This window comes from Xiphias gladius, chromosome 21, assembly GCF_016859285.1.
Source record: "Xiphias gladius isolate SHS-SW01 ecotype Sanya breed wild chromosome 21, ASM1685928v1, whole genome shotgun sequence".
Lineage (NCBI taxonomy): Eukaryota > Metazoa > Chordata > Actinopteri > Istiophoriformes > Xiphiidae > Xiphias > Xiphias gladius.
In genome coordinates, this window is record NC_053420.1 from 16,128,338 (window position 1) to 16,414,594 (window position 286,257).

At 40.3% G+C, this 286,257-nt stretch overlaps 15 protein-coding genes across 49 annotated transcripts in view; 4 read left to right on the top strand and 11 right to left on the bottom strand.

Annotated features, from left to right (window-relative positions):
* Positions 1 to 3,724: 3,724 nt before the first annotated feature.
* LOC120807540 (voltage-dependent calcium channel subunit alpha-2/delta-2-like) lies at positions 3,725 to 42,531 on the bottom strand. 8 transcript variants are annotated; one of them, XR_005709841.1, is made up of 40 exons: positions 42,203 to 42,531; positions 33,036 to 33,117; positions 28,862 to 28,978; positions 28,139 to 28,198; positions 24,235 to 24,279; positions 23,905 to 24,040; positions 23,646 to 23,777; positions 23,489 to 23,546; positions 23,348 to 23,398; positions 21,170 to 21,269; positions 20,872 to 21,033; positions 20,663 to 20,773; positions 20,461 to 20,539; positions 18,180 to 18,229; positions 17,905 to 17,994; positions 17,714 to 17,779; positions 17,190 to 17,264; positions 17,001 to 17,075; positions 16,721 to 16,792; positions 16,419 to 16,490; positions 15,125 to 15,186; positions 14,905 to 14,981; positions 14,754 to 14,814; positions 14,561 to 14,658; positions 14,377 to 14,467; positions 14,175 to 14,237; positions 13,952 to 14,055; positions 12,863 to 12,961; positions 12,580 to 12,671; positions 12,425 to 12,472; positions 11,835 to 11,906; positions 11,283 to 11,435; positions 11,150 to 11,202; positions 10,833 to 10,888; positions 10,231 to 10,354; positions 10,013 to 10,122; positions 9,798 to 9,880; positions 8,562 to 8,716; positions 4,443 to 4,492; positions 3,725 to 3,862 (listed from the first exon to the last, which is right to left on the bottom strand). XR_005709841.1 is itself a non-coding variant. In XM_040159716.1 (38 exons), the coding sequence occupies exons 1-38, from the start codon at positions 42,316 to 42,318 to the stop codon at positions 8,621 to 8,623; spliced, it is 3,291 nt and encodes a 1,096-aa protein (XP_040015650.1). In that variant the 5' UTR covers positions 42,319 to 42,531; the 3' UTR covers positions 7,424 to 8,620. The 8 variants fall into 8 exon arrangements, 2 of the variants coding, with proteins under 2 accessions (XP_040015650.1, XP_040015651.1); XR_005709840.1 differs by having other exon boundaries at positions 4,443 to 5,330; XR_005709843.1 differs by lacking the exon at positions 4,443 to 4,492.
* A 6,375-nt stretch (positions 42,532 to 48,906) lies between these two features.
* LOC120783183 (aminoacylase-1-like) lies at positions 48,907 to 60,689 on the bottom strand. 3 transcript variants are annotated; one of them, XM_040115975.1, is made up of 15 exons: positions 60,632 to 60,689; positions 59,991 to 60,138; positions 58,956 to 59,020; positions 58,483 to 58,587; positions 58,295 to 58,389; positions 58,020 to 58,096; positions 56,742 to 56,831; positions 55,352 to 55,408; positions 55,155 to 55,228; positions 54,992 to 55,041; positions 51,019 to 51,163; positions 50,678 to 50,746; positions 50,506 to 50,585; positions 49,660 to 49,720; positions 48,907 to 49,522 (listed from the first exon to the last, which is right to left on the bottom strand). In XM_040115975.1, the coding sequence occupies exons 2-15, from the start codon at positions 60,115 to 60,117 to the stop codon at positions 49,358 to 49,360; spliced, it is 1,260 nt and encodes a 419-aa protein (XP_039971909.1). In that variant the 5' UTR covers positions 60,118 to 60,138; positions 60,632 to 60,689; the 3' UTR covers positions 48,907 to 49,357. The 3 variants fall into 3 exon arrangements, with proteins under 3 accessions (XP_039971909.1, XP_039971910.1, XP_039971907.1); XM_040115976.1 differs by lacking the exon at positions 60,632 to 60,689 and adding an exon at positions 60,375 to 60,616; XM_040115973.1 differs by lacking the exon at positions 60,632 to 60,689 and adding an exon at positions 60,263 to 60,616.
* Positions 60,690 to 61,705: 1,016 nt separating this feature from the next.
* abhd14a (abhydrolase domain containing 14A) lies at positions 61,706 to 67,040 on the bottom strand. 7 transcript variants are annotated; one of them, XM_040158491.1, is made up of 6 exons: positions 66,210 to 66,542; positions 65,412 to 65,692; positions 65,031 to 65,146; positions 64,065 to 64,300; positions 62,442 to 62,651; positions 61,706 to 62,194 (listed from the first exon to the last, which is right to left on the bottom strand). In XM_040158491.1, exons 1-5 carry the CDS (start codon positions 66,504 to 66,506, stop codon positions 62,469 to 62,471), a joined length of 1,113 nt encoding a protein of 370 aa, XP_040014425.1. In that variant the 5' UTR covers positions 66,507 to 66,542; the 3' UTR covers positions 61,706 to 62,194; positions 62,442 to 62,468. The 7 variants fall into 7 exon arrangements, with proteins under 7 accessions (XP_040014425.1, XP_040014427.1, XP_040014431.1 ...); XM_040158493.1 differs by lacking the exon at positions 66,210 to 66,542 and adding an exon at positions 66,935 to 67,040 and having other exon boundaries at positions 61,706 to 62,651; XM_040158497.1 differs by lacking the exon at positions 66,210 to 66,542 and adding an exon at positions 66,939 to 67,015 and having other exon boundaries at positions 61,706 to 62,651.
* A 794-nt stretch (positions 67,041 to 67,834) lies between these two features.
* On the bottom strand, positions 67,835 to 74,993 carry hyal2b (hyaluronidase 2b). 5 transcript variants are annotated; one of them, XM_040115880.1, is made up of 6 exons: positions 73,722 to 73,893; positions 73,257 to 73,313; positions 73,061 to 73,076; positions 72,097 to 72,965; positions 71,579 to 71,668; positions 67,835 to 71,461 (listed from the first exon to the last, which is right to left on the bottom strand). In XM_040115880.1, the coding sequence occupies exons 2-6, from the start codon at positions 73,278 to 73,280 to the stop codon at positions 71,072 to 71,074; spliced, it is 1,389 nt and encodes a 462-aa protein (XP_039971814.1). In that variant the 5' UTR covers positions 73,281 to 73,313; positions 73,722 to 73,893; the 3' UTR covers positions 67,835 to 71,071. The 5 variants fall into 5 exon arrangements, with proteins under 5 accessions (XP_039971814.1, XP_039971810.1, XP_039971813.1 ...); XM_040115876.1 differs by having other exon boundaries at positions 73,257 to 73,893; XM_040115879.1 differs by lacking the exons at positions 73,257 to 73,313; positions 73,722 to 73,893 and adding an exon at positions 74,864 to 74,993 and having other exon boundaries at positions 72,097 to 73,076.
* A 1,411-nt stretch (positions 74,994 to 76,404) lies between these two features.
* tusc2b (tumor suppressor 2, mitochondrial calcium regulator b) lies at positions 76,405 to 81,070 on the bottom strand. 2 transcript variants are annotated; one of them, XM_040116302.1, is made up of 4 exons: positions 80,794 to 81,070; positions 79,694 to 79,939; positions 78,342 to 78,462; positions 76,405 to 78,242 (listed from the first exon to the last, which is right to left on the bottom strand). In XM_040116302.1, exons 2-4 carry the CDS (start codon positions 79,840 to 79,842, stop codon positions 78,177 to 78,179), a joined length of 336 nt encoding a protein of 111 aa, XP_039972236.1. In that variant the 5' UTR covers positions 79,843 to 79,939; positions 80,794 to 81,070; the 3' UTR covers positions 76,405 to 78,176. The 2 variants fall into 2 exon arrangements, with proteins under 2 accessions (XP_039972236.1, XP_039972237.1); XM_040116303.1 differs by lacking the exon at positions 80,794 to 81,070 and adding an exon at positions 80,587 to 80,767.
* An 852-nt stretch (positions 81,071 to 81,922) lies between these two features.
* rassf1 (Ras association domain family member 1) lies at positions 81,923 to 86,495 on the bottom strand. 3 transcript variants are annotated; one of them, XM_040116299.1, is made up of 6 exons: positions 86,204 to 86,495; positions 84,540 to 84,664; positions 83,069 to 83,173; positions 82,623 to 82,911; positions 82,424 to 82,539; positions 81,923 to 82,308 (listed from the first exon to the last, which is right to left on the bottom strand). In XM_040116299.1, the coding sequence occupies exons 1-6, from the start codon at positions 86,493 to 86,495 to the stop codon at positions 82,159 to 82,161; spliced, it is 1,077 nt and encodes a 358-aa protein (XP_039972233.1). In that variant the 3' UTR covers positions 81,923 to 82,158. The 3 variants fall into 3 exon arrangements, with proteins under 3 accessions (XP_039972233.1, XP_039972232.1, XP_039972234.1); XM_040116298.1 differs by having other exon boundaries at positions 84,498 to 84,664; XM_040116300.1 differs by lacking the exons at positions 84,540 to 84,664; positions 86,204 to 86,495 and adding an exon at positions 83,337 to 83,444.
* A 5,405-nt stretch (positions 86,496 to 91,900) lies between these two features.
* LOC120783483 (cytochrome b561 domain-containing protein 2) lies at positions 91,901 to 94,621 on the top strand. Its single transcript, XM_040116542.1, has 3 exons — positions 91,901 to 92,323; positions 92,420 to 92,457; positions 93,059 to 94,621. Exons 1-3 carry the CDS (start codon positions 92,188 to 92,190, stop codon positions 93,560 to 93,562), a joined length of 678 nt encoding a protein of 225 aa, XP_039972476.1. The 5' UTR covers positions 91,901 to 92,187; the 3' UTR covers positions 93,563 to 94,621.
* Positions 94,622 to 95,901: 1,280 nt separating this feature from the next.
* rad54l2 (RAD54 like 2) lies at positions 95,902 to 109,435 on the bottom strand. 4 transcript variants are annotated; one of them, XM_040158876.1, is made up of 22 exons: positions 109,338 to 109,435; positions 106,874 to 107,072; positions 106,259 to 106,568; positions 106,012 to 106,148; positions 105,733 to 105,873; positions 105,387 to 105,619; positions 105,103 to 105,285; positions 104,840 to 104,973; positions 104,542 to 104,738; positions 104,026 to 104,368; positions 103,742 to 103,919; positions 103,340 to 103,570; positions 102,720 to 102,838; positions 102,209 to 102,327; positions 101,670 to 101,769; positions 101,370 to 101,575; positions 100,892 to 101,067; positions 100,086 to 100,282; positions 99,430 to 99,614; positions 99,169 to 99,258; positions 98,992 to 99,084; positions 95,902 to 98,821 (listed from the first exon to the last, which is right to left on the bottom strand). In XM_040158876.1, exons 2-22 carry the CDS (start codon positions 107,019 to 107,021, stop codon positions 97,803 to 97,805), a joined length of 4,539 nt encoding a protein of 1,512 aa, XP_040014810.1. In that variant the 5' UTR covers positions 107,022 to 107,072; positions 109,338 to 109,435; the 3' UTR covers positions 95,902 to 97,802. The 4 variants fall into 4 exon arrangements, with proteins under 4 accessions (XP_040014810.1, XP_040014809.1, XP_040014811.1 ...); XM_040158875.1 differs by lacking the exon at positions 109,338 to 109,435 and adding an exon at positions 108,849 to 109,043; XM_040158877.1 differs by lacking the exon at positions 109,338 to 109,435 and adding an exon at positions 108,584 to 108,725.
* On the top strand, positions 109,298 to 118,754 carry bap1 (BRCA1 associated protein-1 (ubiquitin carboxy-terminal hydrolase)). 4 transcript variants are annotated; one of them, XM_040158879.1, is made up of 18 exons: positions 109,298 to 109,398; positions 110,319 to 110,552; positions 110,856 to 110,885; positions 111,015 to 111,069; positions 111,255 to 111,387; positions 112,264 to 112,383; positions 113,465 to 113,526; positions 113,679 to 113,821; positions 114,040 to 114,118; positions 114,215 to 114,338; positions 114,787 to 114,928; positions 115,046 to 115,230; positions 115,524 to 115,657; positions 115,810 to 116,273; positions 116,518 to 116,759; positions 116,967 to 117,059; positions 117,154 to 117,226; positions 117,799 to 118,754. In XM_040158879.1, the coding sequence occupies exons 2-18, from the start codon at positions 110,516 to 110,518 to the stop codon at positions 117,930 to 117,932; spliced, it is 2,250 nt and encodes a 749-aa protein (XP_040014813.1). In that variant the 5' UTR covers positions 109,298 to 109,398; positions 110,319 to 110,515; the 3' UTR covers positions 117,933 to 118,754. The 4 variants fall into 4 exon arrangements, with proteins under 4 accessions (XP_040014813.1, XP_040014815.1, XP_040014814.1 ...); XM_040158881.1 differs by having other exon boundaries at positions 116,521 to 116,759; XM_040158880.1 differs by lacking the exon at positions 109,298 to 109,398 and adding an exon at positions 109,436 to 109,653.
* Positions 118,755 to 121,382: 2,628 nt separating this feature from the next.
* bsnb (bassoon (presynaptic cytomatrix protein) b) lies at positions 121,383 to 180,142 on the top strand. The gene is made up of 10 exons (XM_040116362.1): positions 121,383 to 121,561; positions 129,775 to 130,165; positions 143,869 to 144,657; positions 165,005 to 165,817; positions 167,199 to 173,552; positions 175,591 to 177,685; positions 178,076 to 178,914; positions 179,332 to 179,443; positions 179,536 to 179,682; positions 179,881 to 180,142. The coding sequence occupies exons 1-10, from the start codon at positions 121,383 to 121,385 to the stop codon at positions 179,919 to 179,921; spliced, it is 11,760 nt and encodes a 3,919-aa protein (XP_039972296.1). The 3' UTR covers positions 179,922 to 180,142.
* A 19,708-nt stretch (positions 180,143 to 199,850) lies between these two features.
* erc2 (ELKS/RAB6-interacting/CAST family member 2) lies at positions 199,851 to 229,689 on the top strand. The gene is made up of 16 exons (XM_040116364.1): positions 199,851 to 200,522; positions 210,016 to 210,450; positions 210,750 to 210,824; positions 214,029 to 214,184; positions 215,156 to 215,323; positions 215,909 to 216,076; positions 217,007 to 217,144; positions 217,800 to 217,940; positions 218,234 to 218,374; positions 221,975 to 222,174; positions 225,749 to 225,872; positions 226,004 to 226,164; positions 226,817 to 226,964; positions 228,187 to 228,245; positions 228,693 to 228,798; positions 229,663 to 229,689. Exons 1-16 carry the CDS (start codon positions 199,851 to 199,853, stop codon positions 229,687 to 229,689), a joined length of 2,919 nt encoding a protein of 972 aa, XP_039972298.1.
* Positions 229,690 to 234,383: 4,694 nt separating this feature from the next.
* Positions 234,384 to 237,617, bottom strand: LOC120782964 (protein disulfide isomerase CRELD1). Of its 3 annotated transcripts, none has more exons than XM_040115567.1 (6): positions 237,515 to 237,617; positions 236,740 to 236,920; positions 236,553 to 236,636; positions 235,856 to 235,951; positions 235,584 to 235,724; positions 234,384 to 235,486 (listed from the first exon to the last, which is right to left on the bottom strand). In XM_040115567.1, the coding sequence occupies exons 2-6, from the start codon at positions 236,918 to 236,920 to the stop codon at positions 235,266 to 235,268; spliced, it is 723 nt and encodes a 240-aa protein (XP_039971501.1). In that variant the 5' UTR covers positions 237,515 to 237,617; the 3' UTR covers positions 234,384 to 235,265. The 3 variants fall into 3 exon arrangements, with proteins under 3 accessions (XP_039971501.1, XP_039971504.1, XP_039971503.1); XM_040115570.1 differs by having other exon boundaries at positions 236,740 to 236,949; positions 237,515 to 237,607; XM_040115569.1 differs by having other exon boundaries at positions 236,740 to 236,984; positions 237,515 to 237,607.
* Positions 237,618 to 237,837: 220 nt separating this feature from the next.
* On the bottom strand, positions 237,838 to 245,480 carry il17rc (interleukin 17 receptor C). 5 transcript variants are annotated; one of them, XM_040159480.1, is made up of 15 exons: positions 243,875 to 245,480; positions 243,273 to 243,512; positions 242,693 to 242,924; positions 241,992 to 242,098; positions 241,759 to 241,873; positions 241,623 to 241,664; positions 241,400 to 241,515; positions 240,756 to 240,812; positions 240,608 to 240,662; positions 240,287 to 240,501; positions 239,873 to 239,926; positions 239,735 to 239,786; positions 239,517 to 239,612; positions 239,130 to 239,168; positions 237,838 to 239,030 (listed from the first exon to the last, which is right to left on the bottom strand). In XM_040159480.1, exons 2-15 carry the CDS (start codon positions 243,378 to 243,380, stop codon positions 238,423 to 238,425), a joined length of 1,896 nt encoding a protein of 631 aa, XP_040015414.1. In that variant the 5' UTR covers positions 243,381 to 243,512; positions 243,875 to 245,480; the 3' UTR covers positions 237,838 to 238,422. The 5 variants fall into 5 exon arrangements, with proteins under 5 accessions (XP_040015414.1, XP_040015417.1, XP_040015415.1 ...); XM_040159483.1 differs by having other exon boundaries at positions 241,759 to 241,870; positions 241,992 to 242,095; positions 243,273 to 243,604; XM_040159481.1 differs by having other exon boundaries at positions 241,992 to 242,095; positions 243,273 to 243,604.
* A 168-nt stretch (positions 245,481 to 245,648) lies between these two features.
* On the bottom strand, positions 245,649 to 260,718 carry LOC120807437 (inter-alpha-trypsin inhibitor heavy chain H4-like). The gene is made up of 21 exons (XM_040159485.1): positions 260,536 to 260,718; positions 259,668 to 259,828; positions 259,432 to 259,536; positions 258,958 to 259,120; positions 258,734 to 258,844; positions 258,312 to 258,440; positions 258,036 to 258,152; positions 257,662 to 257,830; positions 257,462 to 257,572; positions 257,047 to 257,228; positions 256,724 to 256,903; positions 256,508 to 256,629; positions 255,727 to 255,959; positions 255,389 to 255,433; positions 251,059 to 251,139; positions 250,123 to 250,227; positions 248,652 to 248,759; positions 248,257 to 248,425; positions 246,251 to 246,399; positions 245,947 to 246,031; positions 245,649 to 245,827 (listed from the first exon to the last, which is right to left on the bottom strand). Exons 1-21 carry the CDS (start codon positions 260,605 to 260,607, stop codon positions 245,713 to 245,715), a joined length of 2,712 nt encoding a protein of 903 aa, XP_040015419.1. The 5' UTR covers positions 260,608 to 260,718; the 3' UTR covers positions 245,649 to 245,712.
* An 8,097-nt stretch (positions 260,719 to 268,815) lies between these two features.
* The window catches only part of wnk2 (WNK lysine deficient protein kinase 2), a 24,054-nt gene continuing 6,612 nt past the window's right edge, over positions 268,816 to 286,257 (bottom strand). The window contains exons 4-27 of the mRNA XM_040115583.1: positions 285,621 to 285,778; positions 284,828 to 284,916; positions 284,373 to 284,592; positions 283,136 to 283,388; positions 282,499 to 282,806; positions 280,864 to 280,986; positions 280,175 to 280,207; positions 277,931 to 277,980; positions 277,666 to 277,828; positions 277,458 to 277,574; positions 277,195 to 277,365; positions 276,956 to 276,998; positions 276,674 to 276,835; positions 275,614 to 276,485; positions 274,897 to 274,954; positions 274,707 to 274,771; positions 274,330 to 274,574; positions 273,985 to 274,245; positions 273,643 to 273,875; positions 273,319 to 273,549; positions 273,045 to 273,143; positions 272,152 to 272,196; positions 271,641 to 271,963; positions 268,816 to 270,665 (exon numbers count right to left, since the gene is read on the bottom strand). Coding sequence (XP_039971517.1) covers positions 270,396 to 270,665; positions 271,641 to 271,963; positions 272,152 to 272,196; positions 273,045 to 273,143; positions 273,319 to 273,549; positions 273,643 to 273,875; positions 273,985 to 274,245; positions 274,330 to 274,574; positions 274,707 to 274,771; positions 274,897 to 274,954; positions 275,614 to 276,485; positions 276,674 to 276,835; positions 276,956 to 276,998; positions 277,195 to 277,365; positions 277,458 to 277,574; positions 277,666 to 277,828; positions 277,931 to 277,980; positions 280,175 to 280,207; positions 280,864 to 280,986; positions 282,499 to 282,806; positions 283,136 to 283,388; positions 284,373 to 284,592; positions 284,828 to 284,916; positions 285,621 to 285,778 — 4,592 coding nt within the window. The 3' untranslated portion in view covers positions 268,816 to 270,395. The remainder of the gene's footprint in view (positions 270,666 to 271,640; positions 271,964 to 272,151; positions 272,197 to 273,044; positions 273,144 to 273,318; positions 273,550 to 273,642; positions 273,876 to 273,984; positions 274,246 to 274,329; positions 274,575 to 274,706; positions 274,772 to 274,896; positions 274,955 to 275,613; positions 276,486 to 276,673; positions 276,836 to 276,955; positions 276,999 to 277,194; positions 277,366 to 277,457; positions 277,575 to 277,665; positions 277,829 to 277,930; positions 277,981 to 280,174; positions 280,208 to 280,863; positions 280,987 to 282,498; positions 282,807 to 283,135; positions 283,389 to 284,372; positions 284,593 to 284,827; positions 284,917 to 285,620; positions 285,779 to 286,257) is intronic.

Sequence of the window (286,257 nt, forward strand, 5' to 3'; positions counted from 1 at the left end):
CTGCAGGAAATAAAAAACATAAACTCACTCACTTTAATAGAATTTGCAGTTAATTTCCATGTTTCGACAAAAGCCACATTCTCACATTATTTTGCCACATCCTAATAATTCATAGGAAACTTAGTTAGTGAGAGACAGCATTGATGCCACTGTTGCAGAAACATTCACATGGGAACAATTCCAGTATGTGTGACAGTCTTTGTCCAAAACCCTTTTCAAGTGTGGACTCTCATCAGGTTTTCACAACAAAATGTTGAATTTCAGTAATGAGACAGAACCAAAAACTAGAGTACAAGTAACTACACATCTGAGTTCCCAGACTGCTGTGGAGCAAAAGCTGCAGCATACAGAAAGTTTTACTTATATTAGCATAAATACCTACATTGATGGTGTACAGTTTTGGAGTGAATGATGTAAAATGTGTTCAGAAGTGGTTCATTAATTATGAACCCCCCCACCAGAATGAGACCTTAAAGGAACAGCTTGAGGAATGCCAAATGTTAGATATAATTTAGATTTAGATATTGTCTCTTTTATTTTATCTTTATTACAAAACTAGTCGTTTGATTGTATTAAATGTACGCACACATCTTCATCATTGTTTGACACATACCTGTGGCCTACAGGGCTTCTCTCACCTGGAACACTGGGCGGGTCTACCTGTGATGAAGTCTTCATCCTAATCAGCAGTGAAAAGTCAAAACCTGCTGTTACACAGCACAGTCAGAGCTCTCATTATGTCAGCTCTCGGCAGGGGCAATATTCTTTTTCAATACATCAGTCATATAATCAGTAGTGCGAAGTGGCAAGTGAGAGTAAAGATGAAGCTGTTGTGTTTTGCTTGTTAAATCACTGCCCTTTCTTACATCGGAAATAAAAATAAATTGCTAAATAAATTCCACAATCCTCTGGGGCAGAGCAACAATTCAGTACTACGCATTTCCTCTGTGTGGAGCGATTTCATCAACACTGTGACAAATGACAGCTGCAGTTCTCCCGCCACTAATCTTATCGCACCTGTTTGCTCCTGAATCTTTGGCACCATGTGAGTCAGACACAACTTTATGCTAGTGCAGTTATTGTTCGAAGACTCTCTGTACTGAACACACAGGAGACAGTCGTACATTTTATGATTATTTGTCTACTTAAACTGTGTGTTTTGGTCCTTTTTACATCTTGTGCATGAATATCAACAGGCAACCAAAGATGGTACTTTGCCTGTAGTCTGTATAGTGAATAACTATCTGCTCAAAGCCCCTCCCTAGTAATTATACACAGTAAGTGTCAAAGAAGCTTTGAATGCACAACAAGAAACACATGAACATTTATGTCCACTGCATGTGAGTATCCTGATTTAAGCACTGGTCCCATTAGTCATTAGCCCGTTTAACATCTCAGTATCTCAGACTTTGACAATAAACAATTCATAAAAAGTTTCAGAGCTAATTGATCATAGATTTCAAACACATCCTACTGAACATTATTTCACAACTATGCACAAATGCCTTCAGAAAAATAATTTGAAATGCGATCAACACATATATTAATGAAGAAATACAGTATGTCATCATATTTGTAAGACAAAAAAAACACATACAAATACAAAATGAAGGTTTTAGACACAACATCTGAATCTGACACTAGTTCTCCATCTGCCTGGTAGTTACACTTGCCTATCCTTGTTAAAAATGTAATTAGAAGCAGTTTTACCCAAAGGGAGCTCATATTCTGCAGCATCAAACCTGGTCTCTCCTGAAAGCTTCATATCTTCACTGACTCTTATGTTAAACTTATGGGAGACGAGGCTCTGAGCTCTGTTGGTTACACCTCATATGATACATTAAAATGAAAATAAGATTTAAACTGCTTTGCCAAACACTGATGCTCTGATATCATTGCTAAATCAGACAGTGTATTTCTCTTTAAGCCAAATAACGAGGCACTATGCCTGCTGGATAGAAGGTATCACTTATCCAAACAAGGCTATTGGGAGCAGCTGGCCTGCAGGACTGTTGGTCTACTGACTCAGAGAAGCCAGAACATCCCACAACCCCCTCTCCAATGCTGTAAGTGTCTGTGGAAGTAGCCAGCGACCTATCGTCTTTCCTCTGAAGACCCCATCCTACCGTTATATATCTTCAGTGAGTGACACTGGGAGCAAATGCACATGGTGCGTAAGCTTGACTCTTGGATTTCTTTCCTGGTACTCACCGAGCCGCCCAAAATTCACATTTTAATCCTCAACAGCTGACACAGCAGAAGTCTCTCTGCATTAGATAATGGAAGGACCGCCCACTGGAGTATACTGGAGGAATGAGAACTGCAGGAGCTTCACTTGCCTTCAGAGCAATGCTTTGTAAACCTAGAGAATCCTTCTGAGAATTTGACCAACCACACCTGTGCTTAAGATCCCTGCTTTTATTAAGATCATAAAAACCTAATATTTTTGCCACGTAACCAAAATCATTTATGGGCCCGCAAGGAATATTTGGAAATATAGTTATTTGTGATGTGTTAAGCCTTAGAGAAGTAGGAACTAAGCAAAGAGCAGCAGCACACTTTCGTTGAGAAGTAAAATGTCCGCTAATTGATGAGTCAAGTTACAGAAAATCATTAAGCAACAATTTTAGTAATCAATTAATCGTTAAATTCATTTATCAGACAAAAACTGTCCAACATTTTCTGATTCCAGCTTCTCAAACATCAGATATCTTGCTTTTCTTTGACTTATCTAATAGTAAATTGAATATCTTTGGACTGTTGATTGGACAAAACAAGACATCACCTTCAACTCTTTGAACTTATGATGGTTATTTTTCACTATTTTCTGGGATTTCATAGGATAAACAGTTAATCAAAAAAAAAATAATCAAAAGATTAATAAGTGATCACTAGTTCCGGCTCTGGAACTAAGGGCTGGAAGTAATATCATGTTTCTGACAGTTGTGAATTTCTTAACGTAGTTTTTTGCTTTGTTGATGCCCGAAGAGAACTGTAATCACTACATGTGATGGTTCCTATTTTCCTTTGGTGAGTAAATCTCAGTTTCATGTTTTAATACACTGACGGGGTTCATAACCTGTTAATCAGCTTTTTTACCCGCTTAGGTGTTGGCTTTATCTGCTTACAAGCCAACACTTGTCACTGTGTACTTTTGTTTTTATACTATAAAATCATGTCAGTAACTCAGCATAGACTAAGTCAATGTTTTGGGCTCCTCTAAAGGCTCCTTTTACCATAAATGCTGCCACAACCCTGAGTTTCTTCCCTCTTTACTTTTCATGTACAAATCATGTGGAGAAAAGAGCAGAAGACTTTCTTCTCTCTTTCTTTGTGCTGAATCACTTTTCACTTCTTCATATTCTCGTCCTTCCTGTTTCATTTGGATTTAGAGGCACCTTTTACGATGAGAAGCGCAATGAGATTACTCTGAAATAATACAAATGGAAAATATATGTCTAATTAATGTAAAAGTAAAGGCCAAAACCTTTTAAAATGTGGAGGTGTTTTTGGCTTGAAATCAGATTAAGTGTTTTTTAGTAGATTGGACTGAAGAGCTCTCTAGTGTATGAAATGTAAAGGTGGTGTGAGCATGTGTGAAATCATCCGTACAGGGCCGCTTTATGTCGCTTTAAATTATTAACATGACTGGTGTGAAAATCATAAATCAGTGATGAAAGATTCAGAGCTGAAGTGAAAAATATCAATAGCATTTAATCACCAAAGATATAAACATTTAAATATCCATTTTGTAATGTGACTCACAAAGTCTTTACAAAGTTAACCTTCATCCTCTGCTGACTGCTTCACATCGTCTGTACAAAAATGAGGTGGCGTTGGAGACTGGCACAAAGAGAGGAAACTGTCCCGAGTAAAACAACAACGTCAGCAAAATTAAAAGCAAAGTTACAGCAAAAACATTAACATTCTTATCTTTTGATACTCAGTAAATAAAAGGACAGAGACATACAGTAAATATATCTGTTTTTGTCTGTTTTGCAGATTTTCTTGTAAACTGCTTATTGTGCTCACGCAAGCTTCAATCACATTCAGCTCCTTTCTGTTTGACACAGATATTATTTACAATACCCAAATAAATCAACAAATAAATTAAAGAGTACACAAATAAATTAAAAAAGCAACACTTAAACCTATTTCATAAAGAGTTCATTAATAAAGGGGCATCCCCACACATGCCATGGCCTTGTTTGGTTGTTATAAAGCCTTTCAATGCATAAATCATTATCAGACATTTCTCATAAATAAATGACAAAGGTTTGATCAGGCAGTATGTTGCTCATAACTCTAAACTTCTCTGTGCTTTTACTTGCAGCAAAACACCTAAATTGCAAACACTGACGGTTACTGTAGGCTTCACTGAAGTCAAACTTTCATCTTTATTCATTTACACACTGCAAAGAGCTCTGGGGCCTCCACGTCACCTGAAATATCCACAGAGGGCGCCGTCGCTTCTCCCCACTGTGCTGGAGAGCTGGACGTGGACAGGAATGTAAAATATCCATCAGGCTATGTACACTAATCTGTAAATTGTTCAAAAATACCATGCAAATAAATACTGGTAATTTAAAACAAAACTACAACACTGACCTCAACAATAGTAATACATGGTAGGCTATAAAGAGTTCCACAAAATATCTTTCCTTCGACGTACAACAGTGTTGTTTGAATAATGCAGTATGACCTAACGTCAATACTGCAGGTCTCAGAGTAAAAGCTTTTGTTGTTGTTGCTGTTGTTAGTTTTTTGTAAGCAGTGTTTTTGCTGAGGTCTCCATACAGTGTTGAGCTTTAGTCTGCTTCTCCAGATCCCCACCATGCTTGGGTACAGCGGAGATGCGCAACAGTAGGTATACTGTACATAAACATTCACTCGTTTCAGTCAGTCCTAATGGAAAAGTACATGTTTCCAACATTTCAGGTAAAGAATATAGAGTGTGCAGATGGGACGCCGTAGAAATCTATGAAAATGGACAGTGTCTGTGCTTTGATTCAAGGCTAAACCACAGTGTAGATATAAACGACACGTAGCAGAAGGGCAGCAGGGTTTGTTCTCATCGCATCGACTAACATCTGTCCATGAGAAGGCAGGAGGGGAGGCCAGCTGCTCAACATATGTATGTTGTGCTCTTCAAAAAGGCTTCCTAAGTTCATGAAGAGCATCTTTTTTATATTTGCTGACCGAGAAGTCCATTTAGAGTTGAGCCATTGCAACCCTTGAAATTCAAGTGTGTCTTTCACAAGGCCCGCGGGATGAACTTCCACAGGTAAGATCCAAATGTTCCTGCCGTCCAAAACGAGTGCAACAAGGCACTGCAGGGTGGAACACCAGGCAGACGGGGGGAAAAAAAAGAAAAAAAAAAAAAGAAAAAAAAAAGGTATTTTACAAATATTTTGTCAAAAAAGCTTTTTAAAAATATCCCACACTAAGTCTACATCCAGAGTCAAGGGCTGATAAGTCACTGTGGGAGAATGTTTTCAGGATTTTATCATGCATAAATCCTTCTGAATCAAACGCTGATACACTGTGAGGTTACAAAGTCGTCTTCTTTTTTGTTGCTTCACAGTTACATTAAGTCTCCCTCCACGCAGGAATATATTTTGCTTGTTGTTATTTTGCTTATTACAGAGTGATGTATGTGCATTTTTCGGACACTTTTATAGTCACAAACGTCTTTTGAGGAGCGAAAATTTCTTTCTTCTTAAATTGGACTTTGACACTTGTATATACTAGCATGATTTGTGACATCACAACTAGTTTGGAGCTGGACGTTGTCTAATATTCAAGTAGGATGTGGAAACTTGAAGCCTTCCAGTGCAAACACACACAGAGAATGGACCTCACGGTAAAGTAGGAAACATCTTGTGTCCTGTCGTTAAATTTTTTTAAACAAAAAATATTTGCATATTCATAGATTCTGGATTTTTTGATGAGGAAGGAGAAGATGTAATTTTAAGAAATTTAAATTTTTTGAGGAAAAATCATATCAAACACAAGTCATTATTCCACGCAGAGTATGTCTATGTCTTTTTTGTGTTTTTAAACATTACCTATGCTGTATCCTTGTTTGTCAAATTAAGCAATAATGGAGTTTGGTAAAAACAGCCTGTCAGGTTACTGAACACCCTACTCATTCTTTGAACTTCAAATACAGCTGCAGAGCTTTATACATAAAATATATTTAAGAGCTGAAACGATTTATCAATGAATATAATCAATTATGCCAAACATACTCCTGGTCCAGCTTGTCCAGAGTGAGGACTTGATGCTTTTTCTCTTGTTTATATCACTTGAAACTGAATAGTTTTGCGTTTTGTACTGTTGGGCAGACAAAAAAAAATCTTTTAAATTCATCAGCTTGAGCTCTGGGAAATAGTCAAGTGCATTTTTTGTTATTTTGTTGACATTTTACTGACGAAAAGACTAATTGTTGATTAATTGAGAATAAATAATGGGCAATGAGTAACTAATAATTAAAATATTCATAAGTTGCAGCCTGAATATATGTTGTATTATTTTTGTTTTATAGGGTCAATATTAAAACTGTCATACATAAACACATCAGATCACACAGAAAAAAAGGGTTTTAACCCTGAAATAAATAAAATGAATTGTACACTAGTACGTGGGGCAACACTTCTAGCTCAAGTAGCAATAAACCCATAATTTCAGTACGGGGCAGACAGATCGCTGTGACTAAACCACTACGTCTTACAGCTTCGTAATTTTGTAAAAGGTTGAATCAGATTCACTGTCGTGACGAGGTATGCATGATAAAATGAAGATATTCTGCCACAGAGAATCATCACTTTCAATGAGACATCAGGGGAATCTCAACAGAGGGTCGAAAGCATCACATACTAATAATATATTGATAACACCAAAAGCTGTTCAAAAGCTACATTCCCCATACAGAAGCATACATAAGTGCATAAATTCAGGTTTAACAAATAGTGATCATACAAGATACAAAAACAGGGACAAAGAGTTTCCCATCAACCAAACAACGAATGTAATACATTTAAAAACATGTCGGCCACACAAAGACATCTGCACGTTTTGTGCTATAAGACTACATAGATGACACTGCACGTAAATTACTCTTTATTTGATCATAAACCGAATATCAGTGCTAGAAGAAAGTATCTAATTATAACAGCATTATTGCACTAAACACTGTGCAGTGTTACATGTTCCTAAATATTATTGTCATTTGAGGATGCACTACTACTTTACAAAATCAATTAATGTTTGATGATTTTGGTCTTACATCTTTTAGCAACTTGACTGGAAGCACTTCAAGATCATACCGAGTATCTGCGGAAGCATTTCAACAAAACAAACCTTGACTTGAACAATCCTTGTATCACAATGAAACTACACAGATGTTTCATCACTGACAGCTGTAAGAGCAGCAGCTCCTTTATGTGCAAAGATGTTTACCAGGACTGCACATGCAAAAGAAAACAGGTCCAGATAATTTATTTGAAGCCGACAGAAGCAGAAGCAGCATCTGAGCAAACTACAGGTGGGAGTTTGAACCATGAAGCTCAACCGGCAGCCGATTCTGTCTCTTATCGTCTATTTGTTTAATTTTTCATTTTATAACAGTTGGCTTAATGTGTGATGCGCACAATGCAAAATTGTCAGTTGTGTAAATGCCTAGGATAGCCTAACCCAGCAGTTGTACTGTATGGAAAACTGTAAATCCGTACCAACAAAAATTCATATAAAGTGTATTCAGAGTTGTTCGACAATACTATACGATGAAAGATCTAAAAACTCAGAAAAATGTCTCATCAAAATTGTTGTATCACTCAACTGTGTTCGGCCAATCACAGATGTCCTCTGAGTTAAAGCCAGGGCGTGAGCAGTGCTGTATTTAGATGTAGACCATTACCCCAAGTACTGTATTTGGGTCCAGCGATGCAGTTTCCTGTACTTACCTTAAGTATTTCCATTTGATGCTAATGAATAATCTGTTGATATAATGCATGATAAGATAATATAACAGTGACAGGGACTTTTTTGCTGTCATATCATACATAATTTTGATAATGGTAGTTCATTTTGTTGCTACTTTTTTCTTTAGTAAAATTTTCACTTTTACTTGTAACAGAATATTTCTACACTATGGTATTGCAACCTCATTTAAGTAAAAGATCTGGACATTTACAAATGAATCCAACTGAGTTTTTAGGCCTTTTGCTATGTCACAACCACATTCAAAATAAAAAACTGATTGACATCTGTTGGTTATTTATTGGTCCGTTAAAAGACAATTTCAGCTGCCTCCCTGACTTTTTGGGTGATTGTTTATGTGACTGAGCCCGTGTGAAAAAAATTTCAAACATGCTTGTCATAGTGTAAGTAGCATGCACGCTTAACACATTCTTTGCCTATATTTTGCACTCAATCGCCGAAACACTAACAAATGCATAAGCAATAAGGCAGGTATTTTTTTTTTTACCCCTAGCACAATGTGCTGTGTGCTGTTTGTAGATCAAAAAAAGAAAAATTTTGCAGTTGCTGTTTGATCTGACCTTCAGTAGATCCGAGCCTTAACCCAAAGAGACGAAAGGTGTCGGAGCGTTTGCACGTGTCAGAGATGAAAGAGCGGCAGAATAAGCTGAATAAAGAGAAGGACTCCTATGGAGGACTGCAGAGAATGACCCCGTCCACACTCTGATGTGTTTTCCTGCAGAGAGAGTTCACAATAAATCCTCTTTTTCCAGAGCAAATGGCACATCACTTATACATCAAGAATACACTCGTGGTTGTTTGCACTTATTTTTGTAATTTGTGCCTCAGTCCTCAGCATGCAATGGAACATTGTGAGGACAGAAACGATTATTTTCGATAGAAATTTAATTTTGTAGAGATTTATTATCATACAAAGAATAATTTAGCACAGAGAGAATAGTAAGGATTAGGACACAGCAAAGCCACCGCAAAGTAGTTAAATACACTTTTGGTTACACAGAGAGTTTTAGGAACTTTATGAAATTCTGCACTTTCTTAGCTGGCAGACAAGCTAAGCTGGTAGTTAACTAACTTCTACAACATAAGCATTAGCTAACTAAGCTAAGCTCATTAATGTAGTTCCTTTAAAAAAACTAATGACTGCATGTTAACCACTGTATAAAAATTAGATGTAGCACACTCATATTTTAGATCTATTTAAATATCGGGGAACAGATAAAGTTCAGTTGTTTTTTGTTTTTTTTAAAGAAACTATATTAATGATTTTCCAGGTAGCCAACTAGCTTAGTTAACTATTGTATATTTGGTTTGCTAGCTAAAAAAAGATAGCTAAGTAGAAAGTAACTTTACAGAACTAGGGTTTTGAGAGAGGGCGAATGTGGAAAACTGAGTGACATATGTGCTTACACGGACAATAGTAAACACACAAACAATTTTGTTAAGCAAAAAATAGATTTTTGTTTGTTAAAATTAAGTTACTCTCTGTGAGAATAATTTTCTCTACAAATTATTAATTATAGGCTTGCAAAAATATGTTTTTACAGACAGTTGTTTCCATCATTTTGTCCAAACCATTTATATCAGCAAGTGTAGACTAAACAACAGAAACAACTCTCTGTATAATGCAATATAGTTCAACAGCACCACAAACTACATCCTCCAAAATCATCATGCAGTTGAATTAACACAACTCTAGAACAGTTTCAATAATATTCAATCATTCAATTTAGCTAGGTGTTCCTAATAAACTGGAAACTGACAGTATAATGCCTTACACTTAAAGTCTATCTACTTACTAAGGCACTGTAGTCAAAGCAGGAAGTCGGGCCTTTACGATATCGTGCATTGCTCAGTACTTCACATGGATTCTCCTCTTGAACTGTGTGTTTTTAGTTAAGGGAGATAACAGGAGCAGTAACAGTGAACTCAACCTGCCACACAAGATGGATGAGCTTTCCAACTTCGGCATAAAATTAAAGCACCGCAGACTGTGCGAGCGCTGAAAGGATACACTCTGTCCTGACCTGGGTCAATCTCTCTATCTCACAGGAGCTGCAGGGCAGTGTCTCAGCAACAACAAAGAGCAGGTTGGTGTTTTCTATCCGCTTTGCGTGGAACAGCCTGTAAGAGACAGTGATGGATATTTTGCTGACTCCATATGTACAGTACAGGTCTGAGAGCACAAGCACGCTGCAAACCTATTTTGCTGACGCTCCAGAAAAAACACACCGTGAGCAGTTTCCACAGTCCTGCAGCACGTTGTAGGAATTGGTGGTGTTTGTAAAGTAGAACTGGCTTTGGATGGTCACACAGCTGCTTTCTTTTGTCTCAAAACCTTCAACTAGGACATCATCTAAAAGAAAACACATAAATTCAGCATTATATGCAGCATTTGTAAAATATTCCTAAAGCTCGTCATTTTAGTTGTAAAAGTAGTTGTACTTTGGTTTAAATTAATTTTCACCCAGATTTTATGTACATATTTATCCAAAAGTTTATTTTTGTCTGGCGCAAGGACACCCTTTTGTTGTTAAGTCCTCTTTTAATGAGGATAGATCAGGACATGTCTCTGGTAACGGAAGTTTGAAGGGAAAAATAAGGCCAAAATGCAAATAAGCTTTGGTTATACTGTGAGTCCCCGAAAGTAAATATGAAGTACAAATACTAAAACAATTTTCACACAGATTTCTGTAGAATTTACTTTAAAAAAAAAAAAAAAAAAAAAAAAAAAAATCAATTTTATATCCTTTTTTTAAAATCAAAACAGAAAGTAATTAATCGATCGGTTCATGCAGAAATTTCAAGACACACAAACTGAGTTGTTGCTTAACCTTGGTAGAGCCAGCTGTTGTAGGCCAGTCCATACAGTAGCTGCTGGACCACAGACCTGAAAAAGTGATTACATTGCGACTAGTTGAAAAGGAAGTACATTCTGGAAACATCAATAAATAACAGTGAACACATGTCACGGCTACAGTAATAATGAGCTTAAAATAGTTGAGCACAGCGGGGCAAATGCCAAGCATGAAAAAAAAAAAAAAAATCCCTCCATGGTTTCACGTGCAGAATTCTGGACACAGTTAAGATTGTTTTAAAGGGCACCTCGAATGCTCCTGGTGTCATTTGATTTGCAGTAAACAAGTCTTACCATGCCACTGTAGATGTCCACCAAGCCAAGCTGAGGATGTCAGCAATGGACGGCTGCAGAAACAGAGTACAGTAAGAAATGAAAGCAAATGTTAAACTGTCCCATAATATAAAATCTGCAGGTCGTCTCTTACCACAAAGATGCCTCTTGGTGCTGCACCGGTGTGGCTGCTGCTGACCGGTTCACATGCAGACTGGTAGTGAAAAGACTGACGGCGGCTGAAAATTGAGTTGTTGTAGAGTGCGTGCATCAGGTAAGGGTCCACATCGCCGAAGAAAAGACCAACCTGTGATGGAATGAAAGAAAGGAAAGAAAGTAACGCCTGGGAAACAGCGTCACATGGTGGTTTAACATAAAGTTTACTACTCTTTTCCATTTGTTTCCTTCGTCTCCTGGTTCTTGGGTTCAGTTGAGTTGAATATTTTATTGATCCAGTGAGAGACATGATACAAACATACAATACTAATGGCTGCCAAGAAACCAAAAATCCGTCCGGGTTGATCAAAACCCCAAAAACTAATTCACTGTAAAATCTGAAAAGATATCCAACATGTCGCTAACAAAAGACCCTGAAAGCATGAGTTTGAACACTGATACCTCTGCTTGGCATCAAAAAATGAAATAAGGCGTACTGTGTATATTTTACTATGTACAACAGTAAGCACATTACTGCACACAGACGTACCTTTTTCCAGTGATCTCTCTGATTGGACATCACCAGGAACCCACCATCATCAATGAGATAGCAGAGGAGGTCCTACAGACAACAGAGTAGTACAGCTTACATCAAGAGAGCTGCACACATAGCAGCAGTTTTTTATGTTTACTGTAATATCTTAATACATGCTGAAAGATATTTTTTAACAGTAGAGTATATGAATATTTCATACCGGAAAAAAACTACTTTCTTATTTGTAACTTTAACCATTCATGACTCCTTTGTCAAAACTGGACTTTTTATAAAAAGTGATCATTTCTGTTCAGGTTTTTCACAGTGTAATATTGTACAAGGTACGAGTTGAGGGCACAGCCAGAAACATCCTCACCCTCCTTATCTTCCATACATACGGGCAGCACTGTGGATTTTTTTAACTACACTGGACATGTGAGCTTTTCCAAGTGTTCCTTTTATCTGTGAGTTGACTGACTGAATCAGACATGTAGGAGGAACAGCTGATGACACTGTCTGGCTGTGGTTGCTGGTCTGCTACAGTCTAGCAGTTGTGTTAATTTGAGGCTACAATTTAAAAAAAAAAAAAAAAAAAAGGTTCTTACATCAGTGTTCACTTCACAGTCCATCTCACAACTTCTGGATGGTCCACACTGTTTAACAAAATGTGTAATGAGACAATATGTCATTTTTGTTAAAGTAAATTCAGTTCTATTTGGGCGATTAATGATTATTAGTAAATAATGACATTGTGCTGAACCTTGTGCGAGCCCTGTCGACTGTCTGACACGTTGCTGGCCAGGATCTTAAACTTGTCGACCCATGCTTCCAAGTCCAGCTTCACTCCAACCACTGAGTGATGAGATGCACAGGAGCAGACCAAATACAGTAACAAGGGGGCATGAAGCAGCATTTTAAACAGAATAAGCCAAAGCAGAGGTCACTGAAATATCTGAAATACATCTTTGATACTTCTGGGAATCTCACATCGCACAATATGCCACATCAAGTTGGGCTTTTCCACAGGGAAGTAATTTTCTCACCTGCGGGTTTGAGCAGTTTGCCGCCTAAATTGACCTCTACAGCTGAACTAACCAGAATTCCAAGAGTGCCGTTTTCCGCACCTACGGGGTCGTCCAAGGCTGTTCATAAACAAAACACACAATTAAGGAGATGGATGAAGCTCACAGTCAGATGTCACACACGCATGAATACTGCATTTATCATTTTGAGTTCACGTTTAACTTAAATTAACCATCAGCTGTCTGACAATTCCTTGAATGTGGATGTTACTCGTTGACCTTGGGATGAGTTTGTAGGACAAAATAATCTCAACCCGAGGTCCACTAACTACCTTTATCTGAGCTTTCAACCACATCTCACGGTCTTCATCAGCAAATGGAACTGGCTCAGGTAACCTCATTGATTATGTGTGGGTAGAGATTGTAACCTCTGATCTCAGTTCAAAAATGGAAAAAGACATTCCACACTTAGGTCACTTATGTAGTTCCATTTACTAATGAAGACTGTGAGATGTGGTTGAAAGCTCTGAAAAAGCTAGTGAGTGGACCTTGATTCAAGATTATTTTGTCACATATACTCATCCCAAGGCCACGAATACACTTCACTGTTAAAATATTTTGCAATTGTTTAAAAACAGATCGTCCATATGAACATTTACACATTTTTTTAAATATTTTGATTTTTTTACTTTCTTGTCGAGAGTTAGATGAGATGCCTGATACCACTCTCACACTTGTCTATCAAGTATGATGCTGCAACCAGCAGCTAGTTAGCTTATCTTAGCTTAAAGGCTGGAAACAGGGGAAAACAGCTAGGCTAGCTTGCTCTATAAAAACCTCTCTCTTGGGTTATGTGCTGGACTATTTCTCAGCCAGGTGCGGTAACTTCTCTGCTGGCCGCCTGGTAACCTCATGGTGACAACAAGCCCCAACTTCATATTTGCACACTAATTTTAAGAGTGGTATTGATCTTCTCATCCATCTCTTAACAGGAAAGAGAATGAAAGTATTTTACAAAATGTCTAACTATTCCTTTAAGCAACATTTGGAGTAGTCTCACTTGATAAACCGAAGTCTGGTACAATAAAGTGCATTTGCTCAGTTACTCACAGGATCTCGATGGAGCTCTGAACATGTAACCTCTGTTGTCGAGGCTCCGTCTGTAGTAATTTGAATTAAAGGGTTCAGGATCTTCCTCCCATAACTCAGCGGCTCTATACAAACATAACACAATTCATTAAATGTTTTATGAAAAAAAAAAAAAAATAGACAGAATATCTGTGAGATTACTGTCATATTTCTCTGCTTGAGTAAGTATATCAATCTTACTCACATGTTGGGGAAAACCCGTGTTATTCCTCCATCTGTGGACGCAAACACAGCCAGGAAGCCGTACCTGTAAGAATTAGTTTTAATTGAGCAAATTCTATTTGCATGATATGTCTCTTTCTAAAATACAAGATGTTTTTGTTTTTTTTTTGCTACAGTAGATAGTGTGTAAGGACACTGCACTGAGCAACAACAAACTGACTCACGAATTCAGGTCCTTGTTCTTCCATACACGAGAGGCCAGCTGCCCAATGATCCTAGAATCCAAAATCAGGTTGTGGATGAGGCCTTGGTCACCTGAGACAAAAAGACAAGCAAGTAAAATCATTGGTGTATCTGCAGCATATCTCCAGCATGGCAGATAAATTACTACTAAGCCCAGTAACTCACACTCATCAGATTCTGGAGAAATATCCAGCATGAGCGAAAGGAAGTTCTGCAAAAACTGGGTGTTGTTGTCAGAAAGGTGCAGTCGCTGGCAGTATTCCCTGCGAGGAGAGACCACAAATAAATAATAACTTTCCCTCTGCTAACAGACAGAGAAAGCGTGAAATGAAGAGAGGGAGGGAGAGATCGCAGTCACCTTGGAGCCAGAAACACATGTCCCGATGATTCAAAGGAGCTGGGCAGCAGCGACTGCATATCTGTGACAGAGAGAGAGGCGGTGATGTTGTTTATTTCATATTTCATATATAATAACGGAAACCTGAAAGCTCTGCCTCCCTGGTACTCACACTGGAGCTGCAGCATCACATCGCTCAGGTCTGCCTGGATGTAGTACTCATTGTAGAGGGGTAGTACCAAACCAAGACTGCAGGTGGCGGCATCCCAACAGGAAAACACATGAATAAGGAGACACAGATAGAGGGGTCTTAAGGAGTGAATCCATCCCTGTGTGCAGTGCTCACAGCTGGTTGCTTATTATTTGTAATTCATAACACTGTGACCACTCACCTGTAATCTGTACCGTTGATAGGAGTCCAGGTGTAGCCCCTGTACACCTCATCAATGTATTGCTACAGTAAAGGAGATATTTCAATACTCTTCAGTCAAAGCAACCAAAGTAAATGGGCTACAGTTTACCCATTTTTACTTTAACGTGTGTAATATAGTTTGGTGGAGGTTGTGACTAGGATTTTTTGCCGCCTGGATTTTAATATTGCAGTTTTTCCCATCTTTCATATCCACAATGATCAACATTGCACTAACCAGCGTCATTCTAATTTTGGATACGTCTGCTGAGTCAACAGAACACGATCCTGAGAGATTCAATTAATTTCAAGGCCTAATCTGTGACCAAAATGTTGAGACCAAAATTCAAAGCATAGGACCGGAACTTGTTATGACACATTCAATATACTGTAGGGGCCAACACCAGACAACACCTAAAACAAAGAACCTACATTTATTCCTGTTTTCTGACACAGATGCAGCTTTTTCTTTACGCCAAAAAAACTTGTAAACTCAGCAAATGGAAGAGCAATGGGTTTATATTTTCAACTTTGAGCTGTAGAAAGAAAACCCAAGATGATGATTACAATATGCTTTTAAGCCGACATTGACAAGAGAACAGATACAAAATGTGGTGAGATTATTTTTCTTGACAAGAGGATTGATTCTTCAGATTAACTCTGAAAACTGCATGAGAAATGTACTCATAAATTGTCAAAAAATTATGAATTGGGCCATTAACACAGTTATCTAAACTACTTATTTGGAAATAAATGCATAATGAAAGTTGAAAATGATTACCTCAAATGTCCATCATAGAATAGAGTAGAGTAGAGTAGGACAAAGTTGACCTAGAAAGTAGCTCTGCAATGATTAATATTTCGGCTTTTAAACTTTTTGAATTTTACCGCTCATTTCCAGATGGGTAGTTTGGATAATAACGTTAAATAGGACTTGTTTTAACTGACTGAGAAGCTTGTGTCATGGACCCATTAAACAGGATTGTAAATCTATATATGGTATGTATGAGTACGTGCTTTCATCAGGTCTACAATCTGTAAAATGAAGCAGATGAGTAAAATGTAACGGTAACCAACTGTATTGAAACTGAGATATTAAGGCCAGTACTACAAAAAAACTAGATTGTCAACAACTGTTATTTTAACATATCCACCATACCCATGATAAGACCTGATAAATGAACATTGGTAGTTATGTTGGTCAACTCTACATGATAGTTACAGTCAGACTAAAGAGGTGAAATGTGCGAAGCACTTCAGAAAGAGAATTTACTTGCCTCGTCAATCGACTTGATCAGAGTTTTGACCTGCATTTCACCTGGTCTTCCATCAATCATTTGTCGGCGGATCTACAGCATGATAACACAGTGTTATCAGTCAGAAACGTGTTACATAAACATGTTGCATGGCCCTCAGTTACCTGCACACGACACTGCAGACTGGTAGGCAGATTGTCCTGAGGCAGATAATGTTGTTCACTGGACCAGTAATAACTTTGAACACGAGCTTAACGACATCAAGGAACAGAAAATGCCTGAAACCAGGAACTTTCCAGTTCCACTTGGCACTAGGTGCTCACCTCCTCTTTATTGTTGTCCTCCACCTCTGCATCTAGGAAGTCCAGCGTCACAGGTTCAGGGAGGTTCACAAGCTGAGAGGAGTCGAGTGGGAAAAAGACATTTATATTACACTAACATCAAATGTAAAGCAGGTATAATAGATTATCAACGAACTGTGGTCCATCTGTGCTTGAAACCCAAAGTTATAATGGACCTGTAATGCTTCTCCCTTCCCTGCTTCTCAAAACAACTACCCACTGTGTAAATATAATGCTTTATGTCAGGTTCAATATAGATCACCTTTGGCTGGAGATTAGGATGTAGGAGAAGATATCCATTTGGATCAATGGCAAAAATGTATCCATTGGCTCCAAGCTGTTTAGGACACAGAAAGTGAGAAGTGCCGATAATGTGTCTGTCCGTGTTGTCCTTTACAAGTGCAACTGAAGAAAACAATGACTAATAGTGGTGCTAATGTGATGTACATACATTGTACCGTGGTGTCAATCGCTTTATCTCGTCCAGATGAACGTCAACTCCCATGACACCTAATATCAGCTGATTCTGGTAAGACAACCATTTAAATAGATAATGGAATAGTCCAACATTTAGGAAACACACTGATACCACTCTCATATCTCTATGGTAAATATGAAGCAAAGTTGGTTATCTTAGCTTCGCTTAGCTAATAGTCCCCGTGTAATTATTACACTTAAGGTGTAATACCATGCTACATGAGCTTTAGATGAGCTGGTATTTTTGTTACCTTCGGACAGAGCCAGGCTAGCTAAGCTAGCTAAGTTAGCTAAGCTAAGCGGCTGCTGGCAGTAGCTTAATATTTATTGTGCAGACAGGAATACTATCAATCTTTTGATTCAGTTTTTCGCAAACATTTAAATATTGATTTAAAGGTAGTCACGTGGTATTCTGTGATATTACACAACAGTGAGCGTAACCTGCAATACATTAACATAAAAACACTCAACCTGACATGTTGTTGCCAATTTTGTTACCTGTGAGTTTCCATCCATGGTGAGATTAAATACAGGCAAAGTCCCAGTAACTACCATGCCAAGACCCTACAGATTCCAAAGACATACCCCCAATAATGTAAATTATGAGCTTTTCAGTTTTTATATAGAGAATCTTTAAAGCATTTACTATGATTGATAAAATCCAACCAATGGGGGTCATGCAGTCTCACCAAAGCATCCTGATACACATTGGTCCACTGAACCTGCTTGGCATCGCTGCCTGCCAGGACCATGGGGCGTCCCAGCACGTCGAGGTACTCCTGACAAAACAAAAGCGATACGTGACCAGCTTCATCTTCGAAACAACCAGCAACATCAGGCCGCAGGGTGAATGGGTGCGTAAATAAATGCAAGTAGATTCTTTTACAGATTGTGTGAACACTACAAGGAGAACTAGAAACAATGGAAAGGTATCAGCTGTGTCAGAAGCACTAGACAAACCCACCTGGGTGTTAATCCTTATAGCACAGATGGAACGGATCTCAAAATAGTAACCTGGCAAGCAACAGAGAAAAAAGACAAACAGGGAGAGAAAAAGGGAGAGAGAGAGAGAAAAGGAGCATGTGTGAGTGATGCTATTTGAGAAAAGGAGTGGTGCTCATAAATATTCTAGATTTTACTAGATGTTACTAGACCAGTGGTTCAGCCACTTAAATCCCACAAATAGGCAGCTAAAAGAGGAATAACACCGAGCTTTAAAACTGAGGTATCTGCATTTGTACAGTTCAGTCAAGACCATTAGATCAGCTGATCCCTAATCTGGTTCTTCTTCATAGAAACAATGTGTGTGTGAGGTTTTTATGTGTGAAGCATGTGTAAAGCTGCTCAGATTAACATTTTGGCATTAAAAGCATCAAAATATTATAATTAAGAAGTGCCTCGCATAAATGCTCCCAAGTGTTAAACACTGGGCTCAATTCCCAAATAATTTAAGAGAGGTCCAGAGGTCTCCTACTAGAAATGACAAATTAAACAGATTATTAATATATAAACTTGCCATCATTTTTTTTAAGGAAAGTTTTTTTTTTCATTTTTAGGTTGAGCCTCTTGTTCTCTCTTTAGAAAAATCAGCAACAATTAAGCATCTTTCATATCCTATGCAAACATTTACTATTCCCTGCACAGATGATGATCACTTAACTGTATCATTCTTTAACTCATTTAAGATTTTTATGAATAATATCCCAAATACCACATCTGATATTATCAACATACCTATAGGGGGGAATACCTTACATACTGTAAACTTTCTTTTTGAATGTTTCAATATATTGAAGCATATATAGTGATGGACACAAGAATGATGGGTAGACTTAATCATGACAAAGTTTGCATGAACCTGAGATGATGTGATTCAGCAGTCACACGTCACCTTTGGAGGCCTTCTATTGGCTGTTTCAGGACTTGATGGACGGCATTTTGGGTAGTCATGATTGTAGTTCTTAATTTACAGCACTGCAACTCTGCAGTCAGCACTGAAGAATCATACTTAGACTAAGCTAAATTTAACTTCACACCTCTTTATACAAAGCGTCTATGTCCGATGTTTTACTACAAATTTTTTGACTCATAAATCAAAGTTTAGGACCATTTTTAAGACAATTTCTCAGGGGTTTTATACATAGCAATCAAATTCTTGTTAATATTTACAGTAGAATTTATATATATGGTTTTCTAAGGTGCTCAAATGATCTGGGCCATAATCTTCACGAAAACGAGGTCTTTGAGTTCTTCGGGAAAGATCTCTCGGTTGACAGCAAATCTGATGTACACGAGGCAAAACTGACCCCTGCCTGAGCACACAGAGCCTTTTGAGCACCAATACTGGACTACTCATGGATCTGAAAACCAGGCCCATTAGTAGGATCAGCATATTGCACTGTATGTACATTAGGCAAAGATTATCTGCTAAGCTAAAAATACATGTGCTCAATTTTCTGTTGATACTTTACATGTGGCCCATGTAATGGAAAGCACAGCCATTATGTGCCACTGTTTTAAAGTCCAACTTCTAACAATGATCCAGTTTGGACTAAGCACAAAAAGCAAGGACTTTTATTAGCTTTATTATTTTTTTGGTTTAGCAAATGAATTGCAGATTGCAGTCTTACCTTCTGAAAACCTTATTTTTTTGATATACAAGGAGCTCTTTTACCCCAGGGGACCATTCTGCAGTTGCCAGGGAGTACATGGGAAGCTCAACTAATTAACTAAACTCAACTAAAAATAAATAATATATCCACATTTTATAATAGGATTTAGTAAATACAGTAACCATTAAGATGCCAATCAACCTGAGTGCATGAAAACTGGTTGGCAAGCGAGCAGAGAAATTGAAATAGTTTGCTTAAAGTAATGAGTAAATGGTTGAAATGCTAATACTACTTAGAGTGGTAGTAGCTGCTACAACCACTCTAAGTAGCACAAGTACAAATGCAAAATTGGCCAAAGCAACATTTAAATTTTACGAAAAAAAAAACAAAATAGAGTAACAAATATCCAGTTTTATATAACTAATGCTGTAAAATAACATCCAGAATATACTCCATCGATATGAACATATTAGGAACATGACAGGTGGTGTTGATTGCAGGGTAATTGAGCTCATGTGACAGGGCTGTGGGGGAACATCAGACAGAATAGGTTGGGAACCACTGCTCTACAGTTCGGTATGTGATATAGGGAATAAATAAAATTGAATGAATTACACAGAACACCCAGCTGACCTTTATTGGTACATGCAATCCATTGTAAGGGTGTGACATCATAGTTGTGTTGACCCACAGAAAAGGTGAATACTCGAACCTTAGGGGCGACAAGTGGAGAAAATAAAACAAAAAGTTTTTTAGAGGATGATTAAGACAACACAATGCATCCTGTTCAAACACTGGATGTAACTGAGAGGTGAAATAATCGGAAGAAACCAACCGTTTTGTTGGGCCAGTTGTATTGCATGAAGACATCCTGAGCTCTGTCCTCTCCTCCATCAGTAAACAGCATGATTATTTTATTGCAGTTAGCCCGGGGGACATTTGTCTTCTGGAAAAAAACAAATCGAAAAAGGAGTTTGGAGAATATAGTGAAACAGTGTGTACGGACGTTGGTATTGACATAATCTATCTAATATGTTCATTTACATTCAACAGCTGGTTGAAGGCAAAATGAAATCCAGACTTGTAGTCAGTGGTGCCTTTTGCCTGCATCTGCTGCACTGCATCCTTGAAGATCTTTTTGTTGCGCACATTTGCCTGGACTAGATGTCTGAAGCATGGAACCACGGCCTCGGCCTTCTCGTTGAACTGAAACACAGCAGGAGACACAGACGAGGCTCAGATATGGAGAGACTTAAAAATGAAGAAAACAAGTGCAAACAAAGTGAAGACAGAGAGATGTAAAATGACAGAGAATCAGTGATTAAGTGTAGCAGATGCTAACCCTGGCCACGTTGACATAGTCATCATCAGACAAAGTGTCCAGCATTTCCATCACTGACGCTTTGATCAGTTTTAGGGTGAGTCCGCTGACACTGCCGCTCCTGAGGAAACACACAAGTATCATCCTAATCACGTGCTCAAATACATGCACAGGGATATAGGCAAGCAGCAGAAAAAAGAAACCATTTTACATATATGCTGGTCTGCAAAATTATGCCGCAGCACATGTTTCAAAGTATGTACTAACATTGAGGTGTAGAGTATATGAGCCCAGCTGCAACTGAGAAATAAAGTGCTGCTACACAGGACCAAATTTTGTGCTGTTTGAGACTCATTCTTGTGCAAATTAGTGCAGAACCTGATAACAATGGAGGAAATGTGAGGAAATATTAACTCGACAAAAAGATTTAAAAAAGGTTAAATTTTAAAATTCTCTCAAAATTATGAAAAAAAAAAGTCAATATAGAAATAGTTTTGGTAAACTTTGGTAAACTCTTGTGTTATTGCTTAAAGAGATTTTTATAAATCCAATAAGCTTACCTACAGGCTGTACCTTTTTAAAAAAGTACAGTATAATTAACTGCTTGAGTTACAATACACACTCTCTCTTCCTGACTAAAATCTTCAGTAGTGCTTAAAACTTTACACAAGCGACCTCCAGATGTTCCATCACAGACAGTTTCCCCTGCAGCAGTGATTAATCTGCATTGTTACATCCTTTTCAGCGACTATTTGTTTGTAATTCTGTTCCCTCCTCCCGTATTTTGCAGTCCACAGAGAAACGCACTAATGTACATTTTGCATAAACCCACACACAATTTTCAGCAGTGCTGCTAAAATTGCAAGCACGAAACCTTGGTGTAACCCCAGTGAAAACATGGACAAACACTATTTAATATTTATATCCTGATGAATTAATATAGAGCCTTTGATTTTCAGGTTTTTGGCCTGCAGCTTATTCAACACACTGTTTCTTCACTATGGGTAAAAAATGATGCGGAGAAACAAGAAAAATAAAAACAACAACCTATTTTTACTTGAATACTTGGCTGCCTCAGCACATGAAAAACATTTAGAGCACATGTGATGAGCTAACAAACACGTTTCATGTTGATGAAAGTTCATTTGTAAGGGCTACTTCTCCTGCTTTTTTTTTCATTCCACTCAATAATAGGATTAGCTGCAAAGAGTGCCAATGAATGAGCCTTTATCACCACAATGAATGCCAGCCATGGGGACAGTACTGTGACAGTAACAGACTGCTGTAGTCGACCATGACCATGAATCTGAATACAGTTAGCAAAGCACTTTCTGCTCTCTGATCTACTGTAGGAACAGGAGAGAAAACTTGGTCTGATCATGTTTAAGCTTAAAGCAATAGTTAGATGAGACCATTGAAACCACTATCATACCTGTCTGTTAAATATGAAGCTACAGCCAGCTGCCAGTTAGCTTAGCATAAAGACAGGAAACAGGGGAAAACAGCCACCTACCAGCATCTCTAAACTCTCACTAATTAAGATGTTATATTTTCTTTTTTTTAATCTGTAAATAAATGTAATTGCAAAAATCTCCACCAGAAAGCAAATAGGCACATTTCCCAAAATGTCATAAAATAGTGGAGGGTCTTCATGTCTCATTAAATTGTATCTATTACATGCCGTGCTGTTACTCCAGTTTAAACTACAAAACACCCTTTAGTAAAACTCATTTAGATTTCGTTCTAGTTTCTGAATCATCCTCTAACTTAACCCTTTAGGCTGTCTGCACATGATAAACAGTATGAGCTGCACTCTCTGCTCATTTTGGCGTAGAGTCAGTGCCAGGTGCACTGTTTTCCCACTACAAGACAACCTAAGTCTGGCTCTGTCTCTTTCTCCAGTATTGCAGGCCAATAGGAGCAGGAGCCCGAAAACACTGCTCACTTGCATGAAACGACACCATAAATAGTTTGTTCACTTGTGAGTGAGAAGGAAATGCTGGGAAGATGAAGAGAGAGAGAGAGAAGAGAGATAAAGTGTTGAATGTTCTTTGGTTCACAAGGATGCAAGCAGTAATAGAAGCTTCACACAAATACAGCACTTTTGCCAGTAGATCCATTTTACACTCAAATGTAGGCTAATTAATAAACCCAGGAGAATACCCAACCAAACTTTATGAAACATTATCAATGACTTACACATCGACGAGAATGACCATATCTTTAGGGGATGAGGCGCCCTGGATGTACCTGTGACAAAAGGGAAAGAAAGGACACAAAATGTCAACCTTCTAAATCTACTGCACATATGAAAGGCCAGAGTGAAAAAGCCTACTGTACCAGGGCCTCCTCCTGACGTCATACAGGTCGATTTTATCAGGGGCTTTCCAAGGCGTAGCTGTAAAAGTGAAAAGAAATTGCTTCCTGTATGCTGTTTATGTAAATTTGAATAAGGCTTTGTCCATTCCTTTTACAATGACACACAAATTCACTCTACCTGGATAGTAGCGGGTGACTCCCGTCGCACTCCCGAATGCTTGCCACAGCAGTGACGGATCCTCCCGACTGTTCTCCATGAAGACTTTCTCCAGCGCCTGCGTCCAGTTCAACTCATTCAGAATGACTGGAGCTGATGCGAAAAGAGTAACACATTATAGACATAAAAAAAAAAAAAAATGTAAAATTAAACCACAAGGGCCTGACATTATTACAGGTTTCAGTGGAAAAGAAAAAAAAAACATAAGATATCCACTTGCCTCCTTTATAAATATCTGTGGGAATCTGAACAGCTGTGTAGGAATAGTTTACATTGTTTTTGAAGTTTGGATCATAAACAAACTCCAGCTTGATATGGGAAGGATTTTCCACCTCTCCTTCTCCATCCATTGAATACTATGACAACAAGAGAAAACATTTTTATTCGTATCTTACTGCCTTAAATTGCCTTTGAAAACAAATTTCGATGAAAAAATTTTAATTTATATCACATCAAAAAAAAAAAAAACTCAACTAAAAACTTCCCTCTGTTGAAAAGCCTCAATAAGTATAAAAGAGCAGAGGAATCAGTTTATTTTTCCCTTACTCACATAATCCAGCTCAGCCTTAGAGTCATAATAAGCCATGTCCAACTCCTAGAGGAAAACAGACGCAGATATGAGAACCACGACACAATATGAGGACAGGTAATCACTTGTATGTAGGTCAATTCACCTTCTACACACAGAAGGTAAGAAATCAGGGTTGCGCCAAAAATTATTTTGATTATTCATTGATTAATAGTCTTCATTATTGATTAACCGTATCAATCCCCAAAACTGCATTTTTTTTTTAACTTCTTTTATTTATCTGCCTCTCTTATTAGCTTTAAGTAAGGACATAATTCACATTTTCATTCAGGATAACCAGGGATGTAGAAGTTGGTGTCGCCTAGAAACATTCACTCACAAAATGCATTTTATTATAACTTTAAATATGATAACTCATTACAGAACAGTAGTCCGGTCAGTCAAATCTGTCAGGTTTTTGCTGAAACTGATAAAACAGCATCAAACCCAATAATTAACAAAGGAGAAAATGGATAAACAAACCTAATGGATAACAAGCTCTTTACCTGTTCTGCCATTTCAGAAGAGTGGAACATGAACAAACACATGTTGCTTGGACCACATCACACAAAGAAGAGTTACAACCATGCATTGTGGCTCATTTTTTTTCACAAGAACCAAGTCTAGTGAAGTGCTGATTGACAGCAAGATACTGTAGACCAATGCGTTCATGCATAGACCCAATTAATTAATTAACCAATTAATCATTCAATCTAAAAAATGTTAATAAGTTAATTTGTTTTAAATGCTGAAAAGACCAAGTACATGGATGCCGGTCCTTGACTATGGAGATATTCTGTACTGTTGTGCTGCCCCATCAGCACCCCAGCTCTTAAACTCTGTGTATCCTAGTGCACTACGCTTTATCACAAATGACAAATAGCATACTCATGATTGCTCTCTGTACCACACGGTACAGTCGAGAAAAACTAGCCATCTCATGTTATTCATATGTAAAGCTCGACTGCTGAAGCCTTTTAAACTACCTCACGTCTATTCTCTCATTTAAATCTAGTATTTACAGCAAATGATCCAGTAACTCCTCAACATTAGATATCTCTCATATACACACTAATGTTGGCAGATCTGGTTTCGGGTACTATGCACCGTTTAAATGGAATAAACTGCAAACTGCCCTCAAACTAGACTAACATTTCCCTTGGAGATTTTAAAGCTTTATTACCTGATGTTTTTTTTGTTTTTTTTTAAATGATTCTTTTAAATGTTTTTCTTATTTTCCTGTTTCTTAGTTCCTTGTATTGTATAGTTGTATTGTTTCTGTCTTGCTGACTGTGTTCTTGTGAATGTGTCTGGTTCTCAGGTCTCTAATGGAAAAGAGATTTTAATCTCAATGAGACTGCCTGATTAAATAAAGACTAAACAAAAGACAAATGAACATCAAAAGTTACCATGCCCCAAAGTTATGTCTGAAAAACAAAATCTGTTATCATTATTAACCTGTAGGCTTACAGTGTGAAAGAGTTACAGCAATTCCTGGGAAATCTGTGTCACCTCCTTAATATGCGGATTTAATAAAAGGTGCTCCAAAATTTAATCAGATCATCTGCTCCAGACCTGTGGTGTAGGTATGAGGTTTCTACAATGAAGAGTAACAGAGTCACAGGGTAGGAGTTGCCAGCATGACGACATAACGTCCCGCACACCGTGTAGCATCGTGGCAGGGCATAAAAACACAATGATACAAAATAGAGAAAAGCAGCAAATCTTCCCATTTGCGAAGCTGTAACCACCAAATGTATGCCAATTGTTTTCTGCTCAGCACTGTCACATAATGAATCAGTAGACAGGCTTTGAGGCCCGGGTAGAGCATCGCCATCTGTTAGTCTTAGTTTTTGCCGAGACTCAACATACATCAGAAAAAGCGTGACATCTATCCAAAGGCTGATAGGCTTCTATTTTTGGCCTGTTCTGATTACCAAATCTTATCTCCAAAGAGCGCTTTAGCCTATATTCAACTATTCAACTAAACATTACAACTTTCCCTCTGTCTGCTATTCATCTTTTTGCTGTTACTTATACGGATCTCCTGTTCTCAGCAGAGTACAGCTCTGAAATACCCAGTGCTCTATATCAGTCAGTCCAAAGAAGTGACATTTCTCATCCTCCGTGTTAACTTCTCCTGAGAGCTCTGTGAGCAGTGCTTCAGTCCTCTGCCAAATATTCCACCTCTTTAATATGATAAGATACACTGAGTTATTCTGCGAGAAATGTTTGGATTGAAAGTTAATTCTTGGAAACAGCACAATCTGTCCATTTAGTAGCCGTTGTGGGGCTTTTGATCATATCACACAATCTTCCTCAGCAGATGGGACTATGCCCTGTTTTCATAGAATTGTAGATGTTTTACTTTCCATTTTGCTCGTTTTTCTTTCCTCCATTTTTTTCAAACTCCACCTCATAACCATCGCAACTGGGCAACTCCATCTGTTGAGGGAGATCATGTCAAATGATCAAAAGCTCCAGAATAGCTACTGAGTGGACTGTCACGGTTGTCACAACAGTTTGAAATATTCAGTCTCTGGTCATCTCTTGAATCATTCATAATACTGTATCCTTACTCTTGAAACAAATTCGAGTCAAAGTTTTTTGAAAAGAACACGAAAGAGTAACAAATTAGCAGCAACCCTGTCTATAGTTGAGATGGAATTACACACACACACACACACACAAAAACACACAAACACACACTCACACAAATAAAGACATCTTGAAACAGTTTTGGGATGTAAGATGTGATTGAAAGCTCTAGACTATTTTATTTAGGAATTTGGCTTCCTTGGAACTTTTATTTAAATTTTCATACAGAAAAGAATGGAAAACAGCAGATCACTGGAAGGTGGGAAATCAATCTAAAAGCTTATGACATGCAAATATTTAATCACATGTAAGTATGCACAGCTTTCAATGAATGGGATAAACAATGCAAAATCGCCAGTGTGGTCTTTTAGAATGACAGGGGGATTCAGTGCCTCAGAGAAGGATGCGAGGGGCCATGTGAGAGGATGAGGTTAACCCCGTCTCATTTTGTTGGGCATATGAAGCAGACCGTGTGGAAAAGTGGAATGCCAATGTGTGTAGGACTCAACAGAATAGCACGGCTGAGTGCACTCAGTTTCATCCGTTTCACCCAGCCGAGTGCTGAGAGATCTGCTCAGCTGACTGGTGTAAATGTTCTTTCTTTCTCAGGTCGTCCCATTTAGAGTCACATCGCTCAGAGATATATCCCATCTGGGTTGAGTTTACATCATGGTTAAATTTGACTGCGTAAAAAATTTCCACTCTGTGAGGGAATATGTTCACCTTTATTCTTTTGTCTGACAAAAGTATAATGATGTACACATTCTAAATCTGTATTCAAAAAAGTATTCTAAAATACAATTTGGTAAGGAAATACAGATGAAATACTGTAAAAATTATCGTACCTGCAAAAATAAAAAAAAATATTGCTGTAAAGGGTACTGTTGTATATTTACAGTAGATGTACCAGTGACTATAGTACTGTCTTCATTAAATCATGATGGTGAGACAACAATGCATAAAAGATTACCAAACAATGTCATTCTACGTCCTTGACACTTTCCCACTGACTTCACCCCAAGTTCTAATCCACTGAAGACATGAAAAGACAGCAAAATGTGTCGAAGAAACCTCTTTACAAGAAACTCAAAATAGCGCTACAGATAGGACCGGTCAGCAATTAAACACTGTACTGACAGAAAAATGTTCCAACAAAAAACCCTTAAATTGTCTAGGCTTTATAATACATGAAAACATAACACAGACAAATGGAGGTTTTTGGGTTCATCAGGTAACAGACTGCACTGCATCTCAGAGCACGGTTCTAAATATAGTTTTCAGGTCTTACCTTGATTCCATCCTGCCACAGATGCTCTCGCTGGAGCCGCTCTGCTTCACTGGCTAACCTCTAAATATTGACAACAGAGGAACATTAGAGGAGCATGTTTAACGCAATGTCTTGTCTCAAAACACATAGTCCTGCAGTTTGCACCACACCAGAGCTGTTCTGACATGATTTACTGGAGATACAGTATATTATCTGCAGCTGAGCTGTTGCTGTGTGGATTCAACCAACAATAAAAGGCAGCATGAATTACTGTAAGCGAGTAATGTTCTCAGGCTAGGTCTTTACTAAACTTTAACGCAAGAGTTGCAAGAAAGTTTTGCTTTGTCAGTGAACTCATCCAGAGCTTTACCAATGAAGAAAAAACTCAAAATTCTCATTTTCACTGGCTGGATCTGCCACAGAACTATCAATTCGTGTCTCTTACAATAATTTTGAAATGTACTTTACATTAAGACATACAAATAAAATGCATAAATGTAATTCTGCATTATTATTACATAGAAATGTATTAAACTCACTCTGTAGACATGAAATTAGTAATAAGCTACTACTCTGCTTTATCACTCAACACTGAACAATTTAGTTCTAAGAGAGATCACTGCACCTTCAGAAAAGAAACATTTACAGTTATTAACAAAAGATTAAATAGGCAGCACATACGTTGGTATAGTCAGTGGTTTCAATAAACTGTTTCATATTTGTCGGGAAAAGATATATACTGACATCAAGGGCTTTGCGCTTCTTAGCCAAGAGTTTCTCAATGTCTGAGGCCACCCTCTCCACAATCTTCCGAGGCTGATTCTTCACCAGACTAAATCGTCGTCTTTCTTCATTGTATATCTGTAAATTTTTAATGGACAATAAATAATAAATGTAAGAGCAAAAAAAGCTGCGCAGTCATTCTGTAAAGTCTCTTTCTGCTGACCTAATGTCTTTCTATTGACAATTTTTAACCCTTGACTTTCATTGTCTAAGGTGACTTGGCACAAATCTGCTTTACCATAAATGCAATTGATTGTACTGGGCAGCATCTGTGTGGTGTTATTTGATATTTGAAAATAAATATATAAAAATCATTTTCAAGTCTGTATTTTGCGAAGCTAAAGAAACAAACATTTAAGAAAACAGATGCAAAACTGGAAAATTTGAATCTCAACATCTCAGAGCATTCCTGAAAGAAGACACAGCCTTAGAATTCAAAGCCCATGAATTTCCAAAAGCAAATCCTTTTTATGTTTAAATACTGACACGGGTGTTTAATGCAAATCTAAATATGGCTCCTTTCATGTAATCTATTCACACACAATGTCTGTTGTCTTTGGAATAATTTTCACTGAAGAAACACAGTGTTTTATTCCTGAATTACGCTGACACCATGTGGCAGATATTCTTTTAGCCATAAAGTAATGTTAAGGTTATTTACTTCAACATACAAGGTCAAGATGGTTACTGAAAGATCGAAACATGAAATCTCTCTAAAAAGAGCATTTTGAAATCCAGGACAATACATTAACTTGTGTGACTGCTGCGTTACATTAAGTCAGTGAAAAAAAACATGTTCATTATATTATTTAAAATTGTCTTCTGTGGTCTATAATAATACAACAACACAGAGCCATACTGTGACTTTGTGCAATAAAGTCAGTGTGAGATTTACAAGATGATTATGAAGTTTGGACCACGAGGTGGCTGGTTGCATGTTAGACATTCAGCTTTATTTCCTCTGCTAATAACGTTGTCCCATGAAGTGCAGCAGCCTGTGATATAGTATCATATATGAGGCTGATTGTACCTTAGATTGAGGTTTATTTTATTTTCCAATGAAAATAAAAAGTACTGAAGAGATGACATTTTTTTTGTCTATTTACAAACCCATTAGAATCTATATGGCTGACTTCATGATACACTCCATGGCTAGCAAAAATGACTGTCTGTCCTTTTCATTCGATGAAAACTTGGGTCTAAAGCTCACTGCAGACTCAAAGAACCAGATTCTCCCTAGATGATGTTCTTAATGCTCTTCTCCAGAGGACCCGGAGTTAAATCAGACCACACGTGGAAACACATCACAGTTAACTTCAGAGGACCTGAAATATGTACTTTCAACACCCTCACTAAGTATCCCTCATGATTTCTTACACCAGAGAGCTTTATGGGTAGTCAGGAGACATCTGGGAATGACACTAGAGTGAAGGCAGATAAAGCAGCATGGAGTAATCCTCTGCAATAATTGGTTACAGACATATTTCTTCAGTTTTGTTTCCAACGCATTTCTACTTTAAAAACCTAGAACAAATAACATTATGGCTGAATAACCCAACTGACTTTTGCCAAGAATTATTTTAAAAATATTTGGCAGTGATCTTCAGGATTAAAAAAAAAAAAAAAAGAAAAAAACACTGGAAAAATTCATTAAGTACTAAAAGAATCTGCACAGTATCCTTCATTTGGAGCATTAAATACATACAGAAGTTGCATTGATGTGAAGAAAAAGACATTGAATAGACCGTTTCCTTCTTTTACTTACCATATAATGGGAATTTCATTTTACTACACCATTTTTATATAACACCGTATATTAAACAGCTCTGTTGTATTCTCGCACTTGATATCTAAGATTAACAGTCCAAATTTTTACATCTAATTAATATGCGTTTACAGTCAAAATCTTGGCCCTAATTTTCTGCAGGTGCAAAGCCAGAGGAAGTTAACATCTACAGTATAGGAACTGTTTGCTAATGGCTCCGAATAAACCAGACCAGGTAGTTGAAAGGTCCTTTTTACTAAACAAATTCCAAATTCAAATTCAATTCCAAATAAGTGCAAAACTAAGCATCCTAGCATGATAGCATTGCAGCTGTGAGCATGTTAGCATGCTAAACTTAGCATTTAGCTTTAAGCAACACTGTGCATGAGAACAGCTGCACAGAGCAACTAGCATGGCTTCAGACTCTTAGTCCTGTTATTTTGACAACTAGTTAAGGGGGTCTTGAATGGTTTTTACTAGCCCCAGCATTAGCAGTCTAAGTGGTAAAGGATCGAATCTCGAGTGGGGCAGTTTCACAGAAAGCATCAAAATTATCGTGGCTTTTTATTGGCTGAAGAATTGAAAAAGACGTTTCATTTAAATTACAGGCGTGTCCTCGACAAGAGGACATTGCACAGATTGTCCCGGGCAGAGTAGAACAATTTCTTAACAGAGCCAGAGTGTTTCAGGAACATGGACGGATTAATGAGGATTGAATGAACAAATGAGTCTCACATCAAGGCATTACTGCAGGCTGCAGGCGCGCCATCTGCTCTGCTGTGACACAAACAGAGAGGACACGTGCTGCCGCTCTCTGCTGAGGGAACGCCCCCACACATCTTCCCAGAGCAGGGCTCTCTTGCCCCCTGCAGATGATCTTTGGTCCCGTTTCTTGGCATTTGCCTTTTCAGGGACAACCCCTTACTCCCAGCCACCTGTTACAGCGAGGATGTGAAATAACCTTGACTAGCTACATAAAATAAAATGAATCAATTTTTGAAAACTGGATATTTACATTCAGCATTTATTTACATCTTGCAATTTTAATTTGTTCCTTAAATTTATGTTTCATGGTTATTTGTTTATTTATTAATTTTCATAGTTGTATTTTATTTTTGAATGACAGACCCTATTAAAAACACATACAGAGACGCATTGTTGCAATGGGTAACAAGTTCTTTCATCACAATGAACACTGGCACTGTAGTTTATTTTGACTCAATTCCACATACACAGTGTGTAAATTTTTGCTAGCCTCCCAAATCTTTGGTTGAAAATAGTTCCGAACAACTGCATTATTTCCTGCCTTTTGAGTAATGTTTGCTGGACACAACCATATCCAGCTGTTTGAATAATATTCATCTTTTTTTTTTTTAAATGAAAGTATTGTTTTGTGACGCTTTTTAAAATATTTATGTCCTCAGCTGGAACCAATGGACCTGGATCTCAGAGCCGCAGCTAAGCTGGGGATGTGGTGAAACACTGAGACACAGACTAACGCAGTGTTGGTTTTTGTATTTTCAAGAGATTTGTCAACAGTATGAAAAATATAGAATATCACCAGCCTTATCCTTTAAAATTTTTCAACAGAGGCATTGCTTTCTAGAAACAATGTCCTGTTAGAAATCCAATGACTATTTCAAATTGAGACCAGTTAACCTTAATAAAGATACCAGGCTTCTCATTTCCAGGATATGACAGAGCATATGGTTACTGCAGAGCATCAGGACTCAAACTACCTTACTGTATGTAATGTAAAATGTAATATAAAAATGCACCAGAGGTGAATATGTAATCACTGAGAGCTTGATAACGGATACCTGTCATGTGCCTGAAAACAGTGACATATCGCCTGTTCCACTATTGACACATAACAAAGGCATTACACAATCAGCTTGTGAAAGGTATAGGTAGGTATTCTAAATCTAACCACTGTAGGCGTGTGTTCAGGTATTTCTTTCGCTCCATGGGAATCGTTCAATGTGTGCAAGATTAATAATTATTGCAAACAATAGTGCCAGCAACATTTGGCTACAACATCTAAAAACAAGCACACGTTCTGAAAACTGCTGAATATAAAAGCTATTAGACAATGTTTTATGTCTGTCCTGGGAAAACAAACACATTGTGTTATTGGGTATTCATTGCTCTGCAAGGTGTCCCAGAAAATCATGAAAGAAGAAACAAAGGAGGAGGCAGACTGTAACTGTTTGCTTGTTTTATGCCCCTATTTAGCTTTAGCTCTTAAACTTAATGGATTTACAGATTTTTTGCACATTGACCTCTCTGCTCGGTGCATTTCTTATTGAGTTTATGCAGCACTATGATGAGTAAGACCTGTGTAGTATAAAAAGAGAGCTACACACTCACCCCTTTCAACTGCTGAGCTCCAGTGATTTGCTGAAAGACTCTGTCAATCTCCTGCTCGATACGCCTGGCCCAGTGCATTATCCTGTGGATAAACATCACAGGTGGACTGTCACACAGCATAAACAAATGAAAAACATATATGTGTGTGAAAGTGTGTCTGTATGTGTGTGTATTTCACAGAAGTACGCAATGATGTGAAAATAGAGCTTTTACCAGTGCATGGATCACAACACAACCTATGAAAATGTATTTTATTTAACGAAAAACTAAAAACACATTAATGGCTTCAAAAGGACATATTACACTGCACAAAACACAATAGAAAGGCACCAGTGATCCAGACATTTCCTGTGGAGCAGAGTGAACAGGAAAACTTGACTAGTAACCGATTTACCTTATCAGAAATATCCTATCGAGACAAAAATATTTCGATTTTGTCCTATTACCATCGCTTACACAGGTTCAGTGTTGTCTGAAATACAACAGGAACAGAAAAGGAGCTTATACGACAGTTGCATCCACCCCTGAAGTTGAGAGTAAGCCCCGAAATTTTAGTAACCTAATCAGCTTTGTAGACTCATCATCGTAATTCTGTGAGAGGATACTTCCAAAGCAAAGAAAAATATATAACTTGCTCTATTATTATTACATTCGTAAATAGCTTTTAAAATCTACTGTGACAGCCAGGATCACTTGACGCAATTTCAATTTTTCACGTTGCCTCCAAAATTGAGCAAATAAATAAGACAGAATAAACAAGATGTCCACTGTGATGGAGAGGTTTAGTATAAATGTGGTTCTAGAGCAGACTAACTTAACAATCTCTGGGAACTGCAATTTAAAGCTGACAACGTTTAATATTAAGACAAATGAAAAGCAGAAACTGCCTCTCTCATAGTAAGAAACATGAGGAACATGGCTTGGAGCTGGGATGATCTTGTGTTGTGAACCTGCTCTATAGACAATGAACTGCAGTATAATGAAGGTTGTTTTCTGTTTTTGTTGGAGTCCATCTTATCCTACACTGTGTTATCAGTTCTGAACCAGAACTGTGAGAAAAATATTACCATAATATTGTTAAACTATTGTTTAAGTCACTACTTTCCATTTGAGCTCAAAATAGATATTCTTCACCCAGTTACTGTGGGGTGCATAATGGACGATCATCCTCTACATGGGAATGGAGGTCCGCCAGCTTCACCCATCATTCCCCACTTGTCATCCTACTGATTGTGTTTATGTTGTGCAAATTCCTTTGTAATGTAGCAACATCCACCAATGGACACGGTAACGCTCACAACAGGAGTTGGATTTGTTAGAGAAAGGGGCCAAACTGGGGTAGTGCTGCAAATGCATCAAAGTCAGCAGCAGAAACAGCGCTGAAAGCGACAACAGCAAACACTGTACCTGATGATGGAGGACTGCCAGCACCAGCACAGAAACTTTTTTGACCCATAAAAGGTTTTTGCACCTGGCTATTTAACGAAAAAGGTTCCAACAGCACCAGCTCTCTGACCAACCTCTCTGTTAAATGTTAACTGCAACACATACGAACACCCACCAGAAACTCAGGAGCCACTGTATTAGCACATGTGGTTCCAGTAGCCAGCTCCCTCACAGCCCACACAAACATCCTCCTAGATGTTGAAGCAGCTTTAACAACAAACTGAGGATGCAAAGACCAATAAAAGGCCTCTGATTTACCAAATTAAAAATAAGATTTCTACTTTGAATCTGGATGGGCTGTAAATATATATTGTTTTGGGACACATTTCCATCCCAACCTGCAAAGAAACATCTCTAGAAAACTATACAGGTCTTGTTTAAAGCACTTGGATGTAGTATCTCCTTCAGGAACACCATCTCCTCCTCTATCCTTCATGAGCAATTTCATTATTTTTAGAACATAAAGTAACAGAGCAGAAAGCATCAAGCAGAAAAGTGGCATAGAAGGAAACTCAAAATGAATCTAACCGACTGCTTTTTTGCCAATGTTTCAGGAGAACAGAAATTTACAATTTTAGTTTTTTCTCTTCTTTCAATAAAACTGCAAATATGAATCTTTTCTGTAAATAACATCTCAACGAGTAAAATCTGTGGCTACTTAGAGAGTCATGCTGCAACTGACTAACAAGCTGTTGGGATTTACTTGACTTTGACAGTGACCAGAGCCTCAGGTGAGGACTTTTTCTCTAAAGGATCACTGGTTAAACAAAGGCTGAGCTCAGATGGAAGTGGGACAAAGCAAACAACAGACGGGAGGCTTGTATAAAGGTTCAAAGAATATGGCCAGGTCATAGAAATTGTTTCTCTGCATTGAATTATTTAAAGAGAAAAACAAGTATGTTGTTTTAAGTTCCCTGTAAACACTTTTCATGTCAACACCCTGTTTGCAGAATAGCTGGAAATGCACCACCACTAGCAGTGATCTGCTACAAGTAAGTGACACAGCAAAAGACGCTTATTTCGGCTGTTTATCTGGTGTGACTACAAGGTTAGCACTACAACTAACCACCTTGGATTCTTGAGGGAACACTCCAAAGTTACGTGCACCGCTAATTGCAGGCAGAAGCTAAAGATTTTACTGTTGAGAAAACGGATTTTACAGTTTGCAGCTTAAATCAATTCACTTTTGGATGCTGTGCTATGGTGTCTTTCCAACTGCAACAATGAAGCATTTTTAATTTGCTAACGCTCTGATTTCACACCTCTACTGGATTCTTCTCAAGGTACAATGTAGATTTTAATTGTCATTCTCTCCATATACAATATTCAGCATTTGGGGGAACAAAGTGCAAATAAAACGAGTACAAAGACTCATGGCTCAAGGCTCAAGGGTCTTGTAGTAGTTGGAGTCATCCTCCATACCAAAATGAGAGACAAAATATAATTTCTCATGAACCAAGATGAAATTAACATTAACCTACATGGTTGTTACACCGTCCAGGAGAGTCCTGTCTTTCTATGCTCACAAACATTGACGGTATCATTTAAAGAAAAATATGAAATGGGAATACAGAATGGAACCAGCGGCGCTGCCCACTTCACAACTCTATTGAACCACACTTTTTCCAGTAATCTCATTGATTCCAACGTCTCTGTGGAACAGCTTTTGATAAATGCCATTCCCTGATGATTTTGAATCACAATGCTTTCACTTATCCCGTCATTTGATAAAGAATCTTTTGTGTTAACCAACCATATACAAACAGTACAGTATGTGCTCTGTCTGTCTTCTTCCAAAATGTGCTCTCAGTGATCAATACTGTGGCATAATCACCGCCGCAGTCTGCATTTTCAAAGCAGCACACAAAATCCTACATAACCAGTCAGAACACAGGCAGCATACTGCAGTATAAGAACTAGTGTCTTTCGCACTCAGTGCATCAATGCCTCGTTGAAGCCACAGGGAATGGAACTGCTTAGGATGCAAAATATGCTCTAAAGATTATAGTAAATACCATAGTCCTTATGTTACAGACTCCCTGCATGCCCAGACTTTGACACCCTGTCCTCAAGATACCCTGAGGATCACTGAGTGGCCGTAGCCCCGATGAAGATTCACAACTCCCTCCGTTCACCTGCCTCCCTTCACTATTTCAACCTTCAATCACTGGCTGGACAGGTGACCCTGCCGTTCAGTCTGGCCAAATGGATTAAAGACGACTTTGGGGAGGCGAAATATTTATTTGAGCATTTTACCTAGATTAGTTTGAACCAGGAAATAAATCTTAATACCCAGAAAATCGCCCTGGATCCTGTGTGCCCTGAGAGTCGATCCATTATCAGTCAGACAGCTCCCAGCAGAGTTACATGACAACATCACAGATTAAAGTCTTGTCGGGCTTGTTTCTAGTGTCAGATGAGCCGCAAATCTCGACTCAATTGTCCAGAAAGAGACAACTTTTCTGGATGCTGCCAAGCTTTCCTCTTCTCTTTCGATGCTAGTATGAGCTGAAACGGATGACCTGAAATACTTTCAGACCTGATGATGAATAGACAGCCCTTAGAACAGTGCTAGACCTTTCACACTCCTTTTATACAAGTAGAGATTTACTTCTGAGTTTCTGGAAAGTGCCAAGTTAAGGGAACAGTCTGCACAACTAACTAAGTTATTTGTTTTTGTTTTTTTAACGCAACATCAAGGCTTAGTTTTCTATTAAGATATCATAAGCTAATACGTTCATGAGATTACTGTGACCCTGAAACCAAGGCCTCCTGGCTGATCTAATGAATATATTTATAAAATGTTAATGCAGTTCTCGCTACAAACTTTTTCAAATATAAAACTTTGCATGGAACAATGGTGATTCAGCATCTTGGGATTTTCACACAAATCTTATTTGTTTCGCACAAATAAAATATCTAAAATAAAAAAATCCCTACTAAAAAAAAGAACGGACTTTCACATGCAATCTTGAGATTATTCTCGGAATTTAAATCAGTCTGTCTTCTCTCATCAAGTTAAGTTTTCCCATGTACTGTATATTTAGGGATAACATTAGTGATCCTCACATAGAAGCAAATCTATCAAGTGTAAGAGATGAGTACATACAGTACACAAGTTCCTAAATACAGACACTTTTCTTTCTTTTTTAAAGACCCCTATGTACCGTACGATAACAGCAATCTTGCAGGTTCATTACATGTCACACTGCGCACTATGGGTCTAATAAAATCTCAATCGCAACCTGTGCCTGACTCTGCGCTATCAATTGTGAAGGATGTCGGATGCGACAAGCGCCTCATTAACTTACACCGCTCATCTGCACCTCATATGTTTTGGAACTGCCGCTGCAAAAAAAAAAATGTTCGGCAAACTGCGCTCTTCAGGCTTCGGCTGAATAAAGCACTGTGCATAACATTGATCTTTACTCACTGAAATAAATTCATGAGCGTTATGAGCATGCGGCCTTCCCGTTCTTTTTTTGACGGCCACCTGCGTGCCAACACCTCTCTAGGAAAGGCGCGTGTTTTCCCACAGTTTTTTTTATTGGAAGTGCAGCTTACTCTGTTATATTGACCAGTCTATTCTGTGTCATTTCATAGCATACTCATTATCAGAATTTAGACACAGGCTTTGTCTGGCTGATAAAAATCCGTTAAGAGTGAACTTGTCTCACAGTGTGATCTAGGACTACCGTTTTGGATTGATGACCAAAGATTTCACCATGTTTCTCTCATTTTTAGTCCGGGACAGCACAGTGTATAAGCGCCTTAAGGTGATCAATTACTGAACTCACTTCTTGTTGGTCCAACTAGACCACTGAAATGAACTCAGTGTCTTTCTTTACATTCAGAGAAACTTAATCCTCCAAATTTTAGTGTTATCTCTTATCCTTGAAACAGGTCAAATAGGCTTTTTAACATAAACTATTACATGAGAATGTCGTATGATTTTTGCCATTAACTTAATGACAATGTTTCAATCAATCAATCAAATCTATCAACTTATTAAAAGGACCATATCCAACAAGCTTGTTTAATCCTAAATTAATTCAAAACCCCTGTGCAGGATGTAAAATTCTCCTGTATGTGTAAATCAGTTGGGTTTTTTTTTTTTTACATGACTGTAGCCCACAGAACTGCAGAGCAGCTTTAACTGTGTGAGTCAGTGCAGCTGAAGCACAGTCCTGAGTTTTTTTTTTTTAACTGTGTGCTCCATTTGCTCTCCTTTCGAGGCCCGTGGGATATCGGAAAACTCTGCATCACAGTGCTGCGATAAGGCGGCTGAATAGCACAGCGCACTAGTGCTTCTACTCTGTTACCTGCTATGCTCACACACCGCTGGGATGTGAGCGAGAGAAGCTCTGCGTGACGTGTCCCATTTTCACTTACAGTGGAGAGAGCGAGAGGTCGAGAGGGTGGAGCAGAAGAACGATAGGTGTCGGATGAAAGGCAGATAGAGGAGACATTTACAGCTTTATGTATATGTATATGTGCTATGTCTATCTAGCTAGTCTACAGTGCCTAGTAAATATCCATCCATCCATCTAGAACCATAGCCTCCTAAAAATTCCATTTCATATACAACTAATTTGCATTAGCAAATATGTTTAGTAGGAAGCATGACGCTGTTCCAATTACATTTTTAGCCATGTAGGTGGCGTGGCCCTCGGGATGTCCATTTGTCGGTGAGTCCTCTGGTGAGGTTCACATTTTGTGGTTTCAGTTGAAAAGTTTCCACAACATCTGGATGAATTGTCAAGAATTTGTTTCATACATTTATGTCCTTCCCAGGGTGAAGTGTTTTGACTTTGGTGATCCTCATAATTTCTTTTAGTCCCGTACTTTTACTACTAGTACTTGTTGTACTTGTTGTGCAAATGTTAGCATGCCAACTCACTAAGCTAACATGGTGAGCATGGTAAACATTATACCCGCTTAACATCAGGATGTTAGCAGTGTCACTGTTAGGACGTTAGCATGCTGACATTAGTATTTAACTCAAGGCACCGCTGTAGAGTATAACAGAGCTGCTGTAGGCACGGCTGTATTTGCTTAGTCTTGTTACTAAATCACTGGCAACAGTCCACTACACAAACATGTTTTGGGCTCTGCCTCCCTCAGCATGTGTGTGTGTTAACCAGATGCCTGGACATTTCATTTATTTCCCCACTACTGAACTGTAAACGACATTTTCATGATTATTTTTAGGCGACTAAAAGCACATAGCTTAGGTTGGGGAAAGACCATGCGTTGGATAAATGTCGAAAAAGTCGGCGCTGGCTTGAACCACATTACTTTTCGAAATTTAACCAAAAACAAGCAGTGCTGCAACAATTATTAGATTAACAGTCTTCTTAAATCAACAGAAAACTAATCGATAACAGAAAAACAGAAAAAAACAAATTACCTGTTCAGGTCTGTTATGAAGCAAAAATGCCCAAATGTGAGGATTTGCTGCTCCTCTCTATTTTAGATCACTGTAAATTGATCACATTTGAAGAGTTTCCTTTGGGCTCTAGGGCTTAAGATGGCCTTTTTTTTCTCGACTCAACGATTGATCCAGTGGTTCTCTAACTTCATCTTTCTTGCCTCCCTTTGGAAGCCAAAAGTAACCTATTTAAACAAATTGAGTTTAAATGAACATTATCTAGAACCTGAACTGTTTGATTCTTTTCACGTGTTTCTCATGGGTTACTTAAAGGGTCTCCCGCTACACTGACAATGAACTTGAGAGCATGACAGGCTCTCTCATATTTAAGATTTGACTGATGCATTTTGCTTGATGGTGAGGATCACCAGTTTTTCTTTCTTCCTCTGTTCAATCTCCACACATGTTGCACTTTACGAATAGTTTCTGTAGAATAACTGGAATACTAATGACAGCCTTGCCGGCATCAGAACACTCTTGTCTGTTTATTGCTCCCATATCAGTCCAATGCATCCAGCTTTAGGTCCAGTCCACATTTTTCTACTGATGGTCATGCATTTCCTGCACTTTGAGAACCACTAAATTAATTGATTAGCTGAAAAATTTGAATAAAACCCATAATTTGTTGCATCCCTAAAACCATGATTTTCCCTAAACTTAACCAAGTCTTTTAGTAGCCTTAACCAGAAAACATGAGGAAAGCACGATGCAAACCCCAGTCCTGTTCTGTGCAGCATGAGGATGCCATACTTCGTAGACTAGAAAAAATATTGCCAATAAATCTATCTATGTATCTATCTCTCTATCTATCTATCTATAAGCAGAGACAGAAAGCAAGAGACCGAGTCAAGACTGAAGGGGCGGGAGTGAAAAGGCGAAGTGAGAGAGGGAGAAGAGGAATAAATCCTCACTGCTGCAGTATTAATTCTTAATTGGAATGAGATGCTGTTCTTCAGCGTAGCGATTCTGCTTCATTTAGTTTACATGAAGAGACCCGGGGCAGAGGGATATGTAGCTGTTTCAGAGCACTCAGCAGAAAAATAAAGGAAAGGAGGAGGAGGAGGAGTAGGAGGAGGAGGAGGAGGAGGACAAAGCAGCAGCTATACACTCCTTGAAATAACCCAATTCATCATAAAATGCACACATACACATACACACACCTCCCAGATTTATAGACCTCTTTCCTAATTGGTAAATACATCTCGTTTCTCCAGTTGTGATTGGCCAGAAACCCCTCACCGTGTGCCCCGAAGATGAGCGGACCATCTGGCCTGTTCCTCCTGCCAGAGCGGCCTGATTGCAGAGCCTGGAGGTGGGCTCAGATAACTCTAGTCTCAAGTTAAGTGCCAGCTGTACTCAACAGTGTGGGGGTTAAAAGGTTAATAATGAAGAGCTAAGCACAAAATGGATTTTAAAAAAAAAAGAGGAAATGTTCATTCTAATGCAGGAATTCACCGTAAATAAACCCCACACCTTTCTTACTCTATGCAATGTAGTAGACCTACTACTGAGCATGCAGTACTACTAGTACCTACAGTATTGCTGGTTGAGTCAAGAGGATAGTAGGAAAAAAAAATGTTTTGCTCTTTACTTCAAATCCCGCATGAAAAAAATCTAGTAGCGGTGCGCAAGAACAGCAGGAGGAACACTGAAAAGAAAAAGAAAAAAAAAAAGCCCTTTTCAGTTTTACAACAACTGCACAGACTAATGGTGCCTGCCACGTACAATGAGTCTCTGACTACTAGAACTGATTAAGAGCAACCTCATGTACAACTTCACTGACACTCATTTACTCAGAGTAAGGAAAAATCATCAGGGTTAATGAGTCTAATGTTAAATCATACAAACACATAGTAGCTCCACAGCTTTTACTGTTGAGGGGATTAAAATGAAGGCTAGAACTCATCCTATAGTGTTGGCGAGGATGAATTGGTGTCCAAAGCCTACTCATTTGATCTGATATTAAGGCAAACTTGATAAATAGACGTTAATGAGGTCTTGTGCTAGACCCGGGCAACAAAATGTGATTTCTCGCGTATCGCCGTAAATGACCTGAACACCTTTCTCACGCCTGCCCAGTCACAGTGTGGACTACACCTTACAGAGCACCGAGCCCGTAAATACCCAGCGTTTACACTGATGTAACCGCCGACGCTGGCAAATTACATAACAACAGAAAACAAAACAGGGTGACTGAAGTATCTCTTGACACCAGGGCTGAGTGGACGAGCCCAAAGTTGTCTCCCGTCAGAGCCCCGCTATGTTTTCAACCGGGGCGACTGTCACTTACGTGTATTGCTGGGGGAACGTGAGAGCCGCCGCTCCAGGCCACGACGCGCTGAAAATCAAGATAATCTGGACAGATACCAAGCAGACGATGCCGCAAGACCTTTTGCCTATCGCCATTTTCCATTAATAAATTCCCGTGACGGGGTTTCGGTGCGGAGCTGTAGCGTGAACCTCCGGCTCAGTTTCCCGACGAGCTCATGTCGGTTTCTGTCGTCGAGCGGACGCGGATGAGGCGGGCATCGGCCGCGGAGGCATCGCGGACGGTGGGAGATGCACTAATGCAGCTGCCAAGACACTGCAGCGTCTCTCCTCCTGCTCCCACATACACAGCCGCCGCCGCCGCCGCCGCCGCCGAAATCTCACAGGCCGGCGCGTCCACAACAGCGCGCGCTCTGTCGCTCTATCTCTTCCTCTCCCTCTCGCTATCTCTCTCTCTCCCTCTCTCTCCCTCTGTCTCTTTCTAACTCTCTCTTCCTCTCTCCCTCTCTCTCTCTCTCTCTCTCCCTCTTTCTTTCTCTTCCTCTCTCTCTCTTCCTCTCTCTCTCCCTCTGTCTCTCTCTAACTCCCCCCCCTCTCTCTATCTTCCTCTCTCTCTTCCTCTGTCTCCCTCTATCTCTCTTCCTCTCCCCCTCTCTCTCTCCCTCTGTCCCTCTCTTCCTCTCCTTCTCTCTTCCCCTCCCTCCCTCTCTCCCTCTGTCTCTCTCTAACTCCCCCCCTCTCTCTATCTTCCTCTCTCTCTTCCTCTGTCTCCCTCTATCTCTCTTCCTCTCCCCCTCTCTCTCTCCCTCTGTCCCTCTCTTCCTCTCCTTCTCTCTTCCCCTCCCTCTCTCTCTCCCTCTCTCTTCCTCTCCCTCTCCCCCTCTCTCCCTCTTCCTCTGTCTCCCTCTCTCTCTCTTTCTCTCCCTCTCTCTCTCCCTCTCTCTCCTTCTCTTCCTCTCTCTCTCTCTCCCTCTCTCTCTCTCTCTCTCTCCCTCTCTCTTCCTCTCCCTCTCCGCCTCTCTCTCTCTCTTCCTCTCCCTCCCTCTCTCTTTCTCTTCCTCTCTCTCCCTCTCTCTCCCTCACCGGAGGCCCGCGCATCCAAGCGCGTTCCCGCTCACCAGGCAACAGAGGAGCAGTGCAAGTATCTAGCTGGGCTTTATTTATCTCCGCAGAGCCACGTGGGATTTGTCATCGGTATAATTTTAGTTTTTATTTATTATATTAAGAGCGACCGCGAGCTCGCCTGTGTGGGGAACTGTGGGCCAGCAGGATGCAACGGGGAAAACACTAACGAGTCCTTGAATGCAACTAAATTAAGAAACTGTTTAACTACTGCTTCACTCCCCAAATGCGGCATCACTAACCGGGCCCCAACCCCCAGCCAGGGGCCCCAGAAGTCCCATGTTTACAACAAGTCACCTGGTCATAGACATTTAATTAAAATGGCTACTCGTTAGTTATGATTGACTTTTAAAAAATCATACCATAAGCTTATAAAATACCATGTATTGTTGAAGATTAAACCTACCTTTTTCAGCTTCTCACCTACTTTACAAAAAGCTTTGACCAGAGGGGCCGAAGGGACCAACAGGCCGCTTGGACACAGACCTTGTTTGAAGTGACCGTTAATATTTCTTAAGGGAAAGTCCAAGAAGTCAAATAACAATAAGGACTTCCTGAGCACTTTTTTTGTGCCCACTGATTCTGATCATAATCTTTACTTTTGAATATTTGTCAAACAAATCCAGTCCAATATTTATTTTTGTTCATTTTTTCTTCATACTACAGTTGCACAGCATTCTGGTGCTGCAGTAACACTTCATTAAAATACGGTAAATTAGCAAACCTGTTTCAGTTTCACAGCAGGATCGCTCTGCTTTAAGAAAACATAACACGAATCTCAGGCTTTCTGTGATGATTTCCTGAAATGCTTTGTATAGGGGGCTGCAGTATTTTGTATAACATCTGTGCAGAGAAGTGTCAGTGTGGATCTTTTGTTGCAGGAGTTTTTGGTTGCTTTTGTTCATTTGATTAATTTTGATTTGCACCACTAAAGTGCGATTGTCACACAAATCTGTACTGCACATTCATTATATTAATTAATGAGTATGTAATGTGTTCACACTGGTCAAGTATACTCGAAGAAGACAGCATGCACTCTAAATACATTAAATTTTTGAGTTAGCTGTTGATGGAAACCATTGTCCCAAAACACGGTGCACAAAAGTAAGTAACTGGGAAAACTTAAAATAACTTGAGTGGTGGTGAGACAGTGCCAAAAAGGAAAACAGAGATTCCAAGTGTTGCAGTCTAGGTTGACACCTGATGTCAGACACAAATTGTATAGTCTCCTGTTAGTTTAAACATTAAAGTATATAGATTTTTGTATAGTAACTGCTAGAACAGTATATACTGTATAGAATTAGTGGATTAGTGACACTGTATGGGCCAATTTCGTGGCAAACATTTTGACTTGTCATTGCCGGAAAGCAATGACAAGTCAAAATTGGAGGCGACAGGTACACACGCTATGTGCTTGGTGGGGTGTTAACAGGGGCCCAACAGCAAATTTTCCCCCAGGAGCAATCCCACCATGCACTCACCAGAGGTGAACGCATAAAGCACTAAACTGTAGAGACCCACGTGTGAAAAATGACAACATATGCTATTTAAGGTGAAAAGTATAAGTGAATACATAAGTGCATATACATTGCTTTGAAGTCCAGTATGGTTTTGGGAGCGTGTGGATACTCTCTACTTTTTCCTTTACTGAATCTGTCACCTTGTACTGTATCTAAATATATGACGGGATGTGCACATAACTGCCTTTCTGCATTATTACATTAATATTAATATTAATAGATTGGGTTATATATAGGATTTAAAATAGAAAAATACATAGTCAAGTTGGTTTTATCTATACCAAAACTGCCTAAAGAAATTTTTTTTTAGCCCTAAACAGATAGTCCTGATTTTAAAAAAGGACCGATGAATGACATAAACATATCAAATGAATAAATAACAGTACATTTCTTCTGTTACTTTCTATCACTTAGAAATGACTTTATTTTACTCTCTCATTTACCTGTTAGTGTTTTTTTCTCTTTAATCAATAGGCCTTTCTCACAGCAGACATTTTGACTTGTTAAACAAAGGTGTAACTATTAAGATTAATAATGGCTGCATCCTGTTACGTGTGACAGTGCCTCTGTGCTGGTGTTGTGCAGGTTGGCTTCACATCTACATGGAACAGAGGCATCGTGAATGTTATTTGTCACACCTGTTTAAAAAAAAAAAAGTCTGTTATCTATTTCCCATTTCGCCAGCACACTATTTCTTATTTTCCTTGTTGGTTATGTTCAGTATCTTTTTCATGTGCAGTCTGAGTACATCAAACATCAACCGTGGACACAGATTAGAGCAACTGCAGGAGTGATATAGGAGGCGGACAACATTCAGATACATATTTATATCACATTATCATAATATCCCTGAAATCTATAGGTTGATACCATAATATTATGTACTACACAGTGGCTCTAATGGACATACACAATGATCTCTCTGCTGTGCAGGAACTGTGCAAATGCAAGATCTCACAAAAACATAAAACATACTGTATTAGTTACGCATTTTAGACATGCTCTATATAAGCATAAAGGGTTTAGAAATGATGAGTAAATTATAAATCATAAAATGTGTAGTACAACAGAAAATATATGAAAACCAAGGAGCTGAAAAGTAAAAACCAAGTGAGAAGCAAGTGTGTAGACATGAGACTTAAATTTATTTTATCATTTGACTGAAGGTAAAGGAAAAATATAAATATGTTTTGTTTCCTTCACAACCCATTTAAGTATAGAAATCACTTTATTTATTTATTAATTTATTTTATTTTATTTTTAAATAGTTCAAGGATGGAAACTTACAAACAGCTTTGCAATCGTGCATCCTGACAAGTCATATCCTGTATAACAACAGACATTTTCCCAGATGGGATTCCTAAAGATAAAAGTATTTACAAATGGGGATCAATAGTGTTTCAGATATTAAAATATAAGAAACCTCCAGCCCCAAAACCCTCTTTAACCTACAGGGACTGTGTAGACTGTGGGTTTATCACAAACATTGTGCTTTTACTGCTTTGGTTTTTCACATTATTTGTAGATACTCATGATAAATTTCCTACGCTACGTGAAATACCATCAAGACAAACGGTGTAAGAGGAGAACAAAAAGTATTGACCATGGTATAGTGATCACTGAACTACGAGCTTGGATAGACTAAAATTAATTCCCACTTAGAGGAGAATCATGTGGCCATTACAAGAGGGTTAGGTTGTAATTACCACCAGCAGTGCAACTGTGGAGCACAGTACAAAGAGAGATGCCGTTCACCTGCAAGATTTACACTATGTGCTGTATGTTCCTTCATACACTGCAGCATCTATGAATATTAACAGCTCTCCCCAGACGCAGGAAAACCAGAGAACTGAGACTCTGCACTGGGATGATGTACAACAAAGCTACTTCAGTGACAGTGATATGGCAAGTGATTTTGTGGATTTGTAGATTGTTTTTCGTCCACACACACACCACACACACACACACACACACACACACACGTGTATATTATATATATATATATATATATATATATATATATATATATATATATATATATATATATATATATATATATATATATATATATATATATATATATATATATATATATATATATATATATATATATAAATAAAAAGGTGATCTTTTTCATTTCATAGCTCACAAGCCTGAAAGACATAATTCAGTCCCCGAATTGCAATATGTCCTTGTTTATTTGTTTGTGTATTATAATAATAATCCCGGTAAGACCACGGCAGAGTGAGGTAGGGATACTTCCGGATTCGGTTTCAATGTCCCCACGGGGATAAACCCCCCGCTCAGGCGTCCTCAATTGAGACCTGAATCCCCACCTCCACCCGCCTAAGAGTCGCTGTCATTGAATCTGATCCTGACCTCTGACCATGGGAGAGAGTAAGAGAGAGCAACTGTCCAGGGATTTTTACATCCCAGAAGATAATATGTATATAAATGACTGACTTTGGCTTCAATACAGTAAGACCTGGCTGCAATGCAACAGCGGAAATGGTTAAGCTGTGTCGAATTCATGAAAAGCTCTCGTGAAACAGTGGAACAGGAAAATTTCCATGATAAACTGTTAACAGCACCCATGTGTTTCCGCAGCCAGGCATTAAGATGCTGACAGCTGACCCAACAGGGTGACTGCACCAATTCCTGCCCCTTCCAGGAGGAAGGATGTGGGTTCAGCTTTTAGTCGTCTCCCTGACGGCCCTATGTGTTAATACTGCTGTCATGTCCTGGGGAGAGAGAAGACTAATTACTGACTGCTCAGTCTTCCTGCCAGTCCCCCTTGGAGAGCCATGCACCATTAATTGGACGAAAAATCCAAAGGGAGTTGAACTGTAGACGAGACCGACCTTTACCGCATGTAAACATCATTATAAATCAAAAGAATTTTCTTGTTTCCCTTATTGCACCTCCATTTCACAACATACTTGTTTATGAATATTTTCTATTTTATTTTCATAATTTAAGTTAAGTTCTCTTGAATAAACTTAACAACACTTTATATAGATATGGCAACAAGACAGAGCCATGTTACCAGCTCTGTGAAACTGCTCTTAGGCAAAGAGGTGCTTCGAGTTAAATATATGCCAATGTCATCAGCTCACACTGAAAATGCTAACATGCTCATGTTTAGCAGAGCGATACGGTTTTCCAAAATCACCACATTATTTTATTGTCTTAGCATGCGAACATTTGCTCATAAACACTATTACAATGTACAGCTGAGGCGGATATCATTAGTTTTGATGGGATTTGGTCATAAATCAAAGTATTAGGCAAACTAAAATGTTGGCCTGATGATAGATGAAAGGTCAGAGGATTACCAAAGTTATTACAATTCAAGGTAAATGTCTGCACCGAATATGATGGTAGGCCTTTCAATAGTTGACAATGACATTTTACTTAAAAGCGCAAGTATCAGCCTCATGGTAGCGCTAGAGAAAAAGTCAGAGGATCATCAAAGTCAATAGGATTCATCCTCTGGGGAACATATACGCCTGTACAAAATGTGATAGCAATCCCATTGCTGTTGAGATATTTCAGTCACGACCAATGTGGTGGACTGACTGACTGACTGACTGACACTGACATCCCTAAAGCCATGCTGCCAAAAATGTGTTTTATATAGTATTTAGCCTCTTTGTGTCCTTCAGGGCACTTTATGTAATACTAGCTTTAATGCCATCTAGCTCATTGATAACACCTGAGACAGAGTGCATTCAGTACACTGTAATGAAACTCACTGTGGTGTGGAGGCTGGACTCTGTCCCAAATGGTAACCAAATGAGGTGCACTTTGTGATTAATTGAAGGCTGCACTGATGGGTTAAATGTTTTAACTGATAATTGGAAAATTTTAATTATGTAGTTATGATAAAAGTTATCGCCTGTCCTTGAAGCAGACGGTTGGTCGGAGGTTAAATGCCTTTGCCGTTGGCAGTAAGAAAACGTTCCTCCACAGCTCTGATCCTGCCTCTCAGTCATAGGTCTTTTTGATTGGACGTCAGTGTGGCATCATAAACATCACTAACTCATGTAAAAGAGAATATGACCATGAAAGTAATGAACAAATATAGTTATTCAATTCTAGTTTATTAAATAAAATTCTATCTCTAAAATCATAATTTTAAAATTAAGGTAAATTTAAAAAGTGGCAATTGACATTTCATGTCAGAGTTTATCAATCAAAGTCATCTTCACATTTTAGTCAGCTGATGCTTTCTAATGGAAAATATGCTTTACAGAACAGGTGATATTTCTTTAAGACTGCAAACACATAGGCACACCCAATCAACTATGTTGACATATTATGATGTTAAAAAACTGCTGCAATACTGTGTAATGCCAAGCTTACTGCGCCTATATCCTGAGAATCTTAAAAAAAAAAAAAAAGAACCAACTGTAACAAAGGCTAAGTGCTCAGTTTGGCTTAATGATATTATTATTCTTTGGTAATCTCTGCAAAACTTTCAAGTTAAATATTCAGATCATATGTTTTACAGAGGATTAAAAATGAGGGCTTGTCTAAGCCTCTTCAGGAAAGGCAGGAACGCTGGCAAGAGCTGGGATGAGCCTCTCGTACATGCTGATGCCTTTCAGGAAGACCTGCTCATTAAGATACTCGTTGTGATCGTGCAGCAGGATTGGTGTCCGGTTCATTGGGGAAAAGCCAATAGCAGGGATACCCACCTAGATTCATCAAACATAAATAGTCCAACAATATCAAATGTCATGATAAACAGATGAATGAAAGGCAAGTAAATGAACACTAATTGAGATGCTTTCTTATTGCTCCTGCTGTGAACTCATCCGGTACTTATACTCACCGCTCGGATAAAACGGCTATCTGTGGCAGCTGGAAATATCTCTTTTTCCAGAGTCATGTTCCTAAAGTGGAGATACTGACATGAGACTTGGCTTACACAATACAAGGACAGAATCAATACAGAACTCTAGTAACTTTATGGTTTTGTCAGCTGCAGCTATCTGAATAAACACTTCCAAAAAATATCCTTGAACTGCTACAACCTATGTCAGATGTGACCAGAGAGTCCTATAAATTTATAGCAGAAAAAATAGTGGATGAAAAAGGAAAAATCTGCTTTTTCTCAGATGCTGAGATAAGTAATTGTAGCCAGAGTAGACAAAACAGTTCTTTCTGAACAAGAGAAGTGGATTGTGGGAGCTGTGTGAACATTTGCAGCTAAGGTGTGAAGACTCATGGAGTGAATATAGTAAAAGGGTTGTGTAAGCAAAAGTAGGGTACAAACGTATTATAAAATATTTAATGATCCACTAATACAGTGGACAAATTATATTCTTGAGAAATCTTGAGCAGTTTATTGCTCATCTACTGTAAACAGATTTAGTTTCTGTTGGTCAGAGAGTAAAATTACTCAGCAAAGCTAAACTGATCCAATGAATTTCTCCTGTGTGGAATTAGATACAATGGTAGATGGAAACAGGGCCAAGATTGAGGTTAAAGTTGTCACAATATACTCCAGCTTTTAATTCCTTTTTTAGTGGATTGCATTAATAGAAAATGATATTTGTAAATTCTTTATACAGTATCTGTACAGTTTTGCATTTGCCTCTGGATCTGCACTCTAACATGAAAAAGAAAAGGTGAAAGCAACAAGCGGCTTATGTTTTAGTGAGCACAGTGTACTCACATTGTCTTGCAGGCTGCACTGAAGGCGCTCCACCAAGGATCATTCTCCTCTGTCGATGTAACATTTTGGTTCATATGTTTCTGCAAAGAATGGCAGCTAATTTAGTCTATTTGACAACAGGAACAAACCAATAGCAGTTATAAAACAGTGTGCTAAGTTTAAGTGCACCAACCTGAGCAAACTCATAAGTGACATCTTCTCCTGCTTCCTTACACCACTGTTTGATCTCTCTTTCAAACTCCTGGCAGGATTATAATAATTTAGAAGTTAATGTAGAGTTACCATTGAACTGTAGAGTGACCATTTAATGATGACACATTTACCTGTAAATCAGATGTCTGCATGACTATACATTGCTCCAACACAACATTAAATCAAGTTACCAATTTTTGTATATATGTGTGTGTGTGTGTGTGTGTGTGTGTGTGTGTGTGTGTGTACTGTATGAGTATACTGTAACAAAAGGTCAATCTGCAGACACAAATTCACGTACAGACATCCACACTTACACACCTGTAGATTTACAGTGGGTGGTATTCTTAGGTCAAAGCTGACGTCCATTTCAGCTGGAATGACGTTGTAGGCCACGCCTCCTTTGACCATGGTCATATTCACTGTGGTGACGTCACCGAGTGTGAAACACTCGCTGGTATTTAGCCTGAAATTCACACACACAAGGTAAGAATGAAATTACTGCAATTACCATGCAGTTACACTGCACAGCTAAAGCAGAATTATATTTTTGCAAGACCAACACTGAAAGTTAATTTCACTATTAATTCATGTCTATGTGAACACACACAACACATAATGGCTGATTAGCCATCTGACATTTCTTTTAAATACCCAGGGGGAGAATTTCTTACAATTTCTTTACACATTAATAATTTCCCAATAATTTCCTTGCAAGTTTCCTGCAGATAATAATGTAATTTAGCACTAAATATAGGGAATATAGAGGCAAAGTACTAAAACTGTTATTTCAGTTAGAATTTAGTGAGCTGTGTTGAGATTCTAATTTCTGTGGAAGTTTATTGAAAAGACTCTGTAAATTATCTATCTATTTCCATAGTTACATTTTAAATCATCCTATTTATGAAGTCAGTTTTACCCGAAAATCCTAAACATATTATACATCATTGACCAAGATACACATTCCAAAAATGTTTCTATATTGTTGAAATACAGTTTTTGGAATTATGTTTTGACACAATGAATACGAATTTCCTTTGACATTAAGGGAGTAGTTCTTAGACTAAAATGGACATTTCCAAACTGAAATGGAGAAGATAACTTTAAACAAATTAATTTGACCAATTATTATTCTGGACAGGGTATCCTGGAAGTTTTGTACAGACTTTGTACACCAGATGTGCTAAAATATGTTTAACATTTAGAAAAACAATTGTAGTGTTCTTTTGCGTTTGCCATTTTATTCTTTAGCCAAGAGAAATAACAGACCCATTATTAGTGAGTTTAGGTTTACTTTAATTTAATTTAGTGAATTTAAAGTAATAAATGTAATGAGTATTTACTTAATGGAGCTAGTAAAATTTAGTTTAATTAATTTAAATCAATTTAATTTAATTTAGTTAAGTTGAGTAAATTAATTTTTTTTTTTGGTTTGATTTGATTTGATTTGATTTGATTTGATTTGATTTGATTTGATTTGATTTGATTTGGACAGTGGAGACAGAAAGGAAGTGCATTTAATTACATTTAATTTAATCAACTTTACTCAATTTAATTCGATTGATTGCTTATAATTTAATTTTATTAATTTAATTTAATAAATATAACTTCAATTGAGTTCAACGATTTAAATAAATTTAACTGCGTAATTTTAATTTAGCTTAATCAATTTCAATTAATTAATGAATTAATTCAAAGTAGTCCAAGCAGCTGGGAATCGCACCCGGGACTTGCTCAGGGTGTTTACTCCCATTTCGTATTCACCCCTACCTCTTGGCAATCAGATCACCCAAAATCATTTTAACGAATTTCACTCAGTTTAAATTTAGTTGAATAAATTTAATGAATTTAGCTCAATTTAATTTAATTGTTTACATCTAATGTAATTCAATTTAGTAAACATAATTTAATTTATTTAAAATCAATGTATTTTAATTGAGTAAATTCAATGAAATTAAATTTTTATGTATAATTTAATTTAAAAATGTCACTCAGTTTTAGTAAATTAAATTTTTTTAATGTTAAATTAATTAATTAATTACTTATTTAAATTGAATTTGATTGAAGTAAATTTAATTTAATTTAGTTGAGTAAATATAATTTAATTAATTTAACTCAATTTAATCTAAATTTGGGAATATTTTTGCCATTTGGGTTGCCGGGAGTCGAACCAGAGACTTTAACAGGAACTCGCTGCTCAGAGTATTTACGGCCATGTGGTATGCACCTCAACCACCCTTCGTGTAATTTAGTTGAGTAAATTTAATTTTTTATGGTGTAATAGGGAAAGTGAAGACAGACAGGAAATTGGAAAAGAGGTGAAGTCGTATTTACGATATTGGTTTTCAGTGGGTTCTACCTTAAAGCCCAGTTTTAAAGTTGTCAACAGACTTGTCTCTTCCGGTTCTTCTTGGATTTTCCTCTTATACAGTATATAAATAACTTAATTAGCTGGATAGTTTTGTTAACTAACTTGCACTTGCCACCAATGAGGACACTAGGGACATGTCCTTGACAATAGATCTGGGAGTCCTGGGGGGTTCAGTGGCATGAAGAAAATTTAAGAGGAGTTTAAATTCTTTGATTACACATATATTATGCACGTCTTTTCAAGGCAGACTTTGGTTTTTTCAAATCAAATATCTTAAAAATTACAGTTTTTATGGAAAATAAATAAATTAAATTAAATTAAAATAGAAGGGATTTAGTATTCTTCCCCAGAGTTAAATATGTCAACAAGTTTTGAAATAATTTTGTTTTTTTCGTCTAAATCTTCTTAAATACCTTGAACATTTTTCAGGGTTTGGTTGGTTGCTCTATATACATTTTTTAGGTAGGTAGGGTCTGTTTAGGAAAATTTAGACTCATGGCTTCTGAACTACTAAAATGTTATTGTTTGTAATGTTAATACTAATGTGAATTTCCTTTGGTACACATGTCCAAAACTAAGAAAAACATGAAAAATATGTATGAATCGGTATAGCTTCCTATCCCATTGTTTGCATACATTACAACACAGATAGATAGATAATAGATAATCGATGGGTAGATAGTAAAAATATTACAACTAATTTATAATACTGCCATACATTAATTTCCACACATACTTGTATCAATTACTTACTTGTTCAGGAGTGAGGTTTGAGTTAAAATGAGAGAAGACTACTTTCTTGAAAGTATTACCATATATCCCACAGTATATGAGCAAGGAAAATAGAACAGAACAACCGAACAGACTTAATTAACTTTCGAGAGAAGTGTTCGCATCAATGGCCGTGCGACGTCTGAGATGGACCTTTGTTTATAACTATAACCGTTAGGCTCACGCCTAAGTGAATTTTATAGGAATCAATGCACAGAACGACTCACTTCTTCACAGTATTACTGTAAATCACACAGTATATGTGCAAGGGAAAAAAGAACAGAAGGACTGAACCGGAACCTGGAACAACCGAACCGGACAAACTTGGTTTTTTTTTGAAAGGCCTCATTAAGAATTAGGTTCATTCAAAATTTCATGCCCCCTAGCTGCTATCGAGATGGAGCAGTAACACGGAGAGACCCACAGAAAAAGACACGGACACAAAAAAAGGCTCTCCAATTATAGTATTAGGATAAACACCATGTCCCTGTACTGTAAGAGACTAAGTAGTTGAAATCCCAGATCTTACGAGATTTTTCAAAACAACAAGCTTAGTTTTTCAGGTATTTGTGAGACTTTGTTTAACACACAACCTGCATGATAACAACTGTTTCATGAGTGTCACTTCTTTCTTAGTGCTTAGCACAGCGGCAAGTTACTGCTGTCCATAAATCAGGGCTGCTTATGTTCTTCAGCTTTGAACACGAATGTGGCATTTTTACTGTAAAATCGGTTAATGAAAGCATGTTAGTAGCATTAGTCTTGGAGGAAAGAGCCATAAACAGACTCACAACCCCCTGACATCATCTCTTGCTCTGTAAGAAAAGTCAAAATTCATAATGTACAGCCCTTGTGAGCTGCTTTCAGCATATTATTCATATCCACCGTATGAATAAAAGCATAGAAGGGGTACTTTCATACTGGGAGTTCATATAGGGAATCAAATGTTAAAGCTTGTCTATTTGTAAAGAAGCGAATGCAAAAAGCAGATCATCAAGTGTAGTGTCATAGATACGTTGTCTTTACAACATATCACCCCAAACTAAGTCCAAAGCAACATACTGGTGAGGAAATCTACCATACCACATACAATATATAATATTGTCTATATTACAATACATAATATTATATGTGGCATGTATTTATACTCACCTATGTTTCTCCTTCTCTCTGAAGCCCAGGAATGAATTTATGACTTGGCGCTACAAAGGAAAAGACAGTGTGGTCATTGACACAGTAATCCAAATACTTTGTAACAACAGGTTTTTATGACTGAAGCAGTTTTATTAACTGGTAAGATGACACTGACGCTTACCAGCTTCTCAGCAGCTGTGTTCTCCACAAACCTAGACCCATGGCCTGGACTACCTGGGCAGTGGACTGTGATCCCTGAAAAGGACGACTGATTTAAATCATCCTTCACAGTTTAAAGCAGAACTAAGATGAAATCTGACAGTCCCTGAATCTGATCAGATGTTTGGATATCCTGCATTGTGTGTATTTTATACTCACACCAGGGGTTCCGCTCTCCATAAAACACAGTGAACGCCTCACCAGGGTTAGCCAGGCCTACAGAACACATGCAGACAAATAAAACACATTTAAAGATCATCATTAAAAAGGACAAACTGTGGGGTAAAGGAGAGAAGTTCGAGATGTATGAAAAAACCAGATCAGTGCTCCTTAACATACACAACCGCAGATTGAAAATCAGCACACATTTGCCTTTGTCTTAAAAATCAATACGGGTTATTTGGCACAGTGAGTAATATAACATTTGAATATTTGGTCTTCAGACTTTAACCCCAGTGACCACATACTCTCTCTGACTGTGTGCACAGATTAAATCAAGTACAGGCTCTGTATCAAACACCAATATTGCTGGCAGGTTCGCTGTGGACACAGCAAACATTAGCCGAGGCATGGTGAACAAAATCGATCAAGTTACTGACATTATGGATTTCTTACAGCACTAAATTCACTTCTATGGCAAATTTCAATAAATTGTCTCAATGAAATTCAACCAAAACTTTTAATCATCCAATCATCCACAGTGAACTCCAAAAGTTCAGAAACTTTAACTGGTAATAGTGAGATTAATTAGGACAAACATCACAAGTGATGCAATACAACAAAGCCAATATAAACACTGCTGTGTTAAAGAGCATCAATGGGACGCCATTGGGTTAAGATGCTGACCGTGAAAAGCACCGTCTGTGATTCCAGTTCAGCTAAAGATCTCTGTGGCAACTCTCTTACCCTTATTTCCTGTCGTCTATCCACTATCTGTAATAAAGGCTTAAAATTCCCAAATAAAATACTTTTAAAAAGGGGTCGTTATTATATTTATCATCATAAAAGCAAATGTGAAAAATTATCATCATATAGAGTTGAAGTCAAATCATTAGTCTGTATTAATAACCAAGAAGAAAATGATTATGCCCGACAGATTGTCTTGATATGAAAATAAAAAGGAGGCAAAGATGCCACAACATGAGTGAAGTGATGTTTCCTTCTCTGAATCCTGAAGTGCAATGTACCAGTGTAACTTACCAAAACCAAAAAAGGGATCATTTAAATCGGTTTTTTGAAAAGTTTATTAGTAGTCAGTTAGCTTAGTTTCATCGTGGACTTACTGTAACTGGTTATGTAGCATAAAACACAAGTGTTTTTGCTGTGGTTAAATCCTGTTCCTGGCACAATGATTTAGAGAAGCAATTATCCTTCTGACTGTTTGAAGTGTCAAGATGAGATTTAGGATTCAGTAAGAGGATTTTCTGTTGGCATGGTTTACACTTAATAACTTATCCCAGTTTCAAATTAATAAGTGACTGAGTGACCGTCAGTGTTCGGTTTTTATTAAGTAACTTTTAAAAAATGTTACAAACAGTTATTTATTTACCTTCATCGAGGGCAAAGCCAATGTTTAATTTTTGGAACTCTGGATGCTTCACAAATGTTTCCATTCCCTTGTGACCTCCAACTTCTTCATCTAAAAAGGAAAAAAAATATGCATATTTTATTTGTCAAAGTAAAATTTTTATTTGCCAAATTTCTAGCAAGCAAGTTTAACTTCTGCTAAACAAACGCGTAGTTTTGAAGAACAGATTACGTTCTAATTAAAAGCTGCGGAGCTGCACCGCGGAGGGATGCTGGCAATAATGTAAAATCACCAAAGTCCATGTAACAATGGTTAACATTCAAAACTCAACTGGCAGTGCTGGTTTGTGCTGGGGTGTTGTTTCCAGGCCATTTCAGTTCGACAGGAAAAAACGGCACATGCTGGCTGTGCAAACTTGAATCAATGGCTTTGTGCAGAAAAGAAACAAAATACCATGTGTACCAACAGCATTTTAAAACAACACAGACTAACGAAGACATTTAACATGGCTTGTATTGGCTTAATCTAAACGGAAAAAAGGTTCTGTACGGTCCTTACCAACACTTGCAAGTTGTAAAGAGATTAATAGGAAAGTTCATGTTCCATGTGCACTGCCTGCCGCTGTTTGACTATCAGCTGAAAGAGAATCAGTGTCATACCTGCTGCCTCACAGGTTGCTTTCACCACACTTTAAGCTGGTTTGCCCACCCATGCCACTACATAACTAACAAGGGGCACACAAACAGCGCATCCTCTGATAAAGATCTAAATTATCCAACCCTAACGAATATTTGCTTTATCTCCCCTTCACGTCCATTTAAGCCTGAACGACAGACGAATGAATTCAAGCACGCGTGTCCTGTTTCAACGTGATCTCCATCTGGCTCTGGCAGACTTAAAGGTCAGAATTCACCATTGTTCAACGTCAGGGAAACACTGACGCACTTTGTTACGAAAAGGATATGTTGTTATTTTTAGCGTTTTTCATCACGTTTAATATACGTTTTAATGGTGTAGCGTCACTCTCACGCACTGTTTGCGATTCGTCTGACCAATATTTATTCATCACCTGTAACAGCACACCGTTTCGTAACGTGACTGTATCTTAACAAGTGTAAAAAAGCGAACTGGAAAATGAGGAAGGTGTCAATCAAGCCCAGTCTCTACATGCCTACGCGGGTTTGAGAAGAGGTTTGCCGAGGCAAAATAAGAGAAAACACCTGTGCAGGTGCAACAACAGTGTGTAGAGGCTGTCAGAACAAATTAGGAATGGAGGAGGGAAGCAATCAAACATCTTACCAGGAACAAACATTAAGTGGACAGTGCGCATCAGTTTCCGTCCCTCTGCCTTCAGTCTTTTGACAGCCTGGATGTACCTACAGAGAACAACAGCAGGTACAGCAGAGTTGTGACAGAAATAAGAGACGGAATCTGAACTGACAATATACAAGTTGGATGAGTGGGTATTAAAGGCAGGTGTTTCTCATTGAGCAAAATTAAAAGTGAAGATCAAAACAACACAAGAGCACAAATCCTGTTCAATAAAGCAAGTTATCAAGGCAGTTTATACCCACTGTATAGTTACACATTTCATGTCCTGTGATCCACGGGCATAAATGTTGCCCTCTGCATCTTTGAAAGCACTGAAAGCATCGTATTTCCAATGTTCCTGGAGAAGAGATTGATATCAAATCTATTTTTTTCATGTCTATTACAGGTAATAACAGGATTTTAACGCTGTCAACAGAGCCAGATGCCATACCTGGAAAACAGGCACGACATCTGTGTGGGAATTCAGTAAGACGGATTTCAAGCTCGGGTTCATCCCTTCCCATGTCATGATCGAAACAACTCTGCCTGGACAAACCTAAAAGATAGAAAACCTTGAAGTCAACACAGTACAAATATCTACTCATGAAATAATACCACTGAATGTAATATTACATGCAGTGAAAAGTATAAAATTATTAAATGATGGAGTAATTTGACATCTTTACATTTTTTAGATATCTGCAATGAATATTAACACTTTCCCATAAAAAAAGATTAAAAGAATTTGAAATAATCCAAGTGGGTTTTTCAGCACTGAAGCTACAGACGGGTGACAAATTAAAGGAAAAACCTGAATTTTTCCAGAAAAAATCCATTATGTGAACTGGGAGGCCCTAGGTGAGTTGGTAAGGATGTAAACAAGTTACAAGCTACATGTAATAAATTACCATCGGTGACACACACCTCAATCTTTTTCATGGGGAGCCCAAGCTCCTCCGCTACTCTGTCCAGGAACCGAAGAGCAGCATCTATAAATGAACAAACAGATAGCAGAACAGTCTCTTTAAATACTGATAACGGAGTAAAATTTCTCAAAATATTAGACAGCCATAATTCCTGCCGTTGTTAGTTGTGGTGGTACTGTTGGACTTTGGTCAGATCACCAAACTAGGCCAGAAAATCAAGGAATCTAACGGTCTCTATCCACTTCTCAGCCTCTTAATTCAGGTCAGTGCGTGGAGGCCAGCAGGGGCGCCCAAACTTCCGTTTACCCAGTTACTCCCCCAATCACACTAACTGGGAGATGTTGTCCCTCCAGAATTCCCATGGGTCTACTACAAAGTGCCTCCCGAGTTGGCCATGCCTGGTTAATCTCCAAATAAAAGGGGCCTCCTAAACGGAAACCTTAACAAATTGCCAAGGCCGGCTTCCTCTGAGGTACCATATCATTAAGAGTGAGGTCTGCAACTGCCACCATCTGAGGACTAGTTGCTTTGGTCAGGAACCAAAGCATCTGACCACAGGTGAGGGTCAAAAACAAGGTTTGAAGTGACAGCCTTGCTCAGCAGCTTCACTTTCTTTGCGAAGACCACAGACTTCAGACATAACCAGAAGCACTTAATATCTAACTGATTGCAGATAAGAATTGGACTTCGGTAAATCTTAACACCTAAAATGATACAATTGATACAGGCAAATAAATGCCATACTGGGCATTTTTTCTCCTCCACAGATTTCGGGATTAGTTTTAAACTTATCTACAGTATTATTTGATTTTATGTGTGTAAAGTTATATGATCTGACAATTATAATTTTTGAAGTAAAATAACAGCAACAGCAAAATACTTTGCATCGTGCAATCTAAACTCATCAAGGTGAATATTCCAACAACCCACACAAAAAAATTGGATCAGATAAATGACAAAAAAAAACAAACAACTGTGACATTTCCAAAGGGCGTCTCTTGAACCCCACTTTATTGTAAGAAATGTGTCTCACCATAGTCAGGCTCTGGGTGCACAGTCTTGAGACGCAGGTAGTCCCTGAACAGACTCACAGAGGGGTCCTCTCCCTCAGGAGAGCTCTGTCCGCCTCCAACACCTGGACCATCTTTGTCAGGCAACATGGTGGGATTTATTTTTCTCCTCTGAGGACGCAGGGAAAATGCCATTAAACAACACAGCCATTAAAAATAATACAGTAAAAATAAAAAATAAAATAAAAATAATACAGTCAAGCATAAGAAGCAACATGGATAATATGAGCGATACCTGATCGCCGTGTCTTGTAATTGGCACATTCGTTGTATTTAACATTATTGCCCCTTTTATAGCTTTGTTGTCTCAAAGACCGTTGTGTAACACTAACACCAGCTGCCCGCACCTGTTTAAAGCACCTCTGCCGGACGGACAATTTTATGCTAAAATAGCCGGCTAGCCTGTGACTTATCGCATTATTCTCTCTTTAGCTGTGGTACAAGCTACGGCTTGGTCCAACCCGCCGGCGAGCAGCTACGAATGGTGTTAGTAAACAGCCGTTAACAGGACGACGAACGACGCTGATTTAATTTGATGAGTTTCCTCTTTCTTTTTCTTTTTTTTTTTTTTTTGTAAGCTGGAGTTACACCTCACAGTACTCACCCTGCGCCAGTCAGGTATCTGTGTCAGCTGACTGCCGCTGATGGAGCCTGTTCCTGCCCTTCAGAATAAAAGTCCTGTCGCTGGAATGATTTTTTTTTTTTTTCCTGCACAAGAAAGGTCTCAAAGAGTGCTGATCCATTAATGTAAAAATATATTATTTCAGCAAAAAATGTGCATGAGCTTGGGATCTTTACATGTGCGTAGCCCGACCAAGCAAGCTACAAGAACGGTCACCAGTGAAAATGAAAAGATTTAATTTCATCACGTGCTATGTCATGGTGCCAAAAAGCATTCATCTCTAAAACTGTCAAATGTTAATTGCTCATTTTCAATAGTCAGCCACCAATCAATGTTTATGTGCAATATTAACGGCCTCCATAGTGTAATTCTTGGACTCATTAGAAATTATACACAACCACTGATATGGACACTGTAGGCACATCCCGTAACCCTTCCTCTGTTTCTCTGCACTAAACACAAGAGTCAAAACTGCTGTGAGAAAAACGTGAAGTGCAACTTATTCTGTACAACAGCCAATATCAGTAGTGCAACAGCTGTACTTTTGCACTTGATCTCCTACTTAATCTTATAGTTATTTAACAACCACTGTACCAGTGGTGGAGGGAATGTTCAGATCCTTTACTGAAGTAAATGTAGCAATAGCAAAATGTAAAAAGCACCCCATTAAAAGTAAAGGTCCTGCATTAGTCTAAGCACTACTGCAGATTGGTTGTTAATGTTAATATATGGTTTAATATTATTTATAATTTAATAAAATTATTCATACACTAACATGTAAGCAGCATTTTAACGTATCTCTCAAGGTGTAGCTCATTTTAACTACTACTAGTAGTTTTTGTATGAAATTTTTTTTTAGCTAATTTCCAAAATTTCCAAGATTTGCAAGCAAAAAAAAAAAAAAAGCAAATGGTGTGTGAGTGTCAGTAACTCTCATACTGAACAATTTTCAGAAAAAAAAAAAAAAAGGTATGAGCCGGCACTATGATAACGTTCCAAACAGAAAATTACAAAATACATTCAAACATGGCATTTTATCAACCGAAACATACAAAACACATAATTTCGGTTTTTATTTTAAGCTACGCACATATCTTATTTAGGCTTGTTTTTTGCATGATTGTCCAAACTTTTTGCAAATATATTACATTAAACTTTATCGTCATTATACAAATAAATGTGACCTCTTTTTAAAAATCATTTCATATTCTTTCACACATTTTTTTTATTACACTGTATCAGTTCTGTTTGCTTTTGTTGAGAACATCATGGGTTTGCCTGGAAGCTGGAATGGTTACCAGATCTTAATATACAAATCTGTCAAATGTAAAGCAAACAAAAGCTATTTTAACACAGGCATATTTACAGTAACCTACATGTCACCTACAAAAATGGTAACTGTGAAGCAAACACATTCCATGTTTTTACATGCAAAAAGAGACATGAAACACATGAAACAAAACTTACCACTATACAACTCTGATTCCATTTTTAAAACAAGATGAGCTGAACTAGTCTCGTGTTTTTGGGTGACACTATGGAAAACTGAAAAAAACAAAACAAAACAACCTTTTATAATGGTAACAACTGAAATATTGTATTGTTAACAGTCACTACACAATTTTACATGCCATTTTCCAAGTAATAAAACCTACTCCCATGCCAATGATCTTCATGTGATAATATGTGAATGATGCTGATCTTAGTACTTTAAAGCAAAACTGTCACCACACTAACCCCCTGATTAGAGGACTAGTATTTCCTCGTCTTTCCTTTGATTCCATTTTTCTACCTTTCTCGTCTTCCTCTGCTACGCATCTCAATTCAGTTTGCTGAGGAAGTCGATCAGTCCCTGGTGAAATTCTCTGGGTTTGTCCATGTAGCAGGCGTGGCGAGCTCCTTCTAACTTGAGCACGAAGTGATGTGGAAGTTGTATGAGGTTCTTGTGGGACTGGGCACCCAGATTTGTGTCCAGGGCTCCAAAGACAATGAGAGTGGGAGTCTGGAGTGAGAAGCACGCAGGAGGAAGTCAAAGAGGGAGACTATCCAGCGTAAAAAAAAAAGTTTTCACACATGTATTAACCTATATCACCATACAACTTTGTAAAGATACGCACCCTTTTCACGAGTTTTGAAATTGGCTAAATTGTTGTTGGCTCTTGTATGTGTATTGCATAAAAGCCCACTAATACTGACATCAGACACAGATCTATGGCAAAATGTCCAATGGGCAACATGATGATGCAACAAAATTACAAAACAAAAGTGTTTCAAATAGAGCAGCAACTAATGTTTCTTTCCGCTTTCAGTTAATCTATTAATGTTTTTTTGGTTTGTCAATCATGTAGGCTATGAAATATCGAGTAATACAAAAATGACACAGTACCATCATCAGTTACAACAGGCCAAAGTAATGTATTATAGGGTGCTTACTCTGTCCGACCAGCACTCTGCAGCAATAATTGATATTTATTAAGTTATAACAGCAAAGGTTTGGTATTTTAACTTGATAAACGAGTAAACGATTTATCCCTTATTAACTTAAATGATTTAGAACTGAAACAATTAAATGCTTAATCGATTAGTCAACGGACAGAAAATTAATCAGCAACTATGGTGATGATCAATTAATAATTGAAGTAACTTGTTCTAGCAAAAATGCTAAACATTTCCTTAATTCAGCTTCTCATTTGTGAGGATTTGCTGCTTTCTGGCTGTCATATGTGATAGTAAACTCAAAAGATCTTTGCGCTTTAGACTGGTAGTTTGACAAAACAAGCAAATTCAAAATGTTGCCTTTGACTTTAAGGGAAAATTTTAACACATTTTTAATGTATTTTTTGGACCTTAATTAATCAAGAAAATAAATGGCTGATTAATTGATAATGAAAATAATCGTTAGTTGCAGCCCTACTGTTTCAGCAACACTTAAAAGCCATAAACACATGCGCTGATTGTGCCTCACTGCAGCAGTGTTATACTGATGGACAAAATGGACGACTGCCTCAGCACCCCAAAGATGATCACTATGTGTCAAATGCTTTGTGGTAATTTGATTTACCACAAACAAGATCTGATTTTGATTTGATTGCACTTTATGGGTATTTGAATGCTACATGTTAAATACACAAATTAGAAGATTAGTAAATCCAGTGGTTCAACGAGGCCTCACAGATCATTTATGTCCTAGGGCCCCCTAGTGGGTAAATCTGGTCATGCCTCAGTGGTATGGATTTACCATTAAAGCCACAGTTCACCCAAAAATGAAAACTGAGCCCTGAAGTCAAGAGAAAACCAGTGAATTTTTTTTTACTCACATAACCCACAGCTATTGGGACCGTTTCCTTATATTTGTTGTTTCTTTTTCGTATATTAATTACCGCTGTCACACCACCATAATCTATACTTCCCTCACCTGAATACTTTGGTACTGCTGTGGAGTGTAACTTCGGGTACCGACTGGTGCTATGGGAATGAAGCCATGTAGCTGAGCGCTGTTCTTCATGAAGAAGGGGATGGAGTAATGTCCACTCATGGAGGGGCTCAAAAGCACAGCTGCCCTGACACCCAAAGACTCCATGAACCTTGAAAGGAGGTCCACTCGATTCTGGTCAGTCTTCAGAGCCTCTGAGTCCGGGGATTTTCCATACCCTCCATGAAGAGGAAGAATTTGTCAAGACAAAAAAATAAATTAAAAAAAAAAAAGAGAGATGGTTATTTTTAAGTAACTATGATTACAAAATGTGTTTGCTCAGGTTCTAAGATATCACACACAACAACCATTCACACCTGTGTGTGTATGCAGTGGGATTATATACTATATACTAATCGTGCTGATTATGTCGACCTGAATCTCTGAGTTGTGCAACAACTAAACGAAATGTCACGATTCAGTTTAGACAGTCATCATCTCTCAAAAAAACAAAAAAAAACAAAAAAAATACTGCATTCAGATTTTTACTAGTATACATTTTTTTTGTTTTCAATCACAAGAGTGCACCATCAGCTGATGAAACATCAGACACCGGTTTAAAAACTAAAAGATACCTGCAACGTGTGAATGCTAATAAACTCATCTTTTACTTTTAGACTAATTAATTTTCAGGTATATGATTATTTCTTTTTCTGAATGTGTTTGAATACAGAAATTGTGCCATTTCCTTTGTACAACATCAGAGTTTCTATTTGTTTGAACTTTGATTAACTTTAGACTAATCCTCTTCTATAAAATTAATGTTATCTAATTTATTCAACACCCTTGTGTATCAAACATATTCATATTAATACAGATTAATAAGAAATTAACAACCCAGTTTTATAATCATATGATTGCAGTCACTAAGATTAGAGTTGATTACGTGCAATAAGACTTCAGTTCTACCTGGCAGGTCCATCGCTAAGGCCTGATATCCATTAGTTGCCAGCAGGGCCATTGTCCCGAGCTCTTCCCAGGTTTTGGATGTGAAGGCCTGGCCGTGCAGAAGGACCACTTGCAGTCTGCACAAAGAATAATTTGGTTTTCTCATGACTTCTTAGCAGTACATTTCTCAAGATTTTGTAACAAGCACAAACCAGGCAAACATGGCATGTTAGAGCTGTAAGTAATCAGCACTGCCCGTATTTATTACACTTATGTCAAAACGTTAAGAGATTATCCCTTCTGCTGTGTTCACTGTCTTAGGCAATTGGTTTAATAGTTAAGAGGTAAAAGCACATTAACACCCACAATGTTCTAAGCAGGTCTCTGCTTTTGTCAGCTCACCTTGGCAGTATCTGTCGTCCAGCCCCATCAACAGGTAGAGCCTCTCTGAAGAACAGTGGCGGGTCCCCGGGCAGCTGTCCGGTGCGAACGGACACGTTGATGGTCGGAAGCGGAGGAGGAGGGGTGGCCATCAGCCCCATTCTTTGAGCCTCAAGAGACGGCTCCATGCTGCCCTGGCGAATGGAGGGCAGCAGCAGGTACAGCAGTAACGTGGCCAGCAACACCAGGCCCAGAACAACAAGACGATTGCGCAAGAAATTCATTTCGTCGAGAAGAACGACCTAGGAAAAGGGGTAGACAGTGCATAGTCTGAGATCCTATCATAGAGATTCTATTCATACCGTATCTCTATTTGTTTGACAGTGAGTGTATGTAAAAGCTGACATCCCCATCCAGTAAGACCAATATGGTTCAGCTTATGAAACTGTCTCTACAAGATTGGCTTTTGTCGAGGAACATTTCAGTTTTTAAAACCAGTCTCTTTCTTTCTTGGCGTTAACCATCATTCCATATCGGCAAACTCACCAACTCACACTTGCTGAGATACAAGGAACAGGAAGACAAGCTTTGTGTAAAAACTGATGTTGCCACGTCTCCACATGTCAGCGATGGATTTGATGGGTAACATTTTGTCATAACACATAAGAATGATGGCCAAGACTACAAAAACAAGACCTGGCTTGTCCTGCTGGGCAGGCAGGTGGCTAGTTGGGTGGACAGCTTGGAAAGAAATATCTGCAGGTGAAGGCTCCACTAGACAGTTTGGCCCTTGGTACACGGGATACTGGAGTGCCTCACCCCGTCTAAATCCCAACAGCTGCAACGATTCCTGCTCACAATGCTTGAGAAAGTGCACGATAACGTCAGACGGATGATCACGTTAGCCACGTTTAGACAGTTTAGGACTTGAGGTGGCTGTGCTGGGAAGCTGAATGGATCCAAGAAATACAACCAGTTAGGGGAAAGTTCACCCGGCAGGATGAAAAATCTGTAATATTGCGGCGCACAAGAACAGCAAGCTGATGGATGCAATTTGGTCCAAACATGCATGAGACCTGACACTAGCTCGACGTTCCGCTCTTGCACCGGCTGCATCCCTGCACAATGGGACGCTGTGGCAGACGTGATGCGTTAGGGATGAAGCACCAGAGGGAAAACATACCGACACAAAGGAGATAGCTAAGCACGATCACTGACAGGAGGACGAGGCTGTTTGCTTTATCGTCATGTCGTCTGCATCGCTGGTTGCCAGTGACGGGAAATGTTGCTGGAAGGGTCGACGCCGATGGTAGCTAGCTTTCCAAACTGAGACAGAGCAATTTATGCCTAACGCTAACCATAAATTTTATTTTCTGGTTTAAAAAAAACAAAACAAAACAAAACAAAAAAAAACAAAAAAACTACCTGTACATTCGGTGTCCCTTGAATGGCAGGACTGCCGGTCAACCGAAAGTAAAGACTAGATATCCACTGTGACACGAGAAAGTCGGAAAATGCAAAGGAAAAATCTGTTGAATACGAACCTACTCTGTATTCAGCCTAGCACGGTCTAAACAGCATGTTCCCCGTCGGAGCGAATTACGACGAGCACATAACCACGGTTTAAGCACCATGCGTCATTTCCTCCTGAAGCTGTAAGAAAATACATGTCAACAAAGAAGATAAAACTTTTCTTTTAAAGTGATGCGAATGCTATCCGGTGTTTTCCTTGTCTCGGTATAAACTGGACTTTGCATACTCGGTGTGCTTTTTGTAAAAACGTGGTAAAACTTGCGATGCAGCTCGATCAACTTTTGATCTGTTTATTTTAAAGATATATTTTGTGCTGTCTGGTGTAGGGAAGGATGTGCAAATTTTATATAATGCCAACAAGCTTTCTATTTTGGAAAAGTACCACATCCACAGAACAAAATGCTTGAACCGAAAACCAACTTTCAGTCTATTTAATTCCACTTTAGCATCTATCAGTGTACCCGGAAACCTCAGACTTCACAACAGCGATGACATTAAAACCCCGGAGACACTGTCTCACATACAAATTCAATCCTCAAACATCGTAACATTATTTGTTTTTTTTTTTTTGCTTTCTTCCCTCTCTTTAATATTCACTTGCTTTGGTATCCACCAAGAATATCTTATATCCCGTTTATTCCTGTATCTTTGTTGTAAAATATTGCATACATTAGTCAACAGTATATTTGATACAGATTCATCACTTAATTTTTTTCCAATTTTAAAATATTTTTGCACAGAGTAAAACGGGTGCAATTAAGTGGATGGAACACCAAAATTTAAGGACCCTGGCCGTGGGTGTACAAACTGAAGAAGCAGAGTATATTTTCTGCTTATGGTTAAAAAAAAAAAAAAAAAAAAAATGTTCCCAGTAGACTACAGTATGCAGGAAAAAAGAGAAACATTCAAAATCCTTTTTTAATATTGAAATTCTTTGATGTAAAAGGTGAATATGAACTGTTTTTAAATACAAAACACTTTGATTTTTCTCCAGTTCGGTTTCAAAACAAAAACATCAAAACACTTTGGTAGAACAAGGCTTCTAAATGAAGGTGATTTCCTCATTGACACTAAAACAAAGCTGCTACTACAAAGGAGAGGTGGAATGGCACAAAAGTAAAGTGATGTTCAGTCTGAACAAAGTTGTGGAATGAACAAGAAGACACTGTTTTAAATTCAAAAACACCCACATGCACAATGTAACCAAACCATAGCATTAGTATTATCCATCAACTTTAGGCAATTCTGTTCTTAAACTTAAATATTTCAGAATGAATGTTATTCTGAAAGGCTCCATCATTTCAAAATAATAGAAACCACGTAGAAGAATTACATGTTATTATCATTTTATTCTTACGATATTTTTAAATATGTCCTACATGGGGCTGATCGGTTTTTGCATGTTTTACTACAGTTACTCAGCAGATGTTATATTATTCCTGACTACCTTTTAAGGTTTTCTATGCATTATTATCTGTAGTAGGTATCAGAGAAGATTGTTAGTGCAAATTCAAAGTTCAAAACACTATCCAAGTGAAAATGGTTGGCAGTATATGTCTACTGTACTTGTAGTAAAAAGCCTAAAATAGGGAAAAACAACAGCATGGCTCCTTAAAGCATCTTCCTTTACCTTTACATGTAGTTTTATAGGCTGTTATTGAAATGTAAAGAGACATCCTTGGCATTAACTTGTCGGTCTAGTACTGTGGGGCAAATTCATCAACATTATACATGAGTGATATCTTTCGTCCACCTTTATACCACAGAAACCAGTTTCACTGTGTTAAATCTGCCTCATTTGCTAAGCACATTGTGTTTAAAGATAATGACAAATGAAACATTAGATCATTTCCACAATGTAACTGAGTTAAAGGCCAAGGATGGTATAACAATCGTACAAGCACACATTTTTGTTCGGATTCACAGTAAACACATTTTTAAAATGACACATTAAATGGAAAAACAACATAATATACTGTAATGTACTGACTGTATACTACTTATATGCCTCTGTTTCAAGCAAAATAACAATTTCCCCCCTTAAAAAAAAATAGGGGAAATTATTTTACTGGCTCTAACTCATGTAAATGCAAATGTACATGAATCAAAGCCAGATCAACCTCGACAGAAAATTTGTTAAAGTGCAGAATTAAAAAAGTTCAGCATATATAAAATGTTCAATTGCAATATTAATTCTGTGATTCTCCATTTTCGAGTTTGTGAAAAACAGCAAAACCTATTCCACTCTTCACTAATTTGACGTGACTAAATATGTTTCTGAGCACTGCCATACAGAAACTACCGTATAAATATGAAATCGATCAACTAGATTTGGTGTAGCAAATATACAGACTATACAAGTCTGAAGATATATTGTACCTACAGCAGTTGCTATCAACACAGTGTCACTGGCAGGAACCTGACACAAACTGCAATGCAAGCAAGTCAAACTACACACTAAAAAAAAATAAAACTAGTTATTGTGTATAGAGCCCAGACCTTTTTATGATTCATTTCTTGTTACTTATCAGCCAAAATAAACATCAATACCAGTATATCTGGAACAAGCTTAAGTTGGCCATGATCAGTTGGACAATAATTATGTATTTGTACATTTGTACTGCTAGTATCTGATAATCCTCATGTCTCTCTTCGAGAAAAATCAACAAAAATTTGGCAAAAGTTACATTACCTGGATGCTGAAATGATATTAAACATGATCTATATTCACAGTGACATCCATGTAAATTTGAGAATATAATTTGTATCAAATAGTAATGTTTGTCTTTACTGATCTGTCCAGCCTTTCCTTTTTATACACATTTTCCATATTAATAAAAAAAAAAAAAAAAACAACTGGTAGGCATTATGGAGTTAATATCGGCAAAAAGCACCATGCCCAGAAGAGGGCTGAGATGAACAATACTTAAAAAACTTCAATAATCACATCCTGTAAACACAAGCAACTGCAAAAAAGAGCACTTTTTAGGCCAGTTAAGGCACACATCTAAACTGAAACAGGCAGGTCCAGCAGTGTTGTTTTTATAAGCCAAAGATAACCAAAGAGATTTAGGAGATTTAAGACTGCATTTGTCATAATTTATCACCTTCTGGCTAAATGCACTATTTATGTGTCATTCATAAGGCTATATGACATATCACTTAACAGCTTGATTCATCAACAGATGACAATGCAAAGTACCTAAAAGTACCATTTTGTTGTAATGCACTGTTATGAGCCTGAGTCATTATTTGTATTTGAGTGTGTTTCTGTTTATGCTGCTTTCCCTCCCTGACTGAGGGTGGTGCCAATCACCGTTTCTGTGTTTTCTCCTGGTATGCTGAGTTGTAGGTAGCAGCTGCCGATTGGACTGAGACTGATGGCGCCCTCTTTGAAACGGTACGCGACGATGCCGGCTTCAGTTCGCCTTTTTTCCTGACTCCCAACCAGACTGTGCCGTGTCGTTCTGCCAAGTGATCCTGGATTTAGTGTTAGCTGTGGCACTGGTTGTCCTTGGGCGTGGGGAAAGAGGGGAGTCATTTTTGGGCTATGCTAAGGTTTCCCTAAGGTTTCCAGGCCGGGCATAACACGCACCAACAACTTCTCAATACTTTATGTCGACAGGCATAAAATGTATCTTTCTTCCACATCTTCGCTTAAGCATCATGTTGTTCGATTGTTGTGTCTATCGTTGAAAAAAACAGATTAAAAAAAAAAAAAGGTTAAGCAGTACTTTTTTCATAAGGCATTTCTCTGAGGGGATAGTCCAATGTGGAGGTCAGGGCCAGCATGGAGCATGGCAAAGGCCTCTAAGAGATAGTTCAAATGATTTTGGAAATCATTTGTTATAAGTTAATAATCAGTTGCAGTATTGATGGATGGACATTAGTTCAAGGAGGCGGTCCTGAGGTTGGAGATATCCCATTGCAGCTTCTCAGACAAAAATATTCCTTTTAGATGACTGTGTGCTGGGATAAAAAATGTCCTGTCATACTGGGAGATGTCTGATGACAGGACTGACTCACTGCTGCTGTGAATGCATCACTATCACTAGTATGCAGTAACCTACCACCTTTGAGTCGAAAAGTTTGAACTGTCCTTTTCGAGGCTGGTAGAAGCAGTGAATAGGTTGGGTTACTCAGTTTCCTCAGTGCAGCAGAGTGAGGAGTCCTAGTGGGAGTAAAAGGCAAAGAGGCCAGGTCCCTAAGACAGAGGAGGCTCTATTCTGCCCTTTTTCTTTCTGAGCACAAGCCTCACCCTTGTACCCATGGTAGCACTGGCACTGGAAGTTTGCATGGAAAAGAGCCAGCTCGCCTTGGCCAGGTGCTCCTGTAACCTTCAGGTGGCCACCGTGACTGGTGATGCTGTGTGTTAAGGGGCTGAGGTGAAGGTACACATCACTGTCTGGTGCTCTGCGAAGACAGCGGCCGTGGGATTTGCATACCACCTGACTGCACAGCTCTGCTGCCGTAGACACATTGAGCAGGTACCGGCCCAGTGGTCCCTGAAGATACTCATTTAGGGCGGAGCAGCTTTTCTGGAGGGTATAAAAAAATAAAAAATTTAAAAAAAGATAAAAGAAATGATGTTAACCCCAGACCAATGAACACTGGGCTGTTCAGCATAAAACGAGCAGAGAAGGGGTAGTACTTACACTGCTGTTTGCATAGGAGGTGTCCCCCCACAAGATTACACCTGCAGCTCCAAGTGCAACACTCTCCCCAATGGTGGAGACCAGATCTGTCTACAAAATGTTTACACACACAGTTCAGTAGTGTACCATACAATGAGCACAAAAGAAAACTGAAGCAGTGAAAGGATGAATTTATTGAATCAATTGATGAATTTGATGACATTTTTTATAATTGTTTCAGTCAATAAAAAGGTAAAAATACCCAACATTTTCTGGCTGCATTCCATCAAATGTTGGGTTTTACCACTCCTCTAAATTTCAAATCACTGTAAATTGATTTTGACATTTTAGGGTGTTTGTTAAACAAAACATTGGAGTGCTATTTTTTGAGATTTTAAAATATTAAATGATTCACCAATTAAGCAAAAATGTATCGATAAATTAATCGAATGTTGAACATAGTATCTAAACTCCTAGATAACTGATAATGAATGTATAAGCCTACTGTGCTAGACGAATTGTTGTTTCAGGCAACTAACCTCAGTTAGGAGGGTCATCTGATTGATGTAAGTAGGTCGGGTATAAACAAAAACAGGACGTGCTAATCCATCGCCAACAGATGCCAGGCGCATCGCCTCCTTCACCCTGTTTCGGACAAAGAGACGCCCATAATTTGTGGACTGTAGTAAAGAACCCATGTATATAGACGGGAAGAGGGCTGTAGATTCCATCCACAACCAGTTTAGTTGATCATTGCGGGCCATCTCCAACATAGGGCAGCGGCCTGTGTAATTCTTCAGGCCATTCCTGTAATCATGGTTGTAACAATCTGGAAACAAGTAGAAGCCCCAAAGTTGATTGGGCCTCAGACTCTTGGCAAGTTTTAAAGTTTCCAGCATAAATTTGCGAGCTGATAGCTCAAATTCCTGCTGTGCAACTCTTCCCACTTGTTCTGGGGTCCAATTGGGATTCTTTTTGCTCACCATTTCACGGGATTTTTTTCGATAGATATCTTTAATATCCCAATTTCGGATCCACAGTGGGCGCCACTCCTCCCAGTCAATAACAGCCAAACCTTTTGCCTCTGGCTCACGTATATATTTCTGCACTCCTTCAGGCATCTTTTTATAGTGCTGAGTGAGACTGGCAAGCTGTGGAAGACCTCCATTCACTGCAGTTCCACCATGCTCATAATAAGGATACAGTCCGAGGCGCTCCTCATAGAATATTGTGAGATTCTGCCGGACAAAGCCCTTGTTGGGGGATGCCACAATGTCAAACTGATCCAGAGATAAAGTAACACGATGTCGTGGAGTACACTCCTGTGTTGGGGCATTCCAGGCAAGAAGAACTGGCTTCTGGGAATATAATGGCCATCTTGTCTGCTTTACATCTGCTGAACACAAGGCTGTCCAAGATGTAAACAGAGTCAGAAGCAACCAAGGCAGTTTGCCAGGGGTGGTGAGGAGGGAGTGAAATACAGCATCCATGGTCACTGCTCACCTTCTCTCTTGTTTCTCTGTAAAAGAACCACAAAGCAGTTTTGTTAAGTTCAGTCAAAAATAAAAAGCAACATTTTTCCACATATCTCCACAGATGATCCAGGAAATTAAGCACTTTTCTAATGATGTCAACAAATTTTTTAATTTTGTGAAAAACAGAAAATTTTTACGTCGACTTTGAGGTAATATTTACTGACTTTCAGGCGTAGTAAACGCAACATGATCTCATGGGTAGACTGAGTTTTAATGAGCACCTCGAAAATATGGGAATAAATCATTATTGTTAGGATAACGTTACTGTGTAAAGGGGCCCCTATGACATGTCTTCAATATATTATAAGAGCGGCTGGTTTGTTACCAGTATTACCGCATATGGTTTGATTGTCAGCTTCCTGTTTGACTGACGTTAAATATATCATTTTGATCTTAAGATCAGTTCTAGGAAGTAAATGTTGGTTAGAGCGAAATATAGAGCAAAGGAAATAAAAACCCAATAACAACTACTTTTGACAGTTAGCTCATTTTCCCTCAGACTACTTTAAATTTCTTCCGTCCTTGAACTAAACTAACGCAACTTCGCCAAATTAGCTCAGAATTTCATTGAAACTGACAAACGTGCTAAGTTAGCTAACGGGTTGTTTCTTCTTCCTGTCCAGTCTGACCTGTTCCAATGAAGCCGACGACACGGGTTTATTCCAATCATGTAACCGTCAGATAAATTACTTTTCCACAGCCCTGCCATGTGAAAAATAACAGTCATAGTCCTTTCAATCCATGTTAGTGATCTAGAATTGCACCAGCCAAGGCTAACAGAGAAATTATGGCCGCAGCTACGATGACGGTCAATAGGACGAGCTACAACAGCTCAGTCCATTGAGTTACTGACTGGGGGTGGGTTATGAATTTATGAATGACTTGTGTTGTCTAATTTTGCCTTTTGTATTAACATAACTTAAGGTTTTAGTATAACAAGGACATTTGTTAACACTTTACCAGGATCATAAACCCATTTGGCAGTAATGTGAGGGTAAATTACATTCCAGTGTCGTTCACCCCCCCACAAGTAAAGCCCAAAGTAGACTGTTCTCCAGGCGCAGTAGAGGACGTTTTAGTGATAAGACCAAATACCAAACTGAGTCCCCACACACTTCTTAAACATCACTTTTTTACGCAAAGTTTAAATTGCTGCATTATTAAAAGTTACATACTAAATAGTAACAGTGTAAGAACTAAATAGTAACAGTGTAAGAAGTTTCAATCTAACGTGAATGGATGAATGGAGCACTAGACTCTCGGGCATGGGGGGAGAAAAATGTACTCAAAGTATCAAAACTAAAAGTACTCATTATGTAGAAAAAAGGATCCTTCAATAGTGTTGCATAATACTTACATATATATTATATTATAGGATTATTATTTGGGATGCATTAATATGTAAGCAGCATTTTACTGTTGTAGCTGGTCAAAGTCGTGCAAAATTTGAACTATTCTATACACTGTTGGTCAGTTCAATCTGTAAAATCCCCTATCTCAAGAAGACATTTCTTAAAGAAATACAAAACCTCCAGGCCACTTGCATCTTTCACAGGATAAGCATCATTTTAGTATTTAAACAGAGGAGAGTCACTTCTTCTTAAAAGTTGTCAGGCTATTCTTCTGTTCATTTGAGCGTGAATATGAGCTATCACTAGTAATGGTGGCAAATGTTTAGTGGTGATGATATTTCTAATGTTAACGAAGCAAACAGCATTATTCTTGATAACATGATGATTCGTTTTTAAATCTGCCTTATAATGTCTCTTACCAGGAACCTCTTCCTCCCTCCTCTCCGGATGAAAGTAGATCAGTCAAGCTGTTCTGGTTGTTCAAGATCAGGATGCATACAGGCCAAGCATGTTATTCTGCTCCATTATCCTAGTCTCAGTTCCCTGAGGAGACAAAAGCAGTTCTTCATTCCATGTTGAAATCCACCACTGACTTGTATTTAAATATCCAGAAGACTCCACCTCTGTTTGACCTCAATTTTGCAAACACGTGTGTTAAACACCCGACCATACTGCTGAGCTTTCTTTTTGAATAGAGGAAGTTTCAAAGAGTGGCTCTTTTGCCTGCTTCTCTGAGATAGTCAGAAATATTTAAAACATATACTGTTTAAAGTACATTGCTCTAATGTCATTGAAAGGGCACGGGAAAACAAGCATTATAGCTGTCTCACTAGCATTGACTTCAAATCAAGACTTTGAAAGCATCAAAGCAGTTGACCGCACGGTAAAAAGACTTGACCACACCATGACTTAACTAAAAGCATTTGAAACAAATTCATACAGGACACAGGATTTCTGCCAGATGCCTTACTCATGATCCTCCAGTTCTGGCTGGTGGAAAGTTTGCTTGGCTAAACCACACACACACACACACTTTCCTTATAGGCTCTGAGTATCAACAAAATGAACTAAATTTTGTTTGATATTTTAGTTACAAGCTTGCTGTGAACATCATGGTGAGTAATATCACAATAACAGTTTTACTGGGACAGCAGTGGACGATAAAAAATCCCGAGCCACTTGGTGACTTGAATATACTGTATAGGGACTTACTGTAGATGCTAAAACTTGTGCTGCTTGTAAGTAAAGGATGTATAAAAGCTACCTGCAGTGTTGGGGTGTGCATTGTTAGGTCGACTCGTTCATGCTAGCTGGATGGTTAGGACTCATGCAATCGCAAAAATATAATTTTTGAAGAGCTGAGAAGGTAGGCTGAGCTTATTGATAGCCTTTAGTCAAACTAAATGGGGTCATCAAGCTTCTGAGAGTTAATGACTTTGAAAAGATCTTTTGTGAGACCTCTGTTTGACCCTATGACAAACTAAACACATTAAGTTGCTTATGTTGACTCCTGACTCATGAAGACACTTCCTCCAGAGTATGCTTGCAGATCGGCTAAGTTACCTTTGATTTCTTTGCCGTTGTTTAGATATGACAGGCTAGTGAGAATGTGAAATTATACGTATGTTCTTGTTAATAATGAGGTAAAAGATTGTAACGGTCCTTGTGAATAATGTCGTACTTTGGAATTTCCCATCATAAAATTTGTCAGCAAAGCCCAGTCATGGGTGGTTTGCTGAGTCAAATATTTTCTTTTAACCCCAATACTGCAATTCACCCCATGGCCTTACATACTATTTCAGCTTTGTGAAAGTAAACAACAGAAAGTAATTGTACCGCCATGTCTCCCCCAGACTTAGCTGAAAAAAGTTCTTGCCCAGAGGACTTCTGTAGCGTAAAATCATTTCATGGAGGCAATAACATGGAGTGGATTTTGGCAAAGTCCTCTTTATTTTTTAAGGAGAACAATATCACAGACAGCTTTACAGAAACCCCTTTCCCATGGAGACAGCATTGATGGCCTTGACTCCTCTCTTAACTTCATCCATGCCTCATTAGCAGACACACATACACACAAGTGGCCTCCAAAGAACGGTTTACCTCGCAATTTCCTCTGCAGGTGGAGGTCAGGAGCATTATTTCCACTACATGGGCAAACAGGTCCTGTAAATTCATTTTAATTTTTACAACCTTTGACAAAAATCTGAATTATCTGCTTTTACAAAAGACTATTTGGCAGGTAGCTCTCATAACCTTCCCAAATAATTGTTATATAACCACATCTGATGCTGATAAAAAGAGATTTCCTACAGAAACTTCCTTCACTCTCCCCACATTTCAGTTTGGATTACATGTTACTGCCTTTCACATAAAAACCATTAATACAGCCTACAGAAAAAAAGAATTTCGTTTGAAACATTAGTCCATCGCCTTTTAAAAAAAAAAAAAACAATCAAAATCAAACACCTAAATATGGTATCTATGAGGGTCAAAGGCAGAACTTTACAAATACAGAGGTCATGAGTCCCCCAGAAGTAACTGATTAGTTTCAGGCCTAAATCCCTAGACCTATGTATGGAGCTTCAGTCCTGTGGTAACATGTGGTCATGCAGTATACGGTAAGGAGACACCTTAAAACAAAAAAAACAACAAACAAAAAAAAACACCCACACTCCTGAAAGAAGACAAAACAACTGGTCAAACAATCGAGTATTTTTACTGGGATCAGCCAACTGAATGTGTATTTTTTCAGTTGTGGTATGTGAACTCTCTCCATGGTGTCAGCAGGCAGCTACAGCCTGGTGTACATCAAGGCTATAATCTTCACCTGCAACATAAAATCCAAAAAAATTTCACTGGAATTATTGTAGGCAATAATTCTTTAGTATATCCATAGATTTTCTTCCTCCATGGACCTTGAAGACTTGTGAAGTAAGTGCACTTTAATATGCTGTTCGATGACATGAATGTATGAATATAAAAAAAGGACCATGACACAGTTCAGCATTTCAAATTGTAATTAAAAAACAGTTATAATAAATTAAAAGTGAAACATAGTATGCCAAAGCAGCAAAGAAAACAACAGGATCTCCTATTAGACTCACTGCTGCTGTGTAGATCTGTGGCTCTGAGGTCACTGAAGCCAGTCCATCCAACATTATAATATGACATTTATCCACTTTAGATTTTGTGGGCCACTGATTGTCAACCCCCTTGGCTGTTACCGATAAGCAGATCCTGTTCCATGCATAATAAAGCAAGTCAAGATGGTGTCAAAAAACTAAAGTGTGCACTTAAACTTTCCTGCTCTCCAATACGTTAGACTGTGACAGGAGAAAGAACTGGTTACATTTTCCCTGAACTCCTAGAGTTCAGTCAATCGTACCAGAAAACTATCTGCAGCAACAAATTCAGGACTGTCACATTTCATCTCATGTCTGCACACACATTCATACATACATGCACACAAACCATGATCTGTAAACTGAGTAGGTTTTGCCAACTTGGCACCCTTCTAGATCCCCACTGGTGACCTATTCTGTGGCTGCACACAAGCCAAAAACAGATCGAATGCAGAGGCTCAGCACACATTGCATCGGACTTTCCACATAAGGGCATCAAATATATCAAGAGATCGTGTTATTTTAAAAGGTGGTTCAGGCTTCCAGTTGTAGGGGAAACCACAGGACGGAGTTGACACAGTGGCTAGTCTGAGACACTCCTCAGACATCGTCAGGCTTCACAGAGGACAACTGGGAAATCTACATGGATGCATGGGTGGTCCAGCTTTAAAATTCCCTGGAAGAACAAAAAAAGAGATTATAATCATCTGAACGAATAATACAGAGAAGTGGTGTTGGTGAGTAAAGACCTAGTTTAAATTTGTAATTTCCTCACCTGAGGTGTTAGGTTTTTGTGAATTCTCTTCAGTTTGGCTTTTTTACGTCCATTTTTTGTCACAATTGTCTCTTCATAGAACTCATGGGCCAAGTCACCATCTTCATCAAAGAACATAGAGCTGCAGCAGGGAGAAAATCTTAATTATCCATACATACATAATATGCATGAGTGTATCCAAACCTTCAGTAAATGCATAAATTACAAGTTTTTAAATAAAACCGAGTCATGACTTGGCAATATTACGAGATTGGGTCATTTTATAAAATATCAAAAAAAAAATTGGGCACATACTGTATTTGGTGTTACACAAAAACAGAGTTGGTCAATGTGAAAGCTACTAAAATATATACAACTACAACAAAATAAAAATGTGGTTTTCAGGTGTCAAGCCAACAAGCCTGAGAACAATTTGAAAAAAACTGTCTTCCAGTGGGTAAAATGCCCTGTTTTTGAAAGGTTAGGTTGTACGGTAAGCTAACAGGTCAGCCATGAGTATGGAAATAACAACTGTGAACAATAGAGGTGTACAGGACGACAGCTAAGACCAGTACAGATCAGCTAGAGCAGCAGAAGACCACAGTATGCTTGTGCCCATTCCTGTCAAATATAAATTAAGAGAATGAAGACAGAGTGGACATTATCATGGAAATTTGCTAAACGGACAGACATCAACTGATGTGAGAAATTCTGGTTTATGCTATAATATGCCAGTGGATGGGTGAGAATTGTTGTGCAAATGTTATAAATTTGTAGCTCCCTGTTGCCAATGTCAACAGCACCGGCTGAATGTGAATATATAACTCTGTGAGAATATGTTCTGTGACAACATAGGTACATATTGCCTGCAGGTAATATTTTTTTTAATATGTTTTTATGTGTTATATGTTTTATATATTTCTAATGAGCAGATAACACACCATGTCATACAACTTTCTCGAGCTCTTTCCAAGAATATCAGTCACACAGGTTTACTCCAACAGCCCATAATTCAGCCCAATAGTGCACCTTTTTAGATGAGATTGGATGTTTTAATGTACTGTATGTAAATATGCTACGCCATATCTACAGAAACTGAGCAATACCATCACATCAGAACGGAGCCATTTTTCTGAGGAACATTTTGGACACAAAGAGGACAGCGAGCTCAAACTAATCTCAATACGATAAACTCCAAATTAGTAACTGAATACAGTAAACAAAAAATGCCTACTTTAACTTAAGAGGGAATGTCAATATTAGTAATAATGCTGTAAGGCAATATGAATACAAGAAAATCACATCATATCAGTCTGCTACAATAGTTGAAAAAATTTAATACCGAGGTAACATGATGCTGAGGCTATATTTACCTTCGTCTAGTAAACACAAAAGGAGTTGCACCTGGGAAACTTCGAACTCTTGCCAGTGACTGCTCATTTCCATCTTTGGTTGAATCATCCACACTACCTGAGCCAGAAAAAGGCCAAAATCCTTTGGATTTGGAGCCGCTACCACCCATCTTCAGCTGCAGCACATTATTTTCCTGGGTCACAGGACTGCCAGTGGTGCTACAGTGTTACTGTACCAGATGAGATGTGACCTTCAGGATATAACACCTAGGAAAAGTGACACACCGAAGGGAGGAGTGAGGTCTTTTTTTTTTAGTATAACAGAGCAAAAATGATTTTTACAAGTAACTTGATATTTTGGGTTAAGGTAGAATAAAAGGAGAAGTAAGGTACATATTTATTTCTGAATCGGAGACCCCAGTTTTTTTGTGGACAACAGAAGTGGTACAACCAGAAATCAAATGGGCTATAAAATACTACAGCACCTGTGCATCTGTATTTATTGCCAGTGCGAAAAGCTTTGTAGATGTAGTGATTCTATAGCCATTTTTCTCTAATCATACCTTGATTATGGCTAACATAATAGAAGACAAATAGAGGAAAAATCCCAGACTGATGTCGTGTCCAGGTTAAGATTTATGTGTCAACCTGTAGCAGGCCAGTGCCATGACACTGCAACCAGGCAAAACAACTTAATATTAACACAGCCCTGCCAACGTCTCATACCTGACCATCCTACTGTGTCATGCCGTTCAATCAGGATAAGCTGACATTTGAAATTTAGAAAATCCCGGAAAACATTTGTCAGCCCCACTTAGCGTCCAAGGGCTCGGTAACATTAGGTTATCTGGAGAGGCACAGCTAACTTGGTTAGCTAACCTTGACCGACAAGACCATTAAGAAATTGCCCTTACATGTGTGTTGGCCGCGGTTCTGTCACTTTATGCCCTGGCCGCTAACATCACAATTGGATAAAGACAATTAGCACGCTGTTCCTAGCATTAGCCAGGTCAACATGTTTCTATATGGTATACAAAATAACGTATACTGACGTTGCCAAGGGCTAACGTTAGTTGGTTTAATAAACAGCGTTAATCGCTTCCGCTTAGTTGAAAACGTACCTCAAGGAGTCTGTTCGCAGGTGAGAATTCTTCTTTGATGAATTTTTCTCGGTGGGTGTCTAGATCTGCACAGGCTCGGACCCCATAACACACACACACACACACGGCTACGCTAGCTGTTTATGCTAACTAACGTTACAGGCTACTCGCCTGTATTCCTCTGTCGGCTGGTAAAGAAACGCTTCGGTGAGCTCCCGCCACCGCATGGACGGGAGTGTAAAACGGGACAACTGTACAAGAGCAAGGTAGCAGCCACAAGAGCAGCAAAAACTTAGCGTGAGTTTACTGCCTGCCCCATTTCCTAGACATAGACAGTACAGTCAGTATATCAGTGTGCTATACTATATAGCCAAAAGTATGTGGGTTATTTTTCATGGTTTGAGTTCGGCCCCTTAGTTGCAAATAAAGGAAATCTTAATGCTGCAACATACAATGGTATTCTAGACAATAAGGTGCTTCCAGCTGCATAGCAACAGCTTGCACAAAGTAAAGTCCATAAAGAAAATTATTGTTGAGTTTGGCGTGGCCTGCACAGAGCCCTTACTTTAGTTCCAAAACCTTTAGGATGAATTTCAGCACAGACTGCAAGCCAGGCCTTTAAATCCAATAAAAGAACCTGACCTCACTAATCTTCTGGCCGACTTAGAGCAAATTGCTGCAGCCAGGTTTCAAAATCTTGTGGAAAGCCTTCCCAGAAGAGTGGACACTGTTATCACAGCATATAAATGACCGTGGATGTGGAATGAGATGTTCAATAATCACATGTGGGTGTTAAGGTACCTGGTGCCATATAATTTTGGCCATGAAAACTGTTTACCACAAAATACTTTGTCAAACCTTGTACTTAATGTAAATTTTGAAATCACCACAACAGCCAGATCAAATGACCCGTGATTTATTATCATCATTTTATTAGATAATTACAGTATAAACACATTGTTTTCACATTTTAACTTGTCTTGTCATTTCAGGTGTTCATTAAAGTGCCGGATTTAAAAACAGTCTCTACATGTCAAACAAAATGACCAGAAGATAAACCAGAAAAAATTACCAGAAAAACACAAATGTATCTTTTATACCACTATAAATAATCTAATCAAGCAGCGTAGTTTTTCGAGAAAGAACTGCAATGAATTAAGTCCATGGTCATTTTTGTTGTATTTTTTTGCCAATCCAGTTCACAACAGTGGCTTAACTTGGACAAAAAGTGGCAGCGCCTTTACGTGGTTCACACTAGATGTAACAACAGTATCCCTACTTCTTAAACAACCTTTTTTCAAAACAATGTCATTGTCTGAGCTCTTCCGCCCTTTTTACATCGCTGTGGATTTTCTCATCGAGCCATCATACTTGCATCACTCCGAGTCAACCAGGAGTAGTAATCCTCGTGATGGCCTGCTTGATCTTTTCTCTAGCAAGAGCGTAGCGCTTCACAATCTGCCGGACACGCTCTTCTTCCTCACGCTGCAGGATTCGCAGAAAGTTGCACAACTCAGGAAAGCTAAATGCATCCCACTGTGGAGGAGGGCAATTTCACATTAAAATCAGCTGTATATATCGAACATACAACATCAGAATAGATTAAAGGCTTACCATATGACTTAATTCTCAGAGCCAATTGGACACTTACATTGACATCTCCCGTTTCATTTTCTTTCAAAACCAGACTCAGGACTTTTTCACTGGGGCCAGCACACAAGCGTAAGTAGAGTGGATATTCATCATCAGACAGTTTACGCATGTACACTGAATAGAGGGGGGGAATAAGAATTTAATACTAGATGGAACTGTTTTGTTTTACTGTGCACATACAATATTAAGAATGCTACCTTGGCTTTGTTTCTCAGTGCGTTCAAACAGGGCAAACTTGGCTGGGTTGTCCACCATGGTGAACTTGTTGAGCAATGCCTCGATGACTTCCCGTACCCGTGTCTGGGAGCTTATATGCAGGTGTTTTGCAGTATCTTTAGGGAGGTAGAAAGATGTCCGCCGTCTCATCCGTCTTCCCTGCTGATCTTCCTCTAGTGTCGAGCACAGGCTCTGAGGAGGAGGGAGGGAGATCGGTCGAAGTAACTGAAAGTGGACCTTGATGAAACCAGTGTAGAACCCCTCTTTATTCTGCAAGTTAGATGGATTTATAGCATTAGATGGGGAGTCACATAGTTTTATGCAATAGCAACGTAGTTTGTAAACTATAATTTAGTATTATAATTAAAATAATATAATTTTTTGCATGCCTGAATGTTAAGAGAGAAAAGATTTATCAGTCACTCACAACCATCATGTACAGATTGCTGTTGGTCTGAGCATTATACTCCTTGACCTTCTGCTGAATCTCACCAACACTTAACTCCTGTTTACCCAAATCGATCTGTTCATCCTGAAAAGTAAAAAGGGACAGAGCAGAAATAAAAGTAAAATAAAGTCAAGCTCTTAATTCTCTCATTTCAAAATGAAGCCATGCATGATTCAATATCACCAAACAGAAAGGGAAAACTGCTTTGTGCCTCCGGGTGTGATTATCTATTCCACAGCCTGACCACTGACCCCCTGACCTGGAAAGATGTATACGCAGTAAAATACAGTTCCAGCTGTGAGCCACTGTCCTCCTGACTGCAGAATGAGTCACTTGCTGTGCTTCCCCAGGTCATCTCCACGGTTCAGGTGAGCAGCAACTTTGGATTTCTGTCATCCCCAATATCTTAAAATGATCTCCAGATTTGTATGTCCATAATTCCTCAGCTTTCCTCTGCCTGTCTGGAGGAAACTGATTCTACTAACAGCTCTTTGGCCTCAGCATTCCCGTTTGTTCCACCCTGACCATAAAACTTCACAACTCCGATATCTAAAGGGCCAGCCAACTCCCAGCAAGATCTGCTTAAACTACCCTGGGAGAAAAATGTCCCCCCCCCCCCCCGGGTACAGTTAAACTGGAAAAAATATTTCTTTTTTTTATTAAATTAATTAATATTTTTAAAATATTAAATTAAAAATAAAATCAGTAAAAAGCTAACAAAAAGTACGAGTTGTAACCTTGTTTTTTGGTAGACATACCTGACCATCTGACTGGCTTTCCAATTTCGAAACTGAGATTGTGAAAGCATTTACAATCAGTGAGAGGCTGCAGCAGAATAGTTAGTTTATCAAAATTAAAGCAGCAAGATTGGGCTGTGCATCCTGAAGATAAAAAACATATTATGTTAATATGAAAAAATAATCACAACTCAAGCCGAAGCATATTAATAACATTTTGGTTGACACACGGTAAAGCAAACTTTTAATTATTTGATAAATTGTGGTAGTCCGTGGACCTCAGTGGTGTCAGTTTATTGAGGCTCTGTAATAAGGACAGCTGTTTTATTGTGAAGTTGTTAAGTTGTCCTCTCCCCTCAGCTCTCTCCTAAATTACTTTCTGTATAGATGCCTTGACAATGAGAGGTAATAAAGCCGGTATCTTTGAGGACATATGGCACACTGTGGACAGCAGAGGACAATCTTGTAATCTCCATCTGCTTTGACTTGCCTTCCTACGCAATATGAAAAGAGGCAGAATTGGGTTTGAATTATATTTTTTGAAACAATAATTTTTGCTTGGTCGGATAGTTCAATCTTTGGATCACAATTTAAGTAATTTTCCTTTTGTAAATGATCTGTAAAATATGTTTTGTTTTTTTTTAAAATAAAAAATCCCTGGAAGACAACACAGCTTTCTGTACAAAATTTGTGATTGGAGCTTTGTTCCTCACCACGTTTGTGTCTGTCTCAATGGAGTCGTCAGAGAAATCTGCCTGGTCTGTTAACAAACTTCCATCTGTGCTGCAGTTCAGCTGGATGAATGGTCGGCAGCGGTAGTGACAGGTGTAACTGCAGTCTGAGAGAGAGAGAGACCATTAGAGGGTGTAAATTTTGCATTCTCATTTATGCTTTGGCTAGTGGTCAGTGCTTGTGGTGTACATCCCTCTGCTCTGGATTTTGTTCAGTAATCTGCCTTTGTGCTGAAAAGTATCACCACTATCAAACTAACCTAGATATATTATCTATGTTATATAATCAACATACAAATATTTTTGTACGTACAAAGTCAAAGTCGCTCAGGCTGGATATTTAATGGTATGTTAATTCTAGGCTGCTATCACTCTGTCACCTGTTTGTTTCTAATTGCTAAAACAGTTGATTTTCTTTGCTGAACTGGGCCGTCAGCATGCCACCGAAACGCCTGAAGTCAAATGATACAGAGAAACAAAGACATTCCCAGGTGCTATCCATAACAGCAAACAGTTAAAACATGACGTTTGCCAGACCTTCTTACGGACCGGGACAAACCCTGTGATAACGGGTCTCATGACTGGAAAAAATATAACACGAGCATCCTGCATTCTGGGGTCACTGGCAATTGGAAAGTGAAGACTATATCAGAGCTGCGTGAGTTTTGGATGGACATGGGGTTACAGAGCTGATCTAGTCTTTAAAGTAAAGATATTTTTTAAGCCATTTCTTACAAGGTTAATGTTTTTAACTCAATTTCCGCCATCTCTTGAAAGGTTAATGATTTTACTTTCATACCCGTTTTCTTTACAAACTAAGCGGTGGTTCACAATGTCTATTATTAATCCTATTGGCAGGAACAGCCTAACACACTGCATGTCATCCTGTCTCATGCAATTCAGATTTAGTGGCTGGTTGCCCGTTTTTGCTTTATAGGTCAATGCCTAAAGTCAAAAACATGTTTATCATGTATGAACCAAACTTAAAGCTTAAGGCTAGAGTTATTCTATGTTTTTCTTACTGAAATTTAAAAAAAAATAATATGAGAAGGCCAAAACCAACAATGTGTCAGTCCAGCTTCCCCACCCTGTCTGTGGCTCGCAACACCAAGTCTATTCCTTCCCTCTAAAGACTTAAATCTTTAAAATTTAGTGTCTAATACATACCTTCATTTTTAAAAAACATTCAAATAAATTATAGCTACAGCTGGGCACTGTAGTTTTTAGGAAATGTTACTTAGACCTGGGTAAATGGTGTAAATGCTGGGGACTATTTTCTGCCGCGGATTTGGAGTGCTAGTGAGTATTCACGGCAACAGGACGGTGAATGTAGGATTGATTCAAAATAAACTACAGTGTGTGTGGTCATGGAATTGAAGGGACATGTCTCCCATTATGGGCCAGTGCAGGACACAGTGGTGCTCACTGATGTCCTTTTAATAGTTTTTTGGAGAACAATGGAGCTCTATGGTACAGAAGAATAAGCTGTATCAGGCTTTGGCTACACAGACAACACTTTTTAGTAATTTATTGTTGGTTTTGGTCTTTCCATGGGATTTGCTGATGATAAGAAAAAAAACATAGAATATGACGAGACTTATCCTTTTAAACAGCTTAAAATAGATTCATAAGCAGAAGGTACTCACTGGCACAGCGTAAACTCTGCTTATAAAGGCCCCAGATGAATTCTCCACACAGGTCACACCAGGTGAGATGAGTGTGACTGTAGGGCCGGAAGTCATGACCCACTCCAGCCTCTCCTCTCTGACACCCGGGTGCCTCGATGCTGACGCTGTCTCCAACCAGGCGAACGACATGGAAGGAGCAGGGCTGGCCTGGGTTTAGGGGTGTCGGGGCTGTGCGTGCTGCAGGAGCAGCCAGCTCGATGGGATCATTTACACTGAGGTCCTTAAGCTCGATTAGCTCACATTTAGACATCCTGCCCTTGATACAGACACTGACATGTCAAGGCAACATTTTGTGTCCGTGAGCTAGTACGGGTGTACATCGGGCTCTGAGAGGAGACAGCATTATTATGTGCAGCTTCGCATCCTTATTGAGGATGTTGTGTATGTTAGGCTCTGATGAGATGTACAGTATTTGGACAAAAGAGCACCACGTCAGTTTAATTCGGGGCACTTCCAGCTTTGTGTGCGGTGCAGAGGCACACGCGGCCACCAAATCCTTAGGAGCTGCAAGACATTTTGAAAAACATGCATAGTTCTGTTTTACATACAGGAATCTGACATATTTAAATCAGTATCAGCTCATGCAATGCAAATTATTAAAATCGATGTCTATGCCGTATGATTCGATGGGCTTTACAAATTGAAAAACAAAAGATTAACATTTGTTATCTGATGCCAGGATTCATATGATTATGTTAAAATGTGGGACAAGATGATAAGTATAATCCTGTGCAATCCTGGGACAACTCATACTCATTTTCTGTGCCTGAGAGTGACACAAAACTGCATATTTCAGATCAAACTCTTGTCACCAAAAAGTGGGTCAATCTCATTTCATTCATTAATTTCAGAAAGAACAGAACTAACCTACATCAATCATTCCAGTGATAAGTGGCAGCACAATAAAAGTAAAAAGCCTACAGCCTTGAATTCAAGTTTTTAAATGTATATAATGTCATGTATGTTCAGCATGTGGTGGACTGTGACTCAATACCTTCACTGATGTGCTGCACAAGTTTAGGGTGCTTCATTTGAGGGTTTCCCTTTTTTGCTGCTCTATACCTCTTCTCCACTACATTTCAAAGAGCTTTGTTGCACATTTCCTCCCCTATTCATGACACAGCTCTAGGCATTTTGCAGTTTAAGATTATACATAGAGAACCTTCGACCATCTTATAAAACATGAAGCACTGTTGTAGGTTGAACTATGCCGTACTGTACAAACTAGGTAAATCATAACCCATTCAATGCTGCTTACACGTTGATTAATTAATAAGCAATTCATAAAATATCGGTCGCCATGACAGCGACAGGTGTCATTCATTCTACTGCATAACGAGTACTTTTACTTTTGATACTTGACATTTTGCTGATACTTCCAGTTCAGAAAGATTTTGTAACCGGATTTGCGTTTGTAACGGCGTATTTTTACCCTGGGGTATTGCTGCTTTCGCTTAAGTAAATAATCTTAATCCCAACACTGACCGCCAAGTAAAAACCTGGAACCGGACACGTCCGTCCGGAGCGTCACTAGGAGGAGCAAGTGTGAAATGTTCACAGGTGCGTCCGAAAAAGTTCCTCTAGCTTCCCCGTGGAGCTGCACTGCGACTTGAATATGAACGACCCCGGCGCCCTCTCTGCCAAGTGGGTCAGCACACGGCGCAGTTGTTCCCAACAGGGCAACAAGAGCACATTGTGACCGGGATGGCCCGTGCGCATTCTGCTGGCTTTGTCCCTTTCGAGCGAAAAAAAAAAAACCAAAAACTAGACGTGCACGCTCGGGACCGTGAGACAAGAGTTGAAATTACTCCTTGATGAGCCGTTTGTTGCGAGAGGAAGCTCCCGTCTGCACCGGGACAGCCCGGTTGAATCCCGTTAGCCTGAGACGGGGCGACCAACTCATTTGACAGCGACACCCGAGCGAACCGTCGGATTTGGCGTTAAAAGGGAAGAAGAGGAAGAAGAAGAAGAAAAAAAAAAAAAAAAAGACCTTACCTCGCTCAGTTCACCGGGGGAGACGTGGGGAGTGATCGCAGTTTTGTCGTTGAATGAACACCGACCCGTCCCTCGCCCGGGCGCACGCGCTTCTGTTTGCGCAGGCACGTTGTGAGTGCGGGATTAGCGTCTAATCCCGTATGTGTATTAAAGCATCCTGAGAGAGGCACCGCGGGAGGAATCCCTGTCCTCTCCTCATGCACTGCATAAACGGGCAGACCATAAATTGCACTTTTTGGATACCGCTTTCTAAAAAGGCACCCTTTATACCATATTTATAAACTGTAGCTGTCAACCGTGTTAGTGGTTAATAAATCATGTGATGCTTAGTAGAGCATTGACAAACCGTTAATAAAAACAGCTTCTGGTTTGCCAGGCTGTGAAACATCCCTTTGGATGGCGTCAACCTCATTGATTTTTGGGGAAAAAAAAATAAAATGGTAATAGTTCTCTGTTAATGACTTAAGTTATGTTTAAATCTGTTTGTTTTACAGTATGTTTCACCTGGCTGAAGGACAAGCATCCTTTGTGAACAGTAGAGTTAAAGATGAATGTTTTGGTGCTATATCAGAAAGAGTGAATCTTGCTTTGAAATGGAGGTAATAAGTATAATATACTTTAATTTTCCAATAAATGATGCTGATGACCAATCTGAAACAGAAGGGGCTGTTTTTTCTCCAATGTTGGATTTGTCCGTTTGGAATAAAGCGTTTCATGTTTGATCAAGGAAGAGTGAAATGCATGTGGGAATATCAGGGGGTTTCATGATGAGTTCCAGTCTCTTGTTTTCTTCAGTAAATTTATTCAGTCTTTAAGGCTTTGTTGAGAGGAGAAAGCAACATCTCAGACTGGCAGGGAAGGGACATCTGGGTTATATAGATAAAGCTTCAAGCAAATCTAGAGAGAGGTCATGGGACAATTTTCTCACATCTACTACTAATACCAGCAATAGTAATACTAATCTTGCCATTTCGGGTTTTAGCTCCAAAACTGCCAAAGCTGTATTGAAAACAAAGATGTTTTAACTCATAGAGTAAAACTTTAACTTTATGTAGGCTATGCCTTACACTCCAGTAATGGAAGAAAAGTAGCAATACAACATTGTAAAAATACTCCATTACAAGTATAAATCCTGCATTCAAAATCTTAGGGAGTATTATCAGCAAAATGTGTCGTATTGTTCGGCCTAAATATAAATGGATTATTACCGATGTAATACTTTGTATACTATATCATATGTACATCTATAACAGCGCATCATATTTCATAAACTGATTTTATGTTTTATATGTAGAATCTTAATCTGAAAAATTACTTGTGACTCAAGGTGTCAGGTGACTGTAATGGAGCAAACCAAACAATACTATTTTCTCCTGTAACGTAGTGGAGCTGAAGTATTAAGTAGTGCAACATGGAAATACTCTAGTACCTGAACACTGTATTGTGCAGTACTTGAGTAAATGTACTTATTTACATTGCAACGCTGGACTCCTTTTAAAGATGTCTGATTTGGATGTTATATTTTAGTGCCGTCATCTGGACAGCACAAGCAATTAGCATTACCTGATTACAGGTCACAACGGAGACCCACTTCCCAGGTCCAACTCCTGTGGGGAAATAAATAAATAAATAAACAAAGAAAGACACAAAGAGAGGGAGGGATAGACAGACAGACAGGAGGAGAGACGGAGGGAGGTCCTGAATGAGCTGGATTTTGTGTTTGTCGTGCTGTGTGCCCAGTGTGCGGTGGCCTCGCAGAGTCACAAGCTTATTAGAGAGTAATTGGAGCACAATAACCAATGAGCAGCTGACAGTCAGTGTCTATTGAGTTGTTGGATGTGGAATGGGTGGAATTAGTCTGAGACAAGGCATACAAATATACCTGCTTAACCCACAACATGCACCCGAACTAGTTTCCCCGCATGGGCATTCGACTTTGAACTATTATTGCCTTTATCATTATCACTATTATTCATTTTTTATCATGGTTATTGTTGTTGTTTTATTATGGTTATTGTAAGATTTTTCTTCCCTGGATCTTAACTTCATTTAGACTGGTTGTGCCTACAGCTCCGGTGGTGACTGAACCATAAAAACCTTTTCCCCTCCCCCCTAGATGTAGTTGGGAGTCTTTCCAGAAACCCTCCACGTCAGCCTGGACTAGGGGGGGCCGGAAAAAAACAGAGAAGATTTCCGGGCATTCTGGTTTCAGAATAAAAGCGTTAAAAAGGTGCGTTTACATTAACATTTTAGATTAACATTTCAATTTTGTTTGCATTTACAGAGTAATTGAACAGACTGTTACAGCTGCCCCTCCATTTTTCAAGAAAATGCAGAAGAAGTGGTTGGCTGAGTAAGGGACCGTAAGATCATCATCTATATAGACAATGAGGTTAATGAAGAGTTGTCCCCTCTGGTTCATTATCCGGAGGAGACACAACATTATCCAGAGACTTCCCAGGCTCCTGATTACCGGTCTACAGGAGCGTTTGGTTATTCGTTATTTCTTGTTCAGTGGTAATGAAAGGTCTCTATGAAGACCCTAAAAACCCACACGGGGGTTTTCACTAACACTATTCACGTGAATCGGAATTGAGCTATGCTGGGATTGTCACCACATTTCACGAACAAGAAAGATTGAGAAAGGTGTAACCTCTCCCACCCAAACAGGTGCAACAAAACTGGTAGCAGGGCAAGACAGATGTCCGACAAGCACATTTTTTACATGAGGCCTAATCAGTCAGTGGGTGGACTATGGGTGTGTAGGGCCTTTAAGGTGTAATGTACACATGGCTGCATTAACCTGCCATGGGGCTTTGAGGCAGAAATGAGCCGTACGCTGCATCTTAGCTTACCCCTATTTGTGGTATTCATCAAATACAAGATCATCTAGGAATGTGCCGTGTCAGGTTTTAAACAGGTAAACACAAAATGTAATCGGCTTCAAGGCCCTTATCATGTCATTTGATAATGTAATTAAAATCCCCTCCACACATGTTTTAAGAGATATAAAAATTATCTGCTTTGATTAATGTTATGTTTTGTTTTGTTTTTCTGTTTTGTTTTTTTGTTTTTTTTTTTACAAAAAAAGTTTATTTACCCTGTTAAAAATTCTTCAAACAACCTCTCCTCCTTCGCCCTCATTGAAAAATCCAGAATCTATGAATATGCAGATGTTTAACTGCTGGACACAAGACGTCTCCTACATCACTGAAAAGTCTATTCTCAGTGTTTGTAACCTGGATCTTACTTGTGTACACTGCATATTAGACTAAGACTGGCTCCAAGCTAATTGCGATGTCATAAATCCTGCAGGCAGGATTGCACAGAGAAATGTTCCCACATCTGTTCCCAGGTGAAGAGTGAAAACAGCCTTCTGGTGTCAAACTCTGCACATGCATCCTTCTGCGCCGTGACGCTGAAAAAGGAACAATAAGCAGAGCACACTTCTGAATGGAGGGTTCATATTCCCACACAAATTTGCCAGTACTGCATTCAAATGAACTGACACACAGTGGGGTCAGACATGTGTACAGCCCATACGGGACCTCCATTCACGTGTAAACGGACCTGTCAGTTCACTAAATGGGATTACTGTGATCAGAGAACACGTACGGTTGTATTCCGGTAAAACAACACTTTATACTGAAAAACCTAACCGGAAGTTTGATGACCGGCGACGCTTCGTAACATGTTGGGCTGAAAACTCTGGACCGTATTTGTTGTATATATCTCTGCTTCGCTAAGGTTCATCTATGTGACAGTTACATGGCGACGAAGGCTCCGTCCTCTGTCTTTTAACGAAGCAGGCGGAGGTCAGGCTCTTCGTCGACCCTCAGTTCCGCCTCTGTCGGGTTCAAAGTGCGCGGTCACTGTCGGCAACATCCCGGCGCGTGTCGGTGGTTGCAGGCGCGCCGCTCGGGTCCACGTAACAAGGTTGCTCGAACATGGCTCATCCCAACAAAGGCTCTGAATCCGAGCCTCGGGTCTGCGCTTACACCCGGACAGCCTCCGCGGTGCTGACCCATTGCGTCTGCATCGTCTTCAGTGTGTTCATGGCACTTCTGTCTCGACCGGGCACGAGTGAGTGCTCCTGCCGTTCAGATGCTTTCATCTCACTGTCGTCCCCCCCCCCCGCGCATACTACTCGTTGATTTGATTTCCTTTATTTTATTTTAGGTTGGTTTTCCTGGCATCCTTTCTGCATGACACTGGCTGTAAGTTGAGACTCTCAAAAAAAGAAACATTTTCAGCCGTAAACACACGAAACCAGTTCGATCAATCGTTTTCATTATAGAGCCTGAACACTTTGCTGATTGGTTAATCGGGGCATGGCTGCAACCGAAGTCCAAAACCTGAAGATACTCAGTTAACTTTCATGTATGACAAAGACGAGCAGAAAGTCTTGACATTTTAGGAGCAGGAACCAGATAATGTTTGGCATTTTTGCTTGAAAATGACTGAAAGGATTAACGGATTAACAAAGTAGTTGCTGATAAGTTTTCTTAGGATCAGCCAATCGATTAATCAACTAATCGTTGCAGCATTAGACTGGTTGATCAACAGAAAATTACTCGATAATTGATTTCACATGAAGTAATTTTTAGGCAAAAAATGCTAAAAATTCACTGGTTCCAGCTTCTCAACTATACAATTTGAATGTCAGTTTGAGCTTTGGGACTATTTTTTTTTTTTTGGGACAGTTTTTATTCTGTCCTCTGGCATTTTATAGACCACACAATCAAATAATCAAGAAAATAATGGACAGATGAACAAATCATTACTTGCCTTTTTTCATTTTCTTTTCTTTTCCTCCAGTTCTCCTTCTTCATGACAGAAGCCATACTCCTCTTCTCCCCCGACGGCTCCCCCATCAAAAGGTTTCCACACAAGACCAAAGGTCGTGTTCACTGGATCCTGCAGTGTCTCTGTGTGTCCTGTGCAGTCCTGGGCCTGGTGGCCATCGCCTACAACAAACACCTTAATGGTAAACCCCACTTCACCTCGTGGCACGGTCTTCTGGGCTTGCTCACAGTGTGTGTGGTTGCGCTGCAGTCTTTGGCAGCGGTGCCTCTCATCTACCATTCTCTAGCCAAAGGCTGGTCCCTGGCCAAACTCAAACGTTACCACGCGGCGTCTGGACTCGTCACCTACCTGCTCGGCAGTGTCAGCCTGCTCCTCGGCCTCTGTTCTGCCTGGTTCACCGCTTCTGTCGGGGAATACGCCTGGTACCTCTCAGCACTCTGCCCTGCCCTCAGTGCCCTCCTCATAATGAACCAGGTCACCAGTGCTTACATGGCTAAGAAACGGTTGAAGTCCTGACAGAGGACGCAGTATAGACACTTGAACAAAACTCACGGAGTATTTACGCAAGGTTTGCCTGAGAGATTTCATGTTTTTTCGGTCACATGCGGTCACTTTATTTTGCATAAAAGATTTCCGCGGCTACATGCCTCTCTAATGGTCTTGTCATTCCAAGAGGCACCAGTACCAATTGTGGATAACGAAATCCTTTTCTTTCATTACCTTTTCTACATAATATACACAGGACTGTATCTACTATTGAGGACACTGATGTCATGTCTTCTGTAATTTTGGGGGGGGGGTATTTGGTTGTAGTTTCATAACTAATAACTAATATGTGTGTAAGTGTCAAAGTTTTCCTTTGACAGTTACACACACATTTCACATGTTGAGCTTTTATGCTTGGTTTCTGATATTTTTAGCCATGCTATCTTAAGTTTACAACCAAATACCTCCAAAATTATGGACCGTCCCATCAGCCCACTCTGTGTTTGCTGCTAATTAGCAAATGTTAGCATGCTAACAGTCTAAACTAAAACATAATATCTGCTTAACATCAGCATTTTAGCATGCTAGCAATAGCATCGCTGTATTTACAGCCTCAGAGAGCTGCTATCATGGCTATAGACTCTTAGCATTGTTTTAGACTTAACGGCTTAAAATGTGACTGATTTTAGCCAAAAAATAATTCAGTTGATTAAACAAAAATGGAGGGTTTTAGTATTCTCTGCCAAGACTGCAAACTGAACAGTGCGAAGGTTTTGTCACAGCATTTAGATCATCATAAGAGGGATAAAAATTTACAGAAAATATAAGTTAAACAAATAAATAATTAAACACGACCCAAAGTTGTTTGTGGGTAGTCAGAAATTCCCTATTGGGGTAGGGTTTTTGGATTCATGACCTCAGTATTTCTAAAATCCTGGCTACAGCCCTGAATATATATTGAACTCATGTTGAATTTTTGTACCTCAGGTTGCTTAATATTCTGTTTTTGATTATTGATTTAGCCACGTTTGTATAAATCAGATAATGTCATACTGAAGGTGTGTCCTAATTAAAAGCATTTGTAAATGATTCACACTGCAATAGAAGAGTGTTTTATTGTTAAAATAACATGGATAACACAGTCATATTCTGCTTCGATCTAGGCTGCATGTACGAAATTCTTACTGGATCAGCCATCAATGGGTCAAAGTGAACAAAAGGTTAAAAAACGTAATTACAAAAAACAATATATTTTCCATCATAAATAAATAAATTTCGGACACTTACATTGAAATAAGGGAAACAACTGCCAGGTGATAAAAGTTATAAAAAAATATTTTTTTTTTAAATGAAATATTCCCATGAAACATAAAAATGCACTTAATTGACAAGAATGGCAACCATGGATTTTTTTTTTTTTTCAATATACTTATGATTCCTAAGATTCAAATGTAAAGTGTTTCCAATGGATTGAGAAGACTGAGAATAAAGACATGGGGTCAGTATAATGTACCTTGTACAGTTCATAAGCAGATAGGATCCTTTTCAAAGTGCCAGCTCCACTTTAAAATCTGAAATCAACCAAATCACAAGTTCCCAAGACATGCTGAAGAAAACTGGACACTTCCTTGATGATAGAAATTAAGCATCCAGAATGGCACTGGCAAATAAAAACTGAACCATACTCAGACTTTGGGGGCAAAAGGTCCCCATAAGAAAACATCTACACAAAAAATGTGACTTCACAGGGAATGATCTGTTGTCTCAGGTTATCCAGTGTTTCATAAAGGCTACCAACAACTGCATCTAGCCTATTTTACCAACGGAAGAAAGGGAATTTCATAAATCTAAATATCTTGACGTGTCATCACAACACAGAAACACAAGGCTACAGAGAACAGCAAAGACCTAAACTTCCTAAAGCACCGCAGATCTACACTGACTGACACTACGGAAACTACTTACACTGCATTTAGGTGAAAAGCTACCATATAATGGCACTGTCAGTCTGGTAAGGCCACCACACCACCTGACACGGCTCTTCCAAAGTCACTGGTTGTTGTTTTTGTGGTGTGTGTGTGTGTGTGTATATATATATATATATATATATATGTATATATTTGTAAATGTATGTATGTATGTATATTATATATATATATATATCTTTTTTTTTAATGTATATATATATATATATATATATATATATATATATACTCTCACACACACACACACACACACACACACACACACACACATATACATACACACATATAGACATACATTTACGCACATACATACATACATACATACACATACACACACACACACACACACACACACACACACACACACACACACACACACACACACACACACACACACACACACACACAGACATACACACACATACACAAACACACCTCTATAGATCGGATTTGATGGTTGGTGGCTACATTGACTTTGGTTTTATACACTCAGGCTGCACGAATGCAATGGTTTCTACAGTTTAGGTAATATTTGTTCTCAAGAGTTCCTGAAAATTATCCAGAGGAAAATTATGATAGTCAAAACTACATGTAGCATGTTGGCTGACTCAGTGATGATATATCAACAGATGGTGGGGACACTTTGGAAAAAACTGCAACAAAAGAGTGGTGACGAGCTTTTGCGAATGTGCCGGCAACAATGCATCTTGGTTTGCACTCCTTTTGGTTTCCAGACTTCATGCTTTTAGTCAGGATGCGGAATCTGCCCTAAACTTGTGTTTGGAGTTTGACACCAACTGTCTAAATGCTCAGTAGTTCTCCCAACACACTTGTAAAAAGGATGTACTATGATAAATGCTAAGACTCAAGACCCCTTTGTGTTATTTAAGGCTAAAATGAAAGAACACAGTCTGAATCCATTTCCCAGCCCCTGTGTTATCAAAGGCTAACATGAAAGTACATTCATTTTTTTTAATAAAAAAAAAAAAAAAACGGAAAATTATAAAGTTGAACATAAATTTGTTTCCCCAGCATTTATGCAGGGCCATGTTTATCGCCATGATAGTCACTGTAATAATAAACCATCTCCCTATGACCAAAATCTAAACACTGGACAGTATTGACTTGCAATATAAACAATGATAATGACTGCTATTTACAAAGTATCAACATGTTCAGTTATAGTATCACACATAATATCCTTTCAACAGGGGATGCTACGATGTCTATCGAATAGCTAAAGACTAAAATCTGCTCTGAAAGCCTAAAATGTCTGTTGTTTAAGGTAAGCCTTGAAGGATTTTCTCTAAATATATTGTTAAGAGGATTTTCACAAACATTAACACCACGTTCTGTAGCCACTGTGACTTATTCATTGTGGTATATAGCTTTTCAGTTTTGTTTACCAGAAAAGAAAACTGAAATGAGCAAATTAAGAGTTTAGCAGGTGAGTACGGCTGCCACGTCTAACATCAAGTCAAATTTTAATGCACTCTCCTGTTTCACAGCAATATATCATGAGAAAATCCAACATTAAGCAGTTTTAAATCACATTATTCCATCTGAATTCAGAGGAACTAAAACTAACTGCAGGGCGAGGCCTTGCTTACAACTGTAGCAGGAGAGGCTGTGCTTAGAAAGCCCCCGAAAGTTTCAGCTGGTCCCCGTACGACAAATGTCTGTTCCCACCACTCTGATGCTCCAGCTGAACAAGCCTGGGATATTCAGCATTAGGATTTTTTACTCTGACTTTGTAAAGTCATTAAGGTACACGTTGATTCCCTCAATTGCAGGTGAGAGTCCGTCTGTGTGTGTGTGAGAGAAGTTTAATGAGACCATTAGGAATGGGAATTTTATTTCACTGATAATTAGCTGGCTGATGTCTGCTGTTTAAATGGATAGTCTAACAACAAACTGAACTGAACCACATAGAACTTCCATCACAGCCTTTTCCAATTTCATAGTATGTGTTAGGAAATAACATAAATTTTTAGATCAGAGAAGTTATTTAGTTTTTTTTTTTTTTATGTCACCTCATCATTGAAGAGTTTAACTTTTTTATCCCGAGCTCATTTGCATTTTGATGTGCTCACACATTCAAAATGTAACGATGTATCTGGCCATCATTCATCAGTTTATGGGTTGGGGTAGATACTGTAACAGAATTAATTGAGATCATTTAGGCAGGTAAACATGTAATCATTCCCATCCCTAATGTATTTTATGTTAACCGTGATTAACAAGATTGTGTGTGTGAATCTGCTTCTCCGTGACTTCATGAGTGTCTATTGTCCTGTCACCTCTATAACATCGTCATCAGAACTACTGCCGCCATTCTCTGTACTCTGATGTCTGTCCGGTTGGGTCAGAGCTGCCCCCAACAGGCTGGAGGTGGGGTTGTTGTAATGAGAGAGGAAGCTGGATGTAGTAGAACTGGAGTTAGGTGCAGGGAACCCCCCTGACCCAGAGAGGAGAGGGGTGGGGAACATCCTTGGCTCAGAGAGCAATGACTGGCTGTAGTTGAGAGGGAAGCCTGATGAAAGTAGGCCAGCCATGTTGGGGTTCATCAAGTATGGCGGCAGAGAACCTTGTGCCAGGGAGGAAGAAGTTGCTGCAGAGGGCGTAGATGACATAGGAATTGTGGTGGAAGCAGAGGAGAAAACAGTAGACAGAGAGGACGAGGAGGGGATTGGAAGGTGCCCGTTCCCTGTGGCAGACTGTCTCAGTAGGTCTGAGCCTGCAGAGGGGAACATGGTCTGTAGGTCAGCCAGTGTTTGTCCTGGTGTCTGAAGGAATGATGATCCACCACTGCCACCCATCAGAAGTGGATGACTCATGTGCCCTAGGTTCCCCAGTAGGGAGGAAGAGTTCAAACCCACAGGAGGAAAACTGAGGCCACTGGAACTCATGGACAGTCCAGGGAAACGTGTTGCAGCAGAGGTGCGTTTGCCTCCTATTTGTTTGGTGCCCTGGCTTTCAGTACTCTTGCGTTTGGTGCCATGCATCTCTAATGATGAGCTCAGGAGGTCGTCACTGAGTTGCCTACTGAGGTCACCAGTCTGACTGATTTGTGAACTGCCCCCGTCTCCTGCTGGTACAGCCGACACATCTGGGGGTGACAGCAACTCATTCCCCATGCCAGTGGCTGCATCACCTGTGGATGAAGTGTAGCGGCTGAGTTCTCGGAGAATCTCAGAGCTTAAAGGAGAGGAGGGACGTTGTTCTCCGTTGGGAGAGCGCTGCTGTTGATCTACAGGAGATGAACAGCCATTACTGACTGGATGGATCAGGGAACCTTGGGTGTCTGTTGAGGGGAGAGAAAATTACAGTCACAAAATGTCAGGAGACATGTACATTGTCTCTGCCTCTGAATAATTTACTTTAATGCCCCACCCTCAACGTTGCATGAGCTGTTTGGATGGTGGTAATGCAAAACTATGCAGGAGGAAGCATGAATAATAAATATGAATGTACCTCTTGATGCAGCAGAGCCCCCGACTACCGGTCTACTGATCTTTCCAGATCGAATAGCAAATATTCTTCCATCATTCGTCCTAATATAGGTACCTGTGTGGGAGAAAACATTAAGTGTTGGAAGTGTTTACTGAAATGTTTTGTACGTAGAGATAATTTTTGTTTTGCTGCAACTACCTTTAGATCCTCTGATAACATGGATACTCTCTCCTGCACTAATCCGAGCTTGAACATCAGTTGTGCTGTTGGCTCCTGGGATTACAATATCTGTAGATCCAGACAAATTAGCTGACGTTAATGTCTCAGCATTACATTTCAAAAGACACAATTATTTTTTCTTCTTTTGAAAGATACATGGATAATTTATTTACAATGTAATATTATGGCTTACGTTTGATATTTTCAGTGATTTAAGCACTAAGATTTACTGAACATTACCAGTTGACGTGACAATCCTCTGCACGTAGACTCCAGCTTTCTGCAGGAAGTTGACAGGCAGGCTGCCAGCAGAGCTGGAGCCAGCCATGCCCATGCCGACCTGGCGAGGCATCATGGGGATTGGCGTCGACTGGATGGGCCTGACACTTGCCACAGGCTTCTCATCCGGCCTTGCCATGGGACGCCTGGAAATATGAAGGCTGAACTTATGAGTTGATCACAAACATACTCTAGCAGCAGTGTCAGGTGGGCTGGAAATTCTTTAGAAAAAAAATAAAAATATGTACAGCTATAACCTCAGACAAACCAACAAATTTGATGTTGATTTTCTTTTCTTTTTGCCAGTAAGCAAGACAGAGTCATCTCCAGATTTTCAAGGGGATTTGTGATTTTTGACAATGAAAGGCTGGGCCTGGAGTGATTTAGGTGAGTGTTTCATGCATATCCACATATGGTGAATTGCACCAGATATGTAGTGGAGGCAATTGTACATTTTAATGCATTCCACCACAGAGTAACAGGAAAACTCTGCTGGTTAGATTTAGCTAATTATAGCTGAGGATATGAGCTGGTAAGGAGCAGAGCTAAGCTGTTAGCCACCACCCAAACAATTAAATGAAAGGAATGTGAGATAAAACATGCAGTCTGAAACACACCAGCCCCGTTGGTTAAATGCTGGTATGTTTGTGAGCGTCTGATCACTGGTTGGATAATAGGGGGCGTACGATGGGCGAGAATAGGGCACAGAAGCTCGTTTCTCATCCTCATAGCTCTTCTTGGCAGCTCTTTTCTCTGCTTTGGTCAGTTTCGACTCTTTCCGGTCTACCAGCAGGGACTCATGATGGAAAGGTTGCTATTGACACATATGGAAAAAGGGAGATTGAATTACAGATCAACTGCAGGATTTTCCATGCAAGAAGCAGTTTGATCCACATGCCAGAGGAAACTCACCACCTATATGACATTTGTAATATTAATAAAATAAATCATATTCATTTTCCTTTTCCTGCTTATTAATTTCACCATGGACATACTTAAGCCCTTTCTTTTTAATAGAATTCCAGTTTTACAAGGTCAGCTGGGGAAATGTAAGTGTTACTAGATTCTCTGTGTGGTTTTCATCACATCCGAATTGGCCATGTCCGTATTTTTGCAGGCCATGTGCACTCACACACGTTAAGGTTCTACTGTTTTTCACTGACTGTGAAAATACCAGTTAAAAGCAAAACTATTTTTTTGGTTAGTGCTGAGGAATTTAGAAGTTTGTGTTTTTGCACTCTGTGGACCAAGGCTACTGGCCTACCTGGATGTAAAAGCGAACACGTACTAAGAACACATCAGAGTATCAAAAACAGTCAGAGTAGCACTTACTAGAAACAACATCAAAACCAACGTCTAATAACCAAAGCTGCCTTTCTTGCAGAGTCTAGACCCATGAGTGACACATATAATACAACTGTACCTTGGTGATAAGGTGTGGGTAAAACTGACAGGCTTGGTATATCACTGTCTCAAAGGTGTCCCGGGATCCCAGAGCGATTTTGTTGGCTTCCTGCTCCTCCTCTACAAAGTGCAGCAGTGACTCAACTTCCTTACGAGTAAAGTTCAGCACTGGGTTCAGGTCATCAACCACTCGGTCTTTAAAACACACACAGACAAGATTTTAAGAATGGATAAATTCAGGTACATGTTAGTAATTAGCAAAATGAGAACTGGTTAAGAATGGGTTTATGTGGCCTGGATTTAAAAGGGTTTAAAAGTTACATGACCCAATAATATCAATAGTGATTCAAGCCTTACCAGTCTTCATGGGGTTTTAAGTTATACTACTCAATATTAACATATATGAAAATAAAGCAGTAACTTGTGAGTAACATTTCTGAAAGTGTCCATCTGATCACAAACTATTAATGTTTCTTGTTCACGTGTAGAACTCTTACCAGACATGCCCTGTTTGGAGACTTGTCTGTCATAGATTTTCTTCTCTAAGGTGAAATCACAAACGAGGCGGTAAATGTAGCACGGTTTCCTTTGACCATAACGATACACCCTACACACTGCCTGGGCATCATGACAGGGGTTCCAGGAGGCGTCAAACACAACGACGCGGTTGGCCCCAATTAGATTTACACCTAAGCAGCCCGCTCTGAAAGGAACACAGAAAATGAATGACAAACTTCCTGCTGGTGTGGGGAGCAAGTGTGAGAACTGACAGAAGATTAGAGAGTAGTGGCACGGACCTGGTGGAAAGTAGGAAGACCCATGCTGCGTTGTTCTCTGGGTCATTAAACTGATTGATAAGTCGCTCTCTTTCTGAGGCAGATGTACTCCCATCCAGTCCTGCAGACAGACATACATCATCTCTTCACACCAAAGCATCTGAACACACTTTAACTTGAAGCAACATGAAGTAGAGTGTTCCATAGTAATATTTTTCATCGAATACCAAAGATAAGATAAAGCTGGGAGATTTTTAATAATGAACACTTCTATTGAAGTAGTAGTGGGAGTAGAACTTTTATTTATATTTAAAAGCAATACTTTATATTTTAACATCCAAGGGAGGATATACAGTATATAAAAACAACAATTCCAAACATCTTCGTTGAATTGCAAATACATTGCTCCTAAACATGCTTGTTTCCAGAGCACGGTGTAAAAATTTGCTGAGATGAACGATCAAATGGGAGAACTTGAGAAAATGCAGGTTTCAGTGTTGAAAACCACACTTTCTGCAGAGCTGCTGGTTTGGGAGGAGAGCACAGATTGGATGACTCACTGTAGTAATTGAGGTTGCGAACCCAGTTTTGACTGTGGGTGTCAGAGGAGGCGATGTTTGTTGGCATGGGTCTCTTTGATAAGAAGTCCTCAATGACAGTCAGTGTGGACAAGCTTTGACTGGTAACAGATAATATGGGATTAGAAGGGTCAGTAAGTAAAATTGCTTTGAAATACAATAGACTGGTGGCTGGTATACTCAAAGAGTCTCAGCACTACTGTATGTTCAATACATATATTGCTACAAAGAACTATCAATTTTGTTTCACTAAAAGCCATAATTTTGGTTCACTGTGACACTCTTGCTTACAAAAGTTAACGGGAAAAGAAGCAGAAAACCTAGTAAGATGTAGGAGAATTAAAATATAAATTTTTTGAATCGTTTGTAACAAGCTCTGAAAACTCCAAAAGTCTGATTAAACAGCCAAACGGTAAAGTCAGTCTACCTCTTCTCTAAGCTGCTCAATGGTGGATTTGAGTTTAATGCGACACAGGTTGGACAGAGGATTTACCTAAACACCAATATCTTGTCTCTTCTTCTCACACTCTCATCAATCAAGTGAAAGAGCAGAACCATCTTGGCAGAGTTTTGGAGAACTCCGGTTTGGTAGTTTGACATTATGTCCTTTGCCTGAAACAGATACAAGGAAAAAATAGCAGTTAAATATCAAGGCACTGTAATTCAAAGAGATTTTGAGCAAAAGTGAACATATCAGCAATTAACAGCAACTGAATGGTAACAAAGAAATATACTCCAATATTTGTAATTGTCAAGTAATTGAAGTTGGAATCATGTCAAAATAAGTGGACTTCAATACTGAAAATGTACTGAACTGAAATGGCATTTATTCATTAGGACATAGTTATTAAATAAGATTTTGCTTTTTTACCGTTTATTTTGTTCCTGAGGGGAAAAAAAAATACACACAGATCAGAGGACTTGCGTTATGCTTCCTTACTATAGATTTGGAGATGTATAATATCAGCACATGTTCTGGCTTCACTGTGCAGAATCACCTCAATATCAGAGAAGTAAAGCAGCTGCTGAGTTCTTGAAGAAGTTAGTGCTTAGAAACAAATCCATTTGAAGAGCATTTTAGTTTACTTGGGTTGGACTGTTGTCGTGACGTACCCATTCATATGTAATGACTTGATTGGCTCTATCTTGCGAGGGATTGAGTGGTGGCAGAGTGTTGTTAACTTTGCTGTTGCTCGAGTCAGCTACTTTGGCTTTGAGGCCACCACCAGGTGCGGGGCAGCGAGGGTTACTGGCTGAAGTGATGTCATCGAGGTCCAGGTCCTGCTCGTTGGCCTGATTCTCCTTCTGCAGGGCTTCATAAAGGACGTCGGGGTGATTCCAGATCTGGAGGGATCAAGAAACTAGAAGGCTTACTAACTCCAAATTTACAACAAGATTTTAATATGCACAGCAAAAATGAATCTCATTCCTCAAGAATCAGGTTAGGCTGGCCATTTTGAATGTGTGGATCCAGTACTAGAGGTTGATACATAACAGACAGGAGAGCAGTCTCACCTTGCAGCATACACAGAAGGCTTTGAGTGGGTTAAGACCGAGCCAGCCGCTGTTTCCTGCTTCTCGGAAGCGTTTCATAAACTCGGTATACAGCGCCCTCTGAATGGGAGAGAGCCGCACTAAGATGACATGCTCCTCCTTGGTGGGAAGCTGGTCCCGCAGCACATCATGACCCCGTCTGTATACAAGAAAAGCACCATAAAGAAGGTGGAAAGGTAAGTACCATCCATGCTAGTATGCTTCTTTTTTCAAAATAAGGCACTCATTTCTGACGGACATCTCACCTCTGGACAAAACCCTCCAACAGGCTGTGCAGCACATGGCTGCGGTAGCGCATGAGGCGGACATCTTGAGGTGTGCTGTCCACGCACTGCCCATTCAGAATGGGCCGCTCGAACATGTTGCTGAACTCCTGGCGTGTGCCTAAAAAGTCGGGCCTAACAAAGTCCACCATGCACCAGTACTCAATGAGGTTGTTCTGCAACGGATAACCTGTTAGAACTACTCTGCGCCGGGAGCGGATGTTCTTCAGGGCCTGTGATGTGCTGGCATGGTAGTTCTTAATGCGATGGCCCTCGTCACAGATCACCACATCTGGTCCAGGCCGCGCAATGGCCTTTTCAATACCTGAAAAGACAAAGTAACAAGTGAAGACTGAGTGAATGAGTCCTTAAATATATACTACACAATAAATTTACGTTTTCATTTGTATCTCTCATAATTAAATTTTTATGGTGCAGAAACAACTTCACAAGATTGCTAAGGCCACTGCTTCCCTTAGACTAATGACTTTTGCTGACCTTTCATGAGTTCCTGCTGTCTATCTTCTTCATCAAGGTCAATGATGATTGGTCCTGCGGGCTTCTTTGATTTCCTCTTCTTGCCCATAACAAAGCTCTTCTTCATGGACAGCAGACGGTACATCTCATAACCCATGAGCAACACGCCTCCATCTCTGGACCAGTCCTCCACAACCTTGGCCCTGGCCAGTGTCGTTCTGCAGGTCACACAGTCAATATGATTAACAATGAATACCCAAACTTGCACACACACGCACCCACACACACACGCACACACATAACATTGCATGTTACATACTTGTGCTCATCGTTGAGAATGTGAACTTTGAATGTGCGGCCAGTGACTAGTGCAGGGTCAGTGTCAGGGGAGAGGGCTTCTTGAGGTGGGAGCCAGAGGTTAAACTCTGTCAGCCAGTTCTGAAGTGTGTTCACCTTGTACGAAGGACACAAAGATTTGGGAGGTTAATTTAAACAAAATAAAATGGTGACTTCAGGGAACATGAATGTGTACCCAAATGACTACGTTGCTTTCTTAAGACAGTACACACTTCAATTACTCACAGGGACAATGGCTAGCACAGTGTGGGCCTCAGTATTCTTCAGTAGGATGTCAATGAAGGAAATGACCTGCAGTGTCTTGCCCAGCCCCATGCTGTGGGCAAGGATGCAGCCAAAGCCACTGCTGGTCTTATAACGCTCCAGAGACTCAATGAGGTTATCATAGAGAAACCGAATTCCCCCGATCTGCGAGATGAAGGGAAGTATGTTTGTGAGAAGACTGTCGGTGCCTGTTACTGAGTGTTTATGTTTGGAAAGTTCAAGAGAGAATGAGATGGTGAGCATACCTGGTGAGGTTTGACAGTCCTGGCCAGCTGTGGAGCAAGATAAATGTCTTTTTCCTCCGCAGGGTGATTGATATTAACCAGCACTCGACCCTGGGTATCAGGCAGGTTCAAATCGTCGTTGATGTGTGCCCCGCTGCTCTCCTCTGAGCCAGTGGTGCCATCAGCGTCCTCGTCGGCCGACTCGCTACTTATTTGCAGGGCGTCCTCGTCCCCAGAACTGAGCTCAATTACATCTGGGTCATCATTAATGAAGTAAACACTGTGTGAGAGCTTGCTCAATTCTCATATTATTGAATCACTTGGAAATAAGAGCAGTATAGTTGCAGAGAACTATCATCTATCTTACCATCTCTAATGGCAAGTGGAGGCAACTTTGGCTCCACTTTTTCATCTTCATCACCACTGCTGTCCAGACAAATCACATCCTGCTTGCTCAGGAGAGCGGGGACCAAGTGAGATACTTCTCCTAATATTGAAGCAGTGTCCACTGTTGGAAAGATGGTAAGGGAGTGGGGAAATTTAGGATAGAAAACCAAAGTGCTACAACAGATGCCAAAGAGAAATACAGTATGGCTGGACATAGAAACATTCAAAAGCATAGGTTCATTAATAGAGCAACAGTCACCTAGTTGAGAGTCTGGGACAGCTGGGGCTGGCGTAGGAAAGTCCTTTCTCTGCTGCTCCAGGCGTTTTCGCCTCTCCATCTCTTCCTGTTGAGCAGCCTTGGTCCCAGCCTCCAGCTGATCCTCTTTCAGCAGCTTTCTGTAAGCACAGAATAAAAAGGTCAGGCCATATAGTATATTATTTGATTTACATTTAAGCATATTATTTCATTTACCTGATGGAAAATATTAGACAGAAAAAAGATGTACCTGATATTTTTCCTCATATGTGCAGGCTTAGATGGCTTGGAAAGTTTGGAGCCTTTTGAAGACTTGGAGGATTTGGTTAATTTAGAGGCTTTTTGTTTCTTGGTTTTGCTGGAAGGTGGCTTGCTCTGGCTTGAATTCTCCAGGCTGGTTGGAGGCTGAGAGCGAGAGGCAGGTCTGGAGGGACCCCCAGAGGATGGTTGGGATGCAGGCCGAGATGGAGGCTCAGAGGAAGCCTCTCCGGAGGTAGCTGAGGTAGAGTCCCTGCCATCCTGAGCTGTTTCTGTCCTGCTCTGGGCACTGGCGGGCCGATCTTAAGAGAGAAAAGACAGCATTTCAGTTCAAGTCTTCAAAGACTACTTAACAAGCACCAATATAATAATATATACATTTGTGTGTTTGTGTGGGTGCACTATTACGTTTAATCTCGTAGTCATGATGAATTCAAAATTAAACACTGCAGGTACAAGTCTTTAATTTCAACTGCAGTTATCAATTACCTAGACAAATTTTTCCCCCTGTTTTCAGCTGTTCTCACCAAGTTTACCCATGTCTGTGAGGCACTGGAATGCATTAGAGCAACAAGGGACACAAGAAAGAATTTCATTTATCACTCACCAACATAGTCGTCTTCATCATCTCCATCATTTTCATTCTCATCTTCCTCCATGTCATCATTGTCCTCCTCTTCCTCATTGTCCAAATACTCCTCTTCACTGTCAAGGCTGGGCTCCAGGTCACTTTCTGAAATCGCCTCTTCAGACATGGCGTCTTACAGGGGTCTCAAAGTATTACCTACACACCTTCATCAGGAGCCCTAAAATAATAAAACACATCACATCTTCAGTTTACAATGGTACACCTAGTTATCTTATAATGAGCTTTTACAACCAGCAAAAGTTTGGTATTTTTACGTGATAAAATAGCTGCACTATTGACTGATTATGAAAATTGCCAAAGATTAATTGTCTTTCCATCTACTAAATGATAAACAGGCTAACCCTTTGGCCACTAGACTACCTTGTTAGACTTAGTTCAAGTTCAGTTTTATTTGGAGAATACAATCTCACACAGGAGCAGTGCAAATTGCTTTACAAGATGATAAAATAAGAAAAGATACAAACAAACAAAACCTAAACACACAGACACACACACCAATGACAAGAGTGGAAAAAACTTTGAATACTCTAAGTTCTATCGCTAGATTTTGCATGTACTGCTGAAACTTGAAGCCAACAACTGATCTGTGACCTGAAATATCTCTTGGACTGTTACATTTTGTCAACTATATATTTTTGGAGGCAAGACCGTCAAGCACTTTGTAGACAGGGAGCTAATTCATCAAAGTCAATTCTGTAATGAACAGGTGGGCAGAGGAGATGTTCAGGAACTGGACTGATATGACAGAATTTTTTGGCCCTTGAAAATGAAAATGAGGGCAGCATTTACTTTGACATGAACCAAACCATGTTCCTAACCCCAACTGGTCATTCATGGTTGAGTATAACCTAACTTTATTCTAAATTAAGCCCTAACCCCAGCCAGGAAGGACAGCGCAAGTGGAAACACTATTCGTAGAGAAACAATCTAGGCGTGGACAATTGTTTCAGAACCTGACTGAGACATAAAAATTCACATTTTCAAACGTTTCCGAGATGACACAAGGCTACCTTGGAAATGCTGTTTAGCATTAATAATAACTCGTAGGTTTTTGACTTGATCAGTGTTGGTATGGGAGTCCGACTCCAGATTATACAGACCGGAGAATACTGGTAATACTCTAGACATTATAACCAGATGGAAAATCCGACCATATATTTAAACAATGCTGTGAGGTCGAGGCCGAGCTGATAACAAAGCACGGAGCAAGAGATTTGGAATAAATACTGTAATTTATGTTGGTGTATGTTCATTGGATCCTTTTGTGGTATATCCAGGTTAGGCTCCCGCTACAAGACTCATACAGACTTTATATAATACGTTTACATTAGTATGTATCACAAATTGAATGGCAAACCTCTGGGTCCATGGATGAAGGATGTAAGCATTGATCGGTGCTTAACCTAATGTTTAAAAATTGAGAGTTTACGTTACACATGACATGAGCCGTGGGAGGGATTTCCGTCAATGGCCGAGGAGGGAGGCAGCTAGCACGTAGCACAAAGCTACACCTGCAGCCAATAGGTTATGTTGCTGTTGTTGTTAGTCAACATGAACAACGAGCAGCTGTCGTTAGTTACTGGATTATTGGGCTTCTTCTAACTGAATGCATTTGAATACTATTGTTTCTCAGGCTGAGTCAGCACACCAATACTGCTAGCTACTTACACAACAATAAACGCAATTTCAAACGCCGAAACCATGTAACCTCCTCTGTCCATCTGTGGCACCAACACAGGATGGCTGGTTGTAACTGGCGCTGGAAGTAAAAGCAGCTTCCCTTGACGTACCGACTGTTTTGTCGGCTGTCGTGGCAAGATAACAATCTAATAATGTGTAGGTGTAACGTTCACATTGCTAATGCTAGCCTAAATTACGGCTAGCTAAGACGCATCACTTAATCTCAAAACACTGGTCTGTGGTTGGAGCTCACCTTGAACGATATGCGCTGTACTCTTCAATGAGCTTGGCTGTTCGCGCGTACAGTGATCAGTCAATTAATATCTACAGTAAGTCCATGTATATAAACGGCTAAACGTTGCTAATTTCCAATAATTTTTTTTTTTAAAGCGTGACCATAAATACCTTCCCCGGAGAGGTTACTCCAACTAAGGTTCCGGGAGTGAAAAAAAGCCCGTCAACCAAGAAAACTTCAAGAAAGAAAATTATAAAATAAAATAAGATAACTCTTAATGTTCGTATTTTAAGTTTGAGTTACTTATTATGCCATGTTCTTTTTAAGCAACAACAGGTTTGCTTACAGATTGTACAAAATGAGATGTTTCATGATAATAAAATAACACATTTAACTATTTGTAATTTCAAATTATTAAAATGTGTTAACATTGCTAATCTCGTTCAGTACTTAGCAGCAAGCCATGTGTATAAATGCAATAAAATGGCCAGGCAATAGACTACTTACAGATGTCAGAGCGTACTTGGGACCAAGACGGGCACAATACTACATCAGCTGAAATCCCAAGGTGTGCTGCTTTTGGATCTAATTGTGTTTAATGTGTGGGGCTAAAACTTGGGACAGTTCACCAGATGACATGGTATCCTTGGGATACATAATAAACTTTTTTTATTTAAGGACATGGAAAGAGGAGATATGGTTGAATGTATTTAATATTTTAGATAGATAGATAGATAGATAGATAGATAGAGTACTCTCTAAATCACACTGGGAAATTGCAGTGCTGCATCAGCCACTTCACATGAATCAGAAAAACAATGAGGTAGGTGCATAACAGACAGTGTAAATTATATACAATAACTAAATAGACTGAATAAAGTATAAAAGTTAAAAACAAATATAAATAATATATTAAAAAAACTATAGAGTAAAGATAGACCAATAGCTATTCTAGGTACTGAATATACATGGGTAAGTGCAAGTGCAACTTTAATGTTATATATTTTGGTCAATTGTGTAGCAGAGGCACAGCAGCCTTTTTTCCCCCTCTTTCTTCGTTTTTGAATAGTTGGATAGGTGTGAACTGGCTATATCCAAAATAATGGACAAAAATAAGATACTATTTGCTGCTTTCTAACCAGTCTTGTTTAATATTGTACATTCCTACAAAATTACTAAAACAGGAGTGACATTACACGTCTCGTACAGTTTACGAATATTAATACTGCAGTTTGAAAGGTTTGATTGGTTGGCATTAATGAAGAACTGAACAGCACCTTCCCAAAAAACTGGCGCTGATTTGGAGAAAAGTTAAAATTTCATGGCCACATTACGATATGTATTACATTTACGTAACTCTTTACCTGTATCGCACTCGCTATAGTGTTTGGTATTGTTTTACAAAGATGTTGTCACACCTAATATACAAAAAAGCGTATTGTTTAATTTATTGATTCGTTCGTTCACGTTTTGCTGTTTTGACTACAGGAAGTTGCAGTTAGGACACCCGTCGTTTCTTGATGACGCGGATTGTAAGCGGCCAGTTCTGTCTATTGTGTTTATGTTGAGCTCTCCACAGTTTTCTCGTGAATGGACGCAGCGTTACCGTCAAAATTTCCTACCTCTCTTTACGACATGGACTGGAAAACATCTTAGATATTAGTCAGCTGTGCACACAGGCCAAAATGAACAAAGGCTGGCTGGAGCTCGAGAGTGATCCAGGTGAGAAATGTCGGCAGACAACCCAGCTAACTAACGTTAGCTTCCACATAAAGCCAGAACAATGTAGCTTCATAAACAGCTTGGCTTATTTAACTCTTTAGTACGATATGATATTAAGACATGGATAGACAGAATGTTAATGTGTATTGTGTTCTGCAAGTTGACGGGGTGAGCAACCAAAGGGCGAAATATGAGGAGATGAGAACATTGGATGCAAAAATAATCCACTGCTATATCATTTGTTTTCTGGTGTGTTTTATGTTAATAGTTTGACCCTGAAATAAAACTGCTTTATAATTTCAGGACTGTTCACTCTACTGGTGGAAGATTTTGGTAAGTAGCTCATATACAGTCACTAAACCTCTCGTAGTGCTGCAGTGTAAATAGCCAACCCACCGATTTGGAGTCCTGGGGGGAGTAAGGCAAATTAAAATGTTTCTTGGCCTGTGTATACTTTTGTAGGTGTCAAAGGCGTCCAGGTAGAGGAAATCTATGATCTTCAAAGCAAGTGTCAAAGGTATGTAACCTGGAGCCAATCAGGTCTAGGCAAGTCTTTTTGGTGAGCAGTAATTTAATGTAAATCAAGAATGACGGTGAACGTTCAAGTTCATGTCTGTATATAAACTACTTCCTGTTTCTCGCAGCTTGTTGGACTTGTAGCAACAAAATGTTAAAAATGTTTGGCATCATTTTATTTTTCAGTCCTGTATATGGCTTCATCTTCCTGTTCAAGTGGATCGAGGAACGTCGATCCAGGAGGAAAGTTAACACTTTGGTGGATGAGACCTCTGTCATTGACGAGGAAATTGTAAATGATATGTTCTTCGCTCATCAGGTAAGTGTTATTGTGATTTTAAATGTTAGCTATCATTGTAGTTATTGCTGTGATATCTTTCTTTGCGGTTAGTGATTACAGAACAACTGATCTATTTTTGGAGTTGTAAAGCTGATAGCAGATTTCTTATGAGCTGTAATGTGATCAATTTTAGTGCTTCATTCAAATTAAAAATATAAATGCATTAAATAACCATTAAACAGCCCATTAGATTATTGTTTTATTTTCCAAGTCATTGTCTATTCATTCAAGTAGCAAAACTGAAGACAAGTGGAATCATAAATTATCAGGCCTCAAAGTCATTTGTGAAAATTGCTGGCTTATTTTGACTATTGGGCACAATAATTAATTTTGTAGATTGTATGAAATGGCTGATAGCTAGCAAATGATGGTACTTATTAGGCTCTAGCCAGCTGATACCAAATCCATTTGCCACCCATGCCTTGTTGAGTGTTCCTACATTACTTTATATATAATGTGTTCATGCATAAAATACTACCTACAATAAAGTTAACTAAACAATTATGAAAAGTTACGTCCATTTTCTATTGATCAAGTACTTTTAATCCACTGATGATTTCAGCACAACTCTCAAAAAGTAAATGTCCTAATCCCAAGAGACTGTCTTGGTAAGATAAATCTTAAATAAAAAAATATATATACAAAACCACAGTTCAGTAATGTAAGAACATATAGTAGTCCTAATATACATGAAACTTAAAACAAGTACACGTAGTAAGAAACTGTGCTTCCTCTAGCCCTTCAAAGTCCTTACGTATGTGTTCATATCTTGCAATAATGCAAAAAGGACCATAGTTAATGCTAACTCTAATTTGGACTTGGACTTGGTTTTTGTGCTGTCATTTTTGTATCTAGCTGATACCAAATTCATGTGCCACCCACGCCTTGTTGAGTGTGCTTCTGAACTGCAGTGGCGTTGAGCTCGGCACCACTCTTAGTCGCATGAAGGCTTTCACAAAAGGCTTTAGTCCAGAGGTAAGATGTTTCTTACTCATTCACAAATGTCTGTTGTTTTTAGTGTAATTTAATTGGGTGCCTTTTTATTCACAGCTTTGATTGAAGAATCAGCTCTGAGATTTGTTTTTTTTTTTCTCCTCTGGTTGTAACATATTGAGAAATCATAGCAAGTTGAGAACAATGATATAGGCACTCTGCTGGAAAAAGGTTAGGTAATCAGAATCTAATTTTCTCAAACATGTTAAATAGATAAGAACTGACGATGGTAAACTACAAAAAAATAATTTCCCACAGAGCTTGCCAAGCTTATTCAAGTAGACCGAACATAATTACAAATCAGGATATTTCTCCATTTGTATTAGGGCTGTCAACAGATATTTTAAATTTGATTACACAATTGAATTGTTAAACAAACAAACAGAAAAAACTAAAAAACAGACATTTGATTGTGAACATTAATATTCAATTGTGGGGAAAGAATAAAACAGCACTACCCCGGCTGTCTGCCTCGTGGGTTCTCACGTGGGCCTGTACTGCTGTGCTGCATGATGGACAGGATTCACACAAAATCACTTTCACTGATTGAAAATTAAATGCAGGTGAAGCTGAAACCAGCAAATAATTCAACAAAAACCGTGTGGTAATGATGGCTGAACTCACAGAGAGTGATTTGAACTCCGAGCAATCTAAAAAGGCACGATTGGAACTACTTTGGTTTTTGGTCAGTAGATGGCAAAATTGTGGATAAAGTTGTATGCAAGCTATGTAAGCCACAGTTAGCCTACCACTCCATCACTAGCAGCCTGCGGGCACATCTCAAAAATATGCACCCAGGTAGTTATGTCTCTCGTTGTATTGATCTGCCTTCTTATGGACATAATGCACAAAAATAGATATTCAAATGGTTCGAACCTATGTATTTTTTAAGAAGGAATAATCAGATGTCATTTTTGGCCAGTTTGACAGCGCTCATTTGTATCAACAGTCACCTTCTTGGTCTCAATTACTCACTTGAAAGGCTATCTCTCTTTCTTTCCAACTTTCTCTCTCCATCCTCCCTCGCTCTCATGTTTAATTTTCAATTATTATGTATTTTCAGAGTAAAGGTTACGCAATAGGAAATGCCCCAGAGCTTGCCAGAGCACATAACAGCCATGCCAGGTAGGTTACAGTCAGCGGTTTGTTTTTAAATGTTCAGGTGTCAGGTGGGGAAAAAAAAAATCTTCTGTGAATGGTCTGCCATACTGTGGGAGATGTCAGGCTTTGTGCATTCATCAGTTTCTCAAGCTCTTTTTTCTGCTTCTCTCATGGAGACCGGAGCCCAGGCACCTGCCGGAGAAACAGAATGGGATCAGTGCTGTGCGGACCATGGAAGCTTTCCACTTTGTCAGCTATGTGCCCATCAAAGATCGCCTCTTTGAGCTCGATGGACTCAAGGCCTACCCCATTGACCATGGTAAGACCTGTACTGATATAGAAGTACCCTGATATGTGGTGGTTTTTGTCTGCGTCTGTGACAATGAAAATTTTTTAAAAACCATTATTCTGAAGAGTTTTATTTACAATAAAGGTTGGTTATGACATGTCTTTGCTGTGAGGCTCTACTAATAAATTTAGTGCTGTTTTGTAATGTACAAAATTTCTACTTTAGTATAATAATACACTATACTTTAGGGCCATGGGGAGAGGAGGAGGAATGGACTGATAAAGCTCGGCGAGTTATCATGGAGAGGATTGGACTGGCCACGGCTGGGTGAGTCCTGAAACAGTTAGCTCAGGTAGTAGTGGTTCACCTTGTACACACACCCTCAAGGCTCCATTCTCATGCTGCTGCTCTGCTCTTTTACAGGGAGCCATACCATGACATCCGCTTCAACCTGATGGCCGTGGTGCCTGACCGCAGAATGAAGTACGAGTCCAAATTGGAAATTCTAAAGAAGAATCGACAGACTGTTCTGGAGGGTCTACAGAAGGTCAGGAACCGCCAGAAGATTCATCAGAGGCAAATCACAGTGCCACAGCTCTTGGTGGCAGAGTAGCTGGTCAAATTATCTGTGACAAGGGCCCACACATGCATAGTGTGGTTAGATGGTGAAATTATGTGAGCGAGAGAGATGAAGTGTTAAGATAGCAGTGCAGTGTTAACATTTTTTTTGTTTTTTAATGAAAAATATATTAACTTTTGCTTATGCTGCATGTCATAGTTGACACTTGATGTGATGTCCTCTAATAAGTGTGAGAGCATATAAAACTTTTATGTAGTATGTCCAGTGGAAATTTGTAAGGGAGATGAGATAGGACCAAACCTTAGCCAAGCAGGATCCCCTTAGTCATGTCTACCTATATAGGTGAATATAGTGTGGAATATTGTTCGTGTTGTTTTTTTGAGGGAGCAATTCAAATATTTTGTCATGACTTCAGATGATCCGGCTCACCCAGCCAGAGCTTGTGCATGACAAGAAGCAGCAGGACTCCTCCTCTCCTGATGATAGCACCACGGTGATCAAGAAAGAGACAGATGTGGAGCCAGTTACATCCCAGGGGGCTGATCAGGCTTCTTCAGGTACTGTAGTTGGATTTATTTAGACTGTCTTTCTTTGAATTTTAGCCTGTAAATTTGTGTAGGGGCTTATCATAAACATTAAACTGATAAATATAAATACTCTGACTCTTGTTTTAGATTCAGTGGATGAGTCAGGAGGTCAATCCAAGGATGCTCCTAGCCCTTCAGGAAACACTAAGGTCATGGGCAAACCACCAGTCCCCACTGGAGGAGGTCCACAGCAAGTGACTGGACCCAACCCCATTGTTCAACGCCTGCCTGCCTTCCTGGACAACCACAACTACGCTAAGTCTCCAATGCAGGTAAGCTTTTTCGCTTAAAATACCATCTAGATGTTTAATCGATTATTGAAAATGTTGACAATTAGTTTTCTGTTGATCAGCTAATTGATCAGATTTTGTCATAGAAAAGCTTTCTTTCTCTCTCTCTTGATTTCTTTTCTTGATCATTCTGTAGTAGAAAGATACAGAATAACTTTTTAGCAAGGTGCTACTATTGAGGAAACTGAAACCACTCTGCCATTTTTTTTTTTTTGTTTTTTGAGACCCATAAAATCGTTTTTGTGGAGTCTTATTGAAGATTCTCTAATTGACAGGAGGAGGAGGATCTTGCTGCTGGAGTTGGTCGCTCTCGTATGCCGGGGCCTCCCCAACCACCATACTCCGATGACGAAGATGACTATGAGGATGATGAGGAGGAAGTAACTGGTTCTGCAGGCACTTCAAACAGGTTGGTGATGTGATGTGTGTATGGGCACAATTTCATCATAGGTTACCCGTTGTGACCTGACAAACAGGAGATGAAGCTTTTTCACTAGTTGCCTTTATAAATCTAGTTTAGGCAGTTTTTAAAAAATTTGTTTTATATTTGCTTTCATTTAGGTTTAGGCGGAAAGCAAGTCTGCGATCACGACCAGGACGGGTTGGGACTGGAATGGAAAGCCAGATTGCCCTGAGTGTCTTGGCTGAGAAACTGAATAAAGAAGTCCAAAGGAAAGATGCCGTAAATGCACTTCTTTCTGTACGCACTGAAGGCCGCACTGGGGGCATTTGTATCACATCTGCTTCACAGCCTTCCCCCACACCCAGCAACGAAAGTACTGACACAGCCTCGGAGATTGGCAGCGCCTTCAACTCCCCGCTGCGCTCACCCGCACGCTCGCAGGCTGCCACACGCCCGTCCAGTCCAGTTGCATCCCATCTGTCCCGCGTGCTGTTTGGAGAAGATGAGATGCTGAGGCTAGACTCCAGACATAATCGTGCTGTAAGAGAACTGGGTCCCTCTGTCAGCGTAGCTTTGTTACACCTGCAGGACGATGGAGTCATCTACGCTCTCCCTCCATCTGGTGAGTACACATGATCATTACTGTCATCGATGTTATATACAGAGGGGGTTTAAAGGCTTCTGCTGAAGTAAGCACTTTAGCCTGTCACTTGCTGTTACAGTCAGAGCATATTAATCATTTTATACAGTGGAAGTAAACACTTTGAGTTGACCGTAATGAGTACAACATACACTACTTTTAATAATGGATCGTCTGTGTCTAGCTAATTTTGATAAGATTGTTACTTGATTTATTTCCTGTACAGTAGATTTGGCTGCTGATGGTACAAAGCGGCCTTGTACTCCTGAGAAGACAAAAGAGAAAGAGCGAGCAGGGCTCGTAGCAGGAGAAAGGGAAGGAGGGAACGAGGGAGATGAGGGGCCATCTGTGGAGGTGAAAGAGGAGGAGCGCAAAGATGGAGCAGAGGTGAAACCCAGCAAGGAAAAGCTCAGTGCTATGGAAACTGCTGTAGACAGCAAGCCCCCTGGGGATAAATACTCACCGAAGGTAAGTCCAGAAAATCCCCTGTGTTATAATGTACTGTAGTATGTGCCTTGGTATGCTTATCAGCCTGCCACGATTTCTTTGTGTATCACTTTACCCTCACATCGTTTTGCTTGTGCTGCCAATTAGGGAGCTCTTTCTGAAGCTGTATACTAAGATTGTATAATAAACAAACACACAGAGAAGTTTATCTTATTCCGTCTCTCGCAGGAGCTGCTTGCGCTGCTCAAGTGTGTAGAGGCTGACATTGCCAATTATGAGGTGTATCTAAAGGAAGAAGTGGAAAAGAGAAAGAAATACAAAGTAAGTTTTGTTTACCTGTAACCAATCCGATATCCTTGGTCTGTTGCTGATTGTTTTGGCTTTTAATCAGAATCTTTTGTTTTAATTTGTTCAGATTGATGATCAGAGGAGGACCCATAATTATGACGAGTTCATCTGCACCTTTATATCAATGCTGGCCCAAGAAGGTAAATCTGATCACCTCTTTTACTACTTTTCTTCTTATTTTATTTTTGCCTTCCCCTCCCATTCCATCAAAACCCCATTTGAACTTTTTTTCAAGTTGCATTTAAATTCCCGGGGTATCGGTGGTGTTCTTCTAAATGTTTCCCATTTCTGAATTCACTTCACACCATATTTATGGATATTTTTTTACTGAATGCCTAAGCATAAGTACGGAGTCACTTAAGAGTCTAGGCAATAAGGGGGGGGGGGGGGATTGCCTTACTACTCCCTGAAGGAATATGTTACACACAGACAATGAATAGACCTGTTCACATTTAAACAGTTGCATGAATGTATCTGTCCAATTGGAAATACATACAGAGCCACATTTCTCCTCTTCACCAGCTTAACAAAATACACACAAAAACACAGCAGGTATGACATTACCACACACACTTACAGGACATGACTCACCTAAAAAGAAGGAAGAAAAGACGATTAACTAAAACCTAGTTACATGCTTAAATCTGTGGTTATGTTGGTATTTTCATAATATCTCACTTCTTCATTTGTTCTGGCTGGGTATCCTCTGCAGGAATGTTGGCCAGCCTTGTGGAGCAAAACATTTCTGTGCGCCGTAGGCAGGGAGTAAGTATTGGCCGCTTGCACAAACAGAGGAAGCCTGATCGCAGGAAACGCTCTCGACCTTACAAAGCCAAACGCCAGTAATTACAAACAATCATAACCTCTGCAAGTAACAGAGAAAAATAAGTTGCTGCACTCCTGAAGCTCTCTCATGAAGACAGTTTAGTCTTGCATTTTAGTCCGAGCCTCCTCACCTTCATGAAATCAACCATGTACTTGGTCAGTTCTTTTATCCCTCCTGTATATATGTATCTCCATTTTAGTCTCAATGTAAATTTTCTTCTTGTGCCAATGCTGTCTACAGTTTGTAAATATGAAAAAAGGCATGTTCCCAATGATGCACCTGAACGCTTTTTATGGAAAGATCTTCTCTGCAGTCTTGTGGTCAGTACAGTTTGAGTCACTTGTTGGAACATGGATTTCTCTAAAACGCCTCTGTATGTCACTAAATATACACTTTGGTAACCACAAGTCAAAATTTCATTTCAGAAAAGGCCATGTGTTTTATTCATCCACAGGATTTCAGCTTCACTTTATTCAGTGTAGGTAATTCGCTGTAAAACATAAAAAGCATCTTTTAATCACATTCTTCATGGACAATTTTAATCTCAAGAAGAAGTCATTATGCATCAGGGTTTATTTTCTTTTCATTGGAATGTTTTTTCAACTGAGAGTCTCAAGCTGTGTATGTGTTTCTATTGAGGTCATGCAAATAAAAAACAAGCTCTTGTGTTATTTTTGTACCTGAAATGGATCTCAGAGTGAGTGGATATTAAATCGGATGTGTGCAGTTGCGTGTTTTGTACATATGTATCTGTTAATTGGCTCACCTGTACAGTGAGTTCAGTTGTTCTTTGTGCTTGCCAATTCATACTATAATAAAGTCAGTGAGAATATCTCGCTCTAATCCAGATTTCTTTTATGTGTTTTGGGGTTTTTAAAGCGACCTGACTACAGTGGTAGATCCAGGATTACAATATTTATTATTTGCTGGTTTATCCATTTACTTGTATTAAAAAAGTAAATGGATTGGTGTTCCACCTCACAGTACAGCAGTGTGTTCACGAATGTTAGTCACAAATATTATGTCACAAATCTTAGTAGATTTATTCAATTAGGTTTATTAGATAGAAGTAAGCGTTTTATTGTAGTGGCAGTGGGTGTACACTAGGGAGAGCAATCATTCAGAGAGGAGTGGGACCATCTCAGATTTATCTCAAGACTATGCTGTAAGGAGATACCATTCACAATGAAATGACCTTTAGTTTTGCGGCAGTAGGAATTTGTTGAGGCACCATGGCTTAGGTGTACATGTGTATTCAGATGAATAATTTGTAATGTTTCTGAACTGGTATCTTACATTTGTTAAAGCAATCTCAATTTTTATCTGACTGTTTTTGTTTAATTCCATTTGTGGCAAAATACTGTACAGCTACAGTCTGTTATTTTGTTGAGCAAAATAGTCCACATTCAATTGATAGTTACTTTTCAAATTGGTAAACAGTCTTTTGTAACATTTAACATAATTTACCACTAGATATACTGAGCTTGTAATAAGTAAAACCATCAGTCTTAACATGACTTTTTGATCGTATGTTGCCAGGCATTTGGGCAGTTTGTGTTTTGTTTTATTTTTCATCTGACATTATCAGTTCTTACCTTAGGATATGTTTGAGTACTGGTATGATGATCTTCTAATAATGGCACTTTCTCTCTGGCAGAGCTGCAAAGTACACACAATGGCCTATGTAGGAGTGGGAGCTAAAAAAAAAACCCCTCATCCACAAATCTTCAGTGGAGCAGATGTTTGAGTTAAATAAATCCATGCTGTTCTGTTATGTCACCACTGTTTGCCTGTGATTTGGTTGGTGGTCATATAGTCATCATATAGACCAGTAGCATACTTGTAAAATATCCTGTAAACATTGCATTATTCATTTTCCAATGTTGACATTTTGCTTGTCTGAAAATTTTTAGTTGTATCATATTTAGATGAATGCATAAGCATAGTCCACCAAGCCTTTGTGAGAATTAGGAATATTAGGTCTGCAACTAACAGTTATTTTAATTATCAGTCAGTCATCGCTTTTCTTGATTTGCTGGTTAATCATTTGATCTACACTTTGTTAGAAAATTGTAAAACATTCCCACAGCTTCCATAATTTCCCAAAGCCCTAGCTAACATACCAGTATTCCAATCTCTTATTTCCACAACCCAAATGTATTTGGAGTAATATTGCAAAGGACTAAGAAAACCAGTAAATATTTACATTTGAGAAGCTGGAGCCCAATAAATGTAAATGCTTCAACAGTTATAAACTAATCGATTATCAGCATAGTTGGTGATTTATTGTCTTTCAGTTGACTAATCGATTATTCGACTAATCATTTCAGCTCTACAGAACATTGTGCTTAATTTATATCCTACTGACCTCTAGTAGGCTTTTTCACGTGTTTTCCCTTTAAGTTTTAATTGTCTTTAGTTTGAAATGAAATACTTTACACACACAGTTTATTATTTTTTTTCTGAATATAATAGCCCACATTAATGTGATATTCATTTCATGTTATTGATATGATGAATATGATCAGGATTATGTGAAATTATCTTGATTTATGCCAATAACAGGAGGATGTTTTGACATTAAATTGCAATGTTTTTGGTCAGTTTGAATTTCATTTTATTTTATTTTATTTTTCCTCTGACACTGTCAGAAGGCTCACAGGAACGAAACTGCAACATGTAGCCAAATATTATAAGAGATGTAGGGCTGCAACTAATGATTATTTCTGAATCATCTGCTGTTTATTTTGTTGATAAATAATTGATTCTATGAAATATTCAAAAATTGTCAAAAAATTTCACTGAGCTGAAGGTGACGTCTTCAAATGTCTTGTTTTGTTCGACCAAGAGTCCAAAAGCCCCCGAATATTCAGTTTACAATGAAATATACCAAAACAAAGCAGCAAATTCTCTCTTTTGAGAGATGATATCTGTAAACATTTGGCTTTTTTTTCCCAACTATTTTTGCATTAAAAATGACTGAATCAATCAGTTAGAGATTATTTTTCTGTCAATCGGTTAATCGATGAATCGACTAATTGTTTAATCTGAAATGTATGGTACCATTTCAAACACGCAGCCCGTAATGTTTGGTGTCTCTAACAAGGACCTGTCATTTAGGTTACAGAGCAAATGGTCCATAAAAGAGTCCAGGGAAAGACCTGAGCTGAGCTGGGGAGGTCCCAGTGGTCCCCAGTCATGTGCCACAGAGGGATCAGAGCTATCTGCGTGGTGACTTGAGATAGCCGAGCAGCGTGAACGCGCACGTACGAGTTCCAGTTCCAAGATCCCACCCATTGCGTCAGCGCGCTCCCTCACCCTCTCCGTCAGCGCGCGTGCTCCGTGCGGGATGCTGAATTGTAGGGGATGATGGCGGAAGGGGAGCAACGCTGAGTTTCATCTGAGTTTTTAGCAACGCTGTAGAACCACCTACAACATCGTTTCTCTCCGCTGACACCTTTCCCGAGGCGATGGGGAACGAGGCTAGCATGGAAGGGGAGGGACAGGCGGGACAGCCCGGCCCCGCCGTCCCTGCAGCGGGGGCTCCGGCTTCCATTTCAGCACCACCGGACTCTGGACAGCTCATCAAGCCCAGCAATGGAGCGCCAGCCGGAGGAAGTGGGGCTGGACCCGGGCCGGGGATTAACAGGTAGCCGCGCTAGCTAGGACGCTCCTCATCCAAACTGTGGGGAGAAACGAGGGAGGCTACACGGCAGCGTGGCGTGTACCGTACATCTGTACGACGTGGAGTGTAGATATAGGCTCAACCGACTGCGTGGAGATAGACTTGAATGGGTGCTTAATTATTTATTTCAATATCCTTGTCAACACAATTCACCACCCCTTTCGAGACCGATTCTTTGCCTTTTTGGCAGCACCACCCTATTTGTCAACGTGAGTTTGGGCCGAAGCCAAATTCCATTTGCAACGCTCTCGATGTGAAATCAATAATACGTAAATACAGCTTTCAGACGGTTCAATAGGAATTTCTACGCCCGTTTTCACGGCGTCTGTCCTGAGGCATCAATAGCCAAGTATCATGAATGAAAGAGCGACATTTTCCCCTCGTAGTGAGGCAGTGCCGAGTGAATATGGATACTTAGGAATGGATTTAAGGAATATGAATGTCCCCGTAGCTTTAGGTGGTTTCACGTTGAAGAGCCCCGTCGGTTCCATTACGGGTTGATTTGACAGACTCGGAGACGTCCGTATCCCAATGACAGCGTTGTGTAGGATGACAGTGCTACCGTCCAATATCGCCGGCGTCATTGTGAGCACAGGACCGTAACGCGTATGCCATAGCCGCCTCGCTCATCAGATCTCAATTCAAATCAATAGGCAGCTCGTGGAAATTGGTTTTCACCACCGTCAGCTGCACAGAAAAGGGTCATTTCTTCCGGAAGAGTGGTGTTGCATCTCTCCATAAGGAATCCAGCCTGAGCCCAGACACATTATCCACGTTATGGCAGACTTATGAAAGGACAATTTCCAGTATTTTGGCAGTTACATTAGAAAAACCCCATTGCTGGCTTGTATTAAGAAAATGTAGACAGATAAAATATTTGCCTTCCCCAAAAACCAGCCCAGATCATTGTTGCGTAATCACATGTAGTAGCCTGTGGGTCTTTATTTTCTGTGTGGGTGTGTGCAAGGGATTACCCTTCCAACAAGATCTGATATTGCCTTAATTACACAGTTCAACAGTTGTAGACCTGAATACGCACATGCAGAGGTACAGCTGCATCTTGGCTTTGCCACACCTGTTTACAGTCTCTCTGTACTTGCATTTTAACTGCCTTCCAAATAGATCTTTAGATTCCTTCAAGGCTAAAAATCAAGAAGTGTTGCGTCTTTGGAAAACCTGTCTCTCATCACAGACATATTGCTTGACGTGTTTTATTACATAAAGTGATTTTAATGTATAATGGTGAGCTATAGGCATGTTCTGCAAAGAGTCTGCCATATACCTTTATAATGTTTAGTGCTGTCTGTGTTTCTGTTTGGAAAACACAGTCACTGCTCATCCTGTATTTTCACCGTGGGACAGGTTTTAAGGGTCTTAGCTCCCATGTAACCTCATGATTCTTTTATATCTTGATTTTCTCTCTGGTATCCACCCTAAGGTGTCTCATAAATTGATAGTGAGAGCTTAGAGACTGAGTGTGCTGAGAGACACAGAGTGGGATGGTAGGAGATGGGCAGAGAGTGAGAGAGTAAATCATATGGCTGATTAAATTGTTTTTCTTAAGATCATGGCACATTCAGTCTGGACATTTCCTTAAAATCGTCTTCCACAAAGAACTTGTGAGAGTGTGCGAAACAATGAAACAGGGGCTGGGTTGAGACTATAGATAGGAGACTTTCATCTTAATTAAAATGAGCTGCAGCATTTTATGGGGTTGCCTATTAATATGAATGGGGGCATAATATGCTATATATAACCTTATTCAGAAGTGAATTTCATACAGGAGTTTTTTTTCTCTATTTCAAACCACATTATATTTTATTCATTGCAGTCAGAGAGCTAAATCTGAGCCCATGTACTAGTCCATGAAGCTAAGGGAGTCACCCTACCCTGCTTCACAAAACACCACAATAGTTGTTTTCTTCTCTAATCATAACAGCTTTGACTAAGTGCACAGTCATCCTGACCTGATGACCATCACTGACGAGAATTGAGAATTGTAAGAAATACTGCCTTGTGTTAAAACAAGCTCCAGATATTTCCTGTGTTTACAACAATGTGCTCAATGTTCTGCCTCTATATTGTTGTCGCATTGTTTTCTGTCTAGCAAATTAGTTTGTGATGACCTGTACTTGTTCCATCATGTAATTACATATGTTATCTAATGTTTAGACAGATATACTTTATTCATTCTGTTCAACATACGCCATTGACGTTAAGTTTTTTCAAATAATGTAAATCATTAACTAATGTATATCAATATAAATCCAAATTCTTATACAAAACCCAAACAAAACTACAGTCCATTAAAAACCATGAAAATAATGGATACAGTCATGTTTTTAGACACAGTTAATAAACAGTGTTTCTTCGTAATTCATTTACCTTCAGCGATGAAGGCACTGTACACTATGTTGGCTACACATACCAAATGGTCATCGCAACTCAAACAAATAATGCAAAAGCTGTTCTCATTATTTATGACACTATGACAGCTGTGGGACCCAGAGAATTAATATCCATTTCTGAGATGTTGGCAGTGTAGCATTGTTGTCCAGATGTCCAAACATACACACTACACTTCAATATAAAAGAAATCAGGCACCAAAGCCTGCGTAAAGCTTATTAAAAGCACTTTTGCGCTTTTGTTCGAAGCTTGTTAAATGCATATACATTAGCGGCAAACAGCTGGAATTTTGTGCTACACTGTCTTGGAATGATTGAAATCCTGCAAGAAATGCTTGTCTTGAATGTTTCTTCACTATATGTAGGTGGTGAGGCTGACTAAAGCAGTACAACAGCTCTGCCCATTTTCTATGTGCCACTCTGTGTTTTCTGTCAGAACAGACACATAGGTTTGTTGTAGCTGGAAGCAGACACATGTTTGTGCCTCTAATGTATTACCATTACATTGGAGTCACAGAACTCTGATTTTCCTGAGAAATATACACCCAGCAGTCTTTGAAAAACCCCAAAGGTCATTTAACAACAATCACCGCTGCTCTGAAGGTTTTTGCAGAATCTTCAAAGACTTAATTACTCATCTGGATAGAAAAAAAATATCTGTTGAATCAGAAATAGATTTTTAACCTGTTTCTCAAGTTGCGACTCTGTTTAATAATCTAGGTTGCCAGAAATGACAAATGTCCTTGCTCTTTCTGTAAAACACAAGAGAAATATTAACATGTTCTTTTATATAAAAATATAACATATTGGGAAGAAACATCAGTATGCACCAGTGTAACTCATAATTACATTTTGTTCACATTTTGGTCCATGTTGTACAAATTGAACAAGGACAGGTCATTTCCAGCTACCATCTTTGTTTTGATTTGGAAAAAGAGTTGCAACTTGGGAAGTGGGTTAAAAAAATCTTTTTTCTCAGCAGTGGATGGAATATTTTTTCAGTCTTTGTGGATTCAGATCAGTGGCAAGGGCTGTTAAAAAACTTTCTGGGTTTTTCAAAGTTCATCGGGTATATATTTTTACAAAAACCAAATATGCGTAGCTCTGTGAGTTTATTATATTGGTAATATATAAATATAAATTGGGGTTCTGCTGCACCATACTACTCACTCACACTGTGGTATTAAACAAAACCTTAAAACGATTAAACAAAACATAGCTGTAACAGTTTGTGCGCTGTTTTGGGGATCGTTGTTTAAAGGCCACTTGCTGTGATTTTGATGTAGCCTACTTCATGTGATGAGCCTTTACTCATGTGATGTGCTGCAGGTGGGAGATTTAAAGTTTCAACACTACACGTCACGATTTTTTGTTTGACATAATGGGGAAAACATTGTCTCTAAAGTAAGTTCTCTCTTTACCATGTCTCGGCTGCTCATCAGTTATTTTTTGGGGATTTGCCAAGGCTGTCCAATGCTAAATGATGAAATGTCTGCAAATAACAGAAACGAGAAATGCTGTGGCCTAGAACAGTGACATCCACCTCTGTCAGAGACACTGTAATAATTTGTTTTGTGCATTTTGAAACAATCTTGATATGGGACTCTGTCACACGTGTGGCTAATTGAAAAATTAATTACATTAGTTTTGTGTATCAAACCTTTTGATTTTGTGTGAGTGCAGCACGGAGCAGCTGTTTACTGTCTGCAACTTGATATCTGAAAGCTAACAAGGATGCATTTGTCATCATTTTTGACAGAAATTACTTGAACGTGTGTCAAGTCCCCTTTGTTCCACTTTAACCGTGGTAATGGGAGCTTATAAAACATACTTTAACACAGCAAAACTCATGTTTAACAATCATGGTGTCCAGCAGCCACTGCATTAAAACATTAAAGATGCTTTCTTGAATAATTATAAAGTTAAAAGTGTTTCTTTCTGAAAAAAAAAACAGTCCGCTTTTCAACACTTTATGAAACCAACAGTGCTAGTCCAATGTTTATGTGAAGACATTGTATGGATTTTATGAATTAACTCCACCTGATGCCTTTAACATACATTTGGCCATTAAAAGTAAACTGTGCATTTGAACATATGCAAGTCTGATGCATCTGCTACCTTTCTGCTTTGACCTTTAAATATTACTAAATGGACGACACTAGATAGATTTCACTCAGAAGCCTCAGTTACCATGTTTCATTTCCAGTGGAAAGATGTATAAATCAATGAGAAACATATAGTATCTCCATTATTGGGACACTGATACAGATATACTGTATCTGGCTAAAATTAAGCACAAGTCTATCAGATAATTTCCCCTTACCAACGGACATATTTAACAAGTCGAATGTCAGCGCAAGGCCACTTTTTTTTTTTTTTAAATGTCTCTAATCAAAAGAATGTACATATTTTATTTGTAAAGTGACTGTTTACTTTTTGTTAATTATTTACTTGCAATGCTCTTTATTGTTCAGCAAACCCTTTAAAAGTAATGGGTTGGGAGTGCTTTTATTGTTCCACTCAGAACTGGTTAAAGCGTTCATCAGTTAGTGTGTCGTCTGGGTGCAATACTGCTGGAGGATACCAGACACATGGGTACAGTTGACTGTTGATATTTTACTGTACTGAGCTTTGATTTGATTTTGAAAATATGTTCTCTGTATTCAAATTGAAAATGGATTTGAACATTAGATTTTGATCAAAAAGTGTCAAGTCTTGCACATATCAGTTGCTCTTATACTTTGCAAAGGAGGAAGGAATTTGTTTTGTCTGTGTTGTTAAAATACCAAATATTTAGTATATCTATCTCTGTTGTGGAGCATCTTCAAAAACACACAATCCAGTACCTTTACTGTGTTAGGATACACTTTCCATACTCTGAGAAATGTTGATTGGCTTGTCGAGTCCCACTTGACAATGCCGATAAAGTCTGTTCAAAACATTATGTCCACTGTATGGTTGTTAGCATACAACTAGAGTATTTACACTACCTTTTAAAGGAACAGTTTGACCTACATCTATTTGCTTTCTACCTGAGAGTTAGATGAGAGGATCGATACCACCGCACGGCTTTCCAGTAACTATGAAGCTGCAGCCTGAAGCCGGTTAGCTTACCTTAGCATAAACACTTCAAACAGGAGGAAACAGCTAGCCCGGCTCAGTGCAAAGGGCATGGATCTGCCTACCACCACCTCTAAAAATCACAGATGAATAGTTCTGTATTGTTTATTTGATTGTGCAAAACTAAAGTGTAAAAACGACTAGTTGCAATTTTAAAGGGAGTGAGCTGATGATTTTGGGGCCTAGGAGAAGTAACTTTAGAGGTGTCAGTAGGTGGATTTAGTTACTTTTGGACAGAATCACGCTAGCTCTCTCCAGTCTTCGTGCTAAGCTAAATTAACAAACTGCTGCATATTTATTAAATAGATTAGAGATTGGTATCAATCTTCTCATCAGACTGTCAGCAAGAAAGCAAATAAGCCTATTTCCCAAAATGTTGAACTATTCCTTTAAGATTGATGTCTTACAGCTGCTGTGTTAATTAGTGTGCGCTGGGTGTTGACTTATTCAACAGTAACACTTGGATATTGTCACTTGTATTATTGAGGCTGTGAAAAGACTCTAACTCTCTTTCTTCTTCCTTACAATAGGAAGTTTCACATGGAGCTCCAATTACAAAAGACTGGCAACTTACAAACCCGTCACTATCCACTTTGTGATAAAGCAAGCAACTTGCAGTGCTTTAGACACAAAACCACAAGTTGTTCTCAGAGGAATCACATTTGCTGATGCATAAGAATATCTAAAGAAATCTTTTGAAAAGGTGTCTTCATGGTTAAAGTCTTAGTTTGAGTCTCATTAAGCCATGCCCAAGGCATTGCATAAATCACAAGAGACTTCGCTTTGTGCCTTTGCTTTTCAAGTGATGATTATTATGTCAAGCTACCTTCTATCTCGGGAGGACACTGGGTAGATTGAGACTTTAAGTATCTCACCCAGTGTGTTAGTGGTCTGTAGCTTTAGCATTATCCTCAAAAGTCCAGTTTAAGCCTCAAACAGAGTGAGAGCAGTGGCCAACACACTGTCAGGGCTGTGTTCAATTTCAAATCTAACGGTCAAGTGATGGTTTGAAAAGTACAGGTTTTTCCCGATGGGCTCACTACAGTGAACAGTGGAACAAGGTCATCAGCAGTGACTCACAATTGCTAACATGCACTGTTTTAATTCCTTTATTCCTCCCTTCATTTCCATCCTTCTCTCAGTGTGGATGCGGGGCTGCTGCTGAGACTGTCTTTGAAGATGATGGGCATTACAAAACAAGGTCTAACTTGTTATGACAGTGGAAATCCTCCACTCCCATTTAACTATTGGCATTGATGCCTGAGGGCCAGAATGAGCAGGAAAACCGAAAGTTTATGATGCTGTTGTCTTATACACTACCTTTGTTCCCCTCTAAACACGTAACTGAGGCCAGAACAGAACAGCTTCAAAGAGTGAAAACAAGCCACAAGGAGCACTTCACAGAACGTGATAGAGGCAATATAAAATATTCAGCATCTGCCTCTCTGTTGGTCAATGTTTTGAGTAGTCTGATATCACATCATGAACAACAATAAAATCTTTTAATGGTATGCGGACCTAGAGCATCTCAGAACTGAAGGGTTCCAAAATATAACACTCAAGAAGAGGTACTGCTGCTTGTTGAAATTAAGTTGCTGGTATAAAAACCTGCTCAAGAAAACATTAAACGCGTCTGGTTTGTAATATATACTTCGAAGGATATAAGCTACATTTTAATTTTTACCACACAGTGCTAAAATGTTGCGAAGTCTACAAACTAGGTTGCTTTAATAAGAAAAAAAGCTACAATTTACTCACCTACTTGCTATTCTTCTCTCAACAGCTCCCTCATTCTTTTCCTGAAACCTCCCAAAAGGTTGCCGTGGTTTCTTTTTGCAGACGATGTTACTTCTGGTGTCAGTGCAGGTTCACGAACGAAAAAATTAAACTATAAAAAAACAAAAAACAAAGAAAAAAACCCCTATTGAACATATTGATTAAATTTGCACATAAAAGCTAATCAGGTTAAGTGAGATTAATAATGTAATGTAATAAATGTAATCTGTTATTTCCACCTTTGATCATAGTGAGCTTTTAATTGAATGCTCTTGATTTATGGATCGGATTACATCAATGTCAGAAGACATTGGAAAGTTTGTGATGATGTCAATGAAATGTGTCTATTACTAAGGAACTGCTGTGGGCCAAGGTGAATTTCCACTACACGTGTTACTACATTTGTGCTTGTATAACAATAAGAAAGAGAGAATAGCGTTTTCTTTTTCACATAGACAAGCAATATGTGCAGTGAAATGCAGTGTGGCGTATTGTGCTAAAAGACTATCGTGGAAAATAATAATTACAGAAGAATATAAGGGATACAAATTCTGAGATAAGACATTATAAATATACTGAATGTAAAAATGTAATATGTACGTATGTCACAACTGTAGGCAAACTATACAATAAACATTCAATTTACAAATTCATGTATATAAAAACCTACAGCTGTAGCCGCTTCACAAGATTTTACTTTTATTTAACTTTTTTTAAAATAATTGTATATTGAGGATGTTCAATCTTGAATTGGAAATTGTGATTTGATACAATAATCTTAATTTATGATCCATTTACTAGCTTTTTCTTGAGCGTTCAACAGCAGTAGGTCTAATGTCCACCTTCTTCTGTGTTCTCTTTTCCATCTCTGTTAGACCCCCACCATCAGACCCAGGACCTACAGCGGGAGTCCAGAGTGGTCATGGGACAGGGGACAGGTTAGCCTCCCATGATACCCCTCAGCATGCTGCACCTCAAGGAGAGCAGGGCCAAGGTCATGTGGCCAGGAAGAGTCTGCAGGTGGATGTGGGTTGCAGCAGGACAGGGAGGTCCCCATCTGTGTCCCCGGACCGAGGTAGTGTCCCCACCTCCCCTTACTCTGTGCCTCAGATTGCACCCATGCCCAGCAGCAAACTGTGCCCCGTCTGCAAAACCACCGACCTGATGGGCACTGGGGATGACAAGCCAAACTTCAACACCTGTACACAGTGCCGCTCCATGGTGTGCAACCAGTGTGGCTTCAACCCCAACCCTCACCTCACAGAGGTAGGCAGTGCTGCTCAACTAAGATTCACGAGGATAATACCACTGTTGTACATTTTTTCAGAATTTTTCCTTTTTTTCCCTCTAGTTCTATAGTAGTTTACTCAACAACCAACCTGCTACATAAACCTAGTAAATATTGGTCGTTGCATCTGAAGTCGCCACTGTCACTCCACCTTGAAATACAAGCACAGTCACCATCTGCCATAGTGCATTGACATGGAAAAACAAAAATATGTAAAACGCTGCTAAAATGGCTAAAAAAAAAAACCCACGATGTTGTGCAATCGACTGCACAAACAAATTCAGGATGAATTCAGACATATGTTTTTACATACTGCCCAATGGCTAAAGGGAATAGAGGCAATGGGGTGGCTGTATCATCAGTCGCATGGTTTTCTGAATCTAACATGTAATAAAATCTTAATATTTGACACACCTGTCTGCAGACGACCAGGATATCCTTCAAGGTCCAAACGATTTTTATCAGGCTGACAATTTCTGCTTTAAAATAGGACCAAGGATTTGTATGCCTTCAGGCTATGTTTGGTGTAACCTTATTTCCCCAGTGTGGAGCTATATACATAAACATATACTGTATGAGTCATATATGTACTGTATATCAAGTGTCGGGTACATCATACAGATTGTTGTTGATTTTGAGAGCCTTTCAATTGTCCTAATATCCATTTGCTTAAATCCAAGCTGTATAACAGTTCTACCCATGCATAGCATCCATAGCAGGCGTCGGTGAGAGAGCTGGTATCAAGAAAAATTGATGTCAATGCCTACCTCACATCTGCAGTGTCTCAATAAAGTATGTTAACAGGAATACAGAGACTCTTACAGTGGGTGTACATTTTAACATTTTGGTCAAAGTGGGTGATTCAGGTGCTGCATTTTTGTTTAATTTGTCCTCTGGTATTTATTTCTCATTGACATTTCTGAGTAATGTTGGCGATCAATATTGTTTCAAGTTGGCTCTGACTGGCTCACGGGGCTGGATGGCACCAACTGAATGGGAGTCAGGATGTGAATTAGTTGCATGCTGGTTGAGAGCTGTGAACTTGTGATGAATTGTTTAATGATCTGGTGGACTCAGGATCTCTCATCCCCAAAGACCTGGTTGTCACTCAATTCTTTGCTGGAGTGCCCAGTAATATATTGGTCACTTCCTATTAGCTGCAATGAATCATGGCCCCTTATCTTGAGTAAATGCTACGTTCTTTTATAGCTGATGTTACACAGTAAATGAACATAGCACTTGAACAAAGCTATATCCATCCTTTCTGACAGGAACTAGTGAACATCCAAGTCATGCCCAGGGCCTCTTCCAAACAACGCTTTTTATAACACCACTGAACGCGGCACAACACATTTCCCTATCATTCACAATTATTCATATGCATCTAAACACTCATCACTGTTAACAGGTAGCTAAGAAAGCCTAATGCCTTCATCCTAAAATAAATCACTTGCCTAATTTGAATTAGGCTATGCTTCACTGTTACTGTGAGTCAAGTGTGGCTGTGTAATCTGTCACAAAGTTTCACATCAACTTCAGTGAGTCATGTTGCAAATAGCAGCTAAAAATCCAATGTCAGTAAAGCTGGCCTTTGGGCTATCAATGTGACTGTAGGCTGAATAAATACAAGGATATAGGGAGTAAATGTTTAGTTTTTGAACTATAGATGCATGCATACAAATGTATTGACTCATGGCTGTGTGTAAGCTTGAGTACATAGACGGATGAGTGCATATGTGTGTGTACAAGAAGAGAGACTGCAAAAGTTGGAAATAGGAAGCTGTGGGAGATGGAAAGACTAGAAAGTACTGCGTGGACCAAAGTGGAGACAGACAGTAAAGAATAGATCATGGCAGGGAGACACGGAGAGCATGGCAGTAAAGAGAACAGTGGAGGTGGATGTTATGGGTATTTTTGAGCTCAGCCTTGGTGAGCTTGTCAAATGCTGACAGGGAGAGAGACACGGAGGGAAAACGCTCAGCCTCTGGAGACCTGAAGATTTACCCCCCTAACCTACTTAGCATGGATTGGGCTTGTGCCTCACTGCAGCATATCTAACACAGCCTTATCACTCATCACTTAAACTGATGATGGTCATGTTGCTGCTTATCAAGGTGATGATAATGCTGAGGATGATGATGACTGGAATTATGATTACAGTGATGGCGAGGAAAGACCGGGAGAAAAAGATAGCCATGGCAAGGAAGTTAAAGTGAAAAAAAAGTTCCTCCTAAGCAGGTACAGACAGTTATATTTGTAGATGAACTGAGCTCTGTAAGTTAAAAATAACATCTGGTATTTCATAAAGACAAAAAATCATAGAGACAAATTTGACCTTTTTACAATAAAATGGAGACAGACTTTTAGGATTCTATAGGATTATAATACTTGTTTTCATTTTTACATCTAGTGTTTTGACAGAAAAATAACCTGCGACATTTTCTCATAAAAAAAGTCTCTCATTTATTGCAGCTCCAGGATTAGTCTTCTGATGACGACAAAAGCTCAGTCCAGGTTCATGTCGTGCTTGGTAAGAGATGTGTCTCTGTTTACAAATAGTTCACAGACACCGATTGTTCTGTCACCGGATTACAGGGATAACATGAGCAAAATCTGTTATTGAAGAGGATTTCCCATCAAATTGCAGAGAGATGACAGTGCTGATTAAAGTGTTGATAACCGGGGGCAATCCCATATTTGGATATTTTAAATTATGCTTATTCACCAAATGGTATCTCCAGCCCAGAATCAAATGTATAAATTACATCAGTTTTTTTTCTGAATGGTTAGCAAGAAACTGCCTTATTTGTCAAATTTCTCATACAGACAATCCCTGTTCATGTAGGATTGTTTGAGGAATGATAATAATTGTTGAAATACAACTCAGAATTTGTGTTAAACAACCTGGTGACAGGAATGCAATTTAGAAAGATGTAAACAGCGAGTAAAAAATGGTTATATGCCAAAGTCTGTTACAGGGCTGTCAATCAGGCCCGAGGATGAGGTTTACTTAGAGATGTACGCTGAGAATTGAGACATGCAAGCAATCATACATGTGAGCTTGTATATACAGTACGTGTGTGCATGTGATCTTGTAATAACTTAGGTAACACCAAAATAAAAAAATAAAAAACTTCTAAAATTAAGTAATGAAGTAGGTGAGTGAATAAAAACATTGTGATGAAAGAGGAAAGGAGAAAGCCAGACAGTGTCAGAGAAACGAGACAGTCAAAGAGAGACTCGGAGACAGAGGATAAAACAACAGAGAACAAGAGCTCAGAGAGGTAGTGAAAGTACCACAGATACTTCCCCCCGACAGTGTTCTCCCACCATCATACAGGGGAACATCTGCTTCATAATTGGTCCAATTTCTATTTATAGATCCTCCTTCTGTCTGCAATGATGGCCCGGTCCTAAGAAGCCACAGCTGAAAGAAAGAGGGAGAGAGAGCTGTGTGTTAGCAGGGGGAGACAGAACAGGAGAGAAAAGCATCATCATAAATTAACCATAGTAGTCAGAGTGTTCACTAATGCTATGCGACACTGCACTGATCTAAGAGCGCAATACAAAAATACAAAATCTAGAAACAAATCATAAAATAATTCTGGGGCAATTTTTAAAACAAAACTTGCTTTATACAGCTTGATGTGCTTCCCCATGATGAAGGCATCAGCATGGCCAAAACACTCTGGAGATGGATTTAAAGATTTTTTGAGGAACTCATGAAATGATGACTTTTTAATGCTTTTGTATGAAAGTTTCCTTGGAACTGCTTCCTCTTTTAACCAAAAATCCTACAAGACGAGCAGCAGGTTTAACAAATTCTCATAAGACTCACTCTATATATCTCTTCCTTCCCATCCAAATGACTGTATATCAGATGCATGTCCAAATTTGACAGCTACACTAGACAGATTTAGCAACCAAACCCGAAACAGTGAAATCTATTTTGCCTCTAAAATACAATATTTTGCATTTGGAAATTTCCAACTAAGATTAAACTAATTACTATTTCATGAGTATGGATACTTTTATCATGTTAATATTTTGTAATTTAAAGCTGCACTAATCGATAATCCTAATGCATTACAACATCGTATGTAAAGTGAAAGTAGCCACTCCTAGTACCAAGCCCACAGAGATTATCACTCGTCTCTGCAGTTCATTGCAGCTTTATTGAGCATTTTAGCATCTTTCATGTAAATTTATTGGTTTTATTGCCTGCAACTTTAATGTTTTGGTTGTCCCTCTGCTTTCAACCTTGTTTCCAGATGCAGCAAGCAGCTGTTTTAGGCAAAAAGATAACACATAGTAACAGTATCTGTGCAGCCCCAAACAGCAGACAGACAAAGTTAGCAACTAGCTGGTGAACATGGTGGAGCATTTAGCAGCTAAAGAGACAAATATTTCCCTCAGGAGTTGGAAAACCAAAACAGAATTACAAGGAGAATGAATTTTGGATTCACATTTGTCAGGTGGCCAGCAACACAACCCCAGATGAATACTTACGTTGTAAAATAATGCCTGGATTTGCTAATAGGCAACAGTTTGCTAACACGTTCACCACAAACAACTTTATAAGGTGATAATATGTTAATGTTAATGTTGTGTTTGCAGCTTGTTCCACCGCCCCTAAGTAAGTTTGAGTGGAGACATAGTTTTCCACCAACCGTTTCTTTTCTTTTCCTTTTTTTTCTTTTTTTTTTTTGTTTTTATGGGAGGGTTTTTAACTTTGACTACTAGCTGGAATAAGTGACACCGGTGACCAGTCAGTTGAATAATGTTTCATGTGAAAAAACTGCACATGTACAGCTGTGGGATACAGAGTTATAGTAAGATATCTCCATGTTTCTCCTGCAGAGACAGGGATGCTTTAATGTTAATCAGGTTCTAATCCCAAGGCCCAAAATTGATTTCCTCAAGATGCTACAATAACACGGTCCATGGTGTCCATTGATCCTAGTTGAACTTTAACTTGTGATCATCTCTAAACTCGCTTGCCTCAAACAGAGTTCTTTGACTTGTTCCAGTTTTCATATTGTTTGTACAAGTGAGCACAATTAGAGTCCAATATGATCCATGGTTAGATTTTAATTGTCTGAGGGACAAGTAATAGCTAGATGAAAAATAAATAAAATGTAAACTAAAAATGATGCGGTCATACTAGTGAAGGATAAGTCCATTATACCTCGAGGGAGCCAGAGCCTACTTCCTAATCCTCTCAAATGAATTCAAATATTTAGCATCAGACATCTCTAATCCCCTTCTAACTTTGCATTATGTGGAACAAGAGATTCAATGGCATTCAGATCTGGCAAAGTGGAAAACAATGAGTCTGTTTTATGGATCTCTCCCTAAGACTGGCTTAAGCTTCATATGTGTTGAAGTTAAATGTGATTGAAGGTTGGCATAGATGTCGAGAATCAGGACGTGATTTCTTGAGATTTCTCCCTCACGAAAAGTTTAAATGTTTCATATTTGGAAATACTATTCTGGTTCAGACCCTTGAGGGAGAAGATTTTGGAAAATATTTTAAGATGTTTCTTCGGGGTCAGACAACTGAGTAAAACTGTTTATTCATCTGTCTTGCTTTGTTTCTTTTGCATTTGTGTTTTCTAAATTATTCTTTGCTATCTTTCTGAGGCTGACGTGTCTGTCTGTCTGCCTAGTGTGTGCTGGAAGATGGTGAAGAAAATGGATGTATTAAAAAATATATTCTGCACGGAAATGTAATAATTTTGTTTATGAGACCAACTGCTAGTCATCAAAGAGAGAAATGAGCTTTTTAATTATTTGTAAGGACAAAGTGGGCCATAGTTTCACTCTTGGCTTCCCATTAACGGCAGCATTTGGTGAGTTAGCAAGGCTGTACCGCTTCAGAAAAAAATGAAAGCTGTTTTCCCTTTGGCACGTATGATACAGTATGTACAGTATATATTCAAATAATTTTTATGTAATTATGATATACTATAGGTATAACATAAATATATATTAGATTTTAGATTAAAAGGTTTGTTTATCCAAAGTCCAAAAGCATGCACTTACAGTATTTTCAATACTTGAACAGCCTGATTTCTTAGATGACACCTATTGATTTGGAAATAAAATATATGGCCTATCTGAATCTATATCAAAGATGCCAGTGTTTAGGTGACAGTGTTTCACACAGTACACTAGGCTGTTTTCACAGACTGGGTCTTTAAGTGGACAAACAGTATGAACTGGGTCAGGAACTCAGCTGAGACACTACATGCTGAATTTTGCATATACCAAAAATATTTTGCTATGAGAACTGCCAGAAACTAAATCTGGGACACAGGTTTAATTATTACACCATAACTCACTGCATTTAAAGTCCCAGCTCAGTGTAGTCATTTGGGTTGTGCTCTCCAGCAAGGAATAATAGGAATAATCACATTTTGTCAGTCTGTGTCAAATAGAGGTATACATGAGCATCTGTAGTCCATTTCTCTAACCTAGCTTCTGTAATACAGTAAGACAGGATAGACACGTTAAAAACTCACTCTGTGCAACATAGCAACAATATGATGATTTGACAGTTATTTTGTATGCAATTCAAAATCAATTCTCTCTTCAAATAAGTTAAGCAAACTGTATATGGCACAGTAGCATCACTGTAGCATCACTATTGCACTCTAAATCCCTGTGAGATATATTGAAGTGATTTGTTTGTGTCTTTTTTCTGCCAGTGTTTCAGGTTGGTAATGATTTATTGCAAATTTCAAAGTCAAGTTTCAAAGCCAGATACAGTATGCTTATTTATTCACACTCCCTTTTTAGGCATCCCGCTATTTTTTAACAAGACTAGTATATGGCCCGACCGTGTGTGGTCAATGTGTGAAATGTGAAACGTAGATGAAAACTGTTGTGGAACTGCCGTAAATAACTACTTTCAATGGGAAGGAGCTAAAGCCTGTCGGAACAGTTACTAAATGTCGCTAGATGACGAACTACACTAATTAGCATATTTATGACGGCATCCCGTCATATTTGCATTCAGCCTAGTTTCAGCCAGTTTCAGCCCTTTATCTGTTTGCTTCTCTCCTACTCTCTGTGCTCACATACACAGTATTTTAATACAGGCGAATTCCCAAAAAAGCTGCTTTTTCATTTACATATTTTGCAGTTTCTGTTGTCAGTTCACAACAGAACAAGTATGAAATAATGACTGAATTGCAGCCCATTAAGACTACATATTAACCAGCAGTCACTTCCAAGCCATTTCCAAGCTGCTGCTCTGCTCTGCTAAAATCCTGATTTTATAACCGCGATGTCATCTGACAAAATCACCAGACACATAAGTTACAGACGACAGCTGTGCTGTGATTTTGGCTGTATTTACCTTTAAAATGATCACTCAGAGATAAAGTTAGAAGCTCATTCACGTCTGTGTCAGCTGACGTGCGGACAATTGAATGAGACGCATAGAGACGTGCACATACGGAGGGAAAGCCCGACATCGTGCTCCCAGGGTAACTGGAGACTCTCTTCTACAGAATCTATCTAAGGTTTGTCCAGAAAGTTCCTTATTTTGTCGCTAAATGCTTTTGTGAGGAAAAGTCCCTGAAGGGGTGTGAAAAGTCAGTAAATCTAGCGACAAAGGCGCTAAGTAATAGAAACTGTTCACACCAATTCATTTTTTAAAAGAGCAACGGCCAATGGGGAAACTCCAACACTTCGCCGGCCGACCAATGGTGTTAACTTCATCACAAACTCAATTTTATTACTCACTCACTCTCGGACACTTGGGGATGTAGCACTGGACAGTCTAGCCAAAAATCTACCAACAATTAAGATTGTACTGTCCACAGTTTTCTTTAGTTTGAGAATTTTTTTTCAAATTGTCATTGTATATTTTCTATGTGGCTGATCCGACCACAAAAACATTTCCTTTGCAGCAACTCTTGCTAACATTCTGGCTATGACTAAAACAAAACAGCTGTACAATCTAATGTAATTCAGTGCAGATAAACTACATTTATCTGAGGCACTATTTTTTTTAAAGCTTACGAACTAAACTTTTGTTACTGTGACTATGTCAGAGAGGCATGTTTGTGATAATGTTTGCAATTTGTGGTGGTGTATATTATTATTATTATGTTGTTGTCTACTATCCAATAATAGCTACCTTTCAGTAATAAACTCTAGTACAACAACAGAACAAAATGCAGCCTCAAACATCACAGCTGAGTAGAGTCAACATCTCTGTGACTAAGTCTCAACAAAAAAATGAATATTAAAAGCTTCACAAAGGAAGCAGCATATATTTTGCAAGGATATGGTATTGCATTAAATTATACTGTTCTGGTGTTCATTATATTGTGTCTATCCCCTGTACCATATATCAACATTTAATCTTATGCACTACCACTCTGCACTACTTATCAGCATCCTTAGCAACACCATTGCTCCCTGCTGTGCCTGACACTGTACCAGCATACCTGGTGAGAGACATTCAAGAAGCAGCATGAATAGAAATTTAACAGTGATTTTCCCAAAACCACTCATTATTTCTGCTAGTCTTACTTTGTTTTGATGAGCCTCATTCCCTGCTTGGCAACATTTAGGAGTGAAACCAATGTCCTCTATCGAGATTGTACTTGCAATTGTTTGACGAGTTGACTGTGTTTGAGTTGAGCAGAGGCAGAGAGAGATAAATTGACAGAGAGATGGAGAGGGAGAGAGAGAGGCATTGGGAGGAATTTCAATGTCTTTTGGCCCAATTTGCAAGGAATTGATAAACCGTTGCATTCCAAGCATCCTGACCCCCAAACTGCAGTGCTCAGCTGCTGTATGTACTGCATGGGGATACCGCATTGTGATCTCTGAGACAGAGCTTCTTTCTTTGTCTGCATTCTTGTTTGGCTGAAGTTTAATTCTGTCTTTGAGTATGTTCCTTACCCAGCTTTCCTGGAAAATGATGGCCTGCACAATGTCTCACACCTTTCAACAAATGCAAACTGGAGATGAAAAAGTATGTTTGTGTGTGTGTTTGTGTGTGTGCGTGGCTCATTGTTTTCCTTTATTTATAAACTTGTGGCTTACAGGCTGATTCGGTGGTCACTGGGATGTTGTTTGGGGCAGAGCTGCAAAAATACTTCACTTAAAGGCATAATTTTTGATTCAAATGTAAGCAAATGTTTTGCCCCACCAACAAAATAAAAACACAGGTTTGGAATCTGCGCCCATTTTTAATTATAGTCAGATCTTGTCAATGGTGGAAAGTAACAAAGTATGTGTGCTCAACTATTATACTTTATGAGGTCCTTGCACTTCACTTGAGCAATTCCTTTTTATGGTACTTTACTTTATACTTCTAATTCACTACATTTTGGAGGCAAATATTTACTTTCCACTCTATATTTATCTGAAAGCTTTAGTTACTAGTTACTTTGCAGACTCAGATTTTTAATTTAAAATATAATCAACTAATAACTTGGACAGTACGTATAGTAGTTACGATAATGTCTTCAAGTCAAGTGCCAGTAAACCACTGAGACAGCGAGGCAGCATGGACAATAACAGGATCCTGAAACTTCAGCAGTTAAATGAAATTCAGCCATCGTTAATCTGATTATTTACACATTGCTTTTCCTATTGTGATATGTCAAAATGTCTTAAGTCAAAATAGAGCATATAAGCATTTTAATGTTTTAGCTGCTCTATATATTTCAGTTGTATAGAGTCTAACAACACATTAAATTTAATGTACTCATGACGTGAGATTCGAAATCCAGTCTTGACAGCAGTTGAGAAAACCATTTCATCACAAGGTCCATTTAATAGCTGTTTTGAAGCTTTCAATCGTATAGCATGATATTCATTAGCAGATGAATATTTGCCCAGTTGTCAAACAATTGTAGACGTTCAGGTTTCTATATATTTTTTTTAACCTCTTTAGCTTTAGCTTTCAAGTCAGCATGGACAAGAAGTACATAAACTGCTCAGAAAACTACAACTACAATTCCAAGACAACTGGGCAAACCACATCTACTGGTGAAGATCATGTGATATTACTAAAGAAACTACAATAGCGACTACAGCGATATTAGCATAAAAAGTCAACGTTTCACTTTAAAATCCAGTGAAATTGAAGTCTAGTATCTCAAATTCCATCTCTGATCAAGACACTCTCACTATTTGATCCATATCCAAGTCTCTGTGGGTCCTTGCTTCTAAAAGGTTCTGTTTCTGTCACCAAGTCGTTCTTCATGAATCCACAGCGCTCAAACATCCTGTTGCCAGCTCATGACCTTTGACGCCCATCATACCATTGTACACACACACACATACATACACACACATCTAGCAAGCAGTTCCATGTACGGAAGAAAGGCCGCATGAGAGCCATCAAAAATGTATAGATGAGATGGAGATAGAGGAACGGGTTTAGAGGGAGCGATGTGATGTGAGAGATGCAGCTAAGACGGAGAAACAAAGATGAGTGGGGAAGAACAAGATGGAGGGTTGCAACAGAGAACTGATAGAGAAGGAGGGCAGGAGACAGAGAGTGTGCAGTGAGCTTGTTTTTTTCTGATACAGATCAGATTTCATAAAGATCCACATGATTGCCTCATAACAAGGGGGCGCAGAGAGGAATGAAATGGAGAGATGTGGCGGAGGAGCGGAGACACAATGAAATTGATAAATAGCTGCTTGCCCTCCCCACAGCTGCTTACTGTGTTTTTCTGAGTAGTTTTTTACCCACAGGGTTTAATATAGTTATCCAAACTGTAAATTGGAAAGAAAAAAAATAAAGGACAATAACAATGATCGAAAGAGGAGTTCCCACATATGGGTCTCTGATTGGTTGAAGAGTCCCAGTGAAAACCATGAAGTAATCAGTCCTTATACAAGGATACATACATGAGAAATCGTAATCAGTGCAAAAATTATCTAAGTATATAAAAAGAAATTATATCACAGTTATACCTTTAAAACATTGTTTTACCTTGGCATTAAAGAGTAACTTAACACCAGGCTGAAAAATAGTGTTTCACTGTCCTGTCTGGATGAAAATTTCAACCTTCACACCTCTGACCACACCCAGCACCATTGATGGGTGTAGTTGGGTGTGGTCTGTTACAGCTGTAACCACAAACAATAGTGATGCCATTGATATCCTGGAGTACACCTGCCCAAGAATGAGATTTTCAGGGAGTGTTACGTTACTCTTTGTCAACTTGCCGTCCAGTAACGTAACACAGGAAGGCAGCCGGCTCGGCCAGAAGAAGTCCCTAATGTGCATAATCATCCTGATTGGTCGACCAGAGGAAGCAATCGTCAGTGAGCACAACACCAGACCTATTTGAAATACTGAACAGATTAGTATTGTAGGCAGTGACTCTGAGGTCTGGAACCTCTGGTACTTCTGATTACACCAGTTTGGTCTGATAAGTGCTCTTTTGCACCTGTAGCCACAGATAACAGTGATATCAGGGCATACTGACCACACCAAGCACATTTCTACATCACTTCATGACAGACTTTTACCACTGAGGTCAGCAAAATTAGGTGTGAGACTTCTGAATCTCTGCACACATCTCGGTTACCTGAGAACTTCAAATAGCGAATAATCATTCATGAATAATGAAATGCAACAAAATGACTATGCAGTCTGATTATCAAGCAACAGCAAAATTAGATGTTAACTAGGTTTATTGTTTAAGCAGAGTTTCTTATTTAACTAAAAGTCAAAGCACAGCAATGAGTCAGTGCTTTGCATATGTGGAGCAAAACTACACTTTAGGTCCAGTGACTCACACTACTGTAGCTAAACTGTGAAGGGACAGCCAGCCTGCTAGCTTGTCTAAAATGTTTTGGTAACACTGCATTTACCAGATAATATATGGAACAATGCTCTAGGCGGTCAATAACATTATGCAATCAAAATCTAACAAAGAAGTACAACAATTACAGGTTACTACATGTACACAGCTCAGCATACTATTAGTGTCACATTTACTAGAGCCAATCATATTTAGAGGACCTTTTAAGTATTACTGTCCATGTGAAATTGTGAAACAGTCATTATATTTCCGAGGCAATGGTAATAAACTTCAAAATATAGGCCCTGCAAGAATAATCAAGAATCATATTGGAATCATATTATGCACATAAACTGTACGATTGTACATAGTAACTCACAGAGTTTGTGCATTGATGTGTTTGTGTGTGTGTGTGTGTGTGTGTGTGTGTGTGTGTGTGTGTGTGTGTGTGTGTGTGTGTGTGTGTGTGTGTGTGTTGGTGAGCCTTTATGTTAATCAATCTCCCATGGCCACAGGCTTTCAGAGCCGTTTGATGCCTCTGCAGAAGTGAAGAGATCTTTTTGCGTTTTCTGTCCTTGCGTCGCCAGCTGTCAGAGCTCAAGAAACTCTCGGCTGAAGCCGAACCAAAATCTTTATAAATCCACCCCTTTACAGAGGTATGAATGAAAAAGGTATGAAGAGAAAAGCAAGTGGCCAGGCGTCCAACTTCGCTCTTTGTGTCCAAGACCTCCAACCCAGCCACAACCCTCACACAACCTTTCTCTGACGGCATTTATAATGCATTAAGGCATTATGTAATGACCAAGAGCCCAAGACTGCTACAATAGAGCGGCAGCTGTCAAAGCACCAGGATGCCAATTACCACATATGGCCATGTGCCATCACTAGGGCCCCTTTCTGACTTTCACCTTCTTATGTGCCTATATGGATCAGAAAATGAACAAGAAAGAAGACAGGAGAAGCAAAGTCATAAAGGAAATGACAACAGCAGGAGACACAAGAGGAGAATGGTGGGAGGATTTTAACGAGGAAGGGAAGATGTTGTGTAATGAGAGGGAAAGTAAGAGACAGCAAAAAGGGAAGAAAGAAACACAGAAGATGTGAGGGAACATTACAAAACCATGGGCAGCCATGATTTATTGATGAAGTCCAGAGTTCACCGTGCCTTCACATTTATTTCCTACGCATTTTTTTGTGGGTAAATTATGTTTATCAATAACTGCCGATGTGGAGGTACGGGGTTGCTTAAATCCTTCCTCAATGAGACATTTTACATCGTTCATAATTATTCTTTCTTTCAATCATTTCCCGAACCCAATTTTTCCTATTCAGATTGGGCTGGAAGCTATCCCAGCAAGCATCGGAAAAGGGGAAGGGAAGGCATCCAGTCCATCACATAAACATACCAACATACTTATTTTTACATTCACACCCACAGGCAATGCAGAGTTTTTAGTTCATCTTACTAGGATCTCTTTTGACAGTGGAAAGAAATATATAATAGATTATGTTTTTAAAATAATATACAAGGGCCCTGTCAATTAAACCAGTTAAGCAGTTCATCAGTTAGGCATTTTTTGTTAGAGGAATAGTTTGTCATTTTGGGAAAAACGCTTATTTGCTTTGTTGCTGAGACTTGTATTAGAATAGTGATACCAATTTTGTGTCTGTACAGTAAGTATGAAGCTACCGTCAGCAGCCAGTTAGCTTAGCCTAATAGCATATAGACTGAAAACAGGAGGAAACAAAGCCCCACAAAAGTTAGCATGATATATATAATATCTGGAACTATTCCTTTATATCCCAATTGTTTATTCTCTTTTAAATGTTGAATAGTGAAGATTAGATACTGTAGCTTTTGGTCATTGGTCTGTTATCTTTTTCCTTCACAGGTCCAAGAGTGGCTATGTCTGAACTGTCAGATGCAGAGGGCATTGGGAATGGACATGACCACACCACGCTCCAAGAGTCAGCAACAGATACACTCTCCGTCTCATGCAGCCAAACCAGAGCTCAAACCCGAGGCTTCAAGTCAGCCTGCACCCCAGACACAGACCCCTCCTCAGACACAGACTCCGGCACAGGCTCATCCAGCTCCTGGCCCTACCAAACAGACTGGTCCAGCTGGCCCAGGCCAGCATCAAGCTAAGGTCCCTCCAGGGGCGGTCCCTCTCCCCGGCATGGCCAAGGCCCCATCCCAGCCTGATCTATCCCGCAGCTCTCCCGCCCACCAACCCCAGCACCCACGCCAGGACCAGACTCGCAGTGCGGGGAGCTCCCCTTCACGACAGCCCCCACCTCCAGAGCAGACTTTTGGGAAGTTGTTTGGCTTTGGTGCATCTCTCCTTAACCAAGCCAGCACTCTTATATCTGAGACTACTCAACCCCAACAACAGCCCCCAAAACCGGCCCCTAAACCCGGAGGACCTCCTGGTCCAGGACCTGGGGCAGGTAAACCCTCAGGACCTCAGCCTGCACAGCAAGGGCCTCGAGCCCCTGCTCAGCAGCACCAACAGCAAGCTGCCCCAGACTCCTCTAAGCCCAAAGCTTGTTGTCCTCTCTGTAAGACAAACCTCAACATAGGCAACACAGCAGAACAACCCAACTACAACATCTGCACACAGTGCCACTCCCAAGTGTGCAACATGTGTGGATTCAATCCAACCCCACACCTAGTTGAGGTAAGACTCTGATTTGATCTGTCTGGCTTTCAGCTGTGTGTAACAGAGTGTCACCTGGTCCTCAACAGCTTGCAGACCATGGATTCTCTAAATGAAAAGATTTATTGATGTGTTTCTCTGAAAAATGCTGTGTCACAGTGCTGTTCAGTGGGTTTTGTTGTTATTCATTTGTGGCTGCCTGGTCTTGAAGTAAATAGCTGCATTTTATGGAGAATTCCTGTGTGCATGAATCAAATATTTGGCTTTGGGTGCTGTTAAATGGCCAACGCTTGCCTCTGTTTACTCTGTCTCTGAGGTTCTTCATGCTCCTATTATTGTATGTCTGCACTGGTTCTATTGTTTCTTAGTATTTTTTTAAGAAAGGTCCATCATTATTCACTCCCAATCTTTAACATAGAAGGATGAACACATTTTTCAAAATATTTAATGAAAAACTGCTCAAAAGAACATTTCTGCACAAGAATTGTCTATACTTGGATTTTTATGCAGCAGGTTCTGTATGTAGCTTGTACACACACAGCTTTATGTAATCCTGTGAGCTTCTTCTCTGTCCTCCTGCCTTCTCAGTCAGGACCTGCTCTGTTCTGCTCTGTCAGGGCCTTTCATGTAGTTAGCAGAGTGAAGTCCGGGCTGTGACTCATCTCATCAGTGTGCACTGTACCCTGGAGCTGCACAGAAATATATGACCAATCTACAGGAAATTGAGCCCAATTAAGTTCAATTTAATGAATAATCTTAGTATTGATTAATCACATCAGGGGTCAGCTGAGGGTATATTCATCCCTTAAGTGCTCCCTTGTCCTCTGTCATGGTGGGAATCCAGTGGGTAAGAACAGGGACTTGCAGTGGCCTCCAGAGCCAGGCAATAACAGAGTTTAATTATGCAAATCAAGTCCAATTGAATGATAGCAGTAATAACAGGCTTTCTACAGAGTGCTGGCTTTTTATGGGTGAGCCTTGTCTATCCAGGCATCTGGTTGTCACAGGCACGAGCACAGGCCATTCATAGATCGCTATGGAAACAGAGAGATAATTTGTCTGTCAGGTGTCCCTTTCATGCTTTGCTGCTGAGATTCTGAAAGTCTACAAAAACTTTGAGTCTGCTGTTGCTCTTTTTTCATGAGAGACTCCGATATTAGGAGTCTCTTCTGCTCTGCTAACCACAGTCTGCAACTCATTCCAGCATAAGGTGGGCTCTTTGCAAACCTGTAAACAGTTTTTGTTGTCATTCCATGTGAGCTGGCTGGTAGGTCACTTCAGAGTGGGTGAGAATCATTTGGACGTGATGTGAGGCTTTTTACTATGAATCTAGGTTTCTCAGCTTGATTTTTCACAGCCTTGGCACTTTCATCTTCCTCATCGTCTCCTGATCTCTCCAAACTTTTCTGCTTCTCTGCACCTGCTTTTTTCTTTTCCTGCCTGTTGCAGGCAGAATTGTGATCATCTCTCGCTATTCACGAGGGCATGGTGGCACACTATGTGGTTGCATCATTTCTTCATTTATGCCACTGGTTTCTCCATGTGTTTTATAGAGCATCTTTATCTAGATGACAGACTGGAAAGCCCTTTGAGTTTAATCTGTGGTCACAGCCCAAATTGCTGGGTTGAGACAACTCTTTATCAAATAAGTGAAACGTATTTGAATGGATAAGGTTGGGAATATTCTGTACTTTTGTTCTTGTCAACAAATCTTATGAAAACACTAAAACCAATAATTCATTAATCTATATCTCAGTACTTTCTGAATCTCCTATCCTGTCTGTGGTACTCAGCCCATTGGTTCTTACTGAAGATGTAAATTAAAAAATGGTTCATGAATATATACGTTTATTTTTTTATAAAAATGCTAAATAATTTCCTAACACAGCTGGGCACTGTAGTTTTTAAGCAAATGTTAATCAAACAGAAATAACTAGTGTATTTGTTTTGGCTAGTTTCATTTGCAATTGTTGTTTTTTTAAACGGATTTTAATTTTAAAAAATTTAATTAAAAAGGCGCAAATAAGTTTACACTGATTTTCACCTGGATCATATGTCAAATCGCATCCAAATGATGCTGTTTTTTCAGCTGCAAGAAGAAACAGTTTACAGTAAACAAAGTCCTCCTGCAATGTCAGGAAATGCTACCACTAATAGAAAGTGACGACACTAATGTGGAGAAAACGCAAATGAGCTGTTGATTATGTGCCAAAGTAAATTAAGCAATTAAAAAAAAGATTAAGAGGCTAAACTGCAGTTTCTATAAAAAGTATGTTGCACACCTTGGATTTTTTTCAGGTTTTGTTTATTTACCACATTGAATCACAATGGATATAGTTAAGGTTTTTGACACTGACCAACAGATGAAAATGCTTCACTTGTAAGGCAAAAACAAAACTAATTACAAATATAAGATTCTCAATACGTTTTCTATGCCACAATTAAGCATCACTTGTGATAGACATCCTGCGATGGATTTTTTTCATTAGTAGCAAGACTTTTAAAATGTTGTGTACCTTTTGGAAATCAGAAAAAAATGTTGGAAACATTCAGGAAAATACATTTTCTGTCACCATGTGAGTGATGCAATGCATAATTAATTCAGAGCAAATTAAGCTGAGCTGTATCATCAAAAAAAAAAGTTATCCAAAAAAAAGTTATCCCCATTTTATTCTGTGATGAGACAACGAGTGGCAGGGTCTGTGTGAGAATGAGTGGAAGAATAGAGGAGGAGAGAAAGGAAAGAGGTGATAGAGGAGGAGGAGGAAGAGAGTGGGAATCAGTGATAATGAGTGAGAGGAAGCCAACTGTTTGTTACTTTGCAGAATATTTCACATCAATTAGTGCTGAAAGTCATCTGTGGCTCTGAGTAAATAAGATGTCCTTGTTTTGGGACTTTTTCCTCTCCCATTATGCTTCTCAAGGAGATTAAAACCAACCTTGTGTCATCATTGACTCCCCAGGGTTTGGTTGTAAATAGAACATAAAATGCTTTTACTGGAGTGTCCGCTACTCAATCTGATTTACAGTACACTGCATGTCAAGCCTCAATCCTTAATCGCTCTGTCTTTGTGTCCGCTAGCACAGGACACTCCAGCCTACTGAAGCAGATACAGCCATGCCTTAGCTCTTTCATGACTGGAAATAAAGGCAGAGGTGTTTGACACAATGCATTATGTTTCAGTCCCCAGCAGGGTCACTGTAACGTTATTTTTCCAGCTTTTTCCCATATGCCTAACATCCGTTCCCACGGTTGTGCAGGTGTTTTGATCTGACCATGTGTGTCTGTTATTATGAAATAGAAGTGTGCCCACTGTTTATAATGAGACGGAGGCCCTGAGTGGATCATTAGTAAAAGGACTGAATTTCTCAGAGAACTGTAGAAAAGTGTAGAGAAACAGAAAAAATTGCTCATTAATAATTCAGTGAGAGAGAACATTATAAATAGTTCATGCAGTGTGGAGCAGCGAGAGAGCTGTGTTTGATTCCTCATGTCACAAAAGGTGAGTGTGTGTTGATGCCTGTGTGTATGTGCATGCATGTGTATGAGAGGAGAAATGCATACATGTTAGTTTTATTGCAGGTGTCTGTCTGTATGAGGCTGTTAGTTTGACTGAGGATTGGGAGCAGGTTGTATTTGACATGTTAGTATTAAATATGACTTAAATACTGTGCTTAAACTTACAAAACCTGTAGTTACTCATTCAGGGAATATATTTAGTCTCTCATATCAGACAATGTCTTTCCTGATTCAAAAAACTTGAACTCCTCCGGCATTTCATACAAGATTAATTCCCTCATTTAAACTTGTCTGTTCAGCCTAAACATGCCTTTTCAGCTACTCAATGAGACTCCGTCTCATCTCTCAGAATATTAAGGTGGATCAGACAAACTTCAGTTTAATATTAACATATCCTGGTGATGTGTAGCAAAGTAAAGTTCAGCTGTGGTCTAATCTGGCTCTGGTAACTGGTCACAAAAGTTTGGTCTGCCAGAAACAATACTGAGCTCAAGTAAGGCCAGTGTTTAAGTAACTTTTTGAAATTGACTTATTTACCTACAAATGGCTCATTACATTCATTACATTCTGTCTGGTAGTTATTAACTGATTATGTCACCTATACCAGCATGCAGTTATTGTACTATGTATAATAAAGCCATACATGGCCACAAGACACACATTCACACACAGGAGCACTCTCATGGTCTTGTTCTATAAAATGCTCAGCAGCGAAAAAGCAATTACAGTCAGAGACTGTGCAAGGAGACCTTTTAACAGTCTGTAACTCAGTCTGCAGTAACTTTATATTGGCTTAGTTTTATGTGCCTGGAACACACAATGCAGTAAACTATGCGGTAAGCACATGAAGAAATTTTCATAACGAGAAATTACAGATAAGGCATTGTGTAGCACAAAATTTACCATTTACAAACTGTGTTTAGTTTTAAAACATTTCTTCGTGCATATGGGGCATGATGTTGACTCAGCAAAAGAATTGCTTATAACTAGCAGCTACTGAAAGCTATGCACAGTCTAAATCCATATCTTGAATTATAGAAATTCTTGACGGAAATCCTATTAATTTCTGTTTTTCCATTTAGGACTTCAAATTGCTAGAGACTGCAGTGCCCCTGAAGACACACCCGGCAAACAGCCAACATATGTAGAACATGTAGTATTTGTGAATGTGTCGCAGCTCCGCAGGAGCACAGTTGCCGCTCCCACACAGAGTCACAGTATAGATGAACATGTCATTCTCATTCTCAAACATGCTGGAAGTGTTTTCTGAAGGTTGGCACCAGCCTGTGTCTCCCTCAGGAGTCCCATCCAAAGCCAGATGGCTGCCGGCATCATGCATCCAAGCCTGCCGTGCTCAGCCTGGCTGCTCCCAAACTGATGGTGGTACACCATCACAGGCTCAAACACCCACCCAGCCTCAATCAGCTGCTTGCCACCTTTTAATACTTCCATATTCCTGTGCACTGCGTGTTCTTATTCAAGTCAGCACACATGTGGTACTGGTCTGAGGCAAAATAATTCAAACTCACACGCCCACATGCATCTTAAACATGCTGTAAATGCCAGCATGCATGCATTCACCCCCACTGAAACACAATGCTCGGGACTAAAATTCAGTGGGGCTTGAATAATGTTAAAACAAAGTGTTCAATCTGTCAGTTCACCATTAAAAATGGATGTGTTTGGTTATTTTGTGAATACAGACACAAATGGTTTTATTTGTAGTTAATAAAGACTATAAACAGTGACACCATTATATCATTATAGTTACATACAAATATCTGATGACTGCTGATATCACTACCCATAACTTCTTATGATTTTAGTTATTTCAGCGATCAATATATTGGACTATGCTACTGACTACAATTTTAAAGTGGTAGCATCTGATGCTTTTTAAAGTAAGGCATTTTCCAGACCCTGCAAACACCCACATACACGCTCACATAAACCATTGACACCCACACACATTATTGTACTTCACCCTCCCGTTCTCTTATTTCAAATGTATTAAATTGGTGAACAGTGTGATCCTGACTTGCCTCGCTGTTAGACTGCCATTTTGCCAAAAGCAGGAATAGAGTCTTATGAAATATTTCTTTGTTTGCTTCTACCCCACTTTATTTCAGCTTTTTCTCAAATGTGTTTAGGTCTCTTACATTATACAGATTCAGGTGATATGCCAGACACATAAAGTCTTCCCCCTGCCTTGTCATTCTTTAATGTTGCACTGTGGTTGTTTTGTCGTCTTGTCTCTCTTGTTTCAGGTGTAGTTAGGATGGATCTACGCATGCATCTTCCTCTTCTTTGCACGTTTCACTGCTCTTCTCCCTCCGTTTGCGTTCCTCTTCCTTCTGTTTGCATGCCTTAGTCGAAGACTGGTGGCTTTTGAAACATTGATTGAATTGGCAATTACCTCTGGTTGGATCTCTCGCAGTTGACATTGCAACATGGGTACTCAGCCCTCTAGATTCAGTCTACGCTCTGTTGATTTAATGGCAACAGCAGGGCGATGATTTTAAACCCCCCCCACAACTAATAACACAGAGTATTTATAAAAGGTGGTACAGACACAAACAAAAAGAGACAGAGATGGAGAGAGGGGTGTGTGTGTGTGTGTGTGTGTGTGTGTGTGTGTGTGTGTGTGTGTGTGTGTGTGTGTGTGTGTGTGCGTGTGCGTGTGCGTGTGTTTGTTCTTTGTGTGGGCGGAGTCTTGTGGAAGGGGCTAATAGTTGAGAGTGTTTCTAATCCATTTTGAGGGAGTGTAGTGATCCCCTTGAGTACGGTGCTTAACCCCAACACACCATTGTAAAGATCCACCCACACAAATAAGCACCATCGGAGGATAGTAAGCCATGTTGGATGATTAAACTGAGACAATGCCATTTTGACTTTGTCTGATATATATATATATATATATATATATATATATATATATATATATATATATATATATATTAGTGTTTAAGAGACTATAATGGTGAAACAAGGGTTTTCCACCAAAGCCCCTATTTCACATTGAGTTTAAATTACATGAGGCATGTTTACCCTAAATCCTTGCGCCACAGTATACTCACTAATGAAATTCGGTGTGTGAGCGTGCTGCGGTATGACAGGAAGATGATGTGATGTACTGCAATGACTGCTTCCTGTTGAGATTACGTGGCACCCAGCACAGATGGCAGGCTGGTTTGGAGGCTTAAATGCCACTCACTCTCATCTCTGGGACCTTTGTGTTTGGCAGCAGGCTCGGTGCTCAGACTGAGCTGGAGTTGCATACACTTTGTCTAAACTCCTGTATATCACAGATCTTCTGAGAGATCCAAAGGAGCTGCTCCCAGAACTTTTTTTACATTCCAGTCTTAGTTTTTGTGCTTTTCAAATTTTGAAAATGTTGTTGCCAGCACTGTTTTTTCCTGATGCTAAACCTGAGAGAGACAGGTAATGGAAGAGGGTGAGAAGAAAATCCACAGTGACCAGCATCTTTTGATACAGGGATTGCACTGCATGTGTCTTATTCTGCTAAGCTTCTGCGCACCAAGAGTTCATTTTTCACAAGATGTCTTTGAGGTCAACCTCAACCTGTTCCAAGCCCTGCCTGCACCAGCAGTAATATCAGCTCTTTTGATGAATGACTATCTGAGGAGCACAGTGACCGTATTGAACTTAAATTACCCCTCCAGTCCTTTTCTGCGATTCTATCTTCATATGCCCTTCCTCTCTTACCTTGTGAGTGAATGTGCTTTGAAGCCTACAAGGGACCTCAGCATTGGCTTAATCACCTCTTCAGAACTCATCATCTTCAAGGCCTGGTGGCTATACTAATGAGCTTTAGCGATTCTTCAGGGGCCCCTGGCAGTGCCGTGTCTATCCTCGCTGTCAGGGCCACAGAGGTGGGCTGGAGCAGTCCTCCCACCCCTGCTACTGAGCGCTCCTGTCTCAGCACATCACTTCAGCCGCCTCATCGGTGCTCCTGCCTCTCTCTTCCCCGCAGCACCTCAGGCATGCGACTACTCCCTAATGCTGGCTTTAGGAAAGAAGGAGGGGGTTGCTTAAGTGTGCGCTATGCTTAGAGCCTGCAAATACTACAAGGCTGACAACACAAATGTGAGATTATAGAATAGAGACGTGTGGTTGTATGTAAGAGGAACAAAAAAATTCAGCCAGACAGAGGGAGAGCTATAATGAAAGGGAGCAGGAGATTGAGAGACAAAATGAAAGAGATAAAGCTCACTGATCGCTCAGATATTACATTTAACCCCTTGCTAATCTTCTCAGTGCTGCAGCTGTCAGGCAGTAGTGGAGATGACCAGATCAGCTAGTGAGGGTCTGGGCTGCTGCTCTCAGCAGCGACTGAAAAAAGTAACAACAATAGAAAAGGCAGCATGAGGACCATTACACTCAGCCAGAGAGATGGTCCTCCCACCGCCTCCATTCGGGAAGACAGTGGGGCTCCACTGCCAGTGCAGTTTGCGGCCGGGGGCGTGAAACAACAGTTATAGGGAGGGTAATAAACCCTAATTGGTTCGCTGGGTCACTGTCGTTTTTTATTTGCATTCTTGTAAACATCTTACTTCCCAACTAAACATATACAGCTTTTTTTGTTGGATTAGTGTGCTGTGCTTTTTCTACCAGTTTATGAAGATGGAGCAGAGAGGTCTGATCAATCCACTGAATGCAGTTTTAACTTTGCTATGTCTTCTGAGAACCACTCACAACTCACCACAGGGTGTGCCACCCTTTTCATTCTTCCATTAACAGCTGTAATGTGTAAAATGACTACAGCACAAAGAAGGGAAATGAAAGATATTTCATATGGACAAAATTGCTGCAATAGCCCGCATAGGAGTTTATGTTGGCCAAGGATCTAGCTTGAGATATCCACAATTGATTTTCAGACAAAGTATGAGACAACTGGAAGCTAGCTTATCCTTGAAAAAACTTTCTCCTCAGAAAATGTTGTCACGTGTGTTAAGTTTTCACTCTTTCTTTTCTTTAAAGGCCCTGCTAATCTCCTCTCTCAATCAGTGTTCCTACTATGAGCAATGAGTTCCTACATGATCACTTTTTTTCAGTCTAAATTACAACAGTTTGGTTATTTCCCTTGAGAGTAATCTGTATTTTTGGTTCTGTCTGTGCTCTCCTCAGTGGTTTGAAACGGTTGGGACTCTGTTGGGGAACCATCAAGTCATACATTTCTCTGCACCAATCCAGATTTAGCAACATTTGAACCAAATCTGATGACAGTTGACCACTGTCAATCAAATCTGATCAAACCACAACTCACAGCCCCAATGAAGCAAATTAGCTGCGTGTTAAACTCTTCGATAACACTTCAAGATGATTGGCCTTGATTGTTGTGCATTTAGTAATTAATATTTAATATATAATTATAAATATATAAATATAAAATAAATAAATATATAAAATAATGAAGCCAATTTTCTTGTTACAAGTTACTAAGCTGTGTGTCATTAGGTATATATTTATTTGAAGTGTTAAAAAAAGGCTTGCCTTTGCCATTTCTTAGTTTAAAGTATATTTGATAAATTGCTATTTGTCTTCTATAAGAGTTTTCAGTAGCTTCTTCTGTGTGACCACAGTCCTGTGACTGCTGCTGTCTTTATTTGACATTTTGTATAGTGCATTAAGTCACTCCATTTAAGGAATTCACTGCTTACTAATCCCACAAGGCCCACACCCACTCACAGGATGTTGATAACCAGGTTTAAAAATGCATGTACGTCTGCAATGACCAGCCTGTCTGAAAGACTAGTGTAGCATTAATAGACATATACAGTGTTTTTGCTGGACTTGTTCCAGTAAGGTTGTCATCCGACCAACTGCCTGTGATAGGTTACAGCTTGAATAGCTTGTCTAAAAGACCATTGTGAGATACATAATTGTATTTGCTTGGCTGCTAGCTGTAGATTTGCCTGGCATGAGTATTAGAAAATCATCTAAAATAAAACAGGGCTGAGAAGACAGCCTGATTAACTTGTCCTGGGGACAGACATATGCGACGAGACACATGACTTGTTTGGACTCGGCTGCCAACCACAGTGTAAAATACATTTGTTTGGCTGCATCTTGATTAACATTTGGAAAAACAGATGCGATGATGTTTGACTTTTGGTTTTGCCACTGCCTTTATTCTGTTTTTGCCTCGGATGAGTTTTGCAAAATGCACATCTGACTGTTTAATCTTCCTGTCTGTCCATGGGAGTGAGCATATTACCCATGGCGTCACCCTTTCTCTGTACGATGCTACAGACAGACCATACTGTTATTGACTAGTACATACATCAGACTTATCTCACTCAGGCACACTGGGATTCTGTCTTATTATCTTGCTGACATTAAGTTTGTATGTTGATTAAAGTCCGCAAAGGTGGAGAACTGTGAATGAGTCAGGAAATGTACCTGTACAATCAAGGATATAGGTAGTGTAGGAAGGTGAAAATAAGACACATCAAAGACCTTTTATTATACTGACAGCATTAGATTAAACTAAGATGAACTGTGTGCTGCTGCTCTGGGTGCTTTTTAAGCAAGATTGCAAAGGGATAAACACTGCAATTCATCTTGAATATTCTCAGGGCAAATTAGCAGAGCTGAGCTAAAAGGCTTAATGAAAAAAAAAACTAAGGAAACAGTCAAATACTGCCCTTCGCCTTCAGAACAGCTTCAGTCCTTCTTTAAATGCTGTCTTGCAAGTCCTGAAGTGTGTGAAGTGGGATATTGGATTGTTCTTGTCGTCTAGGACAGATTTCACTTCTTTGAAGGATCAAGGAGGTGGATCCACTGAATCTCCCTTAAAGATTCAGTGATATTTAGCTGTGGTGGAGGCACTGGATTAGAATTATCATTATGCTTTGTTTAGTAGTGTAGTAGGTTGGCCAGGACACTCTTGGAAAACCATTAGGCTTTTCTGCTCAAATGAAGGTTAAATAAAAACAATTTTAAATTGTACATTGTGCGACATATGCTGCTTGATTCTTGCAGATTTTTTTCATATGAAGATGGCTCCTGATACCTTTATAGATTGAAAACTTTCAGACAGTAACAGACATTGTGCTTTAGAAGCATCCTATGGCTTCCTCTAAATGTAAACCTCCCCGGATGTGGAAATGATAAAAATATCATTCTGTAGTCTGTATCTGTGTCTGACTCACTACATAAAGGGATGCATTTAAAAACATGCCTTCAGAAAAGATCATGTGGGATCACTGGGACATCTTGGTATCATATAGTGTCTTATTTATGCATAGAGAGCCCTCTATTGAGGAGGGACAGTCTCACCAGTCCAGTCGGCCCCTGTGTGTGCTAGGCAAAAAGAGGGCACCTGTTGCCCCCTCTGAAACAAATACAAACAGACAGAATAAGTAAATAAAGAGCAGAAAACATGACCTGACCCTGTGCTATTCTGTCCCTGGAGAGATGGCAGACACACACACCCTTAATGGCAGATGACACACTGTTGTCCTGCAGCAACACACTGGTGGAGAGACTGTTAGTCCCTCCCGCAAAAAAAAAAGTTGTTACACGTTTTAGAACATTCTTCTAAAGACAACACCTTGGCGATATGCTTGTTACCTGCCGTGTTTTGTACTAGAGACTAGTAGTAGTTCCCAATAAAATGTTATCATTTTCTAATCTGAAAAACTATTCGCTCAGACTAGATGCTTCATTCTTTGAATGTGACCTTTTTCAGACTGATTTGACGTTATTCTTATAAAAATAATCTCAGTGACTGCTTCGAAAATTGGCTGGTCCACATTCAGGTTGGCCTAATGAGCATGCCACTGTTGTTCAAAAACCAGTGACCCTGAGGTAGAGGAAGGAGTAGTATTCATTCAGAACAACATAGTGTGGAGATACTATATGTTGGGCCCTGCAAAACTCTTTCTGATGATGTTCTAACTATATTTTGTATATTCATCTTCAATGCACTGTGTTAGACTTTATATGAGAGGCTGTGACTGTAGTAGAGGCCTGCTTGCTCAGTGGATGATCCTTCATTTCCTGTCTAATCCACAGGCCTGACCACGTGTCCCCATTGAAGGAGTCCCAGGGGATTGACCTATATACCTGCTGACTCTTACTGACCTGTCACAGCCCTGGTGTGGCGTGGCACAGCCTGGCACACTGCTGTGACATGTGCTTGCTCATGCTTCGCACTGCGCACTTGGTAGCCTTAAACCACTGTTCATTCAGACTGTGCCCAATGGAAATGGATACCTAATAGGACTTTAATAGAGTAACCTGCCCTGCTGAGTTTTGATTCTTACTCTGAATATTACTTCACTGAAAGCAGGATTGAATACAGTGAGTACGGTTATTTGTAGTGTATTTGAATATAAACTGACTTCTACTGTTGCATTTTTGTTTATACTTGTTTATGCGCATACCTAACATGCAGTGTTTTTAGATGTTCCTTTGATCCTTTACTGGTATTGAAAGTGTGTGTGACCGAGTGTCTGGGCACCAAACTGTGCGTGACATATTTCCGCACTCACCTTAAGCTCACCCCATTCACACCTGCTTGGCAGCGCGTCCCTGTGCACATGGTAGTTAATAATTCACACTGACCCTCTGCTCTGCTGACCTTCACTTGTTACAAATTAATTATGGCCACCTCTGTCGTATGCTTCATTAATCTCTGTAAGACGCAGAACTTGAAGGATTAGTATGCTTATTTCTACCTTTGTTGTTACATAGTCATCCACTTTATTTCAGCTCTTTGTTGTTACTTTGAAGATAGATGTGGCCGTCGATTTTGTTGTGCATTGTCAAAAACAATTAATATTCAGGTAGTGATCAAGGTTGCTCTAATGGGAAAGTTGTGAAAGCTGCTGTTTATTACTATTTGGGGATAACTAATGTAAGATGGGATGATAGAGAAAATTTGATATTTAGAAGTAAAACTTTGTCGGAGAGGATTACACATGATGCATGACCGTGTTGCTGCTGATGTTCAATACTACCGTGCATTGCTGTCACGTTTCTAGTTACTCTCTTTCCCAGCAGAAAGTTTGTATCTTTTCTTTTCATAGCCTCAATTTTCTTTTACATTCATGATCTCCATTGTGGCATGAAAACTACCACTTTCATGTCATGTCATGCTGTATTGTCCACTGATAATTTAGCTATATTTTGCTGTAAGCCGCCTACAATTCAAATTTTGAACTTGTGCCTTCCAAAAGACAACCTCAAATGATGGAAATGATCCTCCTTTCTTTCCTGGTAATGAACACCTAAAATATTATATCTCTGTGAGGTATGCGATTGCGTTTAATGACGGCTGACATTTCTTGCTCACAGCTTGTTGTCTGGTTCCTGGCAGAGAAACCATGCATGGGACAGAGTCTTGCTGTGAGTTGATTGACTGTGAGAGGCGAATACTTAGGTTGTGTAGGTTACACACAGTATGTGTGCTTGCACGTGTGTTCGTACACTTTGCTGATCAACATGTGAAAATATACATGGTGTGTGCATGTGTGTGTGTTTGTTGTGTGTGTAAAGTGGGACAGAGGGTGTGACTGCCATCGCAAACTTTGCAGGGAATAAGAGCTAAAATTGTCTTTAAAAGGTTGGTGTTAAATATGCAGCCTACTCCAAGTGCAATATTTAGCAGGATGCTGGAATCTGACTCTGTGAGCGCACTGTTTGTTTTTGTGTTGTGCGCGTTCATGGTGTTATGTGGGTGTGTATGCTCCCACGGGACTCCATATCTCTCTGTGAAATTCTGCACTCTCTGGCTCCCTCCATGGGTAGGAAGTGTTATAGCTTTTCATAGCCCTCTTCCCTCATCAGCAGTTTGGCAGTTCGTGTGATTTATGATTCCGAGGATTCTGAGTTGAGCTGGTGATTCTGATTCCCTGAAGAAAATGTTTTTCAGTAGCCACCTCTTCTCGTATAGATAAGCTCCCACTATTGAAAAAGAGAGACTGTGCATAGCTGTGTTTCAGCTAGAAGGTGCAGTCACTGGCCCACTGGGTGTTTAAAATGTATGCAAAAATAAATCAATCACTGCTTCAGTATTATTCAAAAGAAAGAAATGAAGACAAATCAGGTGCATGGACAAAGAACAAACATTTAATTAACTGAAACAATACATGTACAATGTACCGTCTCAAATTTCCATGTTTTGTTTTTCACATTGACTGTACAAAGAGGCACTTCGAACATGTTGGACCTAGTAAGTGACAGTACTCTATGGTATGCGACGTCATTCTGAGGAAAGGCAATGAATGTTTACAGGTAAATTACTGCATAGAGAAACATATTAGATCTTTGAAGTACCTATAATCAGTATTTTGATATTAACAGTGGCTCACATGACAACTAGTATTTGAAATGTGTTGCTTGTAGTAACAATCCGATCATTGTTTTGGTTTTGTTCACATGAGCTTCATTGTCAGATGACATCAGGCAGCTGTTTTCGGCCAAAAAGAAAAAGCAGTAAAACCCCTTTGTATGCTACCTGCCCGACAGAGGCAGGTAGCATACCTTTTTGTTCACCCAGAGAATGTTAGTGAGTAGGGTGGGTGAACACAGTGCAGCGTTTAACAGCTAAAGAGCCAGATATTTTTGCTGTCTTAAGTTGAAATGGTTCTCCATTTCAACTTAAAAGGTACTAATATGTCAAGGTTGTGTTTAGAGCTTGTTTTTGCTGCCCCCAAGTGGCCAAAAACCTATTGCAGGTTTCAGTGTGATACTTCAGAGTACCCAGGTTTAAATAATTGATTTATTTTTTATTTTTTTATTTTAATGAATCAATTACCAGATCACCTGAAAAGTTGTGGGTGACTATTTCAATAATGGATTCATCTTTTTTTCATGGAAAAATGCCAAAAATGGTGATTTCAAGATTTCCTGCTTTTCTCTGTTTTATATTATTGTAAACTGAATATTTTTTGTCGCTTTTGACTGTAGGTCTGACAAAAAAGAAAATTAAAGCCGTTACCTCCTACTCTGAGAAACTCAGATGGACATTTTTGAATGTTAGATACGCAATTAACTGAGAAATAATCGCCACAATAACTGATAATGAAAATTATTAGTTGCAGCCTAAAGTATTCATAATTGTGATATCTTTTTTGGAGTCTTGTACTTGTGGAAGTATGTAAATGGTTGATTACTATGCAAACTACAAAACATAAACAATAATGGCAGTTTGAAATCCTCTGGAAGACACTCTGCAATTTATTTTTTTCTTTTTCTATGAAAACTGGCCAGCCAATTTGTCAGCTACTTTTTGTACTTCCTAGTCGTTGTTTTTTACAAATTCAAGAGTACCTTCTATAGCCGGAAGTTCTTCTGTTGGATTTGAGTACTTGGTCCTATTGCTCCATTACATTTTTGCAATGTTTGCCTTTATTGGCTCATTTCAAACTGAGAGAGACAGTTAACATGGTGGGATTTTTATTCAGCGTGGTACATTCCTCAATCAAATGAGCCACCAAGAAGCCCCATCTGTGCACTTTTAATTTTTTGTTCACATACCTGCTTTTAGCCTTGGTTGCCATTAGGGGTTTGCAGTCTGGATAATTAATATACACTACTTTCCTTCATGATTCTGTTAGTGTGCTTGCTTCATTACATAATTTGGTGAAATTATACCCAACTACACTTGAATAGACATTGGACAGATGCTCGTGCACATGCATGTACTTGCACTCAGATTGCACACACACACACACACACACACACACACACACACACACACACACACACACACACACACACACACACACACACACACACACACACACACACACACACACATACAGTAAATGCTCATACACACATTCTGTGAGTGATCAGGATTGTAATGTCTCAGCAAGCTCCTCCGAGAGAGGGATCAATCTATAAGAATGGGATCAATCTCTCTGACCTTTTCCTTGTGGTAACCTGCGGTGTTCAATCTCTCATTATTTTGACAGTGAAAGGGCAGCTTTTCCGGCTGTGAGCTGACAGGATGGAGCATCACTACACTACGGTGTATCACAGCAGAGTCAGGCTTACTTGCTAACTGCCCTCTCAGCTTCACTTTTGGTACTGTGTCAACTGAAATGCAAAAATTCCCAAAACAGAATTCACATTTGCTGTTGTACTAAACACATCAAACACTTTTGCTTCAGCTGCACTGCTTTACAATTCAGACCTTGTGGCAACAATGATAGAGCTTAAGATCATTTTCCGGGTAAGTGGTGTAATATTTACTGCATATATGTATAACTGTGAAAAAAGACAGCTGTTGGAGGAGCTGTTGGTGAAACTGTATCTCAGTCTGAATGTGTGTACTCAGATTTGTGAATGTCTAAAAGAATTTACAATTCTCAATACACATTTACTGATTCATGTACAATAATACCCCTGTAAACATCTTCACTAATGACAGCACATATACAGAATACGTTTTCTTCATTTGCTCGTGTTTTGCTTACTCGCATGTGGTTGTTAAGTTGCAGTGCATTCAGCTCTCAGGGCCACCGTAGAATTACTCATTTTCTCAAACACAGAATACTTAGATAGAATTCAGTAGAGTTGTGCTTGCTTTAAAGCCAGTAACTTTTCCCTCTGGCTCCTTTGTGCCAGGTCCCAAAAGGTTAAAGTAAAATATGAGATATTAAATTCGACATATTGAGATTTTGATTAGAGATGCAATAAGTCCATTGATACTATACCGGCACTGGTGACGGAAAAGACTCTTAAAAGGATGCAGGTTCAATTCCAGTGTTCATCAGAAACCGTGTGTTCAGTGTTCAGTCTCGTTAGCTGCAGCTCAGTTAACCCCCCCTGCCATTAATGAGGTTGGCAGTTCAACCTAACCAGATGATCTCACTAACAACCTGAGTCTGCTGCTGCCATATGACGGCGCCACACACACAACGAATCCCCCAAAAACACAAAAAGTGAGACGTCGACGTCAGTTTCTTAATTTTGTTGAGTGTTTTTTTTCTTCTTCAAAATTAATTCTTTTTTGCTGAAGAAAATATTTCATTAGCCCTCTCTTTTGTAGTTGTAGCTGCTGTTTGATTTCTGTGTATTGAGCTGCCGAAGTGTTGTGCGTCAGAGGTCAGTTAAAAACTAGAGGGGGATGGCCACTGTGAATTGGTTACTCTGTTTTCAGGGTCTCAGAAGCGCAGAGGCTCAGTCCTTTATACAGACTTGATTTATCTCCACATGGTTTGGGTAGAGGTGGGAAGCACAGCCCACATTGCTCACTGCTATACACACTAAAGCACTCTACATGAATAATTTGCTACTCCTAGCTCCGGTTTGGCCTTGCTCCTCTCTCCCTTTCACCCACGCAGTGGTGTTATGCTGATTCAGGAGCAAAGAGGGGAGTTTGGCAGTGCCAACATGGCAGGAAAAAAGCTGCTCCATGGAAGAAAAATGTTCATTAGTATCTTTTTTAAATAATTAATTAGATTCTACTTTTATGAAAATGCCCAAAAAATAGTAAAATCAGATTTGATGGCTTTGAGGAAGTTAGAAGTGAGTTGAGACTTGTCTTTTTGTCACATAGCATGTCTTCACTGTCTATATTGTTGCATAGCTTCAGTGGTTTTCTGTCTCTCCCATTGTGCATTAGCTGTCCACAGACACACAGACGCTTGTCTATGACATTTCAACATAACTTTTTTTTTTTTTATATGAGAAAGAACCGACACAGATGGCTAGATCTGAGGGTACTGCCGTGTTTATATATAGCTTCTCAGTAGAGAACTTGAGAGAGATGAAAACAAAGCCAGTCTGTCTGTTTGGCATGGCAGTGGCTCCATCCATGCTTCATGGTCTCAGTTGAGACACCATATTCCTGTAGGATTTGGGCACATTAAGAAAGGTTTTATCTTGAACAGAAAAAGAGCATCAGTGAAAATAGCATTTAACACATAGATTTCAAATGTAGCTACCATATCTTTCTTTATTGTCTCATATTGTATTTGGGTTTGGCAGCTTATTGTATTTAGGAATGTCACTTTCTCAAACCAAGTGGGAAAAGTTATGGCACAGTTCTCACTGTGGGTTTTACCATCCTTGAAAGGTTTTTTTTAACGGCAAAGTGTTTACCAGGCTCTTATTCTATCTCCTTTTATGCTGAAAAATGTAGTAGTTGCCCACACTATTCCTAAGCTTGCTGAAGCATTATCCACATCGAGCTGTATATTTTCACAGTATTCATGATTCAGATGGCATCATCTCTAAAGGAGGGAGTTGCATAAGTTCTCACTCATGTTGCATAATGGCTCTAATTGAGTTATTATGAGGTTCCATGTATGCCTTGTTCCACCAGTCGGTGGCACTGCTCTGTGTTCTGTGACATTCTATTGATCACAAGCTACGAGGTGTAATTTTATTTTGGCTAGACCTGTATCAATTGCAGCTTTTACAGACAGTATATCCATAAACAACTCTATAGTGACATATCCACAAAACTTGATTCTCACCACTATCATCAACACAATTTCAATCAGTAAGAGGCAGCTGTTTTTGGTAAAGCTGGCTTCTATAAACCCACTGTCTGAACACTGTACCTATCTAGCCCCCAACAGCAGACAGACAGAGTTAGCTGGCTGGTGAAGAAACTCAAACATCTAACAAGCTAAACACCCAGGTATTTTTTTCTTATGTTGGTGATGACCAAACCATTGCTAAAAGTCCAGCAAATATAAGACTTGAATTTGTCAGGTGGCCGGAAACACAACTCCAATGGGATCATAATGTTTCTCGCTGTCTACTGGACGTGTAATTGGGTTACTGTTTGCTAACATGACACCCATAACAACTTGAAAAGCTGATAATATGTCAGCAGCTGTGTGTCTCAGCTTGTTTTGATAACTGATAACTGTAGCTTTAAATATCTATAGTGATTCTCTGTTTTGCTTGTCACTGAGGCAAACATGCTGTCTACAACAGCCTCACATCAATAGAATTTTACTTGTGATGGGCAGGCGTTTATTAATTTAATTAATATATAGTAATAGGATCACATATAGTAAATATTATATATTTTGTGGCCATTTTCTTCACCACCACCTTCTTTCTTCTTCTCATCATCTTAATCATTATTCCACCACCACCTACTTCTTCTTCCTTTTCAATTCATTTTTCTGGTCAATTTTAGCTGTAGCTTTATCTCCCACCACCCACTTCAGCATGTGACTTATTATTTTTTTGTAGATTCCTTTGCTTTCACAAATCAGTTTTACTGGACAAATATTAGAAATATCCTGTGATGGTATGTATCCAGCCTTCATCATTGTCAATGAGCCAAACCGCGTTTTCTACAAGAATCCAGAGGAGACACAAGGAGCCCTGAGAAGAACAAATAATCAATCTCACTCACACAGGGCCTGATCAGTTTCTCTACAGAGGTTTAGTACGAAGTGAAAAATAAGACAGAGTATGTCCTAGTCTCAGACCTTATCTGGAGACTTATCTCTCAAATGCTGGTCTCTGGGGTCTCTAGATTAAGATCCCTATCATGCTGTTCAGATCTTCCTGCTAACTAAATGATTGTCACTCTCTGTCTACCTGTTTTTGTCTTACTTGCACTGTTGTCTTTTGTCAATTATTTATATCATTCATTTGTTCTTTAGGATACTCTCTGTGTAAGAAATTTAGCAGAAGAGACCGAATTCCAATAACTTCACCAAGTACTGATTATATTTAATCGTTGCAACATGAGGAAGCTGTAAAAATAAATAATTTATTTGCAACCTTGCATCTTGATTGTTTGGACTGCAGTAAAGATGTCCTCTGATACAGTCATTGAAAACTTGCATTGTTTGTATTTATTAGCTTTTCCTGGGCATGTTGTTGAATTCTATCCTCTATATACTTTTGAAGTGTGACATAAAAGTAAAATAAAAGAAATTATTTACTGAGCAGATTCTAATCAGCAATAGAGGTGTTTACGAGGTTATTTGTTTTGTTGTACGGGTCTGTGACACAAGAACGCTCCATCTTCAGGCCCCAGGCACAGATTATTATCATAGAAATGGAGGGCTGTGTTAAGAACATGGTGCTGCCACCTCTCTTTTCAGCTTTCTTAACCTGTAATATAACCATTTCTTTTCATTGAGCAGCTTTATCGATCTGCTTCATTGACCTGAAATTGAATCTTATGTTAATATCCTGTCTTAGATTTTTAGCCATGTCAGAATCTACAACTACCACCAAATGTACAGCTCAGTGAGGATGATTGTGAAGGACCAATCCTGCTTTTTCAGATAGAATGTTTGCTGCGGGCTCCATGAAAGGTCTAATGACAGTTGCACCCCTCCAATCTAATAACAGATGTGTTAATTTGTATTCTCACAGCACTCTTCCTCTGTGTGCCCTGATTGAGAGTACTTAATGTTGTCAAATGATTAAGTCTTCTGGAAGAGATGAAAGGCCTTGTTTGGACAGGCTTTGAAATATTCAGTTATTCAGATTCACTATACTGAGTCCTTGGCACTCCATGATTGTTTATAAAGCAACAACTTTCTGATTTAATTTATTTAACTAACAGATACATTTATATTTCCGTATTCATCAGTCATCATTGATAATCAAATAATGTGTTCACACAGTGTCAATATCAAAGGAAATGGCAATGTTGAGCATAATTTCAGATTGCTGCCACTATAAACAGTTTCCCTTTTTGTTTACTTATTATTGACATGTGGTAACGTGTTATATATAGATAATTCTAAGAAAACTCTGAGTTTTAAGATGTGATTTTTGCTCATGTACATGAACAATAGAGTTTGTTAAAAGAAACCGTGAACTTTCGTCTAATTATTTCATATCAGCATTGCTGATTGCTGTTCTCTTTGTGCTTGCTTTCAGAAGAAAGAATGGCTGTGCTTGAACTGCCAGACGCAGAGGGCTCTGTCAGGAAGCTTGGGAGATATTCCAGCTCCTGTTGCACAGCCCGTGGGATCCCCCCGGCCACCTGCAACAGTCAATCAACAACCACCTCAGCAGAAAGGGCCCAATCAACTTTCAGGGCCTAGGCCTGCAGGTCCTCAACAACAGCAGAAACCACCGGGTCCCCAAGTAAGTGGCCCCCTCTCTCCTGTGAAACAGGCAGCGCCTGCTGCTCAAACCAAGGGGCTTAGCCAAGCTTCCCCTCAAACCAAGGGTTCTGCCCAACCTGTTCCTCAACCCAAAGGTTCATCTCAGCCACCTCCCCAAACTAAGGGTCCAACACAACCCACAGTTCAGAGTAAGGGTCCTCAAATGAAAGGTCCTAATCAATCACATGTTCAAAGTAAGAGCCCTGTTCAGTCTGCTAACCAAGTAAAGTGCCCAAGCCAGGCCAAAGGACTGGCTCAAACAAAGGGATCCGCTCAGCCCTCTGTTCAGACTAAGGGCCCTTCTCATCCTTCTGGTGCCAAGGCTTCATCCACCCCTGGTAAAGCTGCATCCAACCATACCAAGGCCTCTGCCACCCCGTCCAAAACAGCACCTACTCAGTCTAAACCCACAGGTAACAACCAGGCACGCAAACAGCCGCAGAGCCAGGACAAGATTAAAGTCGCATCTAAATCTCTAAAAGAAGATGTCAAGGCCTCACCGAAGAAGGCATTGTCAGAGACTGTCACTTCACCGAAAGACAAGAAGATAGCTGAAGATGCACAGAAGTCAAGACACCATGAAGTGAGCTACCTGCAACTTCTTCGCCTTCACCTGTTACTCTTTTTTATTTTTTTATTTTTTGCTCCATTTGAATAATTGTAACCATTTCTCATCATCGTCATCGATAACATCATTGCAATTAATCTCATCATCATCATAAAATCATAATCATTTTAATCATATTGTAATCTGTTTTATTTTTTATTCTTCTGCTCATGATTATAATTTTTGAAGTTAAGATGTTTGTTCTCTATTTTTATTAGTGTTTTCTTCTATTTCTTTTTAATAATCATAAGTTCCATCCTTTCGCCATGCTAATTTTTATCTTAGTTAGTTAGTAGAAGTTATCATCAGCTTGTACTATTATTACTTATGTAATAATATTTATTACATAAAAGTGCTTCATCATTACGTAATCACACTTTTATTAAAACGATTTCTTCATCATCATAATATCCTTGTTATCATCATCCTCATCCTTGCCATCCTCCTCTTCATCCTTATCATCGTCATCATCATCATCGTCAACACTGTCTCCATCCGTTCCCCCATTTCTCAATCTTGTTTTGTACACTTATTGTAACTTTATTTGTATCAAATGCAAGCTTTTTGTTTAATGTGACACTTTGTGATGATATTTTAAGCATTCTAAGCATGTTCGTTATTCTTCAACGGTTGGAAGAATGCAATGGAGAATGCATCAAAGATGGCAATCAAGCATGTAACTAAATGACATTTGTCTGTAGATGTTTGTATCTTCAGCTGTCCGTTATATTCACTCTGTGTGTCAGTGTATATATCCATCTGTGTGTACATAACATTTAAAGGCAAACTCAACCCAAATGGATAAAATAAAAGCTTTAATAAACTACAAAATAAGATTATGTTCACAAATAGGACAAAATAAAACCCTGATCAAGGGTTCAGAGTAATTATCCTGTTGTGATTATTATATATTTCAAAGAATTAAAATGTTTAGATTAAGTTAGCCATTTTTTCATAAAAAATGTATAAATGTTGCTAACTAGTTCATGTATGCGAAGTCAAATTCATTTGATTTCTGAAACAAAAACACAATACAAAGTAAATATTTGGGTTGATTTTAGCCTAAAGTGTTACTATATCTGATTTTTTGATTAAACGTTTGTTCTTTGCAATGTAATTATTCTCTAATATCTTAGTATTAGTGACTATTTCATCTGTATAAGGTCCAGTACTTTAATTTTACTCTATATTATGTAAAAATGCACATAAAAATGTCACTGCTGAAGAGTTTGATGAAATAGTCAGATACAAGGTGTGCCTTGACAATTGTAATAGACCGTGCCATGAGTTAATTTAGGAAAAAATTATGCCTTTTTTTGCTTCTGACCTCTCCGTTCCTCTTTCTCTCTTTCTTTAGGATTACAACAAATCAAGTACACTGAGTTTAAGTGACACTGGATACTCTTCAGATGGGATCTCCAGCTGTCAAGGGGAAATTACAGGCCAGATCCGGGAGGAAGGAATCAAGCTCAGTGAAAAAGGTGCTTCCATCCCCTCAGAAATCACCAAGCTAGAGAGTTCCATGAAGCCTCTGCTAGAATCAAAGCCTGCCTCGGACCAGAAGCATAGGCCACATTCATTGTCAGTTGGACAGGAACAGGACTATAGTCCTGATGATGATGCAGCAAGGGATGAATCAGAGGATGACCTCAGTTGCAAGCTTCGCCATGATTATGTGGAGGATAGCAGTGAAAGTGGTCTCTCGCCACTGCCAGTAAGACAGAAGAAGACACATAAAGATTTAACAGATGAGGACTTCATGAGAAGGCAAATTATGGAAATGAGTGCCGATGAAGAGGAGTTGGAGGAATTTGGAAACCAGAAGACTAAAAGGGGACATAAAACCAGCGGGGATGTGAGCAAAGACAGACGACGACTCTCTCAACATTCTAATAGTTTTGAGGATGACAGCAAGGTATCAGAGGGTGCATATAAGGCAAACGAAGAGGAAGATGTTGTAATGGCTGGAGGCCTTCGACGTTTTAAGACAATTGAGCTGAATAACACCAACAGCTATAACCGAGACATGGAGCTTAGTACTGAGCATGACCTGCGAGAACCAGAACTAGAGATGGAGAGTCTGACTGGTTCTCCAGAGGAGCGGTCCAAGGGGGAATATTCATCCACTCTGCCTGCCACCACTCCCAGCTACACCTCTGGAACATCCCCCACATCTGTATCGTCCATGGAGGATGACAGTGACAGCAGCCCTAGTCGTAGGGCAAGACTAGAAGAGGCAAAGCAGCAGAGAAAGGCTAGACATCGTTCCCATGGGCCACTGCTGCCCACTATAGAGGACTCATCTGAGGAGGATGAGCTCAGAGAGGAGGAAGAACTGCTAAGAGAACAGGAGCAGATGAGAGATCTAGAGCAACAGAGGATCCGAAGTACTGCTCGAAAAACAAAAAGAGATAAGGAGGAGCTACGGGCACAGAGACGCCGGGAAAGGTCTAAAACTCCACCCAGTAATCTCTCTCCTATTGAGGATGCATCGCCAACAGAAGAACTGAGACAGGCTGCAGAGATGGAGGAGCTTCACAGATCATCATGTTCTGAATACTCACCTTCTATGGACTCAGAGGCAGAGGGCTTTGAGATGATTGGTGGAAAGCTTTACAAATCAGGAAATGAATATAACCTTCCAACCTTTACATCACTCTACTCCCCTACAGAAAAGACATCAGCAATGTCACCATCTGATAAAACACTAAAAAGTGCAGAGGAGGTCTATGAGGAGATGATGAAGAAAGCACAGCTCTTGCAGAGGCAAGGACAAACAGCTGATCAGCAGAGAGGTGCCTCTCAGCCTGACGGTAAACAACATCTTGAAGCAGGAACTGTCCTAACCCCCGGCTCAAGCCCAACACAGGTTACTGCACCAATGTCCTTCTCCACAACAGGGAGTGAGCCAAGAATGCCAGGAATTCATGCAGCACAGCATCTATCAAAAGAAACACAAAATAGGATGATGACACAGAGTGCCAAAATTGAAGGTGTCGTTGGAGCTGCCACAACCAAACCCCAAATCAGTCAGACTGCCACAACTAGACAGGCAGGTAGCACAGTGACTGCTGGTAGCAGAGCAGGCTCTCAGAGGCCAACTCAAGCATCACCTGACCCCGGAGCTTCCTCCCTAACCTCCAAAGTCTTTTCCCTTTTCAAAGGTCCCAGCCCCCCTGTCTCCCCCACCACTTCCCCAGCACAAAGTCCAACACATATGCCATCTGTGCGACCCACTGGCAGTAGTGGAAGGCAGCTGCCATCCTTGCCTGCTGGTCCTACATCGGCTACAGCACCCCATGGAGCTCAGGCACCTCAAAGGGCAATTTCACCACGTCTTGCACGACAGCAGTCCTCTCAAGATTCACCAGTGATGGTGATAACACTAGGCTCTGAAACAACTAGCCCTGCTAAGCCACTGACTGTAAATTCTTCCACTTCCCCTTTGTCATCACCAACACAGGTCAGTTGTAAAACATTTTATGGCTCCCAGCCCTCTTCTACAAGTTCACCACAAATGCATCCATCTCAACAGTCTCTTAAACATTCTTCACAGATGGTCCAAAATGTTGAAAAAGTAAATGTTGGTATTAGCACAGTGAACACAACTGCACATAGTCGTGGATCTATGGAAAATATATCTTTTTGTAAAATCTCAAATATTCCAGGGACTTCAAAGGTTCTGGGTCAGGGACAAACACATCCAAGCACTAATGTGGTGGATCTGAGAGCCCCAATGAGGCCTGCCCCAATTATAATGACAGACCAGGGGATGGACCTAACATCCCTTGCATCTGACACGAGAAGATACTCTTTAGGAGCAGAGCAGCCGACTGGAAGGCACACAGCAGTGCAACCTCTTATAATGAACCTGAATGCACAAGAGCAACCACACGTATCTGTATCTACACCGACCACAGTTAGTGTCACAGTTGCAGGTTCAGCATTCATGTCCCAACCCAAGCAGCCAGTAGTGTATGGAGATCCTTTGCAAAACCGTGTGGATCTGGGGCAGGGGGTTGGATCAGCTGTTTGTTTATCCCAGAGTAAGCCACCGATTACTGACCCATCTATTCCAAAAATTGATGCTTGCCTGGAGAACCTGGGTATACAACAGCAACAATTGCAGTTACAACAGCAGAAGCTCCTGCAGCAGCAACAGCTTCTTGAGCAGCAGCTCCAGCAGCACCAACAGCAATCCTCTTTTGCTCGTTACAATTTAGCTAATCAGGTCCAGCCACTGCTGATGAAAAAAGACCTTGTAGTGAGCCAGACAAGCAGTGCCCAGCCTGTAGTGACTGCTAGTGTCATACCTAAAGTATCCCCCCTGGCTCCACCATCAGGGTCTGGAGCTCCTGCTTCTAATGCTCCCCATGAAATCTACGGTGGAGTTGCCTTAGAGCTAAAAAGAAAGCCAACAGCAATGAACTTGTCCACAGGTAAGCCCCATGTTATGATGGTGCAACTTGATGATAGTAACACATCGCAGGGGGGCACAGTGACTCAACTGGTAAAGCAAGAGGAATCTCCTCCACCTCCTCAGGTCTTGGATCTCACGGGACAGATCAAACCAGAAAACCAGGTGGCTTGTTGTGATGTTGTTTACAAATTGCCCTTTGCTGGTTCCTGTTCAGGGTCATTCACTCAGAAGCCTACAACAGTATCCTCAGATAAAAACCCCACCACTGAAACCTCTCAAGCAGCCCATCCTCCCCAACCACCACACTACAATAACAGCCAACAACAACAACAACAACACCAGTCTCAAGCTACACAAGGAGTGACAGAGGAACATAAACCACAACAACCACCCATCCTCCCCTCGGGAAGAATACAGCCATCAATGTCTGACACTAATCTGCCTTCCATGACTGATGCTAGTCACTATCCAATCAATGTCCAGGGGGGTCTGTCGGTAGATCTTAACAGCATGAGTCAGGCTTATGATGGTGGATATCTTGGTATTGGAGCACAGTATGGATCTTACACAGACTTGCGTCACCAAGGAGATTTTGCGGGCCCCTCATTACCCCTTCGCCGGTATGGCTCCATGTCAAATATCAACTCCGACTATGCCTACAGTTCACGTGACCTAAAAGGATCACAAGACTCCAATCTTGCTCAGTACAGTGCAACCACTGCCAGGGAGATCAGTCGCATGTGTGCAGCTCTGAACTCAGTGGACCAGTTTGGGAGCCGGTATGGAAATAACCCTGAACTGGTACCATATGGGGCTGGAAGGGGTGGATCTTTAGGTAGGCTTAATCTCCAGCAAAGCTTAGCTTCAATAAGAGCAAACCTACTGTATGGTCCAGATGGAAGACCAACAGCAAACGGCCAAACCCTAACAAACCTAATAAATGCCAGACAAGCAAGTATACGCGCCTTGTACCCTGCTGCTATGAGAGGAGGTGATGGCATGATATATTCCACAATAAACACTCCCATAGCATCTACCTTGCCAATTACCACCCAGCCTGCCTCTGTCCTGCGTCCCATGCCAAGAGGAATTTACAGACCATACCCTACAGGTGTAACAGCTGTACCTTTGGCTAGTCTTACCAGGTTGCCTCAAGTGACTCCGAGAATGCCTCTGTCAACACAGGGACCATATTCCTACCCTCCAAACCAGTATCCTACTTCAGCTACACCATTAGGAAGTGTGCCTCCTGCAAGCAGCTCACACCAGGAAACTCCAGTGTACCTTGGAAAGCCTTTAACAACAGTTGCTCCGCACACAGCAGCAACCATTCCACCAACCCAACCTGCAGCACACTTGGGAGCACAAAATGTACCAGCACCTGGTATGCAAACAACAGCAGATCAGCAAACAGACCAGACTCAATTTATCTCACAGAGTGTTACGTCCCATTCCCAAGCTCAAGGCCAACCTCCAACTGCTCAGCCAGTGCAGGCACAAATGCAGCCACAGCAGTTACCTGCTCAAACCGAACCTTTATCTTTGACTCAAACCCAACCTCAAGTTCAACCCATCAGTCAATCTCAGCCATTGGTTTTGCCACAGGGCCAGCCACAAGTGACAACCCAAGGTACTGCCCTAGCACAGAGTTCCAAACTTTCTCCTCCCATTGATGCACAAAAAGTTCAGGAAGAGGAAAGACTGAGTCAGCAACAAGAACATATGCTGCAGCTAGAGCGAGAGAGGGTTGAACTGGAGAAATTGCGGCAGCTGCGCCTACAAGAAGAGCTTGAAAGAGATCGTATGGAGCTTCAGCGACACAGAGAAAAAGAGCAATTACTTGTTCAGCGTGAGATTCAAGAACTGCAGACAATCAAACAGCAAGTCATACAGCAACAGCAAGCAGAGCGGGAGACACAGCTCATTATGCAAAGGGAACAGCTGGCCCAGCAGAGAATGCAGCTTGAACAGATTCAGTCTCTGCAGCAGCAGCTCCAGCAGCAGCTGGAGGAGCAGAAAAGGCAAAAGACAGCAGCAGTGGAGGCAGCAGCTGCTGCTGCTGCTGCAGAGGCAGCCGCTGCATCAGCAGCTGCAGCAGCAGCAGCAACATCTGCCCAGGGTGCTATACAAGGGGTAGTTGTTGGAGGAGGGCCCCCTCAAGGGTTCATTATCTGTGACCAGAGTGGTAGAGTTATTCAACAAGATGGACAGAGTGTTCAATTTTGGCAGGATGGACAAGTGGTCCAAGCTGTGGTAGCTGCTCGACCTATTCATAGTTCTGCCTCTGAAATGTCTTTGAGGACCAGTGACAAACAGGCGGATTCCAAGATTATGAAAAAGCAGAATTCCATGCCTCGGCTGAGGGATGGCTCAGAGGACGACTCTGTAAAGAGGATTACAGACAGCTGTGTGCAAACAGACGATGAAGATGCAGAGGACAGATTCATGAACAGGCGTAGGAGAACAAGGCGTATTGCAGACTGTAGTGTGCAGACTGATGAGGAGGACCAGGGAGAATGGGATCAGCAGCCAGTAAGGCGCAGGAGATCACGTGCATCTAAACATTCTGAATCCAGTGGTGAGACTAAATCAGAAGGGTCATGTAAAGTGGCTTCTGCAAGTATAGCCATTCAGACCACAAATGATTCGTCATGCCAGACAGAGCCCGACCAGCTAGGCAGGGTTTCGCCTGCAATCCACATAACCATGGCAGAGACCTCAAAGGTTGACCTATTACATTATATAGCCGCCCCTGAAAGGACCCACAAAGGAGAGAGTCTGGCCTGCCAGACAGAACCAGAGTCTCATTCTCAGGGTGTGGTTGCCCCTCAACTGAGTGTCCCGACAACTATCAGTCCGTACTCCACAAGTCTGCATATAGTAGGTGCAAACACATCAGATCCAACCTCTCCTAGACTCCAAGGAGTTGCTAAGTTTGAGAGGAGGAAACCAGACCCCCTGGAAATTGGCTATCAGCAGCAACAAAATGAGTCTCCATCTCGTCAGCCTCCCAAATCTCCCCAGGTGCTGTACTCTCCTGTATCTCCATTGTCTCCTCATCGCATGCTGGAGACAACATTTGCCTCCCAAGAGAAACTCAACAAGGCCCATGTTACACCCCAGCAGAAGGCCTTCACTGCTGAATCACCCCAACGCCACCAGACCCTACCAAGACCCATAAAAAGTGTGCAGCGTTCCATGTCAGATCCCAAGCCTCTCAGCCCCACATCAGAGGAACCTGCCAAGAACAGGTTTTCTCCATATCATCAGCAAGCTGTGTCCAACAGTCAGGTACAAAACCGTCACTTTTTCATCAAGCAGAATTTACCACTTATATAAATGTATGAATGTTTACCAAAAATAATAAATAGTAAATAGTAAATAGAATCTAAAAAATAAATATATATATTTATATAAATACATAGTAATGTGTTCAGAAGAAATATCTATTTTAGAAGTGCAGAATCCCACAAAGTCTTCATTAGTTTTCTTTAAATAAATTTACAGTGCACAGTGCCTAAATAAAAGCTTAAACTAGAGACTATATAAATCCTCAGGGATAATGACTTAGCCCCCCCATGGAGATTTGAGTGTTTTGATACAACATATAGACAAATACAACATACATGTTTTTGCTGCTAAATTACAATATTTACTGATGTCAAGTTTACCATACATATACCATATTTGCATGGATAATATGCTGTATGATTTTTGTAGGAAGATAATTAAATGCATTATTTATTTGCAATACATTTGGAGTATAGAGGTCACAACGACATCTTACAAAAAATTTGTCACGTCTTTTGCAATCAAACTAAAGACCTTTTTGATTATTATTTATTTTGTTCAGTGTCCAACGTAGTGAATTGCTTTCAACACTAGAGAAGTATTCAGTTTAGTCAGTTTAATGTCTGAAGGTAAAGATTAAAGCACAATATAGATATATGTCTATGCAGGATGCTTTGTGTGGACATAGAGGATCACACAGGATCTGGCATCGACAAAGTGACAGAATGTTCTCATGAGAGCAGCTGGTCATGCCAGAAAAGATTTTCTCCCATCATCCTTCTTTTCTTCTGTATCTCCTCCCTTATCTTCCACCTTTCTATTCTTTTAGTCTCTTTTCCCTGCTCTCTCTCTCTGAGTCTCTCTGTCTCTTTCTCGTGCTTTCTATCGTGACTTCTATATCTGGCAAACCCTAAAGAGTTGCCAGGGGGACACACAATATGGAGCAATCCTGGTGGTACTTTGCTTTCTTTCTGATTGTTAGCAGCTGGTCAAAGTAAATTAATATTGCTCTGCCCTTAGACCAAAATTAGTCTGAGAAGCAAACATAGAAATCAGATTTCAGAAATTTTATACATTTGTACCGCTAATCTTTAGTGTTAGTGTTTCATACACGGTTCTCTTGTGGATACTTAACAAAGTCACCATGGATCTACCCAACACAACTATTTTGTAAGTAGTAGACTAGCACAGAAATCTTTTTAAGTAGTGTTTTTTTTTTGTAATCTTTTACTGTTCTTACCTGCATGCCATACATATTATTTTCAGCTATGTTGGTATTTGATCAGAGGAGTAAAGGGAAAATTTACATATTTCTGAAAATATATTTGAATGAAATCAAAGGACTCAAAACACAATTATTTCTTTATACTCTGATTTCTCTTGGCAATTTGGATAAAAACATTTATATTTTCATGCTGATTGTATGTTTATATTTATTAAGGTGCCAAAAGACACATTTCTTTGTTCAGCATTTTATTTTGATTAAAAATTATTATGACATTCAGGGATCCTACATTTAGCAAATGCTGCTTGGTCAAACACACTTATTGACACTGGTAGAGACATATTTGACTAATATTTAACTCATTGCAGTCACAACATTATGGGTGATACTTGTTTAGCATTACAAGAACATGGGTTAAATTGTAGCGGTATTATTAAGTAATAGAGGTGTTTTGTGTTGACTGCACTGACTGCCACTTTTTAACATTTTACTTAACATTGTTAATCAGGCTTAAAATGAAAAGCATCACTTAAGGTCCTTGGCTTCAGTGAAACAAGATTTTATTCAATATAATGAAATTAAACTATTTCAATTGAACTACTGATGGAGCTAATGCTCCGGTAGTACACAGATCAATTAACATCAAGTAGTCTAACAACATATCAGGCTGTATAGCTCTTCATTTAGGTGTAGGGATGATGAAATTTGCAGACCCTCTGTGAGAACCCAGTGTACAGTAATGAGTCTAATTTACATAAACACATTCTGTTTATAGCTCAGTGTTTGCTGATGTGTCTCTGCCTCTCCTAGCAGATGGCCTCCCTGCAGCAGCAGCAGAACTCTCTGATGAGGAAAGTAAAGAGGACTCTCCCCAGCCCCCCTCCAGAGGAAACTCCACTCCCCATTGTTACTCCAGCACAAATGTACAGCTCTCCTGGCATGCCCCAGAGGGTCATATCCAGACCCGCCCAGGGAGTCACCAAGGCTGGCCTGCTGAGTGAACTGAAAGCTGTGGAACAAGAGTCGTCTAAACTCCGTAAGCAGCAGGCCGAACTGGAGGAAGAGGAGAAAGAGATTGATGCCAAGCTGCGTTACTTGGAGCTAGGCATCACCCAACGTAAGGAGACCATGGTGAAGGAGAGGGAGAGGAGAGAGCTGGCCTACCTGAGATGTATGGGTGATGCTCGTGACTACATGTCAGATAGTGAGCTCAATAACCTCAGGATGGCAGCTGCAACAGGAACCTTTGATGCTAATGGTCTGCTGACAAGGCCCAGCACTGCACCACTGAGTCAGTTTACTAATGACCTCAATGCAGCCTCTCAGTATCCCTCAACCTCATCTTATATGTCTTATTCATACCCTCAAAGTCAATCATCAACACAGCAGCCTGGCTCTGCTTACCAACAGATAGGCTTTCAACCTCCTCAGTACCCTTCATCCTCTGCACCCCAGCCCGGAACTTTCCAGCCCCATCCCCCACCAGGCCCTGGATATCAGAACCAGGGTACTTATTCCTCCCGCATGTATGCCCAGTCCTCCTACCAGACAGACCTTGGCATGCAGCAGCATGGCCACCAGGGCTTTCCTCCGCCTGGTCAGCCCATGCCAGCCCAGACCCTCCCCTACCCCAGCCACAGCTCTTACCAACCTGGCCTCTCCTACCAGCCCCAGGCTGAGATCCTTACAGTCCATCAAAGACCCAGACAAACTTCTTTGGCTGACCTTGAGCAAAAACTCCCCACCAACTATGAGGTCATCAGCAACCCAGCAGTGTCAGTAGCAACATCAGCTCCAGATAGCAACTTTGGCTCTGTCTACAGCAATGCATTTGGGCAATACCGCCCCCCTGAGCCTGGTCTGACTCACTCTGTGGACAGCCCCACCTCTGCTTATGCTTCAGACGGTCTCTACACCTCTAACCTTGAGCAAAATATTCCTAGGAACTACGTCATGATTGATGACATCAGTGAGTTGACAAAAGACAACACTGGCCAACCCACTGATGCTTTAGGTCATCCTGTAGGCGGGCGGTATCGCAGTGAAAATGGCCCTGCCCGTGGGAGTGCCTATGCTAGGCCTGAAGATGAGCCTGTGGATGCTTATGGCAGACCTACAGGCTCAACAGGTTACCAAAGCACAGTAGACAGTCGCACCAGTACCACAGTGAGTGGAGGCACTTCCTATTACTATGATGATTTTAAACACACATCACGGAGCAGCACCAGTAGCCACAAACTCACACCCAAGAATCTTGCCCCTGCAGTAGTCTCCTCTAAACGCAGTAAGCACAGGAAGCAGGGAATGGAGCAGAAGATTTCTAAATTCTCCCCTATTGAGGAAGCACGGGATGTGGAGTCTGACCTCGCCTCTTACACGATGACAACATCAACAGGAGGCAGCTGTACAGTTGTGTCCAGATCCAAGAAACTTCAGGATGATGTCAACTACGGAATGAAAAAGAATGCATATGACCAGCAGAAATATTACGGCACCAGTCGTGAGGGTCTTGAGGAGGAGGACCGCATGTATAGTTCTGGAAGGTCAAGGTCTACTGGATATGGTATGGACAAGATTTCCTCCAGAGATGTCACAGGGCACAGGAGTAAATCATATGAAAGAGATGCCATGGAGCGGTCTCAGAGAAGCAGCCGCAGTGGAAGACCTCCCATGCGCAGCCAGAATTCAGAGGAGGAGAGCCCACTTAGTCCTGTTGGGAAGCCTGTAGGCATGGGAAGAACCTCTGGCATATCAGAAACCCATGATGTGAGGAATCAGTACGGTTCAAGCCATTCGTTGCCAGATGTGCAGGACCACCACAAGAAGGACCTGCCCAGGAGTCATGTCTATAAACCAGATGACCCTTATCTCGTAGATGACATGCACTGTGCTGTTTCTGACAGTGAAGGTAACTGGTGCTGAATCATTTGTACTGCATGAAATGCGTTCCCACCACCTTGAAAATGTGCTGGAAAGAGACTGCATGCCAAGTGTGGAATTTTGAGAAGAGCGCCATTACTTTGTTTATCTTGTCTTTTTTTCTATGGACTGTTTCCTATCGTAAATAAAACCAAATATGCCTGTTTTATATTTATGTTTTGTATACATAATTTTTCAGTGTGAAGTGACGTCGTCTGTTTTTTAAGTTATTTTGTTTTTGTTGGATTCCTCAAAAATGTGCATGGCTCTGGGATGTGGAGCATGTTTTCCCAGTTATTTTGCATGGCTTCGATCTGCATGCTACTCCTCCCAACATGTAAAACAGTTGACTGATAATGTTTGTTTTGGTTTTGAAAAGCCTATCACCTGGGCCAAGAGGAAACTGACTGGTTTGAGAAGCCACGGGAGGCCCGTTCTGACCGCTCAAGACATCATGGAAGTGGAAGTCACTCATCGACAGGTAGGCGTAGTAAGCACACCTACCATGATTATGGCGAACCTCCAGAGGAATACTGTCCCCAGGATGAATACAACCAACAACGCCATTCCTCCTCCACATCGTCACGAGACCACCGTCACCACAGCAGCAGCTCTGGCAGACACAGCTCTTCTCGCCACTCCTCAGAGGATCCCAGGTCCTCCCGATCTTCCAGGACACACCCCAAAGACCCATCTGGTCGCTCTGATGGCAGAAGCTCCTCGTCTACACAAAGAAGAAGTGGTCCAGACTCCCGTTCCGCCCAGGGAAGCCCCCGGAACTCAGGAGACTTCTCTCGTGACACGGCCTCTAGTCATCACCATGGCACTGGGGGAAGGAGCCAGAGACCCCAAGGAGATCGCACAACCTCCAGGAGGCAGGATCCCTCTGCAGCAGGGCCTAAAGCGCAGCAACAGCAGCAGCAGCAGCCCCCTCAGAGCCATGCTGGGCAGCAGCGGTCAGGTGGTCACGGTCAGTCTGGGAGACATCCAGGCTCTGAACCACCTGATGGCACCCAGCAGGCCCAGCAGCAGAGTACACAACAACAACAGCAGCAGCAACAACCACTGCAACACAGCCAGACCCCTCAGAGTAGCCAGCCCACAACAACCACTGCAGGAGCTGGAACAGGACAACAGCAACCCAAATCCGGCCAAATCCCACCACAGGGACGGCAGCTAGGAGTAGGATCTGCAGCTGGGCAGCCCGCTACCACAGTGGTTAGTAGACCCAAGCCTGGTTTTACTTCACCTATATTGAATATACCATCATTATGTTTTTAAGGAGGTGAAACTTGAAAATCCTGTGGAGTTTGGTATTTTTCTTTTGTGGTATGACAGATAACAACTCCAGCTATTAAATGCCATCATTGCGTTGTCCTGCTGAACTTTCAAAAGCAGTTTATTTGTCACAAAAAGAAGAAACAATTGTTTGTTTGATTCTTGTGGTTTGTACAGTTAGAGAACAATCTGACTACCTCAAAAAAGACCCTTCTAGTGGATGGTAGGCATTATATAGACTATACTATAAATACTGTAACTAAAAGTGTGGAGGGGAACATCAAGAATTAATAATGTATAGGAGAAAAATTGAACTTTCCCTTAACTCCATCGTTGTCTCTACTAAATTCACTGCAGGCAAAAATGGATGCTACACCTGCAGCGGTAGCCACTGGAATGAAACCAACAGCAGGAGTCCCAACAACACCTCAGCCTACCAAAATAGCTACACCTCCTCTAACAGGAATCGGTAAGTCTCAGTTCGACCACTACCATAAACCACACAATGACCAAAGCCAAAAGATGACATTATGTGATGCTTATGTTGTTTGTTGTGTGCAGGCTCCAAAGCCGGCCCTGTTGGGATTGGTAGCAAACCTGCAGGTATAGGCAGCGCTGCAGCAGGACAGGCACCTGCTGAGGGGGAAAATGTTCTCACCAAAATCCTGCAAGGAGGGGCAGCAGAGCAGGCGGGAAAACTGGGAGATGGTACAGTCACGAATCAATAAATGTTTAATAAACTGCAAATTAAATAGCAAATGTTAATTCTTTTAACTTTTGTTTTAAAAGTTGCTAAAAAAAAAAAAAAATTAAGACAGTGGAATTCCTTGAAAAAAGCCATTTCACTGTTTGGATTAGGTTGTTTTCTCATTTCTCTATTTACCTCCTTCTCTTTTCCACTCACAGCTTTGTCTGGCCTTGGGAAGAAGTTCACTTCTTTTTGGTGAACTGATCAGGGGAGCGTAAGTGAACTCAAGTTTTTAATGAAAGTTACAGGCTTTAGCAACTCAAACTGTTTTAGTTTTTCAAACTTTTAATTTAGAAGAATGGATGGATTTTAGGATGGGAGGCAACAGATGGCATTCTCCTCATCAACAGAAGTTAGGGATTGCTTCCTTGTTATAAACTATGTTTTTTTGGGAGATGAGGATGTATGTGTTTATTGCTTCACTTGTTCAATTGTGCTTTTTTTTCAGGGTATGCAGAGTTGAAAAGAGAGGGATTGGTAGCTTTGTACTTGAAAAACCTATGAAACTGCATTAAATACATTACACATTACAGAGGAAATAGAGGAAGAGAGATCTTGAGTGCATCAGTGAGTATCTTATTAACACATCTTTATCCCTAGAGAAATCTGGAGAAATGGATACTTGGGGCATTGTCTTTATGATAAATATAATGTCAATTACTCTGCTAAGCAAGTAAAAACCATGTCATTGTAGAAAACTATTTAAAAATATGAAAATTTGTTTATTCACTTTATGACACTTGCATCCTGTAAAAAAGGTGCAGTAACTTGTTAAACTGTTAATGGCTGGTGATACTTTCCGTTTTAGTTTTGTTTCACACACTCCAATACTCCGAGCTGTGAAAACATAGAAGACTGTCACTTTGATGAATGGATTCAGTGTTTTATCAGCTTGATATTTACATAGATTAGCATAGTCAATGTCTGCATAATGAGAAGACCCAAGTGAAGTGAGGACTCATTAAATGCTGTGATTGTATATTCGGACTGATCCCCTGTACCTTTCCCTTACCCCAAATTACTGAACAGAGCTGGAATCAAAGGATGCCTTGTCAGCACTGAATTCCCCAGATGTGGGCACACGACTGAAGTGAATTAAACAGGGTGATCGCTTCGTCAGCACAGTGTTACAAGACATGAGCAGAGGCATGAGGAGGTCTGAAAGTAAGTGGGTGCCTTGACAAAACTTCAGTCCCAGAATGATGACTGTGGAGACGTCTGATGCCTCATTGGTAAGTAACTAAAATCCATTCACATACATCTGTGAGTGTACGTTTGTTTGTGCACTCATCTGTGCTGGATTATTGGCTGACTAACTTTTGTTTTGGTGCTGGTTATTTGTTGGTTGTATTTTTGTTGGCTTCAGCGATTTGTTTCATTGGTTCACCCCTGTGTAAGATCAGCTAATTAAAGTCACAGTCCATCTAAACTTGGAGAGGTGAGAAGCCAAAGCCAAGAACAAGGGAGGTCAGCAATAGTACACTTTACCTTCTGACTCTACACACTTGCAATAATCTGGTCCCAGCACACTGGGCTATAATTAGCCTGAGAAGGCTAACTGTGACTTGGCTTTAATGTCACACACGCAAAGACACACAGGGACAAGAGCACATGCAGGCACACAGAATCATGACTCATGGTAAGCATCACTCGTTACATGGAAGAGTGAACTAATTCTGCTCAATGGAGCAGAAGTGCAAATAAAACAGATTTCAATGCATTTCATTTAGCTTCTGTCAAAACACATGCTGTGACTTGCACAGAGAGAAGTTGTGACTCATTTGAATGAAGGTCTTTCACTCAGCTGTGATGTTGTTTATGGTGACACCTGGATTAATATCAGTAGCCATGCCAGTCATCTCTGTGTCTCTGGCCAGTCTGAGGATTCAGAGGGGGAATGTGGAGATAAACCCGATTCAATGCTTCTTTGAGCAGCAGGCCAGCCTGCTCAGCCCAGTGGATTACTGACGATCCCAGCAGGGCTATGATTGGCTGGAGTATCATGGGAAGTAAGCGGAAGAAGGCTGGCAGAGCTGTAACAGAAACATAGCAGAAGGCGCCGGCCTGTGTCAGTGTGCTGTGTAATGGCCTTTGCACAACAAAGAATTTTTAGAGGCCCAGATCATTTTAAAGTACAATTTTTACTGTAATTATTTGGTCATTTTTGATTTTTTAAAATTTTTTCCATATTCGTTTAGTCTGAGTTGCAACATTATGTGTTATGTTTGCATCTGGTCTGGTGGATTTGATATTGTGCATTAACAATCAATTTGTTTCTTCCAACATTCACATCTGCACTGTATTTATTACAGGAAGACAACAACGGCCAATAATGAGAATGCAGTGAAGCGGAGGAGAGTGGGGGAAGGGGGACTCAAATCCTGCTTCCCCTCCTTTTCTAGAGGAAGTCTCCAGGGACCTGTGTGACAGTAAAAGGCCTGCTAACAGAGGCACCTGGATATCATGGGAGAAATCCAGCACGTTTTGCCATGCATGTCCCTTCTTTCAAACAACTCAATAAAGGAAGCCTCACAGCGCCCTCTACAGGGAATTTTAATGGAACACAACTCAAGTCTGAGGAGTGCGCTTCTGTCGAGGATATTTGATTCTGCCTTGATTTCATGCAAAACACAGTGAAAAAGAAAGAAGACAGATTTTCATAGGTTTTCTCTTGTACCAAAGATACCAATCTTAGCCCACAATGACACCACATACCTGGAGAAGACGAGGTATATCACGGCAATGACGACCAACCTGATGACTTCACTACAGTCCTTGAATGCTTGGTTTCTCTGATCTCTACAGTACATTCCAGGAATTCGACCCCTTTCTTTGAATGTGTTTTTATTTCTGATGTCTACAGAATGCATTGTGTAAATGTGGACATGAGAATGCACGCAAAAATATTTGAAAAACTGAAAAAAGAAGCCCATTTTTCACCACGTATGAGATGCCACTAGTCATTAGCTGTAGGTGTTTAGGGAAGGGAATTACTACCAGTGTGCCCACAAGTGTGAGATTCACACAGATGAGAGGACCAAATGAAAGAGTGGCCACGGCTCTGTATTAGCCATCACAAAGCCATCGTTATAGAGAGCCCCAGAGCCTTCTGGGACTTGATCCTTTTTTATTAATTATTCTCATCTTTTAGTTTCTTTTCATTTTTGCCTGATAATCAGTGAATGGAAGAGCCTTATTCAGTACATGTTTTTACTTGTATACCTCATATGTTTTAAATCGTCCATATCATCATGCATTTCTTTTTACACAACTGTATATTATTGTATTTACATAAAACAAATCAGATGTCTAATTATGTAAATTTGTCTTTTGTGTATTTATGGAATCACTTTCCAGTGACTTTCTTTTCTTTTTTTGTTCTGTGTTTTTCTTTGGTAAAAGTTTATATTTTTCACTTTTTGTTTGTTCGACTCTGTTTTCTTGCATCAAATAATTTGCTTGTTGATTTTTAAAAGCAATAGCATGCAGAAAATGGTATATAGCACAATGGAATAAATGTAGTTTAAATTAGCGATGGGAAATATCAAACACTGCTGTCGATAAATAGCCGTAATACAATTTGTCAGAGGGTTTACAACCACAGTACCATGTCCAGACATGCATGTTATGTGCTGATGCATAAGAGCATGCAGACAGGTACGGACACACTCACACAGAGACTCTCTCTCTATCTCTTGCAAACACACATGCACACACATACTGTCCATGTCACACTTTGCATCCTAGTTACTTCAGAGCCAAGGTTAATTGAGTTCTCCACCTGGAACTGACCTGGTAACCTGGTACCAGTTCACCAACAAGATGATCTCACTAACAAGCTGGGCCCACTGCCTCTATTTGTGCAAAGACACGAACACGCATACAAACACGCACGCACGCACACATGCACACACACACAAATAGAGATATAGGAGAGGATAAAAGCAATTATCAATTTAAATGTTCTATGCAATGACTCATTTTGAACCTGGAAGTGATTTAGCCTAAAACTGTTTATTATCATCATTTTATTCACAAGAAAACAACGAAATTATGAACTAAAATAGTAAAAAAAAAAAAAAGGTCATGAAAATGTTTTTACTTAGCAACTTGTCTGTATGAATTTGAATATTGAATATTGAACTAGAATTGTTTTTATTTTCGTGGCATGTTTTCACCCCTCACACCCCACACAGGGGACTTGTTGCCAAAGGGTAAACTGTGTAGACTGTTGGTTTTGAATGTCCAGCATCATGTTGCTTTGAAGCATGGGTTTGCTTGGCTTTGTCTGGCTGTTTGTAAGCCCTCATTCAGTTTTTGTGTGTTTTGGCTGACCTGGGCTCCTCAGTGTTTGGCTTGCAGTGACTGTCCGTGCAGCTATAAACCTGTGCTACAGATGGTCAGCACTTCTCATTAATACGTGTCAATGTACATATTGGGTGTCAGTAAAACCTGTGGGGTGAATGGAATGCTTCTATCAGATATTTCAGTGTTGATTAAACCACTCAGCAGCCAAGCCATTGGAAAGGTGCATGATTAGATCTTATATTCTTGGAAGTTGTACCTGAATTAGAAAAAAAAAGAGGTAAGGCATGATTTCACCAAGGTTTCGAACCTTGACTTTCACAGGCCAACGTAGAGAATATTGATGATTAAAATGTTCAGCCAGTCGTTCACAATTCAGGGCATGTCATTTTGAAAGCACAAGCCTGACTGGTAGCACTTGCTTCTCGATGAAACACAGAAATATGGAAGCTGCTTAACGGTGCCTCCAACTGAATAGTGTGAGATTTGTATCAAAACAAAAGGTGGAGATGCTGACTGGTCGATTTGAGGTGTATGAGACAAAACAGCCTTCAGTGCAGCCATCCAGATTGACAGAAAGGCAGACAGACACACATTCTTACTGTAAATACAAATTCATTCTTCTGTACAGCTTTTGAGTTTTGAGTACGGCTGTCATGTTCATCCCCATGCCGTATTTGCTGCCAACTTTTGTGTATAAAAAGAATATTTATTACCACAATAATGAGGATGATAATGAAACTAATGATGATGATTATTATTATTATTGCATAATACATAGTGTATGTGGCTGACTTGTATTGACTGTTTACAACAGTGGAACAAAACTCGTATTCAGTCTTTGTAGAGTTTCTATACATATTGTGTATTGTAAAATAAGACGAAAGAAAACCTCCACGGCAATTGCAGACGGGAATGCCTTTATCAGACTTATCAGGAGGTCTTTGATTTGATGGGTACTAGCTGAAAAGTGATGAGGGTTATGGGAAGAAGCTGAAAAAAAATGAAACAAAAAATCTGGAAAATGTCATTCACTGTTGTAAGTGCAATGGGAAAAACGTCAGTCGTGTATCCATTGTGAAACCTTGTGTTCTATTCAGTGTATTCCTGTAAACAGATAGAGTAAATTTTGGTGCATCATGTCAAGTAATGTGATTAATGAAAATATTGACCCTGCAATTTCCAAACAGACAAAAGAATAAAAAGAAAAGGAATATATTGTGGTTATTGTCTCTTTGTGTGAATGTGTGTCACCTGTTTCCTTGCAGTACTGACAGAGACACTTGGTTAGTTGTGTTGTATCTTTGCTGCAGACAGAGGAGAGATCAAGAATAAGACCTCGAAGGCAACGAGACTGTTCAGATAAGACCAGGCTTTATGCGCTGAAGCAATCAGGACTTATCTCAATGTGGGTGGCAGGGCGGCAAGAGCAGCGAGGGGAGAAGTGTTTGCCAATGCATGGGGAGAGATGGAGCTGTGAGTGTGCATGTGTGTGTCAAGGAAAGAGAGAACATTTATTTTTTTTAATGAAATAGTTTCTAGTCATGCTCACTTTGTCCTTTATTCTCCCAGCAGTTTGAAAATTCTCACCCTGATAAACACGTGCCACGATGTAAACATGCCCTTCAGTATTTATCTGCTGCCGCATTATAACAAAAACAGCTGAAACTTGAATTGCTGAAGAGTTCTGTCAATAAAAGTTTTTAGTCATTCAAGTCATACTCTAAGATCAATAGCAACTGATCTTAAAGTATGATCTAAGATCTAAGATCATCTGCTGGTAAATCTTGTAGGAGTTTATCCAAGAGGCTTCAACTGGTGGGGTGGCCCAGGTATCAGTGATCCACAGAGGTTAAAAGGCCTCAGTATGCTACAAACAAAGGGCTTGGCTGATCTTCTAACTGCATTTGAAACCCTGTTTTCAACCACTGATTCAGGGTGAGGGCTGCAACTGACAATGTTTATAAAGCAGCAATTGGCGAGGTGTGCAGACATGTGTAAGGTAGGTAGGATTTGAACTTCTCTCAAGCTCTCTTTTTTCACCCTTCACACAACCACTTCCATCACTTTCAGTATCTACAACCAAGTGAAAAACCATGAATGCCTTTAAAAGAGCGTTCCAAAGATCTAGCGTTGAACTCACATAAAACTGTCAGACTGATGAAAATCGATACAGAAGAACCAGAGATATAGTCTTTTTCATTCCATGCATTCTTTTTCCTTGTTAAAACCTGGAGCCTACATTCTCCACAATGCAACTCAGTCTCCGACAGTTAAGTCACAGCTTGGGGTGTGTAATGCTAGTTGCGGCTAAAGTTGCCCTAGCCTCAAGCAGAGATGAAGAGCAGGCCACAGAGGTCTGGAAAGCTCACCTCGTTGCAACTCGACACCTCAGAACTTTTATATTTTCAGACTTGTAGTCTGCAGCCCCAACCGACACTGACTCAAGTGACATCACTTGAGGACATTTATCAGATTTCACGCAGCTCTCTCTGGAGCCACAAAAGGCTCTAAACAACTTTTCTCACATGTGCAGTAATACTCCTCAAGACCCCTTAACATATGGCAGCAGTTTTTTCACCCCACATTCAAGTCTAGGCCTTTAGGAACAGGTGTGAACACTTTTGCCATTAAATGTGTGACATGTTGTCCTGTTTGTCCTAATTCATTTGAAGCAAACTAAGACCTTTACTTTGAGGGCTGTTTAAAAGTTTAAATGAAGATTGACATCATTGTATTCAGGGTTGTCTGTTTGACATTTATGGTTTCGATCTCTCCTCTTTCAACCCATCAGTGTGCCATATGTCTAATAGGCAATTTACTGAGTCTGGTCCTAAGGAATTGGCTCGCCTTCTATGCCGAGCAATGTAAATTTTCAGTATTTGTTTTGTCATGTATAGATCTGTGTATTCCTCATGTCATTGTGGTGCATATATTATGTTTCATCACATATTGCAAAAACCTCCAAGACCCAGTGACTTACCACTCCTTTATGAGGAGATCTTCATGCTGGCACTGCAGCGCAGCTCCGGGAATAAATTACCAGCAGACTGAGGACACACGTTGTCACGTTTCTTTACTGTGCTTGTATGTGTGGCGCCACAGCAAAGTGGAGTGGACTACTCCAGTGTAACAAAGTTGAATGGGCCACCAGGTTACTATGAAATCAAAACCCCTTTTGCGGCTCCCCTTTCCCACATAGTAAGGCATCAATAATCACATCTGCGGAGCTTGGCTGCCCTCATCTGGATAGGTACAGAATTGAAAGCAAGGTAGAAAAAATAACTAAGTTTTAAATCTACCTTTACACAAAAATACATCCTTTTAATAATTAAACATTTACTGGCAAAAAGTGGATTTTCCCTTGTATATGTAGTGTCACATATAACATTGTTACTGTCATTGCTCAGCTACACTAGTCAGAGGAGATACAAACGTGGGTTTGTGTGTGTGTGTTTTCACTGTTGGTTAAATGAACAAAATTGTTTTCAGTTGAAGAGAGTGGCCTCTCCCTTCCTGTTCATCAAAGTTGAAGACTACATTAAAAATCGGAACTAAATTTTTGGAAGCTGGAGTAATGTTGGCTGGCCGACAGTCAAATTTGTCAGGGAACAATTCAAAGTGTTGAGTTGGTGGTGATGGTAAAGAAAGAAAAGAGCTCTTTATAATACAACCAGTTGGAAGACTGTAAATGCAAAACAGGATAAGGCCTTAAATTGAACCAAAGCTACGTCCTTGATGCTAATCCAGAATCTGAAGTGGTCAATTACAACTACATGGACTACGCAGTCAAAAACGACACTAAGATGTGAAAGGATAAATTGAACTTTCATGCAATTCTGCTGCTAAAAGTCGGCCACTGGTTTGTTCTGTACTTCGCACTGAAAAGCAAACCAGACTGGGTATGGGTGGAAACTTGATGAGGAGGAAATGCTTGCTGGGACTTAAAAGATCTAGATGCTTCTGTTTTTCTTTAAATGTGAGGTTGAACTGTGAAAAACAAAATTGTCCATTTTTTTGACAGCAATTTACTCAGCTGTACCATATCATAACCAGCAAGCAATTTTCAAGAGAAGCCAGCAGCCAGATTCATACATTCACTCATATATATATATATATATATATATATATATATATATATATATATATATATATATATATATTTTTTTTTATGATCGAGACATAGTTTCACAAAGCTTATTGTCTCTATTAACTGATATACCCCCCTACTGAGAGTGTTGTAAAGTGCTCCATCGCTCCATCTTTACTCTTAGAAAGATTTATTGCTGGGCCCAGCAGCCAACTCTACAGCAATTGTGTCCAACCTTTTTTCCTGCAGGTCCATCTAATGGAGAATGTTTAAAATCATAATGATACATGTAAAACTGCCAAGCCCCCTTCTTCACACATACTCTATAGTACCTAATGGATATTTTTTCTTTTGCTGTTGTGGTCTTAGAGGCTTCTCTTCCCGTCTCCCACTGCAGAGCAGGTGCATGCTTGTATATAGCAGGTTGATTAATGATTTGTTATTATTGTCCTCAGTTATAGGTCCCTTGACCTCATGATGGTAAGTCATTAAACTATAATTGGGATTCTTGCATTCAGCCATTTCCTGAGTGAGATGATGGGAGCCTCAGCCTCCGGGGATTATTGTGCTCAGCGATGACCTCAGAGAAACCGTTTGTGACTCATCCTCAAGTGATGGAAAGTGTGACATAGAGAGTTAGAGGGAGCAGGGAATGATCAGAAGCAAGGGCCACTCATCCTACAAATGAATCATTTATCATTGTTACAGCCAGAATTGAGCTGACTCACCGTATTGCAAGCAAATGATGTGGTTAATTTTTTTCTTGATGCAACTGCAACATTTCATAGAGACCTCTCTGATGTAGAAAAGTAGTCTAAAAGCAAAAGTGATTAAGGAGCCATTTAACAAGACTTTTATATGTTCAACCACAGCACGAGAGGCCAGCAGAGAGCAGACCAACAACCCTATCAGCCCTAAATATGTCGAGATCCATCAGGCTGCTCAGCAAAATTACAAATGAATGGGGCTGAGGGAGAACTGACTGCCGAGGTTTTCCTCCCTCAGCTGTCATTCACAGTTTTAATCCGCTTGCTTGCGAGTCCTACACAGGCTGCATAATCAATACACGGCCCTTTAAATAACGAAACAATCCTTTTTCCGGGTTATGCTTTAGTTAGGAAGTGGTTGGAAACTGAAGCAGATATACTGTAAACGTATTTCTAACATAGGAGTGTTTTTGTTTTTTGTGATCTTGGTGTTGTTGAAGATAAGTTTCTTTTTCTATTTCACTGACTCATGTACAGCAACCTAAGATCACCAGTATTTGGAAAAAAAAAAAAATCAGTGTTAAGTAATGATTAAATATATAGTAATATATAGGACATTATGGCAAGAATAATTGTATGACTAAATTGGGTAAAATATACAAAGTTAAAAGTCAGTCTTATCATAATGAAATGACATTTAATAAATTATTTTCATATCAAAAGTTTTTTGTTATTTGATTATAGACATTTTTTTTTCAAAATTCCCTTTTTATTTTATAGTATCACCTACATTTCATTTCACATTTATTTCATAATGTCACTTTTAATGACGGTGCTGTCGTCACCAGTCACTGACCCACCTTCCACCTCCCTAGTCTCTCTTAAACTAGTGCGAAGTGGCATCAACTGCCCTTAGATTTATCCAGTTTTTGCTTTTGTTAGATGAAGCAACACAGTGCCCAGACATGGCAACTAACTTCTCCCTTTATTTACCTTATCAAGGCTGTATGCTACCTGCCGGGCCAGCTAACTAGCAAGGCTGGGTTGTTAGCTTGGATTATTAGCCCACTCAGCAGCCAGTGATTGCAGTGTTAGATAGCTTCTCTTTGCTGGAGCAACCACAGAGTCTTTCTCAGAGGAACATCTTCAAAATCCAAATTCTACTGAGGCAAGTTAATTAACCAGCCTCATATGTTGGGAGGAAGCATTTTGTTTTACTTCGACTGGATACCCACATATCATGTTAGTGTGTGCCCTGCACTCTTGTGGCCTGAAAGTTGTGCAACACAAAACTCAAAATACTTGACACACTTAGGAGTCCAGACACAGGCCAATCAAGGTAAACACTTGAACCTCACCGTACTATGTGTAACTCCATCACATTAAAGGACCAGTGTGTAGGATTTAGGGGGAGTTATTGGCAGAAATGGAATATAATATTCATCATAATGTTTTCATTAGTGTATACTCATCTGAAACTAAGAATCGTTGTGTTTTCGTTAGCTTGGAATGGGTCCTTCATATCGACGTAGGGAGTGGGGAGCCTGCCATGTTGCACTGCCATGTTTCTACAGTAGCCCCAGATGGACAAACCAAACAATGGCTCTAGAGAGGGCCTTTTCGCCTTTATACCTTACCTGAAGGCCACCATAGGTTCCCCTAAAGGCTTGGGAAGGGAGGGGGGAGAGGAGGGGTATTCAGCTGGTTATGCAACCTTCCCGTGAGATGCCACTAAATCCTACACACTGGTCCTTTAAACAGACAGAGGTCCTGCCAAGTAACGCAACACAGTGCTAAAACCAAACAGCATTTTCTGACAGTTTATATCCCTCGTCTGTCTTATTCTTGTTGGTTAATATATATATTAATTAGATTAAATCAGTAATTGCGATTAACCAATAATCAATTAATCAAAGCCAAAGCAAAAGAGGGGTGAGTTACTGTGTCTTTGTACTGTGTTTATTTACAGCAGCCGCCTGTAGTCGGTTGATTCAGAATTACTTTGGCATTATTGTTTCTCTGGCTAACAGGAGCTTATTGGTTAGATCTGACAGCAGTTGTTGAGTTTGACTTTGTAGAGGAGAACATGATTGGCTGAAAGGTGACTACGCTGTAACAAAACCACTGTCATGAAAAGTGACATTATGAACTAAAATGAGACATGAAATAAAAGTGTCACTAGGAAAATGCCACTATGAAAAAACTGCCTTATGGAAAAGGGTATTTTGAAATAAAAATTTCTATATCATAAATAATACTGAACTCCAATGAAACTGTTGTTACAATGATGAAATAACATTTCATAACAATGAGTTGAGTTTTAATAATTTCTCAAATGATTTCAAAAATTACTTGTTTATTTATATATTTCACACAATGTATTCATGTAGTCATTGATGTCGCAAGTACTTATTTATCTACTTAAAAGTGAACACTGAGTACCTTGTAGTCTTCAAAAAAGAACTTCTCTGTTATGTAAAAATTGGATTTTCTGAGATGTTTTATCCTTTAATTTGTGGCAATGTACATCAAATTTGTTGTGCGGTCATACTGGCTGTTGTTGTCTGGTGTCCTGTAAACCAGTGCATGCTGGTTGCCATGTGATGCAGGACATGAAAATACACTTGTGGAAGTGTGTGTGTGTGTGTGTGTGTGTGTGTGTGTGTGTGTGTGTGTGTGTGTGTGTGTGTGTGTGTGTGTGTGTGTGTGTGTGTGTTTGCATGCAATAGAGCACCTCTCAAAAATGGGTCTAATACCGATGCTGACACTAACAATAGTTTTAAATTGAATTTCTGATAACTTTTGAGAGGATGAAGGTCTGATTTTTTTATCTATACGTAAATTAATGGACAATTAAAAATGGAAAATGGACATTTCTGGCAGCACATCAACATTGATAACATGGGTGCTTGGGCACACAGAAGCATATTGCAGGTCAAATTGTGAGAAGAAAAAAGAAGCAATGTCTCTACATTGCCTCCGATTCCCTGAAAGGTACAAGTAACTCTACAGTGACCAGCCATCTCTCACAGTCTGTCTGTTACTGGGATCGAATAATGGAAATGTAGAGGAAAAAGGCATTCAATCACCTGGAGCAATAAGGGCTTCTAACTGTACCCATTTCCCCACTTTCCTGTTCACATAACCTTATATGTGTGCATGAAACAGAAAGAAAGATGGAGACAGAGAGAGTCAGTGTGCGTTTGTTTGTTTGTGTTTAGGACAGAGAAATGCTGATGCCTCTCCTTTGGGCCCTGTCAAGCACACTTAGCGTCAGTGTTTACAATGCAAAATGGGAGAAAGTCCCTGTAATTCCAGTGGGCCTGAAGGCAGGAGCCAGGGGGACATTGTTCCGTTTTGAAAAGCCTGCAGGGCTGTTGGTTCGAACACTTCTGAAGGGCAAACTCACCTCATGGTGAAGTCACAGTGTGTGATATTGTGAGTTTAGATTGATTCATGCTGCGACAGAAGTTCCTCTGTCAGACCTGCTCGCTGGATCTGTGGTTACCCTCAGGCAAATCTTATTTATAACGATGGCAGTCTGAATACTGGAGAGGAGTTGGTTCATTGAATTATAAACGACCCAACAATATGTCGCTGCTTTGACGGTTGTATCATTGTTCCAACTGTTTGATTTAAAACCAGAGACTATCTGCCTTAGTTCGGAATCTTTACCAGCTCAAACTTGAAGGAATAGTTTTACATTTTGGGAAATACGCTTATGCTTTGTTGATGACTTAAATGAGAAGATTAATACCACTCTTATGTCTGTTTGGTAAATATGAAGCGACCGCCTAGAGTCTTTTCATCACCATGAGTTTACCAGGCAACCAGCCGAGACTCCAGGAAGTTACTGCGCCGAGCCAAGAAATAGTCTGGCACATAATCCCCCGAAAAATCCCAATGTGTCGTTTTGGTTTCCGCTTTGGTTTTTATATGGATTAAACAAATGAGGTACAGTATAATATGTTGATTAGTCATATTTAGAGGTGCAGATGGATGGATTTGTTACCTTTGGGTTGAGGCTAGCTGTTTCCCCCTGTTTCCTGTCTTCGTGCTGAGCTAAGTTAACCAGCTGTTGACTGTAGCTTCATATTTACCATACAGGCATCACAGTGGTATCGACCCTCTCATCTAATTCTTGGCGAGAAAGCGAATGAGTGCATTTACCAAAATGTCTTTAATTTGGGCTTTTGATTAGGGTTTTTCTGATAATGACCCCCAACTCATGTAAACCAAACCTGAAACATAAACAGTTTCTGCTCATCATGACAGACAACTGTATACCCTATAATATGCAAGTCAACAGTGTTTCCTGACTGAGTCTCTCCATGTGCTACGAGCTTTTATTACATCAACTCCTGCATATCTGATCCTTTTTCATGCTCTTTAGCCACTAAGAATTACCTGGATCATATGTGCAAGAGTAGTGATGGAGCAAGAAATCACAGGACAGAAAGCGGATGACGACGACGAGGAGACTTTGTAGCCCAGAGTAGTGCCTGGAAGGGGTGCAAATCCCCCTCCTTTGCAAGAATTAGCAGACCACAGCTCCATCCCTCAGTATAACACTAACATTAGCCATCTTTAATCAGTGGTGGAAAGTAACTAAGTACATTTACTCAAGTACTGTACTTAAGTACACGTTTGAGGTACTTGATATAATCAACAATTAATTTGTATTTTTATATGTTAAGGTGCGCTAAGATAAGTCTTTACTGAGTCCCTGGGGGGATATTCACAAGACCCCCAGCATTAAATACAGTAATTACAATTAGCCCCACCTTTACCAACTGTAAAACTGAAGTGAAGTTCACATTAATGCATTAACTGTAATCCAGTAATATAATTACATTTTTCTTAAGTGGGCCATTTTGCTTAATGAGTACTTTTACTATTGGTACTTTAAGTATAATTTGATGCTATAATTTTGGACTTTTACTTAAGTGAAATTTTGAGTGCATGACTTTTACTACTGTTTTTTTTTTTAAGTTTTGCTCAGTAAAAGCAGCTACACCGAGTAAGAGATCTGAGTACTTCTTCCACCACTGTCTTTAACCTACAGGATTACATCCGCATAGCTTGTTGGGAGTGATACATACACTGAGAGGAAGGGCTGCCTGAGAGCCCAATTTCAGGGTAAAAAAAAAAAAAATTCCAACCCAGAAACCCAGAAACACTGCTAGCTCTGCTCGAACGGGTTTTACTATTAATCGCCCATATCATTTTAAATTAGACCGACCTATCCTGACATGTACTGTATCTAGGCTGCATCACAGTGACATGTAAACGCTGGTGAAAAAAAAAAATAAAATAGAAAAAAGAGAGAAAAGTGATCTGGGACATTCTGATAGTGATAAGCGAGACATATAAAAAAAAAGAATAAAAGTCAAACATCTTGAGGTATGAATGTGATTGGACACGGTCATTGATTCCCATTCAGCACGAAGATGATGTGAAATTCCGTGCAGGCCGCTCTCCGCATCCCATCCGCCCCCCCCCCTCCCACCCACCCTCCTGCCAGCTGCCACATGCAGTAGTGGTGATGCTGCTCCCTGGCGTGTAGAGGAGGAGAGAGAGCGTGTCCGCTGCCCAATGACAGCGCAGGATGCTGAGGGAGGCTGCTGGGGTGAATGGAGGCGACAAGATGCCGTCCAGAGCGGCGGAGGAGAGGAATTAACATCGATAAAGGTATATTCGATTCTTTCATTTTACCCCCTTTCTCTATCCGCTTTTTTATTATAAAATCAATGACTCTTAAAATCCGCGAAGTGTCCTCTCGTTTTTGGAGCCTTCTGTAAGCGACTTGTCGGAAAAAAGCACAGGCTGTGTGCGTTTAAAAAAAAAAAAAAAAATCCTTCTCATGCCGTGGTCGTTGATTGCATTGACACAGCCAGTCAGTGATCACTTCATACCTGAGAATTTACATTTTTAAAAACTGCGTTGAGACGATTGAGCAGCGCCGTATTTCAAAATAAAGGTTTCAGTCGGTTTCCCTACGGCAGGTTAGACTAATATTCCATTGGTGTGATCAGGTGCTCGACGCACACCACGCCGGAGCCTTGGAAAATGTAGGCCCAATGAGCTGTCAATTGCTCGGTCGTCCCTTCCTGTGCTGCATCAAATGTTATTCAGCCCACACATCAGTTAGTGGGCATTAAGAGAAATGTGTTCATTGAAAACAGATGCCTGCGTGTGATTAAGATAAACGTCTGTCGAGGACGTTTCACTCGTGTTTTTCGAGCCGGTTCAGAAGCCATTTCTAACCAGCAGTTTTCGTTAAACATTGATATTTTGGTGGCCGGCTGAACGGGCCATTTGGAGTAGCACATTTACATTTTCACATCCAATCAACCAACCAGTGAAGTCAATGGGAGGCATGGGGGCGTTGAGGCTCTGTAGTAGAATACGTGATGAGGAGGCTGCATGTGTTGCACTTACCCGGTTGGCACTGCACCGCACTGAACCGGTTGGTGCTTCCTTTTACATGAAATTTCTCTATTATCAACCCATTGTAAAGGCTATTTATAGAAGAATGTCCCTCTTTGTTCCTCCCCAGACGTGGAGAGGAGCAAAGCACGTCCTCACAACCAAAGATCCCTGGTTTTAACTAGTAGTCTCATCCACTACAGTTTTATTAGAGTGAGAACAAAATGCCTGCGAGCTGGCTTTCAAAATGTCATGAATGCCTTATAGAAACCAGTCTTCCTGACCCCACTGATACACTCTGCATCGCCTGTGGTGAAATCTGCTTTTCAGAACATCTGTATCCTCTCTGCTGTTTCCCTGCTCTCTGAATTGCTCTCTGAATTGCCAGGGACCATTTCTTCAGTGGTCTGTATTGGTATTTGCTGACGAGTTTTTGGGTCTTGGTAACTGTAATTGCTTGGTAATACCTGACCAACGTAAGCATGAAGACTGGTCGGAAATGAATGACAGCTACAGCACGGCCAGTATTTGCAAAAAGCTGCATGTAAAATGCGAAAAAATAGTATATCTATATAACAATACATAACAGCCTCCAGCTGCTGTGGTGTTTTACTGTTGTAAATTATGCAATAGTAACATTTTATGCACCATCTCTAAGATTTTACTTTGATATCCTCTGTAAAGTTAACTGTAGAGATGGGGAGTGGAATGAAGGGTTACAACTGGTCTTGTCAGCAGGCATCCCTTGTGGTACTCCAATATCATCACTGTTTATCCAATAATATGATAGTCTGCACCCTTATTGGACTTTGCTCACTTCCTTCTGCCCTCTGCATTGGGCTTTTGTGCTGTGTGGGTCTGGCTGATGCAGTGGTGAAATCAGATCAGGTTTAGAAGAAGAATAAAATTAATTAGAGTAATGTTATTAAATAGGCAGATAAATGGATGTAGAACATTATTGTGTAGACACCTGATTAGAAATTTGACTTAGATGCTGACTGTAGTAGTGCTGAGATGATTAGTCAAACGATTAACACCGAACACCAAACATTCCTTGATTTCAGTTCCAAAAATGAGATAATTTGATGCCTTTTCTCTGTTTTAAATAATTAAAAACAGAATATCTTTGGGTTGTGTATTGATAGAAACAAAAAAATGTCATTTCAATGTGTCCCCTTGGGCATTCTTCACTATTTTCTGGCATTCCATAGACTAAATGCTTAATTGATAAATCAAAAAATACAGAAAGATAATGAACTCTTTAACTTATTTGATCAAATCACGTGAAATTCAGTATTTCCATCCCAACGCTCCAAGACACCAGGTACTCACTCTGTAAAATCTGATCAGACCCATGTAATTAGAGAGTGTAGCCACTGGATGGACCGAAAAACAGAAGCCCCATACCGTACGATACAAATGCCCTGTAGCATGGAGCAGTTAAGTAAAACATTTGATTTTTGTTGAGGGTCTTTTTGTAAAATAAATGTGAATTTTGTAGTCTGTGTTGTGTAAAGCATTTCTTTCGAGGAGTGTTTGCGTGAACATTGATCCTCCTCATGATGCAGTATTCCTCTGATTGGCCTAAGTCTTGACTTTTTTAAAGAAGATATTTCTGGCATATACACCTTTGTTAGATACAGGTAGCTGACAGGGAAGACTGGCAGGAATCATGGGGAGCGGGGGGGAGGACATGCAGCAAACATGCCCAGCTGGAATCAAAGCAGGGATGTTGTGGTCACATGGCGCACATCCCAGATCACTGGCCCACCAGCATGGCACAGTTGGCAAATTTTTGTCACACTACAGAGTTTTTCTGTAATTCACAAATACAAAGGCAGCTACAGAAATGAATCAAGTTGTATACCACTTAATAGAATCTGTCAGCTACAAGACAACATAAGATTATGTGAAGATGAGGTACAAAGGAGCCAGAGAGTCACTGCCTGGATCACCGGTGAATCAGTGGTGACATGGAGAAGGTCTAAAAAATAATGACAACACATGCCAAACACAGACAAACTGAATTACAGAGGAACACTCATTACAAGTAGTTCCTAACGAACACTGACTGAAAGATGCTTCACAGGACATTTTGCTTCTGCCGCACAGACTCACCAACACCGACAGTTGTTTTGTTTGTCTTGTTTTTTAATGCCCATTGCTGTTTTTGCTCCTAATGCATTTACCACTACATAGACTTGCTATAGCCAGCTGACAACTGAAGATAAGCAGTAGTGATTTTTGTTGCATATGTCTGCAAATTTAAAATTCCAATTTAATTTGAGTGTCTCTCAGAGGGACTAAAATCATAAGACATGCACTGTCCAAGCCTTTAAACAGATTCTGTCTGATTTGTCGTGCCATTTTGTATCTGTACGGTCCCATCCCGTTTCTAGACACCTGTTCCTTAATATAACTAATAGAGCTGACAGTGTCCTGTGTGACCTCCTCTGCCAGGCTGCAGTGATTTGCCCCTGGCCAAGTGTTTCCTCACAGATGATGCCTGAGTGAGTGCAGCTGAGGGTTTCTGTCAAGCAACATGTGACTGAATTTTAGCCACGGAGGAGACCTGTTCAACCGTGGTTCTCTCTGCCCTGAATTGTCATTTCATCTGTCCCTCAAATTAAAATAAAAGAATTTACATGAAGTGAAAAACCTGGGATTGTAAGAAAGAGGGCACCCATAAAGCCTCCCGGCAACACACGCCGTCTACATTATGCCACGGCTGTTTCCCTCACCGTTTGGAAAACTTATACTACTGTTATGTCAGACGGCTGAGGTACTTTATCACTGTAAACCCAGGCATAGTCACCATGGCAACTGGGTCTAAGCAAGAGTCACCAGAGGAGAGAAGGTACCATAGTTCACGTTCATGGAAGAGTCTAATTTTTCTTTCCCTCACAGACTGTCCAATATTATTCGCCTCCAGACAGTCTGTGACTCGAACAGCCTGTCTTTGTCTTCAACATTTGTTGTTAAACAGCTTTCTTTATTTTACATAAAGAGTATCTTCGTTAGTGTAATAATGACACTGTAATCACCAGCCATCTCTAGCTTTAATAAATCATAGACTGTGATATTATTTGTGATATATTGAAGCTTGAGATGGCATGAAATGGCAGATCCATTATTACACCATTAAAAGTGAAGCCTCCCGTATCCTTGTCTCTTTGTTAGCCGGAAGAATCTGCACTATTTTACAAATCTTTGCAATTTTTATTGAAATTGTGTCTAGAAAAGCTGATTAGGTTTTAGTGCCCCTCTATCGTATGGTAACCCCCTTTTTTTTCAACTATACAAAATAGATTTTTTGCCCTATGTATCTGGAAAATAACATCAGTCATTATCAGATGGCATAAAGGTATGCTCAACATACTGTGCTCTGCACGGTGAATAGCAAAATGTCCGTGGTTATTAAATCTTTGCAAGTCTCTTGTCTGTTTTAATCTGTAAGAATTATATGTTTATGAAACATTGCAATGGGAGCAGAGTATTACGCAATATCAGATGCCATGGGCCTGATTATGTTAGCTTTCCGTCATAACTAGTTATTAGTATTTTGAGTTACCTATATTGTGTTGATTGTATTGCTTGGTTCAACACAGTGCCCTCCGTTGATGTATTCTGGTGCTTTTTATACTATAACCGTTGTTGGGTTTCTGTATATGTGTGGTACGTTATAAACTAACTAATTAATAAACCCACTTTCCAAAGTCCTCTCTGCCGAAAATATAAGAACTGAGCTGATCAATTAGGCAACCAAAAAGTTAATATCGCACTCAAATAAACTGCTTATTGGGTCTATGTATCATTACTTGATGCACAGAATCTGTGCTTGTTTGAAAAGCTTATAACCACTGATCAAAAAAAAAAAAAAAGAGAGACAATGGCATCTGAATGATTAAACTTAAGCCTGTATGTTTTTGCAGATGATTAATTTTAAAAAGAACAATTTCTTTAACATCTAATGCATTTTGTCAGTAGACAATGGATGTTATTATTCACTCATATGAAGCAGCTTTCCTTCATTAATCAGAACAGAGAAATGTGTTATATACTGCATACTGTATCCTGTGTTTTAATTAGTCTATTATTCAGCTGATATATTGTGTGTTTGTAAAGCTTCTCTGTCTCAGTCTGTGTCGATTTAATGGGATTTAGATTTATGTTGGCCAGTGGGAAATCCAGGATGATGCTGGGAAATTCCTGTGGGCCATTTGAAATAGGAGCCACATAAAATGTGACAGTTTGCTGCTGATGTCGACTAATACAGTCTTAAAGCTAACAGAGCTATCTCCTTTTTTCATCTCCTGTGTAGCATCTTACAGGCCAAATCCGTTTGTTTTACCAAGCTCAGTTTCTGAAGGGAATGTACTCTTTTAAAGTGTACTGTATCCCTTTTTATACATACAAACGGTCGTTATTCACCTAACAGGTGCTTCTCTTCTGTTTCCCTCAGCTTCGACTTTGATGTGCTTCACCTATCAAGGCATGAAATAAGTCACCCATGTGCGGTTCAGAGAGTCAGAGCAGTCTCATTTCAGCACGCCCGTGTTAAGGATCCTCTGCTGGCCTCACCGCCGATTCACAGGACATGTACGGCAGTGCCAGAGCTGTAGGTCATATAGAGAGCAGCCCCGCACGGTCCCCGCGCCTGCCAAGGTCCCCCAGACTGGGCCATCGGAGGGCCAACAGCGGGGGTGGGGGTGGTGCGGGGGGCAAGACGCTCTCCATGGAGAACATCCAGTCCCTAAACGCTGCCTATGCTACTTCAGGGCCCATGTACCTGAGCGACCACGAGGGCGTGGGCTCCACTGCCACCTACCCCAAAGGCACTATGACTCTGGGTCGCGCCACTAGCCGGGCCATGTACGGGGGCCGCGTCACAGCCATGGGCAGCAGCCCCAACATCGCTTCAGTGGGACTGCCCCATGCTGACCTTCTGTCTTACAGTGACCTGGGCTCCCTCTCCATGCTGCACCCCCACCACCACCAGGGGGTGCCCTCCGCCCTGCTGAGGCAGGCAGTGCGGGGCAGTGGGGGGGAGCTGCTGGAGATGCAGGCCCAGCTCAGGGAGATGCAGAGGGAGAATGAGATGCTGCGTAGGGAGCTTGACCTGAAGGACAGTAAGTTGGGATCTTCCACCAACAGCATCAAGAGCTTCTGGAGTCCTGAGCTGAAGAAGGAGAGAATAATGAGGAAAGAAGAGGCTGCACGCACATCAATCCTTAAAGAGCAGATGAGAGTCACTCATGAGGAGAACCAGGTGAGACCAGCCCTCTGAGCTAATCCACTCATTACTGCAGTGAATTTCACTTGCTGCTAGTCTGCTGTCTTCCTATTTTTTCAAGTATTGTCTCTTTTGATCTGTGTCTCTGCTTTCACCGTTCTTTTTTCTGCAATAGCCAACTGTCATCGCCAGTCCGACAAATCAGAGAATTACTGCAGTCAGTCATTTTTTTCAGTACTTGTGGAAACCTTTCTGGAAAGAGTTCTTTGTGTGCATAAATATTTAACACACACTCTCCTTCCCTAGTACTCCAGTACAGAATCAATGTCAGAGACCACTTGAGCCACATGAAATACAAAACCCTTGAATTTTGTTTTCTACAATCTTTTGAAATCTTTGCTAATACACAGAGCCTTTAGCCTTGTATGAAACCATTGTATACTCCACAATTTTAACAATACAAGCCTTCTCTCAGTTGTTTAATGAAGTGAAAAGCATGATGACACTACCAACAGATGAATTGTAGCTTCTGTGTAGAGTTTGGCCGCAGTAAAGCTTTATTTTAGTGTATTTTCAAAGGTGGTTATCAGATTGGCCATAGAGAGTGAGATGTCAGAAGGTTTTCGCTTGCCTCATTGTGGGGATATAGTCATGGTCTAGTTAAATCAGTTACTGACAGGAATAGGCACAGGGCCCAGAGACAAATGTCAAGGACACTTAAACACTCAGTGACTCTCCTTCCGTCTTTCTCCTTTTTTACTGTCTTTACTTTACATGCTCTGACTTAGATCATTTCTCTCTGTCTACCTCTGTTCATCTGGCCTTCACTTTTTTTCAAATGTAGTTAAGTCTGGGTTTTTTTTCTAACAAAATGTAGAAAAATATCAATTTGCAGATACACTCTTCTTTTTGATTCAGATAAATTGAACCGTGCACATTTTTCTAACAGTCTGGGGAAAATATGGTACCGACAATGGCAATAATGTAGATATAAAAACCGCCAAACCGCACTTACTTCACTTGCTTTGAATGTGGAACAGTGCTCTCTGTGTCAGCCTAATTTTGATGATTTTCGTCTTTAATCGCAGTTGCAGGATTACATTATCTTATAAAGACTGAGAAACATACGTAATCGTCTTTGGGTTATACAGTATATAACAGCAAATAGTTAGCTGACTCATAGTGCAGACAGAATGTTTGGATATAAAGCCTTTCATTTAGCTTGATGTTTCCGCTGAAAGCAAGAGTGCATGGCACACTTAGGTAGATTGTAGAATAGGTCAGCGTATTGCTTGACTGGCTGGATGAGGCTGTACAGTGTTTTTTTTTTTTCTTTTTCTTTTTGAGACAGGCTGTGGCATGATGCAGCAAAATTGCAAACTGCCTCAAGCAATGTAAAGGCTGAGTTATACCAGCTGGTTGTGGTCTTTGTGCCAGTCTGTCTGCGTTTCTGTCTGTCGAGCTGAGTGATGTTGTCAGACACAGAACAGCCAGTAGGCCACTCATTACTCACAGTGGCAGACGCTCTCGCTCTACCCTTCAAGGTCATAGCAGGATACCATTAGTGTGACCCCCAAATGAGACCGTCCGTTAGCACATCTGCCTGGTTTGTGTATATGAACGTTCCCTTCTAAAATGAATACATTTTAGCTTAGCTTATTTCACTTGAGTTTAAAGAGGCTGCAGTTTTCCAGTTTGTTCCTGAAGCAGTGCCACGCTGCTAATGGGAAGGATGTCGGGCTCTCTGCCTCACAATTGGACGGTTTTACCTGCTGGCAATTCCTAGAGGGGAGCCAAAGATACTTAGATTCTTTTATATCTTTATGATTCATGAAAATGTGTAAGGACAATGTTGTGGAAAAGAATGTGCCTTTTCAAGCTAAACCAGCACTGCCACTGACACCAAGCCATTCATCATTTCACTTATTCCTTATGTTCAGTGCAATTAAACACTCAGCGTGAATCCTTGTGTCCACTGTATTTTTAGCTTGGCTTCACACACTGTAGGAGCTGAATGTGTCCTGCCGAATATGAAAGCTGTACAGTGTGGCCTTTCATGCCTTTGTGCTCCATACAAAGGGGAAGACTTTTTTTATCCTCGGCCTTGTCCATCAGAGTTCGCTCTGAGTCTATGTTGAATGATATTTATGTCCTTCCTGGTAGGGTTCATTAATGAAGTATGTCAGCTAATCAAAGGCAGATGTGCCTAGTTACTATAATTGGTCTTTTCTATCTCAATTTCTGGGGCTGTGAGGTGTCCTTACGTAAGTCTATACTTATGGCGGGATGGTTTGGACACACCCATTGGGCTGGTTGAGAGGCTGACCCAGTGGCAAATCACCTCATTAATAATGGAGTAATTTCAAGCCAATCATTACATCTGACTTGTAGCACCCTTTACAATTGCATCAGGTGCTTCAGACTTCTGTTAGCTTGAGAAAATGCCATGCATTATTTATCTTGTGAAAAATAAAATCTGGTATTATATGCTGCCTTTTTTTTTTTCTTTTTTTTTTTTTTTACAACATTTTAGGAAAAGAATAAAACAATTCAGACATTAGAGTCTGTTTTGTAATGCAGAGACTCCATTGTGAATGAAATACCAACTACTGTCTGCACAGCTTTAATTAAGACAGTCGATACTCATGACTAAAGGTAATGATTAGCCCAGGAATGTCTTCTGTTGCGCAATTTTCATGTACTGGCTCTGGCTGTTATAAAGCGGAACCATTTGATTTGAACTCAGCAGAATTTTTTGTCGTGCTAAAGCTGGACAAGAGCTGCTGGAGGCAAGTGTGTGAGCTGGAGCGTACCATATCTGACTGAGTCATGACCACTGCTGATCAGCCACCCAGTCAGCCTTCATCAACACAATCTCCAAAATGGAGGCTGAGCTTCCCGTATCAAACTGCTTTGTCTTTGCATAGATACGGTGCCTCAGACGTGACATGTTTTTTTTGTTTTTTTTTCATTCTTCACTGGAAGCTGCTGATTGTTACATGTCACTGAGCAATAAAAGTGTTAATATGTTGGGACTGTTGCCTCTCAACAAAGTGTTGGGGATTGGACATACAGTGTTTGGAGCACACTGTGAATAAGCATGTGCTTGTGTGCATTTGTGTAACATATCCGTGTGATGTGTACTGAATGTGTGTGAATGGAGATGTTTGCATTATTGATCAGAGGTTTCTTCCCTTTGCAGTTATACTAGCTGCTAATGTGTGTGCAGATGTTTAGTCATCACCACCAGTCTGTATTGTGTTGGGAAGAGGTATAGTGACAATTATTCGTTTGCACATATGATCCATATACTGTATATGGGGATGCGGCAGGTGTGCACACTACACAATGTACATTAATGTAGAATGTTGACATTTAGATCTGTTAAGTTAGAGGCAAATGAGGTTGCAGCAGTCTACATGATGAGCCGGTATTGATGTTTTCAGCGATGTCATGACATGGAGCGCTCATGTGGACACAGGAAGTATAATGTGAACAGTCAAAGAGCCCATGGATCCTGTCTGTGGCAACCACCCCCCTCCCGACCCCACCCTCATCTGAGAACATAAGATGGCTGCTCCTTCATCCAGAGGACAGGAAGGTGATGAAATGAGGAGTCGAAAATTTAAAAATGAAATGCAGAGAAGCAGAGAAACATTTGCAGAGAGCAAGGCTGGTGAGATTAAGATGAGAGTGGAGGATGGAAGAACAAAGCAAAGGGGATAAGACGTGTTACAGTCCGTTGGTGTCTTTTTCTCCAGAACTGCATAGTTTTAGATTAAATCAGAGCAGTGCCAACAGTGCAGAAATGACCAGCTTAACAAGTAAAGTAGGAATCCAATGGTAAAGATGTATTCTGCTTTAAACAAGGAAGGAAAATTGGACAAGAAGATGAATTCCTGTCATTTCCGCTGCAATTTTACTTCTTTTTAGGAACTTTATGGAAACATGTAAACACAGTATACTGAAAGATCATAGAATAACGCGGATTACTCCATCTGTTATCCTTTCATGGTCTAATTTAAAATTAGTCACAAATTCATGACATTTTAAAGTGTAAGATTAAGATTTTTTGTAGTAAGTATAGACAAAACAAGTACATATTAGGAGAATATGCAGAAAACATACATATAGTGAAAAAAAAGGAAAAGAGTTCTGAGAAGTTTGTTACTGGAGCCTCATTTGAGCTGTGTGTCTTAGCTGTGGTCTGCAGTATTGAACGCCACGAAAAAGTAACAGTTTATGTATCAACTCGTTAAGGATCATTGTCCATGTCATTCCTCTGCTCCTCTTGGTCTGGAGCTCTGAGTGACTCCCTAGTGTCTCAGCTTTAGAAAGCAGTGACATGCTGACATAGGCTCAAATAGGATAAAATGTTACTTGGACCAAGTGGTGTTTACCCCGAACATTGTTTTGAATCACCACCTGCATGAGAAATGGTTTCGTAATTTATATATATTTGAATGGTTTATCGATTGCCTGCGCTGGTAGATTGACTGTTTGGTTTTATGCATAACCACTGTGGAATTTTACAGAGTCACCTCATCTTTACACAGAAGCTAGTAGCTAGGAGTATTTTGCATTAGCGTGAAGTGAAAGATTTAATACATAGTATTTTAAATCACATAGCTGTGATTCATAGTGCAAAAGCCAGAGCCTACCAGATGTAGAAGTGCTTATGCAGCCTCCATTGTTCTCTTACAGATATGAGATGGCTGAGAGGCTGATAATTCACCTACAATGCAGCAAATAAAAATATTGAAGAAAAAATGTGGGCATCATGGTGGACATCAGCCAAATGGAACAAAAATACTCCAAAAATCATGCTGATATTTTTGATTTTTAGCGTCTTGACACCTGTTAGATGGATTGCCATGACTTTCGGTATAGACATTCACATCCCCCTCCAGATGAATTGTAATAACATTGGTGATCTCTTAGCCATTAATCTAGCACCATCATCAGGTCAAAATGTCAGTTTGTCCGAGACAAAATAGCTGCATATCTAATCACATTCGCATCAGCCTCAGCTGTACATTGAGTATAGTTCTACACACTAATCTAAGATGGTGAACATGGTAAACATAACATCGACACTTTAGCATCGTCACTGTGAACATGTTAGCATGCTGATGTTAGCATTTAGCTCAAAGCAATGCTGAGCCTAGGTTCAGCCTCACAGGGCTAGTGGCGTGGCTGTAGACTTGACCTATTTAGTGATATTTCAACAGTGTAATTACAATGGTGGTGAATATTCATCATCACCCTCGTCATTACTACATTATTATTAGTAGAGCATACAGAATGCCATCCTTTTGAGACTTAGTGCTGTAAATGCCAAAGTGAAATATCTGTGTGTGTGTGTGTGCGTGTGTGTGTGTGTGTGTGTGTGTGTGTGTGTGTGTGTGTGTGTGTCTGTGTATGTGTGTGTGTATGTGTGTGTGTGTGTGTGTGTGTGTGTGTGTGTAAGTAATATCACCATTCACAGTGACACTTTGACACTGATTAAATGAAAGGAAGCCAAAGGATACGGGGCTGGTCTTTGGCTTTATCAAACTGAACAATGGTAAACTATTACAGTCGGCTGTTCTGTCATATGAGGAGAGCTCCTAATATCTGCCCACACACGTCCCGTACTTTTCAGATGACAAACAGCAATAGAAATAAAAGATAATATAAATGACCCTCGGCACACTGTAAAGAAACAGCACTGTAAAGAAAATATCACTCAGTATTCAGTTTAATATGACTTAACTCCTGCGTGCTCTCCTGACTCTCAGATTTCTGCGTTCACACCGCTCTGTAGCTGTCTTTTAGCTGAGTGGAGATGAATAAATGCCACGTTTGCTTGCATGGCCGTGGGTGTAATTGTATATTGTCAGCCATCACGACATACAACACAGAGACTAAGAATGTAGTGAGCAGTAGGCTTTTCTGACTCAGCGCTTTGGAGCTGTCCATCTGTCAGATACAAAAACACCCACTCTTTCTAAAACACATACACAATATACCACACATATAGCTGCTTGTGCCCGCTCCACCTGGTAAAAGAACTGTGTGTCACCAGCTTTGAGTACCACTCTGCGGACAGAGAAGCTTTAATAGTTTTCATCTCTGATTGCAAGCACATTTCTGTTGGTCCAGCACTTTGGTCCAGACTGAAATATCTCAACAGCTATTGGTACATACATTCATGTCCCCCTCAGGATGAATTTGGCCAATTAGGTGATCCTATAATTTGTCCCTCTAGTGCCACCGTCAGGTTAAAAGTTTATTTTCAGTTTTGGTTTATGACCCAATGCTTGCAAAACTAATGACAATCCCATCAAGTCTCAGATGTACTGTGTTTACTGCTAATTTGCAAATGTTAACATGCCAATGCTCTAAACCAAGATGGTAATCATGGTAAACATTACAAATTCATAACATTGTTGTTCGTAAGTAAAGCCTCACAGAGTTGCTACCAGGCCGTCAGACTCTTAATCTTGTGAAAAATAAAACCTGCAGATTTAGCTTTTGGCATTTTGAGGTTTTGGGGGGTGCAACTGTTTCCGCACAAAAGGATTTTTGACAGCCAGTTACCCTTGGCTGCCCCAGGTGTCAGTTAGAGGGGGAAACACTGTAGCTCAACATCTCTCCTTGACTTGTGAAACCTCTGGAAGCTCATTTTCAGGATATGCAGCAGAAGAGAGGCCTTCTTTTGAGACTTGGTGTCCACAACTTCAGTATCGGCTGAGTCATGACTGACTCACAGGAACTGGTACAGTTTTGCTGTGGATGACGTGGGGATACAGGTGGAAGGGCCATATAGTCACTTTATCCCACAGTGCAATTATGCAAATGGAATGATTGGAGTGCCTCCTGCAGTTTAGCTCCAGACGGCAGGTTATTGATCGGGGCAGAGAGAGACGGAGTACTGATGAAAAAGGGAGAGGGAGCAGTGTCAGGAATGAGCAGGGCAGCAGCACGCTGATATTTTCAGGGAGTTATTCTCTACATGGTCATAACTCATGAAGGAAGCCAGACATTTCTCACATTGATTGGTTGAACTGACTACAGCAATATTGCGTGAATTAAATAACGGTTCAGAAAAGGTATTTTGTATACATAGTAACTCATAAGTAATCATTTCATCAAGGATTATTCCACACGAATGAGGGAAAAACCTCCTGTTTTTGTCATTTATGGAAAGGTGAGTAAGTCAGCATGTGCATGCAAATGAATGGATTCCACTCAGTGTGAATTTGAGATGTGTTAGGTGGTTTCTGTTGCTTGACCAAATGCCACTGACTCAAATAAGAGAGTGTGACAAAAACTGTTGAAGATGGCAGCGGTCTTGCAGTCAGCTGAAAATTCATCAGCTCCTTCAACTAACGCAAACACTGCCCTCTCGTGGTTGGAAGAGCACATGCTTCACATGCACACAGTATCACGCCTTGTGCACTGAGGAAGTGAGCCAAGGAATGCTAGAGGGATGAAAAACAGATTTAGCTTTTTGCTTAGGTATTTGTCCTTTAATTATGTTTCAGGAAAATGACTTAAATGAATAATCAATTGTAGTTGCTGATTAATTTTCCCTTCAGCTCCAAAATAAATGAATTTAACAATGATCACTACTACACCACCGCTAATTTTATTTACACACACTGTTATTAAATTTAATGCTAACACGAGATCATTTATGATAAAATCATGGTGATTGATTGGAGCCATTTTAAAACCATAGCAAACCGTTTCTTCATCTCTCTCCAGAAAGGTCGTCTTGATAAATTCATATTTTGTCTGTACATGTATCGACTTTTTTCACAGCAGACATTCTTACTTGTCAGAGCAGGAAAAACACAGGCAAAACAAATTTAGTTAGCAAGGGCTCAGTTCCATCAAGTGTCCCCATTGAGCCAAGCCAGTGAGCAGGCATGCACAATAGCGAGAGCCTGGAACAAGCTCACCTAAATGGAAAGCAGTGATTAATGATTAATAATATTATTGAATCCACCTGTGCTTACCCTGCTTTTAAAGGCCAAAATGTCTGCTGTGTGTGTATGTGATTTACTGACTGAGGGCTGAAGACTGATAAACAGGCAGCTGGACAGACTGATGAGTGGCTCTCATTTTAAACTCTGGCTGGTTTGTGTTGATCATCCGTCTCTGTTGCATCATGCTCTGATGCTCTGTTTTTACCATACATCTGTTTTTTCTGTTCATTCTGCCCATGCTCTGCAGCTGCTGGATGCCAGGAGAACCAAGGTTTGTCCCTATGTTTGCACCACATTTTGTGTGCACAACATAGAGTCACCTTCAGTGTGGCGTGTATTTTCAGACACCTGGCAATCCCTTTGCACCATACAACCTCCTCCCCTATGAATCCTGTAAGCTCCAAAAGGAAGTGAAATATTTTCAGCAGTTCAGTCTACCTCCTTGTCCCGTGAACCCTCATATGTTTCCCCCATATACGCTGTATTACTATAGAAAGGGATCAGAATGTTTAATTACCTCAATCCAAACGTGTCTGATAGTCCATCTCCCTGTAGTACCACAAACCCTACAACCCCAGACTGCCTGTAGAGTTGGTTTGATTTCAGTGTAAGAAACTGTTTCCACTCCTTCATTTCTTGAGTGGGCCATTTTCTGGACATGGATTGATCTGTTTTTTTTCTCTGGAGATATCTGCCGGGAAAAAAATGTCAGCAGACAAACCAAGCCTGAGTCAGTCTTTGACAGAAACTGGCCCTTTGGCCCTAACATTGTTCCCCTAAACCCAGAACCAACAGCCCTACACATAATAAAATGTATAGGGCATAATCATTTGTATTTTACTTAATTTTATTCTGGACACACAAATTCACAGACCTGCACACCTTTAGTCAGCATATGGCTGTTTCCTCTCTACAGTGTGTGGATTCTGTAGGTTCTGTCTATACATTTCATATTTGGAGCTGTCCACGTCCACCAGTGGAAACGGCTCCTTGTTATAGTATTTGTTCCCAGGCCTCCAGGCTGAGTGACAGAGAGCGAAGACCTCTGCTACTCTGCAGGAAATCATCGCCTTGGTCTTCTGCTTTGATTAGCAAGTTCGCAACCCTCATTAATTCTGCTCATGTCTATAAAAAAAAAGCAGCCTTTTACAGCAGAAAAAATAAATTAATCTGTTTGACAGCTATGATTTATTTTGAACTTTAATATATTTTCTCTTTAAGTAGTAAAATTCTTACTCTAATTCCAAAGGGGTCAAATTTCTCACACATTTACCCCAAAGAACCCATATTGTCATTTGACAATATCAGTTGTTAACTATTTGCTTCTGAAGACATCCCAAGGTAAGTAATGTACTCCCCATGTTTGACCCGCTGTAGCATTTTTCCACAGAACCTTGTGCAACAGCATTTCAGAAGTGTTTGTTAATGTGTCGGTACCCTCATGTGTGGTGTGTTATCAAGACAAACTTTGTGTGTTCATTCCTAAAATGAATTTCAATAATTGTTGAGTCTCTGTGTGTGTATACGTGCGTGTGTTTGTGTGTGTCCATCAGCATCTCCAGATGACCATCCAGGCTCTGCAGGACGAGCTGCGCACACAGCGAGACCTGAACCACCTGCTGCAGCAGGAGAGCGGTAACCGCTCCGGTTCTGAGCACTTCACCACCATTGAGCTGACGGAGGAGAACTTCCGTCGGCTGCAGGCCGAACACGACCGGCAGGCCAAGGAGCTCTTCCTGCTGAGAAAAACGTTGGAGGAGATGGAGCTGAGGATCGAGACCCAGAAACAGACACTGGGGGCCAGAGACGAGTCCATTAAGAAGCTGCTGGAGATGCTGCAGAGTAAAGGGCTGCCCCCGGGGCCGGTCAGGGCGTCTGAGGAGGAAGAGCAGGAGAGAGCCAGGCGCATTGCTGAGGCAGAGGCCCAGCTGGGACACCTGGAGGTCATTTTGGATCAAAAGGAGAAGGAGAACATCCATCTGCGAGAGGTATTCTATGGCCTAGGTTATGCTCATATAAAGTTATGGGATTCACTGTGGAAGAGCTAAAACTGACTGTTTTATATTATGTTGTCACTAGAGGCCAGTAGTGACTCACAAAATCCAAATGCTCTACTCAATTGGTTATGCAATGTATAAACTGAAAGCTGCAGAGCACATTGATTGTGTTATGTGTAAAGACAAAATTTGTATGCAGTCTTTTTTAGTCAAATGGCCCTGCTTTCAGTGGGGCTCACATTAGATTCTACTGTACTGCTGCCACATAACGTTGTGTCTTTTTCTCTAAGGAACTGCACAGAAGAAATCAGCTGCATCAGGATCCAAGCAAAACCAAGGCCCTGCAGACCATCATAGAGATGAAAGTAAGAGCCTGACTCACAATATACAGCCAGACCATAGCCAAATACTGCACTCACCATTAGAAAAGACATCTTTAATATTTTTTCCTGAAATAACTATATGTTATATGATATCATGCAGTCATTTTCATTTATTATGTTTGATGTGCAGGTACAGTAACTCATCTAACTATGACTGTTTGCAAACAAACAAACAAACAAATCATAGACGGTTTATCATCAGATGTTGTAATTATATGTATTTGAGTCACTGATGTTCACAGTCCTTACACTTTGTTACCTGCTGCATGTCTAAACTGAGGCCTACTGTTACGGGATTTTCTATTAGGTTACACAGGTCAAGCATGGGCCTTGAGCCCTCAGGCGAAACAGCAGCAGGTCTTCCTGAAAGACACACTGTCTTCTCTCCTTGAGACATTGGGCAGCTGTCTGGGGTTATTCGGGGAAAACAGCCGTTCTGATAAAAGTGAAGCAGAATTGCTGTAGTAGCCAAGGTCAAAGGAGATGGCTGTTTTTGCCTGCCTAGATGCCATAGACTGGGGTCTGTTAGGATCCATGGGCATAGCCAGATAAGAGTGGCTCCAGACCAGGATGCGCTGACGTTATACTGAAGGCTGCATGCAACGTGATCTGAACTAACACAGGTAAAAACATTTCCCTGTTTACAGAATAGCGAACCAGTAGACTAACTCCACATACTGTGGAGCCATTGAGCTTGACCATTTCTGGGCGTAAAGTATTTGCAGCGTGATCTGTAAAAGTTAAAAGACTGAGCGCAGGGGACTGAGCTTCAGAATGGAGACGGCATCGTACACATAAACTATACTGATAATTTCTCCAATCTCCTTGGCCAAGCTTCAATAGATATTTTCAGCATAAGACATCTTTGGCTCCTGAACACTTTCTTCACGGACGAGTTGACCAATAATCAGCAAAATCTCCACAACACCTACGCCGATGTGTGTTCTGACTCTGTTGTGGCCATTGTGATCCTCAGCAGCTGCGTCTGTAGCCAACACACTGTCACTATCTCTCTACCTCTCACACAGATGTGCAGACACACTGTGTATCAGCTCACAAAGCTGTCGTGTAAACATAAACAAGAATCAATATTACTGCTCAACATTTCAGCCGAAGAGGTGCAGCCGCCAGTCGAGCCAAACTGCAGCACATTGGTTTTATGACAAGCAATGGCACATTTATTCTTAATAATTAACTCTTCAACATTACAGACTGCCTGCAAACATCCCAGGTTCACCATTGAGCTTAATTTAAAATGTTTTTTTAATGGTTCTGAAGACACAAAATATGTCAGGCTGAATTACAGAAAAATGTGTATCGAATAAATCAGAGGATATCTAGAATTTTCTGGCTGATTTAAGCTGATCATGCAGGTCTTAAAATGGCATCTTAGATTTGAATAATTCACTTAAAAAAATAAGTAGTGGAAGAATATGTATGTATGTCTTTATGTAACTTTGAACCTTCAGGGGAAATTTAAAGGACATTTAAAAATTTTGACAAACAATCATATTAGATTAGGAAGTATTTAAGAAGATGGACTTGGATTGCAATTTCAGACCACCATTATCAGATGTGATTGCTTTTAACTTTCAGCTCAAGCATATTTCATTTTCCACACATTAATAATCCATTCTGTAAAACCAGTGCAGATCTAATACTGTATGCAATTATTTATAATATGCTTATATTCTATTCCAAGAGTAAACAATTCTACTCAGATCAGCACTTGTTGTATGGCAGCTGGATCTGACAGCAGAGAAATCGGGGCCATCCAGCTATTGGACCCAATGTAGACACCCCCAGCCTCACTGCGGAGGCCTGACATCACTTCCTCAAAATAAATTATGACATCATCGCTGAGCTGACACAGCCCTTCTCGCTCGGCTGGATCGGCGCTGTGCAGACCCCCCCCCGACGCGGTCATGTGACATGTGTGCTCTGGGATCCTGTTGATTTGCATACAGAGCAAGGGAAGACCCGCCTCCAACCTCCTTCTCCTGTGTGGTGCAGGAAGACCCTGCAACTCTCCCTTCTCCTCTCTCCTTTTACTGTGTTGATGCTGATGGAAGCACAAATAATCCTCCCTCCCACTCTCCCCTACATCCTTCCCTCCCTCTCCTCCTCACTCACCAGAGACAGTGCACAGTATATAGCCTGCCTGCTGCTACCATGGAAACAGGTGTGGTTGTTTATGACAGTGAGAGGCCAGTATACAGGGAGATACAGAGCAAGAGAAACACACAGAGCCAGGGAAAGAGAGATAAAGAGCAAGATTTACTGACCAGGTCGATGTACCAGTGATTTCATGTGGATGGAATAAAATCTCTCTCCTTTGAAGGTACGGTGTCTTGTGTCTATTGCAGCAATGTTAATTCACTGATGTTCGTCTCGTAACACGGAGACTGAGGTGAGACGCAGCGGCAGGGCGAAGTGCATGTACATGTACAATGCTCATGCATTGATGTCAACCCCTCAGATCCTTCTCGGGTAGTTCATCATTTCATTACAATACATTACCCATGTTCCTCTGCAGAGAGCTATGACTGACCCTGCGAACAGCCACAAGTTCATAAGTTCAGAGCCACTAGGAGGAAAGGAGGAGCGACACAATAAGTGAGAAAGGCAGGAAGGAACAGGGTTGCCCTGTGCTCTGCTGGAGAGGGAGATGGACCATGGCTAATCTTAAAGACGTTGTATTATTTATTTAAAAAGCCGTGAAGCTAAAGCTGCACTCACAGTCGCAGTCCAGAGACCGGATTCTGCATTGATCTGCAAGCAACTACGGCAAAAGCTACAGCTTGTTACTTTTCTTCCTTTCCCACGTTTCTCTCCGGTTCTGGCTGATCTCTCCGTGTTGGATGTGTGCTCAGTATTGCCCAATGGTGATTAATCCTCTGAGCTGCTGCAAGGAGCTGGGTAGAAAGCTTCTGATTTCACTGACAGATGCTGCAGTTGCTCTCAGCTACACCAAAGAGCTTCTTCCAGTTTCTCTTTATCTCACTATATTGCTCTCTTTCACACTCTCTGTTTTTTAGTCTCTCTTAAACTTTTTTTTTTTTTTTTTGCTTTCAGTCTTTCTGTTTGTCCTGGACACTCGTCTCTAGTACAGGTATATTTGCAGCCTGCACCTTGTGGACATGCCAGTCACGGTTTTGAGGTTTGTCTCTGCGTGTTTGCTTTTAGGACACCAAAATTGCCTCTCTGGAGCGCAACATCCGAGATCTGGAGGATGAGATCCAAATGCTGAAGGCAAACGGCTTACTGAACACAGAGGACAGAGAGGAGGAGATCAAACAGATGGAGGTCTACAAGAACCACTCTAAGTTTATGAAGACGAAGGTAGATACCATCTGCACTATGCATGCGCTTGTAGAAGTACAGATCCTGTGAAAATATTGCTTAAGAACACGATGGAGTTGTTCCGGGTACACAAAGGACAGTGCAGAGAGAAGAATACTAAATGAAGAGGGTGTTTCACTTAAATTAGCTGCTTTCGGGTTTAGTGTCATCAGCAAAGTGTCCTGTTGGCAACAACCTGAGTGATGCTTCTCTACGGTTTTTTGAGAAGAGCTCAGTGTCAAGAATACCAGAAAAGGCTAAATCAGCAAGTACATGCTGTGGCATAATACAATACTTTACTTTTCTTCCTTAATTATGTATGAAAGCTTATTATTTTATTATTATGCTGCCAACAGACGGTTGTGATGTACATTATGTTCAAAGAGTGAATTGCACTCCTGCTCAAAAAGTCGGAGTGATAGATAAGTTTTTATTTAACCGACTTCACCTGCTTTAGTTTTCAGACCTGTCAGTGTTTCTATCAGCCCACGCTCCATGACGAAATGATAACTTGTGTTTTTGGCTGCTGCGTGTCAGTAGTTAGAGCAACACTGTCAAGCCTTCAGCATGCATAGCCACCTGAAATCTGTGATTGTGTTAAGGTTTATGTGTTTGTTGCTCCCTGGAGCTCATGTGTCTCTCCAGAGCTTTGACTCTGTGTTTACACACCGCTCCTCATATTAGCCGACCAGGCGCAGACCAGCCACAGTTTTGTTATCCTATTTTTAGACCTCTTTTCATCAATCATGAATAGAGATGATGTATAATATATGATGAATGCAGGGGAGTCAGTCCCAAATGCATTTTTAATAAGAGAAATGTGTACGTTGATGAAAATAGTGCAAAAGCCGTACTGACCAAAATGAGGTATCTCTTGCTTTCTCTGTGTCACACACACGCGCCATGATGGTAAAACAATACATTGCTAATGTAATGGGTTCGACGTTTGGTCTGTTTGACATGTCGTTCAGATTGACCAGCTGAAGCAGGAGTTGTCAAAGAAGGAGTCGGAGCTGTTGGCTCTGCAGACAAAACTAGAGACCCTCAACAACCAGAACTCAGACTGCAAACAGCATATCGAGGTGCTCAAAGAGTCTCTCACTGCCAAGGAGCAACGTGCTGCCATCCTGCAAACAGAGGTAATGAAAAGCCCTTAACTTGTTTGTACACATGCAGTAAATCAACCTAACTATACACCGCCTCACAAACATTTTCAACCTTCTAGCCAAACTGAGCATATAATAGGCTTGCCTTGGGCCTGAGGCTTATTACTGCAGATCATATCAGCACCTTACTTACTTTGGGGACTTCGGACTAACTGAATTGTGACTCAGGGCACCACCAAAGGAACAGTAATGCGAAGTGTACCGTCACAGCACATCTAATAAACATCAAAAAGCTGCACTACCAAACAAATCATTTTAGCAGCATTACAGTTACCGTAAAACCCTAACTGAAGGTCACCACCATAATATTAAGTTTAAGTGAAGATGAATAAATACTTGAAAGCAATGCCGATGAATGCTGTTCTCCCCAGAGTTTTTTCATAATAAGCCCGTTTTGGAATAACGGTTTTAGGTTTTGCAAATTTGTTGTGTTTGATAACTCCCACAAAGCATTTTGTTTAATACGGTGAAACTCCACATTATACGAAGCTCTTTTACTTTAAGTAGGCTCACATTATGGACTTCCTCTAAGGTGTTTTTGGCTGTGCCGTGCTTCAGGTGGATGCTCTACGTCTGCGGCTGGAGGAGAAAGAGGCCTTCCTGAACAAGAAGACTAAGCAGCTGCAGGACCTGACGGAGGAGAAGGGTACTCTCGCCGGAGAAATCAGGGACATGAAGGACATGCTAGAGGTCAAAGAAAGGAAGATCAATGTCCTGCAGAAGAAGGTGAGAGTCAGAGGTGAAGTAAACCTCACCATGTGTCTCTGAGTTATTGTTACATTATTTATGGGTTAAACCGAACTATGGTGAGTACGTGGAGGTCTATGCACTGCAGGCGAACTCCAGATGTAGTCTGATATTTGAACGAAGGGAGCGATGTTATTCTGTGTCCCGGACTAAACCAGTCCCTCTGCCAAGACACAAAGCAGAGCGGTTACTCTCTCCATTAATAGTGAGAGAGTCTCTGTTGCTCTCCGGGGAAAGTCTCCATAGAAAGACAAGCAAGAAGATATTTCTGCCTCACTGGCTCTAGTGTGTGTTCGTGCTATAAATACTCACAGTGTTACTCCCTCTTTCTCCCTGACCTGCTCACCCATTCCCTTTGCTTTTATTCTCCTCCCTTGTTCTATCACTCCTCCTCTCCCTCATCTATCCACTTTCATCTCTTTCTTTATCGCCTCTCTTGATTTCTAAATCTTTGTTTTTCATCTGATGTGCTTATTTGGTTTTGTTTCTTTTTTATGTCATTCATATAATATAGTAAATTAGATCAGTGCACATTTTTTACTGTCTCTATATAGTTTTTTTACTTTAGTCTTAATACACAATAATTATTTGCTCACCAATGACAGCTGGATTCTTCGTTTCTATTCCACAGCACTTCTCAAAATTCTTCTTAAAAGTCTGACAGTTTTTGATTTATTTTTCTTGAAATGGAATATGCTTCTGCGTAAAGCCCCAGCACATTTCAAGTTATGAACATGACGTTGTCTGTAGAGGACTTTAATCTTCAAAGACTTTTGTAATCTCCAACTATTACAGCAACTTTAAGTACTGCTCTGGTTTTGAGATCATGCTAATTACTTCTGTTTTTCTACTTTCTTTTTTTTCCCCCGTGGCGCAACCATCCTGCTGGTCTCCTTTTCCCCGAGTCAGATTGAGAACCTACAGGAGCAGCTGCGGGACAAAGATAAGCAGCTGGGGAACCTGAAGGACAGGGTCAAGTCTCTGCAGACCGACTCCAGTAACACAGACACTGCACTGGCTACTCTGGAGGAGGCGCTGTCAGAGAAGGTACAGGACTGCAGCAAACTGAAGATGCGAAAATGCATCTCAGGCCGGGCTGGGATTTGACCAGCTGCTGCGAGACGAAATCATTTTTCCTCGTTGGGAGTCACTTCATTGCAGGTTTCTGTGCCTCTGAGATGAATAAGGTTTGATCACAGGGCCTTTATTTATGTAACTGCAAAAAAGTGAAATTTTGAAAATTTTGAATCATTCACTTTTACTCCTTCACGCAGACTTAAGAATAAAAGTTATTTATCAAATTGCTTATGACTTAAAAATGTTCTTCAATTTGGGAGAGCTCCAGAGAAGCATAATTCCAGCTCGAGTTGGTTGTGATCACTTTAGAGCTGCTCTTAAAGATTACTGTTAAACTTTGGTAGAGTAGGAGTAAGTTGCTTGATAAATGGGTCTTATTCTTCTCTTTCAGTGTTAGAACATTCTAAAGTTTAATTCTTAGTAGTTTGATAAATATGAGCTGTGACTATTCAGTCCTTCAAAACACTTTTAATTCTGTTTTTTTGTGTGTGTGTGTGTGTGTGTGTGTGTGTGTGTGTGTGTGTGTGTGTGTGTGTGTGTGTGTGTGTGTGTGTGTGTGTGTGTGTGTGTGTGTGTGTGTGTGTGTGTGTGTGTGTGTGTGTGTGTGTGTGTGTGTGTGTGTCAGGAGAGGATTATAGAGCGTTTAAAGGACCAAAGGGAGAGAGAAGACAGAGAACGTCTGGAAGAAGTGGAGTCCTACAAGAAGGAGAACAAGGATCTGAAGGAGAAGGTCAACAGCCTGCAGATAGAATTAACTGAGAAAGAGGTCAGTGCAAGAGATTTTCTTTCGATGTTAGGATGTAGGGGTGTGTTCACATGATGGCATATTGTCCACATGTTGTGCCTTTATGTTTCTCTACCCTGCTGTACTATAAAACCTGCACTGCACCTCTTTATATGTACTATACAGCCTGTATCATACTTATTTTTTCAGTAGGCCTCTGTATGATATTTAAGCTGCCGCCTCTGGCCCTGTGGCCTAGTTACACCTGCTGACATTGTGCTGGCCCGCCTGGTTTGAACCTGTGCTGCCTGTCTGTGCTGTTTGTCCATCTGCAGTCCAGTCTCATTGATCTGAAGGAACATGCTTCATCCCTTGCGTCTTCTGGCCTCAAAAAGGATTCAAAGCTCAAATCACTGGAGATTGCCATCGAGCAGAAAAAAGAGGAGTGTAGTAAGTTGGAGACGCAGTTGCAGAAGGTAAGTCTGTGTATTACAGTCCAGAATCACTAATAAAAGCGTCATCATATAAGCTGCCTTGACCTAAATTTAAAAAGATTATCTGGTTGTTAGATTTACAGTATATTTAGGTGTCAGCTGTATAGTAACTATTTGTACAGTCATCAAGCAGTTTTAACATAAATAAATCACAGGGATACATGTAACAATCAGTTAAAGTAATGATTTCGTTTTCTTGAAGTGCGATCTCTGTTGTGCACACCACTTAAGAAGTATGCTACACGGGGTTTCATTTTCACAGTCATCTATCCTTTTTATTATACTGGATACAAAGCCTTATCTTTCTTGTTTTGTTGCAGTAAATCTGGGAAAAATCCAAACTTCTAATTCAGGGCGAAAAACAAACAGACAGACAAAAAAAACCACTCAAGTTCATCCAAAGCTAAACGCTAGTCTTTCACAGAAACATGTTCATATGAATTTACAGGTGCTGGCAGAACAGTCTCACCATAAGGTTTATGTAGTAGCTGTTTCTGGAGCATTTGATTGTATCACAAAATCTACATCTGAAATCTACATCTAAACTAGTACAATTCAATGTGTGATGACAGCTGCAACTCCATCTGCTGAGGAAGATCATGTGATATGATTGAAAGCTCCAGAGCAGCTACTGCATGGCTCTTGCAGTGAGATTGTTTTGCCAACTACTGTTTCCAGGGTCAACAATTCTGTTTCAGTCACAAACTTCCCAGTCTGTTTATTGATACAATGAAAAGGATGTACATGAGGTCAAGGATAAAAACTGCCTAACTAGTAGTTAACACCACTGTCACTGAAGAGACAGTGAAGACTGTAGAGCTGTCCCTTGTTAATTGCACTGACCTGTGGATAATAAGCCAGAGCAGCATGCCCACTGTACAGAAAAGAATTAGCTTACTGTGAGTCCAGGGACCACTTAAATTGACGATATTAAGTAGTTCTATAATAATAATAAATTAATAATAAATGATTTTCTTTATTCTAGTGAGTTTGGTTTCATATTGGTTAAGTGAGTTTTCCTGTTTAGAAATGTCTGCAACTCAGGCCTTGTGCTGTGAGTTATTTTCATAAAGGAAAATATCATACTAATCTGGACTGAACCCGGTAAAGAACCTGCCTTATATAAAACACAGGTATTTAGGATAACGGCTGCCATCATGCTTTCTCTCCTGTAACAGGCTTCACTGTTTTGTTAGGACGATGCAGGGAGCAGACAATCCATTAAATACCCGCCTCCTACTCCATAATCCACAGACTATCCCTGTGTCTCTTCCTCTGCATTTGTTTGTGTTGCCCTCAACCTGTAACAACATGTGCTGTTACTGACGTTACTGATGTGTCAAACATGTACTGTAACATGTCTGATCCTGCTGTTCTCTCCTCTGGCTAAAACTAAATCCTACCCCCCCCCCCCCCCCACTCCTTCCCTCAACCCCTCCGTTTGCATTGTAGCAAGCTGAGCAGCTATTCAGTCACATGAACAATCCTGTAAGTCCCTCTCTTGAGCTCTCTGAGGCACATATTGAAAGCATGAGGACACTGATGACTTCTTTGAAAATTGCTAGATGGTGATCATGCCAGACCCCAGCACAGACTCCGCTTTCACCCAGCGCCCCGCCCAGATGCATGTTGACCATTGCACTTTAGTGATATAATGAGCTTTATACTGCACTCAGAGTCCTGTGCAACGTACTCATTCTGCAACTGTTTGTGTTTGTGACACGTGGTGAAACTGGTGCTACATATACAATATTGAAAGTTCACTTTATTTGGTTAGTTGGAATTTCAAATATGCTGAATATACAGTACAGTTTATCTATTTATTTTTAACTTTTTAAAAATTGTGGCTCTATAGTTGGTTCATCAGTGATTAGTTTGTTTAACTACAGTGGGATTTTCTTTTTCTTCCACATTAGAGAAAAGAAGGCTCTCCGCGAGCTGGGTCCAATGCAACAATTTAAAGATACAGCTAAACTTTCAGTCACTGGACCCACATAAGGGCAAATGTGCGACATCGGAAATACATGTCAAGGATCAACCGCTTCACAAAGGCTACCCAGACAGTGAATGTAATGGAAGTGAAAGGACATGGCCTGGAATTAACTTTTCTCATATGTTTTGACAACTACAACCCCGGAGTGAAAAACTAAATTGGCCTAATGGTTGTCGAACTGTGAAAACCAACTCTTCCCAAATCTTTATTTGTTACTGAACTATGTTTGAACTCGACAGAAAAACGATTTAGATTTTAGAATCTTTAAAGAATCGGATTCTGTGAATTTTTCGATAACTGTAAATGTCCAAGTCGAGCTTTAAATTACTTCTGGGGACAGACTGATATTGACTTTTAATGCTGATACCAACATCTGAACATCTGATATTTTCTCACTCGTATCACTGAAACACATTCTTGTGGAGCTTAGTAAAATTGCAGGTGCAAAACAGGTTAAGCTTTAATTATCCTGAATTAACTGATAATTTGTGATTCTTTGATGAACAAATACAATATATAACAAAAAGAAAGGTTATACAAACTACTGAAAGCAATCAAGTAAACAAAAGCCATCACTGACTGGAGTTTCTACAGCCCTCTACTGGCCCCTCTAATTTGTATGTCCAATAAAGTTCTCTTTTAAGTGTTTTTAATATACCATACTTCTGCAGTGATTAGTGGTTCTGAAATGATTGTAAGTAAATTTCGCAATCAAATCGGTGAGAATAATCTCCTAGAAGGCGAATCCTAACGTTGCTCCTCATGCTTAAAATATGACACTTGGTTTTTCCGTTGCTTCTATTTCTCCATTCTTTTGACTGACAATTGCAAAGAGTGTGCAGCTTCGTTGGGTTTGCATGATTTGGTCGACCTTGTTGCATGTTGTCACTGTCAGTGTCGCCACGCTTCTCTTTCGTCTCCGTGTGGTGCGGTTAGCTGAGGTACCAGCCGTGGTTGGAGATCACTGCAGTGTTTTGGTGGTTGGCTCTGTATAACTCCTGCACTTCTTGCAACCTGTGTTGACATGTGTGGCTGCATATTGTCTCGAGGGTGATGTGTACTACTGGAATGTGATTCACGGAAAATTACAAACTGTTGCAGTAATGGCGAGATTAGTCCAAATTGGCCAAACAGCAGGGCTCTGATTAGTTTGTGAGACAGAATCATGATTTAGCATTTTACTGCCACTGATTTGTTTATATTTTTTTCTTATTAAAGTGCAGTCCTGTACACACATACACCTGTACTTGGCACACTCACTAAGTGTGCGAAGTGACTGGGAGTCTCAAAGGGCTGTTAAATGGAGGTAAATAATAGACCTGTTAAAGCTAATGAGCCAGCACCAGTAATAATGCCTTTGCCCACAACATTTTTACTCTGCTTTATTCATTCAGAGAGAGAGGGAGAGAACAAGGGGAGTAATTAATATAAGAGACTGATGGACTGCACTGTATGAATCTCTCTTTAACGGGCAGTAAAACATTCTGTGCTGCACTGCATGGTTGTGTTGACATTATAATATTAACTGACTGTGTCTTGGCGTCTGTGCATGTCTGTATGTGTCTTGTCCTCGTGTGTGGATGCAGAAGGCCCACGAGGTGGAGCAGCAGTCGGGCTCCAGAGGGAACCCAGAGTACATGGACCGAGTGAAGCTGCTGGAGAAGGAGGTGAGCTACTACAAAGACGAGGCCAGCAAGGCTCAGGCGGAGGTGGAGAGACTCCTGGACATCCTGCGAGAGGTGGAGACTGAAAAGAATGACAAGGACAAGAAGATTGCTGAGTTGGAAAGGTAGCTAACTCTGACTGTCTAGAGAAGTTAGTTAAAGTTTATTATTAGTCTGAGAAATGTCTTTTTCAGTGATGTTTGCACCACAAACAGAATTCAATATCAAATATTCTGATGAACCAAGCCTTTAATGTTATTATTCTAAACTATATGCCACTGCATGTGCTGTGAGGTTATGAGCAGTATATTCACTTTCTTCCCCTAGAGTTTAAACAGTCAAAGTTCCAATGTCACTTGGCTTATTTTGTCAATTTTAAAGTGCCCTGTACTGTGTGCTCCATATGCTTTGTATCCATGTACATGTCATCACTGTGTTTTTATGCACACGTGCGTCATCATAGGGGTCTGTCAGCACACGGTACTGCACTGGACCCAGTCATGGTCTTTCTAAATACACTCAGAAATACCTTTCAATAGACAATAATTGCAGCTGCATGTTGAGATACACCAGACAGGATGTTTGCAAAAGTTCCAACACAATTTTCAATGTGAGCACAAAGTGCCCCTCAGTCATCCCCTTAATGGAAGAGATTTCAGTTCATGGACCACATAAATAAAGCTGGTTGCCCCATCAGCTCTTGGCTCACCTTTCAGTGTGGTACGTGGTCCAGAGTGTCCACACTGGAAGCAGGTTTTGGATTTGGTTTGGCTGATGTCTTTCTGTAGGAGGCCATCATATTGCCTTTCACCTGGAATCGATGTCAAACTGATGAGACTGAGACAAAGATTGGATGGACTGCATGAGAACTACACGAGCACTGCCTGGCAATAAAAGCCCCCCTCCCCCCATCTGCCACTTATAGAGTCCCAGTCTCACTACTTATTGTTAAAACAGGTTAAAACCAGTTCGATTTTTCCTTCCCAGCCAGTGAGACTGGCTACTTTGTTTCAGTGTCATGCCTGTTTGTTAGAGGTATTTGATTAATTGAGTGTTCTTGTCCTTTTTTTGCCATCTTTACCCACTATTTCCTGTCCTGTTCCCCTTTCTATTTTCCGTTTCATGCCCACCTGTCCCTTTTTGTACCCTCTGACATTCATCACTTTCAACTTTGAACCTCCTTTTTTCCCTTTCTCAAATCCGATTCTGTTTTTTCAATATCCATCTTCCTTGCAACTCTTTCTCTCTTGTACCCCCTGACACCAGCCCCCCTTCGTCTACCCCTCGCCCCATCCCTCGTCCCGGTGGCAGAGCTCCCCCTGACCCGCTCCCTTCTGTGTCCGCTGCTCCCCAGCAGATAGGGGGCATGGTGTGGGATTTCCTGGGAAAGTGAGTGCTCTGCCCTGGCACCTCAGCTCGGCTGCGTGGTTAAATTCTCCGACTGCGACTGCTGCAACTGCATCTGGTTTCACCTGTGTGCCTCGGTCTGCCTGCTGTCTGAAGGATTCACAGATCTTTGTATCAGAGTGACAAGCTCTGTTTTTAGTCTTTGATGTCATTACTGTACCTGTGCACATGATACAAAGATCCCTGGATTCATGATTGCTTTTATTTCTTTAGCATGTGTTTGCTTATTGGTTAACTCTATGCATATGTGCCATGAATGGTTTTTGATAAGCCTGTGAACATGTGACAGTGTGTCTGTGTGTGTGTGTGTGTGTGTGTGTGTGTGTGTGTGTGTGTGTGTGTGTGTGTGTGTGTGTGTGTGTGTGTGTGTGTGTGTGTATGTGTGTGAGAGAGAGAGAGAGAAAGAGAGAATTAGAGAGAGAGAGACAGAGTTTGTGTTGCATGTTTATTTATCCAAACTGCATGTTACAACCAGAATTAACAGCCATTTATCTCTGAAGACAGAATGGGGATTTAAGTCAACAAAAATTTAGTTGTATGAAAAATCACATTAAAGGTACAGGTATCAGGTCATAAAGTTTGAAATATATGCCTAGGCATATATTCTGTCATATTCCTTTGATACCCTGAAGTGTAAGTGTTACTTCACACTGTTGTTCCTATTGTGGCCTGTTTCTGTAATGATGCATGGTAAAGTTGCACAGTAAAAATGATCACACCAAGGATTCAGCCAACCTGGAACCCAATATCACAATTTAAACAGGAAAAAAAAATCACATTTGTAACTGAAAGCCCCTTTTAAAATTTGCACATGTATACAAACATTTAATTCTAAGTAAGACTGTAATTACTACACTATATACTGTATTATTAGCAGATTGAAGAGTATGTAGAACTTGGTGTGATTTTCCCAACTGCTCTTGCTTCTTTCGTACAGTTTAGTTTACTATACTGTACATGCTATACCTCCTTGTGTCCTTTGTTGAAGTATCATGCACACTAATGCACACGCAGACACACACATACAACCTCGTGTCTTTTTTTGGTGTTTGGTGTGGCTGCTTGTTGTAGCTTACCGTATGTAAGAAGTTTGTGTCCTTAGAGCTGAGGCCTCCTCCTGCCATTAGCACGCTCCCCATGCTCATTCCAGCCACCCATCTGCCGGCCTCATCTTACATCACCCTCCTCCTCTGTAACTCTCAGTCACGCTCACACCTTCAAATCATCCCAGCGACATCACCTGACAGCCCCTCTCCTTTTAAGTGGTCTCTCCCGGTGCCCACCTTCCTGCTCTCAACGCCCAACCTGCCCCAGCCCGCCCTGCCTAGCTTGCTCTACCAGACACTAATGATCAGCCTAGTGGCCTGCATGAATAGAGCTGCTGGGCTCGAGGTCTACACGCGCTCAGTGTGTGAGGTGCTGTAGTAGGTAGGGTCTGGATTGAACCTTTGTTCCTGAAGTGTGTTGGTTCAGTTGGGTCTCCTCTGTCTGAACAACCCTGCTTCCATAACTGATTCTTTCACTAACGCACCCCTCCTCGCCCACTTGATCAAACCACTGGTGGCTTCCCCTCCTTTTGCTCGGCACTTAAACCTGTCCTCCTCACCTCTTCTTTTGCCCGGCTGATTTTTGCCTGTCTGACTGCATGTCTGCCACTTCCAGGCTTGGCAGCAGATGCACATGGTTCCATGTTTTCAGAGAAGGTGCATCCTGCATTAGCTGTGTCAGCCTGCAGAGCAGCAGCTGTCACAGGCCCCTATGTAATCAGAGAACAAACTAAGATCTCCTCTGGGTCCCCTGTATTGTTTTTTTATTGTTATTTCTTTATGTTCTGGTTCTAATGTCTCTTTCTTTACTTTTTCCTGTGTGTGCTCTTGTCTTCTGCTTTCAATGTCCCCTCCACTTGTCCTGTCGTCCCTTTCTCTTCTACCTTTTCCTCTCCCCATCTGCAGTCTAGCTCCCAGGTAAGCAAAGCACCTGCCCCCATTGTGCTCCAATCTCTACCTACCCATGCTAACTCTGGTGCTTAAACCCGTGAGTCATCTCAGCAATGCCATTTTAACATGAAGCCATCAATTCATTTGTGATGCTCATGTCTTGTTGCAGTCCTGGTGATCTCATGACTGGTACTATTTTGAAATAAGTCTCATTCAAAATGCACCTGACATGATTGTCTACTAGACTTGTCCTTTCATGTTTTTTGTTGTGGTATATGGGTCCACTGTAACTAGAGAGTGGGAATCGGAAAGATGATTGGCATGAAAATGCTTTTAAATTGTTGTGGTTTTACAGACAAGGTGGCAAAGACCAGACTAAGAAGGGGCCAAACATCAAACTGGGACCACAAGGGGACAAGAAAGGCTTAGGACAGGACCCTCGTAAGGACAGCTCCATGGATAGTGGCCACCACTTAAAGGTGCAGATTATACTCATGAGAAATAATTACCACTGATGATACATGATTTAGTACTTGGCTAATGCAACGTGTGTCTGCAATTTGTCTGTATTTCCTCTGTGTGTTCCCACATAATGTTTGTGGTCTGCCAGCTGGAGGAGCTGATGAACACGCTGGAAAGGACGAGGCAGGAGCTGGACGCCACCAAGCAGCGTCTCTCCTCCACACAGCAGTCTCTGCAGGAGAGGGACTCCCACCTCACCAACATGAGACAAGAGCGCAGGAAGCAGCTGGAGGAGATCCTGGAGATGAAGTTCGTGTCATTGTCACAGTTTCACTTTTCTTAATGTGTTTGTGGAAATTCCATGGATGGATTTTTTTGTCTGGAAACATAGTTCAGTTTCTCCCTTAGCTAGTTGAGAAATAGGGCATGCAGTTCATGCTTCATTTTATACCAAAAGACCACGTTTAACTCCAAGTGACATCAGCATTTACACCCACATAGTTTGCTGGTTCTGGTTACTTTTTGAAGGACTTGAACTTTTAATTTTTACACTTTGTTTTTAACCGGCTACTGGCTCTAGCTTTATATTTAACGAGCAGTCATGAGAGTGGAATCAATCTTCACATTTACCAGAAGGGCAAATAGGCGCATTTCCAAAATGTCCGACTAATCCATTGAAATCTCATTGTGAGAAGTGAGGATGAGAAATGTAGTCTGAGTTGTGAGGCTAATTTTATGTCATCCTTTAGAGGAGATCAAAGAAATTAGATTTTTTTTTAGTGACTTGTGCCATTGATCATCATCTGGCTCCTTTGAAGCAGGGTTCCAGCCAGAAGTACCTTTTCTTGCATTTAAACAGCATTTGACATTGATGCAGTTGAATTGAACTGTTCAGTTAAAAGAGCTTCTCTGTTTGATAGAATATAAGTGCTGATGCCCTAATCTTGTTTTTCTTCTGCAGACAACAAGCTCTGCTGGCAGCCATCAGTGAGAAAGATGCTAATATTGCACTGCTGGAGCTGTCTGCCTCCAATAAAAAGAAGACCCAGGAGGAGGTGCTGGCCCTCAAGAGGGAGCGGGACAAACTGATGCACCAGCTCAAACAACACGTTAGTACCACAGCACAATGTCAAGGAAATCTCTCTCTGTACTGTAGGCCATTGCCAAGCCAACATTAGTCAGTATGAAATATATTGCTGCACAAAGCAACTAGTCAATTTTGCCATTTTACTACAGAGGGTTGTACATACACTTGGCCACTGATCCTTTTTGGTAGTTCGGTTGTGGTGCTTTTTCGTAATTTTGCAGCGTGAGTCTGTCCAGTCAGGTCTAAGTCAACATTTACATGCCATTAACATGACATTTAAATATTTTCCTATCCAAGTGTGTTTTACACAACTGAGGGCAGATCCATTCAATGGAAAGGCCCTTAAATGCAATATTCAAGGTGTGTTGACCTGGTCAAAACTCGAGACTTAAAGGTTTTACATCCAAGACTCAAGTAAAGTTAGGTCTTTCGGAGGCAGAATCTAACAGTGGTCAAGTCCTGAGTCCTGTGACCTGAGTCTGACTCGAGTGCAACTCTCAAGTCTAAAGCTCTCTTTTTTGTGTCTCTCTCTTTGTGTCGCTGTAAGTTGTATTGATAACCTACCTAAAAATACAGTTTTTGTCAGACCACTGTTCAAGCTGACATACTGTTAATTGATATTTGACATGATATAAGTCACTCCTGTAGCTGCTTTCATAATTTATTTACATGTAACATGAAATGAAGTAGACGTTAACTTTGACGTTAATGACACAAAGAGTAACTACAAAAATGATTCCACTCTCAGAAATCACAATGGTATACACATGATGCAGGGAAATTGCATTAGTAAAAAGAAACAGTGATTTTAAGTCAAGACTGACTGATTAAAGGAACATTTTGGGAAATAACACTCCTTCGCCAGGCTAGCTTTTTCCCATTTCTTTATGCCAAGCTACGCTGATGGGCTGATGACTTTGAAGTTCATATTTAGTGTACAGATGAGAGACGTGTACATCTTCCCATCTAACTCAGCAAGGAAAAGCAGATGAGTGTATTTCCCAAAATGTCTGGTTTTTCCTTTTGTGGCATTTTTGCGAAACAAAGCCACAATGACCTTAAACATGACAATATAGATGAAACAAATGCTGCTACAGTCTAAAAAACTGAACATTATAAGAACATTATTGCACTGATTTCTATTATATTGTAAGGTATCTCTGTTTTATGTCCATTATAAAGGCATAATGTTCTGTTGAACAGCTGCAGATCATCATGCACTAACCAGTTTCCTCTTCCAACAGACACAAAGCAGAATGAAGCTAATAGCTGACAACTATGAAGATGACCAATATCATCCACACGGTCCTCACCACCCACAGCCTCAGCCCCCACACGCCCAGCCTCAGCCCCAGCCCCAGTACCCCCACCCTCCCCACCCCCAGCAGACTCCATATCCACACACCCCGCATCTGCAACATCCTCAGCATCAGCAGCACCCACAGGTCCCCCCACAGCACCCACACGCCCAGCAGCCACAACCACAGTACCCTCACCCTCCTCACCAACAGCACCCCCAGCAGCACCCTCAGCATCCCCAACCACCTCCCCAGCACCAACAACACCCACGTCCCCCGCAGCCCCAACACCCTCACCAACAGCACCCCCAGCACCCGCCGCAGCACCCACACGGACATCCCCCTCCGCAGCATCCTCATCCTCAGCACCCACATGGTCCTCCCCAACAAGGACCACACACCCAGCATCCGCATCCTCAGCACCCGCAGCACCCGCAGCACCCACAGCACCCACAGCACCCACACCACGCCCAGCATCCACGTCACCCGTCGCCCCATCATCGTGGAGGGCCAGCCCGAGGACCCCCACATGCTGGACACCGCCCCTCCCCGGACCAGGTTAGATATCTCCCCATGTCATTCCTTTTACAATATTTAAAGGTCCCATCAAATTCATCAGTAACTTCAGCACCGTTCACATGTACAGCTAGCAACTGAAATATGGTTGAATCAGCCATTATACAAAAGCGCAGTGACGCGTTGCCTGTGGTATACAGAGAACAATGATTCAAACTGAAGAACAGAGGTTTCCAAATGTTTTTAAACCATAGCACTACATTTAACAGTTTTCCCTGCAACTGAGGCTTTCTGTGTGCAACAACTAGCTTCCCCTATTTTAGAAAGCCATGCAGCTTTCATTGTGCAGTCTGATTTTAGTTCTTTTGGTGGGTACCGGTTCGATTATCTCAGACCCACACAGAAGTCTCCGACTTTATTCAGGACTATGACAACCGTCAACCGTGACCTGTAATGTCACCAATTTTAACCATGACATAACGGCTTATTTGAAAGGGTTCCTTATGTAGTGATTTTTTTTTTTTTTTTTAACTTATTCCATTAGTTTTGATACAGTATTTTTCCAAACAAATGATAAAAAGTTAGCCAATGTAAATGTCACTTCTTTTTTATGTGGTATAACGTTTAAAAAAGTACAGTAAATGTAAATGAGCAAATCATGTGGCATCATTGGCCATTAAGGTTCCCCAGGGTGCCACCGCACCCAAATATGGGAAAAACTGCTATAGAAGTCAAGACTCACTTTCTCATATGAATATGCAAATCCATCCAATTCAAAGTATAGCCATGTAAAATTTTTGCCAAAAGCAGCACTGAAACTACTTAGCACTAATTTTGCACATTAATATCTGCCTACTTTCTTCTCTTCATGCATATCGCTCCTGTTGGCCTGTTGGCCAACAACAGGATGACGAGGAGGGCATTTGGGCATAATCCTTGCTGTGACAACCAAAGCTCTAATGTTGTTTTGAGGGGTGAGATATATTTAAGACTTTTCCACTTCATGATTCTCAATTCCCTGTCTGCCTGCAGTGTCCACAGTGTTTTGTAACAAACTATACAGCTGCATGAGATCGGGAGGTCTTTGTCTTTCACATTCAGATGATTCAGTGACTACTGGAGGAGCGCAGCCATGCTATGATGTTGAAACACTAACCAACCAAACATTTATTATCTCCACTCAGTCAGCACTCAGCAGTGGGATTTTTGTTTATTTTCTAGGGAAGAGGAGGGTGCACTCGGGTGTGCAGGTCATGTTGGGGGATTGACAGCTGGGCAGGTAATTTCACACCTTTCATCTCAAGTGTTATTAAAATTACATTTCCAAACTGAAGTTTAAACTGTGTTCTTCTTCATTTTCTGCTTAAGGTGACCTGGGACCTTTTCTTTGTGGGAACCAGAGCAGATGTCATCCACTTCCTCCATAAGAGATCACACATGCGGGACTGAATTGGATAGAAAGAGGCAGATGTTGTGTTCTGTGTCAAATTGTTATTTGGACAGGCGTGTGATCTACATGGCAGCCCTGCGTCAGAGGTCTCACAGAGGTCACCTCACCCGTCTGTCACCTGCTGAACGGTCGACCTTTTCGGGCCGACAACACCCTCTTGATCCTCATAGCAGAGATCTGGTCTGCCAGCCCAGTATTTTTTTCTTCATCCTTTCTCCTCTGATTGGTTCAAGATCATGGTTTTCTTGCTGTCTGTTTCAGCTGCCTGACTGACTCCTCTGGCTCTGGTTGGCTCCCTTGCCTGCCTCTGTCACGGCTTCTCGATCCTCACTCCCCTGCTGAGACACCTGGTGAAATCTGACCCCTCTACCTGGCTATCATGACTCTCAGTGTGCAGAGTACCTTCTTTTGTTTTAACCATCTGATTGTGGCACACAGGAACCTCTTTTTTTATATTTATACATCTCCCCCCCACCATCCCTTTGTAGAACACAGCATTTCTCAAAGTGACGCAGTGCCCCTTCACTAGGTTTTTCCCCCAAACCTGAAAATAGCATGTTCCAATCACACCAGATTTAAACGATTTTAGTGTTTTTGTCATTTCTTGTTAGCGAAAGGAAGAGCTTTGAGCTGACTGATAGTACGCCTTTAGCCATGTCTGCAGCATTGAGAGGGTTTCCTTGGCTGCATGAGCAGGGCCCTCCAGTTCTTGGGCTTGTTTTAGCCTTAAGGCTGTGGTTGCCATCGATGTTCATTCTTCATGTTACCTCATTTTAATCAGAAGTAGTCAAAAAAAGAATCAATCTATGCAGAGGTCAACATAGAGTGAATGCATTTTTATTTCCCCATCCGTACTCAATTTTATCAATCAAAGTTTAATTAACCATCCAATCAGAGTGGCCAAGAGAGTGGTCAGAAAATATTCATCAGAGTATTTTGAGTTTCTGAGACTTTGCACCTATGCACCTCCTCTGTGTTGCAGGAATTTTTACCAATGGTGCTTCTGCTGGTGCTCAAACTAAATGGTGTCAGAAGACCTGGTCAAGAGCATCTTTTAGTCCTTTTACAGTAGAGGGACTTGATCCCACAAGGGGCTTCATAAACAACTGTTACAGACTTTGTACATACGATTTGACAATGGGGGCTTTGTGAGCAACAATCACGTCAAGACCCACAGAGAGGAGATTTCCCTCTATGAATACTGCTAATAGAAATACCATTATAGACTATAAAATGGAGGCGATGTCCAATAGATGTTTTCCCTGCAGGTCTATTTGTACCATTGACACCCCAGTCTCTGACCTACAGTATGCTCCTGCTCCCCTCTCCCTTGTACTCCACCAGTAGTCTGTGTGATCTCCCCAAAACATAGTGACTTGTTTTCTCCTTCTCAACAAGGTGGCCTGTGCCTCGTAAAAACTGTACACATATATGATAGATATGCATATATTATACATATAGAGAGAAATCTATAGAGTCTGTACGTGATCAGAAAATCGTTTCAAACTGATGAGATAATATATGTTTTTTCTTCATGGTTATTTTTCTAAGTGGCTGAAGATCAGAGAGTTGTCTTATTTAGAGTGTTGAGTGGTGTGATTTTCCTCTGGTTTGTACATTGTGAGAAAAACCCTCAGCAGCAAGTAACATTCCCTGTCTGAAAATATAGGACAGCCCCCCCCAAAAAAGAGCTTTAGAGCAGTTTATGGGAAATAGAGAAGTGTATCCAGATCTATCTAGAGGTCTAGAAAAGATGACATTATTACATTCCTTTCTAAATATGAAAACAGATCAGTTGAAGACCACCTGGCCTGTGGTAACAACTAAGAACAAAGAAAGAAAAAAAAAAAAACATTGAATTTTGCAGCTCACATAAGTAGCAATGAGATTATGTCTGTGGCACTCAGCAGTCAGAAACTTGCACTTGTGAGTGAGGACTATCACTATTAACATCTTAAGTGGAGGTTTGAGTGACTCTGTCGGGATGCATTTCTTTCGTGTGTGCGTGTCGTCGTCGTCTTGTAAACAGAAGTGGTGAGACACTGTATGTGACCGTGACAGCTGATGAAGTAGATAAACAAACACACATTGTTACAGTATAGTGGAACATTGAATTTGACTGTTACTATCCCCACTTCCTCTCCCTCCCCTCATGGTGCCTCTGTGTCTCCCTTATATGGCCAAGTGTTGATTGTTGTATATAAATGTCTTTCCATCTCCCCATCTTCCACAAACCGAGGTGATCCATGCATCATCTTTTTTCGTATCGGCTTCCTCCATGAACCTTTACAGCTCTTGTCACTGATGAAGACTCAACAGATTGTGTGCAACCTGGGTGTTTGTGTTTACAAATGTTAAGAGAAAGGTCCTGATTTGGATTTAAAACAAAGGAGGGACGACAATGCAAACAGACAGAGGAGCGAAAATCCTCTCACTTCACCATCAGGGGGGCGGAGTACGAATCCTCCACTTTCAGGTCCTTATCTACTGAATACTTGAAGTAGGGGGTTCTCCTACCATGAAATAGCGTATATGATTTACATGGTAGACAACATGGAACATTTCAATTGTGCCCATGCATGCTGATTTTTACATAATGTGCCAACTGAAAGTGATGATGTAGGGATAATCTCCTGTTCTCTATGCAGAGCGATTTCTCAACCGTTGTGTCAAAAAAGGTTTAGGAGACACAAGGCTTAGAGGCTGGGGCTGGTTTCCTGGGCTTAGACTAAAGACTAATCCTGGTTGTGAATGACTGGCATCGCACTAAGTGTGAGGTGGAGTCAAGAAATCAAGTCTGCATCTGTGCCTAGAAGCAGCCGCTTAGAGAGACTTGAGTTGAAAGGCCTGTAGATTCACCAGTAATTTTCAAAAGGCCTTCAAAAAAAAAAAAAAAAGTATGAAAAGCCTAACACACATTTTCACTTTATTGTTGTATACAGGTTGTTTTTCTTTATGTCGATTAAAACTTTGGATTAAACAAATCACTGTGACCAATGCCAGAAACATTTTTGTTTGACAGAACAAATATTGTGTTTACTTTTTTATTATTCATTTTTGTATTTAAGTTAGCTTTATTTATTGAATATACCAGTTTGAGACTGTACTATTTGTATAAGTAAATGTTTTGAGCTGTACAGTAAAGACCTAGGAAAAAGTTAAATGTGAGTGTCCAGCATGCTGAATGATTTCTTGTGTGAACGTGAGCTAATCTCCCATGAAGCATCATTCGTCATACATTAATTGCATCTGCATCGTGCATTGTGACGATGTGATGTTGTGTTTGAGAGTGATGTGTGTCTCACTTACTGTGTCCCCTTAGTAGACAGCCTGTGCAGTTTTGTGAGAGTGCAGCATGTTTTTGGGGTTGCTGGTTTAAATGTAATCAGAAAAGAGAGATGTGTGAGTGTGTGCGTGTGTGTGTGTGTGTGTGTGTGTGTGTGTGCGCGCACAACTGCATTTATTGTTTTCTGCGTGCGTCGGTGTGTCGGTATGTGTGTTAGGAATGCACAAGAGAAAAATCTATTTAAAAAAAAACTTTATCAGAGGAAGTCCCTAGAGAAAACAAAAGCGAGATTGAGTAAAGGTTTTGAATGAAGCATGGATTCTCTGTATTGTTTTCTGTTTTTTAAACCTAGGAGGCTGTCCTCAGTGCCCCAGTTTGCTATTGTATGTGCTGTATCAGAATATTACTATTGAGTGTTGGCCAGCTTGTTTATATCCATCAAATAAAGGTGACTTTCTTTCTGTCTCTGTTTGTGATTTTCTACTCAGAGATAAAAAATGTTTAATCTTCACGTCTTTCTAGTACTAATACAAACATGGTAAACTTATTAAATGCATGGTATGACACTGCTGTCAAGTGTAAACACACACATTGGTAATTGAAGTTTAGTTTCAATTTCTGCCAATGCTTGGCAGAAAACACTACATGGTTAGAATAAATAATTCAGTTAGCTAACTTGGAAAAGTTACTCTAAGAACAATGTATTCATCCATTACTGAAATTTCACTTTGTGTGTATAATTGATACTTTCTTTACTTTTGCAAACATTTTGAAGAAAAATGACCAGAAAGTCTTTTTAACGTTCTGTAATGGTGACAGATGCTGAACAATGATGCATTAACAACATTAACAGCAGTCGCCTGCAAAATAATAAGAATAATCCTGAGTATGAAGTCTGTTACCACAGGGCATACAGTATTTATTTCAGCGTTTATATTCTTAAGAAATATATATAAATGTGCACATTGAGAAAGGGGTTTCGACATTAAAAATCTTTCTACATCATGTCACAGCTTTAGTACAAATACATTGTGATTAATATAGTATAAGAGGCAAATACTGTATACTACATGCTTTATGAAAACATACAAGAACAGTCACACAGACTATATAAATTCATGCTGAAAATTCTTCGTAATTAAAGCTGCAGTGGCAACATTGTATTTTGGCTGCGCCAAATGCCAGATACTTAGAAAAACAAACAAACAAACAAACAAACAAAAAACATACTAAATAATCTCGGCTCATTTCCAGCTCAGAGGAAAACGTTAAAACTGGACAGTCAGTGGAATCTCGAAACGTCTTTTTCTTTCTCTTTGTCCCTCCAGACATACGTTGTGAGGATGACTAACCTAACCTTAACCTTTAACACTTTTCAACTGCATCTCACTGTCTTCATCGGTGGACGGACTTTGCTCGGGTCTCACGAGAACAAAGCAAACTCCATTGACTGAGGAAGACAGTGAAATACAGTTGAAAAGCTCCAGTCAAAGCCAGTAAGTGGACCTTGAATTCTGTTCTAAAACATAATTATAATACCCAGGGTGTTTTACATTATTTTTCATTGTGTTTCACTGGTTGTTAACAGGTTGCTATGATAATTTCTCTAACAGAAGGAGAAGTGTGACAGTGATAAATTTCTTTCACAGCATAGAGTATTTTCACTTCATTAACTAAGTGAATGCACAAGATTCACCTGTTTGAACAGTAGCATATGCATTTGTGAAACTGCCATATGAAATGTTTAAGTCCTTTTGGCAACAGATTTGAGCTTTAACGTCCTTTTAGGAAGCTGTTTAACAAACGGTCTCCCCTGTCAGAAAGCCAGTACCCTGCCATGGCTGCCACTGCTCCCATGAATACAGATGTGTAGACCAAATCTCCCTTAGCAGCCAGTGTGGCCAGAGCACAAAGCACCACCCCGAAGAACATCTGCTGCAGTACCTCCACCTCATCATCCTGGATATCCTCAAAAAGACCTTTCTCCTGAACACCTGCGGGGGGAAATGGATGAGCGAGCAGCTGCAATGAGGTTAGGTGTTAGGAATGGGCGTATACATCCTTCTGTGTGTATGATGACTAGGCACTCACTAGGCAGCTGCTTCTTCACACAAACACTGCTCTGGCGAATGAATCCTTCAGCACAGTCACAACGGAAAGAGCCATCTGTGTTGGTACAAATCTCATCGAGGCCATGGCAGGCAAGTACCCTGTCACTACATTCATCTATATCTGAGCAAAAGAAAGAGACGCACATGATATAATCTCATCAGAGACTTGTAGGTTGCGGATGCTCCTCAGTAGCACAGAATTAATGCGTGCTAATCAAATAATACTTAAAATGGTCTCTTATTCGTAATTACCCAAACACTTGGACCCTGTCAGTTTGTACCCAGAAGCACATTTTCTGCAGCGTGCTGGTCCGCTACCCATACAGCCCACACAGGCCTGGTCACAGTCTGAGAAAAGAGTTAGCATGTAAAGTTTTCATTTACAGACTGCACTGTGTTGTCAGCATCTGTAAATGCTATGTATGAGTGAAAAATGCCCCCAAATTCCATCAGATCAGAACGGGAGTAATAGTTTGTGTGGGATTGAAAGCTCTCCAGTGGAGCTATTTAATATATACTGTAGCGCGTTTCATACAAAAAAAGGTTCAATACAATTTGCAAGCAAAAAAGCAAGAATGTTAGAGGAAAATAAAGAAATGTACATAATTTACAATTGATACTGCGGGTGAGGGGAAAATATAGCATACGTTTCTACTTTTCTAGGTTTCTTTATACCTTTCCGAAATACTGTTTAAGCTACTTATTTGGAAAAAATTCTACATTCTGCGGCTTGTTAAACCTAAAGATTTTCTGCTTTTCTCTGTGGGTCTTGGACAAAACAAGCAATTTGAAGACACCCCCTTAGGCTGTGGGAAATTGTAATGAGCATTCGTCACTCTTCTCTGACATTTTTAAGTTTATTTAGTCATTTTGTTTATTATAACTTTATTTAATTCCACCTCTATGGAAAAACATATTGTGCTTTTAAGACCAGTTCTAACCCACTGACCTCTGCACTCAAAGGAGCCTTCTTTATTGAAGCAGTAGCTGTCAGGAGGACAGTTCTCCAGCACGGTGCCGCACTCATCGATGTCTATGAAGTGGATCAAAACATACGTGAGTATTCTCGTCTTATGTCATAAATATACAGTATATGATGATTTCCAGACTCGTACACAAAGCTCTGCGTACAGTACCTACACAGGTGTTATTATGGAGTGTCCATCCTGCTCTGCATTCCTCACACTGGTCATTTTCTGGGCCTGAACACTTACTGCAGGCACCAGGACAGCTGTGCACCTGAACAGCCAGCAGACAACACAGCCAAGAGGCCTGCAGCAGGTTCCTGTGAGGCATCCTTACTCCCATATGTCCCATCTGGTCCAGGAGATAAAGTTGTTTATCTCCTCCGAAATATCACATCCAGGTTTGTTAAATGATGCTTGCAAGTTGGGAGTAATAACAAGGAGCAGAATGTTGCCAGAATAACCACACAAGAGATTTAAAAAAAAGCTTCATTTTTGGGACAATCCCAAAATGTGGCAACCTGGCATTTACTCAAGTGATGTACTTAAGTACCATTTTCAGATAATTTACCTAATAATTTCCAGTTCATGTTACTTTATACAATTTCATTAATTTTCTTTTTTTCTTTTTTTTTTACATCACTGTATTATTTACCTACAGCTACAGTTACTTTTTTTTTTTTTTTGCAGCAATGCTTTTACTCTAGCTAAGAGTCCCGGGACTTCCGCCACCACTGGGTGGCACACAGTGTTTCTTTAGAAACACTAGTTTTGATGGACGGAGACCTTCTCAGTTTCTCCTACACATGCTGGAGACACATACAGTGAGCTGCTGAATATATGCCAGTTTCTGCCTAGCCGTTGCTTGACACTCCCTTTATCAGTCAACAAACATTAAATTCGACCTTAAAACAAAATCTAGAGAGGAGCTCCGGATTTTCTTTACCTCCTTCTAGTGCGTGGACTGACTCCGGACTGTACTTTTGTTCTTAAAGTTTCAGCGCCGTGAAAATCCAGCCGAGACGCACTTGTTAACGTCCCGGACGCCTTTTTGCGTTTGACTACGGATCAGAACCCAAACATCCCGAGCGAGCGGCGCGTGGTCCAGCCTCCCGGCACCGCCCCGACGGAATGTAGCGGCACAATGTAACAAGCGCTTCTCTGTGTGCGTAAACTGACACTCGGTTGCACCAATCAGATCCACCACCCTGCACATTTAAAGATGGCCAATCACAACCCGAGATCCGCTTTGCACAGGAATAAGCAAATTTATTTATAGACAAGTGTGCACAGACCTACAGTACAAGGATATATTAAGTCTGTGGGATTTTAGGTTAAACATTTTGCAACTTAAAGGTTAAGTCTTTTTTTACATTTTACATTTTAGACATCAGTGAGCCACACTGTTACACTGGGTGACATGTTCCTTCATTACAGTAAACATGGGCACTGCAGTTTGCTTCGAGGCCATCGTACACATCATGCTGCGGTAAATACCCACTTCTGCACCAAACCCCCAGCTGAAAACAGTCCTGAACATGTGCTCCACTTTGAGTAACGTTTACTAAAAACTACAGTGCCCAGCTGTCATAGGAAATTCATTAACATCTTATGTGGACGTAAATGACCTTGAGAGTATTGAGAGATAGAATCACGCACTGTTGATTTTGGTCTTTTAACCGGATTCGTTGACAACAACCACAATGTAGACTATTGCCAACCTTTCACAATGTCTGATCTGTCTTTCATTGATGACATGGATGAACATGTCCTTCATGACATTTATGGGTGCTTTAAGGGATTTATCTCCAAGTTTTTCTGAACTCCAAGATATTTTCATGGTGATGCTTTCAGCTAGTATTTAGTCTTTGCTCTCCATCCATCTGAGCCGCCCCATTTCCACCCTGTCCATGTCTTTCCACCTGATCTCCCCGCTGTCCCTCCCGCAATTAGCTCAGTTAGGAGAGCCGGGGTCTGAGAGGGAAGCTGGAACAGAGGCAGCCCCTGAAGAAGCTCTGGAAGATTCCTGTCACTCCTCAGAGGGGAGTCAAATTTCACCAAGAGAAAACGTTCTCCGGCCCTGCCCAGCTGCTTGTCCGCTTGAATGAGGCACAGGGAGGCTGTGAACACGTCAGAGTAAGGGGACCCTATCTGAGAGACACCCTTGTCTTCCCACTTCGTCTTGATCACTTCCTTGTGCTGATGGGCCCATTCCTCTGTTCTCTCCAAGGCTTTGCGGGTCAAAACGACCACAACTCGGTCCCACCGGCTGTTTAGCTCCAGTAGCTGGGAGTACAACCACGGCAGAGGCCCCAGAGTGCTCTGCTCCTTCCTGCTCCACTGGTCCACAGACACATTGAAACCTTGTTTGCAGAGCAGAAAGCCAAGTTGACAAACCGACTCTGAAACAGCATCATCCACATCTGGGGGGCTCAGCAGCACCACGTTGCCCTTTCTGCCAACTTTAAAGAGGAAAAACAAGGGGATGAAAGTCAGAGAGTTGGCTTGTTCCGTCATGACTTTATGTATTTTTAAGGAAAAGTATTTAAAAAAAACCTCACTCTTCACAAATCCACCGTGATGCCAACTCCACACCCACTCTATAAAAGTTAGAAAATGAAGAGTAAATATACATATACACATATACATGTATGTATATATATATATATATATAGCTAAATGACTGCATACTTTATGAACTATTCACACAGCTAGTAAACAAGATTTGGTATTTGAGGGGAATGAAAGGAGGCTTTGTGGTAAGTGCCAGAGGAAATTCAATTCGACTTGGACAATGTCCAAGTCGAATATTTTATCATGAGTTGTTAACAATTTCCAGAAAAGAGAAACTAAACACTGCTCCATCCTCTTCATGTGCTGTAGCCTTTTCCTGGTACTCTCACATATTTAACACACGTAATGCAAAAAAGAAAATAGATAAAACTTACTCTTGACAAAGTCATGAAGTAAATAAAATATGATCGCAGTCAAGCAAACCAGCAGCATAACACCGACAACCAGGAGACTCAAGCGACACCTGTCAGCTGCAAGGAGTACAAAATGAAAACAACATTTATATATTTTGTTTTGTAAATAACGGGTACTGTACATTAGCTAAATACAGTATATCATGCCCCAATCGGTATCAGTGTTTATAAAGACTTACTGTTATTAAAACAGAATGGACCCAGCTCATGTCCCATTCCCGTTACTTTCACCTGCACAAAGGGATAAACATGAATGAGTTTTTCAGCTACAGTGATTTATACCTTAGGTCTCAGGCAGACAGATGAAAATACTTTACCATAACACATGGTGAGAGCTGAAGGTTGATGTCTTCAAACACCCCTATTTTCTCCTGAGGAGGTCACAATTGTAAATTAAGTTAGTTTCTTGAACATGCTGTGCAGCCACACATTCCCCACACCTACAGAAATTAATTTTAAAGCCCAGTGGAGATCTCAAAGTTGCCAATGATACCAAATATGTGAAATATCTGAGAACTGATACTGATGAAGTTTGGGGAGAAATTTGTATAATGAATCAGGCTGATACAGTGTCTATATGTGATACTGTCAGACAGTGTGGATTAAGATGATTTTTCCAAAATTAAAGCATTGAAGTTGAAATTATAGTAGGAACTTTGTTGTTAAGGGTCTAAAACCCTAAACAAACAAGTTGAAAATGAGGAGTACAAGGTTCACTAAGTTTTCCTTACCCAGAGTCCTTTGCTGTTTTGTTTCCATGTGCCATTTGACAGCTGTTGTCTAAAGCCCTTCATCTCCCTGCAACTGTTCTCTCTGTGACAAGGCCACACCTCTCCCTCCAGCCTGCAGGGGGCAGAGAGGTTCCAAGACAGCATTGTGCCATAGGTGGTTTGAGCCTGGCCTACAGACACCGACAGGTTCTGCCACACGTTCCTTTGGGATAAATCTGGAATAGACACATAGGAAACAGCAACATACCAACGGTAAACTACCCAACCCTCACCCTGTAATTAAACCCTGAAATCAAAAAAGGAGACCTTAAGGCTTCTCACCCATGTCTGTGAAGGGGCAGTGTAGAGAGCGCACATACTTCTGATCATACCATGCCTAAAAACCCACAAACACGTCAGTCATATAAATCAGGACACAGCACTGCGGATATGTTAGGTGTAAGTAATCATGCTGTTTAAGTGACAGTACCTTGAGACACATGCAGTGGGTCACAGAGGAGAGTGGGATGGTCATCCTGTTCCAACTCTGTAAAGTGACAATTCAGAGTGAAATTTAGTACGTTTTACTCAACTACATTTATCTGACAGCTTACTTTGCAAATACAGATTTTATATGCAGTAACATATAATCGGCTTATAAAATATGAGGAATTGGGATAGATAAAAGCAAAAATTGGACATTTTGGAAAACAGTTTGATTTGATAGATTAATAGCACTCTTGTGTCTGTGTGTTGAATTAGCACAAGACTGGAAATAGGTAGAAACAACTAGCCTGGCTCTGTCTGAAGTTAACAACCCCCTGGACTCTCTCTAGGCTGTGAGCAGTAACCTGTTGTCTCTCCAGGTTGCCCGGCAGCTAAGAAATAGTCTGGCACATACCCGCAGATACCAACACATAATAATAATACAACCATATAATAATGTAACATTCTGAGAAGAGCAATTCTGCAATGAATACTTTTAACTTTGATACTTAAGTGGATTTTGTTGATAATATTTAACACTGAAGTCAAATTTTACTTGTAATTGCGTATTTTATAGTGTGGTTTTGCTTATTTAAAACAAATGACAAACTGTAACTGCCACGTAATTTAGGCACTGATAACACTAACCTGACATCTCCCATTCTTCTCATATTGGACGCACACAGAGAGGAGGCTATTATTCCTGCCATCAAACTGCAGCTCCACGTAATTGTCTTTGTGAATGGAAAATCTGAGTTTGGGCACTGAAAAAAAGGAAAAGAATAACTGGTTTATTGCCGTAAGACAAACACAAATGTAAAATACCATACGGAAAACCAATAAGTGTGTTATGTGAGGATTTCCTTCTTACCACGGCACTCTTCTACACAATTCCTCAGCTCCTGGGAACACACTGAGGACCGACAATAATACAGTATGTGTCAAGCACTAGTAGTCAGTTAACAACAGGTGCTTTGAAGTTAAACCTCTGAAAGACCAAACCTTACCTTCGTCTATAGAAGGAACAACAACTTCTCGAGTTAGATCAGATTTAGAAGAATAAACCAACACTTTACTGCTGAAGGAAACCGAAAATGGCTCAGTAATCACCATGGATATCTGCTGAAGTCACACACACATACACACAGAGTTTTCAGGACAAGGTGGCTGGAAGTGAGCAGGCAGTATATCCCTACTGACAGTACAGGGTTTGTATTTCAGTACATGGAGGCTACAGTACCTTTGCCTGGTTTTGCTCAGTAAGAGCTGTATGATTGACCTTAAACTCCACCTTCTTGCATGCTGGCAGGGTAGACGCTGTTTGGTAACACACTGTAACAGATGCTGCTTCAACAGAGAAAACATGATTGAATCGACTGAAACAGACATGGTAAATTTAAATGTCAGAGAAGTTCTTCCAAACCCACATTTCAAAGACCGTACCAGTGTATAGCAACATTTTACACAAATACAACAAAATACTGTTGTTTTTCAGTTGATCCTTTTCACACCAACTTCCAGGTTTATTCATTCATTCTTCTAGTAGAGATTTCCCAACATCCCACAACACGCACTTGAACAGCTCACTGTCAGATCTTGGATGCTGTTCAAAATTGTTTCCACCTATAACTACATTGCCATGTGTAACTTTGACAAAGAGTAAAGAAGAAGAGTAAAGAAGAGTAAATGTTCACTGTGATGGGTTGCCTATTACGAGCAAATTTAAAGTCTCTGCAAGTTGACTTTTGTGAATTAGGGAAATAATACAAATCTAGTAGCTGTCTTGATGGCAGGAAATCACTTAAAAACTTCTGGTATACTTTGAGGGATGGTCCATAGTAACGTAACAGCTAATTACTGGATTGGTTAATGGATTTAAACATACAAAACTGCTAGCAAGCAATGACGTGACATAGGGCTGCATGTAGTCTTAGTTTATACCTTTTGGATTCCTCATCTCCTCATTGTCACCCTCCTCATCAAGTCCAGAGTGGCCTTCATCCTCCATGTCGAAATCCGGATGGATGTGGAGCTCTACGTCTATCATCAGACATAATGTACATGACTCCTTGCTCTTTGAGCAGAGCTTGAAATATGCTGTCAGGTTTTGAACATCCACAGCATCATTCTTCACCAGGAGTATCTCATTCTTCATGGTGCATTCGGAGAGACCCTTAAAGGAGGCAAAATGTGTGATGAAAAACAACATTTACATTTCACTGAATCAGTGTGGAGGGCAAATATTTGCTGTTCACAGGCCCATACTGTGATCAACATATGTACAACAGCCCCATAGTGTGACAAGCTGGCAGATGGCTATAACCCTTCATCTGTTGTTAATTAAATGTTTAGGACACATCATACACTAAACCAGTGAGAAGATAAATTAAAATGTCAGTGCAGGCTACATCAGTACTAAAAGGAAATTAAAAGTGTGATCTGTCAACAAAAAGTATATGTACTGTACTAGAGCCCAGGAAATGTCAGCTTCACTGTATCCAAGCAGTGTGCCCTAGAGTACCTGTGAGCAAATGACTTCATCGCTGTCATATTCACAAATCTCCAAACAGCAGGCTGGCGTGTGTAGGGTCAGTAAAAGCCACCAAATGAACCATCCACGAGGAAACATTTTGTCTTAGGACACTCAGAATGATTTGAGCCCTGGGGCATTTTTCTGCATGTCTCTCTCCAAGAGCACATCAAAACCCTTGTTGAAACAAGTCCATCACGACTTTAGATTGGAGATTAAGTTGACGGCATCCTGGAAGACACAGGCATGGCGAGCAGTGAATCGAGACAACCTGTTAGAGCATAGCTGTGGATGTTACCTGGGTTTCACCTTTTCTTTACGGCCTGGGGAAGAGGAGACATAAATCAAAGCTAGTTTAGGTTTTCTGTGACAGTTTTTTTTTCTTTGCTGAAAATAAAATTTGATGCAAACTAGCTCCAACAGTTTTCTGGTGTAAGATTAACTTGAATTGTCAAGTTCACAGATCTCTTAACAGACATAATGACTGGGAACTGTATAGTCCTTTCAGGCATGGTGTAAGCAAACAATGCTACGACAAATATGTATAATTAACGCCATAAATAAATATAATAAACACCATCTAGGTTACTTACTATGTTTGAAGAGTGTATTTCCTCTCCTCGGGATATTCAGCTCTACACCTTGTCAAAGTAGCCTAGGAGTGTTGGCCTCATGTGGAAATTGCACCATTCAGCATGTCAGTGTCATGACTCAGGAAATACCCCTCCCTCTCTCTCTCCCCGTTTCTCCTTGGCTCGCTCTGATTTTGTCCCAGCACAGTCCCTTATCATGTTCAAAAGCTATTAGCTTGAAACTCCCTGCTCTGAATTCATTACAGTGTAACCAGCACTACCTCGATGGGTCAAAGTCCACAACTATTTTTTTAATCAAAACAAGACACCATCCTGAGCAGTGGCTCAAAGTAGTTTTATTCACATACCTGCTTTTTAAACAAAGTCAACACTTTATAGCTGGTTTGTTGGCAGCAATTTGTTATATGTTCTTTGTCTTATGTGGATTTGGCAAGGACTCCTCCTTTTGCAGTTTTCTAGTAAATTGTGCCTTCACAAACAAGTTTATAACCACATTCAAAAGAGTCCACATACCTCTGACCCACACTAACAATGTAGTTCACTGAGGCAGGACAATCCCAGATAAAACACAACCCTGCACGGCTCACCAACTCAACTGGTTTGACCACATAATGTTGAACCAAATACAAAACATGTGTCTGGCTACCAATCTTGAGAAAATAGTTCAAACCACACTTAAAAACAAAAAAACAAACAAAAAAAAAACACACAACCACCTACTGTGTACTTTCTGTGCATGGTTGTGCGAGTGACTATGCGGAACTGGCAGTCAACTTTTCCTTTGTATAAGGATTTATATATTTACTCTGCAAAATGTCAGAATAAAATATTTCACTCAACAGTATTCAACTGAATGCTGCAGTTAGTGGTTTCCAGATGAAGTTATGATCAACTGCCTTTGTTTAAACTAGCTGTGAATAAACAGTGACGCAGAACTATAGCACCACCTCTTTGAACCAGCTCTGCTGGTTATGGTACATACCGTCCATCATAATTACCACTAATATCCTTTCATTTTATTGCAGAGTTCATAATCCAGGATCTTTTGTTTTAAGTATGTTTTTTATATTGTGGTTTTGCCAGTAAATGGTTCAAAAAACCTACATTTTTTCCCCACAACTGTGCAATATGATGTGGGAGATTATGCCCCCCCCCCTTTTATCTCAGTTTAAGTTGTTTCTATTTACTGTATCTTTGGAACAAAACACTTAACTCTCATTCAATGTTCCCCATTACTGATTGGCTTCACAATACTTGCTATATTTGAGTAAACTTTTACATATATTGAAAATAGCAGTGTCAGCCAGGATTCTCAAATGACAAGGCCTGATACATATAAACAAAAAGATTGTTGTGGCTAAACAGACAAGGCAGGGTTAATGGTTATTTTCGATGCAGTCGTTACATATCAAGCACTAAGTGCATGCTAAGTCAACAAGAAGCTGTAGAATTTTGAGTCTAAACTGTTTCAGTAATCTTTAAGACCAACTATGCTGCTACCTAGGCTCTCACAAAACCTGTAGCAATGATGTAGTGTTGACCATGAGCAACTGTTATTCTATGTGGTCGATCAGCGAGCATTATACAGAATGGCTCTCTTCACAGATAAATCATAGACAGTGGGTTGGCAGAGTCACATATAACAACGTCATTCAAACTAGAAGTCATTTTCAATTACAAGATTTTAACCTTTTCATTTTATGTGAATAATAAAGATCCGGGATATGGTCAATTTGTTTATGTTAGTAACAGGTGGAAAGTCTTTACCCATGACTAATCAGCATTTGCCTCATTTTTATTTCAAATTAAATCCTTAAGCGATGCAATACAGTTCCCAGTTAAAGCTGTGCAACGATGAAATCATCCAGGTGTCTCTGCAGGGCAGACTCAGCAGACAGGAGCCAGCAGTCCAGTGTTAGGGCAGAGCCATTACTGTAGTCAACAGCACTGGATCTACACAATAAAGACATAAATGGTCATATACAGGATCTTCGTGTATCAGAGTAATGATGATTATAGCTCTCTCAAAGATGTCTTTATTATACCAACTAATAATACAGAACAATATGTACCTGACAGCGTCAATCTCCTGGTCTTTGATCTTAAGTTTTGTTGAGGGAGTTTGCTGCACCTCCTCATAAACTGCTGGCTTTAGAACTGGACACAGGAGACAAACAATAAGGAAATGACAGTGAAACGCTGGCACTGAAAGAGACACAGCTCAAAAATGTGTCTCTTTTAATGAATTATTTCTTTATCAACCACCACATGGGTTCAATATATTGTTGAACTATTATTAAATGATAAATGCAGATGCAGCAATTTTCCAAGCTGTGCAAAGACATACTTACAAACACACACAGCCTGTTCACCCACCTAAAATTCCTTCAGTGTTGTCGCCAGATGGCTGCTGTCTTAAAACCGGCCACAGAAATTCTTCACCATCCTTCTCATGAGTTATGATGACAATGCGTATGTCTCCAACTGCAATATCTACTTCCTTGTTCCGCTTAATCACTGTCACACTAGAAAAACATGCACCTTGTCTTAACTTTCTTTTGGACTCTTTTTAAAGGCTCTGCAGACCCACACAGGTCATTTCACTTAGACTCATCGAGCACTTTATTAGGAACACCTGTACTGCTTATTTATACAATTATCCAATCAGCCAATCATGTGGCAGCAGTGCTATGCATAAAGCATGCTCACAGAATGGTTACGGTAACTCAAATAACCACTGCTTACAACTGTGGTGAGCAGAAAAGCATCTCAAAATGAACAACATGTTGAACCTTGAGACGGATGAGCTACAACGACAGAAGACCACGTCAGGTTCCAGTCCTGTCAGCCAACAACAGAAATCTGTTGCTGCAGTGGGCACAGGCTCAACAAAACTGGACAGTTGAAGACTGGAAAAACGTAGCCCGGTCTGATGAATCTGGATTTCTGCTGAGGCAGCAGATGGTAGGCTCAGAATTTGGTGTCAACAGCATGAGGCTGGTAGTGGTGGTGTAATGGTGTGGAGAATGTTTTCTTTACACACTTTGGGCCCCTTAATACAAGTAAGTCATGGTTTGAATGCCACAGCATATCTGACTATTGTTGCTGACCACGTGCATCCCTTTATGGCCACAATTTACCATCTTCTAATGGCTACTTCCAGCTTGATAATGCACCAAGTCCCAGACAAAAGTTGTCTTAAACAGGTTTCAAAAACATGAGTGACCTCAGTGAAGTACACTGGCAATCAAGGCCCCCCAAGGCACCAGATCTGAATCCAGTAGAACACCTTTGGGATGTGGTCAAAAAGGAGACTGGAAGCATGACTGTGCAGCTGACAAATCTGCAGAAATGATGTGATGCAATCATTCCAACAAGGAGCAGAATCTCAAAGGAAAGTTACCAACATCCTGTGCAATCCACGTCACGAAGAACTGAGGCTGTTTTGAGAGCAAAGGGAGGCCCTGCCAGTATTAGTGAGGTGTTCCTAATAAAGTGCTTGCTGAGTGTATCTTGGCCGAAGAGGTGCTGAGCTATGCTGGGTATTACATGAGGTCATAAGAATAAGGCGTAGTTTGTCCCCCCCTGTGTGGGTGTAGCATGGGTGTGCAGGGCCTTTAATGTAAGCATCAGTTGTAAATAGCAATTTACAGTTGTTATAATGAATGAAAAATTCAACATCATACATATCTTCAGTGATTTGGGGGGTTTATCGTTGCCTTGTCCTTTTGAACAGTTGTTTTTGTTCAAACATGCAATTATACCAGGATATATTTGTGCCTTAACTGGACACTTCAGTGTTTCATTTGTGGCCTAAGTTCACACCAGAAGGGAACTTCGTCTAAGGTAAACTTAAATGTTTTTGGAAATATAATTATCGGCTTTCTTGATGAGAGTTAGATGACAAGTTTGATACCAATCTCCTGTCTGTACAGTAAACATGAAGCTACAGTCTGCAACTGCTCAGCTTACCTTATCATAAAGACTGGAAACGGGGAAACAGCTAGCCTGACTCTGTTCAAGGGTTAACAAAATCTGCCTACGACCGCCTCTAAAGTTCAGTAGTTAACATGTTGTATCTCATTTGTTTAATCTGTACAAAAAATTAAGTATACAAACCACAAATCACTGGATTTTGTATGGGTGTTAATGTGACGGGCTAAGTTGGATGGCTACTGGTGGTAGATTTATACTCTGCGTATGGTAATGAAACTGGAATCACTCCTCTCATCTAACTCTGGGCAAGGAAGTGTATAAGTTCACTTCCAAAAATGTCGAAATATCCCTTAAGTGTAGCTCTGATGTGACCTTAGGTCACACAACTGTACGCACCACTGAGTATCATCAGAGGTTCACTTCTGATCATTACAATGCAAAGTCACCTTCCTGCTGTGGTGAGATCGTCTCCACTGAGGTTTGTCACGCTCTGGCCATCTCGTACAAAGATTGCATCGGTGTCAACCTCAACATACTGGTCAGTCTTGAAGTGGATGACGATCTTTTTGAAGCCTCCATTTGCTAATGAATCAAGCTCACCGTTCACAGACAGCTCTAGTACAAAGGGGCACAAATGCAACTCAACACCGCACTTCATACTGGGGAGTAAATCTGGACTGATGCACACGATATAACTGACACAAACATTCTGAGGAGAAAAAAAGGAGGAATGATTTTCTATTACGCGTGGATAACAAAATGCAGTAATATAATATGACTGACTAGGCTGTTTAAAGGTGTGAAGGAAAATAGTGATGGCACAAAGAGGAACATTACTGACCCCTGCTGGGAGAGTGAAGTAGTTTAAGGCGGATATTTCCAGTGACATCGAAGCATAGTGGAAGAGACTGATTCTCAGTTTTTAGCAAAAACCTGTGCAAAAGAGGAACTAGAGATACACAGACACAGACAGTCACACAACAGATGGAAATACATGTCCCAAAAATAAACTACTTATGCAATCAATACCGGTTTAACTAACTAAAGATGCATAACAGCATGTTTGATAATGACTATTCAATCCAAATCTCAACTTCTGAGGAACTCAATGACCTTTGTCTACGATGCGTAGGCACAGACAATAAAGTCTTAAGTAAATAACTGTCTAAAAAGGTTGTAATTTTATTTGTGTTGATAAAATTATAAAATAGTTTGGACCTAATTTGCTTATTTTATGGTAAACATCAAAACACCCTGTAGAATATCACTAAAATTTTAAATGTTAAATTTTACTATTTTTAAGGTGAAGTGTAGGGATTTTGATTTTATGTATAATTTAAAAGTTTAGATAGATTACATCCAAAATAAAAAGTAAAAACTCAATGCAACAAAAGTCCACTGTGACCACTACACCAAAGCGATTATACCTGTGATTTCCAGTTAATGCTAATTGCATGAACAAGGTTATAAAAGAACCACAACTTCCTTAATTTTGGCCTAAGCTGCGTCTAATGCAACATGGCTCCACATGGTGAGGAACTCCCTGAACAAGTGGGAAATTGGATTGTGAGACTTCCTAAAGATGGGAGAGGGTACAACAGCAGCGGTAGGCTACTGAACACGAGCTGAGACACAATTGCACCAGTGGTTAGGCATACAAGAAGAAAACCATGGCTCACAAAACTGCAACATTGAACTTTGCCAAAGAACATGAAAAGAAGCCTGATGAATGCTGGCAGCAGATTCTTTGGTCCAATAAAACCAAAGTAAATTTGTTTGGATCAGATGGGGTCCAGTACGTGGACCAGGCCAAGACTACCACAGTGACTGTAGAGTGCCGAACTGTGAAACATGGGAGCGGGGTGTACTGATATGGGGCTGCATGACTGCAAAAGGTGTAGGGGAGATAACATTTGTAGATGTAACCATGAATGCAGGTTGGTTTAACCAAATCCTGAAAGAAAAGATGACTCCCAGTCTCAAGAAGCTTGGCAAGAGAGGAATTTTCAAACCTGACAATGATCCCAAACACACTGCATAAATCACACAAGAGTTATGAGAGAGAACTACTTATTTGTCACTAGCTAATTAATGCCATAACATTAGAGTTATGATAGAGTTAAAAATGGATCGTCTAGCTGGTTGTTTTGACCACAGGGATTTGAGTCAAAGCTGATGAGTCAAAGGCAACTTAAATTTTTAAATCATAATGAATTACCACACTTTTTGGTCTATTTTGTAATGTTATCTTATGCAGCGGAAATAGATATGTTTTATATAAAATATATAATGACATCTATGAGATACTCTACCAGTAGCTACTTTGACTGGCAGTAGGGTGGGAACCTCGATGTTTTCATAATTGTCCACAGAATAATCCGGATCAAGAGCGTCGTGGAATATTCCAGGAACAGAAGCTGTAAAAAAAATTTAAGCAGGGCCAGTGTTATACATTTATATTACAAAACTGTAGATGATATTGTATTAATTGAAGAGGAAATTTCATTAAATTGACACCCATATTCTGACACCTAACCTCAGCTTCAAAACGAACCACTAAACGCACACGTTATTCTAATTCTCACCAGATAAAGTTAACTGCAGGCAGAGGTTGCATTTTTAAAAAGTTCTGCAAAGGAACATCTTATTCATATTAAATCATGTGACTGACATTTTTAATTGTAGTCCAAACAAAAATACACTAATTCCTTACTGCATGTTTTTGCAGATAGTACGTTTGGATAAGTTGGGGTAGAGACAAATAAAGAGAGGTCAGGGAAAATGACATAAGCATAATACAACACCTCCACCAAGGAGGTTATGTTTTCTGCTCTGTATTGTTTGTTCAGGCCAAGGGGCACAGCAGAAGTCAGTAGTTTTAGGTGGAAATTCAGATCCATCAGCAGCATTATGTGGTTATTTATAAAGTAGCTGACATTTTTTTTCTCTCTCTTCAAGATTCCTCAATCAGTGACCCCATACATTTCGGCCTAAACAAAATTCCACTTGTCTAAAAAGTTAAAAAAAAAAAAAAAAAAAATTTTTTTTAAATAAAACGAAAACTTTTTTTTTGTGGATATTTTATGCCTACATTTTTTTCCAGTCCTGCCCTATTTGGCTATTTGATCTTTTCACTTATAATTCTCTGTCACTGTGTGTGTTATGATGCAGATGCAGAAAATTTCTATTCATTTGTCTGTCATTGGAAGGATTGATTTAAAAGTTGAGAAATAAAAATAGAAGTTCACCTGTATCATGAAAAAATATTGGCGGACTATTTAATAATAGCCGGTGATGACCAGGGCTTTTCAATTTTCTTCTTCTTTGAACTGGAAAATAAACAATCTGTTAGTATCTTGCATGTTCACTGTAATTTCATTTCAATTTACATTTTTACATTTACATTTAAAAATGTATATTTGTTACAGCTATAACTAGTAATATTTAGAAATGCCTAAGAGAATTAGCCTCTATAAATACGGAATATTGCACATTTCAAGTTACTGCAGTCTTTGCTAGAAAACTATCTCAAAATTATTTTTCTAAAACTATTTCCTTTTCAACACAAAAGAGAAGTTAGTTCTGCTCTGAGCTTTTTCCAGACCTTCAAGCTCCTCAATCTGACCGTCAGGGGTGAGCCAAACTTTTATCACCTGCTTGCATCCAAAATCTTACATAGGTGAGGCTGGAAGGTAGAGAAACAAACTGGGAACTTTGACTTAACGCTCAGCCCAACACTGCACCAATCCAGTTGTCAATGTGATATCTTTTCCTCATAAGTAAACAAGAACCTGAGATATTTCGTCACTTGGGGAAACAACTAACTCCCAACCCAAAAGGACTAATCTAGAAGAGTGACGAAAAACAGAACTACCGTATCTTGTCTGAGACTAACGGTGACCAATACAGTGCTAGATTTATTGTAAAAAGTATGGAAAAAGCTCTCACTCTGGGTTGTACAAGGAGTGAATGGCCAGAGCACCGCCTATTCAAGCAGTACCCCTCACAATTCATGCTGAATCATACATAATGAAACATAAAGCTGTTATAAGACTTCTCCACAATGCTCATATAACTGGACAACGCCCATCATGACCTCTCCACTATCCTCTCAAAAGTTTTTACTCATTTTCTGTGATTCATAGAGGCGTTTGGCAAAGCACAATAAAAGTTGAATGTTAGATCATAATGCATAAATTCGGCATATTTTTTGAATAGGCATCAATAATAAATAAATAAATAAAGTATTGCAAAGATACAGTATCTGTTCTCATGTTATTTTTTTGTTTGTGTTACAAATTTATCCAACGCATCTTTTGATTCATGAATTTAAAAAATGTAAAAAATCTGCATGGGCAAAACAGTCCGGAGAGAAGCGTAATACATACAACAAAGAGAGCCTTTAAGCCGCAAAAGTTCTACATGCAGTAAAATACATGTATAATGTAGTCATATCAGAACAGGGCAGATGTGTAACTATGTCCCACTTTTAGAGGAGCCACTATTATAAACATGCTCCAGACCACTCACTGTTACAAAGAGCAAAAGGATGACATGAAATTTAGATATACTTATATCTAAGAAATACTTATCATTTGTAAATTAGCTTGCACTATCCCAGGGGTGTCTCTGGGAGGGGCCCCTGATCTGAATGAAGTCACTCATTCATGCTGATCCATGCAGGTTTTTGATTTTTTTTTTAAAAAGTTAAAATTTTAATTGCCTTTGTGCATTTACATATAAATTAAGATATACATTTGATAAATTTGGCATATTTTTTCTTAAGCATCAATTTGTTTTTTTTATATATACTGCAAAGATGCAATATATAATTGGTATATCTATATATATTTGTATATATTTGTATGATATTAATTTATTTTTTTTGGTTATGATTTAAATTGTATCTAATGCATCTTTGCATTTTAGATTTTATAATGTACGTGTAATAAATTTACACAGTTTTATTTCGTTTTCACTTATTGCCATTACACCTTCCAAAGCCAGATCTAGAAATATGTCATCCAGCATTTTGTCTACGCCATAGAGTCAGAAACACAATAGGTGGCACCGGTCTTTTCTCAAAACATCTTTTCATGTATATTTTCATAGGATAAAAACATGAATTCTGTAAACTAAAAACTTTAGTAGCCACATGGAGAACAGCGAAAATGGTTTTAGGAAGCCTCTGTCAATTCCAAAAAATACTTCTTTATGGCACAATCTTTGGATTGCTATTCAAAATGTACCATAAAGATGGATTGGATAAAGGGATGGAAACTGTTCATGATGTTACGAATGGAAACAAATTTATTCCTCTGACTGATTTGCAAAACAAGTTTAGCCTGATGCAGAATTTTTCAAAAATATGCAACTTAGAAGTCCAAATCCAGACCTTTCATTTACATTGATTTGACAAAACAGGAGAGGAAATTATATTTGATTCAGAAAGAGATGAAAAACTAACATGTAAGGTTTACAGAGATCATATTCTGTAGACACTTACAATCTAGTTACAATCTAGAGTACATTTCTGGAACCAAGACTTAAGCAACACATATCAATTTAAGATGTGGGGAATGCTGGAAATTAATAAGAAATACAGTGGAAATCTACATACCCTCCTACTACATTGAAAAAGAAATGTATTATTATTTGAAAATGGAAAAGACAGTTGAAAAGAGCAAATTAACTCAGTTTGAAATCATACGAGAAGAAGCATTACAGCAATAAGTAGATAATAATGTGAAGTTTAAATTTAAATGTAGTTCTAGGTTTTTGGAGGGTTTTTGTTTGCTTTTTTAAGTATGTGGGATAGTTGAACAATAATAATACACGGGGCATGATAATAAAATGGTCACATCTACAGGCATCTTCGTATTGGTGAACTTTCAATTGGTAAAGGATAAAAGAAAGACGTATTACTCGGAGATTAACTGTATTTGAAGACTCATGTATGACATAGGCTTATGTTCATTGTATGTAAATGTATCTTTTCATTGTATGTTTTGATTCATTTCGTTTTCCAGTCTTGCTATGCTTTGTAACTATGATGTGTTGTTGATGTAGGAAGTGTATATGATGTAAATTGCATATACTCGGAAATCTGGATAAAATAATAAAAAAAAGTTATAAATAATAAATACAGATCCAGTGTATGTGTATGTGTGTGTGTATGACGGCATACATCCCACTTTGGATGGAGCAGCTCTCATATCTAGAAATCTGACTGAGTTTATTAGTAGACCAAAACCATGACAACCCAGAATTAAGACCAGGAGGCAGAGTTGCAGTTTTACACGCTTCTCTGTGCTTCTCTGTGTTTCCATTACAGCAGTCACCCACCCAAACCCCCACGGAGACTCTGTCTCCCCCTCGACCACCTAAATTAATTAACTCAAAAATAAACAGAAGAGGAGTTGTACACAGAAACTTAATAAAAATTAAGACCCCCACTGCAGAAGTACAACAAAATAGGAGAATTAAATGTGGACTAAACATTAGATTGCTCCAATCCCAAGCCGTATTAGTAAATGATCTAATATCAGATCATGATATTGATATATTTAGTCTCACTGAAACCTGGCTGTGTCATGATGAATATGTTAGCCTAAATGAATCCACTCCCCCCAGTCATACTAATACTCACATTTCTCGATGCACCGGCTGAGGAGGTGGAGTTGCAGCCATTTTTAACTCAAGCCTAATAATCAACCCTAAACCTAAACTCAATTATAACTCATTCGAAAGGCTGTTTCTTAGTTTTACACATCCATCATGGAAAACTTTAAAGCCTATTCTATTTGTTGTAGTGTACCGCGCTCCTGGCCCATATTCTGAATTTTTATCTGAATTCTCAGAGTTTTTCTCAAGTTTAGTCCTTAGGACAGATAAAGTAATTATAGTGGGTGATTTCAATATTCATGTGAACGTTGATAATGATAGCCTTAGAACTGTGTTTATCTCATTATTAGACTCAATTGGCTTCGCTCAGGATGTAAATAAACCCACTCACTGTTTTAACTACACCCTCGACCTCGTTCTGACTTAAGGCATCAAATTTGATCATTCAATAGTCTTTCCGCAGAATCCTCTTTTATCAGACAATTATTTAATAACTTTTAAATTCCTGTTACTGGACTACACACTACCCCAGCCGGTCGGGGCCGATGGCCGCCCCCCATGAGCCGGGTTCTGTTCAAGGTTTCTACCTGTTAAAAGGGAGTCTTTCCTTGCCACTGTCACCAAGTGCTTGCTCATGGGGGAATGTTGGGTGTGTGTGTAAATATAACTATAAAGAGTACAGTCTAGACCTGATCTATCTGTAGCCAATAAACAATCCTATAAAATTTCCAGAATATATTTCCAGTATATGCGTATGTGTATGTGGAAATAATTATTTCACTGTTATGTTCTTGCAGATGTGGAATAAGCCTCGCCTTAGTCACATTTCTGCAAAGTCAGTTGTTAGTCAGGAAATGTGAACAAGGCCATATTTTAAGCTGCAAAATCTCTTCATCCAGTAAAATACATATGGTTAAGTTATAGCAGAACAGTGTACATGTACTTATGTCATACCTGCAGGAGGGTCACTATCCAACACAGGAGTATGACTACGTCTTGCTAAAAAGAAAAAGAAAATAACATGAAATTAACCTCAAATTCAGTTCCAGAGTCACACTTGAAATTTGATTTATCAATATAAGTGCCACCCACAAACTGAATACAGGGAATCTATAGTTCTTGTTAAATTCAATAACTGTATTCAAGCATTTTGATTACACAACCAGATACCAAATAATGCGTCTTGCCTAGAATAATAAATTGCCCTGATAAGAGAAAGATGTTGAAAAATAGAAGCTGATATACCACTGATTTTGTAATGTGTTTGTGTAATTCACATTTGAGTTGCTCACCATTAAAACTTGTCCCTTGAACAAACGCCATATGTAACATGGTTTGACCAGGCCCTGCGGAACCTTTCAGCTGTGGAGCTTCGCCTTCCTTGGGTTTATGGAGCACATCTGTGTTCTCCCCTGGAGGCTTGGTGACCACCATGGATGTGAGCGGGGTCACGAAGCTGTACTTCAGTGACAGCTCCAAGGCCTCTTTCTTCACTTTCTCCTTCTCGAGTTCAGGTAACTGCAGCCTGTGTCACGAGTTGTCAACATATGTTTTGAACATGATAGCTGGCATGACAGTAACGCCCCAGTTTGTGCGTTTTTCAAACATCGCTGGTTAACTTTCAGAGAAACATCATCAGCTATAAGTCATAAGCCTGCTTTTGTTTACTTCTTTTTGAAATCGAAGGCCCACTGTTTCAAATATTATAAAGCTGACACCGTTATCACTCTAAACTGCATATGAGTCCTGCGAAGATGGAAACCCTGACAGGCAAAGCAGCAGAAACTAGGAGGCTTAGCGAACATTCGATTGACAGAAAATGAATCCACAACAATTTTGATAATCGATTAAATCATTTAGGTCATAGCAAAATTGCTAAACATTCTCTGTTTCAAGCAGTTTAAAGATGTCACTTTGGGCTCTGGGAAATTATAATCAGCCTTTTTTAATATTTTCTTAAATTTTATAGACTACAATTAATTGATTATATAGAAAAATGAGGGTTACAGCCATTCAATAAATAACTGATTATAAACAAAAACAAAGAGAAAAAATGGCCGACATTACACTCACTCTTGCTCCAAAAGCTGTTTGACTGTGAGGTAGGCCCAAACCCTCTGGATGTGGCTGTCAGACACTGTTCCAGTGGACTCCACAGTGGCGTTTGTTTCAGAAAACATCATCCTTCTAGTCCCCTGTCATGGCCCAATGAATTGTTAAGTGTATACAAGGACTTTCAAAAACCTTTCAGAAGACTACAGCTGATGTTCAGTTTGGATTGATCCTTACTGAAATGGCCACAACTTGTGGGATGAAGGTTTCCATGTTGTTGTCAGTGATCTGACCGGCCACCACAATCTCAGAGCCATTATAATACTGGCTGAAGTTAGTCTGGGTTAGATTGGTCCCACCCATATAGATCATTGTCACATCTATCAACAGAGGAGTGGCCACCTCCTCATAGAAACCCTGTTGACACAGAGTGTGGACACTATATGAATGTTTAATATCCCCACAGCCAAGCATGCTCAATTCTATCAACGAAAATCTAGCAAACCACATCGTAAACCGAGTATTTATAATGTGAAGGAAGTGCAAGCAATTCTAAATACCTTCAGCTGTAAATCAGCATCTGAGTCCTCATAAATTCGTCGTGCTACACCATTGTTCTGCAGCGACATCCTCTTAAGGAAGTCAAAATTGACATCAAAACCAAATCCAAGACAGTAGAGCGGGAATTTTTCCGAAATGGCCCTTCTTACATTTGACTGTATTGTTTCGAGATTTGTCACCCCTACAAAGACACAAGACATAGTTTAAAAAGGCAAGTTGGAATCGAATTCCCTTATACAGTACAATCAAACAACTATCCAGTGATGAGTAGAGGTTAAAGTGTGTACATGCATTTGTACTGAGAAAAAGACTGTAGGCAATCCAGTGACAGTCAGATCATTTAAAAATTGACTGTGTTTTCGGGGGCCTTATATTTATTTTTGAACTATTTGTGAACATGTGTTTTATTATAACCTGTGGTGGGGTCTCCATCAGTGAGAAGTATAAGGATAGACGCTGAACCTTCTCTGGGATGTGTGTTTAGCATACGCGCTCCTTCCAACACTGCTTCGTTAATGTCTGTGGCTAAAGTGGGAAAGAAATGTTTCATTCCTGTCATTCTGCAGTCAAATGTTGACATCCCCAAGTAAATATATTTATTGAAGAAACCTTACCTCCTCTAGTCTCAATATCATTTGCAAATTGTTTGGCACTTTCCAGGTTTTCCTTGCTTGAATGAACAAGTTCTCGTCTCCAGTGAAAAATGGTGCTATCAAAAGATATGAGACCAAAATAGTCATCTTCTGCCAGGTCACTCAAGATATGGATTAATGCTCTTCTTGTCTGAGAAAAACAAAAAAACAAAAACATGATTAACACATTGGGACTTTTATTCAGGTAAGACACCTGAATATAATAATGTTTGTTTCATGTGTGTTCGTAAAATTGTGTACTTAATAAAGTTGACTGTAAAAGTAACATAGAGTAAACTAAAAGCTAAAATGCTTCCTATGCTTCAGTGACAATCTGTCACAAACTCACACTGTACCTGTTGTATCTTTTTGCCATACATGGATCCACTTTGATCGATAACAAAGACAACATTCTTTGGTATGCGGGGAAGACTAGATGGAGCAAAGTGATGGACAAAGTACCCATCTGATCTCTTGTGGGGAATAAGTGGAAAGTTTTTATTGGTTAGACAAGACAGGGGAAGACAAAACAGTATGGTATGGTATTTCTTTTCCAGCTCTTACAGATTGTTTATGTACAAAGTCAATAGTCTTCCAGGAAATCAACTCAACTAACTCTAACTCTGCTGTACCTTGATGTCTCCCAGTGAGGTGTCTCTGTTGACGTCATAAACAATAACCAGGTCTCCATTCATACCGTGCTTTCCACAGCTGTCACACGTTTTCTGTTGGGCCTCTGTGGGGTAGAAAAACACCCACGCCTAGAAAACGGGGATGAATCAATAAATGGGTTTTGTTGATCAAAAACATGATTTTTGATTGTGCATGCAGAAACATCCTGTATATAAAAATGAATGAATGTCGCTAAGAAAAGTGCACAAGGATGAGCAATAAGCCAGAATGTGGCATGTACAGTGTACATGCCACATTCTGGCTTATTGCTCAGCATGGTGCCATTATATATAGTATAGTTAAACGGTTAAATACGGGTCAGAAATAAGGTAGCAATTAAGTTAAAACACAGACCAGAGTTTTTAATCACTGCATGCTGTACCTGTTTGTCTACATGTGTTTTGGTGATGGCATAAGCCAGGGCTTTGGTGCTTAGTCCTCCTTTAACATCAATAAAATTGATGCCAGCTTTCTCATGAATCCACACATCAACCTTGTATTGAGAATATAATAAAATAGTTAGAAGCTCTGACCATGAAAGATGTTGTTACCCCAGCATTGTTTACCTGTATGACCACTGAATAGATACCAACAGGAAAGACACACCTTGAAGTCTTTGACAGGCTGCATGGGGCGAACATGGATTTGCAGCTTGTACTTGCCAAGCCTGCGTTTCAGCAGCTCCTCATATGTGAGTTCAAAAGTCACCTTACTGTGAGCAGCCACAGTCACGGAGGTCTTAAATTCCTCCAGGGTCCTCCCTACGGAACTGCAACGCAGACAATAATCATAGAATTAAAGGGTCACTGGCTTGTGACCCTTTAAAATGAAACAATGTCTTCTGACCCCTCATCTCAGATTATTGCCTTACTGTGGGTATGAATTGTGGTTCAACTTAAGAGTCATTTTTCCTTCAGCGATTGTTTCATTTGAAGGATTTCAAAGTAGCCAGTATTTTGCAAGAAAAAGGCAAGAATTTGAGAAAGGCAGAAAAAATAAAGGACACACAAAGGTCTTCTAAAGAATACAATATAAAAAAAACCACCTGTATGAGTCTCGACAATAATATGATCCATATACCTGACAAGCCCAGCACTTTGGCCACGGGACACAGCCTCAGTGTACTGCTGCTGAGCTTGCTCCTTAGCTTTCACAACACCATCGTACACCTGCCCATCTATAAACCTGAAGAAGACCAGAAAATGTTCTTGTTTAAATACATACTCCTGAGTGGCCCATGATTTATTTTCATGATTCGTTCATGTGTAATTCTTTATGTTGTGTAAATATTCACAGGTAATTTTTGCTTCACATACATTCTGAATTTACTGATGAAGGCATTCTTGGGAATCCGGACTTGGAATACTATTTCCTTTGGTTCGTTCATACGATTGGCCACGCGGCTTGTAATGACAGTGGTGGCATATCGACTGCTCACTGTGGAGTTGATGTGAAAACTGTAGATGTCCCAGTCATCCTGAGCAAATATGGGAGGCACATTTCACAATTAAAAAAAAAAAAAAAAAAAAAAAAAAGGTGGTCATCGATCACTGGCTGCTGACTAGCTGACCAAAGATCAGATGACGGTGAAAAACAAAGTATTGGTGGGTGGCATAAGTTAAATCTTATTGGTTTGACTGCAGGAACACCCCCATTCTTGTTATTTTTCATTTCGATTGTGCATGGCAATGACTCTGCCCATGCACACTCCCATTACTTTCTGTGTGTGGGCACGGCATGTACATTGCATTGACTTATGTTAATTCCCTGAAGACTTATCCTAAGCTTTAACTTTTCCTTAACCTAACCTTAACTCTTACCAAGTCTTAACCCTAAAATGTAATGATTTACAAAATGGGAACCTTTTTTTTTTCCTCGAAGAGAGTTGAGTCCCCCTACTGTTAGTTTGCCAACAGATTTATGTCCACGCAACATGACTACTGCAAATTCAAAGACTGAAGGTAGATAACCAGCAGGTCCTTCAACCTGTGCATTTTGATAATTAGCAGAGTTCAGTGTGCTGCAACTGCTAAAGATGCTGAGGTAAAAAAAAAACTTAAGCACAAGCCTCAGATAACTGTCACAACTAGATCTGAAAATGATCAGCAGTAAGATATTGATATATTTAATAGAAACAGTTTCCTTGCAGTTTTGTGCAGTGCCTTTTAAGTTTTGTGACCTTACCTTGTTTGGGATTGTGGTAACCAAAGCCAGCAGCAGCCCAAAGAGGGTGATTTGCACCACAGCTCTCTCCATGATGGCTCCCAGAGTGCAAACCAGGCAGCTGAAACGGTCTTTTAAACTCAAACAGACTAGGACAGCATTAATGTGTACATAGGCAAACTCTTCTCTCTCTTTGCATAGGTGTCACACCCACACACACACACACACACACACACACACACACGCACACACACACACACGCACACACACCCACACACACACACACACACACACGCAAAGTAACCCACACACAAAGACACACTCCAAACCACCCAGTCATGCACACTGATTTGTCTCTTCTGCATACTGATTGGAATCACACACAGCTAACAGAAATGACAGGGTGAGAAAGCAGAAATTTAGCAGAAATGCAAAGCTTATGTGAGCTTTACTATTTACATTGAGGGTACAGCCTGTTGACTTTGCAAGGACTTTGTTACCACACTAAAAGCTTTTCATGCCAACATAGACCATTCAGGTTTGAAAACTTAAAGTGAAAGGGATACACAGAGACCTTCTGATTTTATATATTCAGTATGCACATTGTGTAACAAGTACGTTACTAATATTGTATGGTGTTAAGCAAAAATGAATTTATTATTACTGTCTTCAAGTATGTACAGCTTTTGTCAAAGAGTAGTGATCTGACGAGGAAAGTGTGGGGAAAACAGGTGACACAGCAGGCAAAAGCAAACATACAACTAGCTTTCATTGCAGGCATTAAAGAGATCAAAGACAGTAGTTACTATGTAAAGCACAAAGAAAACAGCTGCAGAGGAGATGTTCTCAAAAATACAAAAAATATGTCATCATGGAAGAAATTCTGCTTTTAAGACAAATATTCCGTTTACATTAAAATATTGTTACACTGTGCAAGCATGGAGGGATTTTATAGGGGCACTCCAATGAATTTATACATAAAGTTCAGCTTACTCATCACAAGGAGGACTACTTAGCCTGTGCAAACTGCTGTTTAATGACCTCTGTAGCTTTCCCAAATTTAAAAAATAACTCTAATGATGTCAACGTGTTACTGAGTTGTATTATATGAAATGCAGTTCCAAGCATGTGTAGAACTTCAACCATACTCTGGACTAAAAGTAAGGATATCTCAGCCTCATTTTGACCATTGATTTTTAAATCTGCCCTACAATGGTATGGAAGTGTAATACCACATTGCTTGATTACTCCTTTAACTGCAAAAAAAAAAAAAAAAAAAAAAAAAAAAACATGTTGAATTTGTTTTAAGTTCAGTCTGCACTGAGCAATTTGTCCATAATGGCTGTCTCAGTTTTGAAGAACAGTCAACTCATTATAACTGTAATAGAAATTGCTTAACTTAGTAGCTCTTAATTAAGAGTTTTTGCTGTGTCAGCATTGTACTTTGCATGTCCGACATGTTATTCGTCTAGAATGAACTGAAAGACCTCAATGAACTGGCTAGTCAAAGATGGGCTCCCAAATGAAGGGCCAGAAGGAATGAAGTTTGCCTCTTTTGGACAACAGATCAATGCCTACGGGGCTACTGACCACCTGCTCAATTCAAAACCCATGTATAAAAGATCTGCTAAACTCCAGAGGAATTGTCAGACTCTTGAACCAGCTTTGGTGAAAGAACTCTGTCCCTACTCAGCTGAATAGTATTGCTCTGTTTGTTGCCTCGTTTAATCCTTTGTTTGATTTATATTCTTATGGAATAAATTACTTAAATCCCAGTTGAGTCTAATACTTTTATTTCTCACCAGGAAATTATACACTAATTTCCGCCACAAACTTGGCGACGAAAATGGGATTGGACTTGTGATCTGGATTCCGTCAGACAGACAGAGGGCCATATGATAGGTGATTCCTCCCCAAGGGGGAGAAGCTGACATCCAGCGGAGCCCGGATTGCCGATCCAATCCAGTTGAAAGGATAAAGAAAAACATGCAGACAGAAATCTAAAATTATTTAAAACAAACAGAGCCATAGTAAAAGGTTGAAGAATAATATCTCACAACTATTGAGAGTTGTTGACAGACATGTCATAGTTATTCCTGTGGTGTCTTCCCCGAGTTTGTATGCATCCGGTGAATCTTGGTAATTAATTGGTGCACACTCCAGTTAATACAGTAGACAGATAACTAGAGATGGACAACGGTCACAGTAAAGGGGAGACGAGTGCAAAGTCTGACACGGGAATCCTGTCACCCCGGGGCAAATTTATTTCAGAACGTTATCCTGGCAGTTTAAATCAGATACAAAAATGGTTTGGGTTGGGATTTCCTTCAAATGGAAGTTTAAGTGAAAATCAATTAAAACAATTAAAAGTTCAACTGAGGAAAAAGGAGGGTAGTATTACAGCTCAGCTGCAACCCTGTCCAAAAGAAAGCAGAAAAAGAATGAGCAATTCAAGGCAGACTGGGGGGCATTTAGAATGTGGAAAAATTAGTCAGAGAGAAGGGAGAAACAGAGATTAAAAGCATTTACTTCACTAAAGTCTGAAAAGCCTACTAAAACTCTCCAGCCCAAAACTCTTTATCCTTGTCTTTCTGAGGTACTGGGGAAATTGGTGGATCCTGACCTGGACTCTGCTCCCCCACTGCTCCTCCACCCAACGTCACCAAGCAATCACCTCAGCCAGGTCCATCAACTCTGCCAGCACATGCGACCTCTCCCTTGATAGACGGCAGACCAGAGGAAGATCTTCCAGATTTGTCCACAGAACCCAATGAGCAGGCTTTCTCGCCAACTGTAACACGCGGCAAAGCTCAACAAAGGTTGAACCAGATCCGGGACGCAAAGGGAACTCCATCTGCTCCACTAACCACCGTGCCAATGGTAGAAGTGGTGGGGCACAAGGCCTGATGCTGGTCTTCAAACCCTGGTCAGAATCAGATGTGGCTGAAGTAATGAACCACGTCTGTAATCCTAAAAACAATATCATTAAATGGGAAACTGACCTGCTACAATTTGTCAGAGAATACCGTCCCACCTTGTCCAAGTTGCGACGACTGATGAGTAAATCCCTGACAAATGACTATCACAAAGTTCAAAGTGTGTTCACGCCTACAAGAATAGCATTCTGCCTAGGGAATCCAGACTATAGACACAGGGACAACGTGAACATTAGAAATGCTGTGGATGCTCTTATTGCCGCAGTAAAAGAGCATCTTCCCTTGAGACTGAACTTGTCATCCATTATCTTCATGATACAAGGGACACAAGAGACATACAGATCGTTCCTGGCACACCTGACTACAAGCTTTGACACTCACAGTGGCCTCAACAGACCCGACTCTGTGGGCACACAGCCTCTGCAGCTTTATGAAGTCGATTTAAAAGAACATTTCATAAGCAGAATGAAGCCGGAATTGGCACAGATGGTGAAGAGATCCTGTGTAACTTGGAAGACTTGCCCACTCACAGAGATCCTGCAGCATTCTGAACATGCCGGGGACGAGTTACACAGAAAAGAAGAACAAAAGAAACAGGCAGACAAAGGAAGCTAGAAGATGCAAAGCTAACCATGTACAACACGTTTGCAAATACGACCCCAAAACCTGCTCCAGGCCAACCTGGGAGAGGCAGAGGTCATGGCAGAGGTCGTGGCAGAGGCAGATCTTATTTGACTCCTGGCAACTATGATCCAAATGTGTGTCACAACTGTGGAAGGCAGGGACACTGGCGAGCAGAGTTTCCAGAGCCTCAGAAGGAGAGATCTACCTTCCCTAAGTCTAACTGAGAGAGGAGCAGGGATCTCCTCAAAAACACAAGTAACACGCCCTACATCCACTCACACACAATCAAGAGCTAGAATTACTGCGCATGTACCCATTCTAGATTTAACCGTGTATATAAACATTGAGGGATATATGAAATTCCCACGATTAATTTTGATGATTTCTAACCACCCTGTAACATTTTTAGTGGACTCAGGAGCTACAAGCTCAGTGTTAAGAACAGATGCTTTGCCCCATCCTCCAGAGAGAAGTGGAAGAACATGTCTTACACTGGGATCGAGCGGCGTTCCCATTTTGGAGAATTGCTCGGGCCCACTGAGGTGTGAGTTAGATGACCAAATGACAAAACACTCTTTTTTGTGTCACAAAACTGTCTTGTAAACCTAATGGGAAAAGATTTGATTTGTCATTTTGGCATTGTGCTGTGCTCAATGCCAGAGGGCATCAAAGTGTTGAAAAAGACTGTTTCAAATGGTTAAATATAGCCCAAGCTCACTCCTATATATATACACGAGTGGAAACTAATGTCAAACAATGTAGCTTCTATCACTCATGATCTCAACACATTTGCACGCACACACAGCACTGCAGCAGGAGATTACATGCATGAACAGTCATTACACTGTACATCTCATGTAAGCGCAGGGCCAGACAGTAGGTATGAGGAAGTATGGAATGATCAAAAGAGTGTACCAGAAAACTTAAGTTTGAAGCATGTGTATTGGACAGAAGAGGTTGCTGCTGTGTCTGTATCACTCTCCCCCTCTCAGCAAAAGGTGCTCCTTGGTCTTACCCCACACGTTTCATTGGCTAAACCATCACACTGGCACTGACAGGATCTTGGCCTGTGGTTGCAGCGTCATCTTGGCCTGTTGGATTTCAGAACGTTTGCTGGGGATCCCAAGACTGGGTATTGCGCTAGCGGTAATGTGTATAGAAACCGCAGTAACAAGTACAGTATGTGTACGCAGAACAGTAGAGCTCAGACAGGAACACACCCAGCACACGGATTTGTTTCCACTCGTAGCAGCGGATCAGAACAATGAGCTGTCACAAGTGGCGCCGTCCCTGTGGGCCACACACAAGTATGATGTGGGGCTCATGAAGGGCGCTGCACCTTTGGTAGTGCATCCTAAATCAGATTATAGACCGTGCCTCAAACAATATCCACTCAAACAAGAAACACACCCATTTCCCAGTCAAAAAGATTTGCGATGAAGGCCAACCCAATTAATGGAGATTTGTACAGGATTTGCAAGCAGTAAATGCCGCTACCTACCAGTGAGCACCAGAAGTTTTAACCCATACACCATTTTATCACTCATTCCGCCAGACACCAAACATTTTTCTGTTGTGAATCTGGCTAATGCATTTTTTTCTGTTCCAGTTCACCTGGATAGTCAATACTGGTTTGGCTTCTCCTTTAATTGGGCGTGGCCATACGTGGACCCAATGCCCGATGGGCTATCAGGAAAGTCCGGGTGTGTTCCATAGAGCACTTAGTGAAAACCTGACAAGCTTGCAACTCCCCGGTCTGGGTCTGCTCTTTTGCAGTATGTCGATGATATGATGATTTGCAGTCCCTCAGAGGAGGCAAAATCGACGCAGTAGCTTTACTTAAACACTTGGCAGAAAACGGATACAAGGCTAACCTGCAAAAACTTAAATTTCCTCAAAAACAAGTGACCTTCTTTGGGACGTGATAACAACAGAGGGCAAATCCCTCTCTCCCAAACATATTGCACCAATCCAATCCGTACCAAAACCAATTACAAAGAAACAAATGATGAGCTTCTTAGGGATGACGTCATACTGTAGGCAATGGATCCGAAATTACTCAGAGTGGTGCCACTCTCTGAGTAATTTCGGATCCATTGCCTACAGTATGACGTCATCCCTAGGCATTTGAGGACTTGAAGACATATTTATCTCAGACACTGACCTTGGGCCTGCCTAGACCTGATTTACCATTCACTCAATTTGTAGACCAAAAAGACTGTTACATGACATCAGTTTTGTGTCAACCTCATGGAGGGAAACTTAGGCCTGTCACCTACTTCTCCTCAAAACTTGACCCTGTTGCCTCTGGTCTCCCCTCGGCTTGCGAGCTGTGTCAGCAGCGGAAAAAGCTGTATTGGAGTCACGTGACATTGTGGGTTACTCTGACGTAACACTTATGGTCCAACATGCTGTTTCCTACCTCTCACCTCTCAGCTCTGAGGTGGCTTAGATATCACACAACGTCGTTGGAGATGCCCAACATTACTGTGAAACACTGCAATGTCCTTCACCCGGCAACAGTTCTTCCAACTGCAGATGATGGCGAGCCTTATGACTGTGTTGAAGTCTGACAACAGACATGCACCCCAAGGCCTGACCTGGTGGACACACCTCTTCCCAATGTGGACCTAGTGGAGTTATTTGTTGATGGCTCTGCTTCTCACTCCCCCGAAACGGGCAGTTGTCATGTTGTATTTGCCGTGGTTACATCACACAACACACTTGTTAGTGGCAGACTTCCCTCACACTTCTCTGCACAAGCAGCAGAGTGCTTACAGAAGCATGTAAGCTAGCTGAAGGTAAAACGGTTAACATCTACACTGACTCACGTTACGCTTTTGGTGTAGTACATGACTTTGGATCTCTGTGGAAACACAGAGGGTTTCTAGCGTCGTCTGGTAAACCTATTATACACCACACCTAAGTTTCAGCTCTTCTGGTTACTATTTTGTTACCCAAAGCCATTTCTGTTGTTAAATGTTAAGCTCACACCTCTTCCTCTGATCTTGTTTCTGTAGGAAATGCAGCAGCAGATGCAGCATCATCTGGCTCCTTCTTCCCTCTCACTCAACTGCTCTCTATGCCAACTGACCTCAGTCCATATGCTGATCTTCCCACACTTCAATCTCGCTCCCTGTGGACATGCTCTGGTGCTACCTTTAAGAGCAGTGTTTGGACAGGTCCTGATAGTAAGCCTTGTTTGCCATGTGCTCTCTTCCATGCTTATGCTAAGTTATCTCATGGAAGACACCACGTGGGCAAAGCAGGGATGTGTACCGCTATAAATGCAAATTGGTATACCAGAGAATTTTCAACTTTTGCTGCGTATTTTTGCAGAAAATGTTTCATTTGTGCAGCAAATAACTCCTCTGGGGCAATTATAATTCCACAACAAGGTCATCCTTCCTTAGACAAGTAAAACCGACTTTGACAAAAAGCAGCACTTCCATCACCAGCTATTACAGTCCAGCATCACCTGAAGCCAGGAGACTGATCACAGGAGGAAGCACTGGAAGCAAAGAAAGTATACGGGCCCTTTCCAAATCCTCCTGACCACTAAGACGACAGTAAAGGTGGCTAGGAAGGCGATTTGGATCCACGCCAGCCACTGCAAACACATCCCAAATCCGGAAGGTGAAGAAGAACCTGTCACTGGTTCCGACTAAGAGGCAAGGGTGAAATAGCATCTTCCTCCACCAGTAGCGTGCCAAGCTCCAACAAGTGACAGCTGTGCTGAAGGCCGTGAATAGTCAATCACATCACCAGAACCTAACATCTCGGTGCGAGGGGAGGAGTGTAGATTGGGTTCTGCCTGCACTCCAAGCTTCAATAAAAATCAAGAAAGGTGTGACGGTTGTGGGGACATAGGAGACGTTCTCTGTCCAACGATGGATAGACTGCGATCCATGGCACCCTTTCATGGTTGGAGCCTGAGAAAAGGCATGTGCATGTTACTGTCACTGACCGCGTTAGTAATGATACCTTTCCTCATCTATGAAACACAAAGACCCAAAAGGGAATGGCAGGACGGGAACATTGTTTTTCACTGCCCCACCGTACAATGTAATAAGGGTAACTGCTCAATTTATGCAAAAGACAATGATGTGTTGGTTAATATTGGAAATCACCTCATCCGAACCATATGTGATGTTCTGAATCACTGTGAATTTACATCACTGATGCTTGCTCTAAAAGGTCTTTTTATACTAAATTTTAGCTGTTCAGCTTATATTGTTTGCTTGTTCTTGTATTTGTCAAAAATGACAAAAAGGGAGGAAATGGAATAGAAATTGACTAACTTAGTAGCTCTTAATTAAGAGTTTTGCTGTGTCAGCATTGTACTTTGCGTGCCCGACATTATTCATCTAGAATGAACTGAACGACCCCAATGAACTGGCTAGTCAAAGATGGCCCCACAGTGAAGGGCTAGAAGGAATGAAGTTTGCCTCTTTTGGACAACAGATCGATGCCTACGGGGCTACTGACCGCCAGCTCATACGAAACTGTATGTATAAAAGATCTGCTCAACTCCAGAGGAATTTTCAGACTCTTGAACCAGCTTTGGTGAAAGAATTCTGTCCCTACTCAGCTGAATAGTATTGCTCTGACTCTATTTGTTGCCTCGTTTAATCCTTTGTTTGATTTACATTCTTATGGAATAAATTACTTAAAACCCAGTTGAGTCTAATACTTTTATTTCTCACCAGGAAATTATACACTAATTTCCGCCACAATAACCATCCTACTTCTTGACTACACAGATTTTTGCCACTGCTTCGTTTTTACAGAACACATCAAAACACTGATGCATTGAACTAACTATTCTTCAGAGGGAATTAAAGAAGTTATACAAGTGAAGTAAGTAGTGAAAGGATTTTTTCTTTAGAGGCCGTACCATTGAAATAACTGAAATGGTGATAGTGTAATATTTGTTGGAGATCTTTGAATTCAGCCAGCCATATTAAATACAATTAGCTGTATGAGTCAGATGATTGTGTGAGGCCAGCATCTAATAAACATAATTTACAAAACCTATGCATTATACAAATAACAGGTCCAACAGTTGTGGCTTCTCAATAATTCACATTCTTCATGACTGTACCTCTAACATTGTCATATCATCAGCATTTATCAAACAACAACCAACCACACAGTAATCTCTTAAAAACCACAAAGGCAACAATATATAAAGCTACAGACTGCATTAGTAGAGGTATGGGATGATTATGGTTTTGACTCATATGTTGAGTCCTTCAGCCCTCCTTGTCGTATGGTTTCAATGCCAGTTTCTCTTAACAATATCCTCCTGTAACTCACCACATCAACCTGTGCACATTCAGAATATCAGTGTATTCATGCAGGCTGAGGTGCAGGTGGTAGAGCAATCCCACAAGAAAATGACTTCAGTGAACAAGGAAAAACTTACAGTTCAGATATTAAATAACCTAATTTAGTTTTGGACAAATTTTTTTTTTTAACAAACTGTGATATTTTATGTCTTTTTCCACATTCATTTTTCAAATCACATAATTTACCTTTTAAGGTGAAAGCATATATAGAATACCTAGTTTCTGCTGTTTTTCTTCGGGAAACTGACACTGCAATTCAAGGCACTCTCACAGGTGTTTTTTTTCACCTGCAGATAAAGTTCAAGTTCATTCAAATCTCTTTAGGATATTTCAAGCGCTTGTGCTGGAAGCATTTCATCAATGAAGAGTGAAACCTATCCTTGGACTGAGAGAGCAGAGTACAGCAACCGGTCCTAGTGACCAGGATGTCAAGTCTTCACAGTGACGGCATGATGGTGGCTAATAAGGTGTTGCATTAAGACACATAGCTGCAGCACCGACCTATGGATTATCTAATGTTAACTGTACAAACACAGGAGCTATGTACAGACTAACAAAAATTCATATATACACATGGCAGCTTATATATAGGAGTGATATGAGCAACACAAACATGAACTATTTATATAAACACAGAATGAATGAACAGTACGTTATGTACATTCAGTGAGAAAGGTATGTAAGCAATGACAAATTCTGCACTTTTAAGCCTGACAGGGCTAACTATACATCTTTAAATGTACTACTACTTCCATTATACTGCACTCAAGGATTATGTACTGTAATATTGATATGAGGTATGTTGATGCAAATGAAACAAACAACATAAAATTCAAGAAAAGTGAAGAGTATGTACATATGGTTACAGACATGCTGGTTAAATATATACAGTATATGCACATAAGATTGACTAGAACTATAATGATATTTATTTTTGGTAATAGAGTTGGAAGACACAATGCTACTCATTTTAGAGAGTCCTGGCTTTGGGGTCAGGCAACTGATATGACAGAGATGGAGCGGGGATGTGGGCGTCCTGGGCTGAGGGCACAGCAGGAAAGGCAAGAACTCCTGAAGGGAGAGGGAAGGAGGACAAGGCTCTGACCGGAGCAGTAGAGTGTAGCTGATAGCTGGGATGGGGCCCTGCGGAGGGGCTTCTCATCATTGTTGACCCGTGGCTGTCAGACCATGACAGGCGCAGACTGCAGGCCTCTGGACCAGGGGCTGTCCATGATGATACCTAAAAGGGTTAGATAATGGACTGATATTCATCTTCCCAACAATGATTAACTGCATTTATTCGATGCAGTAAATAACTGTAATTATTTAGGTAAATACACAATCTCTGTAGAGTATGTAGTGTGGAAATTCTGCCTGACAACCTGTAGCACATTATAAACTTAACTGTAAACTTTTCTGTTTTCTCCAGCTTATGGTTACCTACTTTGTGTGTGTGTGTGTGTGTGTGTGTGTGTGTGTGTGTGTGTGTGTGTGTGTGCGCGTGTATATCTGCATTTTTGGTTTATGTCTGTAGGATGGATGTACTATAGGGTTCGTCACTGTCTCTGGATAGGAAGTCATTTTTGTGATTGTTGCATTTTCTTGTATTTCATCAATTACATTCTTATGTACGTGTTACTTGTTGCTGTTTGTATTGTGATATTTAAGTCAATAAACTAACTAACTAACTAAATAGGTATGTCACTGTATAGCACACTACTTGTAATGAAATGTGCTGTATAAATTTAATTTCCTCGTGGTATAATGGCAAAAACCGTGACTGTAAGTGGTACACAAACTGCAGTGGTGCTGTGCAGGCATCAATTACTAAACATTATGTGCTAATTTGTATTAGGAAGTAAATTAAAATCAGCAAGTGAGAATGCAACTTATGACGGAATGCTAGCAAATTACTGTATTTCTGCTGTCTGCTGTCATCTGACAGGTACATGATTGCTAATAATTGAAGGCATTTTGAAAAATTTAGCTGTGGGTTGTATTAATTAATCCAAATTTTTTTTTAGTTTGAAATCTTGCCTAATTCTAGGCAAATCAGTACTTTTTGTCAGCGCCTATTGTTGTGTTCCGATTGGGAAGCTCTGCAAGCCAATGCCACTTCTCCACTTCAAACCTCAGTATCTAAACACTGTGGGTATATGCAAGATTTCCACAGTACCTTGAGCACAAATTGGTAAATAACAAGCATGAAACTCACATCTGAGGCAGTAGCAAGTTGTCTATGTGTTCGCGGCACAGCCTGATCCCACAACTGCTGCCCACTGATGCTCAGAGAGTTAGTGCGTGGCCTGTGGGTGACAATAAGAACCTCCTGTGCCCAGTCATCCATCAGCCGCTGCAAGTCTTCATGCAGGTTGTTTTCATTGGCACTCATGGATATGCCAGTGTATGTGCCTGTCTTGTTGTTGCTGTTATTGGCCTGAGCTTGGGCCAGTCCCATTATCGGCTGATGAGTAGGAGGTGTGGTACCTGTAGGCGGCTGCTGTGATTGATTGGAAGCCCCTGATCCAGCTGCAGACCCTGAGAGGACACACACACACACACACACACACACACACACACACACACACACACACACACACACACACACACACACACACACACATATACACACACCGTTACACCATGTTTATTGAGCTGATTAGACTGATATGAACTAACATGATTTTGAATAACTCAATTCAGCGAGACACTGTCATTCTACATACTGCTGCCACGCTCTTTGCCGAGACACAGTCGCTTCAGTGTTGACCCTGTAAAACAAAAAAAGAGCTTATACAAATTATCATTCCCATTAGCCGGTAATAATGATAAAAAACAGGATGCAGTGCAAAAAAAACTGCTGGATACTGCCACAAAACAAAGGAACAAACTAAAAACAAACTAACAGATGGGTAAACAAAGCAATCAGTCCCCTGAAACAAGACAGTACATTTATTAGGAAAATCATGCAGGTGGCCCAGTTGAGAACCATATCGAAGTGCAGAGTTGGATTGTTAGAGAGATAGAGATAAGAAAGAAAAGATTGGTTAAAAAGAAATGAGAGATGAGAAGTTGAATAGCAGTTTGGGGTGCATGTGGCATGCAAAAGTCCATTGCCTTGTAATGCAGGGTGGATAAGTCACATATATGTATAAGCTGACACTTGAAGACACTTGAAATGTGAGATATTGCCCATTACTATTATAATGAACCTTGATTATCCAAACCTCAAACACCTGAAACAAGGCAACAGGCCCAACAAACAGGAAATAATGAATACAACTGATTAAGTACTATATTGGGCTAATTCTCGGTCTATCTTTATTTGGAGAAAATTGTGTACATTCATGATCCACATTAGGAAAGGTTTTTGAAATAACCTTTAAAATTAAAAGAAATTTAATCAATCAAAAATGTTTACTTCATCAAAACAAACTTTACTCTTTAGGGGTTTGAATAAACAATATCCTTCTGTGCAAGCAAAAATACAAGATAAAGGCAATTGATCAGAAAAAGGCAAAGCAAAAGGAACCCAGCAGTGTTACAGAATAGTTTGGCTAAGACAGAAAAAAAGGAAAACAAACAAGTGAAGCTATGCAGGAAGAGAAGAGATACAAACAGATAGACAAAGGCACAGGCCCACTGAGAAATCTAGCTCTTGGCTTGCTACTGGATTTATAGGTCACTCTCTCAGATGGTTGAGGGTAATTAGACCAGCCTGTAGAGGGGTATAATCAAAGAGGAAGAGATACACCAGGGTAAGATGGGCACATACTGAAATACCCAACCTTATTAAACAGAAAACCCCAGACAAGTGTTTGTTACTAATACACTGGTGAATCTAGATGTTTACAGTTTAGTATTAGTGGAAAGACTGTGTTGCTGATGGTCACCTTGCCCAGGTGGAGCTTGTGTGCCGGTACCGTCTCTATGTAGTCCAGCGTAAATATTATCAGACGACAAAGAGCCCTTGAGGGAACAGGGCTGCTGAGTCTGCACAGGCTCTGAGGTTGAGCTGGGAATGTGGCTCGTGCAGGACCGTGCCCTACCGTGAGTGGGGAAAGACCCTTTGGCTGGAGAGCCATTTAAACTCAATGTTGGCTCACCTGTACCCGTAGCAGCACCTGAAAACACACACAAGCATCAGAATGGTATACTGCTTGCTCATACCGTAAATATTCAACTTCTAACAATGAAGATTCTGAAAAGATACTCACTGGACCTGCTGGAGTCACTAGTTTTGGTTGTGACATTTCTAAATTGTTGAACCAGAGGGCTGAGAAGTTTTCCAGGCTTCAGCTTGTGCTTGCTGGACCTTTTTCTACGGGTGGCATTTGGTCCAATGTGCGAGAGACCCAGGCCAGGAGGAGGGACTTTGCCAAGCCGGCGGTATAGCAGTTCAACTTCTCCCCGTTGATGGGCCTGCAGCTCAGAGATCTCTCTCAGATGTCTGAGGGGATGGATGCAGGAATATACTGGTCAATTACAAGCTAAATGACAAAATGTTTTCAAGTAAAGACACTAAATTAGGCTGAAAGTAAACCACTGGCTATGCTTACTTCTCCCTGAGTCTCTGTAGTTCCCTCTTCATGTCTGAGTCCTCCATCTCTGAGTCATTATCACTGCTGCCATAGGCTGAGCCGTGCACGCCTCCATGCCTACTTGGTGAGTCAGAGCTCTGCACGCTGCTGCTGCGCCCTGAACGACGGAGGAAGGCCACTGCCCTCTTCATAAGGTCACTTCCTCTGCGCTCGGTCCGAGTATGTTGAGATGGGGTTGCTGGATCCAGCTTTGCTGGGCTGCTCTCAGCCCCCGAGTCGGAGGAGAGGAAGCGAGCGTGGACCATGACATCCACAGGGACAGAGGTCGAGGTCAGGGCACGAGGCAGGGAGCACCGCTTGGCTATGGAAGGAGGTGTATCAAGGTAGAAATCAGGTGGGGCAGAGTAGCGGCTGCAACGTGTTCTCTGTGTAATGTCGTCTTCAGTGCTAACCACAGAGAAACGGCCAATTGTGGTGGAGGCAACCATTGCCTCAGTCTGAACATGGTCCACACTGTATCCTACAGGGTGTGCCGGCGAGGCAGCACTGCTCCAGCTCCTTTGTTTCACATCTCGTCTGTTGGCCACTTCAGGAGGAACAGAGATTATCTGCCAAAAGCAAAGAACAAACTGGGTATTCATACAGCGTCATGATTCTTCTGTAATAGCAAGTGCAGCGGAACTAATCTGAAATACAGATCTACTTTCCCCTTAAATGTGAGGAACATCTCCCTTTTGTACCTTAAATCGACCTCTTGTTCCAGAGCAGGAAGCAGAATGAGGAACATGTCTTCTTGACAGGGATGCTGCAAAAATGTCCACAACACTGAATACTGTGCCACTGCAGTAATAAACTAACAGTAACACGTCAATTTATTTAGAAGTTAATCATGCCAGTTGTGTTACATTGATTAGCATTAGATGTACATACCACACACGGCTGAGTCACTCAGTGTGCTCAAACTATCCATTCTCTCTGGAATTTGTGGCTAATAGAGGTGACAGGGTGAGAGATGAACAAATCAGAGACATGACAAAACTACAGACAAATACAATCATTAATCACTGTCCTATAATATACTTCTTAATATTGCCTAAAAAGTTGAGGATTGTTGACAATGATGTCTAACAATCTAATGTCTGTATGTATATCATTCCAAAAGATTTAAAATATATTGCAGAATGGTCATTATGCCAATTAATTCTGCTTTTCATGTACTACAAAAAAAAATTGGTGATAGAAATGTGAGAAAACTTAAATTTTATTTTTCAATATGTTCTTGGAAAAAATGTTCTGTGATATAAATCAGTCAAAACTGACTGATTTATTATATTAATGCATAGACTACATCTAGACATCAACTGAATTTATGAAGTTATTAATATTTTTCAATGCTGTAAAAGGTTTGTTCACACAAATAATGCCTGTAAATACAAAATAAAAGATGACTATATTTTGATAATTTAAATAAAATTTAATCGAGTAGCAATTTAAATATAAATAATATTATATTTAAGATAATTTGAAATACACAATACTTAATCATCTGTCAAAATATTTTTGTTTTGCATATAGTGGGAATACTCCACATGTAATTTATACTATTAAACAACTTACTGATTGGGTCTTTAATGTTACTGTACGTACCAGCTGTTCTCCTGCCCTGTAGCGTCCCTCCCCCATCGGCCCTGGCGTACTGTTTCCTGACCCTCCTGTGGCGCTGTCTGGACCAGGAGGAGACTGGATGTACTCAGTGCCGGAGCCTGGTGTCTCTGCTGCACTGCCTGATGGATACATGGGAGCATATTCCTGGTAGAGCAAGTTCCTTAGTTTCTCGTCCAGTGTTTTTATGGTGCTGTCCACAAAGCCGCCACGGCCCAGCCGTCCTTCGCTATCTGGCTCGCCGGGCCCTGCACCCTGCTGGGATGGCGCTGGGCTCTGGGGTAGTGAGGACACTTTGGTCCCTCCCACGCTGGAATAAGGCTGGTGGAGCACCACAGGCTGCTGTGGTCGCTCGCTTCGTGCTGCAGACGCATAGGAGACAGACAGTGGCTCTTTGGCTGAACCTGTCTCCTGGAGTGGAAGTGGGGTGAGAGGAGACCCAACCTGTGAACCACTCACATCCAGAGATAAAGGCATGACCAGAGGGCAGCAGGGCACCTCCTCGGCCACAGAAACAGGACATGTAATGTCAGGCATCTGCAGAGCGGCATGGATCGGGGAGATGGAGCCCCGGGGGGAACCCTGTGACTCATCCACTGGAAACGACGTATGTGGGGATGACGGGGGCAAAGTCTGAGCTCTTGCTGGCTGGGCCTGATGCACACTGGGCTGCATCGAGCTGCCCACAGTCTCCAGTGATGATACAGACTGAAGGGTTGGAGGAGCAGACACAGGAGGCGACAGAGTGGCCAAAAGAAGTGGGTCTGTGTTAGACATTATTGGAGGACTACAGAATCCATACACATCATAGGAGAAGCCTCCACTTCCACCAGACATTGTGGAGGATGACCCCTCCTCTGCAGGAGGAAAAACATAGAAATAAGACAAATTTATAAAAGATTACAAGATTCAAAAATATTATTATAAAGTCATCAAATGTTCATGAGAGCTGAAGGATGTATTTCATTCAGCTGTCACAAGATAGTGCTATTTTTCCACAAAGTTGTGAGATATTGTGCTGAAATTCCTTTGTAGAATCAGTCACCTCTGGATGCAGATGGCCTTGCAGTGCCACTGTCAGCAGGCTGGTTAGTGGTTGAACTCCCAGGTGACTGTGTAGTTGTGCCTTCAGATGGGGTCTCCTGGCTGGATGTGGCTGTCTCTTCGACAGGGCAGATTATGAACCATCTCTTTCCTGTATGAAGAACTGCAATCCAAGATTTCAGATGATTACCACCCCACGCTCTTACAAGTGAATATGACAAATGCAAAAAGGATTTACTAGGCATGCAGAAGGTTACATTTTTGAGAGAACAAATTATTTTACCATTCTGCTGATAGACGTGCTGAGTTGCTCCAGGCTGCTGACTCTGCAGAGGGATAGATAGATTTAAGCTAAGTGAATATGCTACTTGCCACTTTCCAGTTTAATGGCAAATGGTATTTATTTGTCTTTATCTATGTCCATGAATATGTCTCTGTCCACGTCTAAACATTTTTTTGAGCATGTGAAGTGAATCTGTACAGACTATATTCATATCTACTGTATATCTACCCCCCTCTTACCTCTCCCACTGGCCCCTCAGACATCTGGCCTTGTTGAGGACTACAACTCATGGTGGAGGCCCTTTCACCCTCTATGTCTTCATTCAGCATGTCCTCAGCTTTATCCACAATGTCTTTTAGCTGGTCAATGAAAGTTTCCTTCTCTAACAGAAGGATAAAGCCATTCTCTACCTGTAGGCATACAGTTTTAAAAATGTAAACAATATCACAAATATAACCAATCGATAAGACAAAAACTATAAACTGTAAAAGGCTGAGCTAACCATGTAAGTGGCAATTTCCTCTGGAGCATCTCCATCCAAATCAAATTTAAATGTCACCATTTTGTGATTGTGAGTCTCCAGTTGGCATTCGACCATTTTATCACCAGTGTTGCAAACCTATGGGGGCAGAGTTTATACTTTACAACCATACACATTATGGTTGTGAGAAATTGTAAATTCAGTTGTCACAAATTACACCGTAACTCACATTGAGCATATTAAGTTTGGGTTTGCTGATCCTTTCTTGCCGGGAACGTGTACGGGCAGACTTGCGGTGGTGTTTCCTGGGTCTTCCGTCCCCCTTCCCCCCACTAGCCAAGCTGTCATAGCCGTCACTTGTTTCTTTACCAGATGCCACATCAGAGTTGAGACTATGAAAAACAAAAGTTGAAAACACTTAATCAACTCTAGGTTGGTGACACATTTTCATCACATTACGTTATAAAGAGGACAGAATCTGTACAGACACACACCTGTCATAAGCATAGTTGGGTAAAGATACTGGTTTGTCCTGAAGCACATCCTATAGACAGAAAAATAGGCAAATGCAAAACAAGACCTCAGTAAAGGTTTTATTTCATACAGAACGGATCATTGCAAGACTATACAGCACTAATATTAATGTTATTGTGTGCTATTAGCTTTTGACCTTAAAGGCTTATTGCGGTCACAGATGGAGAGGCTGCTTTCAAGATGGAGGTATAAAACTGATTTGAATGTAAATATAAAGGCAGCCAGTTTGAACATGTTTTCTGAGTAATAATTAGACGTCGCTGATGCAGAGACAATTTTCATCCAGGAAAAATGTAAATCTTTCAAATTTGCATAGATCAGTATCACACTCAAAACTGTGCAAACTTGGGCTTTATCCCTACCTCTACACAGGGCTCATGTGGAAGGGTGCCTGATGCAGATGTCGTTTCAAGTTTTTGCTGAGTTGTGGCCAGGCTGGCACACTCAGGCAATGAGACTGCTGTTTGGATGCCAGCAGGCTGCAGAACTGGAGCTGGGACTGAAGCTGCGACAGGAGCTGGAGCAGGAGTGGGGGCTGCAGATTGAACCTGGGCTGGCAGGGTGACAGGGATTTGGGCTGAGACCGAGTGTTTGGTTTTACCAATGACAGAAGATGTGTCTGCACTTGTAGATGAGACTTTCGGTGGTTCAAAAGTGGGACCTGATGCAGAGACTGGTGCTTTAACTGTGGTTGAGGCTGGAGCTGGTACTGCTATTGGAACCTGTATTGGGACCGAAGTTGGGGCTAAAACAAGGGTTGAAGCTGGAGTTTGAGGCATGGCCGCAGCTTGGGCTGATACTGGGACTGTTGGTTGGTTTTGTGCTGGGACCAGAGCTGGAGTTTTTGCCCGAGCTTGGGTTTCAACTTGTACCGTAGCTGAGCCTGAGACTGGGGCTGGGGCTGCAACTGGAGATGGAACTGTAGGAGCTACAGTTAAGTCTAGGCCAGCTGCAGTAGTTTCTGCATCTACCCCGCTTCCCCAGAGAGAAGTCTGAACAGCAGGCAAGACAGGGTGGACTGGAGCCAAAAGCTGAACATCTACAAAATTCCCCTGCGGGGCAATCGTCTGTACCTGGAAAACATAGCACATTTAGGGAATAGTTGATCAGCCAGTACAAATATTGTTCACCGCTAAATCCCCAAACGCATGCCCTGCATGCATTACACCAACGCTTAAGACAGATTGCCTCCTTAGTATTACAGATTTCCCATGACCAGCCATTACAGTGAGAACTGAGTCAAATATTCACCTGGACAGGCTGCTCAGCCAGTTCCTGCTCAGGTTGGGGGGCAGGGTATGGGGTGGTTCGTACCTGGGAGAGAGGTAAGGGATGGGTGGTATGGAAACTACAAAGGTTTGGCTGAGATGTAGGAGGGCCGCCCTGCTGCTGGGGCACTGCAGGGGACATGGCAATGGTAAGAAGTGAGATTGGGAGTGCCCCACTGGGCACATGCTGAGGGGTCTGGGGGGTGCCTAGAGTAGGTATAGAGGGCAAGGCAGCATGAGGGGTCAGAGGAAGGGGGGGTCGGTGGGGTGAAGGTGAGTAGTAGGTGCTAGACATAGAAGGGCCACTGCTGCTATAGGCAGATGGCAGAGGAGCTGAGGAGAAGGGAGGGAGCTTGTGGCCCCCTGTTTGAACAACAGGATATGGTGAGGGAAACTGGGAAAGAAAGAGGGAAAATGGATATACAATAAAGACAACCAGTCGGTATAAATAACATCCACACAGGCCCTTCATTAATTACTTAACCCTGTAATCTATATTAACCTTTGTATGTTTATTCCAAATTCCGTCTCTATCTTTTTATGTTTTTATGTTAGTTTTATCTTGTGTTTCTAGCACTACCACAACGCACCTGTGTGCTGATCTGGAGGGGCAGGAGTGGAGGAGGAGCACTGGAGACTGACTGTGAAAAACTGGCAGATATGTCAGGATAACTCAGCTGAGATATAGGCTGGTCAGTAGATAACAGCTAAAGAAGGAAATCAAATAACTTATTTTCACTTTGACTGGACAGTATGACTTTTGCGATGGAAATATGAACTAATTCCCCATTAAACTGACAAGATTTTCTGGTCTAAAAGCTCAACTTTAATAAAAGTGAGCTACAGGGCAGGTGGACTTTACAGTTCGATTATTCTGTGTGGTTTGCAGTGTATGTACCATAGCCTGCAGTAAGTTATAAAAGATGATGGCTCTACCTGGGGTAGGACAGCAGCTGGTTGGTGATGGCACTACAGGACGGAAAGACAAATGGGAAGGAATCACAAACCAAATGAAAAGCCATTCACATACACACACACACATATATAGATATACAGCATATGATGAAGCATTGAAAAGGGGAACTCAGGTATACTTTTTACCTGCCTCAAAAATAGATGCCCTAAAAATAGTGTTTTTTCAGGTGAGTTGGTTTGTGCCACTAAAATGCACATCAATTTTCTGTATATTTGCGTATTATAGTTTATCATAGAATACTGAACAGTTGACACCGAATGCCCACTACAGAATTAATAATTTTGGATGTCAAATGAACAACGTTAATGGAGTAGCAAGTAAGCATACAGCTAGCCCACATTGGAAACAAAAATCTGCTATTTTGTTTAGATCAGCCAGCAATCCAAACTCATTTATATTCTAATATATTCTAATTTCATGAAATTGTTATGGCTACTTTTCCATATGGGCCAGAGGAAGAGCAGCTTTTATATAAGTAACAGCTTATTGAGATCCAAATAAATGAATGAATCAATAAATAAATATTTATATGACCTAGCCAGGCAGGTGGGCTTCAATAGGCGACTTCCAAACTTTGCTTCCTAATTCTGCTTTTTGTCTCTCACTACAGCTGTTGCCAAGGCCTGTCGCAGTTAGATGCATGCAGTACCTGCTCCTTGCTGGGTTGCGCAGAAACCTGCGTCTGTAGAGTGGAGGCTGCAGCTGGGAAGCTCTGTGCTGTCTGTCTACTCTGGTGCACAGTAGGGGTTGGCGTGGCTGGAGCAGAAACTGTCTGTCAGAAACACGTAAGAGAGATGACATTTATTGGACCCTGTTTTCAGACATACTATGATATGACTCACTATGCAACAGAAAATCATTTTTGTATATTTGCTACAATTAATCAAGCACACGGTTAAAATATTCAGTGTGTCAAAGCAGGGGTAGTCATATGCAAGAAAGTAGAGGGATGTTTGCAGCTTGCAAGGTTAAATAAGGAAAGCTGAAATGGAAAAGGGGAGTTACAGCATTAATCTATCTTCAGCCACCCATCGTGTTCACATTATTTTGTTCGCTGCCACACTCTCCTGCTATGTTCTGACCTTATCTAAAACTGATCCAGAAACTTAACCCTTATTGTGGTTTAAGCAGGAGCAGAGACTGACTGTTGCATTTTGCTAGTATGATGGAAAGGCCACAGGAGCAAAGCAGCTGGCAGATTCATGAAAAATACAGCAAGCTGCTGCTCTGGAAGTATTTAGGCTAAATGAATTCTCCTTCTCTAAACTACCAGTGGATCCAGTCTGCCTGTTATGTGGCGATAACCGCAGGTTCCTGTCCAGAATTGGGCTGCAGAAGAGTGAAACCTCTAGGCTCTGACTTTTGTCTATATGCTTAAATACTGAGGAGGTAGTACCCCCAACTTCCCCGTGGCTGTGCACTGAATGATTAATTACTCTCTCAGAGAAGGTGGGAGAACTGGTTCTGCAACTGATGATGTGATGGAGACAGTGGTTGAGAAAAGTGAGATCTTTCATACAAACTCTTTGGGAGCACAACTTGTGAGGGTGGGGAAAGCTATGAAGGTAAGTCAGCAGAGTTATTTGACTGTTTGACGATGGGGGAGAGGGTGATGCCATAAGAGGAGGTAGAATGACTGGAGGAGACCTTGACAGATGAGGAGATGTGGGTGAGCCTGGCGTAGAGGCTAGAGCAAACTGGGTGGATGTGGAGAAAGAGCGTATGTTTGTGTGTCCCAGAGATCCGCCTCCCTTTGTCCTATCCCTCAGGAGGAGAGACATGAAGCCTTGCAGTGGCAGTGGGCTGGGGGTTTTGAGAGATGCTCAGATGGAGCTCTGAGGGAGGTTGTAAATTCAGAGGAAGGAGAGGTGAATTAAAATGACCTGCTGAGTCATGATCAGAGTGTTGATGGGGGGATAATACTGATGGATTCTGGGCAGAATTAGAGCATAGGTTGTCTGTGGCATGTACTGAACTCTCTGTGCTAGTTGTTGAAGCCAGATCCTGTGATGGACATAGGCAGGGGCTCGGACTCATTGTCTTAGTGAGAGAGTGTGTCCTACAACGTAACATCTCAACCAGGGGGGCACTTCTACACCTAAAACACACTGTGCTCTCAGTGATGAGCAGGCTGTCATGGCATACAAAGGGATCACTGTAGTGACGCTGATCAGGTAACATTGCAAAAAAGAAAATAAAAATGTTATTATTTCAGAAAACAACTTAGAAAACAAAACGAAAATTTAAGAAAGTTGCCAAAGAAATAAGAAATGCTTTTACTCACTGTTTGAGACTGATAAGACCCCTGGTGCAGTTGTGCTGCAGTTTGTTGATAGGCCTTGGGATGCAGTTGACCTGTGGTTTGCTGGTAGACTCCCTGGTGTAACTGCGTGGATGCTTGTTTGTAGTTTTCAAGTGACACCTGTGCTGTGGGCTGCTGGTAGGGCCATTGGGGCAGCTGAGTGTCAGCCTGTGCAGGAGGACTGTACATCATCTGGGATGTGGAAATGGGCTCTGGAAGCGACTGGTAGGGCCCATTTGGCTGATTGTTTAGATCATCTAGTTGCATGGTAGAGCTCAAACCACTGTCAGCTGTAATAACAGAGTGAATAAAACATTATGATTCACCACGATGCCCTCTGCAGGAAGGGCAGATGTTGAGGAAGAACAGGGGGAGTAGCATCTCATTAATATTCAAAAGTGGGTTGATGATGTCTCTTTGCTGACTAATAGGTGTTAGTCAGACGCTGCAGTCACATTTTTTTCTCTTTCTCTCTTATATTTATAAATACCAATTTAACAATTTTAAGTCATAGTCAGTGCCATTACCTGTTAAAGGCTGGGTGAGTTAGATTTATTACCAGACACTGAAGTTATATGCCATATGATACGTTCATGTGTGCTTCAGCTCAGGTTCTCACATGTGGTAGATGTGGTGGCTGGCACAGTGCAGATGAGGGTCTGCTGCTCCACCTCTTGGTCTTCATAGTCTGTCAAAGTTAATGTGGCTCCCTGTGGCACACCGGTACTGGGCACCTGAAGCAGGTTATGCTGCGCCTCGCCATTTCCTGGCGAGACAGTCCGCTCCCTCCTCCATTTGATGAGAGCCACACGGTCTCGGATGGACTTCCCAACTACCTTCACGTCGCAGTCCAGGAAAAAACCCGATTCAACCTACAGGACAAAGGTGAGGTACTCGCTGCAGATTAGAACGAACTATGTCATGATTGGAATTCAACAACCTATGTAATAATCCAAAAAATATCATTGTATTCTTCCCCCAAACCAAAAACGCCTTTTCATGCATTTCCATAAGCTTGCATGGAAGAGCAAAGATCAACTCCAGCTTCAATCAACACAGTACATGCCTCAAGCCCGTCATTACAGACCACTGACCAACTCCCAATGACCATTGACCAACTCCCAGTTATATTAAACCTAATTAAAAGGGTACAAGATTGTGTTCGAAAGTAAAGATGACTACATTAGTAGAAGACACTTAGACTACATACAAAAACCAGCAGTACGTAGTGGAATGACACTACACAGGTAATAATCCACAACAAATTGTCCTGATATATCAATGGCACCTCATTGCATTTCCTCCACTCCCTCAGTGTGTATTATTGTAGTTTTACCACTACAACTTATAGCAGGCAAAAATAGAAACTGTGTTCAAATCCAAATCCAGTTTTTTAGTTTGTTTGCAGCCAGTTTAACCCAGTTTTGAGTGTTAACTGGTAACATAGCACAGAGCAGAAGTATTGTTGCTATGGTAATATTCCTTACGCACTGAATTACAACTATTTTTGAATTGTCGAAGGATTTTAATAGACACCTGTCAGCCAATCAGAAATGAGAATTTTCCATGGCTATGGCCAAGTCGACAAAAGAAACCAGCCGGACCTGCCAGTACAACAAAAGCCAAGGTCAACAGAGAGCAGAAACATTAAAGCAGTCTAAAGAAAAGGAGATCAACCCTTTCCTTGGAACACCTGATTAGCCGGGTTTCGGACCTTTTAATTGCTAATCAATCAGTAAAATATAATAATAATAATAAAGTTAACATCTAATAAAGTGAAAGTCAAACTCTATAATTATTGTCTGTTTATATTCAACATATAGTTATTTTTTCTGTAACTCAAAATATTTGCTTACCATTTCTTGGGCAACAACCTCTGGGACCTCGTTCACCAAGTCAAAGGTAAACTCAATGGCACCAGTGTCCTTGTATTTTCCTTTCAGCTTTTTAGGATCCTCGACCCACAGTTTTAGAGCAATAGATGATTTCTTTCCATCATCTTCTTCATTGAGCTCCACCCTCACGCCTGTATCCTCTGCAAAGAAGGCATGATTCAGGAGGTCCTTGATTGAGTACCTGCAGGAAATACACATACACCAGCTACTGACCTGCACTAAAGATCACAGTGACGGTAAAGTCTAATGCTGCACAACACGGAGAAACATCAACTGTGTCAGAGTCAAATGCTGGCATTTATGTCACACTGCAGGAACAGAAACAAAACAACACGGTGTTAAGATAAAAATCAACCCCTACCTACATATAAAATACGTCACAAGCCCCACAATGTCAAAGGTCCTGGTCCACATACCTTTCTTCCCATCTGTGACAGATACACTCCCCGATTATTTCTTTGATTTCAGGGTCACTGACTTTACCGTAGCTAGCAGGTTTCACCCCCTGCAAAACAAACCAGCATTAACATGTCTCAATGTACCAACTAACACACTCAAAACAACAGTACTTCGCATGTTAGCACAATTCAACTTTTGAAAGAAGAAATAACACATCCTTTCTCCTATAAAAAAGTTGAATTCTTTGAAAAGAAACGTGCCATTCCTCAGTACAATACACTCACTGATTTCCCTGCTAAAGCCTTACTTTCTCTGGCATGACCAGTAGGTTTGCTGGCTAATGTTACCTAATGTTAGCAAACTTGAGGTAAATATTGCATTACAATGCACATTTCAGAGCTAGTTCGCTGACTTTATGACTCTTCTCCACTTGTGCTACTGTTACATTTAGCATTCTAGCTAGCACTTAGCATTGTAGATAGATGCTGAACATCAGTTTAACATCAGTTTAGCATTTAGCATTATTCCATGACTATCACTTTGTAGCCACAGTGGTTACTGTTCAGCAAAAGGTACATAGCATCGCTTTATAGATCCAAAAAATGTGAATATTTGTTTTTGTTGTCGATTTCATCCACCATAAACTGAAAACTGGTTGTGTTTTGGCTGCAAACTAGAGAGATTAGACTTACTTTTATTTTTATTAAGTGTGGTGGGAACGTGTCATCAGTTTAAACATTTTAAAGATTGCATTGTTAATGAGTCAATTAAAAAAATAAATGATAACTTGATAGTGGAAATCAGACTCACACTGGTGACTTTGCGGTAGATCTGTGCGGCATTTTGACACTCAGAGTAGGGGTATTCTGAAGTGGCCATCTCCAGCATACACATCCCAAAGGCATACACATCCACAGACTCATCATAGTGCTCCTCATACATCTCTGGGGCCATAAACTCAGGAGTGCCTGGAGAGACAATGAAAAAATTATGAACACACATGCAGTGTTTCATCCTATGTCACTGGGATCAATACCAGTGTCAAGGACTGAAATTCAGCCCGCCTGCTAAATGGTGATTCCAATAACTTTCTTACTGCTCAAATGACAGACAACAGAATTAGCTGGAAAGGAAAAAAATGCAAATGTTGGATGTTCTGTGCAACTTGAACACAATAATATGAGATTACTCATTCACAAAAATTTTTTTTTTTTTATTCTTTAGCATTGAGCTATTTGCGAAAACTTTGACCGTACTAATATGGGCTTAAAGAAGATACTATGCTCATTTTGATGAGATTAAACACTGTGTAAAAATATAGCCTAATATAGCTACTGGCTCTCCCAAGGTAAACTTATTTCCTATTAAAAAAGACAGTTACCAAGGTTGTGCACTGGGAAGGATCTAGTTATCCTTGTCTGTAACATTTAAAAAAGTAACATATAGA

Coding starts and splice junctions, on each gene's coding strand:
- LOC120782964 (XM_040115567.1), bottom strand. CDS start 236,920: ATGGGACATATGGGAGTAAGGATGCCTCACAGGAACCTGCTGCAGGCC. Junction 236,637..236,739: donor CCATAATAACACCTGTGTAG/GTACTGTACGCA, acceptor TCCACTTCATAG/ACATCGATGAGTGCGGCACC. Junction 235,725..235,855: donor GACAGGGTCCAAGTGTTTGG/GTAATTACGAAT, acceptor TCTTTTGCTCAG/ATATAGATGAATGTAGTGAC.
- tusc2b (XM_040116302.1), bottom strand. CDS start 79,842: ATGGGTGGTAGCGGCTCCAAATCCAAAGGATTTTGGCCTTTTTCTGGC. Junction 78,463..79,693: donor TTTGTGTTTACTAGACGAAG/GTAAATATAGCC, acceptor TCCCTGCTGCAG/CTCTATGTTCTTTGATGAAG. Junction 78,243..78,341: donor ACAAAAACCTAACACCTCAG/GTGAGGAAATTA, acceptor TTGTTCTTCCAG/GGAATTTTAAAGCTGGACCA.
- LOC120783183 (XM_040115973.1), bottom strand. CDS start 60,307: ATGTTAAATACAACGAATGTGCCAATTACAAGACACGGCGATCAG. Junction 60,139..60,262: donor TTACAAGACACGGCGATCAG/GTATCGCTCATA, acceptor CTGCGTCCTCAG/AGGAGAAAAATAAATCCCAC. Junction 56,832..58,019: donor CCACTTAATGTTTGTTCCTG/GTAAGATGTTTG, acceptor TTTCCTTTTTAG/ATGAAGAAGTTGGAGGTCAC.
- abhd14a (XM_040158491.1), bottom strand. CDS start 66,506: ATGCAGCCGGTGCAAGAGCGGAACGTCGAGCTAGTGTCAGGTCTCATG. Junction 65,693..66,209: donor GCTGTTGGGATTTAGACGGG/GTGAGGCACTCC, acceptor CCCTTTTCCTAG/GTCGTTCTTCTCGACGAAAT. Junction 62,652..64,064: donor AGCAGTACCAAAGTATTCAG/GTGAGGGAAGTA, acceptor TTCTCACTCCAG/ACTCCCACTCTCATTGTCTT.
- bap1 (XM_040158879.1), top strand. CDS start 110,516: ATGAACAAAGGCTGGCTGGAGCTCGAGAGTGATCCAG. Junction 110,553..110,855: donor GGAGCTCGAGAGTGATCCAG/GTGAGAAATGTC, acceptor TTATAATTTCAG/GACTGTTCACTCTACTGGTG. Junction 116,760..116,966: donor GGGATAAATACTCACCGAAG/GTAAGTCCAGAA, acceptor CGTCTCTCGCAG/GAGCTGCTTGCGCTGCTCAA.
- LOC120807437 (XM_040159485.1), bottom strand. CDS start 260,607: ATGGAGAGAGCTGTGGTGCAAATCACCCTCTTTGGGCTGCTGCTGGCT. Junction 259,537..259,667: donor TTCATCAGTAAATTCAGAAT/GTATGTGAAGCA, acceptor GGTCTTCTTCAG/GTTTATAGATGGGCAGGTGT. Junction 256,904..257,046: donor ATGCTGATTTACAGCTGAAG/GTATTTAGAATT, acceptor CTGTGTCAACAG/GGTTTCTATGAGGAGGTGGC.
- rassf1 (XM_040116298.1), bottom strand. CDS start 86,495: ATGTCTAAATGTGAGCTAATCGAGCTTAAGGACCTCAGTGTAAATGAT. Junction 84,665..86,203: donor GCAGAGTTTACGCTGTGCCA/GTGAGTACCTTC, acceptor TCTCTCTCTCAG/ACTGCAGTTACACCTGTCAC. Junction 82,309..82,423: donor ATGAAACGGGAGATGTCAAT/GTAAGTGTCCAA, acceptor CCTCCTCCACAG/TGGGATGCATTTAGCTTTCC.
- il17rc (XM_040159480.1), bottom strand. CDS start 243,380: ATGTTTCCTCGTGGATGGTTCATTTGGTGGCTTTTACTGACCCTACAC. Junction 241,874..241,991: donor CTGAGCAAAACCAGGCAAAG/GTACTGTAGCCT, acceptor GTGTGACTTCAG/CAGATATCCATGGTGATTAC. Junction 240,663..240,755: donor CCCACTGCATGTGTCTCAAG/GTACTGTCACTT, acceptor GTGGGTTTTTAG/GCATGGTATGATCAGAAGTA.
- hyal2b (XM_040115876.1), bottom strand. CDS start 73,337: ATGATTTATTCCCATATTTTCGAGGTGCTCATTAAAACTCAGTCTACC. Junction 71,669..72,096: donor AGATGACCCTCCTAACTGAG/GTTAGTTGCCTG, acceptor AACATTTTGTAG/ACAGATCTGGTCTCCACCAT. Junction 71,462..71,578: donor CCTCCTATGCAAACAGCAGT/GTAAGTACTACC, acceptor TATACCCTCCAG/AAAAGCTGCTCCGCCCTAAA.
- bsnb (XM_040116362.1), top strand. CDS start 121,383: ATGGGGAACGAGGCTAGCATGGAAGGGGAGGGACAGGCGGGACAGCCC. Junction 121,562..129,774: donor CCCGGGCCGGGGATTAACAG/GTAGCCGCGCTA, acceptor CATCTCTGTTAG/ACCCCCACCATCAGACCCAG. Junction 178,915..179,331: donor GGCAGCCCGCTACCACAGTG/GTTAGTAGACCC, acceptor AATTCACTGCAG/GCAAAAATGGATGCTACACC.
- LOC120807540 (XM_040159716.1), bottom strand. CDS start 42,318: ATGGCGATAGGCAAAAGGTCTTGCGGCATCGTCTGCTTGGTATCTGTC. Junction 17,995..18,179: donor CTATAAGGATTAACACCCAG/GTGGGTTTGTCT, acceptor TTGTTTTGTCAG/GAGTACCTCGACGTGCTGGG. Junction 14,056..14,174: donor ACACGGGTTTTCCCCAACAT/GTGAGTAAGATT, acceptor ATGTTTGTATAG/AGCCGCTGAGTTATGGGAGG.
- rad54l2 (XM_040158876.1), bottom strand. CDS start 107,021: ATGTCTGAAGAGGCGATTTCAGAAAGTGACCTGGAGCCCAGCCTTGAC. Junction 105,286..105,386: donor GGACTGTCAAACCTCACCAG/GTATGCTCACCA, acceptor TTCATCTCGCAG/ATCGGGGGAATTCGGTTTCT. Junction 101,068..101,369: donor CTCCAAACAGGGCATGTCTG/GTAAGAGTTCTA, acceptor TGTGTTTTAAAG/ACCGAGTGGTTGATGACCTG.
- LOC120783483 (XM_040116542.1), top strand. CDS start 92,188: ATGGCTCATCCCAACAAAGGCTCTGAATCCGAGCCTCGGGTCTGCGCT. Junction 92,324..92,419: donor TCTGTCTCGACCGGGCACGA/GTGAGTGCTCCT, acceptor ATTTTATTTTAG/GTTGGTTTTCCTGGCATCCT. Junction 92,458..93,058: donor CTTTCTGCATGACACTGGCT/GTAAGTTGAGAC, acceptor CTTTTCCTCCAG/TTCTCCTTCTTCATGACAGA.
- erc2 (XM_040116364.1), top strand. CDS start 199,851: ATGTACGGCAGTGCCAGAGCTGTAGGTCATATAGAGAGCAGCCCCGCA. Junction 215,324..215,908: donor CTGCCATCCTGCAAACAGAG/GTAATGAAAAGC, acceptor GCCGTGCTTCAG/GTGGATGCTCTACGTCTGCG. Junction 222,175..225,748: donor AAGATTGCTGAGTTGGAAAG/GTAGCTAACTCT, acceptor GTGGTTTTACAG/ACAAGGTGGCAAAGACCAGA.